Source organism: Erpetoichthys calabaricus, chromosome 11 (genome assembly GCF_900747795.2).
Source record: "Erpetoichthys calabaricus chromosome 11, fErpCal1.3, whole genome shotgun sequence".
Taxonomy (NCBI): Eukaryota; Metazoa; Chordata; class Cladistia; order Polypteriformes; family Polypteridae; genus Erpetoichthys; species Erpetoichthys calabaricus.
The window spans coordinates 165,930,470-166,218,827 of record NC_041404.2 but is presented as its reverse complement, the minus strand read 5'-3'; the positions used below and the strand labels follow the sequence as shown (position 1 = coordinate 166,218,827).

The following is a 288,358-nucleotide window of genomic DNA, read 5'->3' as shown; positions in this document are numbered from 1 at the left end:
TTCACATGTGAGATGCCCGTGCACGGTGTCATCCCCAGGAACCCGGGAATGACATGTGGGATTCCTGAATTCCCGGGCATGGATAAACCCATCCGGGAATGGATTCCCTAGACAATACCTAGGCAGTCCTAGATATCGCATCCAGATATTTCTTAAAGGTTGTCAAGGTTTCTGTTTCATCTACATGACTTGGGAGTTTGTTACACATTCCCAATACCACTCCTAATTAGATAAGCAGATTTGTATATTCTATTAAACAAAATGGAGTTATGTATTTTCAAACATTCTTGTTCATCACGGTGCCGGAGAGCAATGATATCTTGCATGCTTGTCAGACATGCATGTAAAAAATTAGACCTCCACCTCGTGGACGTAAGGATTTAAAATTCGAGCCAAGGTATTGCATAATAAACTCTCAAATGGGGGACGGTCTACAAAATAACATTTACCACAACCAAAAAATGCCTAAAACATGCAGTAATACAGAAAGAACAGATGCTACTGCGAATGCCTTTTCTGAGCTTTTTTTTTTTTTTTTTAATGTGGTCACTTTAATATGTTCAATTTAATCACAGCTATAAAGACCTGGGTACAGAATTCACTGAGTGTATTTACATGCACTTTAATAACTTTACTAACTTTAGATTATTCACAGAAACATGATTTCTAAAATGCCATGTATATCCTTACTATGTTTAAAGAAACCAGGTTAACACAAGTACATTTCTCCAGAAGTAACCCAGTTATTTGACCATGTAAACCCATTACTGGGTTACAGTTAGAATTTTGTTGTCTGCACTTGTCTGTTGTACTCATCTGCTTAACTTTGCAAACACTTTCAGCAACCACAGGTTGCAGTGTCCACAATATAAACTTCCTAAGGCAAATGCTTGGGTGATCACATTATTCCTTCTCCTGGTTGAAATAATATGTCTCAATATTTTAGAAAAAGATAAATTTATGCTGATGAGCTGAATGTACAGTGCTAAGGTCAACACCACAATCTCAGGAGCAGTTAGGTAACGTGGCAAAAGTTACGTATGTTACCTAGTTAGATTACTTTTTAAAGTAACGAGTAACATAATGTAATACTTATTTTAATTAAGTAAAAATACCAACATTATTATCCCAGCAGCACTGGGTGTAACACAAAGACCAAACGTATTGATATGTCGACACTTTGCAAAGCTCAATTGCACAGCCAAGCAGAAAAGTGTGCAGCATGCAATCCAGTAAGAGAAACCTACTAATAAAAAGTGTCAGTTTAGTTTTCATAAAGCTATTTGCTATAGACATGCTGATATTGTGTGACTGGGAGACTTGGCAGCCAGTGTTTGTACCGGGACATCAGTCGAGGATGCAAAATGGGTAAAAGTTATTGCCTAAAGAAGGGGCCTGAGTTGCCTCGAAAGCTTGCATATTGTAATCTTTTTAGTTAGCCAATAAAAGGTGTCATTTTGCTTGGCTTTTCTCTACTTTCAGAGCACATGAAAGACTAAACTTATCTATAAAACACAAGAAAATTAGCACAGGCATCATACTTGTTTTTGGATTCATGGCTATCGATGATGACGGTTAACTTTTTTTTTGTGCGTTTTAGTGACTTCACAGTGTTTTGGCAAAGGAGAACTCCAGAAGAATACTTGCAACTGTAACGGAGGTTTTTAAGAAACCAGGTTTCTGCTTTAACAGGATTACTCAACTTATTCCGATTTTGTACGTGTATCCTCCCAACACCTCCCCTTGCTGTCTTGTCTTTCCCCCACAACCATATCCTGGGCCAGAACGAGTGAGCATGCTATGCCTTGTTCAACTCTGGTTCCCGTTTTGGGCCTGACCCTGCCAGGCTAGCTTGTTCTTGATGCTCCATGACCAAGATAGGCAGTGTGGTGTTGTGGTTAAGATTTTGGACTTCAAACCCTGAGGGTGGTGGGTTCAAATCCTGCTGCTGACAATGTGTGACTATGAGCAAGTCACTTCACCAGTGCTCCAATTAGAAAAACAAAACAAATATAACTATTTGTATTTCAAATGTTGTAATTTGTCTTGGATAAATATGTCAGAGGTAGTAAATAATAATAATAATGACCAATGAAAAGTGGAGATAATATGCACTCAAGATTTATGTACCACAAATCTTCATGCCAACCAAATCCTTAGCCAAGGATAATTTCTGCTATCAACCAAACTCCACAATATTGAAAGCACAAGCTACAGTATATATTTTTTAGCTTTCTTCACAATCTCACTAAAGCAGTTAAATCTTTACCAACTAATCCCTACTATTCTCTGCGGTTCTTTTTCTGGTTTTTCTGTAGTGATTTGCGCCACCACCATCTGATCAAGGCACCATGCAGTCCCTACACTGATGGACTGAAGGCAGCACCCGCGATGTCCACATAATCATCATTATCATCAAATCCTTTCACATGAATGCTGAAAACCAATTTAGATCATTTATGCAGGAATGCACAGTGGGGGCTGGGGGGGTCTCTTGACCTTGGAACCCCTGCAGATTTTTTTTCTCCTCTTTGTTACTTAATATTGCTTAATCTTATTGTTGTTTCATATAAACTTTTCTTTCTTCCTCTTGTAAAGCACTTTGAGCTACACCATTTGTATGAAAATGTGCTATATAAATGCTGTTTACCTTCAAACTGTATATTTCTTTATATGTTATCTGAATTAAATAATTGCACTTGGTCATTACGTTGTGATAGAGGAAAGTGGATATTATTAATAATATTCATTCAGCAGAAGACTTTACCCAAGGCAACTTGCATCACAAATACTTAAATATATTTGACAACAGAAGCACAGGCAGGTTAAGAGACTTGGAGTGGGTAACAGAATGAAAAGTGGACTTCAAAGGAATACCGTACGTTATCTTTTTTATGTAACTTACTCAATGTAGTTTGCAGGGATTTATTTTAGTTCATGTTTTCATGCAGAATGAAAGAAAAACATTAATGATATAACAGAAACCAAGGGTGACCAATGCTGTATAATAGCAAATGAGATTAAAAATATTCATGGAAAAAAGAAAAACAAATTCTCCAGTTACTCACATGTCCACATCTGCGTGATCCATGTATATCCTCAAAATGTGGGCATATTCTGCTTTTACTAACAGTTACTTTTATAAAGAGCAGCACACCACCTAAAACAGGAAATTGTGTTCCCATAATACTGTGCTTTTAAATACGAAGGCAGGTCTCTTGACCAGTGCATGAGGGGGAGAAGTGGGCCTAATTCAATTTTGATGTACTCTGAATGAAAGAATACTGCATTTTATGATGGTGCCCAGGTTACTAAATTTATCTTAAAGATTCAAAGCCCAGGGTTTGTTCTTTTGGCCCAGTTGCAGTCTTTGTAATAAGAATATGTGTGGTCCCCCAGTGCTGGCTTTGGCAACTACTAAGAAGGATGTTTACTCAATTGCAGGTATTGTGAATAGAGTATGAGTGGCCCATAGAAGACTGTGGCCAAGTCCATGACAGGTTTCTGATGCTGCCAAATTAGTGTCTATAGAAAATGTTGTTAAAGAAAAAAAACAATGGATAAGAGGTTTAACAAAGAAGAGACCATACACTTCATTAGACTGGTTTGGATGAGTGGAAGTGAAATCTGAAATAAACATCTTATATAAGAATTCAAAAGGTAAGCATATGTGGTGTAACAACATTCACAGAGATTTTTTTTTAACTGATTGGTACAACAATGTTATGTTGCAAAAATGGTTATTTATTAAATCACACAGATGAAGGAACTTTCTTGGTTAAAATCGAGTAAAATTTAAAATGAAAAAAAGACCTTATCGAAATTTAGATTAAGCAACAGAAACAATTGTGGGCAAGCTGAAGAATCCACTTCTCTAAAATGAATTTTTCATGAAAGGAGCTATATAATGTGTTTAACAAACCGAATCAGTACAGTTCAGAAGGAAAATTGCCATGTACAAGACCAGCACTCAAGAAGTAGTACATACCAGAGTCGGAAAAGGATTAAGAACATTGAACATCTGAGAATAAATAAAATAAAAAATAATACTAAAGGGAGTACTGGCGACTCTTTTAAAGTACAGAAACTGACAAACACGAAGACTCCTCCAAACGGTGATCCGTTTGACATACGAAAAAGCATCTTAGTAACAACTTGTCTGCAACACAATCCTCCTATCCGCAAGGCACTATATAAAGAGCCTTGTAATTAGCACAACTCCAGTCGCAATATTAAGCACATAACGTACAGATTTCTGGCAACCTTTTAATGTTCAAGAGAAATAAAAAAAATATGTTTGTTACCTTGATGATATTCTCAAAAATGGTATCTCTAAACTCCAGCAACGCTTTCTGGTTGAATTCCTTGCCATGGATAATCCTCATTTGTTTCAGAAAAGTCGACTTGCCGCTCTCGCCCGCTCCCAAAAGGAGGATGCGCACCAGGCGGCGAATGGACCTGCGCTCCTGGGAAAGGCGAGAGTCGATCTCCCGGCTGCGGCGCCTTGCGTCCCTCTCCTGCTGGTGCGCGTCCCGGTCCCGGCTGCGTTCCTTGCTGTCGCTTCTCTCGCGAGTCGCCTCCGCCGGCAGCAGGCACCGGCTCAGGGTGCGTACCACACCGGACATGGGAACCCAAATGGAAAGCTTTTCACTCGCTCACTGGTGTTTTCGCATGAGGCGACAAAACAATGAAAACGGTGAGAAGCCACTGAACAGAAGTATCACAAGCTCTCATGTAGGTAAGGAAAACCGAAAAATAACCGCTAAGAAGAAGCTCCGCAAGCGACACTTCAAGAGGCGCGTTTAGCGCACGGTCAGCGAATCTGGCGCATCTAAGAAAACGGAGCAAGAAGAGGGAGGCGAGGAGAAAGAAGAAAGGTCTTCGATAACTCTTGCCTTGGATATCCAACGAAGTAAGGTCGACAAACAGTGTCGGGTTCTTTTCTAAACTTCGACTGGAGATAATATCTGTAGTAAATGAAAAAGGTATAATCCAAATTATAACAAAGAAACTTTCGAGCGCTCGGACACAAACTGAAGACAGTCAAAGCAGAGACACACTTTCGTGCCAAGTCTCTAAAATACTCGATCGAATTTAGAGGGAAAAGTTCAGTAAGATCTTCTGCAGCGTATCCGCCTATTGTGTTCAATTCCTTTTCGTTTGTCTTATGCGTGCTATTCCCAGAACTGCAGCCAGTTCAGTACCCCGACTCGCTCTCTGGAGCGTCTGGGAAGCGCCAGTAGGGGGGAAGCAACTCGACGACAAGAAGGTGTGGCTTCAAGAAATGAAAGCAAAGTGACATGTCGGTCCTCGCCCATACGCGACTCTAGCCGGCTCTTAGCCTTTTCAATGTTAACTGGACAAAATAAATTTTTTCTTGATGGAAACATCCAGTCAGCATTCGTTTCTAAAAGTGGGTGATATTAGCTAAAACTAGTTATAAAATCCCCGAAGTTTCAGAGAGTATTTTGCGATGAATTTTACCCCACTTGACCAAAGTTTGTGATAGTTGAACGGATAAACGAAGACGTACAAACGCAGTTAGGGCGGCGATATGCAAATAAGGGGGTAGGGTTTTTTATGTGGGCGATGTTATGCAAATAACAGCGTTTTTGTTTTTTTTTGTGCGAACCGGAAACACCTTATACGTATATACACATAAATTACGTCATCGTCTCGCGGGTGGGTATTAGGGAACTGAGGTAAACCATTAGTGAGTGATTTATATTGCGGACGATGCGATTGTCCAATCCGTACAATCTGCGCGTCGAGATTACACGTTTTATTGGCCATTACTGCAGCGATCTGAGGACGGTTTTATTCATTACCCCAAACTTATCTTTGTGCCAGAGATTACCTCTAAGGGAGACTTCTTCAGATTGAGTGTGGTCGTGCAAATATATCGTATTTTCCTTAATTAACCATCCATATATTTTATTAAAAATTTCGATTCATTAAATAGTCGCCAAAGTTTATCTCGGCAGCAACGGATGCAAGACTGGAACAAACGCTGGACGGAACGTCAACTCTTCAGGTTCCACCATGGCACCCGGTGTGCATTTACACTCATTGGCTGTCAATGTATAGTAAATTTTGAACAAAATGAAATACATTAATATACGCAAATAAATACATGTATTATGAAATGTGAAACAATTTTTTTTAAAATATGTGAGCATAAATAATTAAATCTTTTATGCGCAATGTTTTGCGTTGTTTATTCCTTATGTATTTACACGTATTTAATTTCTATCTTCGCTTACCTGTTAATGGCAGGTAATAGAATAAATTTAAAAATATGTGACATGATTGATATATGTGAAAAAAACAATTTGATGAAATTGCTAATTATATTTACACAGCAATTAAGTTAAAATAATTAAAATGGATATTTAGCAAAAAGAATTAGTTAATAGCATTTTTTTTGAAATTTTAATTAAAAATACACTATGTATGACTACTTCTGTATGAGACTAAGCAACATATACCCACAATATAAATGACATCAAGATCTTCCTTTACCGCTTCCCCTCCCCAACTCTCCCACCCCATGTTCTACTCCTAATTCTATAGGACGGCTCTGCACACTGCATTTTTTGTATCACTATTACTTTCTTCACAAGCTATCATCACATTCACCCTTTCACATCTCTTGACTCTTGATAGAACCACATTTAGCTGGCCATGTGCAAACATTGGCTGAGAGAGATATATGCCCACATTTTATAATGCCTGCTTCTGAGCCTTGCCTTAGTATCTTTGTGTGCCTACACCTTTCTTACCCTATGTGTACCTGCTGTATTCCTCCTGCGCCTACGCTAATTATCCTTGCACGTCTTAACCTTTCGTATCCTGGGGATCTTCTCTTGGTTGGGTTCTCGTAAAGCCTGCTTGTCTGACTCTGTCATTTCAAGGTGTCTTGCTTGCCTATTGTCCATTTTTTGACTACCAGAGGTAAACAGGCCCCCATTACTCACTGTGAAAGCAGCATTTGTATTCTTATGAATACTTTCAATCTTTGAAGAAGACTCAGGTCATGCCTCTTTAGTCCAGTGTTGCTCAGTACATTATTTACTTTGTTGTTGTTAAAATGCTCTATTATAAATTTTTTTTTGTAAAAATAAAGAAACAAATTGTCACAATCAGGAAATGAACTTCCCTATCACTGAGTCACCAAAGCCAAACTAGCCAATCAGATTTCTGGAAGGGAGAGGACACACACACACATAGTAGCACTTTATTATATTGTAGGTTGCTTTGTTTATATATTTCAGAGACAGTGCAAGCAAAGTTAAACACATAATGAAGAGTTGTCATTTGCGCTCGTCAAAGTTGAGAAGGCGCATTCTACCGAGTACTGTTTTTTGATTGGCGAATCATTGGCGGAGTGAATGTAAATCTTCAGACATCAAGGGAAAATTTACAGCAGACACTTCAGATGCAGACTCCTGATGATGATTCTTACATTAAAGTGGTCACTTTGTACAGTAATTCTGGGCAACTTTTTCTTGCACTCAAGGATATGCACAGTCATGTCTTCAGTTTCAACTGGAGGAAGGGTGGAGGCTCAAATTCACGTTTTAGATAGATAGATAGATAGATAGATAGATAGATAGATAGATAGATAGATAGATAGATAGATAGATAGATAGATAGATAGATAGATAGATAGATAGATAGATAGATAGATAGATAGATAGAACTTAGTTTGTCTCCAGGGGTAAATTTGGCTTTTTGCAGAAGCTCTTCAAATAAATAAATACACACACACTTTGGTCTGAGTGTACACCAGAATGGCTATAAAGAAAAAAAAATGTAAAGAAAGAAAACTTCTGACTTGGCTGTTGTGGTCACAAAGAGGCATTATGCAGGCATATTGCTGTTGGTATGAAGGAGCTCTGGTTAGGTTTGTTTTGTTGTTTTTGATTCTTTTATTTATGTTAATGTTACTTTTGCTGATTATTTTCATTATTCTTTGTTTTCGATTGTGTCTATGTATGCAAGTTTCCTGGGTTATATTATGTGTGTTTTGTGGGTGGTCCCCCAAGAGGTGGGGCCAACTGCCAATCGCCGTTAGGAACTGTTCTCCACCCTATAAATCCTGATGGTCTCCCATAGTTCCTGGCAGTTCATTTCAAATGCGCTAGGGAGTTATAGGTGAGTTCTGTGTTTTTCCTGTGTCTTGTGCTTATTATGATTTATTGGAATTTTTACTTTGCCATGGGATTCTGTTATTGGACTTTATTTGCATTGGATTGTCTTATCATTTTAGGCAACTCCATTAGGTCTTTTGTTTTCCTTGAAAACTTCATGTGGAGCATTTCTGTGGAAATAAAACCTTTTTACTTTTATAAAGTTTCTCCTAGTCAATTTATCTAGCCAGGTTTTAGCAGTATAGCCACCTCTAGGGGGCATTTTTGCAACCTTTTGGGACTCCTTGTTCACAACATTATGACTTTGAGCACAGCCAATTCACCAATCAAAAAACGGAACTCATTAGAGCCCGCCCTCTAAACTTTGATGGGTGAAAATGACAGTTTTCATGTCAAGGTGTATTTCATGTTTTGTGCAGTGTTATTGAAATAAATGATTGAAGAAATAAATAATTATCCCCTCCTCGAACCACCACCTTATCGTGGTGGAGGGGTTTGCGTGTCCCAATGATCCTAGGACCTCTGTTGTCCAGGGCTTTATGCCCCTGGTAGGATCACCCAAGGCAAACTGGTCCTAGGTAAGGGATGAGACAAAGTGCGGTTCAAAAGACCTTCTATGATGAATAAAAAATTTGGACAGCGTTTTCCCTCACCCGGACGTAGGTCACCGGGGCCCCCCTCTGGAGCCAGGCCTGGAGGTGGGGATCGATGGCAAGCGCCTGGTGGCCGGGCTTGCACCCATGGGGCTCGGCCAGGCACAGCCCGAAGAGGCAGCGTGGGTTCCCCTTCCCATGGGCTCACCACCTATGGGAGGGGCCAAGGAGGTCGGGTGAAGTGTGAGTTGGGTGGTGGCTGAAGGCGGGGACCTTGGCAGTCCGATCCTCAGAAGCTGGCTCTTGGGACGTGGAATGTCACCTCTCTGAAGGGGAAGGAGCCTGAGCTAGTGCGCGAGGTTGAGAGGTTCCGGCTAGATATAGTCGGGCTCACCTCGACGCACAGCTTGGACTCTGGAACCAATCTCCTTGAGAGGGGCTGGACTCTCTACCACTCTGGAGTTGCCCCCAGTGAGAGGCTCCGAGCGGGTGTGGGCATACTTATTGCCCCCCGACTTGGAGCCTGTACATTGAGGTTTACCCCGGTGGACGAGAGGGTAGCCTCCCTCCGCCTTCGGGTGGGGGGACGGGTCCTAACTGTTGTTTGTGCGTATGCACCGAACAGCAGTTCGGAGTACCCACCCTTTTTGGAGTCCCTGGAGGGGGTGCTAGAGGGCATACCTTCTGGGGACTCCCTCGTTCTGCTGGGAGACTTCAATGCTCACGTGGGCAATGACAGTAAGACCTGGAAGGGCGTGATTGGGAGGAATGGCTCCCCCGATCTGAACCCGACTGGTGTTTTGTTATTGGACTTCTGTGCTCGTCACGGATTGTCCATAACAAACACCATGTTCAAGCATAGGGGTGTTCATATGTGCACTTGGCACCACGACACCCTAGGCCTTAGTTCGATGATCGACTTTGTGGTCGTGTCGTTGGACTTGCGGCCACATGTCTTGGACACTCGGGTGAAGAGAGGGGCGGAGCTGTAAACTGATCACCACCTGGTGGTGAGTTGGCTTCGATGATGGGGGAGGATGCCAGTCAGGCCTGGTAGGCCCAAACGTGTTGTGAGGGTCTGCTGAGAACGTCGGGCAGAGCCTCCTGTCAGAAGTAGCTTCAACTCCCACCTCCGGCAGAATTTCGACCACTTCCCGAGGGAGGTGGGGGACATTGAGTCCGAATGGGCCATGTTCCGTGCCTCTATTGTTGAGGCGGTTGACCAGAGCTGTGGCCATAAGGTGGTCGGTGCCTGTCGTGGCGGCAATCCCCGAACCCGTTGGTGGACACCGGCGGTGAGGGATGCTGTCAAGCTGAAGAAGGAGTCCTTCCGGTCCCTTTTGTCCTGTGGGACTCTGGAGGCAGCTAATAGGTACCGGCAAGCCAAGCGGAATGCAGCTTTGGTGGTTGCTGAGGCAAAAACTCGAGCATGGGAGGAGTTTGGGGAGGCCATGGAGAACGACTTTCAGACAGCTTCAAGGAGATTCTGGTCCACCGTCCGGCGTCTCAGGAGGGGGAAGTAGTGCAGCGTCAACACTGTATACAGTGGGGATGGTGCGCTGCTGACCTCGACTCGGGACATTGTGGGTCGGTGGGGGGAGTACTTCGAAGACCTCCTCAATCCCACTAACATGCCTTCCAATGAGGAAGCAGAGCCTGGGGACTCGGAGGTGGACTCCCCCATCTCTTGGACTGAGGTCACCGAGGTGGTCAAAAAACTCCTTGGTGGCAGGGCCCCGGGGGTGGATGAGATACGCCCGGAGTTCCTCAAGGCTCTGGATGTTGTAGGGCTGTCTTGGCTGACATGTCTCTGCAACATCGCATGGACATCAGAGACAGTGCCTCTGGATTGGCAGACCGGGGTGGTGGTCCCCCTCTTTAACAAGGGGGACCGGAGGGTGTGTTCCAACTACAGAGGGATCACACTCCTCAGCCTCCCTGGAAAAGTCTATTCAGGGGTTCTGGAGAGGAGGGTCCGTCGGATAGCTGAACCTCGGATTCAAGAGGATTCGTCCTGGTCGCGTAACAGTGGACCAGCTCTACACTCTTAGCAGAGTCCTGGAGGGTGCATGGGAGTTCGCCCAACCAGTCTGCATGTGTTTTGTGGACTTGGAAAAGGCGTTTGACCGTGTCCCTTGGGGAATCCTGTGGGCGGTGCTCCGGGAGTATGGGGTACTGGACCCCCTGATAAGGACTGTTCGGTTCCTGTACAACCAGTGTGAGAGCTTGGTCCGCATTGCCGGCAGTAAGTCTAACCCATTTCCAGTGAGAGTTGGACTCTGCCAGGGTTGCCCTTTGTCACCGATTCTGTTCATAACTTTCATGGACAGAATTTCTAGGCGCAGCCAGGATGATGAGGGGGTCCGGTTTGGTGGACTCAACATTGAGTCACTGCTTTTTGCAGATGATGTTGTCCTGTTTGCTTCATCAGGCCGTGATCTTCAGCTCTCTCTGGATCGGTTCGCAGCTGAGTGTGAAGCAGCTGGGATGGGAATCAGCACCTCCAAATTCGAGACCATGGTCCTCAGCCAGAAAAGGGTGGAGTGCCCTCTCAGGGTTGGGAGCGAGATCCTGCCTCAAGTGGAGGAGTTCAAGTAGGGGTCTTGTTCACGAGTGAGGGAAGAATGGAACGTGAGATCAACAGGCGGATCGGTGCGGCGTCCGCAGTAATTCGGGCTCTGCATCGGTCTGTCGTAGTGAAAAAGGAGCTGAGCCATAAGGCAAAGCTCTCAATTTACCAGTCGATCTATGTTCCTACCCTCACCTATGGTCATGAGCTATGGGTAGTGACCAAAAGAATGAGATCGCGAATACAAGCAGCTGAAATGAGTTTCCTCCGCAGGGTGTCTGGGCTCTCCCTTAAAGATACGGTGAGAAGCTCAGTCATCCGGGAGAGGCTCAGAGTAGAGCCGCTGCTCCTCCGCATCGAGAGGAGTCAGATGAGGTGGCTCGGGCATCTGATCAGGATGCCTCCTGGACGCCTCCCTAGTGAGGTGTTTCCCGGGCACGTCCAACTGGGAGGAGGCCCCGGGAAAGACCCAGGACACGCTGGAGGGACTATGTCTCCCGGCTGGCCTGGGAACGCCTTGGGATTCTCCCGGAAGAGCTAGAAGAAGTGGCCGGGGAGAGGGAAGTCTGGGCATCTCTGCTCAAGCTGCTGCCCCATCGACCCGACCTCGGATAAGCGGAAGAGGATGGATGGATAAATAATTATATTAAGAAATAAGCAACAAGATACAAATTTAATAACACATGTAATTATTTATGTTCACGTCATTGTGTTTTATTTATTTATTGTCATGTTTCACGATAAATTTAATTATTTGCTTATTTATTTATTTTTATCTGAAATATTCCTCCATATGCTCAAATGCCAGTCAATCTAAAATCAAGATTTTAGAGTATACGAAAAGACTGGATTACCTGGAGGAATTCTTCATGTATGACATTTTTGCTCATCCCTTAACTTGAATATCCAGTTTTTGAAGTTTATTTCATAATGTAAAACTCATAATTGTTTTAGATTAAACTTTATCTGTGATGACCTTGAACCTTATCTAGGTTTAGTTCCTGTGTTTCACTTAGTGCCCTGTACTGGAAAAGACAGGTTCAGAAAACGAAACAGTGAATAAATAATGTCAGTTTGGATTTTAAGAAGTGGCAAATACTGGAGAATATAATGGACTGTGTGAGAGGTTAATCAAATCAACTCGCTGGATCAATCAGTTGAACTGAGTTGCTGGGTAGTCTAAACAACTGTCCTTCATGGAAACGTGCCACCAACTGCCTCCAACTTGCTAAGATTATGTTGATAAAGGCTATGACTGAAAATCACTGGTAAAGTCATCTAATGTGATATGGCCTTTATACTGTCCAGAACCTTTCTTAATTCCCATTCACTTTGCACAAGCAAATGAATACTCCAATATAAAAAAGGACTTCACCACAAATGACACTTCACTTTTTTATTCACATTATTTTGCTTCATGTCTTAGTGTGATGTTTTTTCTACACATCTGACTGTTGCATTTTGCTGCTTCATTTTCAATAGTCTCTTATCCTGTTGTAGTCTTGATTGTATTGTGGTCCAAGAATTGTGGCCCTGGCTGATTGGGTAGAGCACAGCACAGTGGTGGGTTTGTCAAACTACTGCATTGAAACCCCTTTCCTAGCATGCCTGGGCTCAACCTTAGCAAAAAGTCTTTTTTAATATACTTTATGTACATATATATCCATGACCCTTCTATATAACAACACTAACATTATTTCTACAACATATTTAAATACAGATAAATAAATACATGCTAGGGCAGCGAATTGGATTAAGCACAGTTGAAACTTTTATGTTATTTAATTTTGTGCAGTACAGTATTATCACAGTAAGCATATAGCATATACCACATAACCTGACATACAGCCCACAGTGTGACACTGAGCATTACAGTACATGTTATGCACTGTTTCACCAAATGGAATGTGTAAATACATACAATAAAGGAACAGCAGGAGGACAAAGATGAAGCAGGCACCTGAAGCTTTACTGGTATCCTGAAGGATGAAGGTGGGAAATGGGAGGTGACTCACAAATGTTCCTCTTTTGGACTATCTAAGGTTGAGTAGGCTACAGACAGGCTTCCAAAAATCCTGGGTTGGTACACTTTCACTTTTTCCCAATAGATGGCTCTTGGCAACCAAAAAGTGTCTTTCATGTAGCACATCGAGAGCCAAGCCCCCTGGACTGTCTTGTGCATGTGGGTGCCATACAATAGACCTTAAAAAATCAAGTGGTGTGAAAGGCTGTTCCTGAGCACACGGTATATTAATTCTTGTTTTAGGACATCTAGTGGGGCCTGTGAGATAGGGCATAGTCATAAAATGACCAGGGATGTGTAATTGCCAAGACACATGAATTTCTAGAGGAATGAATTGTTACGTTTTGCCTGTTTTCATGAAACATCATCATGAAGCCATGTTCTGACATACAAGTTCCACTGTGGTGACAGGGACTACTCTAAGCCTAAAACCTACTGGCCAAAAAGTTGAAATTCTCAGTGGCTGGTCGAGCTGAAGTTCTTTGGTTTCCACTCTAACTCACAAAGAGTTAGCTCCAGTTAAAAGATTATGATAGCGCTTAAAGATTGTGTATTGCTCAGATGTTGTATCTCCCAACAGCACTGAGTGTAAGGCATGAACCAACCTTAGAAGAGGCGAAAGTCTATTGCCGAGCACTGCCACTCACACAGCAAAAGTGACGTTGACAATACACTTCATATTCATCTATTTGGGGTGCGGGACAAAGCAAGCTAAATACTAAAGGAAGAACCCACAAGGAAAATGTGCACATGGATCTGTGAATCAGATTTGGAGATCTGCTAATTCTACACTTCCATTAAGGTAATTGTGGTAACTGCATCAATCTGACTTGAAAGAGTCCCTGAATTCTTACAGTGTGGATAACAACTTAGAAAATGTATGCATGGTGTAACATTCGGATATGTTCAGCTACTACGTTAAATGATAGAAAGCTGGAGCATTTCACATTTTTTATTTACTTCATCCAAGAGTCAATTGTTTCATTTTTGTTTATGAAATATTTTTGTAACCATGTCATATTCAAAACTAGTAGCGATAATAGATCTTATTCAAAAATAACAGTGATAACAGAATGCCATTACATGTGTTAGTAGACAACATTAAATCCCAGCTTTTTAACAGTGCATTATACAAGCCATGGAGTTAAAAACAGAGCACAAAATATGCTTGTGGTGGCTCAAGAGCTTTCATACACAGAAGAGTTCAAATCAAATGATGTAAAAATAGCATCAACTGATGTGTGTTAGTGGTAGAGGGTCTATGACTAACTGTTGTTCAGTTTTCTTAAACATACCATTTTTTAACAGTAATTAGCAAGAGAAAAATAACTATTAATACATAATAACCAGTACTAACATAAAATCACTATCAATATTACCATATGAAAGGAGAGAAGCAACTGAAATAAGTTCCCCTTTCAGCTATTAATACCTGTATTAGTTAAAACACAGTACTTCAGTAAAATAATATAATTAAGTAAGAACTTGGAAAATAATTCATTTCTTTTTAACGGGAATATGAAAGGTGATAGTTATGTTAAATGTTTTAATACCAGTCTAAAGATACATGGAAGCAATAGTGACTTTTCAGGTATGAATAAAGCATAATGCACCACTAAATAATCAGCACATCACAAGCTGTAACCCTGCCCTGTCTGTGCCATTAGAGGCCAGTGTGGTCCCTGTTGCACGCCCAGCGCGTCTGATCTCCTGCACTCAAATCTACTGCAGTGTCCTTTTTAAACACATCCTGTGTTTTTTATCAGTTATTGCTGCTGCACCTTTCTTGTGTAGTTGATTAGTTCAAACACTGTATGTCTGCAGATTAATAACGTCAGTATTTTACAATAATAATCTGCTGATGATATTACTTCAGTTGAGCAGTCTTACTTAATTGTTTTCCTTTTCCATTATTTCCAGCAGAGAAGAGACTTTTTGTTGTACTTCTACAGTTAACTTACCTTAAGCAGCAGGAGCAGGAGAATGGCGCTGCTGGGTGAGCTGTTTGCATGAATGCGCTCTGCTCTCCCTGGTATTTGACTCACTTGTACTTGGTATACTAGAAGCCATCATATGAATAAAAATGCAAAATACACAAAATATACAAGTTCAAACAACCACTCTCAAAGTAAAACTGAAACAGTAAACTAATTCACTGTTTATGTTGCACAGAACGCCTCTCCGTTCAAAATATGCCTTGCAATAAGAGATTTTGTAATTTCAAAACTCTGTACAGCACAAACTATTCGAGGTACCTCAACAAAAACTGAAATGACTCAACACATTTTCTTGAAGAATAAGTGTGCCACACTTTAACATAATTGATCCACACAGGGCCGAGTTGTTTCATACGGACAGACAGACCACAGCTATCGCAGTAGGTGCTTCACATATATCAACAGTAAAAGCTTACCTTTACTCCCTTCATTACAACCTGCCTTAGAATTTAGGCAGATCTATCATCTTTGAAAGATTACTTAAATGATTATATTTTATTACTTGTTGAAATACCTTAACTTGGTGTTTTAATGTTGTTTTATTTCAGTTTTATTATTTATTACTCCTTCATCACTGATGCTGTTGTTTTACTGTAATTTCTGTTTTATTTGCTTACTTTATATTTTGTCCAATGTATTTGTATTATTTTATTTGTATGGTTTATTGGGACCATGCTGCATGGTGATTCTGCACTTTAAATAAAGTTGACTGATTGATTGATTAATTGATGTGAACGCACCTAAAATGGTCTGCTCCAGTAATCTACAAAGTAAATGTATGCCCAGTAAATGGCTTACCATTGTGTAACTGAGTTTTCTTTGCTCAGGTGGTGCCCCTCACACAGGTTGTCCCAGCTGGGCTCATTGGACACAAATTCGGCTCTGCACCTTGTATGGAGTGTGGATAGCAATTGTCTTAGCCAGTTGAGCAGGAGGGGAACTTCAAAGTTTCAATTTTATTGTCATATGTACTCAGTACAATGAAAATCTTATTCTGCAAGCCCACCAGCAATAAACAAGAATACACAGCAACAGACAAAAATACATAATAATAAACAAAAACATTCATGTGCAAAAGGAAAAAAAAACAGAAGCAAGAGTGCATGTGCAAATAAATTCATGATTCAGTGTAAGCTCTATAGGTATATGGTCTCAAGAAGGCCTTCCATCCTCCATACATGAGCTTTGGGGAGGGGTAGTGGATGTTTTTTTTTTTTTTTTTACAAGCCTGATGGCATGAGGGAGAAAACCATCTTTCAGCCTTGTTCTAGCTGCTATGCCCTTGTAGCTTCTCCCTGATGGTAGCAGTATGAACAGGTCACGTTGTGGGTGGGTTGTGTCCTTAATAATGTTATGGGCCCTCCTGAGACCTTAGGTGTTATGGATGTCCTCTAGTGCAGGGAGTGCTGTTCCAATGATATTTTGTGCTGATTGCACCACTGACTGTTGAGCCTTGTGGTCCCATCAGGGCCGGATTTTCCTATAGGCTAACTAGGCTTCAGCCTAGGGCCTCAAGATCAAGAGGGGCCTACATTCAAATTGTTAGCAAAATTAAAATTACACTATTCTAAAAACAGTGAACACTAAAACACTGAACCGAAAATAAGGAGAAATTCTACGCATATGACTAATAAACAAACATAAAAATGTATTGGTTAATCACAGTAATGATGTATTTTATTATCTCTCATGTAATTTACAAACTTAAAAATGGAAGGTGAAAGGGCCTCATAAGTGGAATAGCCTAGGGCCTCTTTTCATATAAATCCGGCCCTGGGTCCCATGCTTCTTGTGTCTTCCCAAGTAGCTAACCAGACTTCTGACTGTGAGTGTGGCTCTTCTTCATAGTGGGCTTATTTTTTGTGAGCCTCAATACAATTGTACATCTCAATCTAAATGGTATTTTTGCTACAACACTTATTTCTATAACCCATTTTCTTGCTAAGGATGCAGCTCAATGTGCTTTATAAGATGTCAAAGAAATGCAGACAAGCAAAGAAATAAAATAAAAATAAAACAGAAATAATAATTAATAAATAGCATACAAAAATAAATAATGCACATAAATAAGACAGATATATAATTAATAGAAAAGTAGAGTCTTGGTGTTGAAGTCTTTGAATGCAAATCCTATAAGAAGGTCAATTGGCAGAGAGGACAGAAAAAGAAAGCAAGAAATCTTGTCAAGTAAATTTTGCTTAGCCCATTGGCAGATTTTATGCTAAATAAAAGCAATAGGGGTAAGCAATATTTACCTGACAAGATTTCTTAAAATAAGCTCAATAATCTTCAATACAATTTTCTTGATAAGTTAGATGCAAAACATGTGCCCACATCTATGATACAGACCGTATAGTTATACCACACTGCCGACTCGAACATCACATCAAGGGATCATTTTCCTGCAGATCATCTAATGTAGTCTACCTAATTTTCTGCATGAAATGTCCTGACACTGCACTCTATGTGGGAGAAACTGGACAAACACTCCGCCAGAGAATGAACTTACACAGGTTCCACATTAAACATGGCAACACAGATGTTCCTGTGGCGGCCCACTTCAACAGCCATGGACACTGTGAGAAGGACTTTAAGGTCACAGTGCTTATGGGCAATTTCAAAACACAGCAAGAGAGAAAAGAATGGGAAGTTAAACTCATGCTAAAATTTAATACTTTACAACATGGATTGAATAAAGACAAGAGTTTTATGGCCAGATATGAGGATTGTTTACATCTCTCAGAATGACAGACAACCTGTCTACAGACCCACATTGTTTTGAAAAACTCATTACAAACTTCAAAAGACTTGGTTGGACAGTTATCTTATCCAGAGATCTTGACAATACATTGTTCTTTTCTCTCTTGCTAAACTAACCCTAGCCTGAATTAATCTATTAATTTTTTACATACAAAATCTCTCATTTAAAGATTTACCAATGTTGTTTTTTGTCCTAGAGTGTGTATATAGACACAGGGAACTCCAGTCTCTGTATTACATCTTGTCTGAAGAAGGGGCCTGAGTTGCCTCGAAAGCTTGCATATTGTAATCTTTCTAGTTAGCCAATAAAAGGTGTCATTTTGCTTGGCTTTTCTCTACATTCATAATGGCTAACACGGTACAACACCCTAGTACTACTTGATAAGTCAATAAATCTTACAATAAGGAAAACGAGATTTAGTGTCTTCTTTTGAAAACGTTTCACATGGCTTAGATTTCATTTTTTGGCACTGAGCTGTTTGTAATGCCATTAATTCCCCTAACAAACTACAGATTCAGGAGAAAGAGTTGACAGAAAACCAATTTAAAAGAAGAAAGCCACTTACCTTTTACACACTGATTAAGCATCCTTAAGAGGGTACAAAAAAAAAATTGGTGTACTGCTGCCACCTGCGGGACTATTGGAGTAGCCGACGTTTTCCTTACACATTCTGTAGTACCTGTCTTGCCATTTCAACACAGACTCCCTTTAACCCTGCCAGGGTCACGTGACACCAGAGCCTCAAAACCCCGCCCTCACGCGCACAAGTCGGCGTGCGCATTGGACGGGTGCGGGCATAGCGGGTCAGTCTCAGTTCTCGACACAGAAGGACACTTTGCAGGCCATTGAGAGGTAAACTAATTCAACGGCACACTCATCCAGTACAATATAACATGTTAGTTTTAATCTAAGTGAATGAGACCAGAGGTAGGCAGTATCTCCCCATATAAGAGGTTTCCAGTTAGCATCCACTGTAAAGTCAGTACCTGGAAAGTGTGTGGTCCAAGACCTTAAAATTTAAAATCGGTTAGAGGGTGACTAGAAATCAGTGGCAGTGACATTTATGCTGACAACACTGCTTCATGAATCCCCGTTTACATTCTGTGTGGTGTTTGAGTGTTCTTCATGTGTGTGCGTGTTTCATTCCTGTATTATGCTAATTTTCAGTTCTTAATTGGCTGGTGTGTATGTATGCGAGCTTGTAAGTGTGTCCATCGACTGGCACACCGGTGCCATGTACAGTGTTTAGTTCCTGCCTAGCATTAGATTGCTGACTACAGCACCAAATAAACATACATTTTGGTGATGCTGAACTGTGAAATGAATTTATGATTATTTGCAGTAACTAAGTAACACACCATCAGCTCCCTACTTTTACAAGTCTCATTTAACCTGTTCACTTACAAGTGTCATCTTTGTGTTTCCTATGGTGCTCTAATCCGTGCTCTGCACCGACGTCGCAGCTTTCATCATCCGTGCTGCTTTGACCTTCCCTCGGTGTTATCGGATTTATCTTGTAGTCTGCATTGATTTCTTGCGGCGCTGTTCCGTGTATTGTCCCTTGCTTTGTAAAGCATTTAATAGCAGAGCTCGAGTGAAAGGCGCTTTATTAAATAACCATTGATCGATCCAATGCCACTTTTTAAACATTCAGTGATAAATGGGTTAAATTAACAGAAGTCGGTTGAAAAAAAGCAGTTAAATCATTTAAAGTACATCAAGACAATGGAAAATACAAATAAATCAGCTGCAGCTGATTAATGATTAATGGTAAGTGTGTTAGAATCGTTGGTTCTAAACTGACCACGTACGAGTGTGGAGGGTACATATGTGCGAGGTGAACAGGCGCTCAGTCTATAGCAGTTTTCCTATCTTGTGCTCAAATTTTCCAAAATAGGTAACAGCAGCAGGTAGAGCACTGAGCGCTTCCTCTCTTCATTCAGTGAAGAGTGCTATGCAGAAATAAGTTGCATGGTATTGTATTGTACTGTACTGGTACATTTTCACGGGCCAATGGCTTGCCTTGCATTACAGGCCACTGGTCTGCTTTAACGTACACGCTGCACAGAACAGTGGGACACAGGAGTGGGCCCTCTAGTAGCACAGAACTATCATTACAGTTGCCCTGGACCACTACTACACTACTATTACAGTTCTACTTTTTTCCCCTTATTTCCATGAACAGTACTATGAAAGCTTATTTCTTCAGCTCAAAAAAAAATTGCATTATTTTGCAAAAGCATAGCCTGCTGCTGCCAGTATTATAGTGCATGTGCTTGCTTTGGTTGTCTAGTGTCACCTATTGACAGAGGTTACATACGCACTTAGCATGCAATCAAGTGACAAAAACTCAACAAAAGTTAGAGGCATCCATTTAATTTTAATTGGGTGAAAGTTTAAGGAGTTAAGCACAGAGCTGTGATTTCTGACGCCATTTCTACAGGAGGTTTGCATGCTCTCCTCATTTATTTGTGCACTGATCAATATCAGTGAGTGTTCTTAACTGCGGATGATAACTTGTTTTAATAGTGAATACTGGAAATGCGTTACTAATACTGTACATTTCAATTAACTAAATACATTTAATCCTTCATGTGCTGTGAAGTTAATAACATTGACATTTTTTACAACCAGATATGCAGCATTTTGTGCATTTGGGATGTTTGTTATATTTTTGGGATTTTAGGTATAATTGTATCTCAAAGTCTTTGTTATACAGCTTCAAAACTTTTCATAACCATTTCATATTGTTCATGTTCTTAAATAATGTCAATGTCAATGTAAACTTTATTTATGTAGCACATTTAAAACAACATCGGAATGCTGTGGCCAAAGTGCTTCACAATAATAGAATTAAAGAAAAACATACGATTAATATGAATAACATAAATAGAAATAAAATAAATGAACATAAATAAAATAAATAATAAATAGAAGTAATGTTACATAATCACAATGAGGAAACCATCAGTATTACTGAAGGTCACGGAATGCAAGTGAATAGAAATGAGTCTTTAATCTTGTTTTGAACAGTTCAGTTGTAGACGACTCCTTTATGTGATGAGGTAAAGAGTTCCACAGGCGAGGAGCAGCAGCTGCAAACGCTCTGTCCCCCTTAGTTTTACACTTGATATGAGGGACAACAAGAGACAACTGACCAGAAGATCTAAGCACTCTGGATGGCTGGTGTAAAACACATAATTCAGATAAATAGGCAGGAGCAAGTCCATGTAAAGATTTAAAAACTAGCAACAAGATTTTAAAATCAATTCAAAAACTGACAGGCAGCCAGTGTAAAGAAGCTAATATTGGAGAAACAGAGTCATACTTTCTTGCCCCAACCAGGAAGCGAGCGGCAGCATTCTGGACCAACTGTAACCTGCGTATCAGGGATTTGCTAATTCCAGATAACAGCAAGTTGCAGTAATCAAGGCGAGAAAAGATAAAAGCATGAGTAGCTTTCTCAAGATCCCTAGAAGATCTTGATCTTAATCTTGATCTTACCTAATAGACGAAGCTGGAAAAAGCAACTCTTGACTACAGAATTAACTTGTTTCTCAAAAGAGAGGTTACTGTCAAAGATAACACCAAGATTGCAGACTTGAGGTTTGCAGAAGACAGAGAAAGAGCCGAGAAGTCCAAGACCAATTTGGGCTTTAGCTGATGGACTCACTATAAGCACCTCTGTTTTATTTTGATTCAGATCAAGAAAATTATTAACCATCTAGGATCTTAGTTCAGAAAGACAGTTGTGCAATTGATTTATTCCAGAGTTGCAGATGGGAATATAAACCTGTGTATCATCAGCATAGCAGTGAAAAGAAATGTTAAATTTCTTAAAAATAGCTCCAATACGGTGAAGGTATATAGAGAATAAGATAGGACCCAAAATGGATGCCAGAGGAACACCACATTTAAGAGGAGCAGTAGATGAAGAAGAGGAATTTAAAGTCACTGAAAAGTGTCTACCAGTTAGATATGACCTGAACCAGTTAAGAGCAGCCCCTTTAAGCCCAACAAGCTGTTTAAGCCGCAACAGCAATATGTCGTGGTCAGTAGTGTCAAAGGCAGCAGTCAGGTCCAGGAGGACAATGACCGCAGCTCCACCTGAGTCAGTAATAATAGAGATGTCATTGAATACTTTAAGGAGGGCCGTCTCAACACCATGAATAAATAAATAAATGATATTAACCAGTTTTACTGAAATGTTTTATTACTAATTTTCTTCAGGAGATTGTTGTAATGCAATAAAAGTTTACTAAATTTTGCGAATCCATTTACCTTCCTACCAGGTTTACGAGGCAGTTGCTGGTTCCAGCAGTTTGGTGCACAAGGCGGAAACCCAAGAATACACTCACACACTCACTCACACCTACACAGTGTGTCTGTGACATAGGCCTATTACAGCTGTTAATTTGCCACTTGATTGAATGCCGCATGCTTACCAAACTTCTCTCACTAACCATCATAAGATAGCCAAAGCAGGCAATGTGCACAATAATACCGGCAATAGGCAGGCAATGTCCTTCTGCAGTAATGCAATCGTAATTGAGAGGTAACACAGCACAATTCTGAAATCATGCAACAATTATTGCAAAACATTGTGATTCTTTTGAAAAATAACTCAATTCGTTTTTATTATTTTGACTGGTGGAAATAAGCTTCTGTACAGTATGTTTCTCACAAAGCAATAATTCTTATTTTTCTCAGAAAAATATCAGTTTCATATCACACCCAATTATTTTTCTTTGCTTCTCTTTTGTGTCAGGTCTTATTGCAAACATTACGTAGTATGTTGTATTATTATTTGAATTAAGAAAGAAAAAGTTATGTATTTGGTTAGTATAGCGCTATAACTATGGCTTAATAGCGGCCAGGAGCATTTGTAATGACAGTTCGGTACCACTAGGGGACCCAATACTGTTTTTCTTTTTTTTTTTTTTAATATTACTTCAGAATAAACAGACGCTTTTATCCAAGTCAACTTAAAAAAGTGCAACAGCACACGTCAGATTGGGTTTTTTTCAGAGAAAAAGTGTTTTACTGCATTTGTGACCCACTTTCTGACTTTTTGAAATATTATTTGTTCTTGGTTCTCTGCTAGCATTTTGTGTTTTAATTCCTTTGTTGCATCTTATTTTTATTCAGAACTTTGTGTTTTTTTATATTAATCTTGATGTTTGGCATTACATTTTTTTTGTTCATTATTTCGCCTTATACAATTTCTTGTATTAGGAATTTGTTAGTTTTCGCATACCCCTTGGGGTCAGAGCGCAGGGTCAGCCATTGCACAGCGCCCCTGGAGCAATTACAGGTTAAAGGTTTTGCTCATGGACCCAGCAGAGTAGGATCTCTTTTTGGCAGTGACGGGGATTCAAACCGGCAACTTTCTGGATACCAGCCCAGATCCTTAGCCTCAGAGCCACCACTCCGCCCTGTGTTACTCATTTGATCTTTTTCTCTGCTATTAGTTCTTTTGTACCAGTTAGAATATTAATAAAGCACTTTAATTCTTGGAAAGGCGCTATATTCATTAATGTATTATTGTTATTGCTGTTATTATTATGCACTGTAATACAAGTCACTAAATATAAAATTCTGGGTCCATTCTTGTAAAGGTGTCGGTTTTAAGTTTTCACAGTGGCCACAAGAGGGCAGTGTGAGACTGTGTGGAGGGCCGCGTGAGCCTGCAATGACTTTGTGGAGGTAGGGCGGAGACTTTCTGCTTTTCGCCACTCCAACAAGCACAAAACTGTCACGCAGGTTTTCAGCCAGTTCAGGTTTAATTGTTCAGAAGTGTCTACTCCAGGAGACTTAATTTACTGTTTTTCTTAATTGTTTTATTATTGAAAGAATGACGCAAATAATTTGATTATCCTTTTCCTAAAATTTGAGTTTATCTTGCTTTTCATAGCCTAATATAAACTAAAAGTAACTTTTCCATACTATTTCCATACACAGATTTTATTTCTGTCATTCGCATTATCACATGGGAAGGGTACCTAATATAAAAATGAACATGTTAACCTTCGAGCAACTTTATTGCACGGAGGAAAAGAGAAACAACATTAAAATATATTTAACTCTTTCATAGTACAAAGAGAGAGAGAGAGAGAGAGAGAGATTGTAATGGCCATTTGATTTGGCATGGCTAAAACAGAAGATGCAGTTTTTCAATCGATTCATCCGTTTTAAACCCACCAGTTCAGTTATGCTGGTGTCTCTGACATTCTTTTACTTTACATTTAAACGAAAGACACCAAAATATAATATGTGCAATGTAATATATTACAACAGTTAAGGGGTGAATGTGTAACAAAGGATGTGTTTTACTAACTCTATATAGAAGTGAGGAAGAACAGTTTTATTTTCGCACCAAATGATAGCTGTAGTTCACGAGCTATTTTATACATATTAATTTTGCAGTTGACAGACTTCGGATGCAGACTTGTAGGATCAAGCAATTGGAAATCAGCTGACCGCGACTGCGCATCTCCGGTGCTTTGCGACCGATGACGTCATAATGTATGCTGCGCTGCTGAATCGACTGTCACTCACAGTAACACCGCCTCGCTGATTCGTCTAAATAGACGCACACTGTGCTGTTTTACACTCATACAGCCTCTGTTTTACGTTTCATCTCATTAATGACCGTATTTTTTATCTAATGCAGCATTTAAACTCACCACTGGTAAATACAAGAGCACGTGACGGCTTTTTCTGTTCATTTAGTTTCGGTCCGGAGGCTTTGTTCAAAAGCCCGCAGTTTAAATTAACAATTTCGACTTCATCCAATCTCGAAAACTTCCGCAAGATGACTAAACTCAGAAGGAGTGCCGGTTGATTGCTGTTTTTGATAAAATGAGTTTATAAATGACAACTGGTTCTTACCGTTACAGCCCACAAATCACATTTTTTCTGTTCAGTTTTCTGGTCTACTTTGCATTCTGGTTTTATGGCTTTTATTGCTGGTCTCATTATAAGATTCAATTACAAAAAGCACGATTATTTTTGTTTATAGTGTATGAATTTATGCATTTAGCTATGAATACATACCTATTCGCCAATTCTGTTTTATTGAATAAAGGCGCTATTCAATTGTGCCTTTACAAGGACCAGCGATTGCAGTGCCAGGTCTTAAATATCCATGTATAGCTGGACTAAGCAAGCGTTTTACTTAACATTGATTAGCTGTCACTGTTTATTAGCGGCCTGTCTCTCAGTGCTGCTCTGCCAATTTCTCTAGAGGGAAATCACAGTTTATCATCTGTTCTATTTATAGTGCAAACCAACTGTGAAAGTTGCAGAAAGGGATTCAGACTGAATAGAACATTAACTTGAACATCTGGGCAATCCACTAAATATTTGGCAGAGACGTTAAATTGCATGTTTTATAAAGAATACTTAACAGTTTTTTAAAGTTGCATTTGTTCAAATCGATACTTCTGCAGTGGTGATGTTTGGGTAACTAAGAAAATTGGGCTACTCCTGTAATTTGGCGAGTTTGCAAGTATTTAATTATTATATTAAATAATCCATGTGCCTTTTAAATGCCATTAAAATACTTGTATACTAGAGATAGATAGATAGATAGATAGATAGATAGATAGATAGATAGATAGATAGATAGATAGATAGATAGATAGATAGATAGGATGAACACTACTTAATATATAGACAGAAATAAAGGGTACTATATAATAGATAGATAGATAGATAGATAGATAGATAGATAGATAGATAGATAGATAGATAGATAGATAGATAGATAGATAGATAGATAGATAGATAGATAGATACTACTTGGAAACTACTTAGAAACTACTTAATAGAAATGAAAGGCACTATCTAATAGATGGATGGATGGATAGATTGATAATAAATATAGCATTATCAGTTCCTTTCAGATCTATTGTCACTTGTACACAGTACAATGAATATCCTATGCACAACCAACCATCACTCACCATGTTGCCACTGACCTTGTTTGGATATTGAATGTTACTTTGTGGGTTATGTAAAATATAACATCACCAAATTTGCCAAATTGACGCTCAATTTTGTTTGTCATCCAAAGTGTTTGGAGTGTCTGAAGTGGACAAAATCAAGTGCTGGTACTGTCTAATATAGTCCATTGACTAGTTTAGGGATGGGGTATACTGTAGATATTAGATATGTATGAAGCATGCTGGTGAGTAACTGATAAAAACAGTAAAGTGCCAGTACACCATACTGGTGCGTATCACCCCACTTCAAACACTGAGCATTTGAGAAAAACAAAGCAGCTGAAACAGTCTTTCTATCTGAACTTTGTACATGGTGAGCTGTCAAGGTATCCTCCAATCAGCCTCACCAGCAAAATTCAACTGTCTGTTGGGAACTGTAGTCCACACTGCTGCAAAGTTGCACATGAACTAAAAATAAGGGGTGTCTTTAATTGTACTAAACACCATGGGTGAATGGCAGAACTCTCATTGGTCACAAAATGACACTGATTCATAATGTGTTTTCAAAAGAGAAACAAATTCTATTTACCTGGCTTATCACTTACTTAGGCTGGCTCTGTAGTCTAAGGATGCAATGTGTCACATTGCTGTCACTGATTGTTCCACTAATGCATTTTTGCTCATTTCATCTCTCCTTTAGGTTCCTCGCAACCCTTAGATGGAGAGCTTGCTTAGCCACACAACAATGGGGAATGTGTCACTGTGGTAGTCTTGCCCTTTTTATAGGTTTCCCTGCAGCTGGCTCTGAAGCTACTCACTTGAATGATGGAATGCCAACTCAAGCTGCGGCTGATAATTAAATCAGTTTTAAAAAAAATCACATGTATCATACTTACAGAGTGGTATCAGACACACATTAGGCACCAGTCATTGGCAGGGCACAGTCACCCATCAATAAATTTAGAGTCACCAATCAACCTTATTGGGTACGTCAGCATAAAGAGTGAAAAACCTACACAGGCAGCTAGAGGACATGCAGACTCATGATACATACTGTCCAGCCTGGAATTCAAGAGCAGGACTCTGCAATGGTCTGGTCAGGTTGCAGCATCAACCATTGAACCAACTTTAAGAAATTAATACATTTTAACATGGGAGAATGTGACCAGCCCAGCATTTATTGTGACATAATGTAATGCAATTTTAAAACAGAGATGTTGTGAAAAGCCATTTATTTTTTATTACTTCACCTCCCTCTAGTTACCTCTGGCCTCTAATTTTCTCCATGGTTGTTGTCTTTTCAATTATATTTTAAATGAAGAAGTCACTTTCTAGAATTATGCTAAGCTCAGACTCACTTATAAATTGGTACATGTATCATTTCCTGGCAGTGAAATAATTCCATGATAACCAGCATAAATGTTGATTCATTTGCAATGAGCAGTAAAAGAGCAACTGCTGAAGTCGGTGAACACAATTCATGCAGGGCGCATCCCACTGTACTCGGGATAATGACCACAGCCATCCTAATATTTCACTGCATTGTCTATTTCTGCATGTTCCTTTTCAGTAGAGATTAGTGTGGAGGAGCTGAATGGTTTTATCTGAAATGACAGCAGGACTGAAAAGAGCAGCAGATTAACAGAATTTTACTTTTGAAGTGTTTTCAAATGACAAAATATCTATTTACAAATGCACCTTTGCCAGCTGCTTTACCTGCCACTGTGTTCCTCTTCCATGTTTGAGAGCAGGTAGGAGTGGCACAGTTTAAAGTTGTCTTCTTGACAATGATGATTCTTTCAATGCCTGCTTTTGTCCCATTATGTTGACTGCTAAGCTTCATGGTGTCCCATGTCCATGGCTTCTCATGTTGTAACAGTCAAAATTACAAATGTGAGCCCTTCTAAATTCTTTTCTCCCACTTCTTGGTCCTTAAAGTGCTTTTTAACCTGTTTTCATTATCATGTCCATCTGTCCACCCGTCCTCAAGAAAGAACTCCAATCCAAGGGGAGTGATTTCATTGTAATTTGGTACCCTTATTCTGTAAGAAGTTATATCAAAGAAGTTTAATTTTTAATGAGATATTTCGGGTATAACACACTGTACAAGTGTTTAGAATTTTCAAAATCTCTCAATTAAAATGCAATGGTGAATTCTCAAAATCATCCAACTTAAAACAGAGAATTATTGTTTAATTAATTTCTTAATTTAATGAGATGTTATTTCGACTTGTATATTTTCCTCCTTTACTCATCTGATTGCTGCTACTAACATCAAAACAAATCCTTAGTACACGTTAGTGAAATGGCAGCAAAGTCGCATTCATGACTGAAAAATCACTGTCATGGTTGAACAGCATTCAAAACAGATGTTAAGTCTAAATCGGTTGGCTACGGCTTTCAGAAGTTTTATATTTAAGAAACCTGAAGCAATATTAGCCAAAGACCCCCCACAACCATCAATTAAGGTTACATCCACACTACTACATCTTCATCTAAAAAAGTTGCTCATAAACAAAAACCATCTCCGTCCACACTTGTGTTTTTTCACGTTATTTATGAAAGTATCTCTGCCCACGCTAAAATAACTGCATATGGCATAGCCATTTGACCAAACTGGGAAAACACGCGTTGGTGGATACAGGAAGATGAAACTATCCTCCGTGACAGCCAATCATTTGTAGCTTGATTTTTATGCATAGAGAAGAACAATGGCAAATACATAAAATGAAAAAACAGATTGTTTTGTTTGGACTGACGATGAATTGGAATTGTTATGGAGAGTAACTCATAAGTATAAGGCAAACAAAATGGCTGAGAAAGGACACATACTAATAAGTATGCAAAAATCAGAGTGCGATTAGAGTCTGTGTTTTCATCCATGCGCATTACAACGTCAACCCGTCGTTTTCAGAAGTATACGCCTTTGGAGAGTTGTATCCAGAAATGAAAAATAGCTATTTGATAATTGTGATTTGTGAGCCTGATTGTTTAGCAAACATGCAGCTGATGTAAGGACAGTTCTTTCAGGCAGGGATTTTGATTGATTAAAGCAGGCCTGACCCATCACTTTCAGGTAGAGGCCATGAGTAATTAGTGCAGGTGCACTGTGTACAGTGTGACAGATTAGGGTCTCCGTGACCCCTTGAACCCTCAGACTAGACGTCAGACACCAGATAAAAGTCCAAATAATTTATTATTAATAATAATAATAATAATAATAATAATAATAAATGTGCACAAAGCACCCTCCACTCCACAATACTCAAATAATAATAATAATAATACACAATAACAATAATCCTCCTCACTCCCAGACGCGTTGCCACCCTTCCACCCAGCGCAGCTTAACGTCTGGGATTTCCCATCGTCCTTTTATATTCCCTGACCCGGAAGTGTTTCCCACCATTCCCTACAGTCTATGTGATTTCTTATCACTTCCGGGTCAGATAAAAAGTCCTTTTCTTCAACCTGGAATTTGCCTACGCCGAACTTCCGGGTTATAGGGCACAAACAACTCTTTGGGCCTCCCTGCAGCATCATCTGTTGGCCCCTGTGATATCCAGCAGGGCTGTAAAGGAAAACTCCATTGTCCATAATTCCCTGCTGGTCTTCGGGGCACTTCCATGCTACAGGGAGGGCTCCATCTAGCGGCCTGGGGGTATTGGCTGGGGTAAATGGCCGGCCATCCCTCACAACAGGTAGGGAAAAAGGTGGTATTTGGGTCCTAGAAGAGCACACTCGATAAATAACATATCTCCGATGGTAGTTATCTATACCTGGCAAGTTTCATAAAATGTTCGCTGAATATGCAAGATGTGTGAGTATGTGTAATGGTGTGGGACCATCCTGAAGCCAGAAGCTATCTGCAAGACAAATGTCACCTGCACCCCGCTGAACTGAGTGAACGTTCATCAGCATTCCCCACTCAAGAACTGGACGATGATTGTACTGCTCTAATGACTTCTCTTTGGCCTCAATATGAATGTATAAAGGATTATACTACATACTATATTAGGAGTGAAAGCTGCATTTTAAAGCAAGTTAAATGTATTGAAGGAGACGGCCGGCAACTCAACCCAGCCGGGACACCCCTGAAATGGAAAGATGGGGGAAGGCAGCTACTTTGGGACACTGCCTCCCCCAGGACGCTAATTGCCAACTTCCCTGCAGCATAGCGATGCCCCATATTCCTGCAGGGCACCATAGGATCTGGAGTTTGGCGTCACAGCTCAGCTGGATGCCATGGGTACTGTCAGGAGATGCTGCAGGGAGACTGGGGAGTCCCTACTGTCTGCATAGCCCGGAAATGCCAGCAAGTCAGATGGACGGAAGAGTAGAAGCACTTCCGGGTCAAGGACTATATAAAGGACTGGTGGAGACCCAGCAAGCGAGCCGGAGTTGGGAGGCAGTAGGACAGAGCTTGCTGGGAGGTGTGGAGGAGAAATTAGGAATTGATTATGTTATTAGTATTATTATTGAGAATATTGTGTGCATTTGTTGCCTGTTTATTGTGGTGGAGGTGCTTTGGGCACTGTAGAAGAAAGAAGAAAATTAAACAGCTTCTTGGTGTTTTTAACCTGTGTCTAGAATGTCTGTCTGTTGGGTAAAATATGTAGCATATTTCTCTCGTCTGATTATTTCCATCATGGTTACTGATGGAGTATATATATGTTATATATAAACGTCTACGCGTGGAAGTGTGTCTGTCTGTCTGTCTGTCCGGCCTGGAAGTGCAAGGGAACAGCATGAAGCTCAAAGAAAGCGACCCTGTTGCCAAAGTGAAACCGCTGCCGCTAATACACAAGCGAGGTGAGCACGTCGGCAAAACGAAACTGACGAGGAGCCGCTAATACACAACCAATGCGATTGATTGATTGAAGTGCCAGAATCCATGGTTTCTAGGAGTCTGGGCTTTTTTACAGCACGGACTTTCACAGCTAGTATAGGATAAAGTATGTCCTGCATTTCAATAAAGAACACAATCCCAGGGAATAAGTGCCCCCCTGCTGGAGAAGAGTGTTTTCAAATGTCTCCATTTTCGGAAGTTAAAAATGCAGAAGTATTATGGGTGATAGGTGAAAAACAAGACTAATGTCTGCATTATTAAACAGAAACACAATGGTGTGGACAAAGCCAAAAGAGGAAGGTCCAAGCCACAATAAAAATGGCAGATTAAAAAAAAAAACACAAGTACATTTTTCTAACTTTAATTTTGAATGAAGTAAAATAGAAAATGGGTGGCATGGTGGCACAGTGGGTAGCGCTGCTGCCTCGCAGTTGGGAGATCTGGGGACCTGGGTTCACTTCCCGGGTCCTCCCTGCGTGGAGTTTGCATGTTCTCCCCGTGTCTGTGTGGGTTTCCTCCGGGCGCTCCGGTTTCCTCCCACAGTCCAAAGACATGCAGGTTAGGTGGATTGGCGATTCTAAATTGGCCCTAGTGTGTGCTTGGTGTGTGGGTGTGTTTGTGTGTGTCCTGCGGTGGGTTGGCACCCTGCCTGGGATTGGTTCCTGCCTTGTGCCCTGTGTTGGCTGGGATTGGCTCCAGCAGATCCCCGTGACCCTGTGTTTGGATTCAGCGGGTTGGAAAATGGATGGATGGTTAAAATAGAAAATAAATCAAAAATAAGATTAAAAGAAAACTCCTTTTCAGAACTAACACAAGGAAAAAAACAACAAGCAAAAATAAAAAGAATAATTTACAGGAGTCAAGAAGGAGAAGTCACAGTTGTAAAAGTCAAAACTACCGTATATACTCACATATAAACCTGAAACCTGAAAAATCGATCATAAAATCAGATCCCAACTTGTACGGCCGTTCAAAAATGCAACGCTTCTTGCCTCCTCCAATCTCGCATCATTTTCTCAGGTGCATCGAAATTTGTTGCAGCAGTGCAGTTACCAATTTCTTTCACTACTTCAACAACACTTAATTTAAAACCAGCTTCATATTTTCTTCAGATTGAACGCTCCATTGTAGATAAGGGATGCTCTTACGATAAAGGTGTATGAGGGTGTGAGATATAAAAAACAAAAATCAGTGCAAACATTGCTTTGGAATATTTCAGGTATTACCGTGTGGTCACGTAGGCACAATAGAGACAGAGAGAGACAGAGAGACAGAGAGGTTAGGAGCACACGCTGATACAGCGCATAGCTGCACCCACATAGAAAAAAAAGGCCGTGTGCTCCGTGGTTACTCTCTCAGGTGGGCGTTAGCATATCATAATCCCTTGTACCAATAGCATGAGTTTTCTGCATTATACGACCGACATTATAGAATACCAAAAAATATACGTTAAAGTCAACTACCGACTTATCTGCGAGTATTTACGGTAATTGTTGAAAAACAGAAAAATAATACAAAAATGTCTCCCAAGAAGAACACAAAAATGATCACAAAATGGAGGTTATGGGCACGTAATGATATATGAAATTATTGTGTGGAAGAAATAAGGCAAATGAGACAAAATTACAGAGAGCCAAAGCTCAAAAGCCAGAAGACAAATAGATTGTGGTGAACAAAACCAAAGCGCCAGTGACAAAGTCATAACTTAGGGCAGAAATGAGGTCAAAACCAAAATGAGAATTCCTAACACTGGGCGTACTTGGAAATAAATCTACCAGCCACTAAGATTACAAGAGCTGCAGTGCATCCACTGAAGGACACTGAACCTGCTGTGCTGTGGCATATTTGTAGTGGATGCCCTGGTGGTGTCACTGTTCAAGGAGTGTCTCTCTCCTTTCGTGTCTCTTTTCTTATATATCTTATTGTCCCCCATACCATTACTGTTTCTTTGCCTTATATGTCTTATTTTAACTTTGCACGTATCATGTTTCAGCCAAGGTTCTGTTTTTTTGTGCCATTTATTTATGTTAACATCGCTGTTGTTGATTATGTGCCTTATTGTTTCTTTTAGATCTTGTCTATAGGCTGCCTGTATTATGTTCCATGTGTTTTGTGGGTCATCCCCCAACAGGCATAGCCACCTGCCAATCACTGCTAGGAACTGCTCACTCCCCTATATATCGGGAGCGTCTCCCACAGTTCCCGGAGGTTCATTTCAAACATGCCCGAGAATGGTGAGTTTACTTGTGCTTTATTGTACTTTTTGTAATTTACGGATTATTTGATGTTCTGCATTGTTCCATTTGATTACATCTTTGGATTCTGCATTGCAACTTTGTTTTCTCGGATTGCCTTGTCTTTCAGGCAATTACATTTTGCCTTTCTGCTGCACATGGGCTTCATAGAGATTGGAATACTTTTTGTGAAGAATTAATATATTGTTTTGTAAAGATTCAGTGCTTGTTCTTATTACTAGCCAGAATTTGATGGTGGTATGACCCTTTAGCGGGCATTTTGGAAGTGCTTTCTGGAGCTGATTGGGATTTATGTGCTTTGAGACTCCTAGTCCGTAACCACAGGGGTGGGGCCCCCAAAAGAGGAGGTTGTGTCAAGTGCAGCCATCACCTGAGAGGCCTAAAAAAGACACCTGTTGTCACAGCCTTATGGATGTGGCATTAACCAGTTTAGCTGCTGTATTTTTGACCCCTTTTATGCTCTTCGTTTCATTGTCCATTTTTGAATGTTTTACTGTAATTGAGTTGCTTAGCTTAGTGTATCTCTTAGGAGACTTATTGCTAAGGATTTTTCATTTACTTTGGAAACTTGCCTGCCCCTCTGATTTTTCTCCTGTGGTTTGTTCTTTTGGTTTAAGTAGCTGTCCTTTTGTTATTATTTGCTCGATTTCTTAATTAATCTTTAGTGATTTCATTTTCTTGTTTTGGGTCATTTAATTCTTTTGTTTCTTTCCTTTTCTATTTTTTGTTCAATTTTATTCAAAATTAATTGAATGTTAACGTTTGTGACTGTTTTAGAGTTGGGGGAAAAAAGTTTTAATATGGTTTTGGCCATTGTCATTTTGGGGAATCATGTTGCTGGCACAAAATAAAAGAGTGTATGTGCTTTTCATGTCGCCCAATAAGGCAGACCAAGCAATATGAGTTTTTCAGTTTTATTCTGAGCTAAGTGGCTAAAACATTTCTTGTTCTCGCTGGCTAAATAAGTCGTTGGTAGGATCGATCTGTGCTGATAAATGCAGATAAGCTCTCTCCATTCTTATCCCAAGGTACGCACTTATCAGTTGCATTCAAGTCTGGATGCTGTTATCAGTACCACTCAGGTCAAGATGGTCTGTCCAAAGGCAGTGCAAACTGCTATTGTATGAAATGGTATTTTATGAAAGAAAGGTTACATTTGAAGGCAAACATAAACCTCACATGCATGCTTATCTGCCAGGCTCAGACCCACAATACTGAACTGAAGCCTGCTACGTTAAGATATGCTAATGTCCTTTAAGCCATGCTGAAGTGGCAATGCCATGCAGCCTAGCAATGCTCTCACTACTCAAATGAGGATTTACTCATTTCCATCAGATTGGCTTCATTCTTGCAAAGTTTCTATAGTAATTCATCTGGCCAATTGCCTACAGACATACTCCAACTTCTTGGACATCAAAGAACATGCAAAAAACAAAATAGAAACCTCTGTCATGAACTACATGCCTGGTGCAGGAAAAGACACACAAGTTGGAGATGTGTATTCACTTCATGTTACATAGGGTAGGCTTCCGCACTAGTAGCGCTAAACTGGGTTAACTGGGATTGAAGATGGATCACTGGATAGATAATTATAGCTAATATTTAAATAATCTAAAACTTGCATACATCAAAATGATTAGAATTGTATTTAGTTTTGTGTCAGTAACCATGTCACAAATGTAAATCATTAGTTATCACCTGCAGTGGATTCAGAAAGTCTTCAGACATTTTGTATTTTGCAGCGTTGTTTAAATTCCTTTTTTTCCCTTATCCAGCAACACTCAATAGCAGAATGACAAAGTGAAAACAAGATTTTAGAAATTTTTGCAAATGTATGAAAAATTAAAAAGTGAAATATCACATTGACACAAGTACTCAGACCCTTTATTCAGTAATTAGGTGTTGAAGCCCCTCCGATTACAGCCTAGAGGCTTCATGGGTCTGATGAGACAAGTTTCACCTACCTGCATTTGGGGATTTTCTGACATTCTTCTTTGCAGATCTCTCAAAAAAGTAAAATACACAGATGAGCTACAATATTGAAACCACTGACAGGTGAAGGGATTAACATTGATTATCTTGTTACAGTGACACATGTTGGAAAATACAGGAAAAATGGGCAAGCGTAAGAATCTGAGCAACTTTGGCAATTGACGAATTGTGAAGGCTGGATAACTGGGTCAGATATCCAAAATGGTAGGACTTGTGGGGTGTTATTGGTATGCAATGGTTAGTACCTACCAAAAGTGGTCCTAGGAAGGACAACCAGTGAACTAACGACCGGGTCATGGGCTCCCAAGCCTCACTGATGTGTGTGGGGTGTGAAGGTTGTTAGTCTGTCTGGTCTGATCCCATAGAAGAGCTACTGTAGCACAAATTGCTGAAAAGGGTAATGCTGGCCAGAGAAAGGTGTCAGAACATGTGGTGCACCACAGCTTGCTGTATGTGGGGCTGCATAGTGACAGATCTGTCAAGAGCGCCCATGCTGACTACTGTCCACTGCCAAAAGCACCTACAGTGGAATGGGCATGTGAGTGTCAGAATTGGACGATGAAGTAATGGAAGAAGGTGGCCTGGTCCGATGAATCACTTTTTCTTCTAGATGATGTGGACAGCCAGGTGCATTTTTTTACCCGAGAAAGTGATGGCAGCAGGATGCACTCTGGAAAAAAGGCAAGCTGGCCGAGGCAATGTATGCTGGGAAACCTTGGGTCCTGGTGTTCTTGAGGATTTCCTTTGACCAGTACCACCTACATACACATTGTTGTGAGCGTTAGTTAGGCAATTCAGACTGTGTCCTTCTGCCCCTCAAGACCCCTTTTGCTTGTTAAAAGTTTGTGATCTCCTGACATTTACATTTGGCTTCTTTTGGTAGGTCAACTTTTTTGGCTTTGTTAGTATGTTTTAGATTTGAAGAAGTTGGATTTTGATTCTTTTTTTCACTTCTGCATTTCTTTAAGTTCTTCTTTTTCTTTCTTTGTATCCTTTATTTTTGGATTAAAGTTTTGTTCTTGAATTTAGTGTTTTGATTCTTGTGTTGAAATTTTGGAATTTTGTATTCGGATATTAAGATTGATTAATTAAATATTAAAATCATTAAGTTGATTCAAATATTAAAATCATTAAATTAACAAATATTAAGATCATTTTTACTGAGTGAGGATTTTTGAACTGTTTCCCCATTTTCCAACAGTTCCCAACATACAGGAGGCAAATGTCAAGGACAACACCCTCTGGCCACCAGAGGGATGCAGAAATAGAAAAGAAAAGAAAAGTGCAGGAGGAAATGCCACCAGGTAGTACATGACCTAGGATGTGCTGTCTTACCTGTAACATCTGGCCATTTAAGGACCTTGGACAGTGGAGAGGTGGTGTTGTTACACCAGAGGACTGACAAAGATTTTAGAGAGTACTGGAAGATAGATATTTTAAACAAAAAATGTCAGAACCGAGAGAGTAATAGCAACAGTGCCAAAGCCAAAACAGGAGACAAAAGTCAAGGTCAAAACGTTTAAGAACAAAAATCGAAAATCCAGAAGGAAGTTTTAAATGGAAGATTTTAGTGGAAGATCACTAGCAAAAAGGGTTTTGTTATCCACAGCTCGGATGGAGAAATGAATATCTGGACAACCATTTACCCCATTGCATTGTCACTCAAAGGTCACAAACTCAGAGGACACTTCTCTAACAATGTGGGACACTACCCCGATGACCAAAGCCCAAACTACCTGCAATCATAAGAATGGCAGCCAAAACGGCTCAAAATAATAGACAACAATTGAAGTAAATGGGGAATTCAAAAACAAACACCAAAATCAAATTTGTCACCCCAGAAACATCCAAAATGAATGACAGATATCTGAAAATGAGAGAGAAAGTCATATAAAAATATTAATAGAATCCAAGTGACCCCAAGGTACCACCAGTGGAAAACCTAAGTTGGTGACCCTGATATCACTGTAGGGTGCTGCTGGGTTGCTCTTTTCTGTCATTTCCGTGATTGTGGGTAGAAGACTGTGGCGGTCGCAGTTGGGAAGAACAGAATACTTGATTGGCAGGAAAAAGCAAGTCTAGTAGAGATGAAGGAGGGAAGGACTTTGGTGACCGCACTGAAATGAACAAGCGCACCAGGAACACTAGCATTAGGTAAGGGTTCAAGAGCTGTGGAGATAAGCCTTTAAGGGGCTTCAGTATTCTTGGTCTTTCTTTGCTTTGCACTTTGTTTTTTGCCCTTTAACACCCTTCTGTGTGGGTTTACTTGATTAAACAACTGCCCCATTTTTTGCACAAACTGATTGTCTAGTTTCATTCTAGACTGGTGTTTCTCAAAGGTAACCCAACTGTTCAGAATATCTTTGATCCAAATAAATAAATACTGTACTTTTTGTATGAAGTGTTAGGGATTTCTGTTTTGCCCATGGACACCAAATTAATATAGGAAATGGTGTATGGATGTGAGAAAAAGAATTGCTTAATTAATGTTAATTAGTTAATTCATTATCAGTTCTGCCTTTGGCAATGGCCTGTAACAAATCCAAACATTTGGTAAGCCTCCTACTTTATTCTCCTTACCTTTCTCTTTAGGATGGGGACTCTGGACATTAGACTGACATCAAGGTAACTGAAGCACACTTATTTTAAGAGACAGAATAATAAATTTTTTGGTAAACTAAAATCATAAAAATGTGATAACTGCATATATTTTGACATAGAGGACTGGACATAAGACACACATAACAGTAACAACATGTAACACAGATAAGGGTTGGCTGGTTATCAGCTATTAAGAGTTCTAATTTACCTTGGCACAGATAAACAGCCTTACGACACCAAGTCTTTAACTTTTTGAGGGCTGAATTATATTTTTCCAAAAAACTCAAGTTTTCTGTATAGCACACAAATGGTTTCACACATAAATCAACATAAAACGTCTGTTGCTATGTGGTGTGGCTGTTGTTGGCGCATGTTCAGCATTACAGCAGGAGGGCGGCGGTAGTGGTCTCAGTGTGACACAATATGGTTTGTACCTCTTGTCATCATAAGTGGTGGTCCTCCCAGGTGAATGCTGCTGTAGGGGACCGATCAGATGATGTCGGCACCTCACTTTCGTTTTCAATATCCATCTCCAGATCACTTGCATGAAACTCAGAGTCCAACAGGTAAGAGTCCTATTCAACGAAATTACGTAAAACGTGACATTCACTTTGGACTCTTGCCAGATGTCGATGCCATTTTAGAGGTTGTTTTCTTTTCGCTACTCATGCACACGTAGGGAATCAAGGTTAAATTAGCAAAGTTATGTAACATTCCTTCTAGTAAAGAGAGTCAAACTAAAATGTAAGGGTGAGTTTTGTCATAGTTTATAGCTGATTACCATTCTCTACCCCTGAATTTTGACAAAAGTAGACATCAGCCCTGAAAGAGTTAAGGATGATGTACAAAGTGGTTTGGAGTTTTCTGTTGATGTTACTCCTGGTTCAAGAATGTAGGCGCTGAAGTTCCCTTCTTGAAGCAATAATCTGCTTCTTAGTCTTCTCAGACTGGGCTCAGTCACTGGCACAGAGGGGATCTAAGAGCTAATTCAGGGCGTCCATCTCCAAGGCTCTATGGAGAGTAGCTTTCAGGCCAAAGAAAGTTTGTGAGGTCTTCGCTCTGTTGGCAGTGGGTGGCTTCTCACCCTAAAGAGAGCATCTCATCAGCTTTCAGCTCACAAAGTGAACAGACTGTCGATGATCATCTCCCCCAAAGAGAAAGGAGAGATGAATGTAGCTAAAAGGAAGGTGTACCCCCTACCGATTGGATCAAGGTCCATTCCAGTTGCAGATCCAGTGCTTGCTTATAGGCACGTTATTTTGTCCATCGCAAGCCTAAAATGATTGTCCATCTGGGTGCCCTTTTGTCTAGAGGAGCCTCAGTCTGTGGAGGTGTCAGCTCAACCCCGATTCACAGCTTTGTTATCAGTTGAAGCTCAGAGCTGACCAGAGTGTTGGTAAAAGCTGCCCATTCAGGAATGTAGACCGGCGGTGTGCAGCCGAATCTTTGTATCCCTGTTAAATCTGCCATCATAACTGGCCTTGTGTGCCACTAAAAGACTAGCAGAATGGGCAGTGCCCACTTTGTCCCGCAGTTCTGTATTTGTGCAGTTTAATTGAATTAAAAAGTTTCCTTAGTTTTGACATTTGAAAAATCTCTTTTTTTCTGTCTTTTCCATGATTGGCAATGCCAGGCATTTCTAAAACCTTAGAATAAAGACTCAGTTATGGCTGTACAGTAAATCAGAGTTGAGGACTGAATGTGTCGAGTTATGTTTCACCTCAACAGGAATCAGTCAGTCTTTATTTTGTATTGGGCTTTTTCAATGCACAGCTTACAAGTGCCAGACTGAGCAGTCCATTGAGTGACTTGATCAGAGATGTGTAATAAAAATAATAATTAACTACAATTATATACAGAAGTCTGTATAACCATCAGCATCAAGTGACTCCGTGAGAACCCTAACTACAAAGAGGACTATTTCATTTATGTTAGGTAGAATGCCCAAAGGGGACTGGGCGGTCTTGTGGCCTGGAACCCCTACAGATTTTATTTTTTTCTCCAGCCTTCTGGAGTTTTTTTTTGTTTTTTCTGTCCACCCTGGCCATCGGACCTTACTCCTTTTTATGTTAACTAAGGTTGTCTTATTTTAATTTCTTATTTGTCTTTTATTCTTCTTTTCTTCATTATGTAAAGCACTTTGAGCTACTTTTTGTATGAAAATGTGCTATATAAATAAATGTTGTTGTTGTTGTAGATACTGTTTTTCTACTCGACTCAAAGCACTTTACATAGACAGTGGGGGCCACTTCAACTGCTATCAATATGTAGTACCCACCTGGATAATGGGATAGCAGCTATTCATGTGCCAGTATGCTCACCACACATACGTATTAGGTGGTGAAGAGGTGAGATTGGTAGTTAGCCAATTAGAGACAGAGGATTATTAGGGGGCCAGAATGACCAGCCCATGGTGAGCAATTTAGCCAAGACATCAGGAAACATCCTATTCTTTTTGAAAGATGCTTGGTGATCTTTTATGACCATAGAGTGTCAGGACCTCAGCTTTACGCCTAATTCAGAGGACAGCATAAATGTTTAGAGTACCGTGTGTCAATCACTGCAGGTGGGCTTTGGGATGCACACACTGACCACAGGGTAAACGCCCCCGATGGTCTCTCCAATGTTCCTACTAGTAGTAACTCAAGCTTTTCATAGTTAGTCCCCCATCGAAGTACTGGCCAAGCCCAAACATGGTAACCTTGAGAGACGGTATTCCTGTTCTGACGTGTAGGTGGTCTGGCTGTGAGCCATAATGAGTCTGGGGTGCAAAATTACAATTCTTAGAGTCTCTGGGCTACACTCCCTGCCATATGCGAGCTGAGCTTTTCTGCTTTTCCATTCATAGAAATGACATTTTGTTTAAACTCATGAAAGGAGAACTATGAGCTTGGAAGTAAGATCTGCTCTGTGATGAAACACTTTTAAATGTGTAGTCTGTTGGGATGCCACTAGGGGGCACACCACCTCTGTAGCAGCAGCTCATCTGCCAGCTGCCTCACTTTTTAACATGAGCCTTAAACTCAAAGCGTCTTCATAAAATCTTCTGTTTTTAAGGTATTTATGTATTTTTTGCAAAGCATCAACTTCAGTCCGGATGAGCGCCCGCTCCAGGGTGATTTAGTGGATCAGGTACTGGAATTTAAATTATAACTTTGCAGTTCCATTCTCCTGCTGGTGATTCCTATGCAAGTCACTTAACTCACCTGTGCTCCAGTAGTAGAAATATATATTAAAAAAAAATTCTTCTAGCTGTAAAGTGTCTTGCGATGGAGTTCACTATGGAGAGCAGCAGTAGTAGATCAAGGCGTAGTGTGACACAGCGGTGCAGTGATTAGCTTCAAAGGTCTGCTGCCAGCCCTGGCACTGTCTGGGTGGTTTTTTTTTCCAAGCTGTCTTGCCCATCTCAGTGTTGCTAAGTTGTTAAGTAAATCAGCCATTGAGAATGACTGTGCCTTGGGCAAGGTTCAATGCAACTCAGATGAGTTCAAGAATGGAAGGTGCAGATTGAGGAAATAAATAGACGGCTTGTGGTAAGAAGAGAACGTGTGTGCGGTTAGTGACACTGGATTGCTGGCGCCCACAGGCTCAGGCAGAGGCCAGGCGATGCTCTTCTTTTCTTTTCTTTTCTTTTTGTTAATGAATCTTTTGAACTCGTCTTCCTCGCATTGCGCACTTCACAGTTCTAACCTTATCATGGCTGATCATAAAGATAAGTTTCATTGTTTGAATGATGACCGAAAGTGACGGGCCACCTACTCACACGCCTCACACTTCATGACCCGTATGAATGAAAGGACCTGCCAAAAACCAGCAGGTGGCTACAAGTATCCGTCCCCAACTGCCGACAAATTTCTAAATATTCTGTTTAAAAAAAAACAAGGGACTATAAATGAAAACATCTTTATAAAACATTTAGCAGGAAGTAAAAAATGATTTGCTCCTGATGTTATCTTGCTTAGCATAAATGTCACCATTTCCGTTGTTCTTCATTTTCAGTTTGTGGTAAATGACAATCCGGGAGAAGGAACAGAATTTCGAATTTTCCTTCCTTATTTTAGTAAGATTGGAAATCACCTCCTTCTGTTTTGCTACATCAGCAGGACCACCTTACTCTTGTGGTATGTGACGAGAAGCGCAGGCTGTGCTGATTCTGTATTGTCATACGGCTGGACACTTTTCCTGCCAAAATCATTTGTGTTCCAAGAGACTTTGCTAACTAAATCATAATGCTGAGGAAAGGTATGGACCTGGCCATTTTAATATTAATGAAATGAATTTAACACCCAGCATCAAAGAGGCAGGCATGTAAGTAAGGGGTGGCCAAAGAACAAATTTTGGCAAAAGACAAAAAATATACGGGATTCAAAACATTTTCAGCCCCTGTCACTTTCTGCATACTTTATTGTGTTGTCAATTTAATTTTAAATGGATACATTTGCCATTTTTGCCTGGTGTTCTACACTCAATAACCCATAATGACAAAGTAAAAACAAATGTATTAAAAATCAAAAACTGAAACCTCTCATTCATATGAGTATTGAAACCTTTGGCTGCGGCACTCCAGATTGTGCTCAGGTGCATCCTGTTTGCTTTACTTCATATTGAGATGTGTGGAGAACTTCACTGGAGTCTACCTGTGGCAAACTGAACTGACTGCATATCAATTTGAAAGGCCCACACCTCTTTGTAGAAGGTCCAACAAATCACACTGCATGTCAGGTCAAAAGCCAAGTCATCAAGTCCAAGGAACCTTCTGTAGGCGTTCAGGGTCAAATTGTTGTGAGGCAGAAATCGGGACAAGGGTATAACACCATTCTAAAGCTTTGAATGTTCCCAGGAAAACTGTGAAATGGAAGAAGTTTGGGACCACCAGGACTCTGCCCAGTATTATCCATCTGCCTATCTGAATAAATGCTCATGAAGGGCCTGGGTCAGGGAGGTGACAAAAACCCAGTCATTCAAATGAGCTTCAGATGTCCTCGGCTGAGATGGGAGAAGCAGAGTGGTTCACTCCCATTCGATGTTTGCAAAATGGCATTTAAAGGACTCTGAGAGCATGATGACGAGGATTCTCCAGTCTGATGAGACAAGAATGGAACTCTTAGGGCAGAACTCCAAGCACTATGTCTGGGGAACAGCAGGCATTGCACATCACCTGCCTAATACCATCCCTACGGTGAAGCATGGAGATAGCTGCATCATTCTTTGGGGGTGCTTCTCAGTAACAGGGAAGGGAGACTGGTCAGAACTGGGGTTAGGATGAATACCGCCAAATACAGAGATGTCCTCGAAGAAAACCTACTCCAGAGTGCATGTGACCTCTGACTCGGGTGATGGATCACCTTTTAGCACAACAATGACCCAAAGCATATAGCCAAGACAAAGCTGGAGTGGAATCAGGACAAGTCACTGACTGTCCTTGAGTGGTTCAGACTTAAACCTCATATAACATCTCTGCAGAGATTTGAAGAGAGCAGTTACATCCATCCATCCATTATCCAACCCGCTATTTCCTAACTACAGGGTCATGGGGGTCTGCTGGAGCCAATCTCAGCCAATACAGGGCGCAAGGCAGGAAACAAACCCCAGGCAGGGTGCCAGCCCACCACAGGGCGATGGCAGTTACAGACACTTCCCATCCAGTCTAATGGAGCTTAAGGGGGTCTGCCAGGAAGAATGGGATATACTGTCCTAATCCAGGTGTGCAAAGCTGGAAGAGACTTACCCAAGAAGGCACAAAGCTGTAATTTCGGCAAAACATGCTTCAATTAAGCATTGCATTAACGATACTTATACAAATGAGAGATGTGAGATTTTTTAATTTGAATAAAAATGCCAACCTACCTGAAAACGGGCGGGCGGAGTGGTGGCTCTGAGGCTAGGGATTTACACTGGCAATTCGTTGGGCCCTTGAGCAAGGCCCTCCGTCCTGGGAATGACATTAACCTGCATGTATGCCCTCCAATCTGCTGGGAAAAACCTGGAGGGTTAGTGGCAGAATTGGCACTCCAGCCACCATAGAAAACCTCACAGTGTTCCACTCCATCTGAACTAGTGTGGTGCTGAGGTGTCACCCGTTGCATGGCTGCACTCGAGTCCTAATCTGGGATCCTGAGGTGGTTTGTTATGTGGTGGGTGCGGCAGTGCGCTGTATCAGCGTGTGCTCCTAACCCCTCTCTCTCTATCACTTTGTCATGGATAACAGAGTGTATGTAGATTGATGGGCACAAATGACAAATGTATCCATTTACAACAAAACCTACAACACAATAAAATGTTCAGAATACTTTCTGAATCCAATGTAGTAAAACCAATGGCTCAAGACCGCAGCACTGTAAGGTAAAATGGGAGAAGAGGAAATATGTAATGTGAGTAGGCATCACATAAAAGTGGAGAAAGTGGTTTAGAATGCGGTGCCCATTCCCTGACCCGAGATGGCCAGGAGACTTGAATGAATTGAATTTCCTTACCTGCAGCCTGTCCTGCTGATGCTGTTTGTGTAAAGTGTTAATGTACCCTGCTGCACCACATCAGTGCCTCTATTTAATTACGTCTTAGTGAACTTTAAATATTAACCGCCTTCTCCACCAGCGTTTTCACTTCATAGAGCAGTAGGCTGTGGTGAACAAACACAATGCTGGAAACTTCCTAGTTTTCATTCCTGCTGAAATGAAATGTATATTGATTTTGATTATATTAAAAAAAAAAAAAATCCTGTAATATGTTGCAATACATTATGAAATGTGCCTATTACTGCTAATTTGTGAAATTAAATATGCAAAAATCAATATTTAATATAAATTTGAAATATCGGTAATGAATTTTAATAGTATAATAATAATATACCACAGAAAGTTCACCTCAAAAACTGAATGAAGCAAAAAACATTTGATATTTGTTGCCAGTCTTTTTGAAGTGCGCTCCACAGATGTAACTTGCAGAAAATGATAACTCGTGAATAAAGCTCTGCACATCATTATGCACATTAACGTAAGCACAGTATTCTGCAATAAGCCCCTCATGCTTAATTAAGTTATGCAATGCAAAACACATTCCAGCAATTTGAATTGTACTTGGTAAGCAAAAGAACATCAGCGGAATAATATGCTGAGTTATACCAAGTCACTGGAAAAAAAAAAATGGCCCGGATTTCAAAAATATAAAAAGACTTATTATTGTTAGTAAATTGGGAGAAAATCTCAAAATTGAATAGTATAACCTAATTTGTAGCTCTCCGAGCAGGGACAAAACAAGATCTCTTTAACTGGCTGCCTGCTCAGTGGCTTGCTGTCCCCAGAGTGGCCATCAGTTGTGTGCGTTCTCGTCATTTCTGCTCAACTTGATGCACATCAGATGCACGGGGACAGAATGGGCACAGTCTCTCTTCCTGGTGCTGGACACGTAATGTGAGTTCCATCATAGGCACCTGCACAATCACTTGGTCATTTACAAGGCAAAACTTTGCCCATCTTGTAAGAGTTGGATTTGAACCAATGTGCACCTGGCATGTGTCTGAGTCTTATATCTTTTTAGATAGATAGATAGATAGATAGATACTTTATTAATCCCAAGGGGAAATTCAACTTTTTGAGCTTATGCTTAAAAGCTGATGCTGTTATTTTATTTTTCACTGTGATAAATGACTGCGGTGGGCTGGCGCCCTGCCCAGGGTTTGTTTCCTGCCTTGCGCCCTGTGTTGGCTGGGATTGGCTTCCGCAGACCCCGGTGACCCTGTAGTTAGGATATAGTGGGTTGGATAATGGATGGATGGATGATAAATGTATTTCTTGTTATTTTTTATAACTCCTTAAGAGAAAAATGTTATATTTATGGCATAACCTTTCTTCTATAATGCTAAGTTTCCTGATTTTGTACCCAGCTGGATCATAATATATAGAGGCCATTGTTCTTTACTTTTAAACCATGAGAAACAGGGTGTACGTGGTGAAATTCACACATCTCCTAAAATAAGAATAAAAATAATACATTTAAAATGTCATGTACATCCTAAGCTAACAGGACTATCAATCAAATTGTGGTCATCTAAGGTATCAATATTTGTCATGTCCTATTAGCAACGAGGTGTAGCCAATCATGTTAAAAGTTTTCTGAATTTGTAATGAATTCCTTTTTTTGACTAGTGACCTAATCAATGGATTGTAATAATATAGCGCAGAGGACAATTTTTTCTTTGCAGAAACACTGATATGATGCTTTTTGCCTCTTTCAGAGATTTAGATAAAGAATAACGATTGACGCTTTCTCCTGTCTGTGTTTTATTGCTTATATCGGGCATTCCAGTGGGGTGGTGTCTGTATTCATAATTTTCTTTCACGATCTACAATATGTATATGTTAGCTGATTTCTGTCTGTCCAGCAGGTTCACTGTTGGGCATATTCAGCGTGAATATTTATATTGCATTATGAACTGGGATGTATTTTGTAATGCATGAAGTAATTATTATGCTATGGCAAATGCCTTGGCTCATTTAATTTCTTGTTTATATAGCTTTTTTACTATCGTATTTTGTTTCTGCCTTATGTTCAGCTTCTTTTTGTATCATCTTAATCAATCTTTAAATATTAAAAAAAAAGGTTTGATTTGTCTGTGGGTCTAAGGGTTTAGCCTTTTTCTACCTCTTTTGTGAATCTTTTTGAGCTTTGAAAGCCCCATTTTGGCCCTGTGAAGGATGGCATGCCTGCCTTTTGAGTTAGGCCTAGGCTGACTTTCAGCAGGTTTCACTCCCTCTGCCCAAACAAATCTCACTATGATGCGTTGTTCAACTATGGAGCGTCCATGTTCATTGGACCCTGGCTTCAACGAGACTAATGGCAGCATGCCACGTTATGTGTGGTTGAACTACCCATAAGCCATCGCAAACGTGTCGTATTGCGTCAGCTTCTATCTGTTGCGTAGTTTTCAAATTGACTTTACTTTTTGATTTACCTGAGCAGTTAATCCTAACGCTATGGTAAAAGTATGAGAGTTGGGACATTCTGAGAAGTACATATAAAAACCCTTAACGCATATTTTTAGGATGTCACTGTGCACTAGGGAAATTCCAAAGGACTGGAAAATGGCAAATATTATCCTATTATATAAAAAGGGTGACCAGGCAGATTCAAGCAACTATAAGCCAGTAAGCTTGGCATGCATCACTGGAAAATTAATGGAAGGAATTACTAAGGATAAGATTGAGCAGCACATGGCAAGTACAGGAGTTTTTCTGAACGGTCAGCATGGGTTCAGAAGAGGGAGGTCATGTTTTACTAACGTGCTGGAATTCTATGAGGAGGCAACAAAAGGATATGATCAAAGTGGAGCTTATGATATTATTTATCTGGACTTTCAGAAAGCAATTGATAAGGTGCCACATGAGAGGTTGGGCATCAGACTAAAAGAAATGGAAGTTCAGGGTGTTGTGTGGAGATGGGTGCAGAATTGGCTCTGAAACAGGAAGCAGAGGGTGATGATGGTGTGAGGAACCTTCTCAGAATTGACTTGCGTTAAGAGTGGTGTGCCACAGGAATTAGTGCTGGAGCTGCTGCTATTTTAAAATATATTTAAATGATTTGGATAGGAAAATAAGTAACAAGCTGGTTAACTTTGCAGATTATACCAAGATAGGTGGATTGGCAGATAATCTGGAATCCGTCATGTCATTACAGAAAGGCTTGGATAGCATACAGGCTTAGGCAGATTTGTGGCAGATAGAATTTAATATAAGTACGTAAATGTAAAATATGACATGTAGAAAGTAAAAATGTTACACAATGGAAGGTCTGAAAATCAAAAATACACCTTATGAGAAGAATTTAGGAGTCGTAGTGGACTCAACACTATCAGCTGCCAGACAGAGTTCAGAAGTCATTAAGAAGGCTAACAGAATGTCAGGTTATATAGCGCCCTGATGCATGAAGCACAAGTTCAGTGAGGTTCTGCTCAAGGCCTCATCTGGAGTACTGTGTGCAGTTTTGGTCTCCATGCTACAAAAAGGACATAACAGCACTAGAAAAAGGTCCAGAGAATAGCAGCTATGATGAATTAAAAAGAAAGATTTAAAGAGCCGAGCCTTTTCAGTTTAAGCAAAAGAAGACTAAGAGGAGACACGATTGAAGTGTTTAAAATTATTAAGGGAATTAGCACAGTGGATCAAGACTGCGATTTAATAATGAGTTAATCAAGAACACGGGGACATAGTTGGAAATCTGTTAAGGGTAAATTTCACACAAACATTAGGGAGTTTTTCTTCACACAAAGAACCACAGACACAAGGAATAAATGACCAAGTAGCGTGGAAGACAGTGGGACGTTAGATATTTCAAAACTTGATTTGATGTTATTTTAGCATAATTAAGTGGATAGGACTGGCGAACTTTGTTGGGCTGAATGGCCTGTTCTCGTCTAGATTGTTCTAATGTTGTAATGTCTATGTAATAAAGAGTATAAAAAGGAATAGGGACAACATCAAATTCCACCATGATGGTGATCCTTCTGCATTTCCCACAGTGTGCGTTGTTATATAATCCCTGACGTTGTTCTCCCTGAAAGGTTTTGTATATAATTTATTTTATTTCAGTGTATCTATTGGAAAGTGGCAAGTGAACTCTTCATTCATCTTGAGCTACTCTGACTAGATAAAAGAAGACATTTCTAGGCTTATATAGACATAAATAAGAAATGACAGCTAAAGAGTAGTAAGTTGTACTATAGTCTGTTAAAAAAGAAGAAACGTAAACAAAGTACAGTGTAACATGGCCAAACCTTCACAGTGTTGTCAGGGAGGCTGGCAGTGGTCTTTTGTTCTCTAATAATTATACAGGAGTGGGCAAAAGTAGGTTTACAGTTGTGAGTACGCAAAGCTGGCAATTTGAGCACTAACGAGATTGTACGGAAGTGCACCGGGCCGTTGGGACATTCTTTGGAGTTAATAAAGTTTATAAAGCTATTGAGCTAATAACGCTATTGTAATAACCATAACTGGCATGTCTTTTTCCATGCAAACAATTGTAGACCTACTTTTGCCTACCCCTGTATTTAAACATTGTCACAAGCTTGATCACGAGCCATAGCAAGGTTTGGGGCAGCCACCCGTATATTGTTTTCCTGGCTGATAAATTGCAAACAAAAAGATGGCACTGGTGTGCACAAATCAGAGTCCAAAACAGAACTGAAGGAGTAGGGGAAAGGTGGAAACATTTAAAGGTCTGGATAGGAAGTGATGTCGAAACAGCCGGGATCTGAAGGGTCATCAACCATAGGCTCGGGCCTGGACATGACATCAAGGGGGCCGGAACCGGAAAGGTCTTCATCTATAGGTTCGCACCCGGAAGTGACGTCATCAGGGCCAGGTGGAATTTCCCGTGAATGATCTGCAGGGAAGTGAGAAAAAGAATCAGTGCACTCTGCCCTCTCCTGGTCTGATTTGGAATTGCCCTCATTCAAGCCCTTTAGCTGCCTCCCATGTGCACGTGTGTGACAACATACAGTTAGGTCCATAAATATTTGGACAGAGACAACATTTTTCTAATTCTGGTTCTGTACATTACCACAATGAATTTTAAATGAAACAACTCAGATGCAGTTGAAGTGCAGACTTTCAGCTTTAATTCAGTGGGGTGAACAAAACGATTGCAGAAAAATGTGAGGCAACTAAAGCGTTTTTTTAACACAATCCCTTCATTTCAAGGGCTCAAAAGTAATTGGACAATTGACTCAAAGGCTATTTCATGGTCAGGTGTGGGCAAGTCTGTCGTTATGTCATTATCAATTAAGCAGATGAAAGGCCTGGAGTTGATTTGAGGTGTGGTGCTTGCATGTGGAAGAATTTGCTGTGAACAGACAACATGCGGTCAAAGGAGCTCTCCATGCAGGTGAAAGAAGCCATTCTTAAGCTGCGAAAACAGAAAAAACCCATCCGAGAAATTGCTACAATATTACGAGTGGCAAAATCTACAGTTTGGTCCATCCTGAGAAAGAAAGCAAGCACTGGTGAACTCAGCAACGCAAAAAGACCTGGACATCCACGGAAGACAACAGTGGTGGATGATCGCAGAATCATTTCCATGGTGAAGAGAAACCCCTTCACAACAGCCAGCCAAGTGAACAACACTCTCCAGGGGGTAGGAGTATCGATATCCAAGTCTACCATAAAGAGAAGACTGCATGAAAGTAAATACAGAGGGTGCACTGCAAGGTGCAAGCCACTCATAAGCCTCAAGAATAGAAAGGCTAGATTGGACTTTGCTAAAGAACATCTAAAAAAGCCAGCACAGTTCTGGAGAAACATTCTTTGGACAGATGAAACCAAGATCAACCTCTACCAGAATGATGGCAAGAAAAAAGTATGGAGAAGGCATGTAACAGCTCATTATGCAAAGCATACCACATCATCTGTAAAACACGGTGGAGGCAGTGTGATGGCTTGGGCATGCATGGCTGCCAGTTGCACTGGGACACTAGTGTTTATTGATGATGTGACACAGGACAGAAGCAGACGAATGAATTCTGAGGTGTTCAGAGACATACTGTCTACTCAAATCCAGCTAAATACAGTCAAATTGATTGGGTTGCGTTTCATGATACAGATGGACAATGACCCAAAACATACAGCCAAAGCAACCCAGGAGTTTATTAAAGCAAAGAAGTGGAAACTTCCTCAATGGCCAAGTCAGTCACCTGATCTTAGCCCAACTGAGCATGCATTTCACTTGTTGAAGACTAAACTTCAGACAGAAAGGCCCACAAACAAACAGCAACTGAAAGCCGCTGCAGTAAAGGCCTAGCAGAGCATTAAAAAGGAGGAAACCCAGCGTCTGGTGATGTCCACGAGTTCAAGACTTCAGGCTGTCATTGCCAGCAAAGGGTTTTCAACCAAGTATTAGAAATGAACATTTTATTTCCAGTTATTTAATTTGTCCAATTACTTTTGAGCCCCTGAAATGAAGGGATTGTGTTAAAAAAATGCTTCAGTTGCCTCACATTTTTATGCAATTGTTTTGTTCACCCCACTGAATTAAAGCTGAAAGTCTGCACTTCAACTGCATCTGAGTTGTTTCATTTAAAATTCATTATGGTAATGTACAGAACCAAAATTAGAAAAAAGTTGTCTCTGTCCAAATATTTATGGATCTAACTGTATATACCTGTATGTCCATCCATCCATCCATCCATTTTCCAACCCGCTGAATCCAAACACAGGGTCACGGGGGTCTGCTGTAGCCAATCCAAGCCAACACAGGGTGTAAGACAGGAACCAGTCCTGGGTAGGGTGCCAACCCACCGCAGAACACTCACACACACCCCCACACACCAAGCACACACTAGGGACAATTTAGAATCGCCAATGCACGTAACCTGCATGTCTTTGGACTGTGGGAGGAAACCGGAGCACCCTGACGAAACCCACGCAGACACGGGGAGAACATGCAAAGTGAACCCAGGTCTCCTAACGGCGAGGCAGCAGCACTACTACTGCGCCACCGTGCCGCCCATACCTGTATGTATAAAAATTAAAAACTTATAGATATAAATATATAAAAAAAATACAGATACTAATTTCCTTCACAGTGTCAGTGACATCTCTGCAGGTGGCCCAACACATTTTGAAATACCAAATAACATTATTTTCATATACATGCATATCTGGTCACTCAAATCTTGGGACATTTTCAAGGCCTGATGCCCTTCCTGATGCGAACCTCCTTTAGTAACTGTTTGCGATACCCAAGAGTGACGGTGATCTTATAGGCCTCTTGAAAGGTTCAGACTCTACACTCAATTTTCAGATTTTGTTTTTGCGTTATTTATCTTTAAGTTTCCTCAAAGGCTGAGTGAAATGCTGCTGTCATTCAAAGGTTTGTGAAGCCCACTGTGATTGTCTGAGATTGTGATGCTTGTGCTGCACTTTACTTTAACTTTTGAGAATCCACAGGGTATACTGAAGAATGGAGGGGCAGCAATGAGGCGGTTAAATTGATAAAAATAGCGTCATTCAGTCCACCACTCAGCCGTTCAGCCGAGTACTAAACTGGCAGCCTGCAGTTCTTAAAAATGTATTTCTTGGAAGTTAGTTATTTATTTTTGCTCAATGGAGGTAGCATCCCTGCACCCGCCCAAACGCAGCGGGCACACACATTTGTGTATGAAGAGGCACTCACTGTGAAATTGCTAAATCCACTTCTTTAATTTAAACTCCCCACCTGTCGACAAACCATTGGCTCTAAAATTAGACCAAACTCGCACTAGCCGAACCCCAGCCTCGAATGTTCACACCCACAGTCGCTTTGTGGCTCATCAATTTCCGCTCACTTCCTCTTAACGCAAGTCTTTATTTTTTTATTTCGGCTGTATTTTTTTTTTTCCCAGAAACAGCTCAAAAGGAAGTTGAATTAAGGTGACTCGTGTAGCACTGTGAGGTTCTGGCCTCATGCATTTGTGCAGACAGTTTAAAGTGCGGTAGTGGACACTACGTTATCCCGTTGGGCCGTGGGCTGTTTTGGTCAATTAATTTTTGCCACTCTTTATTTAATGCTTTTCATTTAATGGTGTACAACAGCAGCATTGTTTTTCTAAGAAATGTAGTAAGATGTGTTGTACTGTCATCACTTTTTGAGACGAATATGTTGCTTTATTTCATTCATTTGCTTCTTATGCTGTTGCTTTCTGTATTTTTTCTTGGGTTCAAAAAGATTGGGCACAGCATCAGAGAACATCACATGTAGCTTTTTAATTTGTTTCACATTAGTGTGTCTTAGTCAGAGTGATGATTTGAAAACGTAATGGTACAGCACAGTGGCTTGAAGAGCTCAGTTCTTCTTCACCCAGCTCAAGTTTGTGCTCTGTTCAGTTTGGACTCTTATCTCCTCAAACTCCATTTAACTTGCACAGGATGTGGTATTGAATTGATTCTAAAATTCTGACTTCAGCAACAATACCAGCTTTTGCATCTCGGTAACAAAGCAAATGAAGCAAATAATGGATAACTCACCCTCCCTTCTTCATCCCCCACTGGCTTGCATACATGCGCACCAGGCCCAGGGTCACACACATCCTGACAACTATTCTTCGGTTCCTCCATCGTTCATCTTAATCAAGCTTTTCTTCTTGGATAATATACAGTGCATCCAGAAAGTATTCACAGCGCATCACTTTTTCCACATTTTGTTATGTTACAGCCTTATTCCAAAATGGATTAAATTCATTTTTTTCCTCAGAATTCTGCACACAACACCCCATAATGACAACGTGAAAAAAGTTTACTTGAGGTTTTTGCAAATTTATTAAAAATATAAAAACTGAGAAATCACATGTACATAAGTATTCACAGCCTTTGCTCAATACTTTGTCGATGCACCTTTGGCAGCAATTACAGCCTCATGTCTTGTTGAATATGATGCCACAAGCTTGGCACACCTATCCTTGGCCAGTTTCGCCCATTCCTCTTTGCAGCACCTCTCAAACTCCATTAGGTTGGATGGGAAGCGTCGGTGCACAGCCATTTTAAGATCTCTCCAGAGATGTTCAGTCAGATTCAAGTCTGGGCTCTGGCTGGGCCACTCAAGGACATTCACAGAGTTGTCCTGAAGCCACTCCTTTGAGATCTTGGCTGTGTGCTTAGGGTCGTTGTCCTGCTGAAAGATGAACCGTCGCCCCAGTCTGAGGTCAAGAGCGCTGTGGAGCAGGTTTTCATCCAGGATGTCTCTGTACATTGCTGCAGACATCTTTCTCTTTATACTGACTAGTCTCCCAGTTCCTGCCGCTGAAAAACGTCCCCACAGCATGATGCTGCCACCACCATGCTTCACTGTAGGGATGGTGCCAGGTTTCCTCCAAACGTGATGCCTGGCATTCACACCAAAGAGTTCAATCTTTGTCTCATCAGACCAGAGAATTTTCTTTCTCATGGTCTGAGAGTCCTTCAGGTGCCTTTTGGCAGACTCCAGGCGGGCTGCCATGTGCCTTTTACTAAGGAGTGGCTTCTGTCTGGTCACTCTACATACAGGCCTGATTGGTGGATTGCTGCAGAGATGGTTGGCCTTCTGGAAGGTTCTCCTCTCTCCACAGAGGACCTCTGGAGCTCTGACAGAGTGACCATTGGGTTCTTGGTCACCTCCCTGACTAAGACCCTTCTCCCCCGATTGCTTAGTTTAGATGGCCGGCCAGCTCTAGGAAGAGTCCTGGTGGTTTCGAACTTCTTCCACTTACGGATGATGGAGGCCACAATGCTCATTGGGACCTTCAAAGCAGCAGAAAGTTTTCTATAACCTTCCCCAGATTTGTGCCTCGAGACAATCCTGTCTCGGAGGTCTACAGACAATTCCTTTGACTTCATGCTTGGTTTGTGCTCTGACATGAACTGTCAACTTATATAGACAGGTGTGTGCCTTTCCAAATCATGTCCAGTCAACTGAATTTACCACAGGTGGACTCCAATTAAGCTGCAGAAACATCTCAAGGATGATCAGGGGAAACAGGATGCACCTGAGCTCAATTTTCGAGCTTCACGGCAAAGGCTGTGAATACTTATGTACATGTGCTTTCTCAATTTTTTTATTTTTAATAAATTTGCAAAAACCTCAAGTAAACTTTTTTCACGTTGTCATTATGGGGTGTTGTGTGTAGAATTCTGAGGAAAAAAAATGAATTTAATCCATTTTGGAATAAGGCTGTAACATAACAAAATGTGGAAAAAGTGATGCGCTGTGAATACTTTCCGGTTGCACTGTAAGGAGCTCCCCAATGGAGTTTCAAGCGTGCTGATATACAGTACACATACCATAATGAGGAGCAGAAAAAGGGTCCTCCATGGAGTTTCAAGAGCACAGTCATTGCTTCAAAGAGCAGGGTTGGGGTGGGGGTTCCCCTTGGGAAGTCAGAGTGCGAGGTGCCATTAACTTCCAGTACCGGAATTTAGGATAATGCTGGTATAGTATTGTTTTCAAAATTTGGAAGTTGGGTGATTTTTTTAGTACCGGTATACCGCACTGCACTTGCTGGTTGACTCATAGCTGCAAAGCAGCCTTAAGTGTCCCAGCATACCCTTCAACCGACTGGCCTCACATACAGGATGGGATAGCTGCCATGTGTTTATTACTGCGGGAATTGATTCTGAAATCAGCAGGTTAGGAGAACAGGCGGATGCAAGTTATAAAAATTTAGAACATTTGCCTCGTAAATTTCAGAGCTTGAAATGAAGAACGTGACATCCAGCTTTTTAATTTGTTTCACATTAGTGTGTCTTAGTCAGAGTGATGATTTGAAAAAGAAATGGTACAGCACAGTGCCCTGAAGAGCTCAATTCTTCTTCACCCAGCTCAAGCTTGTTCTCTGTTCAGTTTGGACTCTCATGTCCTCAGACTCCATTTAACTCGTGCAGGATGAAGTGTTGAATCGATTCTAAAATTCTGACTTCAGTAACGATACCAGCTTTTGCATCTCGGTAACAAAGCAAATGAAGCAAATAATGGATAACTCACCCTCCCTCCCTTCTTTATCCCCCACTGGCTTGCATACATGCATGCCAGGCCCAGGGTCAGACACATCCTGACCGACAACTATTCTTCGGTTCCTCCATAGTTCATCTTAATCAAGCTTTTCTCCTTGGATAATAAGGAGCTCCCCCATGGACTTTCGAGCGCACTGATATACAGTACACATGCCATAATGAGGAGCAGATAAAGGGTCCTCCTTGGAGTTTCGAGAGCGCAGTCATTGCTTTACAGAGCAGGGTGGGTGGGGGTGGTTCCCCTTGGGAAGTCAGAGTGCGAGGTGCCATTAACTTCTAGTACCGGAATTTAGCATAATGCTGGTATAGTATTGTTTTAAAAATTTGGAAGTTGAGTGACTTATTTAGTACTGGTGTACCGCACTGTACTTGCTGGTTGACTCATAGCTGCAAAGCGGCCTTAAGTGTCCCAGCATACCCTTCAACCGACTGGCCTCACATACAGGATGGGATAGCTGCCATGTGTTTAGCACTGCCTGAATTGATTCTGAAATCAGCAGGTTAGGAGAACAGATGGATACAAGTTGTAAAAATTTAGAACATCTGTCTTGTAAATTTCAGAGCCTGAAATGAGTTTCTCATTCTATTGGACCGTCTTTGAATCTATTTAGGCTGAAACCTGTGATCTCTGTGTTTCTCAAAAACGAAGTGATGATCTCATTGAGCTAAAGCAGTCAGCTTTTAGTACGAAAAACATAGGCTGTAAATGTCTCCGAGCAATCATGATAAAATTTGTCATATGTTTACATGAAACCCCGTCAACCAATCAGAAGTCGTGTAAAGGTCAGGTGTCACCCTGGGACATTACTGCACATACAGTCAGAAGATGTCCTGTGAGGTTTATACGTGGAAGGACTTGGTATGCAGAGCCGGTTGCTTCTCTGATTATGTTTTGTGCTTATGTTGCCTTTTCATTATTCATTTTTATAGTAATAATATTTCATTATTATTCAGACTATATTCAGAGTTACTGTGGAAGAGCACTTAATAAGAATAAATTGAAACTGAATTGAGGAGTTTTTCATTGTCAGTATCAGTTATACTGTAGTTTAACTATAATTTATATAAGTATAGCTTAACTATAATTTATAATGGGTTTTGACAAAATATGTGTGCAACATGAAAAAGCAGAAATCCGTAACTGCAATTAAAAAATAAAAAAATATGTATATACATTTCACTTTAGCACATACTGTATTTAATAAACACAATCTGGATAAACGATGTATTGGGGCACATATATTAAAATGTGATGTGTGTATTTGTTATCTATCATTGTGAATTTATTTGTATTTTATGTTTATTGTGTTTTTTTGTCTTAGAAAGTGGAGTCTTCCACATGACTCGAGGGGTGTGAGGCCTTCAAAAGCCTTCACTGGCCAGGCTAGGTCCTGGAAAAGGCCTCACCCCCATGGGCTTACTCCTAATTCTAGTGGCCTGCCTCAGACTTCAGGATGGACTGGTCTCATAACACAGATGGACTAGAGATGAAAGGTCGCAGCAGACTCTTCCTCCCTAGGAGACTGCACTATTTTCACGTTCTGTGAAACTGAAACAACAAGCCGATTGAGAAGGCAGGCTCAGTTATGGGAGTTACTGGAGTTAGTAGTGGAGGAGAGATTGAAGACAAAACTGATGGCCATCGTGAACAATGAAACTGTTACTTGGACTACTTCACACCAGCAATACACCTGCATAATGCCTCAGTGCGGCTGTGACTGCTAAGTCACACATTTTCTTTCTTTTTGGTCACTCTGAAGTATATTTATTTATTTAATTAATTATCGAGCTTCTGTAAAAAAGCTACATTTTCCCCTGGGAACAAACAAAGTCTTATCTTCTTATATAATACGCTACCGTGACTGTCCATTTGTCTGTCCAGGATATTAAATCACCTGTAGCTCTCAAACCTTTCAAATTATTGACCTGAAATTTGGTACACATATACTACGTGACGTCTACTATCCGCTTTCGGGATGATGATTGACCTCCAAGGCTATTCCTCTGTTTATTTTTATTTTATTGTAGAATCAAATCTCGGCAGAGGCCAGCAGGGTGGCCATGTGGCGCATGCATATGGGCGCCGTTCTCATCCCTTCGCCGTCACTTCCCCTACTTCTTCATATCTTAAATCATTCTTGAGGCAGATTGAACACTTAAGTGCCAGCTTAAGTGAAAAATTAAGGAAAACGTACTAAGTAATTGCAACACAAACACTACCTTAATCAGTTTTAATGTGAAGAGATGCCAGCAAAAGAAGAGAAGAAGCGGCCTGCTAGGGTGGAGAAAACAAGAGCTGCTCACGAAGCAGCAAGCCCATCAACCTCTGAGCAAACGAATGCTAAACGTACAGAGAAAGAGGATGAAAACTAGGAATGGTCAAGTCAAGTGTATTCACTGCATGTTATTGTGCAGTGCGCCGTTACTGGTCTATATATAAAAATGGATAAAAAGGAAACAAAGATGGCAGGTGGCAATAGTGGTGTCTCTTTAAAAACCTGTTTTTAGTTCTTGGGCCAGTCATTGTCTTTATGGAATTTGCAGAGAGTCTGTGTGTTCCCAAAGATTTGTCACTTAAGTGGTCCCTCTGAAGTGATCCTGTATTATTAACTGGAGTCGCTGCCGTGGCACATGCAGTAACAGAGCTTTGAAGCCCCTAGTTGCACTGAGATGATTATGAATTAAAAGAACCTTCTATATGATGCCAACAAGCAGCAGACAAGCCAGACACCAATGCCAGTGGCCTGCATCAGTCACAGGTGTTCTGGTGCCAGCTTCGTTCCTAATCGCCACCTCACAGTGGTTTTTAAGAATGGACAGGAATGAGCAGATGTCTCAGTTTGACTCGGAGGATTTCCCTAAACATTTTTTTTTGTTCTTTTCACATGTGCGCTCTAAAGTTGATGTGCTTTACCGTTCTGCCCACTTTTCATTTTTTACATCCTGCAGCTGCAAACCTCCCATCTAACCAAAGAAAATGCTTTTCAGAAAAGCCCGTTCAAGTGTGGAGTGTAGCCTCATGGCAGTGAAACTTCTACTTTGGGTAATGACACAGAGGACGCACGTTGCAGTTGTTTGTTTGCAGGTTCCAAATCTCAGAGCGCGTGTTTGTGTTTTTAATTTTGTTTTCCATTCTGTTGTAGATGACACAAATAATCCAGGTTTTTTATTTTTACCATGACAGTAATTCAGTTAGCCTAAATACCACAAGCGATGTTGAGATTAGGTGGGCGGATGTGTAAAAACAACAGCTATGTGGGTGGGAAAAAAATGAGGGACTTGGTGCTTTTGGATTTAAAAATCACACGTGAATGAGAAAACAAAAGCAATGCAAAACTTGTGATCATTGTCTACATTTACTAGCTGAGGATCTGGACTGCCATGGGATCTCCATAATCCATTGAGAAGATGAGCTAACCTGATGTGCCTTAGGATTGTGCTGATTGTGAAAGGCACTATATAAAGGTGATTAACATGAACAACTGGATATGTGACACGTTCTGGAGGTTCCCATGAGATTCATGTGAATGTCTTCTCTGGGTGAAGGTTGCCTTGCTGCCTGCCAAATAATATTCGTGAAAATGATTGCTCTCAGAACTTTGACATCCTCCTGGAAAGGAGTCTTTGCTCTGCCTGGACTTTCAGTGGCAAGTTGTGCATTTGGACAATTTTGGTTTTCCTCTCATTGCTCAACAGCATGCTTATGATGCACATACATTGCTATTTGTGCCACTGTGTCTTCATCAAAGTGTCCCCATGTGGACTGGCATGCTGTCCAGGGTTGTTTTCTCACTTGGGCAAAGGTGGTTGTCTGACTTTAGCTAAGACAAATAGAATGACATTCTAGATGGCCAACATTCTAGCTGTCCTTTAAGAAATGTATGACAATGTCATGGACCACTTAATCAGTATCTCTTGTCAGTATGATGGACCAGGGTGCTGCCTTGAAGACCTGAACTTTGAAGGACACGCAGATTTTTGAGATCACCAAGGCCGCTAAAGAGACTTCAAACTTGCCATTCCCTGAGGCAAAAAGCATCGCTGTCCCAGACCTCAAAAGTAATTCTGGAGCTGGGCAGAGGTGAAAACGTGAAGATGCTTAAGGCAGCAGAGGTGTACTGAAATTGAATCGAGGACTACAGGGAAAAGTGGGCCAGGTGTCTAAAGACAGAGAAATGGGAGAACAAAACAGCATTTGGTGCTGTCATCCCGCTAGGTGGGCAAACAGAGTGCGAGGCCTGAAAATGCAGGCCTAAGGTGATTACTGGCCTTTTATTGATGTTTAGATTTGCTCTCCCTTTGTTCATCCCTCACTGTGTGTTCTATGTCTTTAATTTAATTCTGGCCTCCTTGGCATTATTTTCGGTGGGAAGATCCTTACACCAAGTAAGATGATCATTTAACCGCTAAGGCAATACAAGAGTACAGGTTAATCACATACAATATGGTTTATTTGGCACATTTTTATACAAAAAATATAAACAAAATTTTGTTAAAAAAGGCAGGTTAAAAAACTCATTCAGTAGTTAAAGCAACATGGACACATGGGTAATATGGAGATTGCTACATTCTGTCAGTACTGCACAGGCGATTGAATTCACACTCCTTGTGTCCAAGTTTCAAAGTGCTACTTCATGAAATGATAATCAGAAATCACCAAGTCTTTTCTCAAGGAATCTCATTTTATAACTTCTCCAGTGCATCCACAGTGACAGGCCAGCAATGGAGGTGAGGTGGAACGGGCTGAAAAAGCATATTTCACCCTTGATTCTTGTATGTAAATTCTGCTGGATACATCAACACCTAGCCAAAGAGTCATTCTGCAAATTCAGCTAAGGGGCATTTTGTGTCCCTTCTGTGACCATTCAGACAGGGAACAGCCAAAATACAAGCTGGAACTCAACCAGAGCTCCACCAGGCCATTACAGAATTAGGTAGCACTATATATTCAAAACACTTAGTTAAAAAGTGGCTAAGGCAGGCAGTGTGACCTTTAGGCACAAGATGGCAGCTTCATTCCCACCAACCACTGTGTCACCGTGTGACTCTGAATGACATTACAGCATTCTAGAAATAAAGGAACAAATGTACAGCCCTGTGAAGTGTCCTGGCTGGGGTTTAGCATTGGTACAGGACTGCTACAAGAAGATAGGTTTAGATTTCATTGCCAGCTCTGCCCATTGCATTGTACATTGTGGCAGATGGCAGGGACGCCTTCATGAAGGAAGAACCTGTGGGAGAGAGTATGCTCATGGCATTATCTACCCTGGATTGCTAGGTGGCAGCCTCCCAGCGTTGCTACAGCACCATGGATTTCCACAGAGTACACTGGGAATTGGCATTTGCTGACTCAGCCCTGATGGGTTCTGGGGGGTTCCACCAGGGGGTGCTGTAGGGACTGCCCAACTTTGTCAGGCTTCCACCTGCCCTGGAAGTGCTTCTGGACCATGCTTATGGGACACTGGAAGTGCTCCTGAGTGTTACATAACAAGAGCCTGCTGCCTCAACTCCAGGAGCAAGAGTTGGGAGGAATGGAGGCAGAAAGAGACAGAGAGGAGAGAAGACAAAGAAAATTGCTGTGTGCCTGCTTGTGCTTTCTGTAACTTGCGGTTGTGGCATGGGAAACGCTTAAGGGAAGCGTTTCCCAAATAAAAGCTTTAGTTGTGCTGGACTTGTGTCTGCGTCTGTCTGTGTCGGGTTTGGGGAGCTGGAGTGCCCCCTACAGACCACAGCGTCTTAGATGAATATGCCTGTCCTTTCTTCATAAAAATAAGGTGTGTTCTACACAAAAACGTTTGAATGGAGTTCATCAAGAAAGGTCCCACATTTGGTGTGTGCAAAATAACTGGAATGCCAAAGTTAAACATCTTTTTCATTGCACTTTCAAGTTCGATCACAAAGGGTCGTACCAGGTGGACTGTCAAGCAGTCATATCTGTCAGCTATAACAATTAACACTTTTGAGTTACTTATGCATTATTATTCTTACCTAATTCATTTTTCTTTTCTGGTTACTATTTCTTGTAAAGCTGTTTGAGATACATCCTGTGTATGAAAATGCGCTCCAGAAATAAATATTGTTGTTGTTCAAAGAAACATGAAGCAACAGACAGAGTTCCAAAGAAGCCAAATAGCTGGTGCACACAACTGCAGATGAACAAGTTATAAAAGCTGCAAAATGATTTAATGCGTCAAGAAGAACAGCTACAGCATATGCCGAACATGGACAAATAACGCTGGTAAGTCGAAACTCACTAACAGGCATAGGAGGACACTTCAGGGGACAGTCGATAAATTCCACAAAAGTACAGCCTCAGAGTTTACCACAGAATTGAATCCACACCTCTGTGGTCCAGTCTCAGCAACAAAAAAACTGCACCTCACAAGCTGCACAGAAGGCTGCCGTTCAGAAACTGCTTGTATTGAAGGACAGCGAATAAATAGACACATAAAATGGTGTTAGGAGCACAAAACCCGGACCCCACTGCAACGGGAAAAAGTAATCTGGTTGGTTGGGTCATCTCTGACCCTACCTACAGTGTCTATTGCTAACTATTAAATACGGTAGGGCATTGAAAATGGTATGGAGTCAATGAATCCTATGATATCTCTGCACGGTTGTATAATGGCTTAGGAATATGCAGCCAGCGTACAGCAGTAGATGTACCCTAGCATGCACCTACTGCTCCTTGTGATGATCTCCTATTCCAAGATGTCACTATACACACTACAAAATTAATTCAAAACTGAATCCATGCACATCATGATGAACCCAAGCTCCTTCCATGGCCTCCCCAATCCCCACATCTCAGCATCACTGAACATTATGTGAAGTTCTGCAGCACAGATTGTGAAGTCAATTTCCTCCTCCTGCATCCCTCAAAGAGCTGGTGGACTTTCTTTTCGATGAATGACACACAGAAAACTCGGAACTTGTTTGACAGCAGTTGAAGAAGGACTTTTAACAGTTCTGAAGACAAAGGGTGTCCCTTCTCCTCATTAGGTCCCTTATATTAATATATGGTCAGATGTCTCCATTGTTTTGTCTATGCCTGTAAAGACTGACGGCTTGTTTTGGACACCTTTTCTTTTCATTCTGAGATGGTAGCCACTGTCCAATTTTTGCCATGACTGAAGAAACGTCAACATGGCATGTATCCTGTGTCCTCCAATAAAATAATGTAAGCACTGAGAAAGGACAGAAGAACACAGACAGGAACATTTCAGTTGGGCACATTCTTTCTTGACCCTGATTCCACAGAATACAAGGATTAAAGAGTTTGTAGTGAAAATAATAATAATTCCTATTGCAGTGGCAGGCTAGTCTTTTCTTTTCTGCAGGTATGGCATTAGTAGATCCTTATAGAGCTATAAAGCAGAGGCCTCCATGTTCAAGCTTCCAGGGTTCAGTTTTTTTGGGAAGCCACATGGCTGCTGTTGTTTGTGTTATCATCCATTGTGGCTCACACAAGGCCTTAACGGTTAGTGGCGCACTTGTTTAATCTTGTAGGAATATTGCACTGTAAAGTAAATGCCGCTTAAACTGTGACACTGCAAACACGTTAGATGAGAGTATGGTACTGTATGGCACTTTCATATTTCTTTCATCAGTTTTTCTTTCCTTTGCATATGGATTCCATTTACAGGTTTGTGATCTACTGCATCACACCATTTGTTTTTAGCATTGTGCACACAACAGAGCAGAATGAATAGATGTATTCTGCTGCTTGAATGGCATCAAGCTGATCATGCCCTTTATAAGCTGTGTAGAGCCATCACTGTCTCACAAGATCTACGCTTCTAAGTCCCTGGAGGCTCATGTGGTTGAGTGTGGTGTCTCTCATGGATAATAAATGGATTTGCTTTGAGACATCACAGCTGATCCTGTTCAATCCAGATGGTCTTCTTCTGTTCGTCTAGGATCTTCTCCTTGATCACCTTCAGCAGGTCTTCAATATTGCTCCACATGTCTATCTCTACAGAAGCATAGAGGCACGGTAGAGCTTCTAACTCCTTTTCTTTTGAGCGACAGATTTTCAAAAATTCATCTTCAGAATCCAGTCTTAATGGCAGCTTCCTGTAATGTGGGGGAAAAAAAAAGTTTTTCTTAATAAGTCTGCATTCCCTCATAGGGGCGTCACTGCTAAGAGTCACAGTTTCTACTGCACTTCATACTCTCCTTAAACATAAGGATGTTCAGTATTAAAGCGATGCTCATGACAGCTGTGGCACCCTAACCCTTCCTTTTTGAATCACATTCATAATTAGATGTGTTCTAATTATTCACCCTTTCTGATTATCCCCTCTATTTTCTTCTTTCTCTGTGCACCCTCAGTTGTCCCTTATCTCTGTAATGTTCAGGTTAGAGTTGGGAATTGACTGACACAAAGATACTGCCGTCACTACATACATCTGACTTTGTGTAATTGGGGCAGGACACATCTATTGATAGAGAGATTAATCATGTATATAGTGTGCAATCAATTGACATTAATGAAAAAAAGTTGTAAGTATACATTTAGTTGAAATCAGATTCAATTTTATCAAGTTTAGTATTGATGTTTTATCACAGGCAGGGGTAGCACAGGCCACTTCTGCCTCACAGCTCCAGAGCCTTCATGGAGACTGCATGTTGCTCCTGTGCATTTGTAGACTTATTGGTGTGTCAGTGTGTGTACTTAACTGCAGATGATTTCATGTTTTAACAAGTGAATACTAGAAATGTGTCTGTAATACTTCTCATGTGCTGTGAAGTAAATAACATAGATATATGAACACGGGCTGCTGCTCCACCAGATCACACTGTTTTAGAATATCTGTAACAAATACTTGGATTAAAACTAAACAAACACTTTATTATTTGTTTCTGTTACTGGTTTGCATACAGCACTCTCCTTTCTGATTGGCTCTGCCAATTGAGCCCTGGAAAGGATTGGTGAATATCACTGGCTCCTTTTGACCCTAGACTGGGTGGATTAAATTTACCCCTCAGTGTACAGTGTACAGTATACCTGTAATGTATGCTAAATTCTAGTAACTTGAGTGCAGTATGTGCTTAACCTCTTCCTTACTAGCTGTCTCTACATGAGCATGTGTGTGCACTATGATGCTGAACTCAGCAGGCAATATTTCTGCAGAATAGTGCAATTCTTTTATGAAATAACACAGTACTTTTTTTTTTTTTCTGTTTCTTTAGATAATAAGCTCCCAGGCCTATTCCCGTAACTCAGTGAGCTGCACAATCACTGCTCCGTACAGTGTGAGGTCACAGGCCCCAGCCTGGAGAAGTAAGTAGCTCTTCATGGGTGCAAACAAAGGCCCACTGCATCAGAATACTAAGTGCGGAAGACGGTGTGGGCAGGAATAATTTCTTCAGAGATAATTGAGTGTTTGATGTAAAAAGTGCTTTTGTTTCAGGTACCTGAATTTTTTGACATTTTTCTCAGAGACTTTGATGTAGATAATAATAGGATAAATTTCTCTCTTGATGAGATCTTTGGTGCAGCTCAAGCCTGCTTCTAACAAACAATGTTTATTCTGTAAAGGAAAAAAAATCACACAGTTATATGTTCAACCAGTGCAGTCATCATCTTTAATGAAGATACACACAGTATATATTTTTATTGTTGCCTTTGACACTTAAAAGACATTAAGAATGTAAACGGATAGGCTAAAATTAAAGTCTCTAGTCAGACAACTGACACGGTATTCTTCCTGCCTTCTTAATGCTTTTTCTCTCAGGCATTCTGTCACATTTAACACTCCAGTGCTTCACCATACCTGGGTTTAAATATTATTTCATTAAGATCAATTGCACCTTAGTTCTTCATTCCATAGTAAAGTTATTTGCTATTTCCCAAGTAGAATTTACTTATTCATTTGATTAATTAAATAATACGTAGGGGACACCATGTTGAAACCTTCCTTCCTTTCAAATAAGATACTGGTATATACAGTATGTGAAGAATAGATCTACAAATCTGCAGTATACAGTCATATCCATAAGTATTTGGACAGTGACACAATTTTCATCATTTTAGCTCTGTACACCACCACAATGGATTTGAAATAAAGCAATCATTAGGTGACTGAAGTGTCGACTTTCAGCTTTAATTTACGGGGTTTAACAAAAATATCGTATGAGCCGTTTAGGAATGACAGCCATTTTTTCTGCATAGCTCGAATTTCCAGGTGCTCAAAAGTATTTGGACTTTTGACTGACAAGCTGTCCCATAGCGAGGCGTGAGCAGGGCCCTCATTATTTCACTAACTATTAACAAGGTAGAAAGTCTGGAGTTGATTCCAACTGTGGGATTTGCTGTTAATTCTTAATATGAGGTCCAAGGAGCTGTCCTTGCAAATAAAAACAGGCAACCGTTTTGCTGAAGAAACAAAAGAAACCCTTTAGAGAAACAGCAGAAACACCAGGAGTGGTCAAATCAACTATTTGGTACATTCTGAAAAAGAAGGAACACGCTGGTAAACTCAGCAACACAGAAGAGTCTGGAAAACCACAATAGACAACTGTGCTGGATGACTGCAGAATTCTGTCCTTTGTAAAGAAGAACCTCTTCATAACATTTACCTAGACCAAAAACACTGTCCTGGTACAAGACCTATCATTGCCAAAGTCTTGAGATTTCATGAAAGTAAAGACAGGAGGTCTACTACAAGGTTCAAGCCACTGGTAATCCTCAAGCATAGGAAAGACAAATTAGACGTTGCCAGAAAACATTTTTTAAGAACTAGTCCAGTTTTGGAACAGTTTTCTTTGGACAGATGAAATTAAGATCAATATGTGCCAGCCTGATTAAAAGTGTAGAGTATGGTGAAAAGAAGAAACGACTCATGATCTGACGAACACCACATCAACTGTGAAGCATGGTGGAGGCCATGTTATGACATGACACAAGTGACTGTCAATGGAAGTGGGTCACTGGTGTTTATTGATGATACGACTGCTGACAGAAGTCAGATAGTTTCTGAAGTGTACAGGGCTATACTGTCTGCTCAGGTTCAAACAAATGTTGCAAAACTGATAGGACAACACTTCACAGTACAGATGAACAATGAGCTAAAACATACTGTGACAGCAAACCATTTGCTTTTCAAGGCAACGAAGTGAAATATTCTTCAATGACCAAGTCAATCAACTGACCTCAACGCAATTGGACACGCATTTCACTTGCTGAAGACAAAACTGATGGCAGAAAGTCCAACAAACAAGCAGCAACTGAAGGCAGCAGCAGTAAAGGCCTGGCAAAGCATCAGTAGGGTGGAAACCCAACACTTGAAGATGGCTAAGGGATCAGACTTCAGGCACTTATTGACTGTAAAGGATTTTCAACCAAATATTAAAATTGATTGTTATATTTATGATTAGGTTAATTTGTCCAAATACTTTTGAGCCCCTGAAAAAAGGGTGTCCATATATACAAATGTCTGTCTCTCCTAAACAGCTCATACAATATTTTTGTTATACCCCTTGAATTAAAGCTGAAAGTCAATCCTTCAGTCACATCTTGATTGCTTTGTTTCAAATCTATCATGGTGGTGTACAGAGCCAAAATTATGAAAATTGTGCCACTGTTTATGGCTTTATGAAATGGCAGTATTATGCTGAAAACGTAACGATAACAGGCAGCCTCTCCTATATGCTTTCATTTGTAAAAAATACTGTAACCCAAACAATTGTATCAGTAAATACGCAACTTCTTGAATCGTATTCATAATGGATGTTCTCAAATTACTGGTTATGTATCAATCAAAAGCATGGCTACTGACCACATTATTATGAAAGCATATTGAAAAATTAAAAACATATGGCCTAGTTTGTAAACATCCTTTCTAATAAGGAGGTAAAAATGGAATAGTTATTTTTGGAAAGGAAGCAACCATGCTTGAATATGCATTCTGTATCATTAAAGCATATGACATTAACAAACAGAAGGAAGTGCGGCATTTTAGCTAAGACACTAAACTAACCTCAATTCATTGTGAACTCTGAAGAAGCGACATAAACTACCTGTGCTCCAGTTATAAAAGGTATATCTAAACAACTGTAAAGTATCCTGATCTTGGAGGATACTTTGGATGAATGAAGAGATTAACCAAATAAATAATAGCAACACATATTATAATACAGTAATAACATACTTTCAGTCAGAGTAGCTGGAAGAATGATTATTTACTGCTCCTCTCCTAGTCAGTGCAACAAGTCTTGTATCCATGATATAAAACAGATAACCTTGAATAAACCTGGCCCTTTTATTAAATGTTATATTCTCTTTAAATTCAAAGATGTAATCTGCAGGAAAGTACTATACCTTGGAAGCAACAGCCTCAATGTGGTCTGCTGTGATGCATTCAAATGTGTTAGAATTTCTTTCCTTGGAGAACACCAGAGGCTCAATCTTTTGCTTCTGGAGGAACTCTTCCCGTGTTAAGATATCTATAAATGATTTAAGAAATAATAAATTTGAGTCTATCCATAGTGTCACAGGTGCACGACCCTCATGATTCAACAAATTCCGCCTCCTGAGATATTACAGTTAAGTTTGCAGGGAGACCCTTATACTGTATAGCAACAGAACAACCAATCTGTCCAGACCCACAGAGAAAACACTCCACTCTCTGCCATACAGAAACAAAATTGCATTAACTCCTAAAATCGGAACCTTTCCAGGAAAGGTCCCATTTCTCTTAAAGAGGATAACATTTTTTGACAGAAAGTAATCCACTGTGTACATTGCTCTTGGATTATTCGAGCCCCTGAGTGTTTACTGGTTTGTTTGTTTTTTAATATACGGATGTAACCTGTTCATTGAAACACTGCCTTTTTCTTGTTTGTGTTCAGTTTCTTAATTTCCCATGTTGTTGGACACATGGAAATTATCCCTGCTGGGGAACGTGTCTGTATTTGTGTTGGTGGCTGCCATATACCCAATTATACCTGTAAGAGCTCCATTCATAAAAACTAACGTTAAGAATTCAACCATGTAGCTCAGGCTTCAGAAAAACACTCTTTTTACCAGGAGCAGGTAGCCTGCTCCTATCTTCTGCTGCATGTAGTAGTAGAAGGGTTATTGTAGTATCTGTATAGTAAAATTCTTAATTACATGCCTGATGCATCACCTCTCTCCTCCATCATGACGACAACAATGTAGTAAAATACCGAACTTCATTGTCATTAATAAAAAGCACAAATCAACTTATCTTACGTTCTCCTTACTCATGCTTCAATGCTCCCATTACATAAAACCAATATACAAATTGTAATAAGCCTTAAAAACAGCAAAATGAGACACATACACACACACACATATAATTGGCTGTTTTACTCCTTTATTTTCAGGGTGTATTTATTGGTTTAGCAAAATCAGTTTTAACTCTCCAAACTCGAGTCCCTGAAATTAACTTTTCTGATGTTTGATCCATGGAGAACACCTTCATAAAAATGTACTTGGATCAACAAATGCATGGCTGACGAACGTGTTCTCGCTTGCTCTGTCTCTCTCCCTCCCTCTAGCATGCTATCACTTCAGGTCAACACAAAGTTGAGTCCTTGCCCAGTGTTTCTCCAGCCTTTGTTTCCTCCAGCTTGCAGGTTCTCCCCGCTTGGCTACATACTTCAGCCTCCTCACTCCTGACTGACCCTCCTGGCTTCCAGCTCTCACCTCACCTACTCAAAGCACCCCTTTCAAAAATCACCTGCAGTAACACACTGGGAATGCCTGGCCCTGAAACAAAAACTAATAGAGATTCTTTTGGAAACATCTCTCCATAGTCTTTGTGGAAAAGACCAGTCAAACAGCTACACGCAGACATTGTTTCCCAGCCCAAGTGCCATTAGTGGGTTTGCTCTGGAGGCACACATAAAAGGCAAGGAATCACAGCATTCAGAACTGCCAATGCACAAAGTTGTACAGTTGGCAGCACTCAGAGGTGACGCATGCGGAATTGGAGGGGTGACGACTTTAAGGTGATGTGTGCAAAACTGAAGGGGTGGCATCATTAGGAAATGACATGGGCGAAACTGTCATGGACTGTACAGAAAAATTAGGTAATAATTGAAAGCGAAAGAAGAATTTTTGGTTGGTGGAAATCATCGTCAACTACCTTTGAGTAAACGTGTGCTGACGGCAGTGGCATGCAGAGACAGGAACACTTTTTTGTTTTAAATGTGCAGATACACAATTATTATTTGTATTATATGTATATATATATATATATATATATATATATATATATATATATATATATATATATATATATATAGAGTACTGTATTCCAAAATTCAGCAGACATAAACAGGACACAAATGCATCATGTGGCTTTTGTGACAAATTGTGTTGATTTTTATTGTAGCATGTGTGAACAGAAGAAAGTGCCAACACCAAATTTGTTTTCAGCCTAAATTCTGCTGTTCCTGTTTGAAAAAAAAAATTAAATCACAGTAATTTGTAAATTGTGCAATGGGACAGATTCAGATAACCTGCAATCATGTACCTTACGATTCCTGCTCTAATGCTGAACAATCAAGGTAAAGTTCCATTATCATCTGTCTGTAGCCATTCATCAGTTTACTGAGGGTAGGAAGGACCCCCAAATAAGGTAGGAACCAGCCCTGGACTGAATGCGATGCGACCAAATGTACATAACTAAGCTCACTATAATATTTTTAATGTGTACCTACTGTACCTTTTCCATACAGTACATGCCACTTCTTAATGCTGCCACCCACTCCATTTTACACTGATACCTCTTAATGCAACAACCTGTCATATTTAGTGTGAGTCACCCCTTTTAATTTACTGCACCTTGTATATGAATATTCAAATACATACACTGTACATAATCTCACCTGCTAACTTTTTAAAACAGGTAGGAAATCGATGAACTTTTGTTACCTGGTTTACACATATTGAACTCCATGGCTCCTCCAGAATTGAGAAGTTTTTGCACTAGAGTCTTGGCAAGAGTGGTCGGAAAGAAGAGGACTGGTCGCTTACGCTGGCAGTGATATGGCGTGACCAAGCTGTAGGGGATGAGATTAAGGGCCTTGTTCAGTTCGTTATAATTGTCCAAATCTGCAAAAAAGTGAGAAAAAAACATTTCCTAACTGTCAATATAGAAAGGGAATGGACAAATAAAATCAAAACTCTCTTCTTCTTGTTTAAAGATAATTTTCAGAAGCTTTGCCTTTTGAAATATTATTGCACACATAAGCAAGCAAAAATTTTGGAAAAAAAAAAAAAACCTTAAAAAGTTTTAAAAAATTAGGGTTAGGGTTAGGGTTAAATTAAATGCAAGATAATTTATATGGCTGCGGTCTGCTGCTGCCCTGCATGGAATTTGTTCCTGCCTTGCGCCCTGTGCTGGCTGGGATTGGCTCCAGCAGACCCCCTGTGACCCTGTGTTAGGATATAGCGGGTTGGATAATGGATGGATAGTTGGATAATATATATGGGTTCACTTCATTTGTAAAGGTTGCTATTCTATTATTGCAAAGACACTGTTACTTTCTTTAATCAGTCTTTTCAAGATTACCAGCTATAAGCTCTTCTGACTACTGAATAAAAAACAGGAAGCAAGACTGACATGTCTGATATTGAGCAACAACTTTTAGATGAGCCTCTGCAACCTAAAATATTACACTGAAGTGAAAAAGAATGCAGCCAAAGTGATATTCTGATATCAGCAAAAAGTTAAAATCAACACTAAACATCTGCCTTCAAATGTCTGAAGAGAACAGAACTCTCATTTGAAGACTTCAGAAGGGCTGCCTTCTTCTTTTTCTTTTTTTCTCAATCCACCAGCTGACATTGTCGATGAGGTTTTAACAAGTGTCTCCATTGCATTCCATTTCTTATCGTGTCTTTTACATTGCTGATGCTTTTCTTTCTCTGTCTTCCTCTACTCCTATCTACCTCCTTCCACAAGGCTGTACAATGCGTTAGATGGTAATCTTCTACCCCATTCTTGTTACAAGCCCAAATCAAACAAGTCTTCTTTCCTTGATCTTACTGACTAATGTTCTTTTCCGCTTTAGTATTTACCTGATTACTTAAATTTTATTCCTTTGTGATTTGCCCAGTTTCTTTACAACCAATTAATTTCTACAGCAAGTATTTTCTTCTCATCAGCACTCTTATCCATATAGTAACACCGGGAATAGAAGTCATTTTTGAGTTTGTTTGTGTAATGGGCGACACATATTGGTTGGCCTCCCTGCCGGGATTGACCCCAGTTCCTTAACTGGTCAGGAGGCCAATACAGCTCTGTTTCAAGGGTGCATGCTCCCCTGAACTGCTAGATGGTAGCATCCCTGGGCTTCAGCACCAATTTGGACCCCTGCAGTGAATGATGGGAATTGTAAACCAGTAGCAAAGCCCTGCTGGGGTCAGCTGGTGCTGCTAAGGGGTGCTGCAGGGAATTACGCTCCCTACTGTTTGGGACTTCCAACGGGCAAAACCTTGGCACCAGGAATACTCTCAGGTCTCCAATAAAAGAAACCACACTGCCTTGTCCAGGTGAGTCAGAGCCAGCAGATCAGACAGGCAACACTCGTCTGGGAGGAATAGCAATGAAGAAGGAGAGAAGGAAGAGTATTTATAATTTCTGTGTGGAGGTATTTCTTTAAAATACTCATCCGTACATTCGTGTTTGGGACTCTGTGGCGCCCCCAGTTGATCACATTAGATACAGTAGTTGTTCATTTTCCAAATGCAATTGAAGCCAAGCCTATTCTGTGCATTTGTCCATCTTAAGTTACTAATCCTTCCAGTTACACAATTAATTGATTTGTTCAATATCTTGTCCATCCATAGTTCCTCTTGAGGTTTTCCAATGGTCATTATTTTGGTTTTTTGTATGTTTATTTTTAATCCAAATTTCTTACTGCTAATTTTACCTGTCATTTCCTGAATTTGCTCAGGTGAATCTGTTATTAAGTAAATATTGTCCGCAAGGCGTAAGATATTTACAGTCTGCCAGTCTAGGGATATTCCAGCTGCAATCAACTTCAGTGCCATACTCATCATTGTCTCTATAAATGAACTGAAAAGGGATGGAGGTAGGCTGCACCCTTGCCGTACTCCAACTGTGACTCAAAACCACTCTGTCAATTCAGCGTCTCCCCTTGACGCTCTCACAGATTTACTGTACAGGTCTTCTAACAAACAGCACAAGCTCTTCTGATATCTCATTATTTCTAAGTACGTGTCACATTCCCTGTTTGTCATTCACTGTCAAATGCTTGTTTAAAATCAATGAAGTTGTAATACAAAGTGTGATTTTTCTCATAATACTTTTCCACTAGCTGACGAATTATACACAGCTGATGAATTGTGTTCCTCAGCCCATCCTAAATTCTGCCTGCTCGCCTACCATTATATTCTCTGCACATTGCTTCATTCTCTTTTGCTGGATCCTTGTGTACACCTTACTGGAAATACTCCACAGCAATACCACAATAATTACTGAATTTTGTTTGATGTTATTTTTCTTTTGTACTGGGACAGTGATGGTGTTGCTCACGCATGGAAGGTTTCTTAACACTATAAGAGCAGGCACCTTCTATACAGGCAAATAAACTGGGCCACAGTGAATAAGTTTAAGAATATGAGGGCAAATATTGCAGGGGAAGAAGTTTGATGACCGTTTGGAAAGAGAAAAAGGAGGACAGCAAGTGACCATTAACAACCACAGACTGAATTGTTGCAGTTTGCATGGGCGGTAATGTCTGTCAGTCTGTCCACCTGTCATTCATCTGGTCATCTGTTTGCCCTTATTTCTTTGTATCCGTGAGTTATAAAAGGGATAACCTTTAAACTACAGATGAAAATCAATATTTCTTTTTATTCATGGGTTCTGAAATGGTTACTTTTCTAACTGTAGATAAAAAAAAATGTATTCTGCTTTTTTTTTTCCTGGTCTGTTAAAGGGTTACCTCTTTAAATGCAGTTGGAAGCCATTGCTTCATTCATCTACTGTTTCATTCATTTTGTTTCTGGCCTGTGAAAGGGTGTGTGTAAAGGCTGTGAAATGGAAACCTGCCTGAAAGCAGCTGAAAACATTTATTTTCTTTCTTTCTTTCTTTCTTTCTTTCTTTCTTTCTTTCTTTCTTTCTTTCTTTCTTTCTTTCTTGTGAAAGGGTTACCTTTCTAACTGCAGCCAAGCCTTTGCCCAACTTCACACACGTCCCACACGCGGCTACAGACGTTTTTGGCTCTTAGTAGACGTACAGTGGACTTACCCTCTTGTTTTGTGGGTTCAAAGCTTGACCGTGGAAGCGTGGAGGGCAGTGCACTAACAATCCTCACCTTCTCAGTGCTGTTCATCCGCTTATATTTGTTTTCAGCCCTGCTAACAAACTGATAGACAAGAAGATAACAACACATTATATTGTGGTATTTTTGGTATTAAGAACTTGAGACAAGTGGACTCAAGATTAAAAAAAATACACTTACTCAGTGACTGAATTTGTCAGTTTTTAAGAAAAAAAGTAAATTTGATATAATTCAGCATCTAAAAATTTGCCAGGTGATTGTGTTGATCTCTTACTAAATATCTATATATATATAAAATCCAACATCTGTCTGTCTATATGTCTGTCCGAGAGAACTACTTAACAGATTCAGATCTGTTTTTTTTCTATAATTTGGTTGAACATTCCGGTTGATTTTGCGACTTCTCTCATCACGCTCAGTATCATAGTCTGCTTAAGGTACTGATTTATTTGCGCAAATCTGAGAGACATGCAGCAGGCCTTGGGTAGCGGGGATCTCCTTGGTCTCACACCAGCCTCGGGGCATATCTTACATCTGCTTAGCTAGCGAACAAGAAAACTACTTAACAGATTTAGATAGGGCCTTTTTCTAGAATTTGCTTGAACATTCCAGTTGATTTTGTGACTTCTCTCATCGTGCTAAGAATCATAGTTCGCTTGCAAGACCGATATAATAGCGCTAATCTGAGACAGAGCCTGCAGGCCGAGGGGAGGGGGAAGCATGATGTCAGGAGTGGGGAGCCAGGCAGGGCCATCCTCACTGTCCTTTTTCACTAATACGCGGCGGGGCATGGCTAGTATTGTATAAAACCTTGGTATGGTACATTTTCTCCAGGGATAGATTTTTGATCTATATGATGGTAAGGTCCTCAGTTTTTCCCAATGTAGAGCTCTGATGTTTCTCATTTCTAATGTCTCCTTTCTCCCTTGTCTACGGCCTACTTGTCGCGACTGCACTGATACTGATACTCACTGTGTGTGATACTATCTGTCACCTTTAATGCTTTGGGATACATTTTATATGAATAATAAGTTTCGGAAGGCAGTGTTGTCTTGTAGTTGAAGTGTTGGCCTGTAAAGATCACGTTGCAGGTTTAGTCCTACCACTGTCCGTATGTAAGACACAAATGGAGTCATTTAACATTATTATCCTCATGATGGAATTTACTTGCAGAGTACTACGTAAGATGAACTTGAAGAACACAGGGTGCCCTATTGGCTAAGATATTGGACTGTAAAGCTCAAGGCTGTCGGTTTCTTCCTCACCACTAGCTAGTTCAGTCCCCACCAATGACTCACCTTTGTATAATATATAACTAATTGTACTAATTGCATGTGATTTGTAATTGACGTTGAATAAAACTTTCAAGTAAGTTAATACAAATAAAATTCTACTACTGAAGCTCAGATAATGCTACATTATCGCTGTGACTAGAAACATAAGTCACCAAATGTTTTAGTGTATAGTTGCATATCATATATGCACATACAGTACACCACATACAATATGAGGGGCATTCAAATATAAACAGGAATTTATGAGCTATGCTTTACTTATTAAAAGCAATGAAACGACTTACACACTATTTTTCTATGTAGTTTCCTGCCACTGCAATCCACTTGTTCCAGTGCTCAGAAAGCTTCTTAATCCCTGAAGAGTAGTCTTTTGACTGCATGTTGACCCATTCTTGCACAGCGTCAATAACCTTCTCATGCAGCTTGAATTTCTTCCCTCCTAAAAATTCCTTAAATGGACTGAATGACTTGTACCAATCACGCACTCTTGACTGAGCGAGACACTCATCCCCAAACTGTTTTTTAAGTCTCAAATAAATCTGAGATGGACTGACTCCTTCATTTGTCAAAACTTGAATAATAATGCTCTGTGCAACACTACTTTGTACCTCCTGCTCCGACATGTTGATTACAACTGACAGGAAGGGGGGAAAGAGCAGCTAGCACTACTAACGACAAGTTCATATATGCATGTGTTTGTCCAATGAGTCAGGTCTACCTTGCGCTATTTATCATAACAGAGCATGAAATTCCTGTTTATAATTGAACACCCCTTGTATGTTATACTGTGTGGCCTAGTGGCTAAGGAATTACCGGTGAAGCACATGGATGACTGTTCCATCCCTATCAATGACATGGTTGTATAGCTGAGTGCGAGTCACCTACTCTGTAAACACTCCAAATATCGAAACAGTGAAATGATTATACCAATGTGATCTGACAAGATATTTATGTTGAATAAAAATAACATTTAAGACAATTATTACCTGCAACAACTGCCCAATGAAGAAACTTGCTCTGGACAGACGTGGGCTGGATTTTGGGTCTGACTGAGGAGCTGGTTCTTCTGGTTGTAGTGTGTTCTTCAATCAGATAGAAAAGGTGAGATATGAGCTGTGTATACATGAAACTATTTTCTTTTCTTCATATAAAAGCAGGAATAAGGAAAGTAAGAGTTTAAAGGTTAAAAATATGCCTTCTTAGTCCCTTCAAGTTCTTGTCACAAGCATTAGATTTAGAAGACTGACCGAGTTCTTTTTCTTAATGTTGTATCTTCATACAATTAACACTCAGTATAGTGTAACAGATTCAAGGCATGAACAGTCCAAATTGAAGCAGTGTCATTCAGTTTAAAAATGTGTCCATTACTTCTTCAGGTACAATTACTCATTCATCTGGTTAGTGTCCTGGTCAGCTAAAACCAACAGTTAAGAGTTTAGGAGGAGTAACGGCAGGCATAGTGCAAATCTGTTACTCTAAGTATTTTTTTGCAAAATAATTTTGTAAGGATTCACTGTGACTCCTGTGTGCCAGCCATTTGAATGTTTCCTGGCACCCTGACTTTTAATCAGCATTTGAATCAGCATTTGAATTAGCCTTGCGCCTTTGATGCCGCATTCAAATATATGCGGCAGCTTCTTCTTTTCATTTCTCTGATTTGTATTGCTTTCTGCCATTATTTTAGACCACAACAATAGATTCATCCTCTTGAGCTTCAGAGCCTAAATACATAAGAATATGAATACTGACTAGGACGCTGACTGAAAAATTGTCCATTAAAAAGTATCAGTTCAGAGGCAAAAATTCCAGTTGAGACTACTGTTATCCAAGAAACTCATCTCAGGAGCAAAAGGTCACAACAATTTTTCAGCCATGTTGAGCATTTGATCCACTTTTCAGTGACAAATTTACCCTCACAGAATCAGCATTCAGTTTATATTTTCACAATAGGTGTCACAGGCGCGGGTGGTGTGAAGGTTTGCATGTTCTCCTCAGTACAGAGTGAGTCTCAATGTGTTCAAAAAATGCTGGTTGAGACCCTGGGTGCAGTTCTGTTAGGACAGCTTCCATCCCCAACCAGCCAATGGAATAAAGGGGTTAGGAAGATGGATTGAATAATTCAAATTATTATACATATTATACTTTGGGGTTGAGGGATTACATTATTAAATTTATATATATAAATCTTGGTTTAAACCTTCCACATTATTGTGATTAACAAAGATACTTATATGACCAAATAAACAAAATGAAACTATGTACTTACATATTATGTCGTTGCTACACCCCCCCATATACTTTATTTTATTTAGTGTAGCTAAGGAATGGATTGTAATCTAAAAGTCTGTCAGTTCAATGTGCATGACTGACACAATCTTAGCAAGAAAAATAGGCTCCCTGAGCTTCAGTTCCAACCATTCGTCCATCTTTGAACCTGTGTAATCCCTATGTAGGGTCCCAGGGTTAGAGCCTAAGCTAGGAGCAAGGCAGGAGCCAATGCTGAATGGCTTGCTAGCCCACTGCAAGGCACACACCCACACTCACTCTGTGGGGCTATTTCAGAGTCCCCCATTAATCTTACCTCCATGTGTTTTCAATGTGGTAAGAAAATGGTGACAGACACACAAATAAGTCAGTGACTGGGGTCGGTGGAATTCAAATTGTGATAATACAGATGCTTAGTCAAATGTTTAATTGATCCATATTAATAACATCTTGTTAGGAGTCAACCAGAATGCAGATATAGTTCAATTCATTATATAGGATCCTTCTGAACAGGCACTCTTTGCTTGCTGACATTTTTGCTAAATGATCAAAAGAGAAGCTCCGGATTGTAATCATTGCCAAAGAGCTGAAGGTATTGCAGTAAATCACATAAAACCCACTTGCTTGCACACGTGAGATGCTCCACCAACGTTTTACAAATTGCATGTTTGTGTGCTGCAGTCTGCTGCTCTTGGTGGTTGTGCAATCTATTTATTTTTATTATATTGTATTTGTATTTTAGTTGAGCAGAATGAATATCTTCTTGCCTGGGTTTTCAGACAAGTGACAGAGTATCCGACAAGAGCTTTGCTTTATATGCCATGAAGGAAGGAGACATGCATTTACAAATGTCATGATGACTTACTCGGAGCCCGCGTAGTGTGCTGTATTGATTGTCCGATTCATCTCTGCTCCCTCTGTACATTAACTTTTGGATTTTCACCAGAAGCAATTGCTGCGCCCTGAACAAAAGAGAACAAGTTAAACAGAAGGAGAAATCATTCACTCTGACTGCTTTGAAGGATTGCTCACAAACTCACTACATTGCCCAAATCGCTACGCACCATGTCTTACTGTGGCAGTGAAATGTGACCAGCAAAACTGGAAGACGAAGTTGCAACAATGAAATGTAGTTGTTACTTTACATGTGGATGATTAGACAGTGTAATGTAGTGGCAGAGGAGCTGCACTTTCAAGAAGCCTGATCTACACTTCTAATTAAGTGGTCTAGCTCACCACTTCATATAAAACATACATGTCTATAAAACTAAGGGCTTCAGAGGGTGCTGTGTATGAGAAAGAACTTAAATAAAATAATCATCACAGCTACTGCAGTGCTCAGACTGTTCAAGACTGCAGCTGTTTTTGCTGCAGCAGCAGGTAGGTAAGCATTTACCAGATTTAAAGGCCGTCTGAGTGTCCCTCCCAGACAGAGTTGATTCATAAGCACTTTAAACATGGGAACCAAAGCAAACAGACAACTGCAGATATTTTCAAAAGACACTGGGCCGACAAAAGTCTTTAACAACTTCAGAATAATGCTATTGTATTAGTAAATCGATGTAGCCCCCCATGACCGTGTACTGTAATAAGGTGGTGAGGAAAAAAAAGGAATTGATCTGTGAATTTGCAGGCTTTTAAGGCTCCATTCACACCCAGACGCACACACGCAGAGGTCTGCGTGACAGCCATCAGGACTTCTCAATGGGCTTTTATTTTCATGATAGTTAAACTAGTTCAGACTTGAGAAAAAGATAAGACTTGGCAATAAAAAAAGAACTTTACCATATTTAAGTCCCTTGTTGTTTAAAATGGTACATAACTAAGTCTCATTATGTTGGAATTTGTTTTTGACTGGAAGAATGACATGTACATATATGCTAACAAAACCCATCCCACAAGCTAAATATTAACATGGCACCCAGGAAACATAAGAAACTACAGCCTTTTACCTGCTATAGCTGGGGATCAGCCCTTTTTCCAGATCTTTATCGTTGAACGGATCCACTCGGGCACACAGCCATTCACATTTTCCTTGGTACATGGTATCAAGAATGTGTACAATCTCATCGCACTTCAGGTTTAGAGAGCTGCTGTCCAAATGGCCAGAGATGTTGAGGTTTAAGCGCACATAGAAAGAGTCTCCAGATGTCGTTGTGCCATCTGCCAAGTCTCTTAAGAGCTTTCTGTAACCTGAAAAAGTAGAAAAAAGTTGAAGTTTGTCTAAAAAATGTAAATAGTATAGAGGCACCAAAAATTAAAAGTGAAAGAAATGTAATGTTTGAAATTAATGGGCACACATTCTGCAGTGGGAAGCACGGTGGCGCAGTGGTAGCGCTGCTGCCTCGCAGTAAGGAGACCTGGGTTTGCTTCCCGGGTCCTCCCTGCATGGAGTTTGCATGTTCTCCCCGTGTCTGTGTGAGTTTCCTCCCACACTCCAAAGACATGCAGGTTAGGTGCATTGGCGATCTTAATTGTCCCTAGTGTGTGCTGGGTGTGTGTGTGTGTGTCCTGCGGTGGGCTGGAGCCATGCCTGGGATTTCTTCCTGCCTTGCGCCCTGTGTTGGCTGGGATTAGCTCCAGCAGACCCCCGTGACCCTGTGCTTGGATATAGTGGGTTGGAAAATAACTGACTGACTGACAGTCTGCAGTCAAAGCTTCTGAAAAAATACTGACAGTGCAGTTTGCCAGGCATTGCCCCCAAAAATGCCAAAGCCACTCCAAAATAAAAGAAGGCTCAGGGCAGTGGTAATAAACAAAGCCTTCATAGTGTGTCATGTTTTACTTGATACCACTTTTGGCAAAAAAAAAAAAAAAATCAAATAAATAAAACTAAAATATTACAGTACAATACATCAGCGATTAGGAAGTACAGTGATGGGACTGTGGGTAGCATGTCGGTATAGATTTTGCAATTCTCTTCATGCAAATGTTATTTTTTGGGGTTTCCAGGTATCTTGCTTTTTTCTACATTGCAAATAACCAGAGGTTTAAACTGATTTTGGACTCTATACCAGGGGTGTCCACCTCTGGTCCTGGAGGGCCACAGAATTTGCAGATTTTCATTCTAACCCTTTTCTTAATCAGTGACCTGTTTTTGTTGATAATTAACTTCTTTTGAATTAATTTTAATTGACTTTCTCTTGAAGACTCCGACCCCTTAATTGTTTCTTTTTCCTTAATTAGCAGCCAAACAAAACATGACCAGCAAACTTTGTCGATCATACAATATCTGAAAATAAAGAAAGATGAAGGTCTCAGGAATGTTGACCTGCTCAGATCCCCAAAACATTTTAGTGGTGCTCTTAGTAAAGAGAAAATCAACAATTTCAGAAATGTATGCTATTACATAATGAGAGCACCAACAAAGAGCAGGTTTAATTAACAACAAGAATTGGCACCCAATTAAGCAGGTGGTTGGAGTGAAAGTGGTTGGAGTTTGAGGCCCTGACTTAGATGGTCTTCTGTTGGCTCACTCACTTCACATTTCATTTCTGTTTGGGTGCCATTTAAGAAAAGAAATGAAGCAATTCAGAAGAACGATGAAGAAACTCAGGGGAACAATAGATGAATTAAAATTAAATTCAAAAGAAGTTAATTAGCAGTAAAAACAGATCACTATTTAAGAAAAGGGTTAGAATGAAAACCTGCTGCCACTGCGGCCATCCAGGACTGGAGTTGGGGTGCCCTGTTCTGTACTGTCCTGGAACAACTGAATATGCTCTATAATGGACCGACATCCTGTCTGGGGTTGGTTCCTGGCTAACCCTACCCCTAACCCTAACCCTAACCCACAACCAACAGCTGCCCTAAACAGTGACATAGAACAGGTTGTTAGATACAATCAGTGTTCTAACTGTGTAGCTTCTCTTTCATTTTACTATTTGTTACATCATGAGTGGAATCTCTTTGAGTAAGCACAACAAAGGAATAGCAACTGGAAAAAATAGTTAAGACACAACAAGCAGAATCTTTGACCGAGGTGTATGTGTACGCTTGTTCAGTTCAGTCAATCTTCCAGGACTGGCCATTCATCCAGAAGTCAGTAATAAGGATGTAGATAGAATGCCATATTGCCTCTCTATGCATTCTCTTAAGTAGCAGACCTACAGTATACTGTATATCACAAGTACATCACTTACTATTTTCATTATTTCTACATTATAAACCCTGGCAGGGTCAGTGCCTAGCATATGGTCTCTTGGTATCTGAACAGTGTTCAATGATCTGGCCACCTTATGCTTTAAAGGTCAGTTCAATAAACACAGTACATTTTTACAGTACAAATCATGGCAAGACTTAACATATATTGTACATTAAGTGTACAAACCCCCTTAGTCTATACAGGACTACAAAGGCTGGAGTCTCACAAAAAAGCATCAGGAGTATGGAGAGAATCAACCAGCCCATTCCAGGGCACACTCAGGCACAATGGTTCATTTCAGAGTAGCCAATTAACCTAATAGCCTCATGAATGGAAAATGTGATAGGAAACCAGAGTACCCAGAGACAAAACCAGACAAATGTCACAAGAATGTGTAAACTCCATACAGACAGACATCAGGCTGACAGCTGGTCTCAGGTTGTTGAATGTGTACTAACCATTGTGCCATCATGCTACCCCTTCTTGAAACAGTGAGACAAACAATTCAAATATATTTATTCATAGAATGTGTTTTCATAGTGAACCACACTTTATGCTGCTTAACAGGAATAGCACTCATTTCTTTATTTCTGCAATTTGATTTGTGGCACAATACAAAATGACTCGTACTGAAGAGGTGCTAGTAGTGTGAACATTAAGATATTCATCATCATCATTTTCATTCTACTTTTTCTGACGATGATCATATTGGACTCACTTTAAGGCACTCAGAGTTGAGTAAATAAAGTGTGCATTTCAAAAGACAAGTAACCCACCTAGCACCCACTAAGCTGGCTTCCCTTCTAGTTTCTAGTGCAGGCTTACCGTCACAGTTTGATTTATAGTGGAGTGTGACTGGTCCAGTACACTTCTGCAGTGTCCAGTGTGCCTCTTCCTTTGTGCTGTTGTCCAGAAGAATCTGCTGGACGTCTCCCTTGATGTGACCTTCAAGCTGCATGTGAAACACAACGTACAATGTGTCAAATAGAAGGTTATGCCATGCTTGCAAACATACTGCCCCTCCATTTTAGTGACAGAGTCCACATGCACCGCTGAAACCTGCTTCTTGTTTTTAACATAGCCAATTAGGAAAAAATGTGTTACTTGGTTTCTGCACACCCTTATCCAATTTACTGCTTATATGGCCGGAATGTAGGCACTGACATATGTCTGCACACAAACACACTCATCATCAGCTGGCCTTTAATAGACAGGAACCATTAAAAATGGTAGCAGATCAGCAGTTACTTTAGAATCAAAAAGTTTAACTTGCACACAACTCAGGAGGGCATGTGAAACAAAACAGCCATCACACAAGGCAAACAGCAATAAAAAGCACAGTGCAGCCACCTACAAAAGTCACAGTCACTCACTTGACTTGTCTCCCCAATGCCTCCTGGCCCCCTTTAACAGTAAAGTTTATACAGTACTTGCCCATACCATCTTTTTAAGGACAACTTTCCTTCCAACCAGTGGACACCTAACCTTTCTAGCCTTCCAGCTAAATCTCCCTGACTTAATGGAGGTTGGAACAGGTTGGAGTTTACACCAAAATTCATTCATTTGCTACACTTCGTGTAGTGTTACACGTTACTGCATCCACCGCCATTAATTCTGTTCCAAAATGGCATATTGCCCAGACTACCAGTATAAATGCACGCCCAATTTTACGGTAACTTGCTGTTCTTCCTTGGCAAGGCTGACCTCATCCCAGTCCCCACCTCATGTTCACAGGTCCAGGTGCAACCCCAAGCCATTTTTGGGCATAAAACTGTTTGAAATGGTGGCACTTTGTTTGCCAGATGCCACTCATTTGCCCAGCTTGTAAAGCACTTCTACTCAAACATTATATGTTCAATTATAATTTTCAACATTGTGCTTCTTTTTGAATACTATAAATGTAAATTATTGTATAGCATGTTGGGCACATATGTTTAAGAATATTTAATAAGAATAAAAGACAGAAACTGAATTGAAGTTACTGTAAATAGAATGGTAGGAGCCATAAACATGGGACTTACAAGGCCCTCACCTTATCTCATAGCATTTTCTTGTCCCCTCTCTCCTTGGCTAATTGACAGTGAGAGTCAAAAGGGCTTTGGACACCCTTGGAAATAACCAAAGACCCTAAGCTGTCTCTCTAAGGTTCTCATACTCCAGAGTGGTAAATGTTTAAGACCAAAAGCTTTGACTCTGCCACCCTTGTCTTATTGGCACCGAGTTTCCTCACCATTAGGATGTGAATGCCTTCTTTCAGACCTGCTCTGTCGGCACTTGAGCCAGGCTGAACAGAAGAAATGAATATGCCGCTGTCATTCCCTCCCACTAAAGTGACTTCTGAAAGCAGGTTGTCTCCAAGCAGCGTGACCTCCTGGACCGGTCTCATCGTGTTGCTGAAGCGACTGAATGAAGTCACTGAAGGACGGAATGGTCTGGAAGAAAAAAGTAGTTATGAATTAGACTATTTTTCCTGAGGTATATGTATGTTTTATGTTAGTTTGTATCAAAGAGGTGGTCTTCCTGGGAGGAGTTCTCACATAAATATAGAAGTAAACCAACATGACACCAAGCACAAACAGTGATTTTTGTCCTTTGAGAGACAACAGTGCCCTGGGGTTAGGGTTAGGGAAAAGACAGGGTTCCCATAGGCTCTGTCCACAATGCTGCAAAAATCAGCTGTTTGTTTCTGGTCTTATGGGTCTTAAAAGGCACAGGCCATCAACATCAATTTGTTTGGGGCTTTTTAATCACTGAGGTCTCCTCATGTTTTAAGCCTGTTGGAAAATGTGTTTTGAGTAGTTTTATCCCAGTTTTTTCACCTTTTTTCTCTCTCCCTATTCTGTCCATACAAGTCAGTCAGTCAGTCATTGTCCAACCTGCTAAATCCTAACACAGGGTCACGGGGGTCTGCTGGAGCCAATCCCAGCCAGCACAGGACACAGGGCACCCCACCGCAGGACACACACACGAAACACACACAAGGGACAATTTAGGACCACCAATGCACCTAACCTGCATGTCTTTGGACTGTGGAAGGAAACCGGAGCACCTGGAGGAAACCCACGCAGACACGGGAAGCGAACCCAGGTCTCCTACTGCGAGGCAGTAGTGCTACCACTGTGCCACCGTGCTGCCCTGTCCATACAAGTTAAACTTCAAATTAACCTTAGGGTTGGGATTACCTAATTTAAGATTCGGGTTGGTTTTAGGTTCAGAGACCCTATTCTCAGTTATTTTTGGTGTGTGTTGGTTAAGGTTAGGATTTAGGGTTAGGGTTGGGGTTGAAAGTTTGCCGCAGAAGAAGTGCAGCACTGCTGTAGTGCGCATAGCTGGTCTTCTTATAAAATGACTGAATCTCATAAAATTGTGTTTTTTATTAGAATATGAAATATGCTATTTTACAATGTACATGCAATCACAAGACACAGATCAATGCTCGACACCTTTCTTGGCTTGAAAAATAGATGTATTCTGGACCTTTTTAAGTTTTTATTTTCTGGGGTGTTCCATGCTCCATGGGTTACATTATAAAACACCACACCCGACTATGTATTTTTTTAAATTTATAGATAATATTTTAACTTTACAACACAATTTCACATGGCAAATGCATATATATCACAGAAGAAGAAATAACTTGAACTTGAAAAATACCAAACTTATCCTTTAAGTGACTACAGAGGGAAACATAGTAAGTCAGAAGTGTGGACTCAAGTGATAGCCTTGGGGAATAAAGTCCTAGGGTCTAGTCATTGCAGAAATTATCAATATCATGTCAAAATATAACGTGTTCTGACCAGAGCTAGATTCTGCCCTTTACCTGAAACTGGACAGACAGGTTTCGATCCCATCACAACTAAACTGGATAAAATTGATTTGATATCGGACAGATGTCAAAATGTAACAAAGAGAAGACAGGAGTGGTTGTGGCACTCAGCTTTGTGTCCTACAAATGGTCATACGGCTCCAGGTAAACACCTCTGCTGTCTTGATGACCTGTTTGCTTTCTCTTATATATTCTAATATGCTGATTTCAAAGGGCTCAGAAAGCAGTGCTATTCAGTATGAATCCACACCTCTCTAGAAATCAGAAAGTGTTAGTTCTTGTCTCCATAAGCTCTTCGAGTCAGGCACCGGCTTTCTGAGAGCAAAAGAGGTTTTCTCGGTAAGGAGGTTCTTCAGATTAAGTGTTCACAAGATGCCGAGGGCTGTGAAGGCTTACTGAAAAACAACTCGTTTGACTCAGGAGCAATAAGTCATAAGCCGCGAAAAGAGGCTTAAAAGTTTATTATTCAAGCCAGCGCCGGACACAGCTTTTTAACTAGGAAAGAAGGCCAACGTTCAATAAATTTCATATCGCTGTTTCCGATCTTAACACAATGTAACAAGGAAAAAAACACGTGAAAGTGATTAAAATAAATGTTCACAAAATTTTAAATGTTTTCTGTTTAAACAGGTGGCGCAACTGAACGGTACTTTGTAAGAAAGCACAGAAATAGTGAAATACTTCACATTAGACTCTTTTTGAAAGAACTCTCGAGAATGTAAGGAAGACAAATGAGTATGGAACTTTATTTTTTCACCAGGAGATTACACGAAAGCCAAGCAGACATACATGGGGAATGAAATGGGACAAAGTAATCAAATTCCATATATCTGCATTTACTGAACCGTGATTGCAATGTAGCACATTGTGAAATGACTGCAAATGTGCCGATATAAATTTGTCATCATTTTTCTGTCATTTATTTTAATTATATTTGGCTCACTTTATTATCTCATTGAAACAAATGACATTAGATATATTATAGACATGCTATACTGTGTTTCTGGTAATATAAATATTCACTTATTTGTATTATGCCCATTAATACAACTTTATCACTGTTTCAATTGCTGCTGGCTGATATTCCCTCTGCTGGATGGGTACAAATGTTAGTGACTCCTGCTGTTTTTTTTTTTTTTTGCTTTTGTCTTTCTTCAGCTTTCGTTCTTCACTGTGTATGTGAAATCAAACCCAAATACCTGGGTGAAGTATAATTCAGTTGCTGCTTCAGCTCTCTTAGAGTGAAATCATAGCATTCTCCTGTAGACTTAGACTGTATAGGCTTCAACATTAATTGACTGTTAGATTTAAATATTGATATTCAAAGCTATGCTTATATTTCAAAATGTACAATCTAGTCTTTATTCCATAATATGTATTATACAGAATATTGGGGCTGATCTACCATCAGGGTATTCTGGGTGCGTGCCCAGGGAACTGTGATGGTAAGTAGCCTTTTCACCAAGACCACTCCCCTGCTTGATGAAATGAGCGAATATCCTTGAGTCTAAATAATCATGGAGTAGCCTTGGGGTGATGATGCAATCAAGTCTCGTGCCAAAATTAAAAGTGAGAAATACCACGCTGCATTACCCAGGGGTCTGTGGGGGGTCTTAATGTAGCACAATTATATAACAATTTTGTTTTTTCACTTGATTGGTGCACCCTTCACTGGTCTCCTTGGATGGAAGCTTGGTATGCACTCCACGCAGAATGTGCAGAACACACATACACCCATTCACACACATACTGCATATATCTCTTGTAACAAATTGAGGCGTGGTCCACCTCTTGAACCCTCAGGTACCACTCTGAACACCAGGTGAATGTATAATTATTATTTATTTTATAATTAAACTGTGCACCAAGCACCCTCCACTCCACACTCATATAAATCACAAATACTCTCAATACTACAAATCCTCCTCACCTAGACACTTCGCCCTCCTACCTCCCAGCTCAGCTCAGTGTCTGGGCTTTCCCACAGTCCTTTTATATCCCCTGACCCGGAAGTGGTTCCTGGCCAAACCCACAAGTCCTTATTCCCTCCGGGTCAGGGTAAACAGTCCTTTCTTCAGCCCGGGAGCACGTCGTTCCTTCCTGTCACGTGATGATGACGCACTCCCGGGATATAGGGCACATAAGAGCCCACTAGCCCCCCTACAGCGACTCCCGGTGGCCCCCAAGGTATCCAGCAGGGCTGTGTATACAAACTACAAAGTCCATGAGGCCCTGCTGGAACTCGGGGCACCATCATGCTGTCCGGAGGGCTCCTCCTGGCGGCCTGGGGGTGGCGACCGGAGTCTGTCCATCACACTCTCTATATATAAATTCCACAACAGAACTACTTAACGGATTTAGGCCAGGTTTTTATCTATAATTTGCTTGAACATTCCAGTTGATTTTGCGACTTCTGTCATCGAGCTATGTATCATAGTTCGCTTGTGGTACTGATTTATTTGTGCGAAACTGAGAGATGCGCAGCGGGCCGTGTTCCCTCCTGGGCGGGTCCCTCCTCAGTCACATGCCAGCCTTGGGTCATTCCTTACCTCCATTTAACTAGAGAACGAGAGATCTACTTAATGGATTTAGATCGGGTTTTTTTCTATAATTTGCTTGAACATTCTGGTTGATTTTGTGACTTCTCTCATTGTGCTAAGAATCATAGTTTGCTTGCAGGAGTGATATATTTGTACTATTCTGAGACACAGGCTGCGGGCTGTCAGGTGTGGAGAGCCGGACGGGGCCTCCTCACTGTCCTGTTTCACTACTACATAAGCGGAGCCACGGGGGACGTTTAGTTTTATATAAATGTGTATGTATACAGTATGTTCTTTATACTCTGTCCTACAGGATTGTGTCTTATTGCCATTTCTTTATGTGCTGTACTTGGAATTTCACATGTGGATTCTATAAGAATAGCAAGGTTTGCTGATGACGCCACTCTACTGGGTCTTATCACAAGATGTAACACATCTGTGTACGCTAAGGAGGTAACAGAACTTTTCAAATGCTGTAGCTTTATTAATCTGTAATAAAGTGTCACTAAACAAAATAACAGGTGATGGACTTTATGTAAGGCAAAATATCACTCTCAACTTAATGTATCAAGTGCCAGTTTGGAGTAGTATTAGGTAATTTAAAGGTCCTGTGCACCATCATTTCTGTTAGTCTAACATGGCAGGACAACACATCGGGTACAGAGAAGAAAGCTTAGTACAAACTGTTCTTTCTGAGACAGTTAAAGACGTTCAGAGCAATGACTACTTTCAACAGATCTGTTACTAAAGTGGATTCACTTTCTCCATTGCAGTTTGGTATGGCTATCTCTATGCCAAAGGCAGGAAGCAGCTAAAGAAAGCACAATGTACCATTTGTAAAATCACTGGTCATTTCCTTCACCTGTGGATTAATTCTGCCCTTGAAAACTGAACTGTAAATCCATTCAGATCTTTCCTGACCTTTTTGTCACGTTCCTCTTGTCTGATAAATGGTCTGAGATAATCAAGTCCAGGACTCCTAGTATTTGCAACAGTACTATATATATATATATATATATATATCTCCAGAAGCTGTAATGTGCAAGAACTTCTTATCTTAATAGGAGTCATCTAAAATAACTTGATGATTACATCTAAGTGTGCTTATGTTGAATTTTCTGTTGGTGGACTATTGGGAGATTATAGTTCCTGCTGTCTCCTCTGTTGTATGTTTGTATCAAATGTGTTATTTGCACAAACATCACCAAATCAAAAAAAAAAAAAACATATGCTGTATGGCAGTACAAGTTTTCCTTTTGGCAATACTGTATCTGTTATTTCATATGAACATGTTATCAAGAATTCAGCATCATGCTGATATGGTTTGCATCTCTGTCTGGTCGCCGTCTTTTGGAGTTTCCTCTTTTTTCCCTTTGTCCTCATGTGTTTTCCTCTGGGTGCTCCCAGTTGCCCTCCCACATTCCATAGTCATAGATAATCTCTATGTTGCCAGGATAGGCTCAAGCTCTCTGTGACTCGACCATTGGATTAAGTGGATTCAGAAAACAGATGGATGGATGCTATTGTGAAGTGTAGTTCAGAAATAATAACATCTTGAAGTCATATTTTAAATAGAAATCAGATTTTATGGTATTATTGCTCTGGTACATAGCTAAAGGATAACTTTAGACAGAAAGCTACAGTATGCATAAAGATTTGAAAATAGTGCTCTCTTAGGTGAAGTAACAGTTGAACGATAAAATTAATTAGATTCAAGAAATACAGATGCAACACATTAAAAGTCAATATACTTATTAAGACTAGTTTGAAAGGCAATATGCAGTTGATCTGCAATTCATTCAACCCCACCATCCTACCCTAAATCATGCACTTTCATTTACTTGTTACAAGAATTAGTCTAATAAAGACAAGCTGGACACAGAAGAAACTGTAACTGAAGTCTTCCACTTTATATTATGTATTATGTTGGATGTTTGGCATGATCACTGTCATGGATGAAAAGGTTTATTGGAAATCATGCAGCATGCTCTGTGTTTCCCCGTTCTTCATTTGCATACATTAGAATTTAAATCAAATATATATTAAACTGTTAAATCAGAAAATCATTCATTACTATTTCAGTCACAGTATAAAATGAAAAATATAACAACTTCCAGCCCTAATAAATTAGGCTAGCACTGTGTGGAACATGCTCCATATGTTATTTCGCATATTGTGATATTAGCAAGTAAAGCCCACTTGCTATAGAAGCAAGCAGATTATTTCCCACATTATTTAAAGTGCAAATTACTTTCATACACAATGAAGCCAAGAATTTGTTTGCCCAGGATGACTTAAACAATTTTCATTATAATTTATAAAAAAACTCATTCCCGAAAGTCTGAATTTACGTTGTGTCATCTATTAATCCCCAACGGTGTTATCTCTGTCGACTAGTGAACACAAATGTAAGACTCCTATTAATACTGGTCATGGCTGGTTGGCATTTTGTTGCTTTACTCACTGTGAAAACTGCTATATATATATATATATATATATATATATATATATATATATATATATATATATATATATATATATATATATGTAAATATTTTTATAACTATTTAAGCAGAAATACAGGAGAAATTAATTTACCTTTCAAGTGAAAATTTCCGAAAAATGCTATTCATTTGCTCCATGTCGTAGGAATCAAGGCCTTCAGACTGATGTGAGGAGGAAGAGGAGTGAATTGATGCTGGTCCACAGGAAATTCTGTCATGTTCTTCATCTTAAAAAATCAGAAATGTATCATTTGTCTTTGTATAGAGGCTTATGTACATACTTTAAAGTACACGACCTGAAGAGTGTAAGCCACCAATTTTTGAAATAGGAACTTATAATAATAATATGTGCTAATACACCAAACTGATTTTGTGCTAGTTATTTAGATTTTTATGAATTTACATTATCATCATTATTATTATTCTGTGTTTCCTAGTAAGGGACATGGTAGTAACATGCTGAGCTGCTCTGACCAGGTCTTCCTATCCCCATAAATTTTCTTCAGACCATTCCGAGCAATACCTAGACTCTCCCAGGCCAGGTGATAGATATAATCCATCCAGCATGTCTCTGAGTAGCATGTTTCCTGGTAAACCCTTTGTAGGAGGTGCCAACTTACATCCTAAGTATAGGCACAAACCATCTGAATTGCTGTCTCTCAATGCATGGAAGCAGTGGTTCTACCCCTACACGAGGATGGCGATGTACAGTAGAATCACTGGTACATTAGAACTTTTGAACAATCTAGACGAGAACGAGCCATTCAGCCCAACAAATCTTGTCGGTCCTATTCACATAGTTCCTCCAAAATAACATCAAGTTGAGTTTTAAAAGTCCTGAAAGTCCTACTGTCTACCAGACGACTTGGTCTCTTATTCTAAGTGTCTATGGTTCTCTGTGTAAAGAAAAACTTCCTAATGTTTGTGTGAAATTTACCCGTAACAAGTTTCCAACTGTGTCCCTGTGTTCTTGATGAACTCATTTTCAGTCCCTGGAAAATTTCCCTTTATAATTTTAAACACTTCAGTCATGTCTCCTTTTAATCACCTTTTGCTTAAACTGAAAAGGCTCAGCTCTTTTAATCTTTCCTCATAATTCATCCCCTGTAGCCCTGGAATCAGCCTAGTCTCTTTTCTCTGGAATTTTTCTAGCGCTGCTAGAAACCAAAACTGCACACAGTACTCCAGATGAGTGTGTTATAAAGCTTGAGTATAAGCTTTTTTCTCAGTTCTCCACTACAGACTAGCACGGCATTAATAAAACTAAAGCCGCTGTGCCAATTTACTCGTCATTTTCATGATCACCTCTATTGTCACTTTGGACCTTTCATGGAAAAAACCCATTCTATTCTGAGAGGAGAACTTGACCTTAGATTGGGAGCTGCTGATTCTCATCCCTACTATGTCACAGTCAATTTTGAACTGTTCCAGTCTGATGAGATTTATGTGTTCACATGTTGATAGTAAAAAATGTTACACAGTACAGTAAAGTAGGACTGGATGTATTTGCAGCAGTGAAAGCTACACAACCCCACTGTGTAGAAATTGCAAAAATGTTTCTATGATGATTTGGACAGAACGTAATGCATAGCCTAATGCCAGCAACACATACTCTAAATGTATTACATGCTTCAAAACTTTCCACCAAGATGAAATAGCAGCGTTAGAATGTTGAAAAGTTGGAAGTTTGCTAATAGGAAGGCTATGTTGCTAACTGTGACATGTGTGCTAGCTTCATTTGCTATAACTCAGTAAATGTATCAACTCCTCTACATATAAAAACTTCTTGCTTGATACATTAAGTTCAAGAGCAATCCTTCTCCATGCACTGTACCTTTCAGACAGGTTTTAAAGTCTTTAAATTGTTTGTTGAATACTTCAGGGTGTGCTTCTACTAAAACAACTAGCTGTTCAAGCTATCTCATACTAAAAGAAAAAAGATCAGCAAGCACCTGGTTTGTCTCTCCACTGCAGCATGATAGGAAAATGGTGAAAAACAAAATTTTTGGTGGAAGATTCTGTAAGCTATTGTGATGTGTGGGATTCACTGCAGATGAAAAGGAAAACTTACTCTCATTGAAAAAGCATTGCATTTCCAGATTGCCGTTATTCACATACTACCAACATGTGAATGCAGCATTAGATTCAAAAATTGGATACTTTCCGTCCCTTAGCTGTGCCTGGATATCCCGTCTCTGAAAATCATAAATATGAGGGGAGGCTCCTCCAGGATCATATAAGATTTTCCACTTCACTTCATCAGCAAAAGCTCTTCTAGAAAAGCTGAGGAGTTTGATCTCTTGGTAAATGAAACACATCCTTTTGCCCCCGCTTTTAAAAATGGTGACCACTACCCTACTCCCTATTCACTGCCCCTGCCTCCCATGCTAAGCCAAAAAGACATGTTAGCCAAACACACCCCCAAAAAATCCATAACTTTCAGTATGTCTGGTCAAATATCATCCACTTCTGGAGCTTTTAAATCTCCACAGAAACCACATTTAATAATAATAATAATTCATTACAATTCCAGTAGGAGAGACCACCAATAACACAGCCAGTGACCGCATGAAATAAGGCGTGCATAACAGGCCTCACACTCAGTTAAAACTTTCTTTTCTAAAGCATCCTGAACACTTCTGTGAAATATTAATAAGTTTCACCTTCAGTTATGATAAGCCTGCTACAAAACACACTGCTGTCTACGTCATTTAGTTATTTTATCTGAGGAATAATCATATGAAAACAATCCAGGAATTTTCAGAAGTTGAACAAATTTAATTTGTTTCAAGGAGACACTGGACATATCAAGCACTAAACATTACAATCTATTGACTTAAAAAATATGCAAACATTTGCATTTTTGAAGATCCAAGGATTTCAAGTAAAAAAGTTCTTTATAAGTTACAGTAACTTTGTTTGGAATTATTCTTTTACTGGCAACTACGCATATTCACCACGCTGCTGGGTGCCCATTGGTGGGACACGGAATGGATGTTATGGGCAAGTCCTCGGAGGTTGTGACCTGGGTACTGAGATGCACAGATATAACAGATCTTCCAGGGTAATCTTTCCCTATCTTTTCCTTATTCAATCACTTGGTAAAAAAAAAAAAAAATCTCCATGCTACATTTTGTTGTGTATTGACTTTTGATTTTCATCCTTGACTTAGCAAGTTTCTTTGACACACAGATTTCTTTGATCTCCTGGTTTTCACCAATTTCTGCTTTCACAACCTTCTCCTGGTTACCACAAATCTCATCTGCCCTGCAGACATAACAAACTTATGACCATGTATTTCCAAAGCATCACCATGGTGATGCGCAGTAATTACTGTCCGTCTTCAAATAAATTTGACATTACACATTTCAGAAATCAAAGAGTTTTGAAATATCTTCTTACCCATGGCTTATATTTTTCTTCCGTTAATTGGGGAAATAGTTTTCACTGGAAAGTATGCCAGCTGCTCAACACTCGAATGCATTCGCTGCCAAATCAATGCTAGTACCTTTCCGCACCTATTCACTGCTTGTCAAGCCTCCTTCATAATAAGATTGTCTTTTACGCAGAAATTGCTTGGTTTAGCACAAAGAGGGTTCTGAAAGCTTTGCTCTTATCCCATGGTCTCGCTGCTGCCTCTCTGCCAAGTGGATATTGTGCCACATCTGCTCTAATGCTAATACAGGTGGATGTGTTCCTCTCATTAAGTGGTTTGTCCAGGCTTACTCAATTTATAGCAGAAGTTCATGGCAGCATTATTACAATAGTGCAAAACAGACAGAACACAATTACAGCAGTTTGCTTACCATAAAAGGAGTCGATGTTATCTCCACTGTCTCCATCAGTATCCAAAAAGCTGGAACAGACAGAGAAAGGAAAAATTTAATTGCAAGCAGTTTATATATAATCATCCAAGAAACAAACTTAGAGATATTGCTCACCAGATCCTGTCAAAAGGCACAACACCTAAAACAAATTAAGTTCTACTTTAAAGAAAAATAGCTATTTTAATTACAATTTCAATCAATTCAGGTCTTTACAAAATAATCCCAAATTTACAATTTACAAATGCTCAAGTAGTAATCTTTCTGGCTTGTATTACATTATAAATGTATCTAAAAATGACTAGAGGTAGCAGTACGAATATCTCTATATTAGGTTTGTCAATGGCAGCTATAGGAATCGTCACGCTCTCCGTCTCCAGTTCCCCCATACACAAATTCAAATGTATTCATTGACTCTTCCTTGCATTACCTTCTTGGCAAGGTATCGTGGTCACCTTCCTTATTGCGTCTTACAATGGAGTCATTGCCAGGAGGTTCGGGTATAGTGGACATGATGCTGTCGTTTCGAAACCTCGATGCCTGTGATTTAAAGGATAAATACATAAATCTACAGTCAGTATTGCTTAGTTACATTAACTTCCAGGACTTGGAAGATCATCAGAAAGCTAATTTTCTATAATTAGCGTCAAATCTGAACAGATCATAAAACATTATAAAGTGAGGGAAATTCCTTCCACAGCACTTCTTCAATTTGGTCTTTAGCAATGCACAGAAATACAAGCCACTGCTATTTCTTTAAGAAATACACTGTGTGAATTAAACATTGCAGTAATAAACATGACAAACAGTTAAAATCACAGCAATCATAAGGAACACAATCTTGTCTTTGTTCCAATAGTAAAATTAATAAAGAAAATATGCATACATGAAATTGCATAAATAGAGTAAGAAAGGATTAAAGATGTCACAGTTTATCTATACTAATAAAAGGCAAAGCCCTCACTCAATGACTCACTCATCACCAATTCTCCAACTTCCCGTGTAGGTAGAAGGCTGAAATTTGGCAGGCTCATTCCTTACAGCTTACTTACAAAAGTTCAGCAGGTTTCATTTTGAAATTCTACGCGTAACGGTCATAACGGTCGACAACGTCCGCCATGTTAAACTTTCTTATTTATGACCCCATCTTCACGAAATTTGGTAGGCGGCTTCCCTGCGCTAACTGAAACCGATGTACGTACTTATTTCGGTGGTATGACACCATTGTCGGCCGCCATATTGAACTTTCCAACGGTCTTTGTTACTTATGGGCCCATCTTCAAGAAATTTGGTACGTGGGTTCCCAACGCTAACTGAATCCTACTTACGTACATATTTACGTCCACAGTCTGCAGCTCGGTCACCGTGTGAGGCGGCGTTGGGTCCCCCATCCCCACACCTCCCACGTAGTTGGCTGCCTGCCTATATAAGGCTGTCCGTCGCTCCGGTCTCTTCATTCCCTTCCTTGCTTTGCCACGGTATTCACGTCTCCCTGCTGATAACTGAAGCCTTTTTATTTAATCCACGGCTTCTCCGGTGTTTTATTGTTCAATTATTACGACTACAGTTATTGTGTAGGTATTTTAGACTTAGTTTACATTGTTCACGTACCCATTTCCTTTATCGTTCCAACCATACCCCCATTAACATGTCTATCGAGGTGATCACCATCGATCAAAGAGCTGTCACTTACCGAGTGGTTTCCATGCCCGGAGATGGCGCCTGCCTTTTCCATTCTCTGTGTTACATATTGCACGGCCATATCAGGCTCACTCTTGATATCCGGAGGAACATTGTGTCTTATGTATTGAATGACTACGACAGGTTCAAGGTGTGGACTGATGACGGTACAGGAGATAATTATACTACACAGGAGCACTATATGAGTGAAATGCTTTAGCCCTTCACCTATGGTTCTGCATGTGAGTTGATGGCTGCCGCTGAATTGTTTGGTTGTCGCTTCAAGTGCACCGAAATGGCCAAATATTTTACACCTTTGGACAACCGCCAATGCCTTATAAACATCTTAGATTCACAGGTGACGATTTGAGTAGTGGACACTTTGATGTTTATGAATGTTTAAACTCTTAAAAGCTGGATGCGAAGTTATCGATAAAATCCATTTCAATTCAAACGCCTCCAATTTCCAGTAAGGCTCTGCTTTGCAATGACAATTAATAAGTCTCAGGGACAGACCCTACAAAAGGTTGGCATTGATTTGAGGCAAGATTGCTTTTCACATGGCCAACTATACGTTGCATGCTCAAGAGTAAGCTCAGCGCACAGCTTGGTCATATTACAACCGGAGGGTCGAACTGACAACGTGGTATACAAAGAGATCCTTAACAAATAATTATTGGTATATTTTCCCTCAGTTTAAAAAGGTTTACTTTTCTTCTTAATAAAAATTTTAAAGCAGTACTTCGCCTCTGTGAGGCGTGGGTATTTTGCTAGTAGTTAATAAAAGCCGACCATCTTTTCTATTTCTGAACACAGTACAACATTTCAGCAGAGAGCGCAGCCAATTCTGTTGACAGAGCACATTCACATACACACGATCTACGTTTACCCATCCTGAGGCTGAGTCAGTATAACGTTGTTTAACTTAACACGCACAACATGCATTTGAGAAAGAACTGTAAGAAACCTGCAGAAAAGCAGGGAGAACGTAGACCTCAACGCAGGAAGTTACAGAGCAGTAAATGAAAATTTGTGAGGGAGTGGCATTAACCATTGCGTCAATTTATAATTTATTGATCTCAGGGTATAACTGAAGACTATAAGTGTGTGTGTGTGTGGGTGTGTGTGTGCGTGTGTGTGTGCGCAACATTTAAGTTTTGCCAGAATAGGCTTTGGCCCCCTGCGGCCCTGAATTAGATTAAGCCTGATTGAAAATGTATGAGCCTGCACGGTCAATATGTTTTGCTGATGATTTGAGTTATACAAATGAGTAACTGGAAATGTGATAAGGAAGTGGAGAGATGCTCTAGCAGGGCAAGGTAAAAGCTGATAAAAAACTTAATATATGTTCTGCGACTATAGTGGAGAGGGTATGAATAAAAAGTGAAGCTGAGAGCAAATAAGTTAGAAGAAATAGAGTCCTATTTTTACTTGGAAGCGAACAGAGAATCAGAGCAGGAAGGAAAAATTGGAGAAAGTGTAGTGGAATATTCTGTGAAAAAAGGATATCTACAAAGTTAAGAGGAAACATACATAAGACAACACTGAGACCAGCCATATTATATTGTTCAGAAAGATGGGAGGGAAAAACTAGAAGTGAGATGGAAGAATGGAAGTTCGAAAGATGAAAATGCTGCGTAGGATGTTCAGGGTGACTGAAATGAGTTGAGTAGAAAATAGATGATGCAGAGTAAGTTTAAAAGTGAAAAGCAAACAGTGGAAGATGACAGAAGGAAGACTCCAATAGGCTGGACACATGTTCAAAAGATCTTATTAGAGAGCGGCAAGCAAAATCTTCGTTGTTCTTGAGTTACCCTGACAAGACAATAACATTGCTAAGCTTATGTAGACGTAGATTAGAAATGACAGCTGAAAAGTAGCAAATCATCCTGTAGATTGTGGAAAGTCACTAGAGAAGTTAGAAACAATTTTTAAACAATTTCTCACCTGATCAAATCCATGCCCTCTTTTAGGTGAGACTGAAAGAAATCCTTCATTCGATAATAGCAATATATATATAAACATACATATGTATAAAAACAGACATAAAATGTAGAAAAATATATAGAAAAATACATACATCCACAGCACACACACAAATATACTCACACATCAGATATCTAGAATAGGGGGAATAACAATAGTCATTCATTCAGTCATTTTTCAGATGTTAATGGCACATCTAAGCAGAATTCATCTCTAATGGCTGAGGATTAGGAGGTAAAAAAGAAACATGTCTCTCTTGGAATTGCCTTTCCCAAGGTTTCATTTAATTTTTTCCCCTACTAGGGCTTTTTTTGGGAGATTTTCCTTGTCTTTTCTAGAGAGTCAAGGCTGGGGGGCTGTCAAAATGCAGGGCCTGTTAAAGCCCATTGTGGCACTTCTTGAGTGATTTTGGGCTAAACACAAATAAATTGTATTGTATTGTATTGTATTCATTTTTCATAGCAGGGGGTTTGATAAACATGTTCTTCTCATGTTTGTGTCATATTTTCCCAAGTCCAGTGGGAAAATTTTACATTAAATGTAAATAGATGGGTATTTTACATTAAATGGTGTCTATTAAATGGCCCGGTACGACTGGATGCTGGTGTATGTTGTCACACACGTGCGAATAAGAGGCAGCTAAAGAACTTGAGTAATTGTAATGCTACATCAGACCATGGGGTGGCGGAGTGGGCTGACTGTCTCTCTCATTTCCTTGCAGACCATTCCTGGGAAGTCCTGCCAGGTACCGGCGCCTTTGATGACGTCACTTCCGGGTCCCGCGGCTGTGATGACGTAACTTCCGGTCCTGAAGACGTCACTTCCGGTCCTGGCATAAATGACACAATTTCCTCCACCAGCTTTTAAAACTGCCTTCTTACCTCCACTTATTCAGTTCTGTGTTAGACTCAGTCTTGTGAACAACTTGATTTATTTCAACCTTTTTGCAGCCAGGAACATAATACAGTATATGGGTAGCTGCCCCAAACCTTTGTATCTGTCTGGAGTCGTTTTGTGACAATGTGTAAGTGTTCTGTTCATGGTTTGGGACTTGCTTTCTAGTTCCAGAAAACAGCCATTTAAAGCTAAAAACAGTTTGAAAAGTGGATGAATTTTTGTAAACAGTATGTCACAATAGAGTGTACTGCATATACAAATATACACTAAATATACTGCATATTTACAAATATTGACTTTGTTTAGATATGCCCACCACATAGCTATTAAAACAAGGACAGGCCTTTTCATCGATTAACATGACAGTAATTAAAAAGCAAAAGAACAAGACACTTACAAGTTTGTTAAGTACTTCAAAGCCATTGACAGAGCTGGAGGAATTACTGAAGGTGGTTGTATTGGAAGAAATTGTGTCCACTCCAGGACTGGCTACATCTGACAAATCTCCATTCATGCTTATGGAAGAGGTTGCAGCTTAGAAAGAAAAGACAAGACCTTTGGAGTTACCAGGCGACTGTATTAACTTTTATACACTCTCTTAATATTATTTTAAAATGTAGGCATTGAGGGTGGCAAGGTGGCGCAGTGGGTAGCGCTGCTGCCTCGCAGTTAGGAGACCCGGGTTCGTATCCTGGGTCCTCCCTGCATGGAGTTTGCTTGGTCTCCCTGTGTCTGTGTGGGTTTCCTCCCACAGTCCAAAGACATGCAGGTTAGGTGCATTGGCAATCCTACAGTGTCCCTAGTGTGTGCTTGGTGTGTGTCCTATGATGGGCTGGCGCCCTGCCCAGGGTTTGTTTCCTGCCTTGTGCCCTGTGTTGGCTGGGATTGGCTCCAGCAGACCCCCGTGACCCTGTAGTTAGGATATAGCGGGTTAGATAATGGATGGATGGATGTAGGCATTGAACACTGAGCTTGGAAATATATACTAGCATATCTGTAGATTGCACAGCCACCATTTACAATGTTTTATGGCTGTGAAGTGCTTATTCCTGAGGTAAGCTGTGGAAATATATTGGTGTTTAAAGCTGTAGAGGTTTCAGGTCCTTATAGCCATAGTTAGTGTTTATTTGTTTAAACATTAGGGGTTTTACCTAAGTTACTTGTATTTGTTTTTCTAGCAGTTTGGATTATTTAATACCTAAGTGTCCCACGATGGACTGGCACCCTGTCCAGGGTTTGTTCCCTGCCTTGCACCTTATTCTAGCTGGGATAGGCTCAGGTGGACCACTGTGGCCTTGTTCACGACAAAGTGGGTTAGGAAATAACTGACTAATTGCTAAGTGTGTCATGAATCTATTTGAAGAGCTAGAGGCCACTGAATTAACTTGAGAACATGATGTCACTGGAAGAAGATTACTGGATTATTGAAATTATGCAGCTGTAAAAAATGATAAATGGATGAAAATGACTTGGCATAAAGAAGCATATTATTAGGTATACAGAAAGATGGAGTGGACAAGGGGGGGTTGTTTTTATGTTACAAAATAAAGGAGATAACAAGTGGCATCCAGACCTCCGTGGTATAACAATAATTCCTAGGGTTCAAAATGAAAACTAAGACAATTATTGACTCAAGTTATAATCTGTAAGTGAGCATACATCTCAGAAAATGTAATCTTATTTGATGAAACTAAACATATATCCTTTAAGAGAGTCATGATTATATATAATTTCAAACATCTTTGATTTAGCATGGAAAATCAAATTGGGAACACAGGATTTAAACTACAAATGAATATAATAGATTAGTAATGGCAACCTCACTGTTGTTTATAAATGAATTCTGTATGAACCAGACAACAGAATACAGGTAAGGGTCACACACCTTGTATACAATGAGCTAACCTGTTAAGTTTGTCATGGACAACACAGAAGAGGTTGCAAATGTGAAAGTGACAGCAAAAATAAATTCAAACAGATGCAGGCTATCTTCAAAACTGAGTTAGAACTTGGGGAAATATTATTCAGTCCTCTGCACTGCAAAAAATAAAATCTAAGCAAGTGAAACGTATTTATATCCATCCATCCATCCATTTTATCATAACAGTAAATCTAATTTTCCTTATTGCAAGAATTATTGACTTATCCAAAAATTTGTATTTACAATTCTTTTAGCTTACTTGTTGCCAAGTATTTTTTGCTCACCCATTGGCAGATATAAAAACAAAACAACTCCCATTTAAAGTCTAGTTTTTGTATGTATGTCATGCAGACAAGTGCAAAGTAGTGAGCACAGATAACAAGACTTAAATACAGCATAATTGGAAGATAGTGATAGGTACTGAATTGAAAGAAACACATTATGAAAGTAATTCAGGGATTTATATTGACACTATGTTCTCATCCTCCAGGTCCAGTGCAGAAGTACTTCAAAAAGCTAATAAAATGTCAAGATCAGTCATTAAAACTGCAGGATAAAAATCAAGAAAGGCTCTTTGTAAACTCTAGTGAGGGCAAATTCATAGTAGAAATTTGCTGACTGAATTTTCCAATGAGAAGAAAACAAAATTAGGAATCCTATTTTTTCTGGAACTTAAGGTCTTTCAAATTTGCATACCTTGAAAGTCAGGTGGCTTCATAGCGTTAATTGGTGATTTTGACCTGATCTGCAAAAATAAAAAGCACAGAAATCAAAATTCAATGAAATCATTTGTTTGTTTTTCATATAGACTTATTCTGGTCGGGCCTATACCAGGATCATGGCAATTGTGGGCATGGAAACAGTGAGAGTTCTGCTAAGGTCTGTCCAGGGTATCTTTCCAGTCCAACAGTGTCCGCTTGATATTGTTTTATTACTAATGTAGAAGGTAGAGATTTTAGTTCTAGGGTACCCAAACTCTGGAATGATCACAGTGCCAATAATAGAGAACTCCCTTTGGTCTTAACATCTAAATCAAGACTATTTACGTACAGCACACATTTGCTAGAGCTGCAGTTGAGGTTAATTCATACTGCGTTCTAATTAAAACATAATAATTGCTTTTGATTTGCTATTAGTCTTTCCTGTTTTCTTTCTATTTTCTCCTGAAGCAAAGCCGACTGAAAGGGTTCCATCAAATTATTAACAGTTAAGTAATTTTTTGAGTTGGGAGGCTACAACACATTCAAGAACTTTTGGCAGAAAAGAGAGATAGGGCAAAAATTGTTAAGATTGTCAGCATCAAGACCAGACTTTTTTAACAGTGAGGTTACAGAAATGATTTTAAAAGCAGCTGGCGCAAAGCCTTTGTTAGGGGATGTATTTATCACTGTTGTAACAGTCAGGATCATGGCATGAAGACAGGATTTAAGAAGCGTGGTGGGGATGTGGTCCAGTACACAAGGAGGCTTCCTGTTGTAGTACTTGGTCTGCCTCGTTCAGGCATTTATAATAATTTCAAATTATTTTCAAATTACATCTTTCCAAAAAAAAGGTTATCATATGCCTGTGGGATGACCCTTATCATAATGTGGCTGATCTAATGATTTAAAAAATGCCATGTATATAGGTATATTAATGCAAATATGTCATACTATTTCCCTGTTGATGTTTCAACCATATGATGTGTATTTATGTTCCTATTCACACTATATTACCTAATAAGAATGAACTGAATTGAGCAAAGTTGATTTTTTTCTGTTAATTTATTCATTTTTTTGTTTACTAAGTACACACAACTAATTTAAATTGGTATTCAAAAAAAGCAATTAAGATAGAAAAATACCATCTCTCATATATACTGTGGGCACTACAGCCTAAGGAACAGCAGAAGCAGAAAGTTAATATAAAAATATTTATTCAATGGCATAAATCCATAATTTAGTAATTCATTTTCAACACCTGCACCAACTAACTGTGAGCCCAGAGTTTTTACCAGGGTTAGAGGCAAATCAAACCTAGGAAAACTAACAAGAGCATCTTATTTAAACACTCAAAAATACCGGCAAATGTCACCAAAAACAGAAGCACCTAACATGCATGTAGGGCTAAACAAATATGAGGATTTTCATTTGGAGGACAAGATCATTTTTGCAGAGACTATTCAGAAGAAAACACTATTCAATTCATTCTTGTTGAAAAGAAAACAAAAAGAGAGATTACAACATTGATAGAATAGTCTCAAAGTTACTAACTAGGAGCCTATCATTTTCACCAGCGTTAGTAGCAAAGCCTGGGAGATGGCTGCCACAGGGCTGAATACCTAGGGTCCACCTGGTCATATTGTCATCTTGCGATAAGATATTCCATGTCCATTAGTTATTGTTGTTGAAGGTAAAAGCAATTTCTATTCAAGATCATCTTGCCCACAATTTTGTTTATTAAGAAGCAAATCAACTGAAATAATCATGAAGTTGTGCTTTTTCTTCTCAATAAATCTTGAAAGGAGAAGACTCACCACCAATCCCTTCAGGTTTGGTCTGCGCTTCAATGGCGAAGGCTCACTTGTGAAAAAGTCATTTTCAGCCAAATCCTCATCGGAATCATCTTCAACTGGTTCTTGGCCATTAGTCTTTGCATTTGGCTGACCAAACACCTGTGATATGACTGTTGGAGGGACATTTCTAGGTAAACTCTGAGGAATAGAAATAAATAAAAAATGATGTTATTTTAGTTTAGCTTTGTTTTTGTTTAATTATATTACAGCGTATCACCTCAATTCAGTTAGTCCGTTAAATCATGATATAGAAATATTAAAAACTGAGTAAAGGAAAAAAGAAAACACAAAGTGAGTGCAAAATATAATGCTGAAAAATACAGAAAAATCAAGCAATAAAGCATAAAATATGTGTGCTTATAAACTGTAGCTCCCAGCACTTACCAGTTTTGACCTCATAATGATGGGCAGTTAGCCAGGTTGTCCTCTTTCTTCAAAGAAAACGTAACTAGTAAAATGACTCAAATGGCCAGAGGGGTCCTCTAAGGTTCTAAACAACTTGGTTAGGAATTTTGTAAAAGACATAAATGTACTAAAGTATATGATTATTTCTTTCTGCCATCTACAAAACAGGTTTTCTGGAGTTAGTTTTGTACGTCCAGGAAAGTAAAATTAATAACCCTGGTGTGTTTCTGCCCTTGGGAATTCTGTTGGTATTTTACTTTTTGAGACCTTTAAAATTTTTATTTGAAGCCTCATTCCTCATGACCAATTAAAACACTGTTTACTTTATGCAAATTGAGAAAAGATCAGTTTAGAAACACCAAAAGTGCACACATCACAGCAAACAATTACATTCTCATTAATGAGAGTTAAGATTTTCCACTGAATATGCATAGCTTTCATTATTCTGTTCCTCTGAGACGCATCTGAGTCTGGGTAAATAAAGTTTCTAACAAACTTTTTTTTTGCTCTGAGCCTTGATAATACAGTTTTGGGTTTGCTGCTTTTCAAATCAAAGGGATTAGATTGTTCCTATGGATCTGTCTGAGTGATGATGTTGGATGTCACGGCTCACAGTACAGTCTGTGTGCTACTGTTGCCAAACAACACCCTGGTCAGAACCACCATCCACATCTGAACATGAAGTCCCTTGGCAAAATATGAAATGCCCCACCTGATCCAGACAGTTTGTGTCCTTCGACATGCGTCTAAGTTTACACTCCAAGTTGACAATTTTTGCCTCTTTCCTGACAATCTCAATATGTAGTTCATCACTTTTCTCTTCCAGCTCCCGGATCTGCTTGCGGTATTTGTCTTTATCAACCAGGCATTGGGAATATAGTGTCTGGGCATCGTCTCGAGAACGGAAGGCCTGTGGAGGAAGGAAAAACACAACAGTAATCTGTGTGCATGAACATGTATCTTTATAAAACGATCTCCATAATTACTGGGATGGTGAAGTCAGATTTGGTAGTTTTGCTGTATAATCTTGCAAATCTTTTCTGACATGGAAAGGTGAGCATGATGCAAAAATGTAATAGTTTATCTTTTATTTCTGTGTATTTCTTTACATACAGTGCATCCGGAAAGTATTCACAGCGCATCACTTTTTCCACATTTTGTTATGTTTCAGCCTTATTCCAAAATGGATTAAATTCATTTTTTTCCTCAGAATTCTACACACAACACCCCATAATGACAATATGAAAAAAGTTTACTTGAGGTTTTTGCAAATTTATGACAAATAAAAAAACTGAGAAATCCCATGTACATAAGTATTCACAGCCTTTGTTCAATACTTTGTCGATGCACCTTTGGCAGCAATTACAACCTCAAGTCTTTTTGAATATGATGCCACAAGCTTGGCACACCTATCCTTGGCCAGTTTCATCCATTCCTCTTTGCAGCACCTCTGAAGCTCCATCAGGTTGGATGGGAAGCGTCGGTGCACAGCCATTTTAAGATCTCTCCAGAGATGTTCAATCGGATTCAAGTCTGGGCTCTGGCTGGGCCACTCAAGGACATTCACAGAGTTGTCCTGAAGCCACTCCTTTGATATCTTGGCTGTGTGCTTAGGGTCGTTGTCCTGCTGAAAGATGAACCGTCGCCCCAGTCTGAGGTCAAGAGCGCTCTGGAGCAGGTTTTCATCCAGGATGTCCTTGTACATTGCTGCAGTCATCTTTCCCTTTATCCTGACTAGTTTCCCAGTCCCTGCCGCTGAAAAACATCCCCACAGCATGATGCTGCCACCACCATGCTTCACTGTAGGGATGGTATTGGTCTGGTGATGAGCGGTGCCTGGTTTCCTCCAAACGTGACGCCTGGCATTCACACCAAAGAGTTCAATCTTTGTCTCATCAGACCAGAGAATTTTCTTTCTCATGGTCTGAGAGTCCTTCAGGTGCCTTTTGGCAAACTCCAGGCGGGCTGCCATGTGCCTTTTACTAAGGAGTGGCTTCCGTCTGGCCACTCTACCATACAGGCCTGATTGGAGGATTGCTGCAGAGATGGTTGTCCTTCTGGAAGGTTCTCCTCTCTCCACAGAGGATCTCTGGAGCTCTGACAGAGTGACCATCGGGTTCTTGGTCACCTCCCTCACTAAGGCCTTTCTCCCCCGATTGCTCAGTTTAGATGGCCGGCCAGCTCTAGGAAGAGTCCTGGTGGTTTCGAACCTCTTCCACTTACGGATGATGGAGGCCACTGTGCTCATTGGGACCTTCAAAGGAGCAGAAATGTTTCTGTAACCTTCCCCAGATTTGTGCCTTGAGACAATCCTGTCTCGGAGGTCTACAGACAATTCCTTTGACCTCATGCTTGGTTTGTGCTCTGACATGAACTGTCAACTGTGGGACCTTATATAGACAGGTGTGTGCCTTTCCAAATCCTGTCCAATCAACTGAATGTACCACAGGTGGACTCCAATTAAGCTGCAGAAACATCTCAAGAATGATCAGGGGGAACAGGATGCACCTGAGCTCAATTTTGAGCTTCATGGCAAAGGCTGTGAATACTTATGTACATGTGCTTTCTCAATTTTTTTATTTTTAATAAATTTACAAACATCTCAAGTAACCGTTTTTCACGTTGTCATTATGGGGTGTTGTGTGTAGAATTCTGAGGAAAAAAAATGAATTTAATCCATTTTGGAATAAGGCTGTAACATAACAGAATGTGGAAAAAGTGATGCGCTGTGAATACTTTCCGGATGCACTGTATGTGCTTCAGTATTCTAAAATAATACATATGAGACAAAGATACACCAAGGTGAAACTTTGCTGGAATATGATATAAAGAAGACATTTCTTCTTTTTTAAAACATGGTAGAGATCATGTATGCATGACCACCTCTGGGATTGGCTTATTCATCATTTCTGACAATGCACAAAAACAACTGAAACTTAACAATCTCTAACCTGCTTAATCTAATTCAGGATCATAGCACTGAAACCATGACATAGTGTCAGGTCATCACCCATCAACACGAGTGAAAGAATTGTGGTAATGACTCTAAACGGCGTTTCATTATGTAAGACAATGATCTAAAACAAATAGTTTATCAGGTAAGAATCCAAGTTCAGTTCACTATTACTTGCTAACTGTGTACTTGTAATCAGTCAAACTGTATGCACTAGTATTTGTTTTTTTAAGTCCCCTTGAATAAAGACATCTGATATAATAATTACAATAATAATAATAATAATAACCATAAAGAAGAGAAAGGAAGACATTCTTTGTCTGCATTGACGTGCTATTTGAGTTTTCAGAGATATGATCTGCATATTCTTTGTAAGGTTCAGGATATGCATAACAGATAACAGCAAGCTCACCATTCAAGACTTGCTTTTGTTTTGTTCACAAAAATGGAGTGCAAACAAAGTTAATAAAAAATATTGCATTGCTCCAAATAAGATGTAAGGCGGAGCTGTTTCTCCATCCATTATCCAACCTGCTATATCTTAACTACAGGGTCATGGGAGCCAATCCTAGGGCACAAGGCAGCAAATAAACCCCGGGCAGGGCACCAGTCCACCGCAGGGCACACACACACCAAGCACACACTAGGAACAATTTAGAATCGGCAATGCACCTAACCTGCATGTCTTTGGACACGGGGAGAACATGCAAACTCCACGCAGGGAGGACCCGGGAAGCGCACCCGGGTCTCCTAACTGCGAGGCAGCAGCGCTACCCACTGCACCACTGTGTCGCCCGGAGCTATTTATGTATTTTATATTTTGAAAGCTCATGGTTAGATTACAATGCACTGATAATAGATAGTAATATTATTTTACAATTTTTGCAGTCCCTTCACATTAGCTCACATCCCAATTGGAAGCTTTTATTTCCAATAACTCTCACAGCATATGAACACAGTATTTAGACTGGCCAAGTCAATCTCCTAGTTTCCATCTAGTTGAGTATACACTGAAGCAACACCCCACCCATAACAAACAACAACTGAAAATGACTGCAGAAATGGAAATCCGAAAAAACAAGAATTTTGTGATGTTGGCAGGTCACAGGCTTTATGAGGTTACTGCTTATAAAGGATCAGCTAGCAGATCAAACTGTAAAAGATGAACTTGTCCTAATATAGTATGACTGTTCACCTAAAATGTGGAGATAGAAAACAAAGACTGTTTTTATTCTAAAATGTTAAAGCAGATACATGCAGACGTAATCAAAAACTGGCAGAATGTTGTCGTGGCCAAGTGATTGGGATTTTAACAGGTGGTTGAAGGTTTAAACCCCACCACTGACTCCCTGTATAACCCAGAGTGAAATTCTTACTTCACTGACTCAATTATAAAAGACACATTCCCCATCTCTAAACATTTATAGCTTCTTTCCAGGCATTTCTGTGTGCAAGGCATTAACTTAATTTGGAAACTAGTAAACCCGTTGGCACACTAATGAGCACAGTCGTATGCATTTGCAACTGCAATTTAACTTAAAACTCTGTTTTGGTTAAGTGGGAGGAAAATTAAGACTGTGTCCCACTCCAAGGAGCAGTAGCAATGTTTGTGAAACTAGTACTCCTGATGACGTTTTGTAGTTTTCTGATACTCATGCTAAGGCTTCCCCACATATATAATAATAATAATAATATCAATAAAAATAATATTCAAATGTAGTTGGAGAAGAAGAAGAAAGAAAACATAATAAGGTAGGATATTGTGCTAAGCTGCAAGGTATTGTTGCTACTGTAATGAGTATCGAGACGGAAAGACTGACTTACACTTCGAATGAAAGTTAAGCCAGCTAAAGTGCATGTTTATTTAACAATGAATGATCCACAGATGAACTTGCAGAAGAATTACTTTGCACTGTTATGGCCATGAGAAAACGCCTCATAAAGTAACAGTTACTGAAACTTTCCACGGCTATTCCTGCTCTGTTTCTGAAGTCACGTTCTCTCTTCCAGTGTTTCTGATCATCCTCCAGAGTCACTTGCCATATCACTCTCCATGATCCCCCCAAATTTTCTGTAAGGCTCTATTAATCCAATGCCACGGAAGTCTCCACCTGCCTTCTTGAACCTTCTTGGTCTTGTAAAGTGTAAAGTGAATGTTCCAGAGTTTTGAAGAAAGCACTGCACAGTGTACCTGTGTGACATTTCGCGGTCAATCACTCATCCTGATCTGCTTATCCTCAAGTTAATATAATGACTACTTCAGTATAGCTTGCATCCATGACCACATGTGTGGTGATAACTGTGTGCTGATAAAAATTGGGGCAATGATCTGTATGTGCATGTTGATTGGCATTAATGCAGCTTTCTCTAACATTACCTCATGTGGTGTATTGTGAAAATGTATAAATCTGTGTATTACCTCATGCATCGTTAAGGACATTCAAAATTTAGTACAAAATTAAAAAAAAAACTTGTTTGTGACATACTCAAATCATCACTATTGCAAAGCTGTATTTTCTGCCTCCAAAAATATAATATTATGAACACTTTCATTTAATTTGTCAGCGCATAGCTTCTCTGTGCCGATAGAGTGACCATGTAACATACAAGATTTTTTTACAAATATTATTCCATCTTTGTCAAATTGGTATCTTTTTATACCATAGGCCCCTGTTGTCCAATGTTTTCAAAACATTTAGCCTTCCCTGGAGTTTACATCTTCTGACAGCTAACAAGTATTCCTTAATCCTGGTGAAGTTAGGAGTAGTTTCCTAAATTAGGAAAAGTGATAAAATGCTTTTACTTCTGCTCCCAAGAGTAGGGCCAAATTGGTGATTTTTGAGTGAGTTAGGTCCATTTTTCTATTCTGAGACATTTGAAAAATATGAGCACTGATCTTTACTTCCATGCCAGCAATGGAAAGAGATGTGCTAATACAACAAAATATTGAAAGACTGCATTGTGCAAGTATTTTTTTAATACAAGTCATAGTGTTATAGTGTTTTCTGCTGCTGTTTACAGCATCCAACACGACTCTTTGAAAAATCCTCCACATACAGCTGGTTGAGAGTTTCTTAGGTGGACCAGACACTTTAAGGTGTTCTGCTTCAAACAAATTTACATCTAAGCTTTTTCTCATTTCTTCGAAAAATCAATTTTTAGCCATTCTGCTAGGTATTTTCTCCAGTGTTTCCTGTTATTTACTTTTAACAAGATCCATTTTTTGAGAGCTGACCTCAAATTCTTCTCTATTATCCTCTGATGTATTGTTAAACTCATAGCAATACTCCAACCACCATCCTTTAGAGCCGGGGTGAGGTTCTTCTGCTCAAAGGCAGTTTTTGTTTTTTGTCAAAAATGACTTCTGGCAATGCAGCAAAATAACTCCAACTCTGACACTTTCACACTGAACAAATTGTTCCAAATGTTCTCTTGCAAACTTTTACTTGTGCAATTATGTTGCTTTATGAGAGAAAAGAACACCTCTACCACGAGCTGAAATGTAGACCAATTTTGTATCACTAAAGGTCTTTTCTATAACGAATACACTTCACACAAAACATAACTTATCAAAAAAGAGATGCAGATGAATTAAAACCTTTGACCAGGTCACACTGGGTTGGTTTTGGACCAGCGTCAAAGTGTTTCTAAATGCAAATGCAGTGTGTATAAAATGTCACATCCAGCTTGATGATGTTCTGAACTGGCCACAGTAGTCCAGCATCAACAAACAGAGGGATGGAGTGGCAGACATCAGAGACAGCAAAGCAATGTGCCACACCAAAGATAAGATTAATGACATCCTGACACTGATCAGCAGTGTGACAGAGGAGCTGAATGTGATGACTCCTCTTCATGACCAAATCAGGTAAAAAACACAGGGTGCCCCCTGGAGTCTAGAATGATACTGAAAGCAAAACATGGCTGATTCTTAAGGCACATTCAAATGCAGATATGTTGCAAGATAACACTTAGCACTTATAGTACAAATATGTAGCAAATGAATGACTTATGAATTAAAGGGCTATACTGTTCATAATTGAAAATTCAAAGTGTTTAGCATGTAAACTGATTAGGATCACAATATCTAGAAAAGACTTATGATTTAATATTTGAACCTGAAATGTAAAACAAATATGAATGTATATACAGTGTATATATATATATATATATATATATATATATATATATATATATATTATATATGTATACAGTATATACAGTATATTATGTATATATATATATATATATATATATATATATATATATATATATATATATATATATATATATATATATATATATATATAAGCAATTATTACTTATAAACCAGAATGTTTGTTCAGGAGAAAAGATAAACATAAAAGTGATGAAAATGTTTCCACACAATTTAATATTTATCTTCAACTAATACTAAGCAGTGTTACAAATTGATGCACCAGTAATAAAAGTCAGAAATCAATATCTAAAAATTAAAAACAAAATCAAGAAACACAACATGGATGTAATTACTTTTGCTGAATGTGAAATATATTTCAAATTAGTTCTGGGTAATTGAGATATTGAAAATTTTTATGTAAAGGAATGCACTGCATAAAGATCAGTTGAGGTTTTAAAAATCATTGTAACATACTGATTAATATAATATATCGCTCAACTCAGTTAAACTTATTTTCATACAACTCACTTCCATTTACAAACTCAGAATGCACTACACATTTATGAATAAGTTGCACTTCAAATAAAAGACACCATTAAACATTTTCTCATGTATGCAGAAGGATACCCCTAAATAGTTTTGTAAATTTGGTACTTCATGTGGTTGACATGATGGTTAGAGCTACAATCAAGTCTTGGAGGGCAGAGTTTGCACATTTTCTCCATACCTGCATGGACCTTTCTCCTGGAGCTCTGGTACTTTTATAAAAGGTGACTCTGTGTTACTGTGTACATGACTGCATGATTTAGCCCTGTATGAATAGTGCCCAGGCTTAGTTCCTGCTTTGTGCCTAAAGATGCCAAAACAGGTTATTCCTGGCTCTGTACAATTTTGAAATTTGTTTATGTGGCATCAGCATACAGATAGCTGGACAAAGGATTGGACTATTAATTAATAAGTGCAACCCAGGTTGTTTTTTGACCTTGTATGGTTTCCTTTCTTTTATTTCCTATAATATAAATGTTCTACACAGAGCATGCTCAATTAGGTAAGGTACAAATCCTGCCTATAAGACATTTTGTTCAGTTGCTCTCTTCACTGTGCCATGATTTTGGTCAAACAAATTATTGGTACATGGAGGTAATATATTCATACATTGCTATAAAAATAACATTTGTGCTCACAGACTTGCTTATTTAAGACAAAGTGCGTCACTTTTATTGTTTGAGTCACATTTCACTTAGGGTGAACTATATTTGTACTATTTCTATCAACAAGAAGGTAAATTTGGGATGGCATTGTCTCACTAGTCATAAATCCTGCGCCATACCAGTATAGTGTGACCCTTTTGAACGGTGTGTTGGTAGAAGATAAAAGTCACACACAGAAAAGCAAAAGATGATTAAGAAGAGACATGACTGAAGTGTTTAAAATTAGGAAGGGAATTAGTCCAGTGGATCAAGATTGTTATTTTAATTGTTCATCAAGAACATTGGGACACAGTTGGAAACTTGCTAAGGGTAAATTTCGCATACACATTAGGAAGTTTTTCTTTACACAGAGAACCATAGACACATGACATACCAAGTAGTGTGGTAGAGAGTAGGACTTTAGGGACTTTCAAAACTCAGCTTGATGCCATTCTAGAAGAATTAAGTGGTTAAGACGAGCAAGCTTTGTTGGGATGAATGGCCTGTTGTTCTCTCCTAGATTGTTCTAATGTTCTAAAAAAAGGCTGATTACAAATCAAATTTTAATTTGGTCATAAACTCATAATATTTATGATTACATACCTTAGAAAATACGTCATATTTAACTAAATAAATTAAAGATAGAATTTCTATTAATGACATTACCACTTAAAAAGCCCGCTGCACAAGAATACAATACTATTACTACAAATCATAAAACTGCTTGCTACAAAGACAAAAAACAAACTGTTCAACATAATAACACTACACAGAAATACACATATAATATACAGTATATTTATACTGCCATAATATTAGATTCCATCTGTCATACACCCTCTTGTCAATATGGACACAAGCAAATAACGCCAATTGTGAGTGAATACTGTGATGATACCTCCCAACTGTTGACAAACTGTCTCATACGTTAATTTCCCTCTCAAACTGAACACACTCTTATGCAGTACAGACTTTGCCCTCCATGTCTTTCTGTCGTGTCACTCTTCTCATCAATATACCTCCAATGTCTGGTCTCCTTGTAGGTTCCCACAAGCAGGCTTTGCTGTACCTTCACTGGTTTGTTAACTGTTCCTTACTAAAACTAGACGATGCTTCTCAGTTTTCACTCCGAAGCGGTGGAATGAGTTGCCTATGATCATACAATCCACTCCCAGAGTAATAGAGGTTAGGTACCTCCAGGAGAGACACCTTTTCCAAAGCATTCTGGGACTAGTTGACTTTCTTCCTCTCTGCTCTCCTGGTAAATATCTGCATTTGTACTGATATTATTATAACAATGATACTGATTGAGTCTAGTTTTATATCTAGTATGGAGACTGCCTGCTGTATTACAATTCTTGTGCTAATATTTGAATTTTTGTAGTCTGTTATGCGTTAACTTTGTACTTTACAAGTAAATAATATGGTTTTCTTCAGTAAGTCACCTAGAATAAAGGCACCTCCTAAATAAAACTACTACAAATAATAATAATAATGGCTCATGCCAGAAGATGAATTAAACTCAATCCAGTGATTTAACTCTGCATAACTATTCTTTCCCATTCTGAACACGCCATTTCCAAAGCAGATGTCCAGAGGAGTAGTGCTACAAGGGATGCCAGACTTTCACAGAACACGTTCATACACACATCCACGATGGGTAAGTGTCTTTAAGATTTGTGAAGGAAAAAATGTGCCGATGTACAAAGCCCACATTGACACATCCAGGTCAAAATCTACACCCAGGACTCTGGAGCTGTTTGGTGGTTTGCCAGCGTGGGGTCAACGGGTTCATTACATTAGCTTTGTTTAGTCTTTTAGATGTTAAGGTACAAGTTTTTATTCAAATTGATATAAGATTACACAGCGGTGGGCTGGTGCCCTGCCCGGGGTTTGTTTCCTGCCTTGCGCCCTGTTTTGGCTGGGATTGGCTCCAGCAGACCCCTGTGACCCTGTAGATAGGATATAGCGGGTTGGATAATGGATGGATGGATAAGATTACAAACTTTTCAACATTTAAAAAAAATATTTTTTTAGGTGTGAAGTCATGACCATTATCTTGCAGTGACATTGATGGCATATCCAATTTAACTTTAGGCAAAGAATAAAGCATTTTAAAACTTTAATGCCATGTTGTATTTAAGTCACGAGCTTGAAACAGATTTTAATATTTAAGTAAAAATTGCAGTTTAATATACAGCATTTCTTTTAACAACCCTACAATGCTACAAAATGTGCAAGCCTGCAATTATGATTGTCCCAGATTCAAGGCCTTGTTAATTTAACATTAGATTGCAATCTCATAAAGCCAATGTGCTAAATAAAAAAGAAAAAAAAAAACAAAAACTGCAGTACACTTTCTGCAATCTTTGTAAAAAATCTTTAAGTACTGTATTTAAATAAATAGCTTGGGTTTGTTCTTGCATCTGGTCAGCCTTTCCATTTATTGGCAGTTCTAATTTTCTTCAAACAATAAATGAATACGCGACATGTGGGTATTTGGCATTCTAAATGAAAAAGCATTTTAGCTTAAACTGGCAAGCTTCCTTACTTCTGTTTTTTCAGAATTCAAACCTAAAGCTTCATTTAAAGTCCATTAATAGTTTGGATTTTGGTTTTGACTTTCACATAGTTGATGTATTTAATCTGATTGCACCACAGGTAACTTATTATTGGAGTTCATTGGGAACTTTACAGCTACTGAAGCAGTCGGTAAGAGAAGAGTAAAGCAATAAAGAAAATGTGTTTAGACTGTAGTGAAAGCAGTTGTACATTTCGGAACATTTTTTCATATTGCTAAGCACAATAGAAGAGCAATTCACAGTACAACATTCCATCCCACATCTCTTTCTTACCTGGTCACGTTCTTTTTCAACCTCTTCCAATTGTATCATGATGGTATTCATGCGGTTTTTGTACATTTCACAGTCTTTTACCAAGGTTGAACATTTCAGCTCCAGATCTTCCTTTTCTTCCAAATACTGTGGAAAATTTAGTAAGGTAACATTAGTAATTCTGTATTTCAGAACATCAGTTAGTCAATCAGTCTTTTATACTGTGTAACACCTTTTCACCACCAATGGCACAAGGCACCACCTGACAACCAAGCTAAAGCACATCTGTGTTGTCTTTTCTGATGATTGTAATTCTATCCCATTATTATTATTATTAATTAATTATTATTAGAGCCGACTATACTTCCTTAGAAGGCTGGCGTCCTTCAACATATGCAATAAGATGCTGCAGATGTTCTATCAGTCGGTTGTGGTGAGCGCCCTCTTCTACGCAGTGGTGTGCTGGGGAAGCAGCATAAAGAAGAGGGACGCCTCACGCCTGGACAAACAGGTGAGGAAGGCAGGCTCTATTGTAGGCACGGAGCTGGACAGTTTGACATCCATGGCAGAGTGACGGGCGCTCAGCAGGCTCCTGTCAATCATGGAGAATCCACTGCATCCACTGAACAGTATCATCTCCAGACAGAGGAGCAGCTTCAGCAACAGACTGCTGTCAATGTCCTGCTCCACTGACAGACTGAGGAGGTCGTTCCTCCCCCACACTATGTGACTCTTCAATTCCACCCAGTGGGGGGGGGGGTAAACGTTAACATTACACAAAGTTATTGTCTGTCTGTATACCTGCATTGTTATTACTCTTTAATTTAATATTGTTCTTTATCAGTATGCTGCTGCTGGAGTATGTGAATTTCCCCTTGGGATTAATAAAGTATCTATCTATCTATCTATCTATCTATCTATCTATCTATCTATCTATCTATCTATCTATCTATCTATCTATCTATCTATCTATCTATCTATCTATCTATCTATCTATCTATCTATCTATCTATCTATCTATCTATCTATCTATCTATCTTATTTGCTGTGTATCCTTTTTTTCAGGAGCTTAAATAGTTTTTATATAGAAACACTTGTTCCTAAAACAAGCCAAACTGCATAAAGGCCTACTGTAGCAGAGTGAAGTGTGTGTGAATAAACTGAAGCTATACATATACCCCAAAACAGGCACCCCCTACCCTGCCCCACCCTTAACCAAGTGTTCTGATAAAGTGACAAGTCACACCACTGCTCCTTGTCACCTAAGAGCAGAAATAATGGTAGATGAAGCATAGGCTGGTACAAATCAATGTATTTTGGCAGTTTTGCTCAAAGAATTATATACAGACTGCTTTTCTTTTCCACTCACTTTAATGTGTCATACAGGTAATGTCTGCCAGACACCACCTCATGTCCCCTAAACCTTTACACACTGGCTGCCATTGAACACAACTCCTACTTACTAATGCAGTTCTGCAGCTGTCAGCTGAAGCTTATAGACTTTATTATTTAAACAGGCTCTTGATATTGTGTCAGAATTCAGATAATGAGTTACTCCTGTTCTTGTTTCATGTGTCATGCTGTTTTTCTGAATCACGTATTTGTAATCTAACTTTTATTTCAATGCTTTTGATGTATGTTTTTGCCCTTTTGGTTGCATCAGGTTCTGCAGGTATGTGTAAATGTTTATACATGGTTATTGGTTCGTTGTACTTTTTATTTATGGTGCCATTGTTTTTTTTAACTGCCACTTATTTATCCAATGTCACTCTTCTATGTTAACATAAATCATTTTGATTTCACTTCCTAGGATGCAGTGACATTATTAATTAATCAGATATATGGACACAAAATGGAAACATAATTCTAGAACATGTAGAAGTTGAACAGTTGGGCAAACAATTATATTTGGGCAAAGGAGAGTTGGCTCAGGGGCCTGTAATTCTTCAACTAAGCTGTACTTAATCATTTCTTTTTGTTAATAGCCTTTCTTTTAATGCTTAGGTAAAGATCTGACAAGAAGTTGCTGTAGTCTTCCTTGTTAACGTAACATGAACTCAAGTACGTCATCAATTGATACATTTGCCATTGTACCAGTGGGTGGTGTCATCACTGCCATTTTATAAAAGGGCAAGCTTTGCATATGGAACTCAACTGAACTTTTCCAAATGAAATAACAAATTTTGACTTTGAGTCTTGTATTGCCTGTTAAATCACAAAGAAATATTTTCCAGGTCAAGTTCTCCAACTCCTGCCTGTCTTTGTTACAAATGTGCCTAGTAAATCAACAAATAAATAACTCCTTCAACACAACAATAGACTCTTCAATGTAATGCTCTGTCTGGACATGACAATTATGTCTTTTTGACTGTCTTTGACTGTATTCTCTCCTGTCGCCATTGACTACTGACCTCTGCGCTTCACCATGTCTCCTTATTCTAAGGCTGCTAGATTCACAAATTTGTTGGCCTTCTTTAATGATGTTGCAAGTCACCTTAATGACCGGAACAATTTTAATCTTTTAAACATGTAAATGAAAGGTTTATTTTTTATAATCTGAGTGAAACAGAGCAATGGGTCTCAAGATCAGTCCCAGCTATGGCTGCATGCTTTCACCCCAGCCATTTTTACAATCATTCTTACTCTTAAATAGTCTCATTATTTAGTAATCAGGTTCTACAAATGTTTGTTAAGAAATTCATAAATATTTGTATTTTTTGCCATACTTTAAATGCTTATATTCCTTCCCATTTTAATTTTAATGTATCCTTTTCTGTTGAATTTACTACCATAAATGCATCCAAATGCTGAATGAACAGTGCACACATTAGATAGATAGATAGATAGATAGATAGATAGATAGATAGATAGATAGATAGATAGATAGATAGATAGATAGATAGATAGATAGATAGATAGATAGATAGATAGATAGATAGATAGATACTTTATTAATCCCCAAGGGGAAATTCACCTCACATTCACATTTACATTTGCACATTAGTGTAAACAGCATTAGATGTTAAAGGGTAGCAATTACTTCTCTGCCATTTTCACTTACCTGCTCACTAAGGATGTATTTTCCAAATGAACAGGCAAGTGAATATGGCACTGAAGCATTTGCCCGCCTTTAGCATTCTGTGTTATTGACATTTGAATACAATTAATGGAGCAAACTCAATAGAAAAGAATTACATTAAAAAAATAACACACCACCATGGTATTAAAAGTTTTGATCACAACAGAATTTTTTCAGAGTTTCTTAAAATAACAGAATAAACAAGGTAAGCTTACTAAACTGAGATTAATTATAAGTAAAAATGGAGCACTGATTATGAAAATAAACAAAACAAAAATCCACAGCCATGAAAGGGCTAACAGGAGTGAACTTGGAAACCACTGAGACAAAAAAATCAAAGGGGCAAGACAGGAAGGAACATCAGGGGTGAGCTTGGGTTGATATACAGAAATTTTAGAAATCAGTAGCCAGGTTAAAGAGGAAGGATGTGCTCCTAGTCAAAACAAATAAAGAGTCAATGCCAAATGTCCAAAAATCTTAAAACCAAACCGCCAGATAAACTAAAGAAAAAAAAAAAAAAAGTTTGTACTTTGAATCAAAGTTGAGTCGATTGCAGAGCAAGTGGTTTGGCTTAAGTTAATTGGCTGCCAAAACAACATGAGCAGACACTTGTGCTGTCACACTGTATGTACACTCTTTAAAATAACGAGATGTCATGGGGAAACCATTTTTGGTTCCCTAAAGATCCATCCACATGAAGGTTCCAGAAAGAACCTCTATTTAGAGTGTAGCGGGCTCCACACAGTAAATAACCATGACTGTGAAATACCAGTAAGTCATAATTTTAAAAGGACTGCCGCTGCACACAACAACACAGGCCAAGTCCAGGTTTTACTAATCCTGTTTGTGTCCTGCCAAGTAGCCTACCATACATCAAAGCTTTCATTTTTTTCTCTCTACATATTAAGACTTTTTCAAAGCACAAAGAACCAACTTCATATACAAAGAACCCTTCCCAAAATGAAGTGGTGCTTTACTAAGCAACAACTCTGAAAGGAACCATACAATGCAGTAAATTGCCATTAAAGAACCATTACATTTAAGAGTGTACATAAACAAAACAAAATCTCTGGCAAAATGAACCAGCATCATAGCAATCAAATATTAAGATGGTAGGACCTGTTGATGTCACTCGCATCAGATTAATGTTCCAAAAATACAAAACACAAAAAGAACAAAACAGTATTTACAGTGGAAATGTGAAACCCACAAACTTCAATGCCCACAAAACTGGATTAAATGTGGGTAAATGAAGGGGAGATGAAGATCCTATTGTGCAATGTACTGTAACACTGACTGGCAATTTTCTTGCATTTTTTGCTTTCTAGATGTTGAAAGTCATTAGTTTCTGTTTAAATTTAATAGAAATAGAAGAGAATTGTGCCTGATTATACTATTATAAGCTGTGACCCCAGAGACCCTGAAATGAGATGCTTGAAGTGGGACCGTACTCACTAGTATGCAGTACTGGAACCTCTTTCAATTTTTATCTAAAGTACTGTCAATGTTCCTTAGCATAATGGTGCATACACAACTCTTTGATGAAACAAATGTTATTGTATCGCAGCGCTCGAAGTTTCATGAGGGCCCCCTCGAATGCTAGTGTATTGCTATAAATAGAGAACTCCTGTAATTTGATTCCTCTTCATAGAGTATCACACTATATGTCAAATAGCTAAGCCTGTAAAACACCTGAAAACCAGTTCAACCTTCCCCATTGAAATACTGAGTGCTCTCTACTAGTGTTAAGAACAGAAAAATATTCAAAGTGATTTACTACACCCCCGTGATGTGTACCTTTCTAAGGGTGAATATGACCAGAAGTGCAACATATATGCAAATAATCCTCATTCATTGACAGCATAACTTTCAAATAGCGGGTTAAATTTGGGTTTGACAGATTACTGCAGAAATAAACAATCAGTATTACTTCTTGTATGTTTTGGTATGTATTCATATTTTGGACTTATGTGTTTTAAGGTACCATAACTATGCTAGGTATAAAGGAAAAGGTGCTTCTTTTTGTTTTATCTGGCATTCTAATAGTACTAAGACTTGTTCGACTGATAACGAAAAAATAAATCTTATCCTCCTATACGCACTACATATTCCAATTTACAAAACTAGAATAATGATCCTTTTTTCCATTCTACTCTTTATACCAAAGAAAACATAAGACAACCCTTGGGAAATCCACGAGTGTATTTTCTGCCTTGGTCTGGGTGTGAAGTTTCCTCAGTTTCTGAATAAAGCGTAGGTTTCCAGCTGCTTATTTTAATAAGCAGACCAGCACAAATAAGACAAAATCTTGCTTCTTGGTACTTTCTCCAAATCCCAGGAAGCTGCCTTTATAATGCTGCAAATGGGTACATTTATTTCTTCATTTTAACGCTTTTCCGATCTAAGTAGCGCTTCCCACCTGCTTGCAATGATCTTATTTTAATGTTGAAGCCTGTGGAAACCACAAGATGCATATCTCAGATATTTTGCAGGCTGTGGGACTAGAAAATGACTTGCGAGGATGTCTGCAAAGTCAAACGAAACCTCATTAATATTGCACAGTTCCTTGTTGCACAGCAGAGTACCCCCCGAACCTTTCCAGTTCTCACTCACAAAGTCACACACTCACACACCCCTCTTTAACACGCACCACATGTGCTCCTCCCATCCTCTCTTCATGCACTTTGTGAAATCAAGAAACCCAATGGCTCTAAAAACTTGCTCACTTTGTCCCTCAGCTCTTCTGCCTGTCGGACCTCCTCGTGTAAATTATACAGTCGGTTCACAAGCTCCTGGCGGTCTTCTAGAGCCTCTTGACGGTCATGTTCCAGGATATCCAGGATGGCTTTCTCAGATTCTGGAAGGATCTGTTTTCCAGGCTGCAGAGAATTTATACAAAACATATAAAAATACAAAAAAACACATAGATACATACATATTGTGAATTCTCTTTAAAACACTCTTCAGACTGCATATACTAGCATTTCAAACAATCCAGCTATCCAGTTTCTGAGACCATTTACTCCATTTGAGGCTCAGAGAAGCCAATCCAGGACGAGATGCCAGTCCATCACAGACGTGCACATGCTTACACAGAGACAATTTAAAGTCACCAATTAACCTAACATGTAAGAAACGGGAGAAAAACCACTGAATCAGCATGGTTTGCTGTGATAATCCTGTTATGTGTGAAGCAGCATTGCTAACCACTGTGCCACCATGCTGTTCTCACTGAAATAAGGCTAAATAAATCCCTGTTTGAAAATAAAAATGACTGCCAGAATAATACAAGGTGACAAAACAGAAGCAGAAACAGGAAATAAATACAAAATGGAATTGTCATGCTAGATGTCGGTGGACTGATTTTCATTTTATTGAATGTATCTGCTAAATCACTTCAATTGGCTTTGATTGCAGCTGAATGAACAGGCTTAAGATTCCATGTTATTCTCACTCTCGGATGGAGATCAGAAGCTAAAGCAGCTAGCTGTTTCTATAATAGCAGCTAGCCATTTATCTAAATGAGAAAAGCTATTTTCCTGTTTTCATATATGCTCACCTAGTCTAGCAGATGGAGAATAAACAGAGGGGCAAAATGGCATTTTTTTTATTGTAAAGAAGTGCATATTTACGAATAGCTTACATAAATACAGTGAAAAAAAAGATAAAAAATAAAGTATGGGACCATGTTGTCACTGTAACAGAACAAGCAGCTGGGGCAGTGATTTGGAGACCTGGTCCTTTAAGGGTAACTAGGGGCTTTCAGAGCAAATGTAGGGGCTGTCCTGACCTCCGAACTGATTACAGAGCTTGTGGAAATCACATTGGGATGAGGTTTAAAACCACCTCACAGTCCAATGCCCACTGAGTCTGAAGTTGGGCTGACTGTTGGAACAGCCAGGATGTCAGAACTGACAAAAAGAGAGAATGAGTGAGAGAGAGACAGGGGGAGACCAAGGAGACGAAAATGAAAAGGCTTCTGTGTTGTACTGTGCTTAGTAAGTAGAGAGAGGTTCTCCATGTCTCCATGTGTATTCTACATGTGCTTATCAAACCATTATGTTATTTATTTTTAAAAAATTTGCTCATTTTTGTGCTTCTTGGTATATTGGGCTATCAGTTAAACCAGTAAGTGTGATGGACCAGATCATCTTCTATTACTGGTAAATGTGTTTAGAGTACTAATATATTTTGCAGATTTGTTTTTCTTTCTGATAATTCAGTATGCCTTTTGTTTTTGTGCACATCAGATATCCATAATAGTTGCTCAAGGTCCAACTACTTAGAAATAGACAGGCACTTGTTTCATGCAACTCTGAACTGGATAGGCCAGGGTTAGGCAATGTCGGTCCTGGTGAGCCGCAGTGGCTACAGGTTTTATTTCCAACCCAATTGCTTAATTAGAAACCAATCATTGCCAATCTCAGACCTTATTTAATTTTATGGCTTGTTAGTCTGTGCAATGTAAGGCTTTTATATCGTAGATTTTTTTCCTTTCCAAGGATATCATCCAAATGATTTGAAGCCTAAAACAGATCATTTTCAGTCTGTCACATTTTTCTATTAAGTGTTTTATTAAATCAAACAGTGCATGATGAACACACACAGATGTAATTGGAAAAAAGCTAGCTGGAGAACTGCTGGCTGCTTTGTCTTTTACATCTTATTGCTAATAAGGAGCAATTAAAACACTGAATGCAGCAGTTTAAGATTGAAATAAGCAACTAAGGTTGGAGAACCTTAACAAGCGAGACCACTAAAATGAAGCATCAAAATGTCACTTAAGCAATATGTGCTTCATCAGCAATAATTGAGTTCTCGTTAAGGAACTGGGTTGGAACAAAAACCTGCACATACTGTGGCACTCCAGGACCGACGTTGCCTACCCCTGGGATAGGCTAATAGATGGCTGTTCCAGTCCTGTGCCAATTGTCATCGTGTTGTGCTTTGTTCTCCGAATAGTGAGCTCACTATATGGATTATGCAATATACAGTACATAACTGGTGAGATAGATAGATAGATAGATAGATAGATAGATAGATAGATAGATAGATAGATAGATAGATAGATAGATAGATAGATAGATAGATAGATAGATAGAAAGTGTGGAGGACGGTCAGGGTCCATGCCTGGCCAGGACGTCCCTTCTACTTATATTCCGGGGGAGCAGCCATGGACTCCTCAATACCTCCCCCGGGACGCTTGGTGGCAGCCTCCCTGGTTGATGATGCCTCAGTTTCCCACAGGGTTTCATGGGAGATGGAGTTCTTCCCAAACCTGTGGGGACCTGGGATGGCCGCCAGGGGGCGAGGTGGAGATAGTTAAGCCCAGCTGGTCTAATCATTGGACCCACACAGGAGTGCAATTGGGAACAGGTGAGCAAGCAACAGGAGCACTCCCGGGAGGGCCATAAAAGAAGCCAGCAACCACCACTCAGGGCCAGAATCGGGCGGAAGAGGACGAGGTGCCTGAGAGGAGGAGGAGGAGGAGGAGGAGGAGGAGGAGGAGTGGTGGTGCCAACGGAAGGATTTCTGTCATTATAAAGAGGTACTTTGGGACTGTGTTATACTTGTGGGGTTCACGGGGAAGACGTGCCCCACAGGTGAAGAAAAAGATTTATTTGTGTTGTGTTAAGTGCTTGTGGGACTGTGCTGGGCCTGTGGGACACGAGGAAGACGTGCCCCACGGCTGAAGAGAAAATAAAAAGATTTGTGTACAATTTATATGTGCCTCAGTGTGAATCTGTGCCGGGTTGGACGCTTATATAGCTCCTTATTTACAATAGATAAAACTTTATTTGTCCCCAGGGGGAAATTTAGCTTTTTTACAGAAACTTTTTAAATAAATAAATATACACATACACACTATGGTCTGAATAGACACCAGAATGACTGAAAAGAAAGAAAATTTAAAAAGAAAGAAAACATCTGACTTGGCAGTCCCAGTCCTATTGAGACACTATGCAGACGTATTGCTGTTGGTACAAAGGACCCCCCGCAGCGTTTCCTGACCCACTTCTCCTGAATAATTCATTGACTCAAAGTCCTCAGTGTCAGTGTGTAAGAGAGAGGATATGCAGCATTGTTCACAATGGTACTCAGTTTTGTTTTAATTCAGTCCTTTGTTAGTTCCTCCTGGGGGTCCAGAATGCATCCCATAAATGAGCCTGCCCTTTTAATTAGCTTGTTAATTCGGTGGGCCTCTCTTGAAGTGATGTCACCAGACCAGCAAACCACAGAGTAGATAATCACACTGGTCATCACAAAGTTGTAGAAGATGTGAAGGATGTCACTTCCCTCATTGAAGGAACATGGCCTCTTAAGGAAAAACAGCCTACTGTGCCCTTTCTTATATAGTTCCTCTGTGTTGTGAGACCAGTCTAACCTGTAATTAATGTGGACTTCCAAGTACTTGTAGCAGTGCACCACCTCTACATCCACTCCTTGAATAGTGACTGGGCATGGAGGCTCTTCAGTACAGCGAAAGTCAATAAGTAGTCCCTTGGTTTTACTGTCGTTAAGGTGTAGACAATTCTTTTTGCACCAAATAACAAAATTCTCCACCTGACCCTTATACTCCACATACTCCCCTTATTGATACACCCCATAAGAACAGAATCATCTGAGCATTTCTGCAAGTGACATGACCTGGAGTTATAATTATAGTCAGAGGTGTACAGAGTGAAGAGAGAAGGAGACAGGCCTGTTCCTTGTGGTGCTCCAGTGTTGCTCACATCCTCAACCGAGACACAGTCCTTGAGTCTCACAAACTGTGGCCTGTCTGACAGACAGTCCATTATCCAAGTCACAATGGGCTCATCTGTCTGCATATCTCTAAGCTTACCCCTTAACAGAGATGGGATGATGGCATTAAAGACAATTAAAAAAACATCATCCTCAGACTGCTGACAACTTTGTCCAAGTGAGAATAACAGTTGTGGAGTAGTTAGATAGATTGCATCATCCACTCCAATCTTTGTCTGACAGGCAAACTGCAGTGGGCCCAGGTGTTCTACTACAAGAGGACTCATACTGTATAATTCAGAACATCATATGAAAGGAGGTAAGAAAATATTAAGTAATCAAAGTAAAAATTAAAAGATGAACGAACAAAAACTCCACTGCCCCAATGAGGATAACTGTATAGGTGTTTGCCTCATCTGTTGGGTGAGGTGGCCAAAAATGCACTACCAACATTACTCACATTCAATTATCCTGCCAAACATCTTCCTTGCCAGTGATGTCCCTGTAACCCATTTTCTGGTTCTAGAAGTAGTGGGGTTTGGGTTGAAGATGGGCTGGGTGTTGATTGTACCAAACATAATTATTTTAAGGATTTTGGAAATCAGTATAAAGTATTCTGACCATCAAGCTACAGGGCTGTATGGTGGCCCCAGCTACATTGATTTAAATATTTCCCAGGAGGCTGCGAAGGGTCAGAAACTCAAACAGTCCTTAATAAACTCCTAGCTGTGCAACTTGGAGAAAGAGACTTCCAAAACAGAATACCGAGCTGTCTTGATAGAGCATTTTGAAATTCAGTGTAAAAGGTATCAAAAGAAATCTTTGCAAAAGGAAGAGTTACCTGTATAATGGACTGAAGCTCTTGGATTTTCATCTTTAGCACTTCATTTTCTCGTTCCAACTCCAGAACCTGCTCTTTCCTGGGCCTGTTCTCAATATCATTCTTGAGTTTTAGGGACTGTTTCCTTTCCATTTTACATTCTTCCTCCACCTTATTTAGTTTGTGGTTCAACTGGTCAATCTAAAAAAAAAAATTAGGCAGATGTTTTTTTTATTAACCAGACCCAGCATTTGGGTATTTTAGTGTGGTTTTTTGGATGGTGCCATTCCAGTGAATATCCATTAGCGATGAAAGATATGGTATACCTTTAACAAAACCCAAAACCACACATTTTCAAGATGACATTCAGAATGCTAATTTCTGCACCATGAAGTATGACTTAAGGGCACCAGACCTTTGATTAATTCTATTATAGATTCACAAACCTATCTTCAAAAAACTTGTTGTTATTCAGGCAATAAAAATTCAGAATGACATTCTGCAGAGGTAAATAAATACAATGCTGAAGACATATGACTCAGTCACATCTCAAATGAGTCTGTCTGACTCCTTCTACAATGATATGAGGACAGCAAAAAATAAGTGGTGCAGCCACAGAAGTTATCTACCACAAAAAACTTTTAAAATACATCCTTCTGTGTCGTGTTAAGTACCTTTCAACGGTGTGCTATATTAAAAAAGAATGAACTGAAATAGGGAAAAGCCGTGTTTGGGTCACACATTTAAGTGAATCTTTTTGTGGCCCGGCTACCTTTGTAACCGTTCTTTGTAACTTGCCAAAAACCTTAAATGGCTAACTTTCTGATTTTCTGTATGACCCTTTCTTCTACAGTTCATGTAATATTAACAGTATCTATCTACTTGAAATATCATGGAGTTTTAGTTTAGTTTATTTTAGTTTTACTCTTAGTAAGAACTTGACAATTTTAGCATCATTTAGATTAAAAAAATGAAATATTCCTTATTTAACAGACTAGCTAAATTATATATAGGGTCAAGTACTGATGGCTAAGCTGTTGAAAAGTATTACAAAAGGCTCTTGTTCAATCCTCAAAAATGATTCAATTTATGATCTTAACAACTCTGTGGTGGAGAAGACACCCATTAAGGATAGATTCCTACCTTATGCAGACTTGAGGATCTCGACCCTATAATTTAATGGAATTTAAAAAAGAGTGATGATGGCTAAGACAGTGAAGTGTAAAGCACAAAGCCAGAGGTTTAGTCACCACTGCTAATGTACTGTGTGACCCTGACAGCCTCGTCAAAAGGCCAGAGCTCACTCCACAGAAGTAAAGAAAAACTGCACTATGAAGTTGTGACTCATAACTGATTTGGATGAAGCAAGAGCTAAATAAACAAATTCATGTAAAATGTATAAGTAATTATTGCTGGTGCATACTTTAATATAGTGGAACAAATCTTATTAAAAATGCAGAAAAAAACTCTGGGAAATGGAAAATAATGATGCACAAATAATTGCCAAGATAATGGAAACACATTTGAGCTCATTATTGTTTAAGACTGTTATAATGTACTATAAAATTAATACAGAGAATATTTATAATCAATTCTGTATTGATTTGTGGACAACATTTTTCATTTATTCCTGAGTAATCTAAATAAACATCACCAACTAAACAAAAGTACGCTGTTTAAAAATCATTGACTAAAATCAATGCTTGAAAGAATATGATGCAAAGACGTCCAGCATGAGGAGAGAAGAAATACAAGCGTGTACCAGAGATCTTCAGACCTCTGTCTTTAAAGGTGTATGGGTAAGCGCCACTCCTGGTGCCCCTCTTAGAGGTGAGCGTACCATTCTACAAACCTACACTGTGCTCTAATAATGCCAAGGAGCATTTCATGTGCAAAGGCACTATACACTAAAATGATAAAACTGCATGTGAATAACAAATTGGCTTAACCAAATAAATGCATATTTTCAAAGCAGTTGGCAACAAATGGTGATATGTAGCCAACAATCATTATGAATGTAAAGGTGAAATGATCTTAAAATTCCACTTGGAAATTACTGTAGTAGTAGGGTGATGTATCACGTTAGCAACTGCAGTCTGTTTAATCTCTTTATATATAAAATCCAACGTCTGTCTGTCTGTCCGCTTTTCACGAGAGAACTACTTAACGGATTTAGATTGGGTTTTTTTCTATACTTTGTTTGAACATTCCGGTTGATTTTGTGACTTCTTTCATTGCACTATGTATCATAGTTTGCCTACGGTACCGATTTATTTGTGTGAATCCGAGAGAGACACATTGGGCAGATGGGAGGGTGGCGGGGCCCTCCTCACTCATGCACCAGCCTCAGGGTGTTCCTTACCTCCACTTAGCTAGCGAAGGAGAGAACTACTTAACGGATTTAGGTCAGGTTTTTTTTTTATAATTTTAACTCCAGTTGATTCTGTGATTTCTCTCATCATGCTAAGAATCACAGTTCGCTTGCAGGAGCGATATATTTGTGCTAATCTGAGACAGAGGCTGTGGGCCGAGGAGAGGGAAGCATGACGTTAAGAGTGGGGAGCCAGGTAGGGCCCTCCTCACTGTCCTGTTTCACTACTACGTCTGGCGGAACTGTGGGGGACGGCTAGTTAGCTAATAAAAGGTGTCATTTTGTTTCACTTGGAAATGACAAAAGTTAGTATAGTCATAGGCAAAGAATAAATGGGTGGTGTGGCCAAAGATATGATAATTGACATGTCTAAAATAACATAACATACCTAGACTCTGACCCAAACCTCTGTAAAAAGAGTTACTGTATATAAAAAGAAACTCCTTTATTGATTGTCCCACCAGAAAGTATGCTACATATTCCACTGTGAGTGTTTGCTTGAAGGATTTTGGATAGTCCATGTACCACATTGTTTAGCCTGCATTACTATAATGAAGTGTTGTGAAACTGAAGATGCACCAAAGTTAAGCCACAAAAGACTGCCTGACACTCACCTGTAACTGTAGATCACGGCTCCGCATGACAGCCATGTTCTTCTCCTCACTCAGCTGAGCAAAACGCATCGCAAGATTGTAATTGTCATCTTTGACCTTTGAAAGCTCATCACAGTAGTTGGTTCTTTCTTCCTTCATCTTGTTGAAGCGCTCTTGAATAGCGACAAGTTCCTGCTTGAGGGTTCGCATCTTCTTGTGGTCATCGTCCAAGGTCCGTTGCTTTGCCAGTAGTTCAACACGCATTGCTTCCTTGGCCTTTGCTTGCTGCTGCAATTTGATCACTTCATTCATCAAGAATTGTGTCAGACCCTCATGACCTTCCTCCACTGTAATGGGAATGCAAAACCTGTTAATCAGTCTTTCTAAAACACATACAATCTAATTTTGGGCCTTGGGGTGCCAGGGCCTATCTTGGTAGAACTGGATGCAAGTCGAGGGAACAGCAATGGACCTGGTTCCAGTCCACTGCAGAGCCCACTCAACCTCATACCCATGCTTGCACCAATACAAGGATAAATATAAAGCATTAATTATAAAAACTAGAACTTCTTGAAGAAATGAGAGAAGAACTGAACTATCTGAGGAAAAAAGCCTGTACACACAGGGCGTGCAAGTAAACTCTGCATGGTCAATGATTAGATACAGGATTCTAACCCAGGATCCTTGATGCAGTAGCGCTAGTAACTGTGCCACTGTGCCAAGGCAGATCAATATTCATGAAATGCAGTAATAATACATTTAACACCGTTAGTGTCGAAACCAAAAAGTCTAACTGAATTCACTACTGCAAGTTCTACTCAATTTTTTCTTCATAGAGTAAGACATGTAGGCATTAAGTAAATTCATGGACAACTGCTGGTTTCTTGTTTTCCATGTCTGACACCTTGTAAAAATCATGAGAAAAATAAACATGTTTGTTGCATACTGATTCTGCTTTCAGGTAGTTACTTGAGGCACACTTGAAATGGAAATACAGAAAACAGAAGCACAAATCATAAGGCATATCAAGTATAGACCTGTTGTGCAAACTCATTATAGATGATTAGAAACAATAGCATTGTTAATTTAGAAAAGTGGTTCATGGGTGTAGCTTTGCGTTCAGGAGGCAACATCACTTCTAGGAGGGAGGAATCTCTGTCAAAATGTGTTTTAGGTTTGAGTTCAGAGAACATCTCTTTACGGTAAAAATAATTCTAATAAAATATACAGTAGTAATAAACCTCTCAATGAGATATAGGGACAGCACTGCTATCAGCTTACTAAACAAGCTCGATGGGATGAAAGGTTTCCTCTAGTTTGTCAGGCTTCTTAAGTTCTTAAGACTAAAAGGTTTGAGACATTTTGAAACTTTTGTGATAAAAAATTAGGTTTGTTTGGAAAAGAACAAGAAAGAAATGTGCTGTCACAATGCACAGTATATCTCTTCATTGTGATGTTTGGGTTCAATGGTCACGTGCGCAATGCAAGCAAAAATGCAATAAATATTAGTTTTCACTCAGTGTACAATGTTCATGTTTATTCAGGACAATCAAAGTTGTCACCATATCTCATTGTTCAGATATTATATGTGGACTAGTGTAAGGAAGAGGTGGTTAGGAAGAAAAAGACAAAAGTTATCATTTTCAAGTTTATTTCCAAAATGGGTTTTTGTGTCTGGGTAAGGCAGTAATGTGTTCTTTAATAAGGGTTGCTTCATTAGGGGGTCATCGTTGGCTACTAACTGAATAGCTGTGCTATACAGTATATCTGCCAGCAAGTGTATAAAAAGGAGGCCAGTCCCTGTCTTTTATTAATCCAACATAAACTATGCAAAGTACAGAGACATGTTTAGTGATTTCAGAAATGTACTTTGTAATGCCCATCAGACTTACCCACAATCGTTGAGAATCTTCGCGTAGGCTCTTTTCCTGTTACAAGTCTGTAGAGATCAGGATAGTAAAACTCCAGGCTTTCAAGGAAAACCACATAGCCTCTTTGACCTTTAGAATGTAAAATGTCCAGTAGACGGCCTTCAAGAAAAGAAACCACATAATCAAGATATGACACCAATATGCTATATAGTTGAGAAGCACACTTGGGAAAACTTACTCATGTCCACGCTTGATCAGATTCAGTACTTGTATGTGACATTTAATTACAGCATGTATAAATTCAGCTTTAAGATAACACTTCCATATATTAAGGTCATATTTCATTTAGATGAATTTCTAAAAGTTTTTTGTCAAAAAAGAAAATTATATATTTCATTAACCTCCTTAGCGTTTTTTCTCAAAAAACAATGTAAAAAGCATTGCATTTTTTGGCATGAAAAATTACATTTTTATTAAATTTCATCTTTCTCCTTTAAAATGTACAAAACACTAAAAATACAAAGTCAGAATTGTAAAAAGTATAATAATTATACAAATAATAATAATAATAATGAAGATGAAGCTAAAACCGTATATACTGTCAAAATATGTCTTTTGTGTGGTATATCTTTGAACGTGAAAACTGCTTAGGTGTGTGGTCATTTAACCGACCCAATTTAACATAGTGGTTCATCTCAACAACTCTATCAATCACGTCATCATCAAGAATTAACTTGAGGTAAGTACGTGGATCTTGTCTGTCAACATTCACTTTTATTCCTGGCTTCCCCACAAAATCAAAACGAGGCGGTGCTGGTTTATCTGAAGCAGGGTCACCAGAAACCCCAACGCGAGCGTCACTTTCGGATTCATTAGAATCACTTTCAGTTTCAGTATTTGCTTCAACTTCACTGCCTGAAGACAGACTCACTTCATCATCACTGCTGATTACAATTTCCTCAAACATCACAGCTTGTATCACTGTCAAGAGCGTGTAACACCTGGGCTGCTGAAAAACGTTTCTTCCGAGACACCATTATGAGGCTAGAAGAAGACATATCTACACCATTGCCCAGGTAACGCTCGGGCCTGAAGTTTATGTAAGACACGACTACACCATTGCCCAGTAACGCTCTTTTTAATAACATTTTATAGCCCAAGTAATTCTCTGGTCTAACGCTTAAGCGAGTGACACTCGGGAGTAATGCTTTTAGCACTGTTTTCACAGCCCGAGTGATACCTCGGGTCTAATGTTAAGGAGGTTAATTGAGCTTGGTGCTATTGCTTTGATTTAAATTTATCACTTTGTGATTAAGATGTATCCTGGGTGGGGTTACGGGAGTAGGAGATTATCTGGACAGTATTAGGCACAAGAAAGACACCACACACACAAACACCCACATTCACCAATTTTAGAATTGCCAATTAACTTAACCAATATGTCTTTGGGGATGTAGGAGAAAAACTCACAGAGACAGATGCAGAATGTGAAAGTTGTATAAAAGTAGTGTATGCCATATAAATTTGTAGTCAAAAGGTCAATTCAGTTGTAAACTTTTCAGACTCGAGCTATTTACCTTATTTGAGACAAAAATATTAAAAAAAAGTTGAAAAAATATGTTTTTGTGGTGAATCAGAAATGAAGTGAGTGCACACACGGTCTCAGTACAAGGTTAAAGCAATTCAAAATATGGTCAGCAACAACAACATTTATTTCTATAGCACGTTTTCATACAAATGATGTAGCTCAAAGTGCTTTACAAGATGAAGAAAGAAAAAAGAAAAATATAAAAATAAGATCAGGCAATACTAAGTAACAAAGAATAAAGTAAGCTCCGATGGCCAGAAGGACAGAAAAAAAAAAAAAAAAAAAACTCCAGAGGGCTGGAGAAAAAAACAAAATCTGCAGGGGTTCCAAGAGACCCCACTGGGCATTCTAACTAACATCAATGATCTCAATCAATCCTCAGGCTCAGGCGTCACGTGGAAGAATCCATCAATATAGGGACTGCACAGCGCAGATTGCCACCACAGAACAACGGAAAAAAAATAGCAGAGAAAGTACGGGTTAGTACAGATTTCAGAGCCATGAAAAAAAATGATAATTAAATGCATATACAGAATATCAGGGTTACACTAAAATGAAGCTATGAGAAAGCCATGTTAAAGTAATGGGTGATTTACGGCCAACCGAGTTGAGGCCATTCGTACTTATGGTCAATGATTTTTCTGTTTTATTTTTTTTTTTACTGATGAGCAGGTGTGAATAACAGATAAGCTGGTACTTTCCTGTTATGACCTTCAACCCCACTGCACTACACAAGCTTTCCTGTGAAATATTGATTGATCGCCATGAATCACCAAAAATGGAATAAGTTTTCCCCATGGTGCAATGAATACTGACATATGAATGATGGGGTTGTGCCATGTGGAGTTTTGGGAGCACAACAGCATGGTACCTCCAAACTGCTGCGCGGGAGGGGGAGTGAGTTGCATGATAACAGCTGTGCACCAGTTCAAAAGTGCTGCGTAGCACCCTGAAAAAAGGCCCCCGAGACTTAAATATTGGTTTTTGCTAATCCATACCAAGAGTTAAGGCATGCATACTGTTGACCCACACCAGACCCACAGAACTTCATTTGCAATAAAAGATGGTGCATGACTGTACTAGGCAGGATAAGAACTTTTAATGTACAAGAAACTCCACAACAGAAGGGAAACTGCACTTCCGCAAAATCAGTCTGAAAAATGCTAAGATCGAACAATGGTTTCAAAATTTTACTTAAACATTTTGTAGGAGCCATTATTTTACAACCATTTAGAGACTGTCATTTTCATCTTCAGTCTATTACTACAATTTTGATAAATGTAAACCTCTGTGGCTTACAGTGAGACACACAAGTCTGTTGTTGTGTGGCGCCAGGAGCTTGGGTTCAAGTCCTGGGCCAATCGCTGTCTGTACAGAGTTTGTACTTGCTCCATTTGTGTTTACTCCATTTTCTTTTCACAACAGGCATGTTGCGTTAACTGAAGACTACATACTGCTCCTGGATGAATGTTTGTCAAAACGTCATTAAGTGTCTGGGACGGAGCAGCATCAGATACCAGGCAAGAACAATTGTTGAATGCCAGTTGTACTCCATAGTGATAATAAATGCATATTAACCCTAACCTGCAATTCTTTTTTCATGTAGGAGGAAACAGAATTAGTTGGAGTAAGGCCATGTAAATACATTCCACACAGCTGGTGGATGGGTTGAGACTTGGACCTTGGTTTATGGAGTTCTGAGACCACTGCGTTCACAATGCACAACCATTTAGCACTCACTGTATATTTATTTAGAAATGGATCTCTAAAACAGGAAGGCTAGATTTCAACCCAGTTTAAACTTTTTATTATTCAGGATAATTTTACTGCAGTAACATCTCTGTACTGTTCTGTCCATTTTTTACAATATAGATGCACGTTAAGGCTCTGATTTCTTTCCTTAGTTAACCATATTTTATTTTTATTCTTTAAACACAAAAAGATAATGAGGATCATGACAGCAAGTCTGAGTTACACTGAGAAAGCCTGCAGTTCATACCAGGTTCTTTTACAGTGGGAGTGAACAGGTGACTTTAAACAAAGAAATGAATGTACACGCCAAGCACTCACTTAGCACTTCCCTGGTAATGTCTGCTTATTAACTCTGTATCACTTCCCTACCACACTACACACAACACAAAGATTAACACGTGACATCTCCCAGAGGTGGAAGAATAAACAAACACCAATAGAAGTGTTTATGAATGAGTGCACAGCCGGAAATGCCAAGTCTGAATCTTCATATGTATGTTAACTAGTTTAATGAACTAGTTAAACTAGGCACAGTGTTTTCATTGTTGGTGAGGCCAGCAGAGGGCGCTTATCCTATGATCTGAAAGTGGATCCCAATGTCCCAGTGCAATGATGGGGACACTGTGCTGTAAAAGTGGCACCATCCTTCAGATGAGATGCAATACCGATACCCTGACTCTCTGTGGTCATAAAAGATCCCTGGGCTTCCTTCGCAAAGACTATGGTGTATCCTGACATCCAGACCAAATTGACCTCCACAGCCTAGTCATTCTGGCTCCCTAATCATCCCTTATCTCTGTTATCAAGTTACCACCTAGTACCTAATGTGTGGCGAGCATACTGGCACAATAATGGCTGCCATCGCATCAACTAGGTGCATGCTGAACATTAGTGGTGCTTGAAGTAGCTCTGAACTCGCTGAAGTGCTTTGAGTAGTGAGAAAAGTGCGATAGATAGATAGATAGATAGATAGATAGATAGATAGATAGATAGATAGATAGATAGATAGATAGATAGATAGATAGATAGATAGATAGATACTTTTATTAATCCCAAGGGGAAATTCACAAATTAAATGCAAAGAATTATTATTACTATTATTGTTGTTGATATTATTATTATTATTGCTGTATTTATCGTTTCTCCCTAAAAAAAAAACTAACCTTGGTCACATTAAAAGGGGTTACCTGGACCACATTTATTGTTATTGATCTCAATAACAATGCTATTGGTGCTTTCAGAATCTGATATGAACCCTTCCTGGTTGATATTTTGCTGTGCAGGTGTTTTTGTGGAGTTTTTCTTAGGGAACCCTATATATATCCTTAGCCTCAGAGTGGGGGCTCTGAGGCTAAGGATCTCTGCTGGTATCCAGAAGGTTGCCAGTTCAAATCCCCGTCACTGCCAAAAGAGATCTTACTCTGCTGGGCCCTTGAGCAACACCCTTAACCTGTAATTGCTCCAGGTGTGCTGTACAATGGCTGACGCTGCGCTCTGACCCCAAGGGGTATGAGAAAACTAACAAATTCCTAATAGAAGAAATTGTATAAGGTGAAATAAAGAACAAAATATTAACAATTAACAGTTGATAAACTGTTAATAACTTATTGAAGAATGTTATGGAAACCTGTGACACCACTTCTTAAAAAATACTGACGTTCAATCAATGTAAAATATCTTCAACAAGACAAACATTGGTAACTTCAGGTCCAAAGGTTTAGTACCGTCATGTCTCTGTGTCTTGCTGTCATGTTCAGTTTTGTCTTTAAAGACTGTCAGACAGAACTGTTTTGGATCAAAATAATCAACCCTGACCTATGATTCATGTCATATTTTATTGCTTCCTTCTCGTTGTAATGCCGTAAATGCTGCCTGTTGTCTTTATGCTTTAAAGCAGCATTGTGGGGTGTAGGTTAGTGCTGCTGCCTTCAGTTTTAGGAGACTGAGATGAAATCTCAGCCCATATGGTATTTGCATGTTGTCCGTCGGTGAATACTTTTCTCTGGGTATTTCTTTTTTTTTCGAACTCATTTCAAAGATGTCTACTTTTAGTTCATTGATGAATGCTGATTTCTCTTTTGTGCTTGAGTGTGCACTGTACTGGGCTTATGCTCCAACCAGGATTGGCCTGTTTGCCATAAATTGGATTTCGTTAAGTCACTGATATTCCAATTTTTTGTTAGGCTATGGAACTTACCACAGTATCAACAGACACAAGACAGGAACTAAGCTTGGATGGAATGACATTCCACATCAAAACACCCACATTTATTTGCCCAACTGTACACCTTTTTAATGTTAAAGAAAATGAGGAAAACTGGTGAAAATCCACAGCAACCTGGGAAGAGCAAGTCATGTCTTTGTAGACAATGATGGGGGTACAATATGAACCTGGCACTTTGGAATTAAGTGCTAACAAGTATGTCACCAGGCTGCTGAACACTTCAGAACAAATCAGTAATACTAGTAAAAAACAATCTAAAATTCAGTAACTTTCAGCTGCATTTTGGGAGACTTGTCAGATGCCTCCTGAAATAATCAGTAGCCAAAAAGACCTTCACTTGGACCAAGAAGTACATTTCGAAGGCATATTTGATGCAGGCTAAATTTACATCAATTTTAAGCTTTGTTTGTGCCCATATGTGTGCTTTACCAGCCAACTGAACATCAGTCCTGACAGCAGAAAAATAAGGCCAGCTTTGACAGAAATAGAGAGGCATGCTTTTGCCATCTTTGCTATGTTTATTGTCTTTAATGTTTACATTGTTTGATTCCGCTTTAAAACACAGTACTGTCTTTGTAGTCAATTATTAAGCACACATTTTGATTTTCATAATCAAAAGCATTGAGGCCTGCTTTGCTTGTGCTGTGTTAGTACAGAAGAAAGCGGGTTAAACACTGCAGGAATGGCCACATTAGAACAATCTAGTGAAAAACAGGCCATTCAGACCAGCAAAGCTCACCAGTCTTATTGACAAATTCATCCAAAATAACATCAAGTCGAATTCTGAAAGTTCCTAAAGTCCAGTTGTCTACCACACACCTCTTGGTACCTTATTCCATGTATCTATGGTAATTGATAGTGTTGAATGCTACTGGGAACTGCCATTTGTCCCCAAGTGGTGTATTTATTTCATGAAGTGAACTTATCAAATTGTATCAAACCTGACTAGTTAAATATGATGTTGACTGCTTTAATTATGGTGACAAACAAAATCAGCTGTTCATGTTGCATAACATTTATCCTTGAAAACATTTTAATTGACATTCCATCGATCTGCTGGGTATCAGAATCTACTCAGCTGCATTAGTTATAAGGCAAGAAAAAGCCCTGGATGGAATGGCAACTTACAACAAGGCACACGCGCTCATTCTGGCTCAATGTATAATTCAACATTTCTGTGATTTTGGAGAGAACCTGCCAAACCGACACCACACCGACTTGTACATATCGAGCTCAGTGTCATCAGTCAGCCTAACATGCATATTACAGGGATGGAGGAGGAAGCCGGTGTAAGTGAAATAAAGCCGCACAGTTCGTCGGGGAGTAGACTAAACTCTACACAGACAGCCACCTGAGATTGTGCCACAGTGAGGCCTTTGCTTGGCAATGTATTTTTATAATTGTTGTTGTTGTTATTATTGTAGTATTTTGGTAATGACACATAATACTGCTTAGTTGACATTGGAGTCTGCAGTTTAGTGAGTTTTTTCAGATTAATATCATTAATACCATTAGTTAGTGTATGGACAGAGAAATACACCATATGTAGAATACATGTTCAAAACTCACAATACTGAACTATGAATTAAACAATATATAACACAGGAACTTGGACTGCATGCAAGTCAGAATTACAACTGTGTGACCTAGTACTGATTTAACAAGCCAGCACTCCGGGCCGACTGAACTTTAACCTTTTGGGACAATGATACTCTTAAACAAATGATAAAACTCAAAACTGTTAGGCATTTATTTAACTTCTTAATTCCCAAAACATAGCTATATGCTCAAGCAAGCCATAATTCCACCTGTTGAAATCTTGATTTGATATTTTGTATCTTTTAACCAATATTAGCGTAGACTGCTAGATATTTGCCTAAACTTTGAATGTTTTTATTGATCTGCATCTTTATCCTTTAATTAATTTCTTTGAAATGTGCAAAACTAACTTTATTTATTAGCCGGAGTATTTAGGATCAGAATGGACAAATGGCCTGAGAAAGACAAAAACTTATTGATAATTCTTGTACTCATATTGTAATAATTGTAATTGTAATTGTTGTGATTTGATGTGAAGTGAGACTTATAAGTGTGGGATGCATGCGGATCAGAGACAGCAAGAGCAGAGCAGGGAGTGCAGAGAAGGGAACAACAAAAGAAAGACGAACCCAAAGAAACTGTAACACCTCTGTGGACCGAACAGCAATTTGAAGTAGCTCCGCACTTAGACCTTAAAAGACTCCTCTTCCACAACTGTTTTTTTCTACACAAGTATTTTTTAGTAAGACTCTTTTTCAAATCCATTTCCTAATCTTTTAAGTCTTGTTTCAAATATATATGTCTTTATTCATTTTGCTTTATAATAATATTAATTATTATATAGCTTCCTTGGGTCAAGCTATATTGTTGAGGGCACCTGGCGTGGGTGACTGCCATATTGAGAAGACACGTCTTTAAAACAAAGCAGCGTGGTGCGCGGGCACCTGCTTTGGTGATTGGCACAGGTGTGGCTCACGTCTGATGACAATCGTTTGGTTTGCTTGTTGCAGAGCTTGTAAGTCTTTTTGCTTGAGGCAGCTATCCAGGTGCAGGTATGTCTGCACACGTGGGGCGCTATAAAGAAATATACCTAATACTCAACTAAACAACATAGTTAACAGAAACAGAAGTGAACCAAAATAACAAACATAGGAATTTCCATGATAATATATTCAAGATGTAGTGATAGGACCACCTGGTGTGAGTAATTGTCATATTCCCACAGGGGTTAGCAACTGAGGGGGGAACACCTCCAATAAAAAGCAGTGTGGTGAATGGGCACCCCCTTTGGTGACTGTCACAGGTGTAGCTTAACCGTTTGGTCCGCTTGTGCTGAGCTAGTAAGTCCCTTTGCTTAAAGCAGCTGTACACATGCAGACACGACTGTACACATGTGGCACTATAATGCAGACATTAAGGCAGATTTCCAAAACAATACATCCAGGAAATGAACACAAACAGCAACAGCTCAGCTCAACATCGATACTGACATTTTTAGGCTATCTGTCTCATTGCAGGTTCAGGGGAATAAGTTCAATAAAAAGTATTTTCATTATCCAGTTGTACACTTTTTATCAAGGTAAACTGTAACTTTTTCCCCATCTCAGGGACCCGCTCTTCTAAATTGAGCATCTTCTATTGAGCTTTCTTCAATTAAAAAAAGAATTAATTTACATATTATTAACAGCACATTTTCTTTTTAACACATACATAAAATAGGCCAATTTTTTAATTTCCTTAAATAGCTCCAAGGTACACTTCAGACTCTGCTCAATTTTTTTTAACAATTTATTCTTCTACAGCATTCATTATAATTTTCTCATTTTTATTAATGAAAATTCATCATCTCCTTCATTTGTAGAAATTGTGTAGAAGAATATTCATTTTTGTTATCTGCTTTTAGCTTTAGAAAACGTTTCTTTTAATATTCTGAACGTGTTCCCGCTGGCACAGAGCTTCATCTTGCCACAGGGTTTTTTTAATGATCATTTTTTTTTTTCTGGTCATTACATTTTAGTAGTTAACTCATATCATAAGCGACTCCAGGCATTTTTTAATAGAGAAGCAGGAGATTTAAAAAAAAATACAAAGCCTAACTAATGATCTGTACATTTTAGTCTTTGAGAGGAAACACAGCTTCAGATCTTCTAATGGCGTGAATTTAATTGCTGTGATTACATCTTGCAGGCTACAGAAATGTTGTCGTACAGTCAGGCTTTTAAAATGAACTGACATGCCTTCCAGTGATGGAGAGGCTGAATCAGGGCACCTTTTAGCCCTTTCATCACCATCAAGTCACTTGGAGCCGCATTGCATTGGTTGCAAGTAGATCAGCTGAGCTCAATATGCCTTCTAACTATCATGAATGAATCTTAGACCCTGATTTAAATTATGATATTTCCACTCATAGAATGTGACAATTTATAGTGAAACAAAGAAGAAGAAGAGAATACAAATATTTACTAAAGTGGCAAAGGAACACACCAATTTTGCAACTAAAATTACACTATCAGGAAATTCACCGCACAAGCCCTCAGCCTAAGCCTTACAAATGTACTAGACGGTCTTGGCATAGGCTTCTAGTTTGTTGGCGGTAGACAATCATCTGATGGGCTGATGGCTTTGTGTACAGTGTGATGTAGTGGTGGATGTTGGGTGGTCAGTGGCAGGTGATCATCTATTTCTGTAATAGCCCAGTATGCCCTGAATGCACAGACTACCAAGTCAATATGGACATTTATCATTCAGATGCAGCGGACAAAGTAGCATAGGAAAGCTATGGGAGGAAATCTGATGAAACCCAATGGAAAATTGGTTACCAGAGTGAAGATTAAACCGGCCCATGTGGTCTTCAAATAAGACCTATGCTTATTTATTTATGTAAGTTCTGCATGCTTGTGCAGTATCCTAGCAATTCTTTTTGTCCTTCCAGCATCATATTCAGTTGAACTAAAAGGAGTCTTTGCTCTCATTTAGCAGATTTCACTGGATGGAGACACATACAGTCTATGCAGCTTTCTGCAAACTGAAGAAGTCTTGAGTTATTAATCCAGACCATAATGAAACTTGTCAGCAAGAATGTCAGCATGTCTACTGTCTGCTAAAGTCAGTAATGACAAATCTGTGGGTTATGTCCGAATAGAGGAGTGGAAAGGTTTGCTCTATGAATGAGATGGCACTATCAATAGTCATATGAAATTTCACTACTTTAGGTGGCCTATTGGTCCTGACATTCACAGACAAAACAGCAGGAGCGGAGCCTGACGCAGATCTACAGTATACAGAGTCTGAAAATGCCTCTACTTTGTGAAAAACCATGGAGTGCTTGAGATCAAAGGTTTGAAAAAAGGACAGCACTAATAGGCATATTGCATTTCTTAGTCTTCCTTACCTGATCTGTTAATCTTGGATACAAGCATGGGGGAGTTAAGCACCTCATCCTCATCTTGCTCATCAATGACCTTGCACTGCCGTAGATATGGGGTCAGCTTGTTAGGGTTAATGTAACGTGTCAAAACATGTCGGTTGCTCTCAACATTTTCCCACAGTGCCTCACTGTCATCATCCATTATCTCAGAAGGTTGACATTCCATCTCCTGCTTTGCCATTTCTGGCACCCTGTTAAATGAAATAAATAAAAAGAAATACATTGTTATAAACAGATCATGGAAACATTGAAAACTGGTTTAACTTTTGTAGAACTCTAATTAGTTTGTTAATTAGTTGCTTTATTGCTGTATATTACAGAAGCAACAGAATTCTATTTCCACACTTAGCCTCTGTAAAGCAAGTAAACAAATAAAGCACCTCATAAATAAAGGAGGAACTGAAATACTGTAATACCATTATTAGTTTATTTTTATAAACTAAATATGTAATATAACCCTAAGACTTGGAATTTCTCACTCATTTGATCACTTTCCTTCTAAGTTTGTTGCAAATTGTTACAGGAATAAAAAACTGAGCATGGCAGACCAGACTTTCTTTTCCCTATCAAGAGTTTTCAGCTCTTTCTGGCGATTTCCCAGGCACTCAAACAATCTGATAGTTAGAAATCAAACAGTGTGCTCTACACCTGCCAAAGGGCTGTTTCCAGTATACAATCCATAGGAGGTTCACCATGGCATCCTATGAATCATTTCATCCACCTCCTCCTGATCCAGAGGATGAGTGGTGCCATTTTAGGGTCCTCCCAGATTTCTATACCCTCAACATCAAACATGAAAGCAATGTTTATGCCCCAGGACCCTGATACAAGCTTTCGAAAGTAGGCAGAGCAGTTTAATTACCTCATGTGATTTGTAATAACTGAAAACAGAAATGCAGAAACTCTGGGAATGATCAATCGGGAGAGATTAGCTAGTAGTAGTCACTGTATATTGTGAGGTTTCCGAACTCTGTTGGGACCCTCCCCAATGGGATGACACACCGAATTGCGATTGCAGCGTCTATGGAAGGCTGCCTGTCTGTCGCAGAGGCAACTGCAGGTTTGCAGCTCTGCAGCATAACACCACGGAAACAACTCCGAGCCGATCGTGGTTGTGCTATGAGCGCCTGTCGTCGATGGGTGATGCAAGGAACATTATAAATGCAGGGAAGAGGATTACTTGGCCACTGACCTGGTACTGACCCTGCCTGTTTGCTGTGTCTGTGTATAGGAGTGCGGTAGATCCCGCTACAATAAATAACCCTGCTGTTCCTGTTTCAAGTTGAATAAAGTTGGTTTTGCTAAAGTACTGAGACACAGCCTCCTTGTGTTTTGGGTTGCAAGACAGGGACTTGCATGTCACAATATATAAAGTAGTAACTGAGGAAACTAATTTATAGGGTATCCTAGAAATGGTGTAGGACTGTCAAGCAACCAGCCTTAGTTTCTCAATTGACTTCTTCTAGTCACTAATAATAACTGGGAGAAACTGCACTGTAAACCATGTGGAGGTCTGTCATACAGCTGGAGTTCAAACCTGAAACTTTTTTAATGTAACCCCACCCCAACTTTAGTTACATGACTCCCAGAAGGACCACTCAGGGGTCACATTTAAAGGAATGCAGATAGAAGTCTTGTGAGTTTTAGTGGAAGCGGAAGTAAGGTAAAGGATAACTGGGGAGATTCAGTGTTGTTAGAGTGTAAAGAGGTGAGATGTCTACTTGGGGACAAAGTAATGAGAATCCCACTCAAAAGGGAGTGACAGAAATGCAGCATGTTGTACCTTATGTAAATAAAGTCAGGCAGCTGGGTTTTTAAGTTTTTTCTTTTGTTTCATTGATTATACATACTCTCTGTAGCCATTCCTTTTAAATTTGCATTCTGGGAGCCTTTTGTTTAAGTGTGTTGTTGCTTTACACATGGGTGTCCCATCGTAATGTCCCAGCACTTTCCTTGGACAGTGAAGGGTCTTCATCCATATCATCCAAGGTTATCAGTGGGCGACAGTTTACCTAATCTTACGTTACACATCCATCAGAATGTCCATTAAATGTGCAAATAAAGACATATTTTTCTTTATTTCAGCGAAAATACCACACATTGTACATTTTCAGATTTATACTGAAGAAATAAATAAGGATGAATTTAACAGCTGTGATGGACAGCCAGGATGGATATGTGTCTTGGCCAGTATGGGCTCTGGACCTTTGCCTGGCCGGGAGGCCAGCGTAATGAATGGTCAGAGGCAGGTCATTCCCTGTCTCAGCCCAGAAGTTGGCATACCATGCCAACATGGATGGACTGGGATCTGGGTGGGGTTTGACAGATGACCCTTGCCCAACTGGGAAACAGAAGGGTGGATGGACATGAGGAAATAGCTCTCCGATACTGTATACTCCCTGGAGTGCTGGGTAGCAGCATTCCTGCACTGTTCTACTCATACACACATTCGCAAGGCATACTGAGAATTGTAGTCACATTGGGCTGCACTGCTGTGGTCTGTGGGTGCCACCAAGGGGTACTGCAGGAAGTGGCTGTCTCTGCTTTGTGGGGAATCCCAGAAGTGCTTCTTCCATGCAGAGTCCTGACATTGGAAGTACTCACAAGTTCTGCATAAAAGAAGCCACCTAAAATTCATTCGGAGAGTCAGAGATGAGTGAAAGAGGACAAATCTTGCCAGGAGGACAGTGGAGCGGGATAAAAGCATTAGAACTGTGATTGTGCTATTTGAAAGAAGAAACCTATACAAGGTATTTTTGTTAATTACAAAAGGTCAGTTTTTGAACTCAGGACTGTAGTTGTGTAGTTGTGCAATTGTGTCTGAGGTTTAGGTTTGTCTGTGATGTCTCCTAGTGGCCACATAGCATTATTTTCCATTACTGTTTTAAATATTAACCCTAGGAGTTTTGCTTATAGATTCCTTCAAACTTTTATAACTAAAGCCTTTTCAAACACAACTTCTTTATATCATTAATGAAATAATAACCCTCCATCAACCTGTACCTTTTATAATAATAATAATAATAATAATAATTCTTTACATTTATATAGTGGTTTTTGCTCTACTCACAGCACTTTACATAGAGAGTGTGAAGCTACTTTAACCACCTCCAATGTGTAGCAATCATCTGGATGACGTGACAGCAGCCATTTTTGCACCAGTATGCTCACCATACATTAGATATTAACTTGTTAAGGGATGAGATAACTAGCCAGTTAGAGACAGGGGGTGATTAGAGGGTAACATGACTAGTCCATGCAGGGCAGTTTAGCCTGGACATTGGTATACACCCTGCTGTTTACGAAGGATGCCCAGGGATCTTTAATAACCAAAAGGCATAAGTACCTTGGTTCTACGTCTCATCTGAAGGACAGCACCATTTTTACCACATAGTGTCCCTGTCACAATGCACTGGGGACACTGGGATCCACATTCAGACCACAAAGTAAGCAGCCTGTGCTGGCCTCACCAACACCTCTTCCAGCATCAAACCAAACTTTTCTTAGATGGTCTCCGGGCCCAAACACGCTTAGCTTCAGGTGGATGACCTGTTCTGCTCATTCCCAAGGCAATAAACTAAACCATGCAAGGAAGTGATTGAGAGAATGGCTGGTTTTTATCATCTATGATAGTCTTAATTTGCTTGTTGCAATTAAAACTTCTATCGAAAATAATATTTAGTGCCCATAATGTCTTCATACTTGTCAAGTTAGAATGCAAACTTATACGAACTTCCCGCCCACCTCTGAAACCTTGATTTGTTAAGATGATTTCCATTTCTAGCTCTTTAGCAAGTAAAGCAGAATCACTCTTTAACTTGACAAGTGGAGTAAATGGACGTATGAAGATGGGTTTGCCAAAGCTGAAAATTTCTGAACTGCTCACACATTCAGTGTGTCTTGAAGGGTTCAGCCTCAATGCACAATGAAGATAGTGCAGGTCTCATTTCAGTAACATCCCCAATTCTAAAATAAAACAAAAAAACTCAGAACTATAGGACAAAAGAAATGCAATGAAGTGCCATCAGCAAACTCCAGACACAATTTTTATATGCATTTCATTTTTTTTGTTTTGGTGATTTAATATTGCATATTGATGCAGAATGATTCACTCTGTTTTAGTTTTTTTCATAACTTACCAATGATATTTTTTCCTTTAATATCATTGTGTTTTGCCATGATAAGCTTAAGGAAATTTAAGATGGAAACCATGATTAAAACACAAATGGTCACCCAGTAGGAATGAGTTAAAACACAGAACTCCAAGATAAATAGAAATCAGTGAGGCACAGAAAAAGGGTTCATTCTTGTAAGTACACACTGCTACAGTATGCTGACTAGATGTACAGCAACATGAGGGGTTTGTATCGCAATTCAAGGAAACTCTTCTACAGTATCCACTGTCCACTAATGATAAATCATATACAGATGGCACACTCCAGCTAAACAGTATGCTGCTTCATGCTGGTGAAAGGACTTTCTTGAAAATAATTTCTACTGTATCATTAATGTAATGTTGCTTATTCACTGTTTTTTTAAATCATAAAAATTTAAGAAACTTTAATATTCATCTGCAGTATAGCATACCTGGTAGCATCAGAAAGTCAAGGTATTTTACAGTCAATAATTAACTCAACATGCATGTCTTTTTGAACTAGAAGGGAAACTGTGCTAGTGCTTTTAAAAATAAAAATAACTAGGGAAATTTTTAGGTATTTTAAAGCTCATTGAAGTGGTGCTCAAAGCTCTGTCTTACTTTTAAACAAAGACTTGGCTAAATTCAGCATGGTTGATGATAACAGCTTGTGGGCTGAGATGCCAGACTGATTGATGCACGTGGTTACTCTACTCCATGCTCCAGCATTGCCCTAATTTTGAATTGTGTGCTTTGTTATATTATTATATTGCTGAATTTGGACTGAAATCAAAGCTGCTGTGTGTTTAAATCTATTCTTTGCAAGTTCTGAATTCCATAAATGCACACCTTTCAGTCACTTATTGCAGCGACCATTCTTTGATGCCTCCGTGATAATTCTGATCATACTGGTGAAGGCACTGTTACAATACTAAACGTTTTTTTATTCTTTCTACCTCTAAACCTTGTTAGTATAAAGGGGTATACGGTATTTATCTTACTGTTGATTACTATGTATTCAAAATGAATCATGAGCACATAAAAGAAATAAGTATTATATTTTATTAAGCATGAGCATTGTAAGAATTAAACTGAAAAGGCTTAGGCTTGTTACATTTTATGTATCTGAATAAGCTAGAAACCACCAATATATTATAGACTGAAGGTCAAGTGTGCACTGAAGGATGGAGAGAGCGAGTTCCACTACTTCAGATAAGAGATATGAACTTGAGGTTGTAAATACTGGTGGCGACAATTGGACCAGTACTAGGCGGGATTAGGTCCTGTCAAGCATATGTGATGTATGGGAAGGATGCTACGCCCAGTGAACTAGGAAATATTGGGGGAACCAGTTGGAAGCAGGATAACGGGGAATGGAATGATAGGGTGTCAGATGACAGAGACAATTATGTTAGGAGATAACATTCTTGGACGCTCATTTCACTTGATTTGAGTCCATGTATGCATTGTGCAATAAAAGCCTGATTCTGCTGCCTTCCTGAGACTCCATGTGCCTTCTTGAGAAAATTCGGGCTGCTGTGATCCTCTGGCACAACGTTAGCTATACTGTAGTGATAATTTTTGTAGTTGTACAACTGCCCTTATTGTTGCTGGTGACTTTCATGTCTGAAACTACTCATTCAATTACAGCTAAAATGTGCACCAGCAGCATGGGGGCCAAGGCAGAAAAAATATCTTCCACCTTATAAAATCTTTTACTCGTTTTCTCACAAATCACATGAAATGAGCTTGCTTATTTGGTCAAAAACTTCTGAAATTTGTTTAAATTACTCTCATTTTTGCAATGCCAAACCCAGAATTGCACACTGTCAACCCCATTACTGATTACGATATGCCAATGTGCACTTTTTAGTACGGCAACCTCACAGCTCCAGATTTCTGGGTTTATGTCCTCACTCCAGTCATGGTGCTCTGACTGAACGTTCCCTTTGTGATTGTGTGGATATGAATGGGACATTCTGGCTTCTGTCTGTGTCTCAACGGTTTCCGAATAAGATTGGTGTCTGTCTTTAAATCAGCTGTGCAACTGTGAATGACCCCATCCAGGGCAAGCTTCTGCATTACACCAGTGGTTTTTGTGATAGGCTCCTTTAAACTGTATTAGATTCACCAGGTTCAGAAAAAATAAAATAAAAATGAAGTATGTAACTGCATTCGTTTGAAAAAACTTTGTTTGAACTGCTGGCTGCAATCAGCTTTGGCTGATTTCCTTAGTAATTTAACATTTGCCAAGTCTTGCTAAGATAGGCAAGACTCTTCTTCTTCAGTTGCTCCAGATAGCTTGAACTTTAGATTTATGATCATCACTTTTTTTTCACTATACATGGAGCCCCTAGCACATGCTACACACTGGAATTTGCCACTGGAATGACTACAAAAGTAAATACTTTCACTAGTTCACTTAATCTAATTTAATCCAAAAGTTCTACTTTCTGCAAATAAAAGTTCAAATTAATGTATGAATGTTTCCAAATGTAAGGAGGCAGCAGAATGCCTATGATGAATGGCTTGTTGCAAGTTCCTATCTGTCTCAGTGCAGAGGTATTAGGTGTTTCTACTTCACCCAAGTGTCTATCGGTGACCCCTTGTATGTGTTTCCTATTACTTATTCACAGAAATTTAGTTTACTGATGTGCCATAATTGCTCAATTCTGATTCACGTCTGGGTGGCACAGTGATTAGTGATGATGCCACATGGTTTTAGGGATCTGGGTTCAATTACCAGCTCAATTATTGCCTGTGTGAACTTTGCACAATGTCTCATTGTCTGCCAGGGTTCCTCTTGTTTCCTTCTTCATCTTCGTTGACTGTTCACTATGAATTAGTCTGACGTAGATGAACGTGTCATACAACAAACTGGTGTAGTGCTGAACCTTGGATTAAACAAGTTTGAAAAAGAATAGATGGCAAATCTAAATTGACCCAGTATAGACAAGCATAGAGCATGTACATGTGGGTATGGTAATTGAGAAAGCAGTCTCAGAAATTTAATGAATAAGTGAAAGACTGGTGCAGTGGTCAATGTTCAAATGCAGTAACGGGGACACTGTGCAGTAAAAATGGTGTTGTCCTTCAGACAAGACATAAAATTAAGGTCCTGACTCTCTGTGGTCATACAATATCTCTGAGCATCCTTCGACAAAGAATAAGGTGCATCCCGATGTCCTGGCTAAATTTGCCCACCATGGCCTGGTCTTGTCGACCCCCTTATCATCCCCTGTCTCTAATTGGCTAACTACCTCTCACTTCTTCACCACCTTACAGCTAATGTGTGGTAAATGTACTGGCGCAAAATGGCTGTGGTCACATCATCCAGCTGGATGCTGCACATTGGTGGTGGTTGAAGTGGCACACCACTCACAATGTAAACGGCTTTGAGAAGCGGGAAAAGCGCTATACAAATGTAGAAAAGAATTATTATTATTATTATTATTACACAGCAGAAAAAACTTCAATTCAATTTTCCAGTCTGATCAGTGACTGTTGTCGTGTTAACATATTCTCTATACGAATGTGAGGACTCCTTCTGGGCACTCTTATTATTTCCTCCCACATCCCAAGGATATAATCGATGGTTAAATTAGTAACTATCCTCAGTGTGAGGAATTGTGGGAGTGTCCTCTGAAGGAGTTACTTGTCATCCCAGGCTGTACTGTGCTCTGTGGTCAACGATGCTGATACAGAATTTGTCTCTTTATAACTGTGAAATGGAAATTGATGGATGATTTATGTTTAAATCATCTGAACAGATGTTATTGCCTCCGTGTTGTCTAACACATTAGAGTTAAAGGGTGCCATAACTAAATTTTCTTTTGCTATGTACTGAACTAATCCTCTGGTACTGAAACAATTTGCACTTTGAAAGCTACTGCTTTTGTGATCTGAGCCATGGCACTGATCTTGTTCTGCATCTTGGTCACCCGGATTGATAGCTCTTGAGATTGATTTTGAAATTTGATCTTGTCACTGGAAGTGTGTGAAGTTTACACATTCTCCTCATGTTGGTGTGGGAACTCATATTAAAGACACTGTACCTGTAACAGTTTACTGGTAACTGTAAATGGCTCTAATATTTCTGAATGTACTTTACAATAACAGCGTTGGGTGCTTCCTTTGTGTCACATGCTGCCTAGACAGGCTATGGCTCCGTGCAACCCAATTCATGTATTAAAAGGTTTTCAAAATGGATGGATGGATAATTTATAAACCATTGCTTTCTAGTGTAAACCTGCTCTGAGTCCACCTACATGGTGCGGCGCATAATTCAACAGCTACAGGCCTCTATGTTTTTTTTTTAACTGCCCTAGTTGACAATATCCCTGTTGTTCTGTTATCAAATGTATTTGCTTCTTCTTCACAGTTAATCAGCATATTGTTGAAATAGCTCAGTGAGGACCAGGGAGGTGTTGGTTCCCTCTAGGAGTTTTTACGCTATCGGCGGCCATCATCAAACCACTAAATGTGAGAATCAAGGGCTAGCCTCTTGAAGATAAGGGGTAGAGTAGGGGATGAGTGCCTTGTGGCAACACTCTTGCACACTTAGTCCCTTCTGTAAAAGTTTACTTTTTAATGCCAATTTCTATCCTCCATTATCGTTATTAGAAAAACCTATATATTTTTTTATCTTTCCACTCTTAATCTCATTACAGAATTTTAATATTTAGGAGTAATACTGCTCATCTATATTTAAATCAGTAAGGTATATCTGCTAAAATGCCCCCTTATATCTTAAAATTGCAGTTTAAAACCCCTTAAAAGCTATTTTAATAATAACTTATATTAAATAATAAAATAAATATTTATTTAGGAGCATGCACTTTGAACAAGTTGGGAGGTTCTCAAAGATCAGAGGTTACATGACTAAAGTCACAGGCTTAAACCCCAGAAGTTACCACTGAATGACACCCCTAGTTCAAATAATGTTTTTGTTTAATATCATGCTGATATTCCTCAAAATGATGGCTGTTTCAGTGCACTTCTGTTTTGTCTTTTAAAATCTGACATCATAATTTCCTGGGTGAGTGGATTCTCCTTTTAAAGTAGCAGGTCAAAATTGCCAAGCTTGCCTTCCAGCTAGAAGACATTACTCAAAGATGAGAAAAGCGGGTCAAAATGCAGTCTTTTTCACAGTAATGTGCAAAAATTAAGAGGTTTGTTTTCACATGTCATTTATTTCCTATTTTAAACATTTTGAAACCTCTCACATTTTTCTTCAGTGAACTGAAAAGTGACAAGTGTAGCAGATGTTTATAGCATCATAGCTTTGGTGGTGCAGAATTACATAAGTCTTCTTCAGCAGCGAATGAAAAAGTATTCTTTGTGCCTATGGGCTTCTCTTCTAGTGTGAGATTCCAGAGCAAAGGTTATCTAAACATAAAGTTCTCATATTCATCCAATTCAAGCTTTGGAAATTATGACCCTGTTTCAGTGGAATTAGGCACAAGGTCTGAACCAAATCTACATTGTGTACCGGTCCATCGAAGGCCTTAATCTATGATTTGGAAGGAGGCCTGGTTAAGGCCAGAATTGTGGCTGCTCAGACTTTGTTCAGGATAGGCTATAGGTGTCTAGGAGAAGTCTACAAAGGTGGTGAACATTAGCCTGGATGTCTCAGTGTAGTTATACTGGCACAGGTTTGGTAAGGATAAGGAAAGTTGGGGACTGCCATATCTACAGAGATAAAGAGATACAGAGAAGTGTTAGTGCAAGCTCATTATTATAATTCTGGCAGCCAAATGCCCATGCCAGTGGTTTGGTAACATATAATCTGCCTGGCTATTTGAAGAAGAAATGACTTTAGGTTTGGAGGGACACCTGTGGGGACTACTAGTTGCAGTTGTAGGAGCTTGACTCTGGGAGTTCTCTAGGCCATTCCTGATCATGAAAGTGATTCACAGGCCTTCCATGGAAGTGGATCCTAGTCAGACTTAAAAGCCTCTTCCAGCTGTTAAGTCATGGAGTGTGGGATTAGGAGGAGCTGTCTGGGAAACACTCGACTGACAAGAGAGAGTGTGGCCAGAGCTTGTAGGTAAAGAATGTGAAAAAGTGGGTATTCTTTGGGTGAGCAATGATGGGTAAGTGCGGAAGACTCCTTAAATACATTCACAGGACTAATTAGAATTTAGTTAGACCGTATGTATTGTTTCCCTTTTACTTTACCACTTGTTGAATACTTTGGCTATTTTAAGAATACCTGTTTATCTCCCCTCCTTTGACTCAGTGGCTCATTAATAAACCACCTTATTTTTAAGTTTTTCACTTCACTGGTATTACTCTGGACTCAGAGTTACCTAACGCCCACACTGTTATGGTCATAATGTATAAGAAATTAAAGTAAGACAGTAGAAAGTGTATGACCCCCACACCCCCACCAACATTGCACCTTATCACAGACAGCAGGCTGCATTTTTTTGGTTGTTTTTTTTTTTCACACAGCTCATACACGATCTTTATAAACACAGAAACACAGAAGTCTTTTCATCTTCAGCAGGAAATACAACTTCTACCAAAAAAAAAAAAATGAGCAAAATAAACCACAAGCAATAAAAAGCGTCTGCAGAGTCAGCTGATAGTAATTTTAACACAGAGAAAGGCCTTTTCAAATCAGCCATATATGCAAGTAAAACAGGAACCAAAAACGCAGCATAAAACAAACAAATTGACCGTCTTAGCTGGTAATGCCAGGCCTTTATCAAGCAGCCAAGGTGAGGTCAGACTGCCTTTTGAAGCCTCACTTGTCTGATCTGCTCTGAATTTCCCTGGAGCAACACCCACATCCTACCATGGCTACATCAAATAGACTCTGGTATGCAAGTCCAACTCAAAATCCAAACTTCTGGGATGCACACACTAATATGTATCCTACATTCCAGTTGAACATGTCCAGCATTTGTAAACTGATGTATGACGTGTCGGTAGGCTTTTGTTAAATTGTCTTATTTCTCTTTTTAAAAGTCATCAATAGCCATTATTTTCACAATTATATATTTTAAAACTGTAGCCCTCTTGATATTTATTTTCACTGTAGTATTATTTTAGCTTCCTTAATTTTATTTTATTATCCATTTAATTGTCAAGTATTTGCATTACAAACATTATGTAAACTGAGAGCCTGAATAAAGTTCAAGAACTTAAAACAAATTATCTCCCTATTTATCACTCAACCCACTGTAAGGGAGCCCAACCTGGCCGGGATGCCCAAGGAATGGAAGGATGGGGGAAGGCAGCTTCTTTAGGGCACTGCCTCCCTCAGAACACTAGATGGCAGCCCCCCTGGGTTACGGCAATGTTTCGGATTCCCACAGGGCTCCATGGGAGCTGGAGTTTGGTGCAGCCCTCTTGGGTTCCGTGGGCACCACCAAGGGGTGCTGCAGGAACTACTGAGCTCTTTGGTGCAGCACTTTTGCCACACCTGGAAAATCACTGGACACCTGGAGCACTACCAGGTGCCCTATTAAAGAAGCCAGCTGCCACTACTGTGGGGAGCTAGCGATGGGAGGAAGGGGACAAAGCTTACGGGAGGAGGAGTGGAGACAAGAGAAAGAGAGAGAGAAAAGGAAGGAGAAGAGAAAGATAGTGCTGTGTGCTGTAGACTGTGCTGTTATGGGGTGCGAGGGAGATGAGCTTCCCCGTTATAAATAAATGTGTGTGTTGCTGAACTTATGTGCTCTGTGGGTGTTGTGTCAGGGGTTTGGGGAGCTGTATGCCCCCTGGTGTCCACACCACTTAATCCATTTCAGAATTACTGGAAGCTGGTGTCTATCATGACAGCACTGGTTATACGGTAGAAGCCATGCCCACACACACTTCTGCTCATACAGGGCCAGTTAAGAGCCCTTGGTTAACTTAGCCCAAATATCTTTAGGATGTAAGAAGAAAATGATTGTTAATATTGAGTTATATCCATAAGTTAGATAAAATAAAGTATGTACCATGTACGTAATTATTGAGAATGGGTGCCTGGCTGCTGAGCCAAAATAAAGTTTGACATCAGATATCTCAAGTACAGATACTCAATACATACATGGACTATCAGGGAATGCGTTAAATCCTGTCCGGTATGGCGCCTCAGAATTCGTAATGGGAAAGGATACCCATCTTGGAGAGGTAGGGGGAGAGCGGGAAAGAGGAAGGTAGACCTGGGTGGAAGCCTGTAATGTTCCCCAAGAATGTTAGAAGGCAAGAATCCCCGTAGGTGTTGGGGAGCCTGTCCTCCTACATAGAATGAGAGGGAGAGAGAAAGAGAGAGACAGAAAGAGGGCATGGAGGGCAGGAAAAGAGCTGTAAGACCTCATGGGTGTTAAGTGGTTATGCAAAGTTCCTCTGTATAAATGAACTGAGCACATTGCTAGCTTAAAGATGAAAAGAAGTTCATAGATACCTAACAACAGTTCAGTAGACTTGTCTGTCATGGGATATCTGGTTCCAGGTGGGCACAGAGAAGCACCAAGCTTCTCTTTACAAGAGCTGTTAGCCAATATGATGCCTGAGAGACAGGGTCCTTTAATGTATAGTGAAAGGTAAAGGACATCAATGGCCAACAGAGGAAATACTAGGATATCAGTAAGCGGAAGACCAGCAGTCCTGGTGACCATCGTACAACTCACTCTGCTAATATTTACACTGCCAAAGTTAGACATTCAGTTCCACCTTTCTTTTTAATTCAGTCTTTTGCATGACTCTTTATACTGATATATATTTATAAGCAACTTAAAATCTAATCACAGACTTTAGAAAATTACCAGTACAAGTAAGTAGACAGGTGACATTATTATGCCAAAAGCTCAACATAATGATCTGTATGAACAACAATAACAACATCGAAGAAGACTATGCAAGACTATTGGTTTAGTTTTATCTGCACAGATACATCCCCAAATGAAATCCCAAACTGAAATTTAAAAGGACACTTTACACATTTCCAGTTATTTTACATCCATTATTTTTCACATTGAACACAACTGAGAACATTAAATAGCTCCATCACACAAAGGGTATATGAATTCAAGAGCATACGTTTGCTTTGACTCAAGACACACGTTCTAAGAATCGTAATTGTATAGGACTGTAATGCTCACACAAGTCCAAATTTCAATCCAAATTCAAGATGCATATTTCTTTCCTGCTGGAGGGAAAATCTCATCTGATGTGGGATAAATTAGAAAATCAACAATACTGTTGCAGCAATACTTTCACACACACTTATTTATTTAGCTGATGATTTTATCCAAAGCAACTTACAAATTTTAGAGAGTGACATTTATTTTAGTTTTCCAATTGTAGCCCAGGCAGATCAAGTGACTTGCTCAGGGTCACACAGTGTCAGTAGCAGGATTTGAACTCACAACCTCATGATCCAAGGTCCAAAGCCTTAACCACTACACCACACACCCTCAAAGTGGGTCATTTGGAGTCGCCAATCAACTTAGGCTGCACATCTCTGGGAAATGAAAGCAGTTAGTGAATTGGATATCCATTTCCGTCCCCTCACCCAAGATATTCCTGCTCTTGTACTGATGCACAGAAATGTCTACTTTAGCAGCTTTGCATAATGAGTTTAATTCGAAGGTGGTGTTTCATGAAGACAAAACAGGCACTGTTCCAGTCTAACAGTGGCACACTGTCTGTTAATATGCTGTATGCTCTTAAGCTGGTAGCTCCTCTTATTTCAGCACATTTACATGCCCTGCTATTTCCTGTTCTGCTTTAGTGAAGTCTGCAATCATGCTTATTGTGAATCGTCTCTCAATCTATTGCCTCCATCTTGGTGTGTCTACAAGTTCATCTGTTCCTACTATGTCAGCTTAGTAAGTCAGGGACACTGTAGCCTTACAACTGTTGGTTTAAAACTTTAGTCTGGTCATTTCCCAGAAAACCATTTGAACATTCTCCTTCAATCCACGTTCTTTTCTTCTCTGTGTACTCTTGTTCCCACTCACATTCCAAGGAAATGCAAGTCATGAGGTTTGGGAAATCTAAACTGGCCTGGTTAACACTACCCTACAATGCTTATGGAACTGACACCTGCCTTGTATCCACATCTATAATAGGCACTACGTTCCTGTGATGCTGCACTAGAAAAAAACAAAGTTAGGAAAATAAATGAATTTACAGGTATGAACTATTTGTATTAGCTGACAGTGTGGAGACTCGCTTGTTCTTTTAAAGTTGAAGCCTTCACAATGATAGTAATGAAAGAATTAGCCTGTAGTTAGTATGTCAAGTTTTCTATAGCCTCTCTCTGCTGGCCCCTTTAACTTGTAAACAATACTGTACTCTTCGATGGTATTCTGGACCACCCTACACTGTACTTACCAAGTGACAAATGTATAGGAAAGAAACTACATCAGATAGATAGGAAAGGTATTGTATGATAGATAGATAGATAGATAGATAGATAGACAGACAGACAGACAGACAGACAGATAGATAGATAGATAGATAGATAGATAGATAGATAGATAGATAGTACTTCTCTATCTATCTATCTATCTATCTATCTATCTATCTATCTATCTATCTATCTATCTATCTATCTATCTATCTATCTATCTATCTATCTATCTATGTTAAAGTCATATGAATATTCAGAAATGAAAACAGAAATACTGTTCATTTTAACATTCCCACGCTGAGCTTCTCTCTGTACTAAAGAGAGGTCTTCCTTTGTTCTACAGCAACCATTTTCAGTTTTCCTAGAAGTGCACTGTTACTCTGTAATTCATAAACACCTCAGACCTTACAACCCGACTGTTTAAAGCTTGGTCTCATAATATTGCGCACAAGATTTGACAAACACTCCTTGTGTCCATTTGGACTTTACTCAATTTTCCCCACGTCAAATGAATACTTTAACCCTACAGTCATATAAAGGGAAAGAATTGAGACTAAAATAATAAATAAAAAGCATCCTTGATCTGGCATTTAAAGTTAATTATCAAAGAGCATTTTCATAATGTCACAGCTAAGGAAGGTCTTTACACATAATGAGGGTCAGAAAACCAAAGGCAGCAATTCCCAGAGCAGCTTTTGTTCAAAGTATAGAATGTAGTAAAAATGTTTCAATTCCCTTATACATTTCTACTAAGTTTAATTATATTTGAGATGGTTTTTCTTCCTTGAAATTTTACAGTATTTAGTTCAAAATCTCTTTTTTCACCTAATTTTTCAAATGTTTCACATGCCGTCCAGTCCACAGAACACTAGCCTCTATAAACAAATCATAACGCACACACATAATGTGCTATTAGAGCCAGAGAATGAAGACGGGCCTCTGTCACACTAGAACAATCATTCAAAATTCAATATCAATTTGGATGTAGATGCCGGAAAACAATATGGCTTAAAATGAACTAATTAACCTGAGAAGGCAAGATGAGTATTTAAGAAGACTGTCATATGATAAGATATTTTTCTTAGAATGTTACAAGAACAGGTTCATGACTGGTACACTAAATACAGTACAAGGCCTACAAAAGTGCAGGGCAAAACAGCAATGTGTTAAAACAGCACTAAAACCTGCTATAAGAAATGGAATGCCAACATAAATACTGAGTGCTAACTTGGACACAACTGGAAAGTGTGAGCTGAGTCCCCCAAATCCTCTCTGCTGGTTTTGAATGAGACAAGTGTCAATGAGGCCGAGAGAGCACTGTATAAAACTCTATTCTTTGTAAAAGTCTGTCTGATGGATGATTTAATAGGTGCTATATATAAGACTGGTTGATGTGTAATATTCAACAGACAAGACTTTAGGGGCTCGGGCTGTACTTTTCAAATGTGTTCAACACTATGCATTTACGTTTTTAAGCCTATTTTGTAAATAGAATTTAACAGTAGGAAGCTTTGTAATGGAATGATTAGTAATATTGCCTCATACCTGCTGAAAATTGGGCTCAGTTCTCAGCATGAGGTTTAACTTTGAAGACACTTTTATTCAGAAATTATCTTAGGGACTTTATATCGATGGTACATACTGTAAGTTCAAAAAAAAAAAATCTTTCTTCTGATATTTGTGTGAGTTTCTTCCACACATATATGAGAAGTTCACTGGTGACTCTGAACTGGACTGGTGTGACTGAATCTGCCTTGCAACCAACTGGCGTCCTGTTCAATGTTAGTTCCTGCCTTTTGTCCGATGTTAATGGATATGCTCATATTGTCTGCAACATTGCTATGGTTAAATGTGAATTCATAAAATAAATATACGGATGCCATTCCTACTGCATCTTTGCATTTAGAAAACACATTAACCTTTGCATGTTCTATTCTGAACAGGAGTAAAGTCCACGCGTAAACAAAGCAAGCATACTGTGTGCCCAGCTGAAGTCTGTTGAGTTACGTGGCATGCACAGCACCACCTAAACCACACAGACCTTCCATTATGTAGCCTTCACTTGACACCGCTTGGCAAACAAAGGATATCTCATATCTTGCTACCGGTGGGTGCCTTTTGCATATTACTGTTATCTTACTGCTGGCTGCTGCCCAGCTCATAAATCTGGTAAAGAGACTAAATGGGAAATAATGTACTGTAGGGCTCTGTCAACCTATTTACCTTTTAGGTGTTTTTCTCCAATGTCATTTTTAATACAAATGAGTTGCAGTGTAAGAAGTTAACTTGAGGTAAACTTTGCAACCCCTGACCTTTTTAAACAGTAAGGTGTAAAAAATGTACTTTTTTTAAATACATATGTTTCTCTGTATCATCTGTGACCAAAATATTTTATATAATTAACAAAGCAATTACATATAAAAAATATAAAATCTGGAAATGTATATGATTTGTGCTGCTGCTGCTGATTTACAATTACCATTAAAAATGTTTTGCAAGCAAGTACGAGTTTTGCACAGGCTACAGGCATCCACAGGAATATTCAAATTTATTTTCCTTCCAACGTCAGAAGCCGTCTGACTGCCTAAAGGGATCACACCTTTCTAATTCCTGATTCACAAATTTAAAATGTAATAGCTCCCATTAAGTTATCCCTCCTTTCCTCTAAGCCATGAGGTCTAAGTTAAGTGGCCACTTTTAAATAAATACTTTTACTTATCAAATCTGAACTTTTGATAATTTACAGAATAACACCCCACATAAAACATCCAAAACTGCCACCTACACACTGAAATGAAATACCCAGTAGACTCTGCCATTAAAGTGCTGAGACCATACAAGACCCTGGTGATAAGACAGAAAACACACACACACTTACAATGCTGCCATGCCAGTTTGAGATTTTGGGATCTGTTAGACAGTAATAGACTCTAAAGGTTTGGAGAGTGGCCCAAATGTCTTTCCTGTGTGGACACAAAAAGGCATTATGGGGAATTTATCATCAGTTGTTTTTGACAACGTTTTTCCTGATCACCAGATTGCAGCAATGCCTACCATGAGAATGAGTGCAACCTGTTATGAAGGATAATCTTTGGTGAAATGGCGTTAATAGGTGCAGAGGAACCTGGAGTCATTAGAGGGATCTCTGGGAAATATGGCCATTTTAAAATGTCATGACCCCCAGAAGAAACCCAGGCCCAGAGCTTATCAAGCACCTTGTACCAACAGTCAGGAAAACATGGAATCAGGAAGCGAGTTTGGAAAAACCTCACTGGACAGGAGAGTTAGAGGTGATGTGTTGTAGGGATACAGAGAGAGAAGGCATAAAATGAGGATTTTGCTGCTAAAATCATTTAACCGGAATGTGAGTAAGTTAAAGATCTGCACCAGCAGCCAGTCATGCAAGAGTCCCATCTAACAGACTTCAAGTAGCCTGTTATTTTCATTTCAGTTGCCTTTGCAGAGTGTTCTCCCTTTGCTTTTCCTTCTCTGCATCTATTTCTTAAACCCTTCACTCTGATTCTTTTTCACCATTTGTGTTATCCAGGGGTTCAGGATAGCTATGAGAGTGCCGCCATCTTTATCATCATACTTATGGAGCATCGTGACCTTGTACTCTAATTATGAATGTGCACTTTAAGGTATACGAGTATCCCAGCCATTTCAGAGCTCATGGGTCCAGCGGAGTAAGATTAACAGATTTTTGATCTATTGTAAACAATGGCTCTCATAATCTTTAAAGACTTCACTTCCTGCACCCTTCTGTAATACACAAAAGATGTCCAAGCCATTGGAAAATATGCCGGAAATTACATAAAAATTCCAAGATCACCAATGATTTCTGTCTTTAGGCTTCTTTTTATTTTAACCAAGAAAAGACTGATCTCTCAGTAGAACTGTTATAGTTAGCTATCAATTTGAGTTTAATTTCCACATAAAATAAATCCACTTCTGTATATTTTCAAACCATCATTATTAGGTAAAAAGCAACTGAAGCCTAACTCAGTGCTTTGGAAAACAACCCTGGATGGCACATTAGTCTACCACTGGGCGAACATATGCAACCCACCCAATCTCACTAACGCTGGGTCAGTTTATAGTCACGTATTAGCCTAATCTGAATGTCTCTGGCATGTGGGGAACAAGAACACCTAAAAAAGAAAACACAGAAGCATGAAAAACATGCAGACCCCACACATACTGCAACCTGAAGGGGAATTGAACCCTTGTCCTTAAAGGTGTGCTCAAGTATGCCATTCTACAGTAAATATACGCTGCAAATAAATATCACTTTTTAACTAGGGTAGCTTTTATATTGGACAAACACAAATATATAGAAACAGTCATACTATGGATCTGTACTTGGGAAATGTGTAGCATAAATAAAATATATAATTATAAGGATTTTTATAATGCAATAGGAACAGTGCATAATAAGATCAAAGACTGCAATAATATTAAAATTGTTATTTAATCAAATTTAAATACTTTATGTGAATTATATTTTTCTTAATATGTTATATTTCTTTCCATTAAAAACATTTACATTTAAACTGAATTTCTTAGAAAAGGTACAATGTTGGACATTTGCAATTTATTTATTTTTCTTAAATGAACTTCGACTCATTAATCTAATCAGGGACCAACAGGGCCAGCACTGTTTGTAAAGTGGTGGCTCTGAGGCTAAAGATCTGCGCTGGTATTAAATCCCCGCTACTGCCAAAAGAGATCCTACTCTGCTGGGCCCTTGACCTGCAATTGCTCCAGGGGTGCTGTACAATGGCTGACCCTGTGCTCCGACCCCAAAGGGGTATTCGAAAACTAACAAATTCCTAATAGAAGAAGTTGTATAAGGTGAAATAAAGAACAATAAAAAGGTGAGAGACAATCCTGGATGGTTTGTCTATATAATGCAGGGTGCCATTCATGCATATGTGCATATCACTCACACGGGGATAGTTTAGACCCGCCAATCCATGGGAGGAAAACCGGAAGAAGGCTGACATTGGGAGAAACTCCACAAAGACAATGACCAGTTGTGAGACAGTTTGAACTCAATGAACTGAATCCATAATGAAGTAGCATTAATCCCCTTGCCACACTTAAATAAAATAATATTCTTATTTCAGTTGCCACCTATAAAAACAATATGTAACTTTGTTTGGCAAAAGAAAAATCAGAGACAACCTAGCATTGTTTAAATAAAGTGAAACTTTTTCAGTCTTCTAAATCCCACTTTATCCATTAGATAGATAGATAGATAGATAGATAGATAGATAGATAGATAGATAGATAGATAGATAGATAGATAGATAGATAGATAGATAGATAGATACTTTATTACAGAGGACCAGAGGCTTTACTGGGAGTGAAAAAAAAACAGGACCAACACAAACAATAAAGAACATGAAACCCCTTCATCAGCATTTCGTCCATTTACTGATATTCCAAACAAGCCTATTCCAACACAGTAATGCTGGGAATTGCAGCAGAAAGGAGTCAGCCCTGTCAGGGGGCGCCATCTCGTCATAAGACATCATTAACCTGAAACACCCAACTCCAAGTTATGGGAGGGAAAAGGAATTAGCAGGAATTTTAAAAAGACATGTTGAACATGAACAGAGAAAAAAAAAAACATGAAAAGCTAGCATTTTATTTGAAAGTCTGTGGGCTCCGTATGGTATAAACTGTTACAGAAATAAATGATGATGCTATTTTATAAGCAATGGATAGCGTGCAGTACCCAAAAAACTAACTTTAACATATAAACACCCGCACAATCAAGACAATGAATAGATGCCTGGTTTGCTGCCTCCATGTTTCAACTGTGAATAAGCCTGTAAATTATTATTAACCCGTCCCATTAGCATGGTTATTTGAGGATGAAAAGAAACTCTGCCAGAAAACTGTTTGACGGCTTCTCAGCAGCAAGCCTTGATTTGGTCATGGAATTATAAAAACTCTTATCTTAAAACTAACGGAAACATCTAAATAGGTGACTATTACACAAACATTAGTCACTGGCACACAAACTCTTTCCTAATTTCTTAGTGTATTTACTATAATTTCTGTTTTGTTCAATAACTCTTCACAGTCAGCCTTGAATGGAACCACATCTGAGATTAAGAAGTGATGACTTTCCATTAAAAGCACTAGAGTTTCAAAACTGAAAGCAACTTCTCCATTATGCTGCACGTGATGCATTTCTCTAAGGAAAAAAAAAAAATCAATTTTTGTTTCCCTTCAAAATGTAACAAAAAGTGGCTCATAAAAAATGAGTTCAAAAGTGGTGCTCAATATGTGCAGCTGCTGCAGACGGGGAGCAGCAAATGGGCAAACAAGCAGGACGTTGAAAGATAAAATAAAAATAAAAAAAAAAAACCAGATAAAGATATCTATGAACCTCAGTGCTTTGTATGAAAGTAAATGTAACAAGAAACCATCAGCAGTGGAAAAACACGCAGCAAGTGTGAGCTCAACTCTGGTGCAGCTGCAAAGCTGACAAACAGGGTGCCAAATGCTTTTAAGTGACAGTTTGACGCATCTTGCTAAATATCATTCTAGAATCGGTGACAAGAATAAAAGAGTGCCTCAAGTGCCGTGCATCATGTCAATCTTAATATCACTGTTCTCCATTTGCCCCATTCTTCTTTACTTCAAATTAAGCATTAATTTGCAACAGTACATTACAAAAAAACTCACAAAGCTAAATTAAACAATGAGAACTTTCAACAAATCAAGCAATGGCTAAGTATATAAGGCCAAAGAAGCAGACATCTTCACACTGTTACGGAATCTGATTCATTTCTCTCTCGTTTGGAAGAACAACCAAAACAGAATTCTTTCAGAGATAAAAAGCTAAAAGCAGGCTTGAATTTTCACATATAGATTTGCATTACTACTTTTTATGTGTTTTCATCCATTCGAAAGTATTAACTTGAAGTATAATGAAGTTTAAGAAAGAGATAAAAACTAATATGTGCTATTTGAAGGAGAGTGAGAGTCAAAGAGAGAGAAAGAGAATCAAAAAGCTTGCCTTTGCGTTAGCCTGGGGGGGGTCCTAAGTCATATGGTAGGATCTGCCGGTTGCTGCTCTCAGGACATCAATTCATTTATGCAGTCTTGATCTGCCGTCTCATCTCCACTTTGTCTCTTCTCTCTTGCGCAGTCTAGATAGTGGGAAGGGCCCGGCTTGCTACCGCATTCACCCCCCACCAAGTTAGAGCGTCAAAAAGGCATATAAACTTTCACTTATGACAGATGCACCCGGCAATAATCTCTTCATGGGTACTGTGCACTCCTGTTTTCAAATTTGCAAGTAAAGAGATTGCTTTAACTTCCTCATTTCTGACACAGATGTCTACCCAGTTCTACCTGGAGGGTGCAGAGTAGCTGACAAACTGCTGAAAGTTTCTTCCTGTGCTTTTAAGCTATGAGACTACAAGAACAGAAGGAAACTCTTTCTTGCTGCCAAGACGTGTCTTAGTCACCTCGATTCCGCACAGATTAACAACAAATCCTGGAGCTGGGCATTTCCTTAGAGCTCTTTAATATGTTTTTTATTATCACAATAGTTATTTTTTATCCAATATCCCATATTTCTGCATTGCTGCCTTCCAGAAATCTTTAACAGAACCCATTGTAGGATTCAGGAGGCATGCATCATACATTAGCATTTCCACTTGACTAAAGGCTATTTTACTTTAAATTGGAAAAAAGAAATCTTCATATTAAAACTGTTTATTACAAAAAAAATTTAGGACATGTAATCAACGCCACTGACTGAATTTAAAAAGAATACATTTTACCTAATATAGTTACTTCATTACAAATAAAAGATGAAATGTAAAATAGATAATGGCACACTTAACCTCATAAATTCTATAACAGAAGTGCTTCACCAAGCATTTAAAAGCCACAGAAATTAAATCAGAGTTTCAGACAATTTACTATGAATTTAGTTCAAGGTCAGGCAGAGTACAGGAAAGCTGCACAAGACAATACTATTCATAAATCAATGAAAACTGTAATCCAAAGAGTACCAGTTTTACATAAATCTCTCCCTATTGGTGAAGGGAATAATAGGCTGTGAGGTTAAAAACATGGTCCTGTCACAGCTTTGGACCTGAAATTGAAGTGTTTAAGGAGTCAGGATCAGCTTGAATTTCACAGTGGAGTTTTATGGCAGCTAAACCACTATGGCTGAAACAACAATTATGAATAAATCTGCCAAAATAAGTTATTTAAAAATTATTACTCAAATCAAAAGCAATTATTCTTTTTAACTTGTAAAAGTGTTGAAAAGACTTGTAAACATTGGTAATATTTGTTGTAGTGTCATTAACATACAAAATGAATTGTTTAATATACTTTATATGGTACTTTAGTGCCATCATGACACCAATAACAAATAAGAAAATTGGAAAAAGCTTATACAGATAAAGAATCAATCTAGTATATAATAAAACACTCACGTCTCTGTGTCCAGTCCCTCTGAGCAATCTGATTGGCCAGTTCGGCTTTGGTGACACGACAAAAAAGGAAGTGTGAGTGTGAAACACATGAGGAGTTAAAGCATATGAGGCACATGAGAGAGTCGCCTATAAAGACAGCAAGGATAAAACCAGACAGCAGGCAAGAAGGTGCCTTGAAAATAATGGCAGAGTCTGAGAAGAGGCTTTATGGAAACACAGTTGAGAAAAGGAGCCCCGGTTTACAGTCGTTCATGGACAAGGTGCTGAAGGTACAAGTACATGTAGGATAGAAGATAGCTAGTATTTTTTAATTACTTCATTACATGTCTTCAAGAGGCACAGAAGCAACTAGTATCAACATATAATATAAAGACTGTAGTAACTGACATTCTGCAACACACCTGCATGATGCCTCACTGCAACTGCCAAGTCAGAACTTTTCTATTTTAGTTTTCTTTCTTTTAAGCCATTTTGGTGTATATCTGACAGGGGATGGTTGTTTGTCATAAACTATCCATCCATCCATTATCCAACCCGCTATATCCTAACAACAGGGTCACGGGCATCTGCTGGAGCCAATCCCAGCCAACACAGGGAGCAAGGCAGGAAACAAACCCCGGGCAGGGCACCAGCCCACCACAGGGCACACACACACACACACACACACACACACACACACACCAGGGACAATTTAGAATCGCCAATCCACCTAAACTGCATGACTTTGGACTGTGGGAGGAAACCCACGCAGACACGGGGAGAATATGCAAACTCCATGCAGAGAGGACCCGGGAAGCGAACCCAGGTCTCCTTACTGCGAGGCAGCAGTGCTACCACTGTGCCACCGTGCCGCCCCTGTCATAAACTAATGTTTTTATTTATTTAAAAGTCAAGTTTTCCCCTGGATACAAATAAAGTTCTGTCTATCCACCTATTTGGTACACTGGTAATGTTCCAGTGACTGCAAAATTTTTAGTTATAAACTAATACTTAATTTGTAGTACACAGCAAAGAAAAAATCATTTTTGGAATCCTTGCAACCTTGAATTGTACAAAGGATTACTGTACAAACTATCATTAAGGTTTAATTTTCAGAAAATAGAGGGGTGGATTTACTAATTCATGGCAGGTTTTGACCTATGTCTGCAGGTTATGATGCAAATTTAAGCTTTTAATGATCAATGTTATATAAGACACAAAAGGAATGCTGCATTTTGGAGTTAAAACACTACAAAATTCTATATCTAAAAACTATATACAAAAAGGAATAGATTTGCATGCAAAAGTCACTAATGATATTCACAAATTAATAAAAAAAAATAGATTTATGTCTATCTATCTATCTATCTATCTATCTATCTATCTATCTATCTATCTATCTATCTATCTATCTATCTATCTATCTATCTATACTGTAACATATTTGCTTTAATTTCACAAAACTAAACTTTAAGTTGTTGACTAATTTTCACTGTACCGCAAAGGATTTTACATGTAAAAAGGAAATGTAAAGTGAAAAAAAACAATTCCCATTCATGCATGATTTCCTTTGTTTTGAAGTCTTATAATTTTTAATTAACAAGCTGCTTCTCAGGAAAATTGAATTACACAGAAGAAATAACCTAAAGATGCACATGTTAGGTTAACTGGTGGTTGTAACTTGGCTCAGTTGAAGTGCTTTTTGAGTGTGTGTGTGTGTGAGCCCAGTAATGATCTGGTGTCCTATCCAGAGTTTGCCCCTCTCTTGTACTTCATTGGCACGGTCCACCTGTGACCTTCAACCTGGATATGTGGGCTATAAAAGATATTGATCAAATTTCAATATTTGGCCAAATTTGAATTAAAGCAAGGAAAAGTCAAGTCAGGCTAATTTTAATAAGAGTCATCCCAGAATACTGTAATTGTTTTTAAATATGAAAGACATTTTTACCACTTTGTTGGAAAGTGAGAAAGTACAGTATGGCAAAAGTAAAAAGTACAACCTATTTATTGTTTTTGCTGTTTTGAGGATCTATTGCAAATGTGGGATGATGTCTCTAGCATCAGCTGGTTAACTGACTCCAACGTGCTACTACTGTGTACCAGTCCACTGCAGTGCACACGCATGCACACAACCCACATGAACAATTTAGAGTCTCCATCGTAACACTACAAATGTGTCCCTGAGATACAGGACAAGAGCATGTGCAGACAAACTGCGAATGTGCAAGTGACAAAGAAACAGTGCCTGTGCTAAAATCTGAACGGGGGACTATGGAGTTGTAGTTGGAGTCAGTAATACTAACTACTGTGCCACCATTCCACCTGTACTAAATGTGCCTAAAATCTCATAAATGAGAATTCAGAGTGAGCAGCCCCCCCACCTGGACTATTTGGGGTCTTTGTGTAGTTTATAGAAAAGAACAGAATGCTAATTTGGTTATCAATGCTCCATGTACTAATACACCAAGAGGTTATTGGTGTTATGCAAAAACATTTGCAAGAGAAGTACACCATAATATGTAGAACAGAAAGTTTCTTATTCTGTTTGTCTGTTAATGATTTTTTGGTAAGGAAGACAGATGTTCCAAGAGTAAAACAGTTGTAATAAACTCTCAAAACTGATTCTGTGAAGCTCCTGGTAACTTTTATATTGTTTAACATTTATTTGAAATCAAACACAAACATGAGGCTTTCCAGCCAAAACCTCAGGGCAATTACTGTCTGGATTGTCCCTCTTTCTTCCTCTTGCCCCAGGACCCCCACCTTGTTTCTCATACCCCACACAAATGCCTGCACCAAACGATACAACTTAAACCTTAGAACAGCAGTTATATTTACTAAGCATGGCGCCGGGTTGTGGCGACGTGTTGCATGTTGATTAGCAATTAAGAATTTCACTGTAGCCTGCATATGTGACCCTACAAACCTGACTGCAGTATGCAATAATGTAATGAGTGTGTGGGGATGAGGTGAGTACAGAACATGTCGATCCGAGCTTTCATTTTGCTGTTAACAAATTCTGCACTCACTTTGAATGATGAGCTCACTAACTGCTATTATATTTTACATTTTGTACAGTTAAAACAAGAGCATGGTCTCCCTTTTCACAGTTTTAAAAGCGCCATCAGCTAACAGATTCTGCCAGTGTGTTGCCAATTCATTATAATATAAAGTACATTCATTTCATGCCATTACATTTTCTCAACGACACTGTGAAATTTTCATTTGAGTTTCAACGGAGACCAGTTATTGTACAGTATATTCATCCACAGTGCAAAGGACTGCATTAGATGACATGCATTTCTGACAATCTTCTAATAGGAGCTATTTTCAGTTTGGTGAAGGAAGGAATTCAGCAATAATGTGATGCAAGTGTTTGAAATGGCAATACCGTCGTCTCTCCACCATTTATAAGCTACAGAGCTACAGTTTACTATCACTTGAAGCTACAGCTGCTTTTCAATGCTACACCTTTGACACCTGGTTCTCTTAGCTAACTGGAACATTAGATTGATGAAATCACATGAGTAACATGAATGTGCACTTTGCAATACAGGCACAGATAGTTTAATTGTGGGAAAAAAAACCTCTAAAGACTTTGATGGGAATTTAGCCTTTTATTTTGAAGGAGACAAAAGAACAGTAACAGACTAAGTTATAAAAAGCTGAATAATTAAAATTCCATAATTCTGGTAGCATACTGTTAACTACAATTAAATGGAAAGTAACTGAACAAAGCGAGCAATTGAATTCGTTGAAAAAAAGAAAATATGAGCAAAGGCAATATGATACGACTGTCCTATGTGCACAGTCGCCTATATAGTAAAGACCAATTTATGAAGCAACTTAAGAAGTAATGTTTTAAGAGCTTCTTGAATGATGAACACAACAAACAGTCTGCCAGGTAAGCCCTGAGCCACATCATCAGCATAGCTGTCTGAGCCTAGGAGAGACTGGAAGTATGTAACCTGATCTCACCTTGTCCTTACTTGTCATCCCTTCTCAGTCCTACTTCGGCTTCTCTCTTTCTACAACTTTATTATATCATTTCACTCTTTCTTCCCTCCATGCACGCAGGGTGGAATGGGTGAAGAAGAGTGTTAGGAGTAATTTGTGACAGACGGTTATCAGCAAGAGTGAAGGGAAAGGTCTACAGGACAGTAGTGAGACCAGCTATGTTATACGGGTTGGAGACGGTGGCACTGACCAGAATGCAGGAGACGGAGCTGGAGGTGGCAGAATTAAAGATGCTAAGATTTACATTGGGTGTGACGAGGATGGACAGGATTAGAAATGGGGACATTAGAGGGTCAGCTCAGGCCGGACGGTTTGGAGACAAAGTCAGAGAGGCAAAATTGTACTGGTTTGGACATGTACAGAGGAGAGATTCTGGGTATACTGGGAGAAGGATGTTAAGAATAGAGCTGGCAGGAAAGAGGAAAAGAGGAAGGCCTAAGAGATGGTTTATGGATGTGGTGAGAGAAGACATAAAGGTGGTGGGTGTAACAGAACAAGATGATGAGGACAGGAAGATATGGAAAAAGGTGATCCACTGTGGTGACCCCTAATGGGAGCAGCCAAAAGAAGAAGAAAACTCTTTCTTCCCTCCACATCTTTCTAATGGTCCTGCCGGTCAAGTAGGCAAGAGCTGTTTGTCTGAACAATGGAGGAGGAGGAGGAGGTGTTATGAGCAGTACATTTTTATTTATTTATTTTTTCATTTTATTGTAATCATTCATACAAATCGATCCATTTTTACAAAAAATAGGATTGAAAAACAAGTCGACCCCCACCCTTGAGAGAGAGAGCATGGCCAATGGGGTAAAACTTAAGGCTTGTAAACATAGCTAAATTGATGAGTTTAATAGGCCAGTAGAGATGAATAGAGAAGAAAAAGAAATGCGGAGATAATTGCTTCCTCGGTGCTTTAAGAGCTTATTCTAAAATTTTATTGATTATATCCTGCCAGGTTTTAAAAAAAATCTGTACAGATCCTCTAACTGAATATTTGATTTTTTCCAATTTCAAATAGTATAAAACATCGGTTTCCCATTGACTTAAAAGAGGAGAGTTAGGATTCTAACAGTTTAGCAAAATAAGTCTGCGTGCCAAAAGTGTAGTGAATGCAATCACAGTTTGTTTGTCCTTCTCCACTTTAAACCCATCTGGAAGAACACCAAACACAGCTGTTAATGGGTTAGGAGGGATTGTGACACCAAGGCTGTCTGAAAGGCACTTAAAAATTTTGGTCCAAAATGATGTTAATTTGGAGCAGGCCCAAAACATGAGGCTGGGACTTGATTGCAGCGTTCGCAGGTTGGATCTTGCCCTGGAAACATTTTGGACAGTTTTAGGCAAGACAGATGTGCTCGATATATAACTTTGAGTTGAATAATTGTATGCTTTGCGCATATGGAGCTCGAGTGAAGTTTCTGCATTGCTACTTTCCACTCCCTTTCTGATATATTGATTAAGAGATCTTTTTCCCATTGTCCTCTTGGATCTTTGAAAGGGAGGGACTGTAAAATAATTTTATATATTGTAGAGATGGTGTCTAAGCCCTTAAAATTGAGCAATATTTTTTCCAGCATGGACGAGGGTGCAAGATGAGGAAAGTCGGGAAGGTTCTGTTTAACAAAGTTCCTAATTTGAAGATAGTGAAAGAAATGTGTAGCTGGAAAGTTAAATTTGGAATGTAATTGTTCGTAGGATGCAAAGATGTTGTCTATATAAAGATCTCTGAGCATTTTAATCCCAAATTTTTTCCAGATATTAAAAACTGCATATGTTTGCGAGGGTTGAAAGAGGTGGTTCTCTTGCAGAGGTGCCACAGATAAAAGCTTCTCCATCTTAAAATGCTTTCTACATTGGTTCCATATTCTGAGTGAGTGAAGCACAATTGGGTTGTTAGTATATTGCATATAACTTGCATTTATTGGGGCACAAAGCAGAGAATATAAAGAAGTACTACAGGATTTTACTTCTATTGCGGACCAAGCCTGTGTATGTTCATCTATTTGTGTCCAGGTTTTTATAGCTTGTATGTTTGCTGTCCAGTAATAAAACTGAAAGTTAGGTAGAGCCATGCTACCTTCTGCCTTAGGTCTTTGTAGAGTCGCTCTTTGGCTACGTGGATGTTTTGAGTTCCAAATAAATGAGGTTATTGTTGAATCTAATTGCTTAAAAAATTATTTATTGATGTATATTGGAATGTTTTGAAATAAACAAAGAAGCTTAGGAAGAATATTCATCTTAACAACGTTAATTCTTCCATCTAGAGTGAGATGAAGGGTTGACCATCTATGCAAGTCTTGCTTAATTTTTTCCATACAAACGGCGGGGTGTTTGACTTTGTTGGTGAATACATTACATTAAACAGGCATCGAAAATTGGAGGATAAGTGTTGACCCTTGATAAATTCAGTTTGATTTGTGATATTATTGAAGGCAGCACTTTCTCCATCCTTCTAGCTATGATTTTTGAGAGTATCTTAACATCATTATTCAGAAATGAAATTGGTCTATATGATGCACATTGTAATAAGTCCTTATTTTGTTTAGGAAAGACAGTGATTAATGCTTGGCGAAAAGTTTGAGGTAGAATTTGATTGTCTCTAACTTCTGTAAATGTTGCTAATAGGAGGGGAGCTAGCTGAGCGGAGAATTTCTTATAAAATTCTGAAGGGTAGCCATCAGGGCCTGCTGCTTTCCTGCCTTGAAGTGACTTTATAGCATCTAGTAATTCTGAAGTTTATCCAGTTCCTCCGCACTAAAAGTATATATTTGTGGTAATTGTAATGTATCCAGAAATGCATTAGATTGTGTGTTGTCTTCTTTAAACTCAGTAGAATATAAGGATTTATAGTAGTCTCTAAATGTGTGCATTATATTTTTATTGTCAATGATTTCATCTCCGTTTGTGTTGGTGATTACTGGGATTGCATTGCGAACTTCTTGCTTGTGGATTTGTTGAGCTAAAAGCTTATTAGCTTTCTCTCCATGTTCATAGTAATGATGTCTGGATTTATAAACTAGTTGTTCAATTTCTTTAGTTGTCAAGAGGTTGAGTTCTGAATGCAGAGCCTGCCTTTTCCCATGTAGAGCCTTGCTTGGTTGCCTGGCATGTTCTTCATCTATTCTAGTAATTTCGCTTTTTAGTTCTGATACTTTCTTGGTTTCTAATTTATTCCTGTGGAAAAGATATGAAATAATCTGTCCTCTTAAGAAGGCCTTTAGAGTTTCCCCAGAGTATTCCTGCAGAAACCTCTGAGGATGTATTTGTCTCTAGGAAGAAACTGATTTCTTTGGATATAAATTCTGTACAGTTCTCGTCTGATAATAGAAGCAGATTAAGATGCCATCTACGAGGTGAGTGTGTGGGGCATAGTGACTTTAGCTCCAAGATCAGAGGTGCATGTTCGGAAATAACAATAGCATCGTACTTGCAAGATTTAATTGTAGGCAAGCAATTATTATCTATAAAGAAATAATCTATTCTTGAGTAGCAATGATGTACTGGTGAGTAGAAAGAATATGTTCTTGAAGTTTTGGTTTAGAAACCTCCAGGGGTCTGAAAAGTTGTGGTCAGTTACAAACTGTGTAATTATCTTTGCAGTGTTAGATGTCATCCCCACTGTGACAGGAGTCCTATCTAAGAGTGGATTTAAAACACAATTCCCCAAGTCCCCAGCCATTATAATTTTATGAGTGTTCACACTGGGGATGGATACAAATACATTTTGTATGAATTCCTTATCATCGACATTAGGTGCATAAACATTTATCAAAATCATTTTACAGTTAAATAAGTTGCCCATGACCTTCACATATCTCCCTTCCGGATCAGATACTACATCTGATGCTACAAATGAGACTGTTCTATGTATGAGAATTCCCACACCTCTAGTTTTCTTTGTAAAGCTAGAATGGAACATTTGGCCAGCCCAGTCCCTTTGCAGATGGTACTGATCCTTGCTTAGTAAGTGGGTCTCCTGTAAAAATACTATTTAAGCGTTTAAACCTGTTGGGTGAGAGAGTACTTTCTTTCTCTTTAATTCGTGATTCAGGCCTTTAACATTCCACCTCACAAAGTTAACTGTCCCATCATGGAGATATTTTGATGTCAGTACATTTTTAAAATTTACCATGAGTGAGATTCATTTTTTTGTCAAAAAGTATACATGAGTTTAAGGGTTTTTTATACCCAAGAACATTTTTGGCTATTCATTATGATTCAATTTTACTTCTTGAAATCAGCATTTATTATTTTCTTACTATTTTCGCATTATTGCAACAGGATTTTGTTTTGTTAGTGGGTACTTCCATGTCAGGAGTATTTTTGTTAGGCTGCTGCTGCTGGGGGGCCTGGTTCTGGATGATGCCATGTCTAACACTTAGCTTAACCATTAGCACGACACTCTAAATATCGGCATGACACGCTGTTCAATATTCATGCTTAAGGATATAAATAAAGAGTTTTGTGTGTGATTTTTGATCTAATATCTTACCATTCCCTTAGCCTAAGAACTTAGAACTTTCCAAGGGAACTTGAACTTTTAGTTTCTGTTTGACTTTGGTAATAGAATTACCATCCTTTCGGTATTGATCGATTTCTGTCCTTGTCCTTTGAATGTTCTTCCCATCCCAAGAAGAACAGAAGGAAAAGGAGGAGGGCAGGTTGATTTAACTGTTTATACTATAGAGAAATCATTTACACATAATTTTATATGTTTTTCCCTGTTTTGTTACAATGGTATCACTGATAACATGAATGCATTGTTATTTTGTATGCTGCTGTGCGTCCCAGTTGCAGCCATTTTATGAATTGTCTTAGTAGCTTCTGTTGTTACCACTTGTTGACTGCATGTGACTGTGTCTGATGGTATCCACAGGTGATTATTTAAGAGAGCTAAGGGGTGTCATTCTTTGTCTAAGTTTTAGGACTCTCCAAATAAACTAAAGCTTTGCAGTTTAACTATATAAGGACAGGATTTTGAGTAGCTAGGAATCCTTTAACTTTGTTTTTTGACTTTTGACTTGCATGTTGTGATTTGCTGTTTATTTGCCTGATTCAATAGTTAAGACTTTTGCCTGTTTACCTCAGAGCACTATTTTGCCTGGCCATTTTTACTTTCTCATATACGAAGCATAGGGCAAGTATTGTAATCGTCCAAAGATTTGATGTCAAGATTTTGAAGTATCTCGACGTTTTAGACCTCGCTGACTTTTCCGTATACAAAGTATAGGGAAAGTATTGGAATCCTCCAAAAATTCCATTTCGAGATTGTGATGAATCTCAACGTTTTAGACCTCCCTGAGTCCGAAAATACCATTTTTGGATCATGTCTGTGTGTCTATCTGTGTGTATGTAAACACGATAACTTGAGTACACGTTCACTTAGGTCACCCAAATTTTGCATATAAGTATTAGGTACAAAACGTAGATTTTTATCAACTTTTGATAAACTTTTCCGTTAACCAGAAGTGATACTTTACCTTTTACTCATGCGGCTGCACAGTCTGATTTATTCAACTTTACTTTTTTAATAATTGTTCAATATATTATTAATTTGATTTGTTGTTGATGGTTTTTTAATTTACATAATATAAAAATATAATCATTGTCTTGTGGTTTACTCCTCAAATATTCATCCCCATATCCGAGTATACGAGAAATTCTAGGGGAGACCACTCCCGATTTTTAGTATCTTCATTTCCTAGTCCATTCAAGATGTGATTAATTTAACACAAAATATTCAAAATGCACATTTCGTCTATATTCAGTTAATAATAACACCAGTTACAGAGTGACAGTGTAATAATGATGGTGCAAAAAATAGAGAGAAGCCAAAGGAAAGCCCATTTATAAATGTTTACAATTTAGATTGCCAATTTTTAATATCTGAATTATTTGTAATTGTAGACTGTATTTCATTTTCAGTTATGCTATGTATGTATTGGTCATCATATTGGTCATAGGGCAGTGATGGACCAATCATAATTGTCACGTGTTGCTTTTTGATTACTCACAATGAAAAGAACACACTTACATGCTAACTTTGTGTTTTCGGTGCACAGAACAAAAACAAATCATCCATGACATTTATCATTGTATCATTTCTTTATGCCTCTCAAGACTGTCAGAAAGAAAAAAAAAAGCTTTGCTAGCTAACTTTGCTTTTGCAAAACAACCTAAACCATTCAACCTGTTCGGTGCTGTTAGTGTTAACCCAGCAAATGCTGCTAACACAACACTAGGTCAGCAAGCCATTTTTTAGGAGCAGCTGACCTGCCAACTGAGCCTAACTAGCAGTATATCTCTGCAGAGAAACACGCTGATGTTACTGTGTCCTGGTCTGCACTCATATATTAAGGTAAGGTGTGAAGGGCAGTAAGGTGTGAAGCATAAAAGCTCACAAGAACTATGAGGGACTACAGACTAGCACAAAAATGATGCATAAAGCCTTCTGTTCTCAGAAAGGGTGTGAATTTACTTGAAAATTAAAATTAATGCAGAAGCAAACAGCCTTGTACAGAAAACATTGCAGAAAAAAAAATAATCTATAAGGACCTCATTAGTATATCAGGTAAAAAGCACAAGTGAGATCACCAAGATAAATGAAAAGGAGTTTCTGTCAATAAAGTAGCTTGACATTAACGCTAATCAGCCTCAACAAATAGCAGTTTCTTTCAGATCTTCCCTACACCTTCACAACCTACCGTATTATTACTTTTTTATGATCCAAACCCATCACTGACTACATTCGCCTCTGCATAATTTGATTTGATGAGTTTTGCTCATCTTTCCACTTACTTGGACTTGTAAATGTTCATCCTGTCAGCCATGCCCACGCCAGCATTATCTGGTCACTGAGACACAGCAGCAAACCACCTTGAAATTTGAACCATACGTACGTCATTCAGTTCCACCACTCAACCACCTATAAGTAAGGTTATGTGTAACATTCTTCACATAAATGTGCAATGGCCTAACCTTTGCCTAATTTCTGCTGCAATATGAAGGATAAGGAAGTTACCTTCATGTATTATAAAGTAACCCCCCACCCCACTGGGATCAACACTTTTTGGGTAGACTTCATCCCTCCCCAGTTATCCTGCATTTCTGTATTTTAAAAATGCACAAGAAAATAAAGGACTAGATAAAGCAATAAAACCTCAATGCAATATTAGATTAGATTAGATAAACTTTATTAATCCCACGGAGAAATATATGCATGTACAAACACATAGACCATACAAACAGACACATACTGCGTTCTTTTTAATGAATGTTTTTTGCTTTTTCACCATTAAATAATTAAAACTGTTCTGTAGATGATGGTCAGGCCAAGACCTAGTGTTACAGCTGCTTGATTGTCACAGATGCAGACTGAATTTAAAGCATGCCAGACTGGCTGGTGCTTTAATTAAAATCTCTTTTTGATGAAAGTCTGCTGAATGATCCTGTTTATAAGAATTAAATGTGTAAAATGTGGTGATGCACTGAGGCTTTATGAGAGACGTACTTGGATTAGATATGTTACACACAGTAAGTGAGCAGTACGCTGCACATTCATTAGGACTGCCACCTCACAGGTCCAGAGAACGGGTTTTGATTCACACTAACATGGTTACCATTAGCATGAAGCTGGTACAATCTCTGGGCACATCCCAAACACATGTAGGCTTACTGGTGACTTTAAATGGCTCAGCATGCATGAGTGTGCGTGTATGTGTGTGTTACTTACATTAGTGTTCTATATTGGTTTGCAGTCCATGGAAAAAGTGGGGACAGAACACAAACATATGGGTCTATAATAAATAGACGACTAGAATTAAGTGTTAAGAACAAATTCATTTATGAAAGTGTCAGTTTCATGCCAAATCTTTGTTTATATGCATTATTTACTTTCAATTAACTAATTTTGCACAGTTAACTGATTCATGCTATTCAGTCAAAGATGCTCATGACATTCTGTTTTTACTCACATTTAAAAACATGTAGAGTGAGAAGTGTGTGACAGAAACAAAAAATGTAACGGTTATTTTTTGGGTTTATGAACAGATGGCCAGTTGCACCTCAAATTCCTTTTCACCACTCGCTGTTACCTTGAGCATTTTTTGAGGCAGGACCCATTTGCTAAACATGAATAAACCACCTTAGTCTGTTTCTCCTCAGCAGAACAACTATCACCTCTTTCTCTCACCGCATAACATTTTACACATCCACCTGATCATGGAAAAGCTTACAGGAGCTGTTTGAAGAGTAGCATGCTGTATAGGAGTGATCTGTGGGAGATGCAGGTTGAAATATGAAGAAAATCTAGAAATAACAGATGACAATGATGATGTGGATGTATGGTGTAATACAAATATAAGCAGGAATAAGTGAAATCTGTTTATGACATAAACAAGATTTCATCTTAGAAATAGGCTCCAAGTGTTCTTAAAGGGCTGCTATTTTCACAAATATCAGAATCCACATATAAAAATGGACACTAATGCATAACGTTTATAAAAAACAGTAACTGTCATAGCATAAGTAGCAATCTGGTAAGACCATGGAATATGGTTTTTAAAAAAGTACATTTTCTTAGGGTACTTTTTACTCCAGGGAGGCACGGTGGCGCTGCTGCCTTGCAGTTAGGAGACCTGGGTTCACTTCCCAGGTCCTCCCTGCGTGGAGTTTGCATGTTCTCCCCGTGTCTGCGTGGGTTTCCTCCCACAGTCCAAAGACATGCAGGTTAGGTGCATTGGCGATCCTAAATTGTGCTTGGTGTGTGGGTGTGTGTGTGTGTGTGTGTGTCCTGTGGTGGGCTGGCACCCTGCCCGGGATTTGTTCCTGCCTTGTGCCCTGTGTTGGCTGGGATTGGCTCCTGCAGACCCCTGTGACCCTGCGTTAGGATATAGCGGGTTGGATGATGACTGACTGACTGACTTTTTACTCCACTGTATACAGCATATATTTTGAGCAGCGGAGTGGTAAAGTGAGTGATGTTGCCTCAAAATTCAGAAGAATGAGTTTAATCCCAAGCTCGGTCGCTATCTGCGTGAAGTCTTTCCATACTCCAAAATTTGTCATTAGTATTAGTTGTCCCCAGAACGTACTTCCATCTACCAAAAACACTAAAAAGATACTTGGCAGTTGGTTCAGAATCAGGGATAGTGAGAAAAAAAGCAAATGTTTTTCACATTATTGAAATAAATAATTAATACACACATGCCCTAAGCATTCCAGATAACACTATTAGTACCTTTGGCTCAAGACAGTTTTGCAACAAATAATGCGGTTTTGTTGGATACATGAAAACCACCATAGTAGTTTCAGTTCTGGCCGCTTGTTGCACTTCTGCAAGGCGTTGGGCCACGGACAAACAACAGAATCAAAAAGATTACAGACAATATGTTAATTATAAACTGAATGGAAATGTGTTAAACATCTAGTGTCATACAAAAGTAACCATCTACATGTGATTTTTCAAGTAGAGAGTCATAAGAAGATGTAGCCTACTATGGAAGTGGGGAGGTAGGAAATATGAAGGCCAGCCTCTTCACTTGACATATTAGGACTGCTGAGGCTTCCTACTACTCAGGTCTACTTCGGATAGCTAGTGATTTTTTTTTTTGAGTGTAACAACATTTGAATTCTGTGATTTATAAGTTTTATTTAGGTGGTCAGAATAACATGAACTGCTATACTCTGTTTAAGAGTATATTTCGAATTGTCTCCTAACTTTGCTATGTCCTATTAAGTACTAAAGCATTACTATTATTATAATTTTAATCATCATTACAACGGGAGCAGCCGAAAGAAGAAGAAGATTATAACATAACATAAAATTTCAAACCTTTTTATTCCAGTTAAAGGTCATTGGGGCCAAATCCTATCCCAGCAGCACTGGATTTAAGACAAGAACCAACCCTGGACCACCTCAGTCCATCATAGGGCCTATGTACTTACGCAATCAAATCAACAATTAACTTCACTTTCTTTACTTTAAAGATGTGTGAGAAAAACCCACAGAAACACAGGGAAAACATGCACCATCTACATGAACAACAACTGGGCACAGGTACTTATGAAGCAGCATTATTATTTAGCAGGCACCTTCACCCAAGATGTCTTAAAATACAGTACTGAGAAATACACAGTATATATGACATTTTCCCAGGAGTGGACATGGCTAACAGAAGATGAAGTCAGAGAACAAGAAGCTTATTAATGGAGAACACCTATATGTATATATATATATATATATATATATATATATATATATATATATATATATATATATATACTGTATATAAAATGCTCAGGGTTGTGTCTGTCTGTCATGCATTTACTTGCGACTGACTAAGGTTACAACCTTGGTCTTAATCAAAAAGTATGACAGGAACAGGCACTGATAGAACAAAAAAATGTGGCTAGCAGCAAACACCACAAAATTATCAGAGTTTGCGTCATTATGGTAAACTGTATAGGCAAACAAATCAAGAAGGTGACATGGCAGAGAGAAAAAGAAAAGTAGCGACATCTGCTGGGTATGAAGCAAATTGCAGAAACCAATTTCATGATAGGAAGAAGAAGAATAACAGCTCCCATATCCAGTGCCCATCAAGCACATACAGTGCAGCAACCTGCTAGCACTCGTGAACCACTATAACCTTGATCCTGGTAAAACAGGTCTGGCTGTTTTATAGACTAGGTTGATTTTTACATCTGCTGAGCATGAAGCCAATTGCAGATGCAATTACATGATAGGAAGAAGAAGAAGAAGAAGAAGAAGAAGAAGAAGAAGAAGAAGAAGAAGAAGAAGAAGAAGAAGAAGAATGACAGTCTGGCATACGCTGTATGCAACCTGTTGGTACTCGTGAACTACTGGGACTGGGACCCTTGATCATTGGGGTAGAATCTTGATCTTGGTGTTAATCAAAAGTGTATGATGTGATAGGGGCTGGTGAAGCAAAACATGAGGCTAACGGAAACTTCCGCAAAGTTATTGGGGTTCACGTCTTTCTTACGGCAAACTGCATGGGCAAACGGGTTGAGAAAGATAAAGAAGAGCAGCGACATCTGCTGGGTGTGAACTAAATAACAGAAGCTGAACACGCAAAAGGAAGGAGAAAAATTGACTGTTCTGGCATCCACTGCATGTCAAGTACATGCAGGGCAGCAATCTGCTGGTACTTGCAAACCACTGGGGCTACAAGGTTCACCTTGGGAGGACCAGAGGTCTGTGTGTTTTCTAGAAAATGTTGATTTTTGTTTCTGCTGAGCGTGAGGATAATTGCAGAATCCAATTACTGTACATAATAGGAAGAAGAAGAATGACAGCTATGGAATCCTCTGCATGCAGCTTCCAGGTACTCGTGAACTATTGGGACTGTACCCTTGATCTTGGGAGGGCCGGACGTCCATGTGTTTTCTAGAATATGTTGATTTTTGCAAGTAGCCCTGAGAAAATCCTTCTCCTTAATAAAGAATAATACTGGCAATAAAAATAACCACCCTCATGGAATACCACTCAGTTTTGGTTTTTGGTTTTGGTTTGGTTTCTTTATTTAGTCATGTTTACACAGGAAAACATGAAATTTGCCTTCTCAGTTGCATCTAATAACAGGTAACAGACAGAATGAAATAAAACAGACAAATAGAAATAAGAAAGGTTAAGGTAAGGCAGTTAGATAAAACATATTTATACCAAAAAAAAAAAAAAAAGGTAACAGGATATATATCAAAACCTTAAACATTATCTCCGATATTTCTTATTGAAAAGTCGTATGGCACTAGGAAGAAAGGAGTTTCTGTGTGGGTTTTCAAAGCAACTATCCTTCCTGATTTACTGAACTTTAGTTCTACATGTAATGGATGTCTGTCATCAGTTGAGATGATTTCCAGTTTCTTTAACATTGCCCTCTGACACACACTAGTCAAATCATCTACAGCAGCCCCAATAACTTTAGCTGCATACTTTGTAATCTGCTGGAGCTTTTTTGAGTTTTGGTTTGTCAGACTATTAAACCAGGCAATGAAACTGAAAGTGATCACAGACTGGATCATACTGCGATAGAAGGACAACATGAGGTCCTTGTCTACTTTAAATAGTTTGAGTTTATGGAGGAGAAATAAGCGCTGGTTGCATTTAGAAAGTAATTTTTTTGTATTTGTATTCCAGTTAAGATTGTTATCTAGGTAAGTTCCTAAGTATTTATATTCATTCACTATTTCTACCTCCTCTCCCAGAACTACAATAGGTGGTAGAGGGCACACCACCCTATATAACCACATAATGTTATATTGCTAATCAATTAAGTTGTATTTCTTTGAGCAGCAGGAAGAAACACATTTGAACACAGAGAGAACATGCTATGTTAGCAGAGAAGGTGTCATAAATGCAATTGAAACCAGGGTCCTAGAGCTGTGACACCCTACCTGTTGTGCCAATAGGCTTTTTTTTATTAGAACTCAGAAATCCACACATTTTTTCATAACAATATTCTATTATTTATAACTATAAATGAAACTGACATTGAATACTAACATCTTTAATTATAAGACTGTAAATATTTAATTGTTTATCTTTTGTCTTTTGCTAGCAATGTATTAGTTATATGATTCACAAAGACTCAAATCTCAGCTACAGTATATGAACCAGGAGTGATATGCTGAAGAGAGGTTAAAAGCATACACTCTACAGACCAATTCTAAGAATTATGCTCTTACAGAGTAAAAGAGAATTGGAATGTCGTTCTTATTAAATAGTAAAATAACTGGTTTAAAAATATATGTCTCCATTATGGTTTGGCTTAGATTCTGCCTATGGTTTTACTTGTGTGTCCTCTTATGATTTTGTCCTACCAAACCACCAATGCTAATTAGTCAGATTGGTAAATGTTTAATGTTGGTAAAGGTTTAATTCACTTATTGAGTTATTATAGAACTGATGGAGCTGTTTAATGATGCTTTGACTTTCAGTCCTGGGCCTTTCCCAAATGTATTTCGTCCTTGGAAATCATGAAGCAATTACTGTATATAAGAGGTGGGGTCTGCTAACTGTAAAGGGATTCAATGGGTGTGGCATTCCGTTCTCGTTGGCCTGTAGACAGTTATACTCCTTGTGAGCTCTCTTGTGTCGGTGCTTTGCCACTTAGGGAAATTCTCAAGTTCTTTAGGTGGAGTGGTGGCTCCGAGGCTAGGGATCTGCACTGGCAATCGAAAGGTTGCCAGTTTGAATCCCGTAAAATGCCAAAAGGGACTCTGCTCTGTTGGGCCCTTGAGCAAGGCCCTTAACCTGTAATTGCTAAACGCTTTGAGTAGTGAGAAAAGAGCTATATAAATGAAAAAAAATTATTATAGATTTGCTAGTCTAACTCCCCCTATTGTTTGGGTAAAGCTCTTTATACGGTCTCCTTCACTTCTATTTGGATTTTATTTTTTTTCGTGCTAAACCTCCTAATTAGTACTTTTTCACTTTCAGGGGCTACATTTTGAGTTCTGTTTTAGGCTTTTTGGTTGAATTTAAATGCTCCAGCTCATCCTTTTTTGTTTCCCAGACCCTTGTAGTTCCCCAAATTCTGATCTGATAATTTTCAGGTCATTGTTTAATTACATAGATTAGCTTTGTGGTTATTCTCCTTGTGTGGTATTTCCTTATTTTGCTAGAACTTTCTTTTATTTTAAATTAAATTAAGGTTTTAATTTTAGTTCAAGCTGTTTTTGTAGCTCACAATTTACATTATGCTATGTGCTGATTAAGGTGAGAGGTTGGGTGTTAATGAGCCCAGGCTCTTTTTAGCTGCATCTGCTTTCTCACATTGTTTTAGTATTAGATTTAACTTCAAAATTATAATACAATCTCAAAGAATACCATCTTATTGTAGGTTCACAATTACTGGTCTTCATACTGGTTGCAGTTCTAGAAATTAAAATGTAAAAGTGTGAAATATTGAACAACCATCCAGCCCTAAAACTTCAAGAATATTTTGTGCTTCAACAAAAATGCCTTTAACACTGTTCAGAAAATTTCAGTGAATGCTTTCAGAAAAGCATTTTTTATTTGGATTAGCCATTAAATGCTTAAAAAAGCCTTTTCTTATACTAGGAATTAGGAATAGCATCATTGCATCTTTTTTTTTAGACTTTTTTCTTTCTTACGCCCTTTCTAATAATAAGAGCCTTAAAAACAATCGAGATTTGAGGTGCAATTGCACCTATTTTTGTTGAAAACTTATGACTTTCTCAAAGTCACATAATCAAATGCTGAGTCATTAGGGGGTCTGGCATCCCAGGACAGGCAACATCCCATTACATGTCCCACTAACACACAATCACACTCACACAGGCCAATATGGTATGACTAGTTAAACTAACCAGCACATCTTTGGGAATGTGTGCATCCAGAGAAAAAAATGTCCAAACTCCACATACAGTACATAGTGACCAGACTGGGAATTTAAATCCAGAGTACTGGATATATGCAAACCTAAAAGTACACAACTATGTCTCCTTTGAAAAATGTTGCCAGAGCATAATTTTGGATAGAGCTGTTGGAATATATTTCCTATCCCATACTTGTTCATGCTTGGTTGACTACTGACTCTAAATTAGCTTAGAATGAGTGAGAGTGTGTGCTTTACGCTTAACTGCCATTCTTTCCATGGATGGTTACATTTGTACCCAAGGCTGATGGGATAAAACCCAGTTCCTGACAAAAATCTATAATTGAAAAAGGAGGTTTGTGGGATGGATGCATGGGTAAAAGGACATCACACACTATGGAGTCTGAAGAGACCAGCAAAATCTCTCAAAAAGTACTCAAAGCAAAGCAATACACAGAAGTAATCAGATTCAAATATACATTCTGTGTCCAAGGTTTGTCGTTAACAGAGAAGAGGGAGACAAAAATGGTTTCTGCCTAAAAGAAGAACTGCTTACGAGTCTCTGAGCATCTCTATTGGCATTTCAGGTATTCTATCCACTGTATTTTATGGTTCTGTCTCTTTCTGACTTTTTCTTTAAGGGGTACCTCTAAGGTCTTTCCCTCCCTCCAAAATCATATGGCTGCCTTTTTTGGACTAGGCTTTGTCTGCTATAAATGACATCAAATGCTGTATCTGAGCTCATTAGCACAGCTTAATGCCTCACAGTTATTGATACTGTATGTCTTCAGTACTCAATATGAGCGGAAGAAAGATATTAAACAGGTTAAATGAGTGGTATGGTGGTGCAGCAGTTAATGACTCTGCTTCACAAATTCATTTGTCTTAGGTTTCCTGTCTTGCACCGAGTCCTGCTAGCATGAGCTCTTACCCAATGCAATGCTATGTTATATTATATTAGATAAAGAAGCAGGTATGTCCACCAGTGAGGGAAAATACCATAATGCCTAGCTTTCTAATTGTACAGTGGTCCTGCTTCAGCAAATAGAGGTGCTTTGAAAGCCAGCTCTGCTGCTCAAGGTGCTTTAAAAATGTCACTGACAATGTACATTCTTAAAAGCAGAAGAAGTACATTTTAAACATTGCAGATCTGGTACGCTCTGAAAAAAGAGGCCTGCATCCGATCTGCATGGCCAGATGTGCAGGAAAACCAATGAAACGCATGGATGAATGTGCTGTCAGCGAGCAGAATAAGGAGTTTTCGTCAATTTCATTTTGAAACAAGTCCTGTACTTTCTTTCCATATACGGTGAACATTTTATTTGCAACTAAGTTTTCAAGTTTAAATGGAAATGTGTTTGCCCATATGGGGTTATGAAAAGACAGAGAGAAAGGACCTTAGAAAGTTTGCATTGCAGGTGTGGTTTATCATCAGCCCAGTGTTAGACGGTTCTTATAAAGACTGGCTGCTACACTGTTGAAAAACACTTTCATGACCAGAAGGTCAGCACACAAATACAGGAGCAAATTTTGGTATTGAGAGGAGTGAGTTCACTAATAGAACAAGGTTTTCACAGTGTTCAGTTAATAAATGCAGACATTGTGAATATGCCAGGGATCAAAAGGGGGATGTCTGAGCTGTGCACAAGCAGATCAGCATAGGAGGACTGGGATTTCCAATCTACTGATGCTCTGGTGTCTCTTTAACATCCAACACCTTACAAGGCTCCTGCCCTTCTGGATATCTACAGCTTCACACGACTCTATCTACAGTCAACTAACTTTGCTTTTGTTATATTGCTACTGCCTACAGCAGTACTAAGCTTCTGGTGGTCCATCTTGTATTTTGTTCTATGTGGCTTGTTAATAGGTTCAGGTTCAGGTTGGGGAGCATGCACTGGTACAGCACATTGCTTCACCCACCACACGAGAAAATCAGCTCAGGATCCTTGTTGGCAACTACCCAGGCAGACACGCGGTCCAGTCCCACTCTCCGGAAAGTACTCTCTATCTGCCGCAGCCAGTTATTACATGGGCGTCCCCCTGGCCTGGTCTATATGCTCAACAATGAGGATCCTGCGAGCCGGATCACCCTTGGGGAATCACGCCACATAGCCGTAGTGCCATAACTGATGCTCCCTTACAATGCAGGTAATGTGCCTCATTCGGGACTCCATGAGCAACCACTCATTCGACACAAAGCCAAACCAGCAGTACCCAAGGATTCTCCGAAGAGAAACAGTACCAAAGGAGTCCAGTCTTTGTCTCATGTCACTGGATAGTGTCCATGAGCCTAAGAAATAAGTAAGGTGTTTTAAGCTACTTAAAAATAAAAAATATAAGTATATACTTTATTTGTGACTACTCATTGTGATGGACTGGCACTGATTCCTTGTTTTAATTACTGCATTTAGCCTGAAGCTTCTGGAATAGGCTCAGTGACCCTGTAAAGGATTATATGGGTTCAAATCTGAATTGATTATCTGTGGTTTGCATATGTTGTAGCAAATATGTTCATATTATGAAGTGAATTCTCCATCTGTCAGTTGACTAATTGATTACTTGCTAAATGCAGTTATAGCACTACACAGTACTTGTTAAACAGTAAACAACATCACAAATTCAAGATATCTGGAGTCACAAGGGAGCTACATTATTGGACAGCCGAAAGTTACAGGAGACCACCTGTAGCGAGTTAAATCAGGGCCGTCTTAACATCATCATAGGCCCTCGGGCGAAGTAGTGTGCTGGGGCCCCTGCTTTGATAGCAAAACAGAAACATACATAGGCATCAAAAACATCGTGGGCCCCTATGCTCCTGGGGGCACTGGCAAACATTAAGATGGCCCCGAGTGAAATTACAGAGTTTGGAGTTAGGTTAGTATCTTAGGGCTATCACAACATTGTTTAGCATAAGCAGATTTGAAGCTAGAAATATTCTTTTGGAAACATCATAAAACATAAGATGTCTGGTAAACAAAAGGATGCCATTCAGTCCATACGTCATTTGATCGGATAGTTAATACTGTAGCTATGTTGTCCCAAAAATATTATCCAGATACTTTTTGAAAGTTGTCAAAGTTCCAGCTGCATGTTTGTTAATCTTGGTGGCTTTTCTCTGTGCGGTTTCTAGGACACCACATTTTTAGCTGTGTAGTGCATAAAGTACTCCATATACAGTCTCGTGAGTGTACTATAGCATTTCTTAATAATGTTCATTGATTTTTATATTCAGCAGTTTTTACAGTACAATCTGATATTGTATTTTCCTTTTAAATTAGTTCTACTTTTAGTATTAACAATAAGAATGTTGTGTCCATGTAAACCCATATTCAGAGGTTGTTTCCTGTAGTAAAGCCATCTTGAATTCATAATCAAAGTTCCTTTTGCCTGCATGTAGCACTACACATTGTCTACATTGAACTGCTTTTTCCAAAGCTTTCTGCATCTTTGAAAACAGCCCAGGTCTTTGCTACCTTCTCAACATAACACCAAAATTGGAGGAACAGAAAATATTACCTGCCCATTTCACACGTATACTACTGTAACTACTGGAATAAGTGATCGACTCCACTGATAAACTTACCTTACTCTTCTACAATTCATACGATTGGTCTCCTGCTTTTTATACCTCTGAAAATCATAATCATCATGCCCAGTTTTCAGTGGAAGGCTACCTGCTTTCACGGTTTTGCTGTTTAGTGCTAATAATGTTGTGACTGCTCAGTAGTTAATTTCTTTTTCCAGTGAGAAGTCAAACAAAATGACACCTTTTATTGGCCTTTAAAAAGATTACAATATGCAAGCTTTTGAGGGTACTCAGGCCCCTTCTTCAGGCAAGATACTCATCATGTCTTCCACTATTCTTCTGATCTATTTCCTTCTGATCATGTCTTGTTCCATACTTTCTTGTCTAAGACACTCTCTTTTGTTTAGATTTTATATTCAGGGATCAATGAGCTTTCAACATTAGTCTTGGAATTATTAAAAATGTATGCTTATATTTTTTATTTCTAAGTAGCTTAAAAGGACTCATTTATTTGTTAGCATAAAGGCTGCTGGCTATTTGCATGCTAGCAGCCTGTCTCTCTTCTTGCTACTAAGTTTAAAACTTCAGTCAAGGACATGGAGCACATTGAGAGAGCTAAACAGGCCATTGTTTTAAGAAATGCAAATGCTGAGTTTTTAACCTTGGGAGAGAGATAAAATAGCCCATTAGTTTAGAATATATATATATATATATATATATATATATATATATATATATATATATATATATATATATATATATATATACTGTATATATGACAAATCTGAATATATGTATTAATGTTTTTTTGCATATTAAAGCTTTTTAGTCAATTTAAAGCAAAATATGTTTTAATAAGTTAGCTTTAGGCTATATCAGAATTAATAAAGTTAAAAACTTATGTCTGTATTTTTATTTTTCTCTAAACAGCTAGAAAGCTGCCTGTGCTCATCATCTCAATGCCACTTGCTTTCACTTACAGCGGCCAGGCCTCTGCCTGCCTGCTTGGACACTAGTGTGAGGTGATGACAAGCCAAGGAAAGTGTGAACTATAAGAAAACAAAGTAGTGCTGTTGTCTTAGAGATGAAGCTGCCTAAACCTTGAGCCTTGATGGATGCTTGTGCAACAAGACACTATTCATTTGTGCGGCCCAGTGTCTTATGTGTAGGTCCTCCTGATTCTGACTTGCTGGTGGGAATCGATCGATAACCAGGACTCAGTCACCTACACAGGGTAAGGAGTAATGTTGGCAAGTTTCGGTAAGATGATGGACGTAAGCCCAGGTGATGGGCATTAGCTAATGGTGGGAAGGACTAGAAGGAGGAGAGTATTTTGCACAAATAATAAGAAATGTAATAGAAGCCGATGTACTTCCTAGTTTGAGCACTTTCTCTATGGTCAAGTCTCTTTATTACATTGCTGTGTAAAAAAGATGTTTTTCTGAATTCTCATCTGGACTCCAAGACTGCCTTCTTGGAAGTGAAAGAGAAAGAGAGAGCTTTTCTCTGCAACAGCAGTATACAGAATTTGTACTCATGTTTCTTACCCACAATTTTCAAGAAGCGTTCAACCATCCTGTGACTTTATTCACTTGTTTCTCTCCATGTTCCTTCCATTTCAAACATCTCTAACCTTTATCTTTCTGTCTTTTTTGTTATCTATGCCACTGAAGCATATCATCTCTTACTCAGCATCCACCCATCTATCCATGTAATAAACCAGCTTAATCTAATTTGAGGGTCTTACAAAGCTGGAGCCTATCCCATCAGCATTTGTCTAAATTACCTTTTCTTGCGCTTTGAAGATTTATGGTTCAATAAAGCGAAAGGATTTCACCAAAGACAGAATCCACCCTAATGTATTTTTTAAAATCTGAAGCTTTATCGATGTCAGGAGATATTATTTTATGTAGTAGGTTATATTCTACATTTTTCCAGAAGGACAGTATACTGCAGATATGAGCCTGAAAAAATACACTTGCCATGCTTCTAATTGTATCATTTGCATTTCTCTTCTTTGATCTCAATTTAATTACATTGTTTGCCTATTGAATGAACTGGTAGTTGTTCTTAACATGAAGCAATCTATTACTGTTACTTACTGTACGTGCATTAAAAAGGATGATGCTGGATTAAAGAGAAAAAAGTACATCTTTGCAGCCCCAAATACATTTTTCTATTTAAAGTCATTTCCCTTGACAAATAACTTACAGTTCTGAACACCTTTCATGATAACAAAGATTTATAAATTACTTGTCAGTAGGGAAAATGCACTCTTCGTAAATGACAGATATCTTATCTCATAAATTAGGAAGCAGGAGTATAGACAAAACATGAAACTAACCTATTAAACAGCATGTAGATTTTTGGGAAAAATACTCAATTTTTTTTTAATGCAGTCATGCTTTGCATATATGAGAGGGGGCATAGTGGCTTTTACTGCTGTCATGTACCTCCAGTGATTAGGGTTCGATTCCAGTCCCAAAATATTCACAGTTCAATATTCCAACCTCAGTACACGAGATGTGAATTGATATCAATGTTGTTCTCATGTCTGAGTACATTTTCACCATTTATTTTGCTTTTCTCTAACATGGTAAAGAAATATGTTCAGTTAGCTGCTGATTTAATACACCATGACAGACTGGCATCCATCGCAGGGTTTGTCCACTATCTTGCATGTGATGCTACTGAACTAAACAAGAGATTTTTGTGAAATTATAGAGGTAAAAGAAAAAGTGGATTTGGAAAGTTTGGATCATTTACATTTACTTTTATTTGCTCAGCAGACACTTTTACCCAATGAGACTTACAAAAGAGATAAACAATCGAGTAATATTAGTCTAGGGCCTGTTTGTTTAGCAAGTGTACTAAGATGGGTAACAAAAGTTGATTGCCGCAAGTGAAAAGGTGTAATAACTCATACATTTACAATCACAGATTGCAGTCAAATAAGCAATTCAACTTAAACAAATTAACCAAGAAAATAAAAATATTGCAGTTTTTTCACCAATTCAACAGATATTCACAGGACAGATGGGCCTTCAATCACTTCTTAAATACACTGAGGGAGTCAGCAGTATGGATGGAGGTGGGCAGCTCATTCCACTAAGTAGGAACTGCACAGAAAAAGAGTCTGGATTGAGACTTGATACCATGTAGAAATCACTGTTTATTGAGTATCCTTGATCCTGCTTTAGAGCTCTGGAAGGTGCCACGGTGCAGTTTGCATATGCACCAGATTTTGGTGGCTGACCACGTTTGCAGTTATCTCAGCCTGTCTGCAAAAAGTGGTGATTATCCACAAACGACATTCAGAGAAGTCAAGTAGGTGGGAGCACAGGCTAGCTGACTGTTAAAAGGATGGTTAAAGGCATTTTGCATAGTACTACCACAACTGAGATACCACACACACACACACACACACACACACACACACACACACGCACACACACACACACACGCACACACACACACACACACAATATGATACTGCAAGTGGCAACTCTAACACTTATTCTTTACTGTAATTTTTTAAAAAAATCCTTGCTCATGTTTGCCCCTTGAAATTTTAGAATTGTCTTCCATCTCATATATCAGTATGATTTACCCACTAACCAGCTGAAGCAATGATTCGGACCAAGAGAAAGCATTCTTTCACCATTTCTGGGGCAGTATTATGGGTTACGTCTGCTTCTAAAATAATGCAGACATATGAAAAAATAAATCCAGGAAGTTTCTACCGCATGTGCTCTCTTAGTCTGATCTGCTTACAGACATGACCACAAATTTATCAAACAGCCTGCACCCATAGAGAGCAGGTCTTACAGTATCTATTTGTGACTGTGGTAAGCAATAAAAAGACCTATATTTATCATTGCAAAACAATTTCTCATTTTTGTAAAAAATATATAAAAAGGCCATAATCTTCATAACTCCACAAAACAACACAGCAGGCATTCACTTTTATTAAACCAAAAGGCTTTTCTATGAAGAGATGGACAAAATAGAATATTTTCTTACTAGATAAAGCTGTCCCAAACTTGATTTAATAATGTAACATATAAGATAAAAGAAAAGTTATCTTATATATAATTCGCCAGCCTACTCACTCACTCACTCACTCACTCACTCACTCACTCACTCACTCACTCACTCACTCACTCACTCACTCACTCACTCACTCACTCACTCACTCACTCACTCACTCACTCACTCACTCACTCACTCACTCACTCACGTCCGAAGCCGAATGCGCAGTCGCGTTCTGCGCAGCCGCCTGAAAAACCTTACGAGACCGACATCGCGGCAGGCGGCGGATTTACAGCCGCGAAACTTCAAAGAGAAAGGCGAGTTCGACCGACATCCAACACCAACATCGGGGCAGGCGGCGGATTTACGGCCGCAAAAATTCAAAGAGAAAGGCGACTTCGATTAAAGCTCTACAGGCCTGAAAGGCGATTTCGAGTACAGCTCGAGGCCTAATTACGCATTCATTCAATACACCTATATCAAGTTTATGGTGCTTATACTTATTACTATTCCACTCGTGCCCGTTTCATCTCACGTTGTTGAAACGGGCTCTTTGTCTAGTTCCTAAATAAATGATGAGCAGAACTTGCACTGAATGATCTTTAATGGAGGGCAGCAAGATGGAAGGATTCATAATTCAAAACCTTACAATTCCATGCTTTACTTATACATTTCAATTGGTTTTCTGTGAACTCAAACAACAAATAAAATTAAGAAAGTTTTGTATTTTTTGTTCTTTTTATCAAAAAGAGCTTTGCCAGACCAATTATCTATAGATAGTGATAATCTGAATAATGCTAAAATCAACCCCCAAATGAATGATAAATGTTCATTTGGTAAAAAGGAAATGTTGCTCCTAGAATGAACTCACAAGTAGGCTTTATCCTTTACATGAAGAGCACCACACGTAAATAAGAACTAACACAACCTAACATTCTCAGACTCATGTAATCCAACTGAAGGTCAAAAGGGCCAGACCCAAAACTGGAGAAGGTGCACCAGTTCACTGTAGGGCCTGCTCACACACACCCATGCGCACACAAGCCCAGTTCATATTCCCCAATTAACTTAACGCGAACATATTTGATTTGTGGGAATATTCAGAGGAAACTTAGACAAAATATGCAGACTCCACATAGACACCAAATGGACTAGGAATTCAAACCCAAAATGCTGCAAAATGTGCAAACCATATACCGCACACTTTATTATATCATAAAACCCATTTTGGACAAAATATAAGATCATAAGAAATATGACAAATGTGAGGATATCATTCAGTCCAACAAGCTTGTTAGTTTTGCTATTAGCTAATCTGTTCTAATATTTCATCCAGATACTTCTTAAAGGTTGTCAGTGTTTTTGCTTCACCTGCATACCTTGGTAGTTTGTTCCAGATTCTCACATCTCCTTGTGTAAAGAAGTGCTTCCTGGATTCAGTCCTAAAGGCAGTTCAGGTCAGGTCAGGTTGGGCAGCATGCACTGGTACAGCGTACTTCCAACAAAATCAGTGTTTAAACATTAACAAAACATGCTGTACAGTAAACAAGTCGCAACATACATAGATTAGCATGGGGCCCCTATGCTCGTGGGGCCCCTGGGCAACTGCCCAGCGTGCCCATGTGTTAAGATGGCCTTGGCTGCTGCAGCAGCGCTACTCTCGCGGAGAGCAGAAAGAAGTCCTGTCTGTCATCTCAGAGCTGCATGAAGTTTTTTTTTTATGGTGGCTGGAGTGCCAATCCTGTCACCAAACCCCATTATGTTCCTGCAAGATGGAGGACTGCTTGCAGGGCCAGATGCAGTTAAACATCATACCCAGGAAGTGATATTTCCTAAAGGGTGGCACTTACCCTTCTTTCCCAATGTCTCTGAGAACACGATTCATGGTTTAGTTGAATGAATTTGTCTGAATCTACACTATTGATGCCATTGACAGTTTTGAAGGCCTGAATTAGATCTGAACCTAAACTCCTCTGCTTGAAACTTAACCGACTGAAGTCTTTGAGTTTGTCAGAACCTCAAGCACTGGGATGAACTTGGTTGATCTTCTCTGCCCAGCTTCAAGTGCTGCTATGTCTTTCTTGTAGCATGCTGACCAGATTTGCACACAATACTTCAGAATGTGCTTTCACTTGTGTATTAAATTGTCTGAGCCTAACATCTCTTTATTTACATCCAACAGTTTTTACAATATAACCAAAAATTTTATTTGCTTTTTTAATTTCTTCTGCACATTATTTAGATAATGAAAATGTTGTCTCAAAACAAATCCCTAAATCCCTTTCAGAAATTTCTTGCTTTAGAACTGCCTTACATCTTGTACTGTATTTACAACAAACTAGCCATCCCCTGCAGCTCCGCCCACGTAGTAGCGAAAAAGGACAGTGAGGAGGGCCCTGCTGAGCTCCCCACTCCTGACGTCACGCTTCCCCCTTCCCTCGGTCCACAGCCTCTGTCTCGGATTAGCGCCATTATATCACTCCTGCAATCCAACTATGATTCTTAGTGCGATGAAAGAAGTTGCAAAACCAACTGGAATATTCAAGCAAATTATAGAAAAAGGCCCGATTTAAATCCGTTAAGTAGTTCTCTCGTGAAAAGTGGACAGACATACATACAGACATACAGACAGATGTTGGATTTTATATAAATAGAGATATTCTCATTGCCCATATGCAGCACTTTGTACTTTTCAATATTAAACTGCATTTTGCAAGTGCTCTTCCACTGCTGAAGCTTGTCTAAGTCTTTCTGAACTGTCTTTGCTGTCTCCTCAGTGTCTGCTATTCCTCCAGTTTCAGTGCCACCTGCGAATTTCACAAGTTTACTAAATATACCAAAATCTAAGTCCTTAATAAAAATCAGAAAAAGTAACAGTCCAAGGACAGACCCCTGAGGGGCTCCACTAATGACCTCACTCCATGAGAAGCATTCTTCTCTTCTCTGTACTCTTTGTCTCCTGCTGGTTAACCAACTTGTGATCCAGTTTTGTTTAGTCTAGTTTCAGAATTAATCTTCGGTGTGGGACTGTGTCAAATGCTTTTTGAAAGTCTAACTAAATTACTCTGTATGCTTTGCTTTTGCCAACTATTCCAGTTGCCTGTTCAAAAAAATCTAAAAGATTGGTTTTACAAGATCTTCATAATCCCAGACTGGTGGTTCCATCTTCTAAAAGTGATGTCCATATTCCAAAATGCAGTGTAGTGTGACATATCACACTTTTCCTATAAAACCGAAAGCCATATTTTAAAGTGTCAACCAAAACTTACTAAGGAGAGCAGTGGAAGTAAAGTCACACATTCTGTATTTTTACTCTTTCCACGAAACACCAATTGTGAAATTGTTTTACAATTTGTGGCTGAATATCTTTGGTGGTTTAAAATTTGGTGCCTCCCTCACCTTGGACCTTAAAGTGTAATTTCCTGGCCACTCCACCACATTGTAGACAAATTCACCAGCAGTCCACACCAGAGATAGCAGTACCAGAATTATGAACTACAAAAAAATACGTAACCCATTTTAGGGTCAACGGGGGACAGAGCTGAACCTGGCAACACAGAGAAAGAAATGTGAAGGGGCAGAGGGATTTGTCATTGGCATAAATTCTGGGCAGTCTTGCTTACATTTTAGGAGATATCAAGATAATTAAAAGCATTCGTTATTATATTTAGCAGTCATGTTTTAAAATGCACACAGCTTGTCTAATAAGATATGCAACATAACAAAGCCTTCTACTATGTATGTCAGAATGATCATCTAACACCATTGGTTGACTATGCCCTCCCAACATTTATTGGTTTCTAATTTTCCACTATGCTTCAAGCAAGTCACCCACCTCAGTATGAAAAAGACAGGTAAAGAAATGCAAACCAATAACGTCCTTAACTTGGTATAATGACTGGATTAATCATTTTTTCCATCAATGTGTTCACTTCCAGGAGCAGACTTATTTTTATCATTACAGGGTTAAAGGGAAAATAAAAAGCACAAACGATCCCTGGATGAAATGACCAAAACTGAGGCATGAACTGAACACTGATTCCAGGTATTGTGAAGTAGTGACTCTAAAAACTGCACATCTATGCTGTGCCTGAATTAATTTAACACAGAAACAGAATCAGAAATGGTGGCTCAATTCTTAGAGAAATACAGCTTTTTTGAAAACAATGAGTGATTATAATGTTAACAGTTCTTGTGAAAGGGGTCACCAGTTTTCACCACCACAGACTAATGTGTAAAAGATGATTAAATCAGCTAAGCAAAAATGCAGGAAACTATGATATATCAGAACATGTAAATTTTCAGTACAGTGTAGTGGTTAAGGCTCTGCATTTTAAACCTTAAGGCAGTTCAGTTCAGGTCATGCCTGGGCCTCACTGTGTGACCCTGAGCAAGCCATTTTACCTGGCTGTGCTCCGACTGTAGACTGCAAGCTAAATAGCCAATGACATTAATGGGTTTTTATGTGGTGAATAGTTGGAGTGTCTCGTGTTATTGTGCAAACTTTTTTCTTTTACTAAAACCCCCTGTTTTCAGGAGAAGGCTTCTTGCTCTCTAATATTGTACTTGTCGCCTGCTTCTCTGTTAATGACAAGCTGCCTCACAATACCAGGGACCTGTGTGTCTTATTTTCTGTTTTTATTTGACTTTCTACTACTTAATGGTTTGGGTTTGGTGGTCAGTGGATCTACCAGGTGTGATGTGCACTACATAAAGATAAAAACTGCATTACTTTTTTACCCCGTTAAAGCAGAAGAAAAGGTTGATTTAGAAAATGCATAGATGGAATTTTAATAATGAACCTTAGAAACTGTAACTATCACATTTAGAGTGTCTGGGAGCCATACTGTACATTAAATTATTATTTTATATTTCCTGTTACGACCTACACTAGACTTTTGTTTTTATATTCTAATTTGGGGTTTACCTTAATTGGGTCCTGCCCTAATTACCCACTTAAGTTGCTTATTAATTAACTCACCTGGGTTACGGGTGGGGTGTAGGTTTATAAATTAAGCTTCTTTGGGGTTTAGGAGAGAGAGAGAGAGTGTGCGTGCGTGCGTGCGTGCGTGCGTGCGAGCGTGCGTGCGTGCGAGAAAGAGAGGGAGAAGGACAGAGCAAGGTATGGAGAGTTAGGGTTGGATGGTCTGGCTTTGGGTTTTTGGTTGCTTATTAAAGAAATAATTGTAAGCTAGCCAGCTAAGTAATAAATGTAAATAGTTTGTATCTTGCTATGAACTTTGAAGTCAGACAGCTATGTTAGTGCGGTTCTCCTGCCTTGCTTGTTCTGTGTAATTTTTCCATATTTTGTGTATTGTGTTTTTTTTTGACAATAAATAGAGCCTGTTGTTATTTTAGCTTTTTGTGTTTTGTCTCCCTTTCTCTCTCATTTGTGTACGGACTATTTATATATCCCTAGACTTTTTGGTAGGCCGTAACATTTCCTAATAGGACAGAATGTTGGCACAGTGGCTAGCGCTGATCATGCCTCACATATCCATAAGTTTAATCTCCATGTCTAGGTGTAGTTCGTATATAATTTGCATGTTCTCTCCATGCCTTTGGGAGTTTTCCTTCAGGTACTTTTCTTCTCACATATCCAAACGTTAGCCTAAAGTGGTCACAAGTGGTTGGACTATATAAAGGACAGGCAGCCCCATTTTGGGCAGTTTTCTGCCTTGTGCTGCAGAGAGAGCCTCTGAAAAACAACAATCACCACTGGCCATTAATTTGAGTAACATTTGGTAATGAAATATTACTGCATGTCACTATATTTAATAATACATGTAACATATGCAATGCAGCCCTGACAAGAGCAATAAAAATCATTTTACATACTACATTTCACATGGTTATCAGAGCTCATCACAGTACCAAACACAAAACAATCAACCTTTATAGAAAGCAATAAGGTGCACAAAACGCCAAGGCCTTGTTGGTAAAAGAGAAAAGGAAAGCAAAATTTTTCCTTGAGAAAAATAATCCTCTGTAGGCAAAAAGTAAAAGCCCTGTAGATCCACTCCATTTTGGGCATTTAAACCATACAAAGACACAACTATCCAGATTTTAGCAGAGAGAAAAAGCCAAACAGAAAATGAATGAAAATGCAGGAAAACCCAGCATGTGGACATTCACTGTTACTTTACAATAATCATACATTTGTGATTTTGTAGAAACCTATATCCAAAATTATTACTTGTAAAAAATGTATTTGGCCATGGTGGCTTGCTTAAAGACAACTTCGATATTAAAGATGAGGGAAACAAATGGAAAAGATGCCACTCAGCGCTGGGCTATCTCATGGCACCGTAAGATGACAACTATGTGGCACAAATAAACAGTAAATGGTAAACAGAATACAGAAGTCTAGTTATTAATAATTGAGAATAAACAATAATAGCTCTTTAGTTGATATTCACTTACATCCATCCATCCATCCATTATCCAACCCGCTGAATCCGAACACAGGGGTCTGCTGGAGCCAATCCCAGCCAACACAGGGCACAAGGCAGGGAACCAATCCTGGGCAGGGTGCCAACCCACCGCAGGACACACACAAACACACCAAGCATACACTAGGGCCAATTTAGAAATGCCAATCCACCTAACCTGCATGTCTTTGGACTGTGGGAGGAAACCGGAGCGCCCGGAGGAAACCCACGCAGACACGGGGAGAACATGCAAGCTCCACGCAGGGAGGACCCGGGAAGCGAACCTGGGTCTCCTAACTGCGAGGCAGCAGCGCTACCCACCGCGCCACCGTGCCGCCCACTTACATTTTAATCATAATTTATTATTTGATTACCAGAAGTCTTCAATGAGCAGAATTCATTTTTTTCTAGGACTGGAATTATAAACACAAATTGATTTGTGATTAATTGTCTAAAGGCATGGCAAATGGTAGACAATGGCAATCATTTACACATAACGCAAAAACAATCACTAGAAAGTGTACTCTAAAGAGCAACTAATGTAAATGTGCCATCCATTGGTTTGAAAATGGATAGACAGATGGGTGATATTTGGGGTTCTGCATCTTTATCATCTGTGTTAACTGTACAATGGAGATGACAAGAACTTAGGAAAGGTTCAGGCTAATGTTGATCCGCAGTCAGGAATTTTGTATGATCAGATTTTCATTGAATTAAGCATATAAAAGAAATAAACAATTGTGGATAAATTTAAGTATCTAGGATCAGTGGTAGCCCAGGATGGAAAATTACACACAGAGATAACCCAAGGAGTGCATCGTGGGTGGAATAACTGAAAGAAGTTATCAAGAGTATTGTGTGATCGAAGAATTAAAGCGAAGGTTAAAGGAAAGGTTTTAAGGCAGCAGTTAGAACAGCAATGATGTATGGAGCTGAGACATGGGAAGTAAGGGGAACACAGGAGAAAAATTTGAATATAGCAGAAGCGTAAATGTTGAGGTGGATGTGTGGAGTTACACAGAAGGACAGAATAAGAACTGAGATGAGATACATCAAAAGTGGGAGAGATATTTAAGAACAGAAAGTAGGTTGAAGTGGTATGGACATGTGATGAGGACAGACAAGGAATATGAGAGCAAAATAAGGATGGGAACTGAAGTAACAAGGGGAAAAAAGGCCAAAGTGAAGGTGGAAGGATAAAGTAAAAGAAAATCTGAAGGAAGAGGGTTTGACTAGGAAGAAGGTGCAGAGCCTGGCTGTTTGCAGAAGGTTGATCAAGCACATTGACCACACACAGAAGTGGGAAAAGATGAAGAGGAAGAAGAAATAATTGCAACTAATACATAAAGCAAACAGATATCCTCTCAAAAGCACCCCTCCAGTCTTGTGAGGAAAATATTAAGATAAATAGAAAATTACCAAGACAAAAGAAGGCAGGCCAATCACGAGAACAAGAACAAAAGGTTAAATGATAAGGCCAAATAAAATGTTGAGATACTGACGTCACTGGCTACTAGCCACCTAGCTTTTCACCTTCAGCGGAAGGGTGACATGCATTTCTCAATATTGGAGACGGCTGGCCTAGTAATCCCTGAAACCGAAGTCTCAACAAGGAGCAGAATGAGAGTTCAGGGCTTTGAAGTGAGCAGCAATAAGCACCAATGGTGCCCAATGAAAAGACCCTCCATTCTACTGAAGTGACAAAACGAGCAAAGGAGTCTAAAAGAAGAAAGATAGGGTGGCAAGAGAGGATTATGAATAGGAAAGAAATGACAGAGGAATTTGAGGAGGAGACCGGAGAACAAATCCAAAGCATACAGAATAAGTTGGTGCGCAGTCCCACAGTAAAGCAAATATTGGGAAATAAGATACAGAGGAAGCAGAAATGAAAATTTACATGTTGATGACTAAGATACTTGGAAGAAAGCAATACATTTTAAAAATGGAACTCTGGAATGCCATTCACATTATGTTTAATTTAAGAGACACACAGGCACACACTTTTGAAGGTCTCCAAACTGGGACATGTCTCCATTATTCTGGACATATGAGGTGGACAGGGACTGGGTAAGGAAACTGGGCTGAATTTCCTGTTCTTGTCAAATATTTTAAGATCTAGCTCTTAATTTCCTTTACATTTATATCAAAAGCTACAACAGTTAACCTTACTCTGATTAATTTCAGACTTTACAAGTGTTGTAATCATTTTACAAGGAGCCACGCTATTAAGAAAGCCTGGTTAGCATGAACAGTCTCATGTGTGTCCTTCCACACATTTTAAATACAGTACTAAAAATACATGTTATTTACTGAGTGTTCATACAGTATATTTCAATTGTTCATATATTACAGAATTTTACAAGCAGGTTAAGTATCTTGGCCTGGGTCACCCAGTCAGTCAGAGACAGGAATTAAACTAACACATTTATGGATTAAGGGCCAAACCTTAGTCAGCAGATCACACCATCTTTAAAGAAACAGACGTTCTTTTATATGCCCACTTTAAAACATGTTTCTCTGCTTATAATGATGATGATCATTACAAACAAAGCACCTACATTTGGTGTTTAAAGATAGCAACTGCTAGAGTATACACAGGAAATAAAAAGGGACATTTAAAGATATTCTTTTCTCTTTTAAATAACTCCTTTACCTAAAACTTCATTGTCTTGTCAGTTAAAATGCACTGCACTTCATGATAATAAAAGCAAGCTTTTGTCACTAATACATTTACAATAAAAAAACTCCTCAGCTTTAATTCTTGTATAACAGCATCACACAATATTTTGGCATACACTTGCTTCTGAATATTATTTGGTTGTTAAAAAACAGCTTGATGACAAGCACACTGACCTTGAATTTTGTGAAATGAGCCTAACAAGACGTTAATTAGTCAAGTAATTGATTTTAGTATGGACTCAATGTAGCTGTTTAAAATAAAAAGAGCTTATTTAGAGAGAGAGTTATATAACTTAAACATCGCTAGCCCTAATAATAAATGAAATTGTTCAATATACTCAGCAGCATTTCATTGATTTTTTTTTAATCAACCATGCTTCTTATTACCCATATAGGAAACAATAAATAAGCTGGAAGAGTAATGGAGTTCAGTGAAAATCTAGAGTGAACTCCTCTCCGTTTATATCTATTCAATGTCTCCACTTGACAGTAGATCACGGTATTCTATATTACAGAAGAAAAAACAAAATCACACTGCATTTCTGTTAGAAAATGTGACCATTTCTCTAAACATAGATGTTTGACCCCAAGGAAACTGGCTGAATGACCGGTGTTGAATTACAGCTTCAGTGATCAACAGCATGGCCACATCATCCCATAGACATACATGTTTAAACCTAAATTTGACCAAAATTTGATCTTTCTGTGAACATAAATGTAAAAGTTCTTTTAAGTGTGGAATTATCCTTGGTGGACTCTACATGTTTTTCCTGTATTTGCACAATGGTTAGTGATGTTGTCTCAGAGGTTCAAGGTCTTGGCTTGTCTATGTGGAGTCGATATACTCTGCCTTCCTTCATGTAGTATGGGCCAAACTCTATCCCAAAGAAGATGCTGATCATGACAGTTTCATTTGTGACACTAAATTGACCCTGAAGGTGTAAGTAGAGCATGTGCCCTAATGTTAGTGGGATACGGTTTGGCTCCCCATGGCCTTTTCAAGAGAAAAATTGGGATTAAATAATAACTTTCCATTGTTCCAAAGTACTGCTATAAAATTCTTGGTATATATTTATTGTGTTTTGTGGCTATACTTTCAGGAACTTTTTCAACCACAATTTGTCAAAAAATCTCCATCAGCCCTAATATTTACATTAATGTTAATTATCCATACTTCCTTTCTCTTTTGAGGACTGTCCTTCCATCATAAAATCTGTGAAATGGACTTACTCTGCTACAGCTTCTCCTGTATAAACTGACTCTGATCCTTCTACTTGGCCATTGTTATCTATTCCTTGATATTAGGTCTTCTCCAGGTGCCTAGCAATTTTCTTGCATTCTCATTACATCTTGTATTACTGATTTAAAAGATGTCTATTATGTGATACTACACTGTAGTGTTTATTCCTCTGTAAAGAATCGTTTAACGTTTCATGTTGTTGATGGGCTACATATTCAGCAAAATAAAGACTGCTATCTATAAAAATATTTGAGAATTCCAACAAAACGAAGTGCAACTGTGAATAAAATTCATGCCACAAAAGATGGCCTAGGTTTTTGAGTAAGGTGCTGCAAGTCACATGTGGCAGGTTTGGTAACTCAGCCAATGCAGCAAAATAAGCGTTTGTTGGCAGATCTGCTTCAGAAACATTACAGCGTAAGCATGCCCTTATTCCAATAGACTTCATTAAAATAAAATAAATGGATGGTCACTTTGTATATTACACTAGCCTATTGATTTAATGCATGGAATGCAAACAAATGTGCATAAAGATGCAAATTTGTAACACAACATGCTGTAAGATATTACCCATAAGTACTCTAATACACAGCTTTTAGATTCCAACTCTCTTCCCTATATCCCAGTGTACACTGTTCTTTATTATCATTATAATTAATTATAGTGCATTCTTTGCTTTGCTTTGTGTATCTTCATAATGTGAGATTTGGTAACTGGATCTACCAAACCTGCACACTTTGAAAGCATATCTGGTATAGCAGACATGTAAAATAAAGTAGATTTCCTTTTAAAGCCTGTTGTTACCCCACATGAAATGACCACATCCAGTGACCCTGAATGGTGCATATTTCAAAGGCTGGTACTATTTCTATAAAATGTGTTGTATACATTTTTCTAGTCTATGGCACAAAGCACTGTATTTCGTATTGCAGCACAGTTTTTATGTATCGATCCCTAGAGACATACAAGTCTGCCTCATTTATCACAGCACATTAAGTGTCAGAAATGCCTTTAAGGCTCAAATTTACTTAAGAGTAATTTTACTTGGAACTGCACCAGCAAGCACAGGAAAGGGAAGATGCTATGAGGGGATTTCTTTATACACATACTTATTTGCTACAGAGTATCAGTTTAGTGTTCGTCAAAATAGCTGGTGCTGCTCTTGTAGTTTCTGTACCAATAGTTTTTGCCTTTGAAGCTACCTGTGGGTCAAAGTTGCTTTCAGCCATAGATGTTCTGTAGTTGGCTAATCCTGGATAAGTGTGAGGAAGCCAGAGCCTTTCCTGGAAGCACCAGTCAAAAAGTAAACTCAGTCTTGGAGAAGGTGCCATGCCACTCCAGGACACAATAACATGCTTACTAATGCTCTATAGCTGGCTATGTCCTGATTTCACTGATGGATGCATGAATAAGACTACTGTATAGGATCAATTTTATGACAGAACTTAGTGGCAGAATGTTATTCACATTCATACGAGTTTTTATTGTCCAATGGTCAAAATCAAAATACTCGAATATTGAAATTACAATGCTGAAAGGGGAAAACAAAACGTGATCAACAGAATGCTTAGTTCTAAACCAAAAATGTAAATTATTTTTTAAAATGTAATATATTTAAGTTATTATTATTTAATTTTGACTATTTTTTTCACAATTATTGTAGCCTAAAATGCATTAATTTGATAAACTTTAACAGTGTCATTCTTCCCAACAAATCAAAACTGCCATTGTTGACATTGGATGCAGAACAGCAAAAATATGTGGCTACAGCGTCATCACTGCATAGTGTCCTGAAAGCATTACTTAAAAAAACAACAAACTAAAATATTAACTGAAAATGAAATCTAATGAACGAAGCACCAAGTGACAAGTAAACACTCTGACAAATTAGAACTGCAAATCATATAAACTGCATATTTTTGGACTGTCGAGGAAAATTCGTGTCAACTTCTTAGTGAGGCCACCCTTAAGCAGAAACAAGCACAAATGTTTTGAGCTGACACCACTAACAGAACCGACCAATCATCCACATATTCTCATCCATCTTTCTATCCATCCATACATCTATTTTCTAAACCCAGTTTATACTAAGCAGGAGAGCAGAGGAGCTGAAGCCTGTCCCACCAAGCATGGGGGTGCAAGGCAGGAACAACGCTTGTGCATGGCACCGGTTTTTCACAGGATGAACACACACACACACACATGGGAAAATCTGGCATCACCAAATCAACTAACATGTACAGTATGTCTTTGGATTTTCTGAAGAAACTGAAAACCGCAGAGGAAACCCATGCAGGGAGAAACCCACATGAGGAGAACATGCAAACTCCACATAAGGTGAACCTGAGAAGTGACCCCTAGTCTTCTTAATGTAAGGCAGCAGTGCTACCAGTGTGCCACCCTGCATATATTCTCAAGAAGTATAATAGCTTTATGTTCATATTTTCTAATTAGTATGTTGGCTTTATCCAAGGTGTCTTACAAGTCACAAGCTTACTGCCAAGTGGTGGAAAAGTAGCAGACCACAAACACAGAAAATGATAGGTCATAAAATAAAGTGGAAGCCAAGTCAAAAACCAATAAATCAAGCCTATCCTCCTTCAAGACAAGAATCTTAACTAATGCTCTGTTCCATTTACCTCGGAAGTCATGTGAATGAGCTGGGAATGATGTCATACCCAAGTTGACTGCGTTCCAGTAAAACATTCTGAAAAACAATATACTGTAGACATGTCCAGGGAATCTTTTGTTGTGCTTGCTCCATCGGAATAACTAGCAGTTGATAACAATGCATTATGTGGTATTTTGCATATCCAAACATCATATAAACATGTCCATGGATAGAGGTTGTGTACGACTGGTTTAATGAGAAACAAATACACAGATGTGCTAATAAACAGCATAATACAACAGCTTTCACTAAAGTTTTGCAGTGTTTGTCGCCATTTTGGAATGACGCCATGATCTGAAGTCAAACAAAAAAAATGAAGGGGTCTCTTAATCATCACAGTCTAACACTAAGCTTCAGGGATATCAAGCTGTCCAGTTAGGAAGCATAAGCAATTTTGGATCAACTTCACCTGCTTTGGTGCAAATGAAAGTGACAACAGGGGCACTGCAGAGGCAAGACAACCCCCAGAAAGGGAATGTTTTTTGCCTGTTGTGGCCACAATCAGTTTTTCTCTCCTTATCCTTCCTGACTGATTCTTCTCTAGTTCTGCATTTTGCTACTGCCCTTGTCACTACAGGTAGCATGAGGTGGTACCAGCAGCTGATTCAGGTTGCACAGGTAGTCCAGCTCTTTCAGGATGGCACATCCATATGTTCTGTAGCAAGAAGTTTTGCTGTGTCTCCTAGCAAAGGCTCAAGAGCATGGAGGAGATGCCAGGAGATGAGTCTTTACATGAGGAAAGCAGGATAGGGCCGCAGAAGGGCATCAATCCAGCAGCAGGACCAATAACTGTTCCTTTGTGCGAAAAGGAACAGGTGGAGCAGTGCCAAAGCCCTACAAAATGACCTCCAGCTGGCTACTGGTGTGCATGTTTCTGACCATATTGTCCTCTAGTGGGGCCAAGCCCATCACTGTGCAGTTTTATTGACATTCGCCAGAGAGTACCACAATTGGCAGCTCTGCCATTTGCTCCATGTTCTCTTCACAGAAGAGCGCAGGTTCACTCTGAATACATGTGACAGATGTAAAAGAATCTGGAGATGCTGTGGTGAACGTTATGCAGCCTGCAACACTATCCAGCCTGACCAGTTTGCTACCAGGGTGAAACCCTCAGAGCCATTGTCAGACTACACGCTGGCGCAGTGGGCCCTGGGTTCCTCCTGATGCAAGACAATGCCTGGCCTCATGTTGCCATACTATGTAGGCAGTTCCTGGATGATGAAGGAATTGATGTCATTGATTGGCCCACATGTTCCCAAGACCTGAATCCAATTGAAAACCTCTGGGACATTATGTATCAGTGCAAACTCAAAATTGTGTTTGAGTTGTGTCTAGTGTCTTTAAAAATAGTGACATTTTAAATGAAACTGGGAATCATTAAATCAAATGTAACTAATGTCATACATGGCTGGGGGTCAGACCCGGCCGGCACGCCTGGAGGGACCGATAGGTGGCATATTTGTCCTCCGGGCCACGAGGGGGCAACCGCCCTGCAGCAGAAGAGGGCCACGGAAGGGGAGCAGGGAGTCTCAAGTCCGTGGAGGCCCGTATCCACCGCCAGGGGGCGCCCCAAGCCTCATGGAGCCCGGGACTTATTTACTTCCGCCACACCCATGGAGGACGATCCTTCCAGGGTCCCCCAGATTGCTTCCGGGTGCTCTCCTGACACTTCCGCCACACCAGGACATGACATCAGGTAGAGCACCTGGAGCTCATCCGGGTGAGGATAAAAGGGGCCACCTCCCTCCTATCAAGGAGTAGGAGTCGGGAGCAGGAGCAGGACACAGCTCCTGGAGAGAGAGGACAGGTGGCCCAGGGACGAAGAGAGAAGGGTGGCTGGGGCTAGAGGCACTGTGAGTTGTGCGGGACTGTGTTGTGTTGTGTAAAAGGAAAATAAAGAAGAGATTTTGTATAAAGATGTGGTCTCCGACTTGTGGTATCCGGGCAAATATCACACTATATTATTAAAACAACATAAAATGATTAATTATTTTGTAATAATTACATGACTTATTTAATCATACATTTTACTGCAACTTTTCATGTGAATATTTCATATTTGCCTTTCTACTGCATTTATTGAATTGAATGCAAACTATTAGTTAGTCAGTCATTTTCTAACCCGCTTATTCCTGAGCAGGGTTGTGGGGGGTGCTAGAGCCTATCTCAGCCAGCATAGGGTGCAAGGCAGGAACAAACCCTGGACAGAGCACCAGTCCATCATAGGTTAAACACACACACACACACGCACACACACACACCCACGCACACACGCACACGGGCCAATTAAGTATTTCTAACCCACCTAACTTGCATGTCTTTGGCCTGTTGGAGGAAACCGGAGCACCTGGAGGAAATCCACGCAGGCACGGTGAGAACATGTGAACTCCATGCAGGAAGGACCTGGGACGTGAACCCTGATCCTCTTACTATGAGGCAGCAGTACTACCACTGTACCAACACAAACGATTATTTCATAAAATCTCTGGCCAGACCTTCATGCAAAGAGTGTTGCTATCTTCACCCTTTCAAATTGCTACTGATGGTAAACCAAGTCAGGTAGTAAGTATGATGGAGCCCTCTTAAATTCCTCAGTGCTCTCAAAACATCCTACAGTGATATTCCACTTGTAGGTGTCTGGAGGCAGCATGCAAGGGTGTAGCATGCCTCTGTGCTCTTGAGGCACAGTGTGAAGTGATGAGAGATATGAACCTTTGATCATATGTAAAAATAATTTAGTACAATGGGTTCTGAGAGCTGTGAAACAGGAACAATATGTATTACAGGGCTATTCTTCTTTTTTATTTGTCATGTAAGAGTGCGTTTAACCCAGCCACAGGGGATGCACAAACCTATGTGTTTGTTTGTGCCGGTCCCAAGCCCAGATAAATGGGGAGGGTTACGTCAGGAAGGGCATCCGGTGTAAAATTTTGCCAAATCAATATGCGGACAACAATTTTGGATGATCTGCTGTGGCAACCCCTAACAGGAGCAACCGAAAGAAGAAGAAGAAGAAGAAGATGTAAGAGTGCTTTTAAAGGCTCCCTCAACACACCACTTCCAGTGACAGTGTATTTCATGTGAAGTGTTCCTCTGTTAAACGAGGAGTGTAGTTTTGTGAAGTGATTACGGCTTTTACTTTACACAGCAACGCCGGGAGCCTTCCTCTCAAGGCTGTGTGGTACGATCACAGGAATTTACATTTTAGCTGTTGAGGAGAAATGGTATATTCTTGCCCACTCAATATGGTTCCTGAGTGCAAGAGTAGATTCAAGGTTCTGCTGAAAATAGTTGCCAAAGCAAGAAGCAAAAAAACCTGAGCTTATTTTTTTATTGTCTTGAGTATAATGGAACAGATTGACCTGAGTACCATGTTATTCACGGTCCTTGCATTTGTAGCTTTCTTTGAGACTTGTAAGCCGATGTTACAGTTTTGCTATTTTGTTCTCTTGCACTGGAACCTACACTTGCTCTCTGCTGGTTGCTCACAGACGTACATTGTTAGGCAACAAATAGGGTTTAGGATTCTTACTTGAATACCTGGCCATTGTCACATGCACTCAGTCAACACATTTTGCAAATTGTCAGTAAGCAAGCATTATATGTTTGTTAAATCTGCACCAGAGGCCGGCACTTTATGAACCCTTCAATATCCAAATTGACAAATATACAGTTTTCTGCTTGAAGTTGCTGAATATTTCATTTCTTGCATGAATAGAGCAAAGCAGTATGTAGAAACAGCTAAAATGCTATTAAGAATATTTCTTCATTGTTTCTGTTCTCTGGCAGATCTCATGAAACAAATAAAGATGATCCTTGACACATCATCAACTAATTTGCAACTACTGCTTAAATGATAGAAATTAAAATCTTTGAAATGTTACTTTTAAAACTGCACATTGTTCATAGTGGGCATATCACTCACAGAAAAGCAGTTTCGTCTATAATTAAAACAGGAGCTTGAAACTGTCATCTTCAGTAATATGCCTCTAAGCTCTCAGTCCTTTACAAGTTCTGACATTACTTACAATGCCACAGAATCAAGTGTTTGCAGTAAAAGTCTATTCATTTTTCAATTTTTCAATTTTCTCATATAAAATACAATTTTAATTGAGTGAGTGAATGTGACACTGTGATTAAGCAACTGAATGAATTCTTTCCACTTTCAGAAGTGCTGCTTTTAGTTCTGCTTTTAGTACACATTTATGAGGAGCCAATCTTGGCAGCACACACCACACCAACACTTACTTGCATGAATACAGTATAGAGCCCCTGTTAACTTACCATTATGACCATGGGAAGACATTCATGCAAACAAAGAGGAGAACATGCAGATTCTGCATAGATTCTACAAAGCAAATGTGAGTCCTTAATACTGAGCAGCAACAAAACCAACTGTGATGAGAGAACTCCACGGTATAGGCCTTGAATTCGAAGAAATCACACAAGTGTTCACGAATCTTGGCAAACTCTGCAAAATGCATTGAAGTCAATAGGGAAGGACTAGCTGAACTAGATTTGACTGAATTATAATGGCAAGCAATTATTGTGGCCAAAAAGGTGACCTGAGCTGTACAGCAGCAGTGCTAACCACTGTACCACTGTGCCTCCGTGATATCAAAGAAGAAAAAATGCAGTAAGAGACACGCAATTATATATTTCGTCAATAAAAAAAGAAGAAATGATGAAATCATAGTCAAAAGTCAGAAAAAAATACATAGGTCTTTTAAAGGCAGAAAATTCAAAGTGGCGTGTCATGACTGAAATCGCTGGCTCGTTCTGTTCTTTTAGTTGCTCTGAAGTCTCACTGAACTGTCTGTGCTGATGCTTTCCAATTTTTCTTCTACCAAAAAGTTAGAAACATCTTATAAATAGTAAAAAATCTGTTGTTATTATTATTATTTCATACAGTCTCTTGTGTTTAGGGGGCATCAGGCTCCTTCAAGGTTTCTTTTTTTACCTCCACGTGGCTAATTATGCATGCATAGGGCACGTACCTCCTACTCTTATACTGACATGGAACTTGAAGATTGACCTGCATATTTGGTGACAAACAGATAGCTCATTATTTATGCTGTATGTCTTCTTCTTCTTCTTTCGACTGCTTCTGTCAGGGGTTGCCACAGCAGAACATCTTCTTCCATATCTTTCTGTCCTCTGCATCTTGTTCTGTTGCACCCATCACCTTCATGTTCTCTTTCACCACATACATAAACCTTCTCTTAGGCCTTCCTCATTTTCTCTTCCCTGGCAGCTCTATCCTTAACATCCTTTTCCTAGTATACTCTTCATCTCTCCTCTGCACATGTCCAAACCAATGCAACCTCGCCTCTCTGACTTTGTCTCCCAACCGTCCAACTTGAGCTGACCCTCTAATGTACTCATTTCTAATCCTATCCATCCTCATCACACCCAATGGAAATTTTAACATCTTTAACTCTGCCACCTTCAGCTCTGTCTTCTGCTTTCTGGTCAGTGCCACCATCTGCAACCCATATGACATAGCTGGTCTCACTACTGAGAACTGTAAACCTTCCCTTTCACTCTTACTGATACCCGTCTGTCACAAATCACTCCTGACACTCTTCTCCACCCATTCCACCCTGCCTGCACTTTCTTTTTCACCTCTCTTCCACAATCCCCATTACTCTGAATTGTTAATCCCAAGTATTTAAACTCATTCACCTTTGCCAACTGTACTCCCTGCATCCTCACCATTCCACTGACCTCCCTCTCATTCACACACATGTATTCTGTCCTGTTCTTACTGACCTTCATTCCTTTCCTCTCTAGATCATATCTCCACCTCTCCAGGGTCTCCATGCCTTGCTTCCTACACTCGCTATAGATCACAATGTCATCAGCAAACATCAGAGTCCATGGGGACTCCTGTTTAATCTCGTCTGTCAACCTGTCCATCACCATTGAAAATAAGAAAGGGCTCAGAGATGATCCCTGATGTAATCCCACCTCCATGTTGAATGTATCCATCACTCCTACTGCAGTTCTCACCACTGTCACACTTCCCTCATACATATCCTGTACAACTCTTGCATACTTCTTTGCTACTCCCGACTTCCTCATACAATACCACAGCTCCTCTCGAGGCACCATGTCATATGCTTTGTCTAGGTCCACAAAGACACAATGCAGCTCCTTCTGGCCTTCTCTATACTTCTCCATCAACACCCTCAGAGCAAACATCACATCTGTGGTGCTCTTTCCTGGCATGAAACCATACTTGCTGCTCACTAATCATCACCTCCTTTCTTAACCTACATTCCACTACTCTTTCCCATAACTTCATGCTGTGGCTCATCAATTTTATCCTTCTGTAGCTCTGCACATCCCCCTTTATTCTTAAAAATCGGTACCAGTACACTTCTTCTCCACTCCTCAGGCATCCTCTCACTTTTCAAGTTTCCATTAAACAATCTGGTTAAAAACTCCACTGCCATCTCTCCTAAACACCTCCATGCTTCCACAGGTATGTCATCTGCATCAACGGCTTTTCCAATCTTTATCCTCTTCATAGCTGTCCTTACTTCCTCCTTGCTAATCCGTTGCACTTACTGATTCACTATCTCCACATCATCTAACCTCCTGTATCTATCTCTCTCTCTCTCTCTCTCTCATTCTCTTCATTCATCAGCCTCTCAAAGTACTCTTTCCATCTGCTCAACACACTCTCCTCGCTTGTGAGTACGTTCCCATCTTTATCCTTTATCACCCTAACCTGCTGCACATCCTTCCCAGCTCGGTCCCTCTGTCTAGCCAATCGGTACAGGTCCTTTTCTCCCTCCTTAGAGTCCAGCCTCTCCCTCCTATTCTGTATATGTTTCATAAAAATAAAACTTTGAGAACCTGTATTAGGGCAGCACAGTGGCGCAGTGGGTAGCGCTGCTGCCTCGCAGTTGGGAGATCTGGGGACCTGGGTTCGCTTCCCGGGTCCTCCCAGCGTGGAGTTTGCATGTTCTCCCCGTGTCTGCGTGGGTTTCCTCCGGGAGCTCCAGTTTCCTCCCACAGTCCAAAGACATGCTGGTTAGGTGGATTGGCGATTCTAAATTGGCCCTAGTGTGTGCTTGGTGTGTGGGTGTGTTTGTGTGTGTCCTGCGGTGGGTTGGCACCCTGCCCAGGATTGGTTCTCTGCCTTGTGCCCTGTGTTGGCTGGGATTGACTCCAGCAGACCCCCGTGACCCTGTGTTCGGATTCAGCAGGTTGGAAAATGGATGGATGGATGGAACCTGTATTAATTACTTATTTGTTCTACCACTAACGAAGCCCCACAGAGTCCAGAATGTAAATGATAAGCATTATATACCCAGAAGGCGGCACCATCCAACATTGGCTGTTACAGCTCTGCGGGATGTCACCCTGGCCTTGCAAAATATTATGGAGCACTGGGGAAAAAGTTCTTCTAAACCAGCTGAATCATCAGTAAATAATTTGACAAAAAAGGGTGACTGCGAACGTAGCAAATTTGCTGCAAATAAAGCTTTGGCAAAATTCGCTGATCAACACTAGTGGCATGCAAATACGTTGAAGAAAATCCACTGTAAATTGTGACTGCCCTATAATATGTGAATTCAATTTTAAACCAAAAGATACAGATTTTCTTGTTAATTCTGCCTATTCTCCTCATTAAAATAAAAACGGTAAAGTTCATTTTACAATACATTTGCATCCAAAGCCAAAGACTTGCTCAACATGTGTTTCCTTTTCAGTACCACCTCAATTTAAAGTGGCTCACATGCAACAGAAATTACAAATAAGATGTCAAATAACTAGGACTAAACTTCAGATTTATATACATTTTCAGAAAAGTGTATTTTAAACATTGCACTACAGTTTGAGTCTAAAAGTACTACCTGACAAACACTGTAAAAGGCCAATAAACAAATGAGACAAACTTGGACTTTGTATAAATTGATTGTCATGTGTACACAGTATAGTTAAATAGTTAAAATAGTTAATAGGTAAACAGTTGAATTCTTACTTACATGTCTGACCAACAAAAGGCTCCTACTCTCAGGTTCCAGAATCAGCAAGCACTAGTAGTTCTTGGGCTACCTGAGAAGCAGACTGATGATTTCAAATTTCCATATGGTTATGAATCTGCAGTTTTATACAGGGGCCTGTGGAGAGTTGTGGGAGTTGTGACAATAACTGCTCTGTCTTGGCCATGACAGCTAAGCAATGGAGTCTGTCTAAATATCAATGACCACAAGAAAAGGAAAGATGGGAAATCAGTTCATTGCATGGCATCAGGCCAGATCAGATGTTCCAGCTAACCTAATGTCACGGATGTGCTCTCTTTTCAACATCTTGTCCCAGCACTGTTTGAAATGAGACAGTGTGCATATATAAGGCTTGGCAGTTTAACTCTGGATTCATTCTTAGCATTTCTGAAGCCTTTCTTCAAAGAAAGAATGAACAAAGCAATTGTATATAGTGAATAATATTCCTAGCGATGGGGGTGCATTTTTCAAATTTCCACTGCATGCTATAATGGAAATTCAAGGTGAATATGAATTAAACAGCAATATGTTTTCTTGCTACAGACCAAAATGCATAGATCTGTGTTTGTCTGCATTATAGGTTCATTAGAATGTTTTATAGATGGTTTTATAATGGTACCGCTGACAAATGAAGCTGTTTACGCAGGTTCACACAGTGAGTTAGGGGTGCTTACTGAACTGGTAACATTATGCTTTTTAACAGTTTATCTGTCATCCCTTCATGGGAGGCCTTAGCTAACTGCAGTACTATGTAGTCCATCGATCCATCCCTGGGATGCTGGAGCCTATCCCGTTTATTGTGAAAGGGCATAGCATAACATTTCCAGTCCTGCTTAATTCAGTTGATGACTGTGGGAAGCCAGAGTTTATTCTAGCAACATTTGGAAAAAGACAGTAACTGATCACAGATGGGGCACTGGTCCATCAAGGGGCCAATTTACAATCACCATGCCACCTTACAGGCATGTCTTTGGGATGTGGAAGGCAACTGAGCTTGAAGAAAAAAATCACATAGACATGGGGAGTACGTGCAGACTTCACACAAAGAGCAAACTGGCAGACGATTCAAGCTTCAGATTCACTAACAGTCCCAAAAAGTTTTACAAATATAGCAACTGTCTCCATAATTTTACATATGAGGCACTGCCAGATAAAAAGACTCATAGGGTGAGTCAGTGCTGGGGATCAAAGCAGCAACCAAGGTTTTATTTCCCCTTCATTTTTCAGCATGAAAAAAAGAAATCATTTAATCATATTCAATTATATCATCTCCACAGATGCTTTGACCCCTGACAATTTTTTTTTTAAGATGCAAGTGTGAATGATAAACTGGGAAAAACTGACTGTTGTGTTGTCTTTTTCACCAGTAGGAGTGAGAGACTCGGCCTGCTACCTAGTTGACAGCTGCCGAGTCTATTTTTAGCTGAGGAGGAGGAGGAAGCGAATATTCACTTCCCTTTTTCATTTTACAGACGTAGGTCGTTTCCGATCGAGATTTCAGCCATCAAAAGTTAAAAATGCAGTCAAAAATTTGAGTCAAGTGTATGTTTTGTAATGACCTTCTAGTCTGTCCATCATCAGCGTACTTCAGGAGGAAAGCTGTCACTGAAGAAGCTTCTCAGGAAACGATTAAGAATTCTGCCATTTTTAGTGACAAAAGTTAAACTGCTTCCACATTACTTTCACCTTCGAATGCAATTAAAGCCTCCTAAAGACTAAACATGCTGCGTATTGACTTTGTATAAATTCATTAAAATTAAGCGTTCATTTTCCAGTGAGAAAATATAAATTAATGTAAGAACATCATTTTTCCTAAATTAAGTTATAAATAAACAGAATTGGAAGCTTAGGCTAAGCAATGACAATATAGTTCATTACACACTGATATACAAAGAATACTTCTCATTAAGATTCTGTTGTTCTGTAAATGAAGCATTGAAAAATATTAGACAGGCTTGCTAAGAAAATAAAGAAAAATATCAATAGTACTGGAACTACAAATGCTTTTTCCACCCTAGATATACAGTAGAAAATGAAAAAAAATACTGCTGTGCATCTACAGTTCTTTGTGAAACAATTGATTTTAAAGACCACTCATGATAGGAGAGACAGCAGCACTCAATTTTTTTTGCTCGCACAGAAGCATACATTGATGGCTGATGGCTCAAGATAATGGAATTCAAAACCAAAAAATGTTAAAAAAAAACACCAAAAAAAAAAAAAAAAAAACTGTACAAGCGTCAAGCATCCACATAGCAAGTAACAAGACAAACTGAATGTCATTGCATTTTGGGTGCATCTTTTTTAAATCAATTATTATTGCTTGCTCACCGTCAAGGGATTTGTGAATTTCACAGACACTGGCAGGCAGCTTTTCAAATGTCTTCAGAAAGACTTTGTCTTGTGCTGCACAGTAAACATCCTGGCTTACTTAAAAAGAAACTTTGCGCAGTGCCTTCATATTAACAATGGCCATTGCTCCCCAGTGCTCCATCGTCTAAGGGCTGACTAGTCCTTTCTTTTATTGTATTTCTAATGTAATTTTATTGGGAGTTTAGATTTGGAGAAAACAGAAAGCGGCATCCATCCATCCATTGTCTCCCGCTTATCCGAGGTCGGGTCGCGGGGGCAGCAGCTTGAGCAGAGATGCCCAGACTTCCCTCTCCCCGGCCACTTCTTCTAGCTCTTCCGGGAGAATCCCAAGGCGTTCCCAGGCCAGCCGGGAGACATAGTCCCTCCAGCGTGTCCTGGGTCTTCCCCGGGGCCTCCTCCCGGTTAGACGTGCCCGGAACACCTCACCAGGGAGGTGTCCAGGAGGCATCCTGATCAGATGCCCGAGCCACCTCATCTGACTCCTCTCGATGCGGAGGAGCAGCAGCTCTACTCTGAGCCCCTCCCGGATGACTGAGCTTCTCACCCTATCTTTAAGGGAAAGCCCAGACACCCTGCGGAGGAAACTCATTTCAGCCGCTTGTATTCGCGATCTCGTTCTTTCGGTCACTACCCATAGCTCATGACCATAGGTGAGGGTAGGAACATAGATCGACTGGTAAATTGAGAGCTTCGCCTTGCGGCTCAGCTCCTTTTTCACCACGACAGACCGATGCAACGCCCGCATTACTGCGGATGCCGCACCGATCCGTCTGTCGATCTCACGCTCCATTCTTCCCTCACTCATGAACAAGACCCCGAGATACTTGAACTCCTCCACTTGGGGCAGGATCTCGCTACCAACCCTGAGAGGGCACTCCACCCTTTTCCGGCTGAGGACCATGGTCTCGGATTTGGAGGTGCTGATTCTCATCCCAGCCGCTTCACACTCGGCTGCGAACCGATCCAGAGAGAGCTGAAGATCACGGCCTGATGAAGCAAACAGGACAACATCATCTGCAAAAAGGAGTGACCCAATCCTGAGCCCACCAAACCGGACCCCCACAACGCCCTGGCTGCGCCTAGAAATTCTGTCCATAAAAGTTATGAACAGAATCGGTGACATAGGGCAGCCCTGGCGGAGTCCAACTCTCACTGGAAACGGGTTCGACTTACTGCCGGCAATGCGGACCAGGCTCTGGCAACGATTGTACAGGGACCGAACAGCCCTTATCAAGGGGGCCGGTACCCCATACTCTCGGAGTACCCCCCACAGGATTCCCCGAGGGACACGGTCGAATGCCTTTTCCAAGTCCACAAAACACATGTAGACTGGTTGGGCAAACTCCCATGCACCCTCCAGGACCCTGCTAAGGGTATAGAGCTGGTCCACTGTTCCGCGACCAGGACGAAAACCACACTGTTCCTCCTGAATCCGAGGCTCGACTATCCGACGGACCCTCCTCTCCAGGACCCCTGAATAGACTTTTCCAGGGAGGCTGAGGAGTGTGATCCCTCTGTAGTTGGAACACACCCTCCGATCCCCCTTCTTAAAGAGGGGGACCACCACCCCGGTCTGTCAATCCAGAGGCACTGTCCCTGATGTCCATGCGATGTTGCAGAGGCGTGTCAACCAAGACAGTCCTACAACATCCAGAGCCTTGAGGAACTCCGGGCGTATCTCATCCACCCCAGGGGCCCTGCCACCAAGGAGTTTTTTGACCACCTCGGTGACCTCAGTCCCAGAGATGGGGGAGCCCACCTCTGAGTCCCCAGGCTCTGCTTCCTCATTGGAAGGCATGTTAATGGGATTGAGGAGGTCTTCGAAGTACTCCCCCCACCGACCCACAACGTCCCGAGTCGAGGTCAGCAGCGCACCATCCCCACCATATACAGTGTTGACACTGCACTGCTTCCCCTTCCTGAGACGCCGGATGGTGGACCAGAATCTCCTCGAAGCCGTCCGAAAGTCGTTCTCCATGGCCTCCCCAAACTCCTCCCACGCCCGAGTTTTTGCCTCAGCAACCACCAAAGCCGCATTCCGCTTGGCCTGCCGGTACCTATCAGCTGCCTCCGGGGTCCCACAGGATAAAAGGGACCGGTAGGACTCCTTCTTCAGCTTGACGGCATCCTTCACCGCCGGTGTCCACCAGCGGGTTCGGGGATTGCCGCCACGACAGGCACCAACCACCTTACGGCCACAGCTCCGGTCAGCTGCTTCAACAATAGAGGCACGGAACATGGCCCATTCGGACTCAATGTCCCCCACCTCCCTCGGGATGTGGTCGAAGTTCTGCTGGAGGTGGGAGTTGAAGCTACTTCTGACAGGGGGCTCTGCCAGACGTTCCCAGCAGACCCTCACAACACGTTTGGGCCTACCACGCCTGACCGGCATCCTCCCCCACCATCGAAGCCAACTCACCACCAGGTGGTGATCAGTTGACAGCTCCGCCCCTCTCTTCACCCGAGTGTCCAAGACATGTGGCCGCAAGTCCGACGACACGACCACAAAGTCGATCATCGAACTGAGGCCTAGGGTGTCCTGGTGCCAAGTGCACATATGAACACCCATATGCTTGAACATGGTGTTCGTTATGGACAATCCGTGACGAGCACAGAAGTCCAATAACAAAACACCGCTCGGGTTCAGATCGGGGGGGCCATTCCTCCCAATCACGCCCTTCCAGGTCTCACTGTCATTGCCCACGTGAGCATTGAAGTCTCCCAGCAGAACGAGGGAGTCCCCAGAAGGTATGCCCTCTAGCACCCCCTCCAGGGACTCCAAAAAGGGTGGGTACTCCGAACTGCTGTTTGGTGCATACGCACAAACAACAGTTAGGACCCGTCCCCCCACCCGAAGGCGAAGGGAGGCTACCCTCTCATCCACCGGGGTAAACCCCAATGAACAGGCTCCAAGTCGGGGGGCAATAAGTATACCCACACCCGCTCGGCGCCTCTCACCGGGGGCAACTCCAGAGTGGTACAGAGTCCAGCCCCTCTCAAGGAGATTGGTTCCAGAGTCCAAGCTGTGCGTCGAGGTGAGTCCGACTATATCTAGCCGGAACCTCTCAACTTCGCGCACTAGCTCAGGCTCCTTCCCCTTCAGAGAGGTGACATTCCACGTCCCAAGAGCCAGCTTCTGTAGCCGAGGATCGGACCGCCAAGGTCCCCGTCTTCGGCCACCACCCAACTCACACTGCACCCGACCTCCTTGGCCCCTCCCATAGGTGGTGAGCCCATGGGAAGGGGGACCCACGTTGCCTCTTCGGGCTGTGCCCGGCCGAGCCCCATGGGTGCAGGCCCGGCCACCAGGCGCTCGCCATCGAGCCCCACCTCCAGGCCTGGCTCCAGAGTGGGGCCCCGGTGACCCGCGTCCGGGCAAGGGAAAACGCCGTCCAAAATTGTTTTCCATCATAGGAGGTTTGTTTAACCGCTCTTTGTCTCATCCCTCACCTAGGACCAGTTTGCCTTGGGTGGCCCTACCAGGGGCATAAAGCCCCGGACAACAGAGCTCCTAGGATCATTGGGACACGCAAACCCCTCCACCACGATAAGGTGGCGGTTAAAGGAGGGGAGAAAGCGGCATTTAAATTATTATTAGTATTACTTTCTCATCTTTTTATGTGGCATGGGAATATGTACATTAATTCAGTTCTGTGCTTAAAAAATATGACAATTCCCAAGGAAGTCATAAGTACCCCTAAATTCTCCACTGGGGTTTAGCCCACCAAAGAATCTTATATAAACTGAATGTCTTTTACAGGGTTGTTATCAAAGGTTTAAATCAGAAATTTCACAGGTAAATAGCATGTGGTCAAAATTAGTCATTGTCACAGACCAAGGGTGGGAGGTGGTTTATTTTCAACATTTTACTATGAAATTTGGTTGTGTTTGACCAACTGTGATTAAGACTCCCTGCCATTATAGTGGGGGGTCAGTGGTTGAGTCTTCAGTGACATGAAATTATTTTTGGTATTGATTGTACATTTGGCTGAACTTTGCTTTACTATTTGTGTTTTGTTCTCTGCATAAAAAATAGAGTTCCTGTCATAATGGTTGAAATGCACAGTTAACACAATTTATGAGATACCACTGAAATTGACTTGTGTTGCCTATACCTACTCAAGGAGTATTTTAGATGTTCTAGCTTCAAAGTGGCCATTAATTTTATTGCTTAATAGCAAAAATATTTAATTTGCTAAATTCTGTCATCCCTGCGGTGGGCTGGCGCTCTGCCCGGGGTTTGTTTCCTGCCTTGCACCCTGTGTTGGCTGGGATTGGCTCCAGCAGACCCCCGTGACCCTGTAGTTAAGATATAGCAGGTTGGATGATGGATGGATGAATTCTATCATACTACTTTTTTACACAATGATAGTTCTGTGGAGGTCTAACATCATCAAGGCAAGGTGGCCTACTGCCACCACGGTTGCTGCCAGTGGCAGCATAACAAAGGCTCAAAAATTATTTTCCAAGTCTTGACATTTTCATTCTATTCTACATAACATTTACAACTTGACTAACTAACACATGCTGACGTTTCCAACATTCTGCAAAGACTATTCACTGAAAAAGGATGGATCAGGAGATGAAGGATGCTCTTTCTTAGTTAAAGGATGTTCTTTCTTTTGCCCGAATTTGGCCAGAAGGCAGAATTACTAGGTGCCAAACAAAAACACAAAGCAAAATTCTAGAAGGTCTGAAGTTGAACCCAGAAGAAAAGGGACCATAACACAACAAAACCAAGCACAGGGCAAAGAAACGATGATTTCTCTAGAAAGATTATCCAGGAGCTCGGATGCTTTGAATACTACAGTGATATCTTAGTGAGTTGGGAGGTGATGATGTAGCACGGTCCTAACAATTGACAGCACAATGGGAACACAAAATAAAACTAAATATCCATAAGCTAAATTGAACAAAATAATAAAAGTAAAACTGAATTCAACAAAGTTCAAAATCTCAAAGTAAAAATACTGTACAAAGGCAAGAGACAAAAACTATAAACTGAGATAAATGAATAAAGTTGCAGATATTGAAATAAATGCTGTAAAAACAGAGCTGAAACAGGATAGCTGGGATCTGTTTTGAATATCCACAGACTGCACCGCAATGCTGCCTTAAAGGACGAGGCTTTTATTGACGCCATAGGCTGTCATTCCCGGTCACTGCCGGCTGACAATAAAATTGCTTTACATACAACTTTCCTTCAGAAAAGATCTCACAGTGGACTGATGTATCAGAGTAATTCTGCAGAGTGTATGAATACAGGCTGCTGACCGATATAATGAGCCATCTTTAACTGATGTTAAAATGGTGTATAAAGAAGGTATAGTATTCTTATGTGCACTATTGTGAATTTAAAATGATAGGAAAGAATAGAATGTTTTTGAAGACATTTAAAACTTTTAACTTTATCATAAAGGTAACAACAAAGCCTTATTTATTTTGTAAAATATGTCATGTATAACATATATTTAATTTTGCATTTGTGAGGAACAGTTTTTTATAAACTCTGTTTCCAATACTATTGCCCAAGAATGAGCTTAAGATTTCATTTTTACATTGGCATGGTGCAGTAGAGGTTCTGCTGCCATTCTGTGCTGTGACATGGTTACCAAATAATGCATTATAACACTTACTACAATGTACATTTTCTTTCAAAACTGTCAAACATATCAAAACATACTTCAACTAAATCAGTCGGTTGACTGTGTAGTCACACTGTTCAAGCCAAAAAACTGAAAGTGAAACCAATGTACATGTATCACTGTGATCTTAAAAATTATTCAGCACTGGGGAGGGAATCATAAATAGGACCAAATTTGGTTAAAACGTGTCAGAGTGTTTTTACTGAAACAATATCTGGCAGGATGGGCTCGTTCCAGGGTGTTCTTGTTTTAAGCTAATGTCTTCACACTGCACACTATAGACATCCATCCATCCATCCATTATCCAACCTGCTATATCCTAACTACAGGGTCACGAGGGTCTGCTAGAGCCAATCCCAGTCAACACAGGGCGCAAGGTAGGAAACAAACTCTGGGCAGGGCGCCAGCCCACCGCAGCACACTATAGACATACCCTTCTTAACTGATGTGGGTAGTGTTTTTTTGTTTTATGTGTTAAGCGTGTTTACAGTTGATATGGAGAGGATAGATAGAAATGAAAGACACTATATAATAAATAGATAGATAGAAAACTGCAGTGATAGTGAAACTTGTGAGCACAAATACACAGAATGCAGACAAAGCTAAACATCCATCCATTTTCCAACCCACTATATCCTAACTACAGGGTCATGGGGACCTGCTGGAGCCAATCCCAGCCAACGAACCAATCCCGGGCAGGGTGCCAACCCACCGCAGGACACACACAAACACACCCACATAGCAAGCACACACTAGGGCCAATTTAGAATCACCAATCCACCTAACCTGCATGTCTTTGGACTGTGGGAGGAAACCAGAGCGCCCGGAGGAAACCCACACAGACACGGGGAGAACATGCAAGCTCCACGCAGGGAGGACCCGGGAAGCGAACCTGGGTCTCCTAACTGCGAGGCAGCAGCGCTACCACTGCGCCACTGTGCCGCCCAAAAAAAGCTAAACATTAAACTGGATATATAAAAATAAATCAGACATGTCCATAATCTTTTTAAAGTCAATATATGAAAGTAGTATTAAAAATATATTTTCTGTCCAGAGGATGTATTGAAACATTGAATGGTAGCTGATAAAAAAGAGCTCTGGGGCAAAATCAGCCTTGTGCTTAAAAGGTTGATCAGTGTGTCATGCAGTGGGTGTGAGACATTTTTCATTACAGCCAGCAGCTTACCCAATATCCACCTCTCTACTTCTGCCTCTAGTAGTGCCTAGCACAGAGGCAAACTTCCCATTTAACTTGTTCAGTCTGTTGGCATGTCTTCTGTTTGAAAATATCCTTGTATTAAGCAACACTCTTGAAAGTACAGCCTAACAGAACTTATGAAGAAACATGTCACCCACTCCTTCAGCCTCCTCAGGAAATATAGTCAACCATAGGTGGTCATTTCTGTAAATGGGTTCTGTATTTGCTGACCAATCCAAAATTCCATCATGTCGCACTCCTAGGCACTTCTACTCCCAAGAGGAAGCCTGCTGTTAGGGAAAACTTGTTCATCCTGATGCACTAATGTCAACCTACTGTACACACCTAAACAAAGCAATCTGCTAGGCTTCTGTATTTCTTCCTCATGTCCACCACTTATATATGCTATGAGTGCAGAATCATTCAAGATGTTCTGCAGGTGGCACATCTTTGAATAGTATTTGAAGGCATATGTGCATAGTAATGGAGATTCTCCGATTGATCATCTGATAATCTAAATCGTCCAATTTTCACTCCAAATGACTCAATTGGTAATCCTGAAATTGGCCGATCTCTAAAAATAATTTTATGGTAATTTAGATTTGAGTGATCCTTTACTATTATGGTACTAAGGAACTGCACATGTAGTTTCGCAGCCGTAACTTCCTGTAAACAGGGAGCAGCCAGGAATACTCGATAAGTCAGAGAAGACCAGAATATTTTCAGCTGTGGTATTAGCGCTATATTGACGCCAACCTGACACAGACTGATAGCGGTGGCACGTAAAAAGTGCAAACACAAACTTTATTTTCTTCAGCCGGGGGGCACGTCTTCCCCTTGCTCCACTGGCCCTACACAGTCCCCAAAAGCACGCACACAAAAGAACACACCACACTCTTCTTCCTTCACTCCTCTCAGGCAGCTTCGTCCTCCTCCTCCCGACTCTGGCACCCTCAGCAGTGGCTGTAGGCTTCCTTTATAGCCCACCTGGAAGTGCTTCAGGTGGTAATTAACCTAAATTAGGCTGCACCTCCGGGTGTGGCTGCATTGCTGCCCACACAGGCTGAGGAAGCCTTGCAGCTCGCCCTGGCGGTAGCCACGGAGCCCAACAAGGATGAGCTCCAGTGTCCCAAGATAATGGCCCGGATACAACCCAGGGGGGCTGCCATCAAGTGTTCCAGGGGACATAGAATGCACCCCATGGCTGCTCACCCGGATCCAGTGTTGAAGGGGTGTCCCGGCCGGGCATGGGTCCTGGCCATCCACCACACAGCGTAGTTACATTAAAGAAACCAAAGTAATAATCTAAGAAAGAGAAGTCTGAGGAGTCATCCTCTGCAAGGAGAGAAATGTCAGATGTATGATGTACATTATACAGCTGAATTTAGAGTGGAAGAAAAGAGGGGAATATCTTTGGCAGAAAATAAAACAGAAGCTGCTTTAATGAGTTCAGAATTTTTAACTTTGTACTTTATAAAAACAGACAATAAATGGGCAGGGTGTATGTGTATGGATGACATTCAGAATAAAGGTGTAAAACTCAGGACTAGATAGATAGATAGATAGATAGATAGATAGATAGATAGATAGATAGATAGATAGATAGATAGATAGATAGATAGATAGATAGATAGATAGATAGATAGATAGATAGATAGATAGGTAGATAGATACTTTATTAATCAAGGGGAGATTCACATACTCCAGCAGCAGCATACTGATAAAGAAAATATTAAATTAAAGAGTGATAACAATGCAGGTACAACAGACAATAACTTTGTATAATGTTAACGTTTACTCCCCTGAGTGGAACTGAAGAGTTGCATAGTGTGGGGGAGGAACGATCTCCTCAGTCTGTCAGTGGAGCAGGACAGTGACAGCAGTCTGTCGCTGAAGCTGATCCTCTGTCTGGAGATGATACTGTTCAGTGGATGCAGTGGATTCTCCATGATTGACAGGAGCCTGCTGAGCGCCCGTCACTCTGCCATGGATGTCAAGCTGTCCAGCTCCGTGCCTACAATAGAGCCTGCCTTCCTCACCAGTTTGTCCAGGCGTGAGGCGTCCTTCTTCTTAATGCTGCCTCCCTAGCACACCACCGCGTAGAAGAGGGCACTCGCCACAACCGTCTGATAGAACATCTGCAGCATCTTATTGCAGATGTTGAAGGACGCCAGCCTTCTAAGGAAGTATAGCCGACTCTGTCCTTTCTTACACAGAGCATCAGTATTGGCAGTCCAGTCCATTTTATCATCCAGGTATTTATAGGTCTGCACCCTCTGCACACAGTCACCTCTGATAATAACGGTGTCCATGAGGGGCCTGGTCCTCCTAAAATCCACCAGCAGCTCTTTGGTTTTGCTGGTTTAGGAAGGACTAAGAATTGTCGTTAACATTTTGTAAACTACGTCAGTTTTGCATGGATAAACATAAATGTTGCAAATCCAAAACCGTTTAATTTATTTACTACTGGCAAAAATGATCTAATATGAAGAAACCAAAATTTATTTTTCCCTCTAACCTAAACAATATATTTTACTAACAGTTTCTAATGATTTGTATAGGCTTATCAATACAAAGTATATTGTTAAATTATCTTGTCAAATTTTTTGATTACCAAATTAACTATTAAGGGAGGAATGAATTAGCAGACCGGCACCAAAATTTCTCAATTAGATATTCTTGCATATATTCATGATAGATTAAGAACAAAAAAACAGGAGCATTAATAAAAATCATCTGTTAGAACAAGGACAGTTTGTGCATGAGCCAGGAAAATAGATCTAATAATCATTTATATTAAAGAAGCAAACAAGATTCAAGATACTGTGATTTCACTATTCCTATCTTCTAGGAATTTCTCCTACGTATTCTGTTTATGTCACTATTTATTATATGACTCAATTAAATGGGTTTCTGCTCAGAAACTTTCATAAACATTACTACATTCAATCTTTGGACTGTGGGAGGAAACCCACACAGACACAGGGAGAACATGCAAACCCCACACAGGGAAGACCCGGGAAGTGAACCCAGGTCTCCTTACGGTGAGGCAGCAACGCTACCACTGCGTTACCGTGCCACCCTATACACATTGATATTTAATGTTATTAAAAGTTGTTCATTCCTTAAAAAACCTGTTTGAAAGATTCCTGAATAAAAAATACTGCTGACTAATGAAAGAGTATATAAAGTACACATTTATATATATACCACAGACTGAATTATAATAAGATTTTAAACGCATATCACTGTTTGTGCTTTTCAAACCAGAGTGTAGCAGAACAACATGGTCTGATCTCAAAGGAAAGTGACACCCCACTTCTCTGCAATGTTGTATGTATTTTACCACCAAGATGACCAACTCCAATCTTTCAATTAAATGCATATAATAAGTATGCTCGACAATCCATCCTGGATTAAATTGGTATGTATTATATACTGCATTGCGAGAAGTAAGAAGAAGCCAACAGAATAGACAGTACTGCGTTGCGTGTACCCAAGGAGGCTAGAGCAAGGAAAATGACCATTTAGAGATTTTTGGCCTGCCATAGGAGGCTATTTCCTAACCACGTCTTCTTTAATCTTCACCTTACTTTTTTCATCCACTTCACAACTCATTTTCCATGCAGGTCGCCACCCTATCTCTTTTTCATGTGCAGGACACTAAGCCTTTTTTGTTAGCCCCATTTCTCTGTGTGAATACAGCTACAGCTTGTTTAGTGGCACTCTTCTGTTGCTGTGTTTCATTTGCATGAACTGCAAATCCCATTTCTCTATTGCTGAACAAAAAAAAGAATGAGGAGCCTAAAAATATCTCATTCACTAAAGCATTACTTTTGACAAATAAAAAAACAAGAATCAACTAATTTTCATTTTCCTATAAATGGCGGAGTGGTGTCTCTAAGGCTAGGGATCTGCACTGGCAATCGGAAGGTTGCCGGTTCAAATCCCGTAAATGCCAATAGGGACTCTGCTCTGTTGGGCCCTTGAGCAAGGCCCTTAACCTGCAATTGCTGAGCGCTTTGAGTAGTGAGAAAAGTGCCATATAAATACAAAGAATTATTATAATAACATCAAATTTCTAACAAATCAGTCAGAGTGTTTTTCTGATTTTTGGGTATTTCATTTTTCTATTGTATGGAGAGTTTACCCCAACATATCGATATATCGAAATATTCTTTCCTTGTAGATACCCACTGCATTATATGTAAGATCCAGCCAAATTTAGCTTTTTAACTAAATAGTAACATACAGTATATATAAAATATAGATATATATTTTCACACACACACTGTGCATATTATTTGATATATGTTATAAAAAGTAACTGTATTTAAAGAGAGTGTATATAGAAGAGTTTGCAGGGCACCGGGGGGGGGAAGATGGTTTGGTCCTTAGTTATTACAGATAGAAACTTGAATATTTCACTACATCTGTCTATATTAAATACTGTCTATATTAAAATAATTAAATATAATAAAACACAGTAAAAAGTACAAGTTGAAGTTAAAAGGTAAAACATAATAAAACATAATAAAAAGTAAATAAAAAATGAAATTACATTAATGCTATGTCAAAAACAATATTATGAATTACTTTATCCTCTAACTTACATTCTATAAACATTGCATTTTTGCATTTCTGTTCACATATTGTTTGAGATATTTTTCTCTTTTATGTTTAGTGAACAATTCTCTTTGTTCTTGAATTTTATTATATGCATCTCTATTTTATTCATTTTTTTTCGATGTTCATTATCAGCTTTTGCCATTCTTTTTCCATCATGATGTAAAATTCAACCGACTGCGTTGAAGGGCAACTTAGCAGCACTGAGAGTGTGACAGGATGGTATGAAGAGAGGATGCGCACAGTAGGTACTGTCTAATGATTGGGTGAGTTGTGCGGAGGGGAGTGGTCAAGGCTGAGTAATGTGGACACAATTTCATATAGAGAGGCAGCCTTGAAATGATTTCTTAATTTTCATTATTTTAGCATTAGAAAAAGTAAGTAAGTTGATTCATAGGTTAAGAAAATGATTCACTGCTCACTACTAAAGTAAGAAATTTTAGGTTTATTACAGCAGTCTCTTTGCAGGAAAAAAGCTTTAGGCAATGTTTGTTCTATGTGTTTCTGTCCATGATCATATTTGGCTCAATTTGTGCTGGCCAGGATTTCTAGGGGCACTGTGGTGTTGTGGTTAAGGCTTTGGACTTCAAACCCTGAGGCTGGGTGTATAAATCCTGCTACTGACACTGTGTGACCCTGGGCAAGTCACTTGACCCACCTGTGCTCCAATTGGAAAACCAAAAGCACTGTTACCAATTGTGTCATACATGTTGAAAGTTGTCCTGGATAAAGGCATCAGCCAAATAAATAAATGTAGGGGTATGCATCTTAACTTGTTAACTAAATTCTCTTCTTTTTACTTACCTTGTTTTTTCCTATTAACAATTAGATGCTAAATACAAAGGAACTGGCAGTTCACCATCAAAATTGGTCCAATTTATGCTTGAATGTATTTTCACCATGAAGTTTGAAAGAAATGGAAATCAAAAAGGCAAAGGACTTCCTAGAAATGAGGGAATCACTAATCTGCTCCTGGCAATAAATCATTTTGATAATATCCTTGGAAAGGAAAAATGTATAATGTAAAGAATAACCTGATGTTGCCAAACGAAAGTACTAGCAAGCCGTCAAATTACGCAATCTCCATCATAGGCAAGGTGTAGCTTCAATTTAAGCAACTACACTGGAAAAAAAACCCTCCAACCTCTGCACCCCTCCAGGACCAAACATGAGGTTGTTTGATTGAAAGGAACAGTTTAAAGATGGTTGCGAGACTATCTACTTAACTGTCTAAAGGTTGTGTATTAAAAAATAGAACTAAAAAGGATTGTTAGAGACAGCTGCAATAAACTATCCATCTCAGGTAATTTTAGTCAGTGACCTGTGAGAACACCATTGGATGTCATTTTACAGTTTTTTAAGAGGCTGTTTCCATCCTTTAACTTGTTCTAATTACATAGTTTTACTATTCCTAAAATATCCAGTTGTGGATGATTTACTTAAAGAAATGTGAGGGAAATGTGTACCTTCTACATTACACAGGAGACTGCACTCCCTTTGCTAAATGTTGCTCCCAGTTTGAAAAATCTATTTTCTTGATGATCAAATACTGAAGCCGTGAGCTATGAATGAGATGTTCTTTGGGAAGCCATCTTGGTATTTGCACTCATGTCTGCATGTTACCATCTGGAAAGTGTACGATATAACAAGCAAGACTTACAAAAATGCAGCAAAACCCCAAATAAGGAAATATTAATAGAACTCTATGTGCTAAATGTTATAACAAAAATACACAGATTTGCTAAATTTATTAAAAAAGAAAACCACTCATTGTGGTGACTTTCTCAATTTGGAGACTGACAGTAGTGATGAGCCAGGAACTGACTTGAAATCGAAATCTATAGCCACAAGGATCCCTCAGGCAGAATTTGGAAAACTCCTGCCCTTTACAAATATACAACACTTGTGTTATTATTATACAATAAGCACATATGCATTTGTGACCCAATTTTAATACATTGTCATGCACACTTGTTTGGAAATGTTTTAAAGTTGTAGACATTTTTGGCACACACTGGAGGGAATAATGGCAGTAGAATCCAATATCACTTTTGATATCAGACCTCAACTTCATTTTACAGTATGTTGCATATGCTGTATCAATAACTTTAATTAGTTAGAGAATGAGCTCAGCAAAGGCAAGTTCAAAATATGTTTAATTCATTCAAAATGGAATCTTCTAAAAATGTTTTTGAAGAAATTAATAATATTTTTTTGGTGGCGCAGTAGGTAGCGCTGCTGCCTCGCAGTTAGGAGACCTGGGTTCACTTCCCGGGTCCTCCCTGCGTGGAGTTTGCATGTTCTCCCCGTGTTTGCGTGGGTTTCCTCCCACAGTCCAAAGACATGCAGGTTAGGTGCATTGGCAATTCCAAATTGTCCCTAGTGTGTGCTTGGCGTGTGGGTGTGTGTGTGCCCTGTGGGGGGCTGGCACCCTCCCCGGGGTTTGTTTCCTGCCTTGCGCCCTGGATAGGATTGGCTCCAGCAGACCCCTGTGACCCTGTAGTTAGGAAATAGTGTGTTGGATAATGGATGGATGGATGTTGAATAACTTTAAATGTCAAATACAAAATTTAAAACAAAGGAGTACAAAAACAAGCAGATAAACACAAATTGTAAATTATCCTTAGGTCCATACAATTTCTACAAAATATCGCTTAACATTTTAAAGCAAATCTAGATCTGCATTACTTTTGCTCTTACCTCTGCACATAAATATCATTAGTCTAGAATATGCCTAAAACAATATTATCTTCCCTTTTAATTAACAAATTAATGATTATTAAATGTATTCTTTACACACCAAGGATTTGGCACGTTTTTTAAAAAGTAAAACAAGTGCTCAGAGATGAGGTTTTTATTATTGCATTCACCCACTCAATTTGAACATAACCCTAATTAAAGTGTCTTTCAGAATGCAGTAAGATCACTTTTATTTTTTCTTAATAAATAGGGAAACTCAAAGTAATTACTTAAGCAAAAATATAATTTTTAGGTACATAATGGTTTATTTTATTTAGGCTTTCTAATGCCGTTTCAGGTTTATTTTTTTGTGTATGACCCAGGTGGCACCATGGCTTTTAGTGTTTAGTGCTGTTGCTTTACAGCCCCGAAGGCACTGGGCCTCATTGCTGCTTATACAGAATTTGCCTCCATCTCTGTTTGTGTGTCTTGGGTCACCTCCTTCATCCCAAAAAAAAAAGATACAGGTTAAAATGACTGAAAAATTGGCCTAGTATGAATGAGCATACACCTTGTACCTAACAGCACTCCAGCTCTTCACAATGCAATGCAATGGTTCTGTTTTCACCTCGGTCAAGTCAATTTATTAATATTGTACTGATAGTTTTCTTAATTTCTCTAGATTCTGATTCCAAATAAACGTAAAGTATGAATTACTTCTGCAGAATAATTACTAAAACTGTCCCATCTTACTAAAGGCCCATGAACATGAAATGTACAGAAAACCAATCTGTTCAGGATGTTCTTCTTATGCAGATCTACTAGCTGTCCAAAACTCTCAGTATAAAACTTTTGGTCAACATCGCTTAAGTGTCATGGCTCCTACACTATAAAACGCTCTGCTGTAGCCTGTTCATTCAGCCTAAACTACAAAATTTAACTTATGATTGTAACCTTTGCGACTTCAGTCTTATTTTTCCGGAATTAAAATGGACACTACAGTCTTTTAATGTCTACAGTGTTAAAATTCTGGTTAGTTTCGGTTAGTCTGTCCATTATTGTGCAAATATTTTTTGACAATGTTTGTTGCGTTTTCATGCTACCATTTTGTGTTTTGTTTCAAGTGGTGGTTGCTGCCATTTTGTGTGTTTCTCTATGTTTTGTTGCAACAGCGTTGTACCATTGGCACCACATGGTAGTCGTAAACGATGCCCTGTGATGTCATGGACTGGCAAATATTTAAAATGGTCACACAATTCATTCATTCTTTATCCAAGTTTCTGATTAAAAAAACAATTCGTAATTGATTTTCTGGCTATTAGTTTTATTCTTTGGAGCTTTGTTAGTCCCTTTGACTTAAGTTATTGTTTTGGTTTAGGTATTTTTGGCTTAATGATCTTTCTGGGGTTTGATCTTTGGACTTTTTCTGACTAAGATTTCTGGCTTCATTTCTTGGCTGTAGCGGTTATGCATTCTTCTTTCTGACGCTTCTTTTTAGGTAGAACTTTAAACACCTCTACCTTTAAATCCTTTATGTTCATAGTAACTCTGTGGTGGAGCAGTGATTAGCACTGTTACCTCATAGTCTTGTCTGAGTGTAGGATGTACATTTTCTCCTGTCTCTGTGTGTGTGTTTTCTCTTTTTTTCCCCAAATCTCAAAGACTTGGTGTCAGATTAATTGGCAAATCTAAACTGGACAAGTATGAGGAAGTATGAACAGGTCCTGTATTTAGCACCTTACCCACTGTTCCTGCCATGTGCACAGTAATGCCAGCTAAAGGCACTGGTTATCTACAACCTTGAACTGGATAGAAGCTGGTTAGAAGATGGATAAATGATTCCACAGTGCCATGCCTTCTGCTCTCAGGGTTGCATCCTTCTAGGCCCTCCTAAGTGTCTGATAGCATTTCATTTCTGGTTTGACTGTACTGTTTTGTTTTGTGTGTGTTTTTAATGTGAAACTATGCTGGATACTTATTTTATAAAGGACCTTGTGAATAGCACTATATAAAGTTAAGATTCATCATCCAAGTGTCTGAACCAATAGCAGTTATTAAATACAAACCAAGCTTTCAAATCTAATTTTATGAGTTCTTGACTCTAATTAACTGTCCCTTGTAATTTCTTCTCATAGACTAATAAGTTAAATGGACTGACGTTCATTTTAATTTTTCTGTTTAGATGATGAGTGAGTTTAATTAACTTAGGTTAGGCTAATATAATTCAGCATAAGTACAAATACAAAGTTGGCAACTCTGTGACCAAGTCCCAGCTTGGGATGCCTGACGATTTAAACGCCCCTTATCATCTTGCAGACACAACTAATTTATATTTTTATGTGCAATTCTATTCATATTATGCCTGAATTCTGAAATACTGGTGTCCCACTGAGGCTAGGTTCATGCATTACAGCCAAAACTTTAAGGGTAATTTCGCTGACCCAGTTGTAAAAAACAACTGGTTCAGGAATTGGAAGAACTGATATAAAGATTGTATGTTGGACAAATACTCATTGCCCGTGTGGACTGCACTATCACCACCCTGCACATGAATACGTGCCATAACTACATGTTCTGAATCTGCAGGGAGTCCTTGTTCTCATTTAAGTTTACAGCACCAAAACCGCACAAATAGTACCATTTTTAAATTATACCACTCTGATAATGCTTCCTAATGCGCTTATTTAAACTGAAGTGATTTTAATTAAATCAGACATGATCATTTCAAAATAGTTAATGTTGGAAAGTGATTTGAATATAAATGTCTAATCAATATGAAGCCAGAGAGTGATTTATTAAATTCGGACAAATACTCTGAATGTGAGGTTGCCGTAAAGAAACATCCCATTCCTCTGTCCATTGATTTTCTCAGCCTGATTTTTCTGTTACAGGGTGGCAAATAGCAGGATCCTATTCCAGCTGGAAGGCATGAAGCAGCCCTGGAGATGTTTCCAGTTCAACACTGTGGCACACAAACAGCTCCACTTACTTGATTAACTACGTTTTTCTAAGGTAGCCATATAGCTCCATGACACCCAGTTCATTTCTCAACCCCATTTCCTTAGCTGTATGCTGTTTGCATTTCTACCTCTGTACTTTGGTTTCCTTCCACACCCAGAACACATTCATTATTTCATTGACAAGTCTTAATTGTCCTGACTTGATTAGATGTGTGCACTGTGAGAGATGAAAGGTACCCTAATCAAGCCCCATTCTTGCTTTGTACCATACCCTGTTAATGTTGACCCTGGCTGTTCAGAAACCTATTCTAAACAACAAATGGGCCCAATGTCCTCAATGAAAGTAAAGACGAGTGACTAAAACCAGATGTCTCTTGAAACACTACACAAAATAAAAAAATACAAACTTGGAAACTATTCACTACTGTGTTCTTAATAATAATAATAATAATAATTCTTTGCATTTATATAGTGCTTTTCTCACTACTCAAAGTGCTCAGCAATTGCAGGTTAAGGGCCTTACTCAAGGGCCCAACAGAGCAGAGTCCCTTTTTGGCATTTATGGGATTCGAACCGGCAACCTTCCGATTGCCAGTGCAGATCCCTAGCCTCAGATTTAAACATCCTTGACCAAGGCGATGGACTGGGATGGTTAGTTTGGTACAGGGTAGTGTACTGCGCCCACTTCTTTATTCCTTGTTCACCTCTGACTGTGTGGTCAGACACACAGCTCCAACTCCATCATTACATTTGCTGATAACATCCCCATACGCTAGGTTTGGTCACCCACAATGACCGCTTACAGAGAAGAGGATTGCTTTCTGACACAGTGGTGCCTGTACAATGAGCTAATCTTTAATGGCTGTAAAAACAAGGAACTGGTCGTAAACTTCAGGAAGTAGTAAGAAGACCATATACATTGACAGGAATGCCATGGAGGGGATCACCATCATTGATAGCTTGAAGTGCACACTATACATCTCATCTTTCATCAAGAAGGCTAACCAATGCCTTTAGTTTAACTTTAACTGTGCTCAACACCTTCTATAGATGTATAGTGAAGTCCATCCTCATCGACTATATTCTACTCTAGTATGGCACTTGATCAGCACCGTACCATAAAACACTGCAAAGAGTTGTGAAATCCACTCAGTGCATCAATGTAGCACAGTCGTCGGCTGTTCAGAACTTGCAGAACACATACTTCTTTAGGAATGCAAACAGTATTACCAGAGACCTCAGTCAGACTTTAGTCTCTTCTCTTTTCTGGGCTATTGGCACTCGCAGCATAAGATTCGATGACAGTAATTATCCTCCGGTTCCAATGCTACCCAATAACAGCTTATCCTCACAACTGCATGACTGTAGCTGATGTGTGTTAATACTGCATAGGTTGTCTGACGTTGTGTTTAATGCATGGTGCCATATTCGTTGTTTGTTGCATGTATTACACTACAGTGACTTGTCTGTGGGGGTCTAGCAAGTAATAATCTCATTGTACTGGGTATACAGGACAAGCTTTAACTAAACTTCTTTTAAAAAAAACATTACACTAAAAGGAGGACTGAACGAATGTGTAGATAGCTGAGAAGTGCTAGCAGTCTGCCATAAAATGAGATAAGATTAGGCATAAAAATAAATGCATTAAGTACTACAGCAAGTTCTGCTAGAATGAATGATAGCGTGCACATTTCTCAAGACCGCAGCATAGGAAACTTAATAGCAAATGCTCTGCTTTTGTTTTGGTCCTCTTGCAGTCAGTGACTGGCAGACATCACCCCAGTGTGCTGTGAGGAGCTCCATTATAAATGAAGAGAGACTGCATATTTTGGTCATGTCTGGGTTTGTGTGTAGGATGCCAGCTCCTCTGCTAGGTGGGGCTCTCAGCCAGCATTTCAATGAAAACTAAAGCCCTCTCTGCATTCATTATTTTTAACACTTGGATTTATTCCTTATTTTTTCTAATTAATGATGCCAGAAGGCTGCTTTATAGCCTTGAGTCAGTTTCTGGTATAATAAGATACCATACATTTCTATGTTAAATTAATAAATAAAAATATGTACTGTAGGTTTTTGAGATAAAAAACATTCTAAATTAATGTAAACATTTTATCTGCACAACGCATTACAAAAGTCAGGATGCCTTTAACTTTGGTTAAAACTGCACTACAGTGCACATAGAGCTAAACATTTACTGGAACTGAGGAGGAACTGAAAAAAGGATTTTCTTAATGCTAGCGTGCAGCTTAAAGACATTTAGCTTCAAAATGAAAGTCTTGACCCCACTGGCCTTCCATTGACATTCTTTGCTCTTCAAACCCCACTTAGGTGGCACAGCAAAAGCACCAAACCTGACCTGTGTGAAGTATTTATTCTAAGACTGTTACTCTTCATTTATTAGGAGAGACAAAAATAAAAGGAAAACAAATTAGATGAGGGGAAAACCTGAGATTAATGGCTAAAAACTATTTTATGCAGACAAATATCTATGAATATGGTGGTATACTTCATTATATTTTGTAGGGGGTCATGACATATGGAAGAGAAAAAAGAAGGCCATGTGTTTCATACTATGATCAGTGACTATTTCTAAAATTCTGTCTTTCTTGAAATAATTATCTTAAGTCAAAGGTAGAATTACAGTGCATCCGGAAAGAATTCACAGCGCATCACTTTTTCCACATTTTGTTATGTTACAGCCTTATTCCAAAATGGATTAAATTCATTTTTTTTCTCAGAATTCTGCACACAACACCCCATAATGACAACGTGAAAAAAGTTTACTTGAGGTTTTTGCAAATGTATTAAAAATTTAAAAACTGAGAAATCCCATGTACATAAGTATTCACAGCCTTTGCTCAATACTTTGTCGATGCACCTTTGGCAGCAATTACAGCCTCAAGTCTTTTTGAATATGATGCCACAAGCTTGGCACACCTATCCTTGGCCAGTTTCGCCCATTCCTCTTTGCAGCACCTCTCAAGCTCCATCAGGTTGGATGGGAAGCGTCGGTTCACAGCCATTTTAAGATATCTCCAGAGATGTTCAATCGGATTCAAGTCTGGGCTCTGGCTGGGCCACTCAAGGACATTCACGGAGTTGTCCTGAAGCCACTCCTTTGATATCTTGGCTGTGTGCTTAGGGTCGTTGTCCTGCTGAAAGATGAACCGTCGCCCCAGTCTGAGGTCAACAGCACTCTGGAGCAGGTTTTCATCCAGGATGTCTCTGTACATTGCTGCAGTCATCTTTCCCTTTATCCTGGCTAGTCTCCCAGTTCCCCACAGCATGATGCTGCCACCACCATGCTTCACTGTAGGGATGGTATTGGCCTGGTGATTAGCGGTGCCTGCTTTCCTCCAAACGTGATGCCTGGCATTCACACCAAAGAGTTCAATCTTTGTCTCATCAGACCAGAGAATTTTCTTTCTCATGGTCTGAGAGTCCTTCAGGTGCCTTTTGGCAAACTCCAAGCGGGCTGCCATGTGCCTTTTACTAAGGAGTGGCTTCCGTCTGGCCACTCTACCATACAGGCCTGATTGGTGGATTCCTGCAGAGATGGTTGTCCTTCTGGAAGGTTCTCCTCTCTACATAGAGGACCTCTGGAGCTCTGACAGAGTGACCATCGGGTTCTTGGTCACCTCCCTGACTAAGGCCCTTCTCCCCTGATTGCTCAGTTTAGATGGTCGGCCAGCTCTAGGAAGAGTCCTGGTGGTTTCGAACTTCTTCCACTTACGGATGATGGAGGCCACTGTGCTCATTGGGACCTTGAAAGCAGCAGAAATTGTTCTGTAACCTTCCCCAGATTTGTGCCTCGAGACAATGCTGTCTCGGAGGTCTACAGACAATTCCTTTGACTTCATGCTTGGTTTGTGCTCTGACATGAACTGTCAACTGTGGGACCTTATATAGACAGGTGTGTGCCTTTCCAAATCATGTCCAGTCAACTGAATTTACCACAGGTGGACTCCAATTAAGCTGCAGAAACATCTCAAGAATGATCAGGGGAAACAGGATGCACCTGAGCTCAATTTTGAGCTTCACGGCAAAGGCTGTGAATACTTATGTGCTTTCTCAGTTTTTTTATTTTTAATAAATTTGCAAAAATCTCAAGTAAACTTTTTTCACGTTGTCATTATGGGGTGTTGTGTGTAGAATTCTGAGGAAAAAAATGAATTTAATCCATTTTGGAATAAGGCTGTAACATAACAAAATGTGGAAAAAGTGATGCACTGTGAATACTTTCTGGATGGACTGTATAATTAGAGAAGACCCATAGGTCTCAGTTTACATCCATAAGAAATGCTGTACAGACTAGGATGTTCAGAAAAAGTGGTATACAGCTCTAAAAATGGCTAATTTGGTAAGGAAATGGAACGATGGATGAACAAATGCCTTTATTTTTTATATAAGTAAAAAAAAATCGGGAGTGGTCTCCAGTAGACTTTCTCGTATACTCAGAAATGGGGATGGATATTTCAGGAGTAAACCACAAGACAATGATTATATTTTTATATTATGCACATTAAAGGACCATCAACAACAAATCAAATCAAATTAATAATATATTGAACAATTATTGTAAAAGTAAAGTTGAATAAATCAGACTCTGAAGATGCATGAATAAAACGTAAAGTATCACTTCTGGTTGGGGGAAATAGCTCAAATGTTGACAAAAACCTATGTTTTATACCAAATACTTTTATGCAAAATTTGGTTGATCTAAGTGAAACCGTACTGAAGTTATCGTGTTTACATACACGCACACACGCAGACAGATACACACACACAATTCCAAAAATGGCATTTTCGGACTCAGTGAGGTCTAAAACGCCGAGATTCATCAAAATCTCGAAATGGACGATTACAATACTTTCTCTATACTTTCCATATGTGAAATTAATAAGAAATGTCAACAATTATACAGCAGCACTATAATTGTAAAGGACTTGATAAAGTTCCTTATAAAAGCATTATATAAAATAAGGATGTGCACTGACCTGTTTCAATAATACTATAGTTCATTAACTTTACAGCACCTTGGGATAGTGTTTCTTGTAACAAGTGCCATACATCCTTCCACTTCTTACTGTTCTTTATTCAGTTTATGGTTGAAATGAGCCAGAGCCCATCCTAGAAGCATTAGACAAAAGTAGGGAACCAATCCTGACCTAAGTGCCAGTTTATTGAAGAGTATAAACGTTAATCCATCCATCACTGAACCTGTTGGTACTATTTGATACTTGTGATACCAGACTCTGTTTGTATCAGAGAAGGGCACTATACATACTATATCTATTTTCAGAGTAAGAAGTTGTTCGAATTAAGTTAATATTAATTTTAATGCAAGGAAATTAAATTGAGAGCCTCATTTGAATTGTGAGACAGAATACTTGGTGCTTTATCAGGCCTAGGAATTAGAATGATATGGTTAATTCTGCAAACCATCATAGTCATAACAAAAACACCTCAAGAAAGGATGAAGGAAAACTTTTGGTTCTCATCAATAATGGACAACCTCTGCTTCAGGTTGGACAGGAAGCCCAAGTCCTATTTTTTAACCCAACACATTCTGTAGGTTTTTTAGGGAATAAAATCACAATACCCAGAGAAAAACCCTCATAGACATTGTGATGGACGGCCGGCAGCTCATCCCGGCCGACACATCCGGGCTGCTAGATGGAGACTTCCCTGCAGCATAGAGGTGCCCTGGATTCCCACAGGGCATCATGGGAGATGGAGTTTGGATCCACAACCCTGCTGGGTACCGTGGGCACCACCGTGTGATGCTGCAGGGAGACACAGGGATTTTTATTTTCCCTATAGTCTGGAAGTACTCCCAAATCACGGGGAGGGAAGAACAGAAGTACTTCCGGGCTGAAGAAAAAAAAAACAAGTTTTCATCTGACCCGGAAGTGCTAGTGAATCACATGGACAGAAGGGCTGAAGCACTTCCGGGCCAAGAACTATATAAAGGACTATGAGAGACCCAGCAAGCTGAGCGGGAGTTAGGTGGTAGTGTGATGGAACTGCTGGGAGAAGATGAGGATTTACTGTATTATTGTGATTATTGATTTGTTTATTGTAGTGGTTGTGGTGCTTTGGAGCACAATACTGGGAGAAGAAATAATTAAAAGAATTCCTGGTGCTTTTACTTGGTGCCCTGGACGTTTGTCTGCAGGGTTTGATGAGCGACAACGCCCTCTAGTGTCACAACATGTAAACAAAATCAGCAACTCTGATAATAATTAAAAGTAAAACAGTAAAATATATCATGGGAAACTAGGCAGTTTCCATAGTTTTCCAGGATCATACTTGCAGCATATAAAGACCCACAGAATACTGAGGACTGTAGTATCCAATGAGAACATGGCAGTACAGTGGTCATAGCTTCCTCACAGTTCCAGGGCTCTGGATTTAATTTATACAGTAGTCTATGTGTGTGGAGTTCTCACATCCTCCCTTTATTTGTGGTGGCTTTGTTCCAGTTCCCTGCCAGGTTAGGTTAGTTACCAAGTCTAAACTGCCCAGTATAAGTATGTGTATATATACATTTAATTGCCTTGCGGTGGACTGGTTTCAAACCTGGTGTTCAGCCCAATGCTGCCCATAACCCTCAGAAATGATAACGTGAAACCATATAATGGATGAAGAGACTTGAGTGCGGCGTGGTAACAACATGTTTTCTCTTGTAAAAGTATCTATCATTTGGACATTACCAAGGTATTGATTCTCCAGGAACACTAAAATATCCCATGTGGCTTTAAAGATGGAAACTGTGTAAAGACATGTACATATACTTTGTGCCACTGCAGATCCAGTTATTCAGGAAAAGAATGCCATTAAAATTCATCAGATCTTTTTTATTTAAGGAAAAAACAGTAATAATAAATAAGGTACTGTATAAAAGAAAATGATGTTTAAAATGCATTTCTCACTCATGGAAAACATTGTTTTCCTTCCATCCACACTTGTGTAGTGCTTGCCATTTGTAAATTTAAAATAGTAGTGTAGGTGGAAAGTCCACATGAAGGGACCAATACAGAGACTATGTGAGGAACAAGTCACACGAGGATGACCCTTCAGTGTACAGTGGGCTACTGCAACCTTCAAATACTATGTCGTGGTTAGACTAAACACTAATAAAAATATTGCCTACTTCTAATAAATATATTCATGTTTATTACATGGCAAGTCATTTCACCTTCAGGCAGCCAGACAAGTTGGTTAAATATACGTGCTGTCAAAACCCTGAGTGAGTCTGCTACTCTCAGCTAATCTAGAGTTGACATGTTTACCGCTTTTCATTCCAGTCCAGCAGTTAACCAGAAAATAATTATTGCCCTAACTGAAGCCTTACTCCACCAAGGAAGAAGTTCAATTTTTTAACTTGTCTATTCATAACACAACCATTAGCATACATGACTACATTCACACAGCTGCCGTTGCTTGCAGACACAGATGCCAATGATCAGTTTTATTCTGTTTAGACACAAGTGACATAGAGTCACTCTATTGTACCACAGCACAGAGATCTGGCAACTTTAGCCAGGGTAAAAATAAGGATGAGGATTTTGATAATCAAGTTAAAACCATTAAACTATAAGAAAATGAAAAACAAAGCAAAACTTCATATTGTATGGTACATTTGTTTTCACATATGGAAACATGTCAGCCCAAACTCAAAATGAGCTCAAATAATGGAAGAAAGTTGCTTGCTTCTGACCAACTATTGGCTACAGACTCATTTTGCTGTACACCAAGAGGCCGATTATTCAACCCTGCAATTGTAGGACCATAAAATTTATAAAATATGGGTGTATATATAGAAAATGGTTCAGTCACTGTCTGTAGAGAGCTTGCATGATCTTTCTAGATCCACATAACTTTCTGCAGGCACGTTAGTGTCCACCAGGACATGCAGTTAAATCAATCTGGGTCGTGCTTCTGTGTGAGCGGCCTGTAATGGCCATACATCCTTCAAGTGCATGTTCCTGTTTTGCACCTACTACTGGGATATATTCTAGTTCTATATCAATCTCAGCTGACTAACCAGGTCCAGGAAAGAAATGGATTTATGAATAAATGAATGAGTATATTTAATTGGGACTGCTTAAAAAAAGGTGCACATTTTTAAAATTATTTTGAGTCAACAATAAAATCCCTGTCTTTTAATTGTACACTGGGCAGTGCAGCCATTAGGCAGAATCCTAATTTACTGTTTTAGAAGGAAGACATTGCAATAAAGGTAATATAAGACCTAATTTTATGCAAAAATCAATGAATTACTTCATCCATTCACAGAATTCCACAGTCATCAAATACTGTGTTGCATTATATATTATTGCATTCCCTTTGTCCTCTGTGATCGGGCAGCCTGTCCTTCAAACATGCCCTCTTAACATTCTAATAAAATACATTCATTATTATTCTTATCAAAATCAATGTATTTCCCGTTTAAAAATGTACAAGTGGAAACAACATCACATGACATTGTCAAAGCTGCCTAATCCAATTTAAGGTTATGAGGAGCCATAGCCTTTCCTGGAAGAACTGGTTAATAGGAATTAAATAGCTCTGGACTGGGTGCCTGTCCATCACAGGACTTGTTCATATACACACCCACATACATACTTACACTGGGGCATTTTGAAATTACCAATTATTTGCATACATGTTTGGGAATGCAAGAGATAAGTTAGAAAAACTCCAGCAGACTTGGGAAGAATGTAAACTACAAGTGAAGAATTCAAACCATGGATGCTAGAGCCATGAGACAGAAGCGCTACCCACTGTGCCACCATGCTGTCTACAAATTGAAATGATAAATCACATTTCTGCCCATCATCAAACCCATATAATCCTGTTTAGGGCATAACCTATACTGGAAGTATTGAGCATAGACGTGAAATACTAGTTGGGACTCTGTTTAACCAAAAGGCACCCTCTCTCAGGAAGGGTCAATTTAAAGCTCTTCTTAAGGAAGAAAAGTGAAGTAAAGTGTACTTGAGAAACACTAACACACATACACACACACACACACACACGCACACATGCAGAGAACATTCAAATGCTACACAAACAGTGAGCAGGCCAGGAGTTAAAAACAGGACTCGAGAGCTGTGAGACAGCAGTGCTAACCACTACACCATCTCCATACAAAATCTACACGTAAAACAGAAGGTTATGTAGAGTTTCCAGACACATTTCATATTTTGAAAATGTCATTCAGGCAGTACATCTTACTGGTTATGGTGCCGCTTTACTCTATACAAAATAAAATGTAGGTAGAAGGAAGATTTCAGGCTGCAGCAATAAATTATATTACCAAATACTATATTCTGCCACGGTGCCTTCATTGTGAGGTTGGCATACTCTCCCTGAGGACACATTGGTTTCTATCAGGGATTTCAGTTTCTACCTATTGTTTAAAGACATGCCATTAGTTTGAATGGCAATCCTAAACTGTGCCAGTGTAAGAGAGACAAAGGGAGCTCTTAGTGTCCTTCGCAATAAACAGGAACTTTGTTTAAGGATATGTTCTCAGATATTGAATGAATTAAAATTTAGACAGCCATTGTGACATGAGCAGTTGACCTCCTATATAAATCTTGATGAAATACAGCTATTCTTCCCTGAAGCCCTGACATAAATAACTGGCCACATAAAGGGGCCAAATTTATATCACTATTCTTTAATCCTTGAATACATTTTAATAGAGTGGTACGGTGGTGAGAGCTGCTGCCACGCTGCTCCAAGTCAAACCCAGTCTGTGCACGTCCTCCCAGCATCGGAAAGGATTTTTCTCAATATAATTCAACTTCCTTGCATATCCAAAAGACTCAGTATAAATCTAAACTGGCCTGAAGTGTGCACCTTATTCAAATTTAAAGTTTCATTCCATCCCTCACAACAAGTCACACCTGACAGTAATGTGCAACCCATCTGTTTTATGCATAAATGCTTCAGTTAGCAAAGGGCCCAAAATATTAACACACACATATAAGAAATTTATGATTCCCCGAAGGCTCATATAACCATGAAATATTAAATAAATATTTCAAAGGGCATCCAATTCCTACATGAGTATTTAGAAAAAGAAAAGATTACAACAAAGAGGAAGGGAAAAGAATTTCCTGCCAGGCAGGCACATGTTTCACTTACCATGGCATTAGTATCTGCTTTAGTGGGACCTGACAGCTTAGACTATGCTGCATGCTGTGTTGCATTCAAATAGAAGATTAAAAGTCTATCACTGCTTCAGTGTCCAACACTGTAGACAACAATACTGTTTGGAATTGGCTACATGTTGTCTAGACTTGTAAATGGAGTGAAGTTCACCTTTACCAGTACACAATAATGTGTCTAAATGCAAAACCTGACACCTTTGAAAGAATTTCATTTGTTGTTTTTATGCTGGCATTTAACTTAAAAAAATAAACTGACTAAAATGCTAATAAGCAAAAACAGGTACAACAAAAATGAAGAAAAGGAAAATGTTCATCGGCTTGCAGGTCAAAACCTTAATCTGCTTCCCAACACTTGGATTTCTTTATGAGGAACCTGGAATAAGACTCCAAGTTGGAGTACAATAACTATGATGCACCGCAGTGGAGTCGTCCCTGAATTTTTGTTATCTCCCCCCACAAGTCCAACCAATCTAACTGAAATGTAAAAAGAAATACTGAAACTTAGATTGTCATTCTGCATCACTTTCGTCTTATCATTTTGTTATATAACATTGGGACACTGTTAGAAACTTTACAGTTTTATTATAAAACTTAAATTTAGTATAGAAAAACAAATTAGATCTCTGTTATTTTTATTTTATCTATCTCATACCAACTTTATGAAATGATGAAGTGCCTGTCATGGTGAATATAACCTCAAACCACTAAAGAATACTTTATAAAGTATACCTACTATGCACGTACATGTATACAAGTTTTGACCAAGGGTCACATTATCAGTGTGTTGTTCATGATGGGAAATGTGCTTTTTATTCCACCTCCTTATCTAGCAGGTCACCTAACTCTTAAAATTCATGCTAACTAAAATATCTTTGTGTGGTTTAGAGGAGTGGGTAAGGCACCGGACTGTACACCACAAAGTTCAATCCCCATTCCAACAGCCAGTGCTTGACTCTGGATGACAACCTGTAAAATTATATAACTTATATTATCTTGGTTCCTCTCAAACCAGTCTCACTCCTCTGTCCATATCCTTCTCAGTCTTTAACCACTGCTGCTCATCTCTTCTCTCCATATACTGTATGCTGTTTCTGTACAGAACTTGATGTTCTATATAGCATGATCTAATTCACCATACTCCTCTATTTTCTTGTACAATAGTTACTTAAGCACTCATATTTCTTCTCATGGCTTCTCTTGCCATCACTATGCACTTAATGGATGCAACTGCAATCTCTTCAATTTCTCCTTTTTGGTTTTAGCTCATATCTCCAACTGTACATCTACCACCTCTAATATCTTGCAATTGCTTTCTATTTCTCCATCAACAGAACTCTTTCTAAGCACTGTTCTTGATAATTCCACCACCTTACCTCTGGATAATATAAGGAATCACTGATTCAGATTCTTTTACTCAAGACATTTCATTACTATCCCAGTTCTATCTTTTCTTTCTTTACTATATTCATGAGATTCAACATTTTGTCACCATTGTTGTCACTAAACTCAATGATAAGGCTCTTCCTCTCTCTCAGATGGACTACTGCAACTCCCTCCTGGCACGGCTCAGAACTACTGCTATCTCCCACCTTAAACTCCTCCTGTATATTTGGTTCTTTTCACTACTCATACTACTTCATTTTACTCTCTTCACTACTTTTCAAATGCAGGACAGACACCAAGTCTCTGTTCTACTTTTGCTTATCTGCAGTCTGTCTTTCTACTTTACAGATGTGCTAAATGTGGTCAGGCGCCCTGCCCAGGGTTTGTTCCTGCCTTGCGCCCTGTGTTGGCTGAGATTGGCTCCAGCAGACCCCCGTGACCCTGTGTTAGGATATAGCGGGTTGGAGAATGACTGACTGACTAAATGTGGTCAGTTCTGGGCCATATACTCTGGAATGAGTGCCCCATAACTATCTAAAGTGCTCCCACTCTACTGATAATAAGTGCTTCCTAATGACACACTTCTTTACAAAGCATATTGGTGCTACTTAGTTTTCTAACCCTTAAAATGTAGGAAAAGGAACAACTTATTGATCAAGAGGAGGGATTAGTACTAGGTAAATCACCCATTGTTGGTGATACACATTTTTATATCATTGAAGTTGTCCTACAGGCACTAAATGGCGTTCTGGTGTACATCAAACCAAAATGTTCATGTAGTGTGACAATGATCCACAGAGAATATCGTGTAACCCAGAATTTTCAACATATAGTCTATTAGACACAGATATGACAATAAAACAGGACTAACCTGTCAAAAACAGATTGGAGCCTATATGCCAATATATGGTTGAGCATTACTCTTTTGGAAAATGGTACTTGGTTAGTCTGTTATAGAATGTTGTACACTGGGTATGTTGATCTTTCTAACATAACATGCTGCCTCTAACAAGCAGTAGGAGTTACCAAATATTACTGGTGATTGTATCCACCACATTCTGCCGCAGTATATAGTTGAAAATGTAATGCTACTGTAATTGCACAGTTGTTCATGTTGCATGCAAGTGTAAATGCAGTCGTCTTCAACCTTAAGGGAGAAAGGGCACCCATCACTGAAAATGACAGGAACACTACTCTAGGCTGGTGCAGCCTGAAGTCAAAATCCAATTAAAAATGACAAGTGCTCAGTGACACACATTGTAATGGATGAGGAAATTACTGTAGCCTTGCCTTCTGCAAGCCATTGGTCCATGGTCAGAGACATCATGTGACAATCAGCAGACAGCAATACATCTGTGAGGATGGTGTGAACTGTTGGTGATGGTTTGTTGCACAATCCAGTGGTCCTCCCACAGTGTTGTTACTCAGTGCCCCTAGATCCTCAACAACAGCAACAAAAGCCTTTCTGGAGCCACAAACATCAACAATTTGCAAAAGTGTAACTACATAAAAGTCCCCATAACTAACACGGTTATGGAAATCAATAACGTTATTTTCTTATGTGAAATATAAAGCCAAAATGTGCCATAATGCCACACTAACCATCTGTCCTCACAAAGGCATAACATGCTGTCCCTATGGTATTCACTCCCTTGTTTATATGAATAATAAGTGCGTCATTGAAGCATTCTTGGTGTGCTGTAATGGAAGCACAGACATTCTGCCATCACCACAATCCACCTCAGTTTAGTTACTGCCTCTTTATGGTTAGCCTTCCAGTGATAACTATGAGCATAAATAATGTGCAAACCCAATCATTTTCATTTAGGCCTATGATTGTCTCCCATGTAAGTATAAATATTAACAGTTATGAAGGATGAAAAAAAAGCCAAATGCTTCATTCTGATATTCCTTTCTACATTATTAGCTTGAGAAGAAGGGTTCAAGGATCAAACATTAATTGGATGCTGCTACAAACTTATCTTCTTATTTTGATACCCCAAATATCACACAGTCCAATGACACCTGGGAGGCGATTGTTACCAAACACAAGCATTTGCTCGAGATTCAAAGCCTGACACTCTCAGTATTTCAGTGGATGGGACAGAACCTACTACCTCCTATTTTCCTGTCCACATTGCTGGCTGCTAGGTCACATTGTTTACCTAAACGTTGTTTCATACAGAACACTATCCAAATTCAATTCCCACCTCCAACTCAGTTCACTTTTTCCTTAGCTGCACAATGTGAACCCAGTGCTGTAGCAACGGCTCATTTCGAGTTGCATAGAGAGCAGGTGGTGAGGAGGACTGAAGCAGGAGTCTCCTCTTTTCCAGTCCACATATATAACCATTCAGCTACAAAATATACTACAAAGCATTTCACTATGTAAGAACTAAAGAACATTTGTATTATTACTAAATGTATAGACAGAGCTGTTTTTGTTGCTCTATAAATCAGCAGGAAAGTTGACCCGGCACCTGAACCCAGTGAACTGGGGCGACAAGTGACAAGCTTTCTTAATATAGTACTTAAACTAGTATTTCTTGTTCTATACCAAAACATCCTACACACAGGAACTCTGACAGCCCTATGATGCAACAAGTAGTGAACGATAAGATCCTTATCGGTGAAAATGCCTCAACACAGGAAGAAACTGCATCAATATCTCTGTTGATCAGTGTTAAGTTTTTTATTCTGCTCACTGGATCCACATCTAACTATCATACCTTCTTTCCTTCATTCAGCATTACTTATTATGACTGGTGTTTTTTTTTTTCTCTGGTAGTACACTATGTATATGGCACTGAACATTCACTTTGCAGTTAACAACTTACCTTCCTTAAGTTGGTTCTTCCTTGTGCCCTCTTTCAATCTACCAAGTTCAAAGTGTCGCCCTCTCTAATTAACAAACCTTTAGATTATCTCCATCTATACATTTTTGAGAACCTGCGTCATCCAATATACATGCAGGTGCATCTTGCATCATTGGGCATAGTTACTCACACATCTGATTGCACCGTTTTCTAGGCACAGTAAATCCATCAATATATTTTCTCTGAACATTTAGAATTAAAGATGCTAAGATATGCATTGGGTGTGATGAGGATGGATTGGATTAGGAAAGAGTACATTAGAGGGTCAGCTTAGGTTGGACGGTTTGGAGACAAAGTCTGAAAGGCGAGATTCCGTTAGCATCTCTCCTCTGCACATGTCCAAACTGAGTATATTGGGAGAAGGTTGCTAAGGATAGAGCTGCCAGGGAAGAGGAAAAGAGGAAGGCTTAAGTGAAGGTTTATGGATGTGGTGACAGAGGACATGCAGGTGATGGGTGTAACAGAGCAAGATGTATAGGACAGAAAGATATGGAAAAAGATGATCCGCTGTGGCAACTCCTAACGGGAGCAGCCGAAAGAAGAAGAAGAAGTGTTGTACAGGCTAAAACTGTACAATAAATAATTCCTTTCCTGTACTTGCTCTGTCCACTTCAGTATTTTCAGGAACGAAACCTATCCTGACGGCTATGGGTACAAAAGCAGCAGCCAACCCTAGATGAAGTGCCAGTCCATAGCAGAATTCACTCACACATTATTGTTCATTTAATAGTAAACTGCCCTGTTCATTTTCTGTACGTGCTTTATCCAATTCAGGGCAATAGGACAAGAGCCAGTTCTGGTAGCACTGTGTGAATGACAGGAGTCAACCATGGATCACTGCACATTCACTGAGTGTGTTTACATGCACACATAAACCTGGGATAAGGTGAGTAACCCAGTTAAGGAAGAAACCTGGCTGCTTAAAAACTCCTGTTTACATGAGCAAGTCCACTTATTGAGTTCTCCCTTGTCAAAACGCTCCAATGTCATAAAACTGTGCAAAAAAGAGTGAAACATCATTCATTATCAACTGTTGTGAATCCAACAACAAGCATGGAGCCTGTGTCTCCCGGGATTGTCCTACTTCGCTTAGCAATTTATGTTCAGCTAATCAACATAAATGTAGTGTTCTGAAATATTGAGTCAGTTTATTTAAATTAGGAGAATAATGCGATTGCCTGACCACTTGCCTCAGGAAATGTATTGTTGCGTTGCTTTCATCCATCCAAACAGGTCAAAATATTAAATTCATTTATGAGGTTTAACATTAGGATGGTTTCGGCGTTACTCCAAAAATGTATGGCTTTGCTGTTATCCATTTCTTTCATGTTGCTGCCGCTCTCCGTGCTCAAATGTTTATGATGACGTAACTCGCCATGGACAGTCTAATAGAGTGTAACAGATATACACTGACTACAAAATCCATAACTGCTTTCCTTATGGCCATATGAACTGGTTTCTCATGGAGAAGTTTATGTGTGTTAAACCTAAATCCTAAGAGACCATTATCCCAGTTTCTCTAACTAGAATAAGAGTTTACATGGCATTTTTGAAACTGAGTTTCCGTGAATAACAGGTTTATTAAAGGACATGTAAACACATTGACTCATGCATTTGGACAGAAATTCCTATTCTACGTCCAGTAAATGATAATGACAATTAATAAAAAGAAAAATAAAACTGAATAGGATATTTGCATATTTTATGAAAACAGCTAACCCCCTATTATTCATAAAAACACTTGTATAGTACATATTCAGTGTACCATCATGGTGCAATGTTGGAGACCACTATAGCATTTTGGGATATTATTAATTACAGAAACGTACACTTTCAGACTTGCTTCATATAATTCACGATTATAGGGGGCCTGATATTATTCCATCAGATTCAGACATAGTGCCAGAGCCAATCCTGGATGGAGTAACTACCCAGCGAAGAGCCCTCTAGTAAATGCCTACTAGAACCACCAGTCAGCCTAACCTGCATGTTTTGGAGATTTAGGAGAAACGGTAAAGAATTCAGAGGAAAATCCACATGCAGGATTCAAGGAGATGCTGGAACTATGAGCAACATCTACTATTCAGTCATGCATTATTGAAGAGTCAGTCAGTCATTTTCCAACCTGCTATATCCTAACACAGGGGTCTGCTGGAATCAATCCCAGCCAGCACAGGGCACGAGGCAGGAAAAATCCGCAGGGCACGTACACACACACACACACACACACACATACACCAAGCACAATTTAGGATTGCCAATGCACCTAACCTGCATGTCTTTGGGAGGAAACTGGAGCACCCGGAGGAAGGCCACGCAGACATGGGGAGAACATACAAATGCCACACAGGGAGGACCTGGGAAGCGAACCCAGGTCTCCTTACTGCGAGGCAGCAGTGCTACCACTGCGCTACTGTGGCACCCCTATAGAAGAGTGTTATAAAAAATCAAGTTTCTGTATTTTTTGCCCCACTTCTAAAGGTGTGATAGAAGGTGTGATTGTACTTTTCTTATGCAACAAACACCACCTCTCTCTTTGGAATTACAAGTCTGTCTTTACAAATAGAGATGTGGTATTCCAAGTAATTTAGGTTTAAATGCATCACTTGCATACATCTAGAAATATGGCACATGCTCACTCATTATTGCTTATTTAACGGATTCAGTATAGAGGTGGACAATATGGCCAAAAATGATTTATTACAATTGACTAATAATAATAATGATCTCAACATATAGGCAATGATGCTTCATATTCACTAGAAAGATGGTTTTCAACTAGTTTAATGGAATGCCCAAAGAACCATAAAGTTCCAGTTCTTTTTAATAAACCTAGTAATCAGTTTCTGCTTCTTTATATTTAGCCATACTTAAGCTAACAACACCATGACTTTTGGAGTATGTTGCTGCCAAGAGGATATCAGAATAATCCTACAGGAATAGCCAAATATTATCTGAGCTCAATGAGAGCCACTTTAACTGATGTCAGGTATATAACTAACTACAATCTGAGAAGAGCCTTCTTGTGATTGGTTGATTCTGAACACAGCCACATCCCTGGTTATTAAAGGGTGTGCACACTAATGCAACCCTTTTTGTGTATGATTTCCCACCCCCTTTTTTTACTAAACAGTTTCTGATTTGTTAACACCTTCTTTGTATAGATTACAATTTTGCAATAAAGGTGGAATACGTTCTGACATGATTTCTCTTGGTTTCATTTTTTACCACACAAAACTTGGCATTTTGGCAGGAGTTTGCAAACTTTTTATATCTACTGTAGCTATAAAGTGCCATTATTAAATACTAGGTTTAAAAATGTTACAGTATATTATACATTACATATAAAATAAATAATGGAAACAAAATTTAACTTGTCACTTATTTGGAACTAGTTAAGCTATAGATCTTTGACAAGAGAAACTCATCAACAGTTTCTGGCTTTAGTGTTATTGAATTGTAGGACAGATGTTAAATTTTTCTTTTTTTCTTCATCTTGAACAGTTTTTTCACCATTCTCCTTTCTGACATGCTCACAGTGATGAAATGTGAATTATTTTACCTGCTGATTACTTAAAAAGCCAAAGCACTTTACCTTTAATTGTGTCCTGATCCTAGCTAGACTGCGAACAAAAGGATATAAAAAGTAGGCCTTGCAATAGTTTGGCTGTGAGTTGGCAATAAACAGATTTACATAATGGTGCATTGACGAGAAATTCTGTCAGTTAGTTCTGGCTGTATGTGCAAAGAACATGACCCACTGCTGTGACTGTGTTCTGTTTATCGTTTTTTTTTTACCCCTGTCTATAGCCGGATTTCTAAGCGTATAGACGAAGTATATTTAAGTACTGTGTTTTTTTAGGATTCTGAATCCAGTTCTGATTTTAGTTTTCTGTTTCAGTTTCATTTTGATATTACTGGAATTTATTTGCATCTTTTTCCAATGTTATTTTGTCTTTTGTGAAGAAATGCCATTTTGTGGTGCAGTTGATATGGCATTGTTATGGTATTCGGCTCAGAGTTCATGGCTTGTGACCTCAGCAGCGCAACAGTATAAAGTGTGATATGTGGCCGGCCTTTCATCCCGGCAAATACCCCCAGGCCGCCAGGTGGAGCCCTCCCTGCAGCATGGAGGTGCCCTGAATGCCAGAAGGGAATCCTGGACAATGTAGTTTTTATCCCCAGCCCTGTTGGAAACCTTGGGGCCCGCTAGAAGGCGCTGCAGGGAGGAATAAAGACTATTTGCCTTATTCCCCATCAGAAGAAAGGATTTTTATCTGACCCGGAAGTGTTCCAGGTCACATGGACAGAGAGGGCGAAACACTTCCGGGTCAAGGACTATAAAAGGATTGTGGGAAATCCCAGACGATGAGCTGAGCTGGGTGGTAGGGTGGCTAAGTGTCTGGGAGTGTGGAGGATTGTGAATTATTATAGTTTATTATTATTGTATGAGTATTGTGGAGAGGAGGGTGCTTTGTGCACGTGTTTGTCCAAATAAATATTATTATTGGACTTTTACCTGGTGTCTGGAGTCAAATCTGAGGGTTCAAGGGGTCGACAGTGCCTCTATTTGTCACAAAAGGTAGCACTGTACAATTTCTCCTCATCCAAGTTGTACACATTTTTCCTTTGACATTTATGCTCCATTTTTTCAACTTTAGTCTTTCTTGTACTCAAATCTTTGGCTATATTATTTTGACTATGAATCAGGGATTTGTTTTGGCTTGACGGAAGATGAGTCTGATTTCCTGGCTAAGATCTTGGCCTGTTTCTGTCATATGTTTCATCTCCTGGTCCTCAATTCTGCTAGTCTTTAATGCCCCCAGAAGATGGTTTTATAGATTATTGCTATCAAAGATTTTTAAACATTAAATCACTGCTGATAGTGTTACAGCACAGAACTAGCTCAGAGTTTCAAACTAAAACATGTAAACAAGTAAATATTCTTTTGTATTCTATTGTAAACATTCTTTACAATAAATCAATAAGCCATCACTAGATGAAACAAACAACACTTTTATGGTGTCACACATGCGCGCATGGGAGGCAGCTAAAGGGCTCAAATGAAGGTAATTCTATGCCAGACCAGGGGATGGTGGAGTGCACTGATCCTTTCTCTTTTTCATCGGCAGACCGACCATGGGAAATTTTGCCTGGATCTAATGACGTCACTTCTGGTTCTGGGCCTGATGACATCACTTCTGGTTCCAAACCCAAAGACATCACTTCCTCTGCCTGACTTTAAAACCTCCATGTTTGCCTGTCTGTTTGTTCTTGTTTTGGACTGAGGTCTGTACAAACTTTGAACCACAACCATCACTTTTGGCAACCTATTGCAAGTATACTGGCGGCTGCCCCCAAACCTCTTTCTGTGTCCGTTTGAATCCTTACACAATGGTTTTTCACTAACTCTGTAACTTTTCTACATATTTTACTTCCTCTACAGGTATGCAAAGCAGCTAGGATAAGTCAGTCTTTTATAGCTGCTTGCTTCAGTCTCTTTAGTTAATTAAATGGAGGCAGTGTGGCATGGCTAAGGTTTTGGATTTCATACCCTATAGTTGTGAGTAACAAATCCCACTCCTGACACTGTGTGACCCTAAGCAAGTCACTTTACCTGCCGGTGCTCCAATTGGAAAAACCAAAAAGAAATGTAACCAATTGTATAATAAATGTAAGTCATCTTGGATAAAAGGCATCAGTCAAATATGTAAATGCTAGCTTTTAATTTGCTGTGTTTTAATCGAGATGGTGCATTTTCTATACGATATTACAAGTATATTGTGCATTTTTACCACTGCCTGAATGACACAGTGACATTTCAAAATGAATTCATTATACTTCCCTCAGACCATCAATCAGCTCGATGATTAACTTTGCTTTTGTTGTGGAAAGAGCAGTACATGTGTAGGAAGGAAGTGACTGGTTGATTCAGCATTTCAGTAAAGGCCTGGAAGAGTACCTTGACTAAAATACTGACTTCAGATGTATATCTTATACATGTACCTAGAATCGGGGAGGGGAAAAAAATATGCACTGCAAAAGATCTTTGAAAAAGTTAACATAGGGCGAAAGATTGTTATTTCCAAACTCATTTTAAACTGCCCAGTCTCATCATTTGGAAAAAATTATTATTTTAAGAAACTCCTCTTAGTATATATATTATATTATTCATGTTATATGGAAAACAACTACTCAGCACAGGCTTGTTTCAAGTTAAGTTTGATTTCTTAGAAACCTTTCTGTCCTAACAATCAACCTGTAGCCACCTTCTCATTTTCATTTCAGATCTACATTCTTTACATTAAATTTTGCATTTTCTATATCAACAGCGTAATGCTGTGCCACCTAGCAACTATTACTGTGACTGTTAATTTAACTCACTGCATTTTACAGTCTGCTTTGATACTAGAATGGCTGTGTGTTTGTCTTTCTTATGTGATGATGGACTCTTAGGCCAAACGAACAAACGTGGGTAGAGGCAGACTACTGGGGGCAGCATCTCCCCTAATCCCAATAGGAGGCCCAGATATATTTCAGGCAGGAATAGCTACAAAAAAAGCAGATGTTGTACACAAGGAACAATATTCAATATTTATACATGACCCTGGGGGCAAGCAACTCAACAATACAAAATGCCTCTTGTTCTTCATAATGCCTATAACTATAATGCAATGGAACCCTTTTTTTGGGTAGTTTCAGAAGCATGCCATGTTGCAACAGAATGGCAACAGGGGGCACCCTGTTACAGTGAAAGAGACTTACAAGGACACACAATTAGAAGTTATGGAAGGAACAATACTCATAGCCATACTAGTAAGATAAAAGATATATACTGTATATCACCAGACAGTGTTACATTTATGTTTATGGAGAGTACCTCAGAAGTAATTGCTCCAAGGGTATGGGGATAATAAAAAATATATATAGGGGTCTTTAGTTAATGGGCCAAAAGTCCTAGTGGCTCACCATGTGGCAATAAGGTAGGGTCCTGTGCACTATACCTGGCCCCCTGCTATTATGGATGGGCTACCTGGGGGTTGTGCAGCCCTTTTAAGGATGATCTTACATCAGGACTGCAGGAAATGCCTGGGGCTGTCTGACCCAGGGAGAGGTTTAGAGACTTTAGAGGAAATGATCCTTGTCTTGTATTTTAAAACCCTTCTAGTCATTGGTTCAGAGGGCTTAGAGTCAGCAGGTAACTGCTAGAAAAATGTGAGGTTAGGACCTAGCGGAAGGTAAGTGGAGAGAGAGAGCTACGAGTATTTTGTGTGGTGCAGCAATAGGAAGTGGGCCAGCCACCCCGGTAAAACGGCTTGAATGTCAGTTTAGTATAGGAAGAACTTCACTAAATCAGCATTTGTTTTTCACGTGCTTGTCATGCCTCTCTTCCTGTGAGCTCATCCAGATTTACACTCTCACAATGACATGCATAGCCTGCCAAGTTTGATGAAGTACTGGTTTACTCTTCATTTTTAAAGCCCAGACCAAAACGCCTCAGCTAAAGGGACACAAAGAGGGAGCCTGCCTCTAAATGTGCAGTTGGGCAGAATGTGTTTGATGCTTAGGAATTAGGAACTATTAGGCTCAGGTTGCCAATTCGGTTGTTTAATCAAACAAGGACGCAACAAGGTCTGTATTATCACAAGAGGGAGATGAAGGTTGTTTTTAATGGGAAAATCAAGAACAGACAGGACAGAGAAGGGGCCAATGCACAGATGACACAATGGTATGACAAATAAAAACTGAAAACAAATGGAACACAGGAGCTAGAAAAAGCAAATTGTCTGAAAGTCAAAAAAACAGCTCTGGAAAGAACTTACCAAAAAAACAAGATTTCTTAAGTTAAATAAATGTCTTTCATTTGGAACAAAGTTCAGACAATATTAGAGTACACAGCACAGCCTTACATAAGTTGGCTGCCATGAAGTGACACACAAAAAACTAGCCACACGCCCTACAAATACATGTTATAATAATAACCAAAACATTACAGTGACATCTTAATTGTCAATCTTAATGGTCAAACAAACACAAAACAAAGTCAAAAATAAATTAAAAACTAATACATTTTCTTAGATACATTTAGACTTAAGGACAGCATAAATGGCAGGAATACTGATATTTCTTACAATTATTCATTGTGGCAGAGTGTAAATCTATTCTGTCATTCTTATCCCTGCTTAATCTGCAGGGGTATTAGCCTTACCCAGCCTGAACCAAACGTGGATATGTTATCTCAGAACATTTGCATTCCCAGTATCACTCATCCAGGGACAATTTATAGTTGCCAATTAACTTAACATGCACGTCTCTGGGATGTCAGAGGAAAACTAAAGTATTCAGAAAAAAAACAAACTTAAAATTAACCAAACTGGAATCTATGACCCAACTATCGCTGTGATGACTGGCAGTAAACTACAATGTACAGGGACATTTACTATTGTACAACTCAAAACCTATTCAGTGATGTACTGTACTCTTGGTTATTCATATCAAGAGTTATATAGAAATCCTGAAATTTGGATGTGTTTATTTTCATGTGTAAATTTCAAAAAAACATGCTGTAAAACATTTTTCCTATGTAGCACTTGTTTTCCTATTTATTACTTTGCATTTATTTATTCTGTGTCATGGCTTCTGGTCCAGTGCACATTTAACACTTTAATCTTGAGTTTAAATTGTTTTGTGTGGCAAACTTATTTGCTTTGCCTGCCACCATGTGACTGTACAGTATTTGCTTTGAACAGTGCTACATAATTGGCTGATTGATTCATTTTGGCTGATAACCTATAACTCAACTTTAATAGTGTTTCTGAATTTTTAATACAGGTGCATTTGTATCAAATGGAAAGGGGTACCATGGAACTTAAGGAAATGAAACATTGAAAGACTTGGCATACAGAGCTGCCACTGTCACTTGGGTCAACCTGTTATAACGTTGATGTCTGTGAGTGTGTATTTTACTATATTTAAGCAAAAGACTTCTAGACTTTCTACGAAGTGGGGTCTATCTAGATCAGGTAGCTAGATCAAGTATACTGTTAAGTCTGTCTGTTCATTTGGTCCACTCCCTGCTGTTAAATAAACTTTGCATGTAATGTAGTTTCATAAAAATGACCACAAATTTGAGTTGGATTTTACTGTTAAATTTAGAAAGATGCTTTTTATTAGCATCCTTTTAATGCTCAAAACTCAACTGAGTTTTCCATTTTGGGTTTCATTTTAGCTCAGTCTCTTCTTAAGACTTGGTTCTTTTTTTCTTTAACTGAAAACCAATTAACAATAAGCTGCAAGTAACATGAAAATCAATGGTTATCTTGAGACCTGTGTTAATCATAATTTATCTTTCCTCTGACCCTGGAAGTAGCCCTGGGATGGGGTGTAAGGCTAACTCACTGTGAGGAGCTTATTGAAAGCAGAGTTGATAGGGGTGTTTGGACAAAGAATCAATTGGCGTAAGAAAGAGAAGCCAAGTAAGACAGACAGGGATAGAAAGGAAATGAGACTGCTCAGATGATATTTTTTGTTAAGCAAGTGGGCTACTCGTGTTTTCAACAGATAGAGTTACTTCATTATTATGTTAGGCCCAGAAAAACAACAGGTTTATCATTTTTTCCCCCCACTTATTTAGTACTTTGTATTTTCCTTTTCATGTATACGTCTCTCTCATGTATTAATGGTTAATAAAAGCACTAATTTTATTTATGTTTGACTGCTTGATATGTTGCCAGGGTGCAGAAGGCTGTCATTAGTCCCCTCCCTCATTAAATGTAATGCCTACAATTAACTTTAAATGAACATATTTGTTGCAATGAAAACCTGAAACCACTGTGGCACTTCGAAACCAGGCGTGCTTATCCATGCACTAGATCAGGGGTTTTTAACCTGAGGTCCGTGGACCCCTATGGGGTCCATGGCCGGGTTTCAGGGGGTCTGTGAGGGTCAGATAAAAAAAAAATTTATATTTCACTATACAGCCTGGTACTGTTAATTTAGAGTAGATGTTGTAGTAGTAGTAGTAGTAGTAGTAATGGTAGTAGAAACTGTAGTAGTAGTACATCTGTTTTAATTTGCTCAAGAGGATTATATTTCATAATTATAATGAGTGGCCATTACTTTTTGCATAAAAAATCAGTGTTATTTTTTTAGATTGTTTACTTTAAAGTTTAATAATACTTTGTGAATGCCATATATGTATGAAACAATCAAACGACTACTTAAATAAACACCCTATACAACATAAACTCTAGTCAGGCTTTAGATCTACAGTAATTATAGCAAAAAAACTGTCTTAGTAAAAATTAATGATTTATGGCTAAATACCAATACAAATAACAAATGAATTGCTATTCTCCTGGATCTGTGTGTAGTATTTGATACATTAAGCTTATAAAATCTAGCTTTAAATTGGTTTGAGTCTTATCTACAGTGAGGAGTTTCTTTGTAAATCTTTATGTTTCTGTATCAGAAACAGATAACATTGAATAGATAGATAGATAGATAGATAGATAGATAGATAGATAGATAGATAGATAGATAGATAGATAGATAGATAGATAGATAGATAGATAGATACTTTATTAATCCCCAAGGTGAAATTCACATTATGGCATTAGACAAGGGTCAGTTATTACTTTTCTCACTTTATATGCTCCCTTTAGGCCAGTTAATCTCAAAACACAATGTAGGTTACCAGAGCTATGCAGATGCCACACAGCTTTATTTATCCATAACTCCAGCTGATCCAAAGGCTCTAGACTGGCTGACAGATGACCTAAACTGCATTATGCAGTGGCTAAGTTGTAATTTTCTTAAATTTTAAACAAGGAGAAAACTGAACTTCTTGTTGTCAACTACAATAAAAAATAGAAAAAATGGAAAAAGTAGAAAATAAGAAGTAAGAAATCTTTTGAGTTATTTTAAATTCAAAACTTATTTTTAAATCTCATATTAATTATGTTACCAGAACTGCACTCTTTTATTTAAGAAATAAAGCACATGTTCGGTCCTTCATATCCTTATTGGGTGCAAAAAATGCAGATATATGCCATTCTCTTTACCCGTTTAGATTACTAAAATGCACTAATGGGTCCGCCAAATAAAGATTTAAACTGGTTACATTTGGTTTAGAATGCAGATGCAAGAATTCTTAACTAAAAAGAAGAAATCTGGTTACATTGCACTGGTATTAGCATTTTTACTCTGGCTGCTCGTGTCTTTCAGAATCAATTTTAAAATACTAATTGTTTAAAACCTGCACCTACATATATCTTGGAATGTTTGCTCCTTTATATTCCCAATCATAACCTTAGAGTTTCAATTTCTGCTTTGCTCGCAATCCTGAGAGTGGTGAGACCACTTATATATACTGACGTATCTACTTACAGAGATACCTCAGAATTACATGGTCGAGTTGTTTAAAGTTACATCTTAAAACTTTTTTTAAATGGATGTTTGTTAAATTTGCGATTGATCAAATTGTTTGTCGTTTGTTTTCTCTATAATTAGTTTATTTATTTATTTTTTGTTTGTTTCCACTTGCTACCATTTGTAAAACAAATTGAATTATACTTTGTATTGGAAGGAGCTAATTAAATAAAAGTGATTGTTATGTCTTGTACAGACCAATCAATGCCCATGCTATGGTCTTGTTACATAGCAGTAACTAACTAACTAACTAAAGGAAGCACCAGTAGCCCTGTTCTAGTGTTACTCAAATAAGTGGATGCAACACACCAGGCAACCATTCACATGACAAGTGTGCCGGAGCTTTATTCCTGAGCGGTTAGGGTTGCAGAGGTCTGATAAGAAGTCAGCACAACCTCTCTGGACTATGAGGGTGTAGCAAAGGTGTCCCTTCTTGGTCAGGTGTTACATACAATATATTGCTGCTACCTTAGACTTAGTGTTGCAGGAATACTGAAGACCACTAGAGGGAGCTCCAGAATAGTGTGCCTGTAACAAAAGTAGGCAGTTGTTAAGTAGGCCTACTAAATAAGAGGGTGAATTGGGACAAAGGATAACTGGAGGGCTGATAGAAACATGAGAGTGAGCGTGTGTGTCTGTAATACTCTGAAGGTGGACAAATGGGAAAAACATTATGCCAGACAGACTGAGTTAAAATTTTCTGTATATTTTGGGACAAATAATGAGAAAAGCGCTATACAAATGTAAAGAATTATTATTATTACTATTATTATTAAATAAAGTACTATCTAGGTATCTAAAAAACCTATATCGATTGACCCAGTTAACCTGCAGTGTGTTTTTTTCCTTTTTTACCTGTTTAGCCCTTTTTTTGTATGTTTAACCCTAAATAAAGTGTTCTTTAGATAGTCTCCTTAGCCTAGGAGGCATGCTCCTCTTTTACAAATGTATCTTACAATAAAATATACTCACATATATTAAACAATTCAGGGCTAATTGGAGCGGGCGACTAGAAGCGTTTTGTGTGCAAGACAGGAATTGCCCTGGAATAAGAGTCAGTTTATCTTAAGTCCACTCATGCACTTACCCCAAGGACAGCTTAGAATTGCTAATTAACCTAAAACCCAGATTTGGGATGTAAAAGGAACATGGGAGTGATAAACGGCATGCTGAATGATTCAGATTCAGAGCACTGGAATTTGTTAGGCACCTGGAAGCAAAACCACTCTGCCACTATAGTGCCCAAAATGTACCATACCATACCATACCATTTTTATTTGTTAAGCGCTTAAAAACACAGCATTACAACTGACCGAAGCGCTGTACAGTTAAAACAAGCAAGACTAAAAGCAAAAATATTAAAAAAAACAAACATTAAGAGAGAATTAAAACAGAGACACTAAAAAAAAACAGGTCAGGGGAAAAAATGTAAGGTAAAAAAGTCATATGAAATAAGGCATGAATGAGAAACCAAATTAGACATCATCAAGAAGATTTTAATTTGCACCAAAGTTGAATAATAAAAAGAAGCTGTTTGTCTAAAGTATTCCATTGCACTTATAAATAGGACTTGACTGTCCAATCATAATTAGCTACCTTCAAATTGTAGTGCTTTCTAACCAAGCAAGTGCAAGTTATTTACAGATGAACTAACGTGAACATGTCTGAACTGCATGTAAAGGAGTAAAAAAACTTACATTAAGTAATTTATACAGCTGTCAAGACTTGCATTCATAATTAACTCATGTCAAAGCTTTATTAAACAAAAATCAAAATAGATTGTTTTTCAAATGAAATATTGCATATCCCATCATATTCATTGTGCATTTAAATAATACTTAAGCTTTGCTGCAAGAGGATGATTTGGGTTGGAGCTGGTGCAGTTTTGTTTTTTTTCCCTTTGTAGGGGAAGACATCAAAAGCGGACATATCAGTTTGCTTCACACTGTGAAAAGAACTAACCTTGGTGGTGTGGTAGGTCTCTCTTGACCTTTTTCCCTCAGAAAATCAAATATCAATTCACTTACTATTCACTTACTACAGCTTGGAAATGGGGATATATCAACTCAAGTTAGGGGGTAATGCGGCACCTTCGGTACTCCACTTCCTGCTCTTAATCAGCACAGTTATAGAAGTAATAGTGCTGCCATCTCACATTTTGGGAGCTTAGGTTGGATTTGGGTCCCCAACTTCCAGTGAAGTTTCTGAGTGCTGTTGCACTTTGTACACAAGTGGTACACTGCATCCAAATGTCGTCTCAGACAGGCTTGGTTTCTGCCAAATGCCCCCCAATAACCGAATAACAGAAAAAATTAGTTGAGAAAATGGTCAGTTCTGAAGTCTGCTACAGATGGCAGTTTACGTGCAGGTTCGGTAGATATATTTATTGTTGTGAGCTAGAGAGCTCCAAAGAGAAAAGAGAATTACTCAAAATACCCACTAGATGTGGAAAATATCAAACCCTAGAAATATTTATTAATGCAAAAAATGCACTGAAAACAGGGAAGCTCCAAACAGAACAAAAGGTAAAGCAGGGGATGCCTGAAAAGGGCAAAGGAAATCCAAGGCAAAAAAGTCCCAAGCACAATTCCAGAGGTAGAAAGTCAAAAGCAGAGCATTAGGTCAAACATTCAGTAAACTTCACAAAGCACAACATAATTGGAAAAGACACCAACATCAGCTCATTCAGTGAAACACAAGGGACCATTGGTATTCCTCAGCCTCGCAGTCCCTTGTGGTGATGGGTAAGTAGCCCCACCTCTTGGTGAACCACCCCCAAGACACATAACAAAAAACATTAGAAGGAGATATTAGAACCCTAGCCAAGGTGAACCCTGCTTGAAACACAACAAATATACTATTCCATCCATTTCCAAACTCTAGTGAATTTATCCTTACACTTAAGGGACCTGTTTTCAGACATCTTCTATCCAAAGTAAATTGTTGACATTTGCCTGTGAGATCATTGTGTTTCGAACCACCCTGCATATAAGCGTGTTGTCACATACTCGAGATTGGTTTGTCTTTTTTAGGATCTGAAATTGAGTTAGAACAGCTAAGGAATTGAGTGCTACATCACAGTAACCCCAAGTTCCAGTCAATTCTCAATATAAACAACACATCTCAAGGAAGAAATATCAATAGACCAGTACAGGAATAAGACATGTGTGTTGTCCCAGGCTCTCTCCTACAACCATGTTCTTTTCAGAATGAAGCACCAACATTAAACAAGATAAGTTACAGTTCTTCAGACTTTTCTTTATATAGTGTTTGATGTTTCCTTGTTTATGTTTCAACATTCTGTTTTGTGTTTCTGTTCCTATTGTCATTTTATATTTTAGATCATTGTATAGCACTTTGTGCTCATAAGTAGAGGTTACTTAATGAGAATAAACTGAACTGATCTAGAGAGTAGGTAAGTAAAAGAAAATTAATCACTGTATAATATTATATATCAACAGTGGTCATACTGTGCTTTCAAAGCCATCCTGTAACATAAGGACATTTTATTCCAGGTGTATGGTGATGGAAATACAACACAGGTAGATTATTTTAATAAATGTTCAAACTCACAATACTGAACTATTGATTAAATAATATATAACATAGGAATTTGAACTGCAAATATTTAATACAAATACAAATCTGAACTGTAACTTTACCTCTCAGATAGAATTCCATACAAACTAACACTGATTAAACAGCCAAATCAGGACACCTGGACTAATGAAAGATACTGAAGCTAATTGTCACATAAACTTCTAGTTATTGATTTAAATTCTGTTTTGATTTGAACATTGTATCTTTTATTTCATTCTTTTAGAATCCTAAAAAAGAGATTGCTAGATATATTATTGGAATTTAATAGACTGGGGTAATTAGGGTTAGGAAAAACATCAGTCTTGGAAAGTAAGACACTTAGGTAATGCAAACATGGCAGTGGTTTTAATATTATTGATCATTCGTATAATCATTGTCAAATCTAAATGAAGAAAGGTCTTTTTAAGTGGGAAGCATGCTGCACTGAGAGAGTGAAAAGAAGAGAGAAACAATAAGAAGAAAAGATTATGACCCAGACAAGACGTCTGCATTCCCCACTCAGGTTGACAAGATACAAGACTCTGTGGATTGAAGAAAAATCTGATGCAGCTATGCACCCAAACTTGAAAAGACTCATCTTCACCATCTTCTGTATCGTTTCAAAAAGTATTATTACAGCAATCTTGTAAAATATTATTCTTTCTTTTGCTATTACTGGTTTTACTGTATTATATTTATTTTGCTTAACAACAAGTCCTCACAGGTGGCGCAGTGGTAGTGCTGCTGCTTTGCAGTAAGGAGACTGTGGGAGATTGTGGGTTCGCTTCCTGGTTTCCTCCCTGTGTGGATAGCGCTTTGAGTACTGAGAAAAGCGCTATATAAATGTAATTAATTAATTAATAATGATTTTGTATTGTTTGATGAGTCAAGGTATGGGTGACTGCCATATTCCCATAGGCGTTTAGTGTCTAAGAAAACACATTTTTCAAAGTAGAAGTGCAGTGAGCGAGGGTCTGCTTTGGTAATTGGCACAGGTGTAGCTTAAGTCTGAAGTGTCCTTATGCCGAGCTAAAAAGTTTCTTAGCTTGAAGCCGCTGTCCACGTGCAGGTAAAGCTGTACATGTGGGGCAATATTAAGCGGAAATACCTTACACTCATACAAACAACACAGTTAACAGTAACTATAGCACAAGTGAACCAAAATAACAAACGGAGGAATGTCCATGATAATATACTCAAGGTACAGCGTTAAGAGCACCTGGTGAGTGTGACTGCCATTTTCCCATAGCTGATGAGAAAAGATGTTTTCAAAAGGCAGCAGCACAGTGAGCAGGCAGCTGTTCGGGTGTGTGCCAGTGGTGAAACTTAGGTCTGAAGACAACCGTCTGGTCTGCGTATACCGAGCTAAGAATTCTCTTTGCTTGAAGTGGCTGTCCACATGCAGGTAAAGTCGTACACTATAAAGCAGCTATATTAATGAACAGGTAAATGACCATAGATGTGTCACAGCTATAGTTTATTCACACATGAAATAATATAATGTGAAACAGAACTCCCATATACCTATTTCTCCAGGTATCCTAACTGCCTTTCCTCATAACTTCAAAATGACACACACGAAAGAAAATATTCACAGAGAGCCCAAATACCATCAAAATTACAAACACAGTATTTCATGATCCCTCTGAATTAATGAAAGTGATTTAAAAAGTGTTTTATTGGAGTTGAACTTTTGTGTTTATCATTGTTATTCCAGTGATACTTCTACTACTGTTATTACTACTAGGTCTGAATAATATGGTATGGAAATATGGGTGAGAAGTATATCAGGAAATAAATTTATTTAATAAAAACACAAATCACATTAAGTTATGCCATTTAATACATTATTGTTTATCAAGGTCCAGGAGAGTGCTGATGTGTTGCATGTTGGTGGGACATGCTAGTAAGAAATTCAATGAACTGTGTGCACATGACAATACTAATCTTTAATCAGCTTCTGATGCTGCTTAATCCAATGCAGGGTTATAGACATTGAAACATATCCCATCAGCAACAGGTGCAAGGTGAGAACCAATCAATTTAGAATAGCCAAATATCCAAATGTAAATAAACATTTTTTGAAATGCAGAACAAGAGTACTTATAGAACCACCCAGTCAAAACAGGAGTAAAATGTGCAAATTCCATTGAAGCAGTAACCAGCCAAAGATTTAAACCCGGGACACTAGAGCCATGTAAGAACAGCACTAACTACTGTGCCAACAATATGAAACACTGCAGTATTAACTCATTTGAGCTTTAGTCTAGTACCACAAAAGCATAGACATTGGTTTTTTACCTCAACATACAATCTTCCCCTCTCCCTGGCAGTGCCACACTGCATCACAACTCAGATTAGCACTGGGACATTTTCAGAGAGGCTACTATGGATGGTGACTCCATCAATCTGGAGGAGTACACAAACTCTGTGACTGGCTACATCTCCAAATGCATAGAGGATGTTACTGTTACCAAGGATGTTACCACAAGAGCCAACCAAAAGCCTTGGATGATGAGAGAAGTGCACAAGCTGCTCAAGATCAGAAATGCAGCCTTCAGATCTGGAAACAAAGCCGCCCTCAGGGTGGCCAGAGCCAACCTGTCTCGCACTATAAGGAGAGCTAAATGGGCATACGCGCAGAGGATTAACAAACACTTCAGCAGCCCCAGAAACACATGTCGTATGTGGCAGGGCGTTCAGACAATTACAAACTACAAGCCCAACCCACACAGCAGCGATGGGGATGTCTCCCTACCGAATGAGCTGAACAACTTCTTCACGCGGTTTGAGGCGCAGAACAAAGAGCCTGCGAGAAAAGCAACACCTCCCTCCACTGACCAGGTACTCTGTCTCTCCATAACTGATGTGAAGAGGACTCTATCCAGAGTCAATCCACGCAAGGCTGCAGGACCTGACAACATACCTGGTCATGTGCTCAAAGAATGTGCCAGTCAACTGGCTGGTGTCTTCACAGACATCTTCAACACATCTCTGAGCCAGTTGTCAGTCCCAGCATGCTTCAAGTCGACCACAGTCATACCAGTACCGAAGAAGTCATCAATGACATACTTGAATGACTACCGATCAGTTGCATTCACGCCAATCATCATGAAGTGCTTCGAAAGGTTAGTCATGTCACACATAAAGACTAATCTCCCTCCCTCCCTTGACCCTCTTCAGTTTGCATACCACTCAAACAGGTCAACTGAGGATGCCATATGCTCTGCCCTTCACCTCTCCTTGACACATCTGGATAAAAAAGACACATATGTCAAGATGCTATTCATAGACTATAGCTCTGCCTTCAACACAATCATCCCTCAAAAGCTGGTTGTAAAACTGAGCAGGTTGGGCCTGAACACCACCCTCTGCAATTGGATCCTGGACTTCTTGACAGAGAGGCCCCAGTCAGTTTGGATAGGCTGCAACACTTCCAGCAACATCACACTGAGCACCGCAGGGCTGCGTGCTTAGTCCACTGCTCTTCACCCTGCTGACTCATGACTGCACAGCCATTCACAACACCAACCACATCATTAAGTTTGCGGATGATACGACGATGCTGGGACTGATGAGCAGGGAAGATGAAAAAGCATACAGAGATGAAGTGGAACGGCTGTCTGCATGGTGTGAAGACAACAATCTATCTCTCAATGTCGACAAGACAAAAGAGATAATCGTGGACTTCAGAAAATCACATCCTGCCCACATCCTACTCAGCATCAATGGTTTAGATGTGGAGACTGTTAGGAGTACCAAGTTCCTTGGTGTGCACATAACTGAGGAACTTACGTGGACACATAACACCTCATCACTAATCAAGAAAGCCCAGCAGAGACTACACTTCCTGTGGCGGCTGAAGTGATCCTCACCATGTTTTACAGAGGCACCATTGAGAGTGTTCTGACCAGCTGCCTCACTGTCTGGTATGGCAACTGCAACATATCCGATCACAAGCGCCTGTAAAGGATAGTGAAGACAGCAGAGAACATTATTGGGGTGCCTCTCCCTTCACTACAGGACATATTTTACAAACGTAGTGTCCACAAGGCCTGCAGCATTGTGCAGGATCCTTTACACCCCTCACATGGACTTCTCATACTTCTGCCATCCAAGAGAAGATACTGCAGCATCAAAGTCAGATCTGCCAGGCTGCAGGATAGTTTTTATCCCCAACCTGTCAGACTCCTTAACACCATGCTGCCACCTGGGATCTTCCACACTGCCTCAACCACCTCTAAAAACAGAACTTTTATACATGCGAGCCACTTTCCTGCAAAGACGAGTGTGCGTGTTGAGAAGAACTGAAAATCTCATACTGACCTTTAAGTATTTTGACACTCTTTATATCCTTCTGCTGTGAAAATGTCATTGTTTATACGTCTTAAACAACTATTATCATACACTGATAATTTCTGTATTATCTATATCTATTATTTATTTATTATATTACATATCTATTGACTATATTTATGTATTTAGATTACAAATACCATACAATGCATCAATGTTCATATTGCTAACTACACGTCAATACTGTTGCTACTTCTTTGTCTTGTCTTTGCACAATGTCTTACCTTGTTTGTGTTTTAATTTTAAATTTAAATCTTATTTTTAATTCTATTTTTAATTTATTATTTGCACTTCATGTTGTTACACTGTGGACCCTGAGCTTCGCAATTTCATCTGTCTGTATAATTGTATATGGCTGAGATGACAATAAAGTTCACTTTGACTTTGACAAATGCTGGTCATGTAGCCCTCTTCTGTCTTTTTACATACTGCACTTACTTGTTGATCCCTAAAGGACAAGCTCCTGTCTTATACGCACTGCTGCCAATATAGTATATCTTACAACACCCTGGAATGAAGAGGCAGGATAAAAGAAAATGAATGGAGTGCTCTTTTGTGGCTTTAATTATTTATTTTATATAGCGCTTGTCACAATATGTTGGTTCAGAACACTCAAGCAGGCAAAAAACATCAGTTCTCCTAGTCATTTTTTTTTCACATCACATACAATATTTATTACCTTTTTTATTTAGATTGATAAATTTCTTTCTCATTCAGTATATTGGTCATATTTATAACCAAACGATTTTCGATGGCAGAACTTAATGGTTATAAATCGTACTAATGGACTAATTTTTACAAACATAGGAAACAAGATGGACACCTTAATGCACGTCAAATGTTGAGCGATAAAGTAATAATAGCATATTACTCATCCCCGATTTGGCGAGGTAACCATGCAGTTATTCTTAATAAACTGTCACTATGAACAATCGCTACATTTATAACTGTAGGACTGGAAAGTCATTGGTTTAGCGCAAGAAATGATACAGGCCTCATGTTCTATGCTTGTGAAGCAAATACAAAAGCATGTAATACGGTTCAGCTTTCCATTTCTGCTTTTTGGCTGTGGTCTTCCCTCGACAATTTTGTAGTCAGAAGCCAATTCCAGCTTTGATTTATAATTCTTTTTTATTTATATATAACATTTTTTGTCTTCACCCGTGACCCTGACCCAGATTAAGCCAGACTGACATTGGATGGATAGATTTTTCATCTTATACTGAAATCAGGAATGTAGGATATATGTGTTTTAATTATACTTCCATCTATATGCTGAACCTCAACAAGGGTTGTGAGGAAACAGTATCAAGAGTAAAGTATGACCTCAACCCTGAATGGGACATTATTTGTGCATCTGAGGCTAAGTTATACTAAAAAAAACACATATATTAAGGTGATGAGCACTGCTCTTACAATTTCTCATAATGCCATAGTTTCACTTCAGTTTTCTGCTTTCATGCACTTAAGGATAAGGTTATGCTATAATGCCATAATGGTTTCTGAATACTTCCTAAAGCATAAAATTAGCAAAAAAACTGTGAAAAGCAGCTTATTTCTTTCCATTGGCACATTAGAGCGGCTGTTATTAAGCCTTTATCCCAAAAAATGAATAAGAATATAAAAAGGCTGTTTGACTACAGGAGTTGGCCACTCCAACGTACATACAATATTTAGATCTGGGAAAAATGTCTCAACAAAGATAAGCATATACTGTGGAGGTATTTCAGAATTGTTAGATGAAATGAAGAAAATGGAAAACAATGATTCATCTAAATAAGTTTCATTTAAATCATTCATTTGCTTTAGGTCAAAAATGGTTGGAACTGTGGCAGATGCTTTAGTGCTTTACTAGTATAAGAGCTGGAAAACATTGATTATATAAATGTATAGATGGGTCACGTGTGGATTACACATAGACAGCTGTTGCCACGAACATTACCTAACCCAGCAGACCGCTACAGTATTGTGACACATTCAGGAAGGTACATATTACTCATTTTGGTTTATAATTTTAAACTTCCCAGTGTATGACATTATGTACAAGTACATATTATCTGTGTATAAGATGAATGGATACCTAGGTACTTGGCATTAGAACATGAATCTATTTAGTCTCCTCCAAATGCAGCTGCCTTGAACCATTTCACTTATTTCAGAATTTCAGAAGAGCGGTCCATACCTACATGAATAAATCGCACTCAGTAAAAGGTACATTTAAAAATGAATAGCAGCTTCACTTCAATTGATCCTGGCAAGCATATCTCATCATATAATACATTCTTTGGCAGACAATGTGATGATATAGTAGTTGAGGAATTGCAATTGAAGCTGGATGGTTAAAATTTAAATCCTGTTCCTGGCCCCACTGAGCGTGATGCTGAGAAAGTCACTTAATCTGCCTGTATGTCTGAGCGATATATATATCTTTGAAAGTCTGACTGTACATGCACAGAACTTTGAAACAGAGTTTACAATGGAGAGCCATATAAAAAAAATCTAATCTCAAAAAAAATATAAACATTAAAAACTCCACCAATCAATCATTGCTAGGTTATACAGCCACTAGAAAAATTAACATTAAACAGTACTAATGAGGAGGGATGTCATTTTATGTTGATCACTTTTTAGATAGGTGAGGTTTAAATTTATTTATTACTCTAAAAAAATCATTATAATTTGGTATTTATTGTTCCAGTCTGAAAAATGCAATAAGTAATGCAGACACCTGGGAGCTCAAATTAAAGTCTCCCACACCTAAAGGATACACATGTGGGAAAAACAAATTGCTCATTTCTAGCACACATTACTCACAAAGTCATTATGTATATAATTAAATAGTAATTATTCATCTATATAACCAGCTCATTTTTACATGCTATGATTAATTTGAAATCTTATAAAATACATTTTACAATTAGTACATAAAATATACAATTCATCTGAAATATTTGGGTAGTTTCCTTAAAAGACAAACTAATTGTACAACCAACTACAAATTAAAAGGTACACAAAAGTTAAGTTTAAGAAAGAACTTCATAAAACTATTGACAACCAGTCCATGACAGGTTCCTTGGGTCTAATCCTGCTAGATTAGCTCTGGACCCTCACAACCCTATATCAGACTATGCAGTTTCAAAAAATGAATGAATAACACTGCCGTCGCATTCGGGTTTGTTTCTTGTCATATGCCTAGTGAACACTTTGGCTTTGGTTTCTAATGAAGAAGAAAATGAATAAATGAAAGCATAACATTGTTGTACCATCACAGGTTGGTTCCTCTGTATAACACTAAGAGATTTCAGAAAAATGAACGGATGAATTAATACCACTGGTGTCAAATGTAGGGTTGATTTCTGTGTTATTTTCAGTGCAGCTGGAGAAGACTTTGGCCTTGCAAATCTATAAGAGACTGGCTCAGTAAATGAATGATCGAATGAATGAATAAATGCCTGGACAGGGTTGGTTTCTGCCTTGTGCCCAGAGGTACTAGAACAGGCTCCATATCTAACTTCTCATGACCCTTTAGTTTACTAAGCATTTTCAGTGAATGAATGAATACAACTGCCATGCAAGTCCTACCAACATGGAGACTGCATGTTCTTCCCATGTCTGCATGGGTTTCCTCAGGGTGCAGGTTATGTGCATTGTTGATACTAAATTAGCCCGACTGTGTGTTTGGGGCGTGTGTGTGTGTGTGTTTGCCCTATAATGGACTGGCGCCCTGTCCAGGGGATTGTTCCTGCCTTGTGCCCTATGCTAGCTGGGATAGGCTCCAGGAATAAGCAGGTTAGAAAACAACTGACTTTATTGTAGATCTGTATGTTGTCATATATAGTGTATAACTAAATGCTCTCTGACTTAATCTCCTTGCATTATAACACCGTGTCTCTCTTGGGCTTTGAATTCAACGTAAATATACATAACCCTGAGAAGCATTCACTGTGACATTTATTTTGATCATATATAAAGTGCTAAGCCCGAATAACATAATCCTCCAAAAAAATCATTCATTTTTTGAAGTCACTATACGGTAACTCATCAGCATTCATGAATGTGGCAGGGCCTTCAACTAAACAAACACAAATTGCGTGTAAATGAAGAGCTGTAAATCCAGTTTTAGAACAAACTGAAACCGAACCATCAGCTGAATCAAGTGGCAGTGATGACAATGTAAATTGGTCATCTAATGTTGCCACAGATTTTGAAACTAATGCATTAGGCTCTGTACAACCGTACGATCGTTGTAGGCATGGCCATATGAAACTGCTTGATGGCAAAAAGGCAAAATGATTGCAATCAAGTGGAAGGACAGGAAAGAAGTTAGCCTGCTAAGATGTATTGAAAATGCAGCAACTGTCAATGTCCGTGTGGAAATCACTAAGCCTACAATAACATAAGAGGGCATTTCAATTGAGTGGATGAAGCACTGCCATTCTACCCTCTCGGGTGAATTCAACAGAAAAAATAAGAAAGCTGCAATGTCAGGCTGTGCATTGGTGACTGAAAACATATCACACAAAGGATGTGTACTAAATCTGCTTCAGTATAGCAGTGGACACTAGACATACCTTTCCTACTGTAATTATGATGACGGTTTGGTATTTACATATTTTTATTTCATGTAATAATATTCTTTCTAGATTGAAAGAATTCAGCATTTTTGCCTTTGTAAATATAATGGTAAGGACCTGTGCAATTACAATATGAGCACTTCGTATATCAATGCTGTATGGGACACACAATGAAGATGTACTTAAAAGTAAGCAATATTACATCAAAGCAAGGAAATAGTAGATTTATTACGCAAGGTCATTAAATGAAATACAGATTTAGGTCGGGTCAGGTCCTTGGGATCCCGGTTGGAAACCCCAAGGCAGACGCATGGTCCGGTCCCACCTTTGGAAATGATCATCTATCTACAGCAACCAAGTGTTATGTGGGTATCCCCTTGGCCTGGTCCAGCTGCTGGTCTTGTTCCTCAACAATGAGGATCCTGTGCGCCGGATCACCCTCAGGAAATCACGCTACATGGCCATAGTGCTGTAACTGACGCTCCCTCACAATGGAAGTGATGTGCCTCATTTGGGACTCCATGAGCAACACAACACAAAGTCAAACCAGTGGCACCCAAGGATTCTCTGAAGAGACACAGTACCAAAGGTGTCCAGTCTTCCTCTCGGGTCACTGGAAAGTGTCCACGTCTTGCAACCATAAGGCAAAACTGGAAGCACCAGCACTCTAAAGACTTGGACCTTCTCCTTTTGCACGTATTTCGGGAGCACCACACACACCCCTTTCCAACAGCCTAATGACCCCCCCATGCTCTCCAAATCCATCTCCTGACTTCATAGGAAGAGTCACCAGAGATATGAATGCCGCTGCTGAGGCACGTAAACCATTCCCACCGCAAACTGACACACTGCTGATGGCTGTGCCCAAGAGGTCATTAAAGGCCTGGATCTTGTTTTTTATCCAGGACATTTGCAAGTCCAAAAGTTTAAACTCCTCACTCAGTCTCTCGAGAGCCCCGATCAGAGCCTCCATTGATTACATTGACATTCAGATTGCTGATACTGTAAATAATGCAAATGCCACTGAATTCATGTAAATCACTCTACAGACTTTATTCACGTCTCACATGCAACATACAAACTGGACAGTTTGGGGACTTAACACAAAAACAAACACTTCTCACATACAAAGGCACAATCTTGCAAATCTTACATAATAAAAGTAAGGTAAATATGCCACGGGATGAGTGGAACTGACAGGCTGATTGCTAGTGGTTAAGGATGGTCTTGCTCTTGCTTGTATCACTCGAAGCACACCTAATGTCAAACATTCAATACGTGCCCCTCTGATAAATGTATTTTAGTAAATATCAGTATCTCCATTTGAGCCCACAGAACAATTTCTAAAAATGGAGATACACTGGAAGTGAACGACTCGGTAGAGCACAGCCGAGGAAATCTCCTTCAGCTCTACAAGAAGTTTTCTGCTAAAGCCCGTCCTGGATAAACTTCAAACAAGTTTTAAAACGTCGTTTAGGCACTTCATTACATGCGCAACAATGTATAACTCATGTCATTAGAAATATAAACCAATATTGATAGCATTTTTAGTTGCATTCGCCGCTTCGGTCAATTAGATGAACAGATGACTTAAAACAAAGAGCGACAAAAGGAAGTAAGAAGTACATGACTTGCGTTACCTGCTGCGAGTCCACGCCGTCAGAGCCGCATCTAATGGAGCGAAAAGACCTTGACAACAGTTAACAGAGGACGGGTTAAGGTTGGAGCGTCTTCTCCTTAAACGGAAAACTTGCGCTGGGTTATCTATTTCGTGTGCTGCTGGTGAGTTGAGGGGCTACAAGCTCATTTTCACTTCTGCTTTGAGTTTGTCGGCGCTCGAAGCTGCTGTCTGTCAAAAACTTGGCCACAAAAGTTGACAAGGGGCGGAGACCAGCAGGCTGACAGATGTTGCACCGTGAAAGAGAGAGAAAGAGAAAACAAAATAAGTGCGCAAGCGACGAGACAACCCTGAGAAAACAAAGCTGTGTTATCGAAGTACCTGTACATTACACGCGACCACGACTGCAAAAGAAAAGCCATGCACATGCGCGTGCCTGTGCCAAAAGTGCAGTAGACGTTTTTTTTAACTTATGGATTGTATTGTTAGTGTAAGAGGATGAATTATGTAATCGAAATCTGCAGATGACGGTAATAGTAGTCATTTTTGAAACGTGTGCTTTTAATATTTGCATTGTTATCTGTTATATAGATATACGCACTGTATATTGCATATGTGGGTGTCGTTTGTGATATGGGGTACATTTAAATATATTTGATTACTATGTGTACTTGTGTGTTAATTCCAACGCACCAGCCAAACATGAGATGTCCCAGCGCATGCGCTTTTTTAACACTTGTCTAGTAACCCGTGGAATACGTAAAGGGCCGAGTAAAAGAACCTGTTTGGCGGCATTCCTTTCCATCCGTTTTTTTCATTCTACCGGAGGAGTGAGTAACACAGATGACGAATAGACCGTGACAGTGACAGAAAAGTTAATGATACGGTAGGTAGTGACAGTATGTATATGTGCGTGTGTATATTGTCACAACAAATGGAGAGGCCAAGAAAAGGTTGCACATGTCTCCCCAGTTCTCTTATTTTGGTAGCTTTAGGCAGGGAGGATCACATTATGGCGTATTAGTTTAGGATGTAAAGCAGGAATAAAAGTGTCCACGTGCCTACTCGGGTTTGCATCCATCATTCTGGTAATTTATACATCTATGGATCCAATCGAAACACAGGACTCGCTAGAGCCCACCTTCTTAATTCTGACAGTTGAAAATGACAAATTTGATTTCAAGCCATATTTCGTGCTCCGTGAATACAGTATATCATTGAATATTTTGGCCAAAATTAAACATATATTAAAATAAATAAAAGTATTGTGAAATGTGACAATAAATAAATATCAACATGAATTGTGAGCATAAATAATGAAATGTGTCACAAAATATTTTTTATTGCTTAGTTCTTTATGTGTTTATTTAATTATTTCTTCAGTTATTTTTTTCAGCGATACCACACACAACATAAAATAAGCCCTGAAATAAAAACGGTCACTTTCACTTGTCAAAGTTGAGAGGGTGGGCTTTGGCAAGTGCTGTTTTTCTGTAGTTCAGCAAGATAAGATGATTAACAATCAGTGTAATGTAGTGCAGTATTAGATATGGCGATAGATTTTTCATTACACAATGTGATCATTTTGTGTTATTTTGAATAATGCTACTAGAGAATTTGAAGTAATAATCCAAAACAGATTTTTTTCCCCAATATTATCTGAGTGCAAAACATTCCCAAAACATATGACTTAGTAAGATAGGCGTTTTTGGAAAATTTTATTATTGGCATCTTGTCCCAAATATATTTTGGACAATTTTAGTCAAAGCAGGTTTGTGTGATATACACTTTAAATGAATTACACTGTGCTTTTCATACTTTGATATTTAGGATATTCTGCTGAAGGCAGGTTTCTATTTATTATCTGATATTCTAATTAAAAGGTCATATTGCCAGATTTTCCTTAGATCATCTAGAATGCTTATTTTGACATACATCTGCACAGTTTGGAAATGGTGAGTACTGTATATAATGTAGTTATCTTTATTGTTAATGTTCAGGTTCGGTCCTGGATGGCCAAGATGGTCTGTAGGTTTTTGTTCCTAACCAGTCTCTTAATTAAAAGGCAACTATTGCTGATGAAGAAATTATTGCTCAAGCAACATTTTTGTGATTCATTTTACTTAACTTGCTTGTTAAGATTCTCAACACTTAATTAACTGGGATTAATAAAGTATCTATCTATCTATCTATCTATCTATCTATCTATCTATCTATCTATCTATCTATCTATCTATCTATCTATCTATCTATCTATCTATCTATCTATCTATCTATCTATCTATCTATCTATCTTAACTGCTTCTTGTAGACGTAAACAGTTGCATTCAGTTGCTTCTTGTTTTTGTAACCAGCTGACAATTAACAGACAAGGTGCAGATGGTAAAGAAACCAGCAGCATTTACACCGATATGTTTGTCATGAAAATATTTGGAAACAAATGAAAGAGAAAAAAGTGAAGTACTGAGAATCAATAATCTGTTCTGAGCCATAAATCATTGGCTACATTGGTACCATATTTTGCACAAGCGATGAACCATTAGATTATCACTTAATTCAACACCCGCTGTTACTAATTATAGCCAGAGCAAAACATATAGAGAAATATTCAAGCAGGTTTCTTTTCTGTGGCTAACCAATCCATTGATTTTATACTTCCTTTCATAGCCTCAAAATATTTATATTGGTCTCCTGATGCAATAGTTTTGCTTTAGGTCTTTACCAAATTGTCATTTTTATACCTGGCCTATTTGCATTCTAAATGGACAAGGTTAAAACTATATCTAACTTTAAAAAGCAGATACCTTGTTAATTGACTCAGTTGTATATAGATGAACATGTAGCATAATGTCTTGTAAATCAAGCATAAATTGTTTAGAAAGAGAGAGGCTTTGCTTATCAGTTCCTGGTTGTTTAGCTCACTAGTGATTCCCTGAACTTTTGTTTATATATTTTTTTTCAATTGATTTTCATATCACTGTTTCATCTGTTTTGATATGATGTAAACCTGGTGTTTCAATCTTTCCTCAGCCTCCATTTCTGCAGCTGTCCCAAAACAGCTTTTATTAAAGGTTCAAAGTATTTTAATATAGACAGACAGCTGGTGCACTGGTGAGGGACGGGGCTTAGGCTGAGGCCACAGAAGTGATATCTGCCTGTCATTCATTTCTCATGTCTCCACCAAATGGTTTCCTATCTCTTTTGTTAAAGCTGCTTTCATTCAGTTGATAAAATAAAAAATAAGCCCTAAAATAGCATTAAAAATAACACAAAACATCCCAAAATATTCCAATGCAGACTTCTTTCAGTTTTCTTTTATTATAAATATATGCAAAGGTACTAATTGTCACAGTACTTTTGTCGTAGTTTACCCCCTTCCCCAACGTGAGGGACAGGAACAAAGGGGAAAAGAGAAGCCCCTCCAGATAACCGCCTACCATGTATGTCTCTTATTTATGGAGAAGAAGAAAACCCACAACCCAAAAGGGAAGTGGCAGTTCCTAGGAGTCTGCCTAACCCAGTGAGGTCACCACAGTGCAAAGGGGGACAGGAGTAAAAAAATGTCACTTTATGTACAGATGCTAAGAACGAGGAAAGTCAGTCTACAACTTAGCAAGAGGGGTCCTTCCCCAGTAACTAAGGCTACAACTGGTGAGGAACCTGTAAAAATAGATAGATTGATTTATAATATTTTATTTGTCCCAAGGGGAAATTAAGCTTTTACAGAAATTCAAGTATAGTGATACATTACGAAAAAAACAACAATGACCTCCAGCAAACAAACACAAGAATATTAAAAAAAAAGAAAAGAAAAACCTTACTTGACTAATAATAAGAGAGCAGTCACAGTGAGGCATTATAAGGGCAGGAGCCCCTAAGGCATTTCTTGACACATTTCTTCTGAATGATTTATTGCGTAAAAGTACTTAATGCTAGTATGTCATAGAGGAGATGTGCAGCATTATTCATAATGGTTATCAATTTTGTCTTCATCATCTCATTCTTTCTGTTACCTCTAGTGGATCTAGAATGCCTCCCATAACTGAAGTTGCCTTCTTAATTGGCTTGTTTATTTCCGTGGGCTGCTCTTGTAGTGATATTAATGGCCCAGCACATTACAGCAAATAAAACTTAAACTTGCTTTCACAGAGTTGTAGAACATGTAAAGGATGTCACTACCCACGTTAAAAAATGAAGTCTCTGAAGGAACACTTGTGTGTCCTTTCTTGTGTTCTTCTATGTCAGTCCAGCCTGAACTGATGTGGACTCTCAAGTTTCTGTAGCAGTAAACCACCTCCATGTTGATTCATTTTTTTGATGTTGTTGAGTAGCAGACAGCTCTCTTTGCATAAAGTTCTTCACCTGACTCCTATACTCTGTCTTATTCCCTTATCAATACACCACATTAGTGCAGAATCATCAGGGAATTTCTACAAGTGTCATGAGATGCTGTTATACTTATGGTCTAAAGTGTACAGGGTAAACAGTAAAGGTGACAAAACTGTTCTTCATGGTGTTCCAGCATTGTTCATACAGTCCCTGAGCTTCACAAACTGCAGGCTGCCTGACAGGTAGTCCATTATCCAGGACACCATAGGCACATCTATCTACATATCCCTGAGTTTACCCCTCAACAGACAGAGCTGGATTGTTCTGAAGGTACTAGAGACATCAAAACACATTATCCTCACAGTGCTGGTAGTGTTTTTTCAGATGAAAATGAGCCTGGTTGAGGAGAGAGAGAGGTAGAGAGCATTCACCGATACATTGCTGTACCCACTGCACGACAAACCACCTCAGGATCCCAAATTAGGATCCAAGCACAGCCATGTGACACCTCAGCACCACAGTAGTTTGAAAGAAATGGAACAGTGTGAGGTTTCTTTTGGTGGCTGGAGTTCCAATCCTGCAACCAACCCTCAAGTTTTCCCTGCAAGTTGGAGGAGCAGATGGATAATTACATTTTCCACTCCAGTGTTTGTCTGATAAACAAACTATGGTTGGTCCAGGTGGTCTTTCACAAGAGGACTTATATAGTCCAGAAAAAGCTTCTTGAAGGTCTTCATGATGTAAGTGTCGTTGGTCTGTAGACATTAGGTGATCAGGTGACTGCCTTCTTTGGAAGTGGAACAGTACAGAATTCTTTCCACAGCAACAACACTTTCTGGAACTTTAGTGACAGACTGGACTGGACAAGTTGGCCAGCAAAAGCCTTAAGTACTTGAGCACTGACTCCATATGGTCCTGTATCTTGTCATGTGTGTAGCCTCCTCAGTGGTCTCCTCACTTCATCATCAGTTATAGACAGCACATACTAATACCAATCATTGGCCATGCCAATTGAAGTGGTAGGAGAAAAATCGTACAGGGAGTTGTTGATGCAAAAGGGGTGGTGGGGGTGGGGGTGGGGGGTTTGGTACTGACCATTGGAAGAGGGTGGTTATGAAAGGGAAAATCTATTAAAAAATGAGTTCAGCACCTGACCTTTTTCCCAGTTCCCATCTAGTACCTGACCTCTGGTTTGCCTGAGTCAGTAATTATTCTCAGTCCATTCCAAAAATTCTTTCATGTTGTTCTGAGTGAGCTTTTTTTGCATTTTAGGCCCATAAGGTTTCTCTCCTTCATCCAGCCTTTTCTTCCACACACTTCAGAGCCTCACCAGATAGCTCTTTGCTTATCATTCAGGAGACTTTTCAGCTCCTTTGTAATCTAGGGTTTGCTGTTTGGAAGGCTGCACACTGTTTTTGAGAGTACAATAGCACTGACATACAAACTAATAATATAGTCACTGAGTCCCTCAGTATCATCCTGATGTCATTCACATTCCATTTTCCCACTTTAATTTGAAAACTGACTTTCAGAGCCATTTTGGCTTCCAGAATCCACATATTTAATATATACCCCTGTTCCACGTGTACTGGGCCTCCACTCAGCATTAAAATAAAAGAAAGACAAGAAATTTCTATATCTAGATGAGTCTGTGTTTGTTTGCTATGCACTGCATTATTTTTCAAGGCTCTGACTTGAAATTTAGCACAAAGGTACTTCTCACCATAAGCTGGGTTTTTGACGTATACCTTTCAGCCTTTCTTCAACTCCCCATCCTTGGGGCAGTGGGGAATGGTTGGGATTAGAGCTAGTGGCAAGAAATACTACAGTGTGATCTGTCGACAGAGAAACAACTCCCATGTTGTGATGGAGGTATGTTAGTTTATTCATTTTCTTTTAAATCATTAAATCTGATCTGATTCCCATCTATTACATTTCACTTTTTTCATTAACCAAGCATTTTCTCATGACCCTAAGCTGTTCCATCCTCAGTTGGGGCATATTGTCTCCAGAGATATTTTTTGTAATTTGGGGTCCTTTGCACAAGAATGAAAAACAAGAATATTGTATACCAAAATCTTTCTAGTACCAACAGCAGTTATGTACAAAATTCAGATATTTTAAAGGTAATTAAGTTTAGTAATAATTACGTTTCCCTTTCCACCTTTCTAACACTGGCTAATTTAGCAACAGCAGACGCATTATATAAGAGACAAGCTCTGCTGAGAAGGATGTGACTGAAAAATACCTGTTGTCATCTTGGACATTTTTGTGTTTAAAAAGACTTTAATAAAATCATCCCACAAGTCTGGGGTGAAATGTAAAGACTGTTTTGGTTGGCTGAGCGCCCTTCCCACAGTCAGGTTGCCTGAACAATCAGTAGTAAATGTAGGAGTAAAGTCATTATTCTATTTTAAAGTCACATTCTAAATGCACAGCATTGTCATTTAGTTTTGAATAAGGAGTTACACAGAGTAAATGTACTTGAAAGCAGGCAGAGGCTGGCTATCTGCTAAGCTACAGCTGTGAGATCCTGAGGAGAGTTTCAGAATATATTATTGATGATGCAACATTCTCAAAAAGTGAAAAAAGGAAAAAGTCAAAATGCATAAGCTTATCAAGAGGTTCTGTCATGAAGCAAACTTGATTAGATTGTTATGCAGTGGATAGGACTGCTGCCACACAGCTTCAGAAACTTTGGTTCAGATCCTTCTTCTTCTTCTTTTGGCTGCTCCCGTCAGGGGTCGCAACAGCAGATCATCTTCTTCCATACCTGTATGTCCTCTTCATCTTGTTCTGTCACACCCATCACCTGCATGTCCTTTCTCACCACATCCATAAACCTTCTCTTAGGCCTTCCTCTTTTCCTCTTCCCTGTCAGCTCTATCCTTAGCATCCTTCTCCCAGTATACTCAGCATCTCTCCTCTGCACATGTCCAAACCAACGCAATCTTGCCTCCATAACTTTGTCTCCAAACTGTCCAACTTGAGCGGACCCTCTAATGTACTCATTTCTAATCCTGTCCATCCTCGTCACACCCCAATGCAAATCTTAGCTTCTTTCACTCTGCTACCTCCAGCTCTGCCTCCTGCTTTCTGGTCAGTGCCCACGTCTCACTAGGTGGTCTCACTACCGTCCTGTAGACCTTTCCTTTCACTCTTACTGATATCCGTCTGTCACAAATCAGTCCTGACACTCTTCTCCATCCATTCTACCGTGCCTGCACTCTCTTTTTCACCTCTCTTCCACAATCCCCATTACTCTGTACTGTTGATCCCAAGTATTTAAGCTCATCCACCTTCGCCAACTCTACTCCTTGCATCCTCACCATTCCACTGACCTCCCTCTCATTTACACACATGTATTCTGCCTACACAGTAAAATTGCCAGTGTTAAACTACAAGTTTACTTGGACCATATATGCTTCCTAGGTGTCCGTTGTCTTCATTCACAATGTCTAAATTAAAAGTCGTAATGAAAAAGTAAATATTATGTGTATGTGAATTACATTTTTGCTGTGACTGTGAAGGGGAAAAGAGAAATGAGTTTAGTTTGATCCCATATGTTGTTCATTGACTAGCAGCTCCTGCTACGAGTGCTGGTAAATATCAAGATGGTTTCAGACCTCGAATCTGTTGTCCATCAGTATTTATAATTTAGTATTTAAAGTTCAGAATTTTTTTCTTGTTACATTTAATGCATTTAAGCAGTCACAAATGATTTTTTTGCATTTTTTGTGTGTGAGCTGTATCCCATTCCACTTTATCTTTGATTATGTCATGTCAAGTACACAGAGAATTCTGTTTTGCGAAGGGGTCTGTTATCAAGTGTCACCTTCATTTGAAGGCTGCAGTTTTCACCTGCTTATTTTAAACAGCTTTACACTGGTCATAAGCATGTCATGCTTTTCAGACATACAATGAGCATAAAAGAAAAGACAGTAATAATAGGTACTATAAAAACATATACAGTACAAATGTATATGCAGCTGCCAGAATATTTGAAAATATGCATTTTTTAATATGAGTATTAAAATCTAGTGTTTTGGCTTTTTTGACAACCCTTATTTGTTCTATATTGAAAGCTGCATTTTAAAGTGAAAATTTCAAACAAATGACAACATTACTTTTGTGACACCCCTCAAGCCATGTTGCAAGATATGGAGGTGTCACATTGTGACACCCAGTATAGAAAGCTCTGGTATTGATACTAATTCAATCCTTGTGTAATACAAACTATGAAAACAATAACCATATTTCTGAATTTCACAGTTAAACAAAAATCAGATTTTTGCTCATTTCTAAGACTCTGAGCTAAGAGAAGGTCCAGGTCATCTGTATAAATAAGAACAACAGCAATTGACCTCAAATTAAGAAATTGGTTTTAACAAGAACTTGCAGCTTCACGGTGTACCTAAGCCTTAGATCTGGTTTACTGAGGAATACTCAGTAAATTAAATGCATTAAACAAATGAAACACTTCAGTATTCTTGCAGGCAGCTTCTTTTTATTGTCTGTGACCCATCTCTCGTCTGTTTGTCTGAATTAATGTCCACAGAATATACCATAGTCCACAGAGGCAGGTGCTGCTAATAGTTAATGGAATGGAATCCTTCACTGGTTTATACTTTTACCATTAAGAAGTTATTTAGCTGTCATTATGTGACAGTTGTCCTGAGTACATTTTAACAATAATTCACAGATTTTGAAATATAATGAAGTATTAGAATAACTCTGAAATAAGTACTAATGCCCTAGCCGTGTGGCAACGATTGCAATTTAGCCTAACTGCATTGATTTTAATATTTCAAATATAAATCCATGACCACAACCATCTAGTTCCCAGCATCACAGTTTATTATAAACTAAAAACTTCAATTACACCCACTCCTTCAAGCAATCATCTGTCATGACAGACAATTACCTTTCTGGCAAACCTGTTGTGCAAAATGTTATTGCTTAACTCTTTGTTGTCAGAATATTTAAGCAGAGAGTGTTGATGTTAAATTTAACAGCTGTAGTGCATGTCTGCAAACAGTTAAAGCGAAGTCCTTTTCATGCTGCTAGGAATTTGAGAAATTCTTAATGGTGTCTGCCTTTTTGTCAGTTTAGAAAGACATAGTTAGCTTGTAAATGCTGTGTTGAGTTACTAAGCAGGTTTAGCTTAAGTAAACATCCGTCCATTTTATGTGCATCCTGGGGACCCCTGGCACAAGGCAATGACCCACTCATGCAACAGATACTTGTCACTACATGGCTGTATAAACATTCAATTTAAAATAAATATGATATAAAGAAAATGTACCACACTAAATTATGTTCAGTATTTCTTTATTAACTATTCAATGGTATCATGGAGAATGTATAATTTTAATTTTTCATTCTAGTGAGATGTGCATAGCTCAATTGACTTTTTACTCTTTAGTCATATTTCAAGCAGATATGATCTTGCTCTGGCTTGGATGAACAATATAAGCTCATACATGATATGTCATGTCATGGAACTATTTGAGGTCACCTCAGACTCACAACACTGTTGCTGATTGGTAAAATGAGGACAAATTCAAGTAGTAACACCTTTTAAATACCTAAGAAAATTAACAGTATAATGCATCACTATTAAAAGGTCAGCAAATTTCCATAAAGTGGATTCGCAGATATATACAGTACGGAAACTAATTTTGTAGGAAAGTTTTGTGCTTTTTAAACTTCTGAGTTATATGGATAAAATAATTCTTTTTGATGGCTTTTATCTTAAGAAACATATGGAGGTTAGAATGGTTTTGTATGATGTCATGAGAAATGTGAGTCTCCTTTTGCTTGTATTGGTTATGGAGTGATCATGTCTGAAGTGAAAACTGTTTTAATTGTTTAGTGCTGGGTGGCATGATAGGGTAGTGGTTAGCCTTCCTATTCTCATGGATTCAGTGTGCTGAGTTTGAATTCTCCGCTCAAATGTTGTCTGTATGAAGCCTGCACAATCTCTCTGAACATGTGTGGGTTTTGCTTCAGGTGGACCTTTTGATTCCCTACTCACATCCCCAAACATGTACCGTACATATTAGGTTAAGTTTTCTTTTCTAAATTGGTCCTTTGTGTCAGTATATGTGCAAATTAATGTGTCTTGAGATGAACTGGCATACTGTCCAAGAGTTGGTTCCTGCCTTATGTCCAATGACCATCAGAATATGCTCCAGCCCCCCATGAATTATGGTGGGTTCAACAGTGTACTTTTATGCTTCTCTGAACACTTTCATTGTATTTTGATTGTTTTATTCAAAAATGTCTGAACCCCCCTTTTATGATTAGTTTCTGTTAAAGGGTGTGAGGACAGACTGCATCCTTACCTGGCCGAGACCACTCCCAAGATGGAAGGACCGGGTGAGGACAGCATGCAGAGGGCATTGTATTCCCCAGACAGCTAGATGGCAGCCCCCCCTGGTTTGCGAAAGCCCACACAGTTTCCCACAGAGCGTCATAAGAACTGGAGTTCTTGGATTCAGCCCTGTTGGGTTCTGTGGGTGCCTCCAGGAGTGCTGCAGAAACTGAGAACCCTACTTTGTCATGTCTCAACTCACCTGGAAGTGCTTCCGAGGTACAGTGGAGGAGGCAGAGACAAAGGGATGAAGACAGAGTTACATGGGAGAAAACAAAACGTATTGCTGTGTGCTACTTTTGGTGACTGTGACTGTTCTGTGAGAAACGCTTCCTGGGGAAGTGTTTCCCAAAATAAATCCTCTTTATCATTTTATACTTTTGTCCAAGCCTTTGAATCAGGTGTTTGGGCAGCTGGAGTGCCCCCTGGTGGCCACAGGGGATGATTTGAGCTGGTTAATGAAGTGACAATAAGGTGTAAGTTTGAGGAGCATTCACTTTAACAGAAACAATATGAATTTTTTTTCATCATCATCACAATCTGTACTTCAAAATGCAGGATTCTGAAAGTAAATCATGTCATGATCAAAATAATTTCCAGCTTTATTATTAAAATATTTCTCAGTTATGAAGCTTTTATGTTTTGCAAATTCAGTTCTAAAGACTTTGTTGCCAGTCAGTCCACAGTTTGCATAGTAATGGATTAGGGTTAGAAATTTGGCCTAATCGCTACTCCTTCTTGTAACATACTCGAAATGCTAGGCAAGCAATAGAATAGGAGATCATAAAGCACCCCAGGGTAATACCAAAGAATCTACTTTTCTGTTATCAAATACTCAGTATTAGTATTTACCAGCCCACCATATGGAAAACACTGAAGAAGAATGGTATGCATTTTGCTTAAATAGGAACTTCTGCTTTCCACAAAGAACATTGCTATCCATGTCCCAAACTGGCTAGAGAATCAAAAAAGCTATTGGAAGAATGTCCCGTGGAAAGCTGAGAAATGGGAGTTTTTCCAAGTATTTGAAAGATGTAATGTTTGGTATAAATGAAACATTGTCCATCCATCCTCTTCCGCTTATCCGAGGTCAGGTCGCGGGGGCAGCAGCTTGAGCAGAAATGCCCAGACTTCCCTCTCCCCGGCCACTTCTTCTAGCTCTTCCGGGAGAATCCCAAGGCGTTCCCAGGCCAGCTGAGAGACATAGTCCCTCCAGCGTGTCCTGGGTCTTCCCCAGGGCCGCCTCCCGGTTAGACATGCCCAGAACACCTCACCAGGGAGGCGTCCAGGAGACATCCTGATCAGATGCCTGAGCCACCTCATCTGACTCCTCTCAATGCGGAGGAGCAGCGGCTCTACTCTGAGCTCCTCCCGGATGACTGAGGTTCTCACCCTATCTTTAAGGGAGAGCCCAGACACCCTGCGGAGGAAACTCATTTCAGCCGCTTGTATTCGCGATCTCGTTCTTTCGGTCACTACCCATAGCTCATGACCATAGGTGAGGGTAGGAACATAGATCGACTGGTAAATTGAGAGCTTCGCCTTGCTGCTCAGCTCCTTTTTCACCACGACAGACCGATGCAGAGCCCGCATTACTGCGGATGCCGCACCGATCCGCCTGTCAATCTCACGCTCCATTCTTCCCTCACTCGTGAACAAGACCCCGAGATACTTGAACTCCTCCACTTGGGGCAGGATCTCGCTACCAACCCTGAGAGGGCACTCCACCCTTTTCCGGCTGAGGACCATGGTCTCGGATTTGGAGGTGCGGATTCCCATCCCAGCCGCTTCACACTCGGCTGCGAACCGATCCAGAGAGAGCTGAAGATCACGGCCTGATGAAGCGAACAGGACAACATCATCTTCAAAAAGCAGTGACCCAATCCTGAGTCCACCAAACCGGACCCCCTCAACGCCCTGGCTGCGCCTAGAAATTCTGTCCATAAAAGTTATGAACAGAATCGGTGACAAAGGGCAGCCCTGGCGGAGTCCAACTCTCACTGGAAACGGGTTCGACTTACTGCCGGCAATGCGGACCAAGCTCTGGCACCGATCGTACAGGGACCGAACAGCCCTTATCAGAGGGTCCGGTACCTCGTACTCTCAGAGTACCCCTCACAGGATTCCCCGAGGGACACGGTCGAATGCCTTTTCCAAATCCACAAAACACATGTAGACTGGTTGGGCAAACTCCCATGCACCCTCCAGGACCCTGCTAAGGGTGTAGAGCTGGTCCACTGTTCCACGACCAGGACAAAAACCATACTGTTCCTCCTGAATCCAAGGCTCGACTATCCGATGGACCCTCCTCTCCAGGACACCCGAATTGAAACATTGTATTCTAATGAAAGAACCCCATCCCACTAGGAAGGTTTGTCACAGTTTTGTCCCTCAGAACTCAAAAACCTTGCAGTCACCAATAGGGAAAAATGAATTTTGAATTTCTACTAACCCTGAAGGAAGTTGGAGTATCCATGCGTGAGCTCTGGCATAATAAAATGTGAGTCTTGCAGCACAGTAATGAACTTTAAAATAACAGCTGCAGGAAAAAAAGAAAAAGGAACAATTTTTACATTCTGGTCTCCTGAATTGAAGTAAGCAGGAAATTCCTCCAGGCTGACGTGTGGAATTGACCAACAAATTCAGATAATGTGCTGTCTGTAGTCATTGTGAGTAAAAGAATGCCACCAGCTACTAATTTCAGTTATTCTTATGTTTTTTTCTAACCACTGCAGGAAATGTTAGAATAGTGTTTTTCTATTTACATGAACAGTACAATTTTAGTATTTTATTTGTTTAATAAGATTCTTTGTGTCTCTTAACTGGTGCTTTTATATCACTGGTTTTTGTGGCATTCGTTTAATGGAAAAGCCACCAGTAATATTTGCAAAAAAAAAAATAAAGAATGCTACAACAATACATTTTTTTGTACCATTTCCTTGAATTAGTCCTAACACAGAAAATTGTGCAATCAGTTACAGAATATTTAGAGTTGAATATACTGAAAGAATCTTAATTTTCCTTGATTCCCTTCAAGTTTTTTTTTTGTAATGTGTCTTTGCTGAAACACTTACCTCATTTAACCTAAGTGCAGCAGAAAAACAAGTAAGTTCTGCATACAACTTTGGACACATTGAATACCTCACTGAATTTCAGTCATTTCATTCTCCATCTTACGTTGTCAATGTATATATGGCTGTGATTGCAACTGAAAAATTAAACACGGAGGGTTTTCTTAATGAAACTGAATTGAAATAGCCCATGTATTCTTTAGGGACAGTTAAAGTAGTGTCAAATTCTGCAACTAAACCAAGAAGGCAGACAAAAAGGCCAAATTCTGAGTACATGTAACAGTCAGTTTTGGTTATAGGGAATAATTTTTGTTTTGTATTCCAATAGAGCCACCATTTAGAATACTATGAGGATAAGTCGATAATTATCCACACTTATGTGATAATAATGTTTCGGTTGGCTGTACAGCGTTCTTTGCATACATCCATGGAAGGCTTTCTGCACATTATGGAGACAGTGTTTTACCATGGAGGAGTGTTTATAAATGGACAGAGAAGTTCAAAAATGGTTGGACAAGTGTTAAGCATAAATAAAGAGCAGGATGCCTGTCCATTTCCACTGTTGAGAACAACGTTGAGCATATCCGTATTGTGATTTTGACAAACTGAAAAGGATTTTTGCCTTTGATACTCCTTTAGTGCATAAAAAGCTGATCACTACTTGATGGTTTTCTTTGGTGCAAATGGAGAATGGTGCATCCATGTTTACTCCTAGAAAATGACGGAGAAAAACTGACTGACCAATGTCAAAACTTGGTCTGTGTGACCAAACACACACGCCATGTTTCCACATGTGCGCTGGGAAAGTTGTACAGCTTTGTACGTACTGCAGCCTGTAGGCAATTTTTTGTAGATGCTAAGATGGACCTAAAACCCCAAAGCTGTCAGTTCATACAGTATGTTGTCAGTGATGTGGCATGTTTAGGTAGTATGGCCTGCTAGTAACTAAAGCATCGTAATATAAAGGACAAGGCTGTCAGTTTAATCACCACCTCTCTTTCACTGTGTGCAAGTAGGGATACTCACTACACTAACATAAGTAAGAAGTCAATGGCCAAAGCAAGGCCTGGAAAACAAACAAATGGATATCCGGCTGTGGAATTGTGAGTGTAAAAAAAACCTGTGTCAGATTGTGCTCAGTGCTAAATAAATAATAATATTCAGTAGTTAATCATGAAACCAGAGAGTAGTTCTGTATTACTGGTTGATTAGCACATGTACATAAGTATTTCACTGTTGTCCGGACATGTGACAACAAAGAGCCTATAGTACTGGTGTGCCTTTTATTATAAAAAAAAAAAAAACACAACTCGGCAAGACAAAAAAAGAGAGGATTTTTTCACAGCTTTACAAGTTAGAAGTAATATTTTGAACTTTATTTCAAATGTAACCTGTAGCCACTCAATTTTCACTGGAGTTGAGAGAGTATTCTGCCTTAGGTTATGTTGCCGATTTTGCATTCATTAAAATAAACTAATATAAGAAACCAAATTGGCTCAGTAATTTTAGCAGAAGCACTCTGACAGGCAAAAATGTTCAGACAGACGGCCATGCTTTAATCCTGTTACGTAAAGCTCTTCATTCAATTTTCTGAATGCAACATTAAATGCTTCTGCCAGTTTTACGGTGAGGTCGGGCTGCCAATGGGACTCACAAATGAGGTTTTGAAGTATATTCTGAAGAAGGCGGAATTAAAATTGGTTTTGTATTCTCGGCTCATCATAGCTATAGGCATGAGGGACTGGTGAAGCAATGGGTGGCAGTATCTCAAAAGAAAGTGAGTAAAAAGATAAAGAATTGCAGCATCATAGCTTTGTATTTTTCCAGAAGCATGTTTCCATACATTTCCAGTGCTGCTGCAACTTCTGAAGTGTTTCAGTAATAATCTTTCAAGTTCTAAGCAACTTAAATTGTGAAGGATATTTAGATGGGTACTCTGCCAAGCTTTGAACTGAGTAGTGTGAGGAGAATAAAAGTCTTAGCCAGAACTTTGATTATTACTACTGTTATTAAAAAGTGTAAGAAGTCATTTTTTTTCAACCCAATAATACAGTACATACCAGGCAGTACAGTGAGCAGCACTGCTGCCTCATGGATCTGACATCCTAGCTTCAAGTACAATACCTGCTTCGTTTCTGTGTAGGATTGTATGTTCTCCCCGTGTTTGTGCAGGTCAGGTTAATTGTTGGTTCCAAACTGGCCAATGGGAATGTGGGCATGTGCTTGAGTGGGCCCTGGTCGAGGTGATTTCCTGACCAGTACTGCTGTAATAGGCTCTGATCCCTACAACTCCAAATTAGATTTAAGAGGGCCTGAGAATGTTATGTTGTAAATAAGTACAGAAATAGAAGTAAAATGCCAAGAAACAATAAGCAATTTAAAAATACAATTTATACTGTGCAGGTTTTTTTTTATATTTACTGGCATGTGATTCACCTAATGTTTATTTTTTGCATCTTGTAAACCTTGTGATAACTAAGTGAAATAGTCAAAGTCTGAAATCTTCAAGAACCTTGCATGCCTTTCTGCATATAAATGATGATCTTGATTTATATACAGACCACAGAAAAGCATATAAATGTTGGAAAGCATCAGCCCGTGTGCTGATCTTTGCAATGAATCTGGAGAGACTGATTAAACGGTAGATCAATACCCATAAAATCTTCTCTGTGTGACATTAGGTTTAAACCGTGAGACAACAGCACCTGATAAAACTCGAATGTTAGCACATATATTACGGGGAACCCTTTGAAAGACAAAAGATGAATCAAAGAGTATTAATAAAGTTAAGAGATCAATTATCTGTAAATACCCTTTCAGAACTTTTTTTGCAGCACATTGCCATGCACCTCTGTTACTATGGGAACGAGTGTGATATAAATCAAGGCGCTTGTGATGCATACTGTATATCATAAAAAGCATTTGGAGATTTGCCGTGCTGGAGATTTTATTAACTAATGGTTAGATGTGCAGTGTTGAAGGAGAGAGTGCTTCCTGGAAATGAACAGTATTTGGAAATATCTCAAAGTTTCAGGTGCATTTATGGGTTTATTTTTTTTTTGCAATAGACTAACTATCACTGCTTGGAATGGCGGAATAGTCTTAACTGGCTGCAAATTACTTCACACTGTCTCCCAGCCTGCAATGTTCAAACATGCTGTTACATTTACTCACACTGGAACTTTCTTCTCAATTTATTGATTATTTATTTCTTTGCAAACCTGGTATTTCTGTTGAAAGGGTAATGGGGATCCAAAGCCCATACAAATGACATCAAGCAGCAGGATACCTTATCTGCATGGGACATTGTTCTGTCACAGGGCCCATGCAACCTTACTCATAGAAGGCAGTTTTGCAGAAGTCAGTTACCCTAGCAGCTCATCTTTTGGGATATGGGAGTAAACCCACCCTGGCACAGTAAACAGGCCAGGAACTGAAACTAAGTATTTGAAGCTGTCTGTCAATGATACTAACCAGTGAAGCTTTATGCCATTTGGACTTCTTATTTCTCGGGTATACGGTCATATGAAAAAGTTTGGGAACCCCTCTCAGCCTGCATAATAATTTACTCTACTTTAAACAAAAAAGATAACAGTGGCGTGTCTTTCATTTCCTAGGAACACCTGAGTACTGGGGTGTTTTCCGAACAAAGATTTTTAGTGAAGCAGTATTTAGTTGTATGAAATTAAATCAAATGTGAAATACTGGCTGTGCAAAAATTTGGGTCCCCTTGTAATTTTGCTGATTTGAATGCCTGTAACTGCTCAATGCTGATTACCTGCAACACCAAATTGGTTGGATTAGCTCGTTAAGCCTTGAACTTCATAGACAGGTGTGTCCAATCATGAGAAAAGGTATTTAAGGTGGTGAATTGCAAGTTGTGCTTCCCATTGACTCTCCTCTGAAGAGTGACAGACAGCATGGGATCTTCAAAGCAACTCTCAAAAGATCTGAAAACAAAGATTGTTCAGTCTCATGGTTTAGGTGAAGGCTACAAAAAGCTATCTCAGAGATTTAAACTGTCAGTTTCAACTGTAAGGAATGTAATCAGGAAATGGAAGGTCACAGGCACAGTTGCTGTTAAACCCAGCAGGTCTGGCAGGCCAAGAAAAATACAGGAGCGGCATATGGGCAGGATTGTGAGAATAGTTACAGACAACCCACAGATCAACCTCCGAAGACCTGGAAGATCATCTTGCTGCAGATGGTGTATCTGTACATCGTTCTACAATTTAGCGCATTTTGCACAAAGAACATCTGTTTGGCAGGGTTATGAGAAAGAAGCCCTTTCTACACTCACACCACAAACAGAGTCACTTGTTATATGCAAATGCTCATTTAGACAAGCCAGATTCATTTTGGATCAAAGTGCTTTGGACTGATGAGACAAAAATTGAGTTATTTGGTCAGAACAAAAAGCACTTTGCATGGCGGAAGAAGAACACCGCATTCCAAGAGAAACACCTGCTACCTACTGTCAAATTTGGTGGAGGTTCCATTATACTGTGGGGCTGTGTGGTTAGTTCAGGGACTGGGGCCCTTGTTAAAGTCGAGGATTGGATGAATTCAACCCAATATCAACAGATTCTTCAGGATAATGTTCAAGCATCAATCACAAAGTTGAAGTTATGCAGGGGTTGGCTATTCCAACAA

At 39.3% G+C, this 288,358-nt stretch overlaps 2 protein-coding genes across 2 annotated transcripts in view; both read right to left on the bottom strand.

Annotated features, from left to right (window-relative positions):
• Positions 1–5,303, bottom strand: part of gna12a (guanine nucleotide binding protein (G protein) alpha 12a) — a 178,340-nt gene extending 173,037 nt beyond the window's left edge. Inside the window, exon 1 of the mRNA XM_051933782.1 lies at positions 4,305–5,303. Within this exon, the coding sequence (XP_051789742.1) occupies positions 4,305–4,625 (321 nt within the window). The 5' untranslated portion in view covers positions 4,626–5,303. The remainder of the gene's footprint in view (positions 1–4,304) is intronic.
• A 54,379-nt stretch (positions 5,304–59,682) lies between these two features.
• card11 (caspase recruitment domain family, member 11) lies at positions 59,683–270,162 on the bottom strand. The gene is made up of 24 exons (XM_028814476.2): positions 269,952–270,162; positions 140,488–140,714; positions 130,015–130,152; positions 128,144–128,469; positions 125,180–125,359; positions 120,321–120,473; positions 114,537–114,662; positions 104,092–104,289; positions 102,936–103,112; positions 101,117–101,165; positions 98,897–99,033; positions 94,367–94,476; positions 93,919–93,968; positions 90,207–90,339; positions 83,473–83,674; positions 82,068–82,194; positions 79,051–79,291; positions 77,964–78,060; positions 75,820–75,915; positions 73,505–73,622; positions 70,158–70,337; positions 67,575–67,699; positions 64,670–64,785; positions 59,683–63,325 (listed from the first exon to the last, which is right to left on the bottom strand). The coding sequence occupies exons 2-24, from the start codon at positions 140,702–140,704 to the stop codon at positions 63,121–63,123; spliced, it is 3,501 nt and encodes a 1,166-aa protein (XP_028670309.1). The 5' UTR covers positions 140,705–140,714; positions 269,952–270,162; the 3' UTR covers positions 59,683–63,120.
• Positions 270,163–288,358: the final 18,196 nt, after the last annotated feature.

What these genes read in the sequence shown, in the direction of transcription:
- card11 (XM_028814476.2), bottom strand. Translation starts at nt 140,704, where the DNA reads ATGGCAAAGCAGGAGATGGAATGTCAACCTTCTGAGATAATGGATGAT. An exon ending in ATCCAAGATTAACAGATCAG is followed by an intron (nt 130,153 to 140,487) that starts GTAAGGAAGACT and finishes CTTTTCTTGAAG; the next exon opens with GCCGTCTACTGGACATTTTA. An exon ending in TGAACCCACAAAACAAGAGG is followed by an intron (nt 70,338 to 73,504) that starts GTAAGTCCACTG and finishes ACTTTTTTGCAG; the next exon opens with ATTTGGACAATTATAACGAA.